Source organism: Chanodichthys erythropterus, chromosome 22, assembly GCF_024489055.1.
Source record: "Chanodichthys erythropterus isolate Z2021 chromosome 22, ASM2448905v1, whole genome shotgun sequence".
Classification (NCBI taxonomy): Eukaryota; Metazoa; Chordata; class Actinopteri; order Cypriniformes; family Xenocyprididae; genus Chanodichthys; species Chanodichthys erythropterus.
Window position 1 is genome coordinate 22477180 of NC_090242.1, and position 288358 is coordinate 22765537.

Below are 288358 nucleotides of genomic sequence, written 5' to 3' on the forward strand. Positions count from 1 at the left end.
CCTCAGCTGTGTAATTATCCTCAGTAGCACAGGGTATAAATACATACAAGTATATTTGGCATCAGGCAGTTGCTTCAAGTAACTACAAGTGGTATTTTATTTAAAATGTGTTCTGTGTGATATTTTGGAGTACTGATAATCTCTTTGTCAGTACTGCATAATATCACACAGAACACATGTCAGTGTCTCAGAACAAGCCATTCCCAGACCACTGGCAGTGTGATGTCACAAAAGCCACAGGCCCCACCCACAAATGTTGACAGACAGACTGATTTAACATAGAACCGCCCTGAGCGAGTTCACAGCAAGTTTACACAGTCCGCCATTGCTGCACTGATGAGAACGTCTCCCAGGCGTTTTAGGTGTTCTGTAGCTGGATGGATTAATCCACAGAGCTCTCTAAATTTACTCCCAAAATCTGAGCTGCTGAAAACGAGGTGGATTAACTTGGTTTTCCAGGAAAATGCTCCCTCAGTTCTGTCGAAATTCGTTTATGTCTGCGTGAATCATTTCACACCGGACTGCTTTGTGAACTAATATCAATACAAAGGGACAATACAAAACAGAGACTGTGCTAAAAATGTGCTACTCAAGGATATACAAGTAAAAACTGTTCGTGATTCAGCTTACAGTCTCCAGAGTGATACTGGATACAGCAGTAATGGAGGTGAGGGAACTTTATTGCAGTTCATCTGAGTTTATTTACGGGTATAAAGTTTATTAAGCACCACCCAAAAGGCATAAGGTCTTTATATATTTGTTTACTGTTAGTTGTAACGAGTGTTTCTATGTTCTTCGCTATGTACGTTTATGTTGGTGATGATAATACAAGGGAAGGAGTGAGACTTTATGGATAATATTTTAATGCACACTTGCAGTGTTTTATTGAGCTCTTACAGTGATTTTCTAGAGTGAAAACAGACGCTTCATATTTTGTGTGAAGTACAAGAAACATCATAAAACTCATCTGTATAGTTTGTACGGTACAACAGGCTTGTTAGCTATAGTGGATAAAAAAGAAGACAATATATGTTATAACCATAACTGAATTAACTGTACTTGTTCTATCTCCATGCAGCATATATGTGCAGTTTCTGACTTTAAAGTGCATCCTGACTGAATCCTGACACCAGAGAATCAGCTCTTGAAGCTCTGCCTTCTTAGGCTGAGTGCAGCAGCTCATTTGCATTTAAAGGGCACATACTGAAACATCTCATTTTTGCTCAACCACTAAAAGTGGCAAATTTAACATGCTATAAAAAATTATCTGTGAGGTATTTTGAGCTAAAACTTCACACACACACACTCTGGGGACATCAGAGACTTACTTTACATCTTGTAAAATGGGGCATAATAGGTCCCCTTTAAAATAAACTGTAACCTTGATGTGGTTTTCATCGCTGGATGAGATGCCACAATCGGTGATCTAGTATCCTCACCTGTACTTGATTATTTTCTCTGATGCAGAAAGATTTTTATTTATTTGAAATAAATAATTGTTTTTTATTCAGCATGGATGCTTTAAATTGATAAAAAGTGACCGTAAAGACACATTATTACAAAAAAAAAGTCTAGAACATAAATTCAGTTATTTTCAACTTTCTATTGATCATTTAAATAAAAATAAAAAAAGTGTATCATGGTATCCACAAAAACAAAGGATCATTTGACATTGAAGACTGAAGTAATTGCTGCTGAAAATTCAGCTTTGCTATCATGGAAATAAATTGCAATTAGAAAACAGTGAATTTAAATTGTAATAAGATACTTATGCTTATTCATGCTTTTATTTAATCTTGTCTGGATTATTGTAACGCCCTGTTTTCTTCTTTAAATCAAAGTACTTTATCACAACTTCAATTGGTACAAAATGCTGCTGCTAGATTACTGACTCAAACTAGCTCTTTTAATCATATCACTCCAGTTTTAGATTAATTTTAGGATTGTTTTTAAGATATTATTATTGACATATAAAGCGATTCATGGTTTGGCCCCCATGTATTTACTGTAGCAGAACTTTTAAGACCTCATGAAACAGTCAGGTGTCTCAGATCATCTAATCATGGATTGTTGGCTGTTCCAAGATCTAGTTTTGGATATATTTTTTAATGTACTAATTATGTTCCTGGTTTTATATTTTGTAATGCTCTTCATATCTTTTTGCCTTTTGTGAAGCACTTTGAGCTAAGAAGCTTTAAAAGTGCTATACAAATACATTTATATTATTATATTTCACAATATTACTGTGTATTATTATTATTTTTATTTTAATGGGTCCTATTTTAAAGGAACACTCCACTTTTTTTGAAAATAGGCTCACTTTCCAACTCCCCTAGAGTTAAACAGTTGAGTTTTACTGTTTTACGATTCCATTCAGCTGATCTCACGGTCTGGCGGTACTTTTCATTTTCCGTTGGCCTTAGTACACGATGTAACTACAGAAGAGTCAAGTTTTAAATAGGAAAAATATCAAAACTCTTTGGTCAGTTTTGAGTGAGATGCTATCGGTCTCATCAGATTCAATGAACTATGCTAAGCTATGCTAAAAGTGGTACCACCAGACCCGGAGATCAGCTGAATGGAATCGAAAATGGTAAAACTCAAATGTTTAACTCTAGGGGAGTTGGAAAATGAGCCTGTTTTCAAAGAAAGTGGAGTGTTCCTTTAACAATCTAAGCACATGGTCTAAAGCGCATGGCACAGGTGCATTTAGGGCGTGTTCGAATCCACTTTTCTAGTCAAGTCAAGTTTAAAGACGGAAAAAATGGTCGGCACGCTTGGCGCATGGTCCAAAAGGGTCGTACCTAGTCTCTCAATGATTTGGCCCAAAGTATTGTTTTTCCTTTTTACTTGCAAGAAAGTTTGTGGCTTATATAAAAAGTCAATATAAATCTGATATGCCATTTATTAACAATTAAATTTTCATGGTTCAAATTTTGGCAGCACAGCTGAAATGTTTGTTTGAGCTGCGTCTTCTACTGTACAGGCGCAAATTTGAATTTCCTTCAGCCTGAGGCTTATTCGTTTCACTTGAAATGAAGGGCCTTCACACATTTGCCAAAAAAATAGAACTTTTGTTGTTGTTGTTGTTGTTGTTAAAAAACAAATGAGCAAACCCAGCCGAGGTGAGGAAAACCACCACAAAAGTAACACATTACTTTCCAAAAAAGTAACTTAACACAATTAGTTACTTTATTAGGGAGTAATGCAATATTGTAATACATTCCTTTTAAAAGTAACTTTCTATGCCAGAAATGCATGTCTTCACTGATCTATTATAAAATGTGTACCTATATAGTTGCGTTTTTAAAAAATAAATAAATAAAAATAAAATTTTAGCTCATGGAAAAGTCAGTAATATTTCTGTTGACCCTTATGTACTGTATGTTTAGTCTAGTCTGTCTGGGGCAGTGTTTACTTTGTAGTTTGACCCACATTGTTAATAGAATTGGCTTTTCTGTTCTCTGCAAAGTGCAAAGTTAGAGATGTTTTTGGTCTTTAATATTCTTGGGATCAGTAGATCCTTATAGTAAACAAAATATATTGTAAAAATGTTACTCCATTGTAATTTTAAATATGCCCCAACTGGCTCATTTTTAAATTTATGATACAGTGTGAAACTGTGATCAGATTCTAAGAAACGCGTCTGCAGAGTACACTCTATGATATATGCCTACAGATTCTTGCTTTTATTAAAAAGACTGTAATATTTTCAAAGTCCTAGAATGTGGAACCTGCTTTTCCTTTTTCTTCATTTCATACAGTACAGCAGTATCTTTGCTTTAATCGTTTTTGATTTGATATAACTTTACATTTGATTTGTATTGTTCTCTTATTCTCTTTATTTTTATCCTGTATAGGTCCCTCACATGGTGAATACTAATGTCAAAACAATAAACCAGAAACATGGTCATTCTGCAACAGGTAAGACTTGTTCTTATGCGCTTTCTCAATGTCAAACTTCTTTACTTGCTCAAAGGACACTGTAATTTGGCAGCTATTGGACATCATACATTATTAACACACTTTTCCTGGATAAATTGAACTAAATCCAGTTTTCCACTTCAGTAATCAATTTGAATGATGCTGTTTTAAATCATGTTCCAGTTGTATTGCAATGACCTCCATGCATTCTCATTAACAGTATAAGAGCCGTCAGGTGACTGAGGTTAAAATTTAATAAGCCTAATTCTTCTTAGAGGGTGCCATGCTTTATATTAAATGAAAAACCTATTTTACAGAGAACCAAATATGTAAATGTAATTGTTAAATAATATTTGCAATAATGTTTTAGTCTGTTTTTGCAATCATTTGTATTGATTGTTTAAAGATTTGATTTTTGATGGGTTGTCCCATAGGGGGACTATGTCTGGTTGGACCTCAGAACAGGCCGTGAGTTTGATGTCCCTGTTGGCGCTGTGGTCAAACTCTGTGATTCGGGTCAAATCCAGGTCTTGGATGATGAAGGAAAGGTGGGCCTTTAAGTGTGTACCACTCATAATAGTGCCCAAAATGTGAGAAAAGACCAGTTTTATATCAGTTTTATTAGCAATATTTTGTCTTTTCCCCCATATAGGAGCATCGGATCTCTCTTCAGAATGCTACAAACATCAAGCCCATGCACCCAACCTCCATTCATGGGGTGGAGGACATGATCCGTCTCGGGGACCTGAATGAAGCTGGTATCCTCAGAAATCTCCTGATCCGTTACAATGACAGGGTCATATATGTAAGCATGACCTTTGACATTTCTCTGTCTGGTTCATTTTATTGCTTGTGGAATCTAATAAGGCTGCATGGGAAACTAAAAAAAATCATGCACTGATTATTTAGTCAAATATTGTGATCGCAATTACAATGTGAAAAACATAAACATTAACATCAAACATTACATGATTTAGACCGTTTAAACTGTTGCATAATGCTAACCAGTTGCCAAATGCATATTTTGGCCTTATTTGATCAAAGTTCATGTTTTTCCTCACTAAATATCCTCTTTCACGCAGAAAGACTGTAGAAGTAAAATGGGTCGAAAACCTCAAAATGCTGACTTTTAATTGCAGATGACTCATGTTAAAACACTGGCTTGTTGCTGCTTTGCATGAAATACATTTTTAAAGGTTTTATGCTTCAAAGCTTGTTCACTTAAAAAAAAAATAGACTGTTGTTGGAACATTGGCATTGATTTATGACTGGACAGTGTAGATCAAAACATTTTACCTTCATTGTGGTGTTTGCTGAATGTCAAATCTGAGCATGTTTTGTCATACCGTAAAACGATTGAGAGAGATGAATGAATGAATGATTTGTTTTGGTCTCTTAGATGGTATAGCTTTTTTGCTCGTTTTTGTTTCAGATCAAACTGGCTTTGTGAAATGTGACCTTTTCATTTTGTTTCATCACTGAAATGTTTCACCACTAGAATGCTTAATGGAAGGCATTGTATTTTTATCATAGTTTAAAATCAGTGCTTGAATCAGTTCAATCATTGGGCACAGGCCTTACTTAGGGCCATTAGGTACACTATTGCTATGACTCATTTGTATGGAAATGTGTTTAGTGCACTTAAAAGATTTATTTACTTTTTGCTTTTCTAACTTGAAACTCCATTTTCTTGTCACTTTCTCTTTGTTGATGGTATAAAAGTGCATTAGCATAAGCACAGACCTTCCAAGTCAGTGTATTGGAGGAACTGAATGATTCATAACATTCACCAGTTACCACCCTGCCCAAACTGTGAAAGTTATTCATTTCAGTGATGTCATTGAACTGAGCAAAGAGCTCAAATATGGATATTCTGTCATGATGTCAGTTTGACATTTTGAAAGAGGAACAGGAAAAACAATAATGATGGCTTTGTGAATAACATAGCATGTCATAAATGATTTAATCAATAAAATGAATAGTTAAACTTATTTTATAATATTTGTATCTGCATATTAAGCTTGGATATGAAGTATTTTAACATAAAATTGCTTGACTGAGAGACTGACCGACTGAGCGATTTTGGTTCAAACCACTGACTCATGAGTGAGTTTAAGACTGATTTGTGAATCTTTTTGTCTGAACAGACTCATAAGTCTGTTTGTTCATAACTCATTTGTTCATGAATCAGACATCACGACTCCACGACTCACGCTGTCCGTTGTTAAGTGCACGAAACACTGGCAAGCACCCTAAAGAAGTAATTAGCTCACCTCATGAGATGAATTTGATGAAATTGCATATTTACATGCAAAGTTTTCCAGACTATCAACAAATACATTTTTATTTTAAAGGGTTAGTTCACCCAAAAATGAAAATTATGTCATTAATGACTCACCCTCATGTCGTTCCAAATCCATTAGACCTCGTTCATCTTCGGATCACAGTCCGAGTCTGAGAGCTTTCTGTCCCTCCATTGAAAATGTATGTACGGTATGCTGTCCATGTGTCCAGAAAGGTAATAAAAAAATCATCAAAGTAGTCCATGTGACATCAGTGGGTTAGTTAGAGGTTTTTGAAGCATCTAAAATACATTTTGGTCCAAAAATAACAAAAACTACGACTTTATTCAGCATTGTCTTCTCTTCGGGGTCTGTTGTATATCCACTTTCACTCCACAGTGACACTGCTTCTTCTTCTTCTTTCCTGTTTTACGGCGGTTGGCATCCAGCTTATCGGTGCATTGCCGCCCCCTTCTGCTCTGGACAGTGACGCTGATGACGTGTTATCCGGTGCTCCCGAGCTTCGTTTACAGTCTGAGGGAGACGCACGCTGTATTCAAGCTATTCTACATTGTTTGTATTTTGGTATTGCTATATTTTTTAAAATGGTGCGTAGGTGTGCATGTCGCGGATGTCGCGGATGTCCTAATCACGTCACTGTCCGGAGCAGAAGGGGGTGGTAATGCACCAATAAGCTGGATGCCAACCACCGTAAAACAGGAAAGAAGAAGAAGCAGTGTCACTGGAGTGAAAGCGGATGTACAACAGACCCCGAAGAGAAGACAAAGTTGAACAAAGTCGTAGTTTTTGTTATTTTTGGACCAAAATGTATTTTCGATGCTTCAAAAACTTCTAACTAACCCACTGATGTCACATGGACTACTTTGATGATGTTTTTATTAACTTTCTGGACATGGACAGTATACTGTACCTACACTTTCAATGGAGGGACCGAAATCTCTCGGACTAAATCTAAAATATCTTAAACTGTGTTCCTAAGATGAACGGAGGTCTTACGGGTTTGGAACGACATGAGGGTGAGTCATTAAGGACAAAATTTTCATTTTTGGGTGAACTAACCCTTTAAATAAATGTTGCAAATATTTAGTCAAATGTTTTTGTCACAATTTCCACCATTTGAAGTTTGCCACTTTTCCACCATTGGGCTGAACGGTTCTAAGAATGTTATGGTTATATGGTTATATTTCCACTTGAGCTTGGTTTGGCACGACATGATTTTTAAACCGCTCTCACTGTTCATGATTGGCTTACCGTGCATGTGTGGAACATGTCTAGTGACTTCGCCACACAGAATTGGTCACTTTGTGAAACCATATCTGTACCGGCTGGGCCAGATCGCCACAGAATGGAATGGTTAAGCAACGAGAATGGTTTGGCCCGACAGTGGAAAAGTGGCTTATATATTCACAATAATGTATTTCAGACATACACGGGATCAATCCTGATAGCAGTGAATCCATACCAGCTCCTGCCCATCTACACACCTGATCACATTCGCCTCTATACAAACAAAAAGTTAAGAGAGATGCCACCACACATCTTTGGCATTGCAGACAACTGCTACTTCAGTATGCAAAGGAACAACAAAGACCAGTGCTGCATCATCAGGTAAATCACAGACTGTAAATGTTCAACATGCGTTTGATTTTTTTTTAAACCACAATATAATTCATTGGTTAGTGCACATGATTCTGTTGACATTGTTGCATGTTCAGTGGTGAGTCTGGAGCTGGGAAGACGGAGAGCACCAAGCTCATCTTGCAGTTCCTGACTGCTATCAGTGGCCAACACTCCTGGATTGAGCAGCAGGTTCTGGAGGCCAACCCTATTTTAGAAGGTCAGGGAGATCATTTCTAAACCTAATGACATAAACCCTACCTGTCTGACACTGACACACAGGGTAGGGATCCAGTGATTGCCAGCACTTCTTAAAAACATTATGCTATTAACGCAGGATGGTGCGCCTATCAGAATAGAAAGAAAATCTGGGTCTGGTTCCCAAAACACACAGCCATCTGGTTCACCCAAAAATTATCCCAAGATTTACTCACCTTCAAGCCATCCTAACTGTTTATGACTATCTTCTTTCAGACGAACACAATCGGAGGTATATTAAAAATAAAAATATCCTGGCTCTTCCAGGATAGTGAATGGGGGGCGTGTTTTAAAGCCCAAAATAAATGCATCCATCATAAATATAATCCATATGGCTCCAGGTGGTTAATAAAGGCCTTCTGGAGTGAAGCGATGGGTTTTTGTAAGAATATATATATATTTATAACTTTATGAAGTAAAATAACTGTATTCCGCCAGACGTCCATACGCATACTTGCGGCAAATGAGTAAACACCTGACGCGATGTGTGACACAGAATGAAGAAGTAGAGTAAGCTTAGACGCCTCTCGTGGTTTAAACAAATATGGTCGTTGCGACAAACTCACGCTGCTCTTCTCTTGTTTCAAATCGATGCGTACGGCCGTCTGATGAAAGCTAGTTATTTTACTTTATAAAGTATTAAATATGGATATTTTTCTTTTAAAAAACACATCACTTTGTGGATTATATTTATGATGGATGGATGCATTTTTTGGGGGGCTTCAAAACACGCCCCTGTTCCCTATCATTATAAAGCTTGGAAGAGCCAGGATATTTTTAAATATATCTCTGATTGTGTTAGTCTGAAACAAGATAGTCATATACACCTAGGATGTCTTGAGGGTGAGTAAATTATGGAATAATTTTCATTTTTGGGTGAACTATCCCTTTAAAGGTTTAGTTCACCCAAAAATGAAAATTCTGTCATTTATTACTCACCCTCATGCCGTTCCACACCCGTAAAACCTTTGTTAATCTTCGGAACACAAATTATGATATTTTAGTTGAAATCCGATGGCTCTGTGAGGCCTGCATAGGGAGTAATGTCACTTCCTCTGTCAAGATCCATTAATGTACTAAAAACATATTTAAATCAGTTCATGTGAGTACAGTGGTTCAATATTAATATTATATTCGGAGCATTATGAATCAGTGTATCGAATCATGATTCAGATCGCGTGTCAAACTGCCAACGGCTGAAATCATGTGACTTTGGCACTCCGAACAGCTGATTCGATACACTGATTCATTTATGCTTCGAAGCTTCCTGAAACAGTGTTTTAAAATCGGCCATCACTAAATAAGTCATTATTTTGTTTTTTTGGCCCTCCAGAAATATTCTCGTTGCTTTATAATATTAATATTAACAACTGTACTCACATGAACCGATTTAAATGTTTTTAGTACCTTTATGGATCTTGAGAGAGCAAGTGACATTGCTTCATATGGAGGCCTCACGGAGCCATCGGATTTCAACTAAAATATCTTAATTTGTGTTCTAAAGATTAACTAAGGTCTTATGGGTGTGGAACGGCATGAGGGTGAGTAATAAATGACAGAATTTTCATTTTTGGGTGAACTATTCTTTTAACACTCGCCCTGCTTGCCACACTTAGTATTTTGCAAATCAGGGAATTAAAAAGGCACGATTATTCAAAATGATTTTTTTTATGTTGTATTAATTTAAGGAAATTCCTTGTCCTGTCGTTCCAATTTAAATTTCAGTTCAGCTTTGTGTGAATTCAAAATTTTGCTCAACCCTTTATGAAGGACAACAGGGCTTTGTAACTTCACCAAATGCTTTGCTGTTTGCCGTCGAATTGAGATTTGTTATTTGAAGTTTTCCCTTGTTCCCACAGCATTTGGTAATGCTAAGACCATACGCAATGACAATTCCAGCCGGTTTGGGAAATACATTGACATTCACTTCAACAAGCGGGGAGCTATCGAGGGGGCAAAGATTGAGCAGTACCTGCTGGAGAAATCAAGAGTTTGCAGACAGGTGAGAGATTGAGGATGGCCAGAATGTGTCTCACTGTGGGACTATTTATCATGCTATTGATTATGGTGATGTCAGTGATGAGATTACATTTAATTGTCTTTGTAGGCACCCGATGAGAGGAACTACCATATATTCTACTGTATGCTGGCAGGCATGAGCCCTGATCAGAAGACTAAATTAGGTCTGGGCCTGGCAAAAGACTACGTTTATCTTACTATGGTGAGGGCCTGTGCTTTATCAGCACACACTAATGCACTTTTACACAATTTCTTGTATATGATGAAAGTATTTGAATAGACCCTTTCCATTAAAGAAATAGTTTATTCAAAAATTAAAATTCTCATGGAGTTCTGTACCCTGTAGTTTGACTTTTAGGTATATATATATATATATATATATATATATATATATATATATATATATATATATTATGCACTGATATCTGTTTAATGGTGTATTTGAAGAGAGTGTGTATAAAGGGCTATGTGTACGTATCCACTGTGTCCTTCTCTCTTGGCCTGTCATCCAGGGAAACTGTACGGTCTGTGAGGGGAGGGATGATTTGAAGGAGTACTCAAGCATCCTGTCAGCCATGAAGGTCCTAATGTTTACTGACACAGAAAACTGGGAGATCTCCAAACTGCTGGCTGCCATCCTGCATATGGGCAACCTGCGCTTTGAAGGTAGAAAGTGTTATTATTAAATATTGTCAGACACACGAGACGTGACAGACTAGCTAAATAGCGTGTTTCTTTTGTGTTGCCCCAATAGCTCGAACGCTAAAGAACTTGGATACCTGTGTGGTGGTTCACTCACCTGACCTGGCCAAAGCAGCAACTCTGTTAGAGGTGAGGAGCATGTGAACACATAAGAGAGCTTTAACCTCTTAGCATTCCTGTAAAATTAGCTTAAAACGGCATAGCTTACGTAAATTGCATGCTGTTCTTGAACCTTTTGGAGTATATCCATGGTTTTGGTCTCTTTTGAAAGGTATATCTACTGCGAGCAGTACAATGGAACACTAACAGGTTAAAGTCAACATGAAGTGGCATTTTCAACCCATTTTTTATTTGTGTAATGTGATATTTGTCTAAATTAAACATATTGATGTTCATTTTCACATCAAAGTGAATAAAAATAAAAAGGTAATTACTACTTTATTTCTCATAATTGTGCCTTTATATTTTGCAATGCAACTTTATATCTCACAATGTGACTGTTTCACATTATTGCGACTTTATATCAGTTTGACTTTGTCTAATAACTGCAGTGTTATTTCTCACAATGTGACTATTTTGCATTTGCAACGACTTTAAATCACCTTATATCTCACAGTGTGTCTTTATATCTCACAGTGTGAATATTGTTTATATTGTATATAAACTTTATTTGGCTTTGAAAGAAAGCTGAGACTTTTTTTTAAATTAATTTGAATAGTGAGTAATGAGCCTTCAACACCAGAATGGTGAATGTGCGTTTGCTAAAGCTATGCTTAAATAGGTTTTTGGCTTTTGTTTAACACAAACTAATAGACCATTGATGAATTTAGACTGTATATAAAGTAAAGGTCTAAAAACTCTTAAGTCCTTGCTCTGCACTAACTCTGTTTATGTCTTTTAACTTTGGTTCAATCCTATTTTTGTCAGTGCATTGCAGACTCAACGCTGCTCTTACTTGAAGGGGTTTGTTTCTGCTGTCCTTTTGAAATTCATCTCTCTCATTAGCTCTTTGGTACCACATTATCCATGCAGTTAGGGGAGGGAAGTTTGAGATAAATGCAGTCATTAGTGAGCATCAGACTTTCATTCTAATGTTATTATCGTAGACACTGGCACAGCGTGACGAGTCTGTTCAGACTTCCTGCTGGCAGCACTCTGCTGTCAGGTTTTTCGATTTCTATGTCTGTCTCTATGTTTCCACTGTCCAGAATCTTTGTTCTGTTTTCAGTTTGATTTAAATGGCTGTGGGCGGCTTAGTGCTGAATTTCAAAACCATTTTCTTTGTTTGCGTCTGCCCCCTGCTGGTAAGACATAAAGGTCTCGAGAGCAGTCTGAATGAAGGTTTGAGAATCCAAAACTCTCTTCAGTGCATCATATTTAGATTACACTTGGTCTTTTCAGCTAAACATATATTGTGGCTTGCAACATTTCTGTTTGGCTTTATAATAGTTCTGTAGATTAACAAATTTGACTTTTAATATTATAATGAATAAATGAACTGGTCCTTCAGCATTAATATTCAATACTATATTATGTGGGCTCAAACAGAGTTAATAGAGTTAAAATAATTAGCATCAACAAATTTTATAGCAATATAATATGAATAATTATATTTTAAGCAGACACTTGCGCTGAATTAACAAGATTTATTTTGCACTGTAATTAATTACAATGAACTGAATAGTATGATTTTTCTATTTTGGGACAAACAATTTTCATATTTATATTTAGCCTACATTTTATGTTTTACAGTGTATCACAATAATAAATATTCCAATACAGGTGGACCCTCAGGACGTCATGACATGTCTGACCACACGTACATTGATCACCAGGGGGGAGAGTGTGTCCACTCCTCTCAGTGTTGACCAGGGGTTGGATGTCCGTAATGCCTTTGTCAAGGTGAGGTTATTCACAATCCATAAATTGTCCAGTTTTGATTCTGAATTTGTCACAGAAGTCTTCAATATCCACTAAGTGGACTATTTTTGTCTCCATCAGGGAATCTATGGGAGATTGTTTGTTTGGATAGTAGATAAAATCAATGCCGCCATCTTTAGAGTTCCTTCTGCAGAAAGCAAGACTATTCGTAAGTCTATAGGCCTGCTCGATATTTTCGGCTTTGAGAATTTCACTATTAACAGGTGAGTTTTAGTAAATAGAAAATTCTTTTTTCAGCATTTTCTGGACAAACTGGTGCTAATCTTGTTCATTCCTGCTGTAGTTTTGAGCAACTGTGCATCAACTTTGCAAACGAGAACCTGCAGCAATTCTTCGTTCGCCACGTTTTCAAAATCGAACAAGAGGAGTACAACCTGGAGGATATCAACTGGCAGGACATCGAATTTACCGACAACCAGGACGCTTTGGATATGATTGCCATGAAACCTATGAATATCATTTCCCTTATTGATGAGGAGAGCAAGTTCCCAAAGGTAAAGTTTGAATTTTGTTGCTGTGTTGTATATTTGAATTATAAATTGGATTATAATGTCCATAAAGCACCACAGAACATTTCTAGTTCAGCTCTGAGCATCTTTATGTTTTATTCATCAGTTGAATGGAGGATATCTAGTCATATTGCATGTCCATGACTTGCTGTTGTGTTTCTTAGGGAACAGATGCTACCATGCTGAACAAGCTGAACTCCCAGCACAAACTAAATATCAACTACATCCCTCCTAAGCACAGTCATGAGACCCAGTTTGGCATTCAGCACTTTGCTGGAGTGGTGCACTATGAAACTAAAGGTACACATTACTGAAGTATGCAGTTTCTAATCTACTAAACACTTTACTTTTACTTTTTTAACATTTTACTAGCTTCCCAAAGTGAGATAAATGTATTGTTGATAATAATAAATGTGAACTATAAACGTATAATTATACATATAATATAGAAAAAATTACAGACCACCAAACTTTTGAACAGTAGTATATATTAGGGGTGCAACGGTTCAAATTACAGATTTACAGGTTTTTATCATGGTTTTAGGGTCACGGTTTCGGTACGGTTCTATGGAAGAGGATTAGGGCCAAGCAATAATAAAAAAATAAAACCATCTCAAAATTAAAGTTGTTAAATTTTTTAAAGATAAAATGTTGAGAATAAAGTCATTAAATTACAAGAACAAATTTGTTAAATTATGAGAAAAATGTTAAATTTCGAGAAAAAAGTCGAAATAAAATGTTGAGAAAAAATTAATTAAATTACGAGAACAAATTCGTTAAATTATGAGAAAAATTTTGTTAAATTTCGAGAAAAAAGTCAAGATAAAATGTTGAGAATTAACTCATTTAATTACAAGAAAAAAACTCATTAAATTTCGAGAAAAAAGTCGAGATAAAATGTTGAGAATAAACTAATTAAATTATGAATTTATTCTCAACATTTTATCTCGACTTTTTTTTTCGAAATTTAACGAGTTTTTTCTCAATTAAACAAATTTGTTCTCATAATTTAACTACTTTTTTCTCGTAATTTAATTACTATTCTCAACATTTTATCTCGACTTTTTTCTCTAAATTTAACGACATTTTTCTCGTAATTTAATGAGTTTATTCTCAACATTTTATTTAGACTTTTTTCTCGAAATTTAACAACTTTAATCGTGAGATGGTTTTAATTTTTATTATTGCTTGGCCCTAATCCTCTTCCATACGGTTCAGTATGTGCTATGTTCAGGGAAAAATTACTTTAAAAAAAATTACTTAATAAAGAAAATAAGAACAAATATTCAAACTACAAGCAACGGCACAAATAAATACGGTAGAGCAAAGATTCAAATTTAAAAAAGTGTTTTTCAGGGTTTTCATGTATCTAAGAGTAGTTTTCAGGTAGAAGTAACTAATCAAATGTAAAAACAACATATTCTTCAAAAGCTATTTATTCGAGCAGTGAGTGATTTTCTTGTCTTTTGTTGTTTGATTAACATTAAGAAGGCATACAGACAGCAGGAATATTAGGCTGCTGTCACTTTAAGACATAATGCACGATTATAGTACACTGATACCAAACACATGCGTTCTTTCTCAATTGTGTATAAGTTCACTTAAGACATAACCTACTATGTTTGCTAGGATACTTGCCAAGACACACATGTTGACATCATTTTGTGTAAATTTGTCCATTCAAACGCAAGACTTGAAAGAGAACTCAATATTTGCCTGCTATACACATGCGTGCTTCGGATGAGTGGACAAATCTTCCCAAAATTCTCTTTCGTGTCTTGCACTTGAATGTTAAAATTGGCAAGGTCATATATGAGTTTAGTTTAAACACAGATAGCAACATGTGCTGTTCTGGTCTCACCTGCATTCAGACGCTATCAACACCCGGGTGAAGACGCTGTAATGACTGGTCATATAGCGCATACTCCACTCGCATTGAACAAAGTTTAGGGGAAGCCAGAATGCGTACTCATCGACAGAAACCTTCGTTAGCCTAACTCTGTCTGTCTGTTTTATTTATTTTCAACAAACCAAATTATAGATGCGTATGCGTCGTCAGATATGAGATGAACTGCGGTGCAAGTATGCCGAACTGTGTAACCCTAGTACATATATAATATTATTATTTGCTTATTTAAGTTAACATAATCCCCTCTTGGTTCATTGTTCAGGTTTCTTGGAGAAAAACCGAGACAGCCTCCACAGTGACATCATCCAACTTGTGCACTCATCCAAAAACAAGTTCATCAAGCAGATCTTCCAAGCTGATGTTGCTATGGTGATGCCCTTTTCCAATACTGAATCCATATTTGCTTAGCATTAAAATGCTCACGACATGCCAGCAAGGCCACACATCTCAGAGGGCCAAATGCTGGCCATGCAGGATTATGTGAGGGTTGCATATTAAAAGCAAAAGCATGTACTAGCATAATTTCCCCTGGAAAAAAAAAAAAAAACTCTGAACTTCTACAAATGAGTGAACTTTACACTGAGGCTTTAACATGACTCTATGTGACAGTGTCAGCACAGTCTGTTGCTGTAACTCACTCTCTCTGTGGTGATGTCAGCCCTAATCTCCCCTGGCTGATTCTCAACAGACTTGGCTAACAGCAGTCAATTCTCTCTCTCTCTCTCTCTCTCTCTCTCTCTTTCTTTCTCTCTCTCTCTCTACTATCCTCCGTCTGTCTCTCAATATTTTACCTTATTTTGGCCTCAGTTTCTATGTGGGTATTTGGAGACCACTGCATCCCTTCAAAAGGTAATCAATGGCGTGGTTTGTGTCCCTCTCAAACTCCTATTGAACTACAACTCAATAGTCCCTTGCTAAATTCATTCCTGTGGTTTTTTCTGTCCTTTGGAAATGGTTTCTATTGAAGTAGTCGGTAAGGGCACGCTGACAGAATAATTTAATAGCTCTAACAGTGGCATTATTCTCCAGATGAATTGAGTAAAAAAGCCATTCATCACAGAGAGATTCTGTTTCAAGTTAGATGCAGTTTGTTCTCATTTTTCAGCACTATTTTGAGGGGTTTTTTCCATTTACTCATTTTCCTGGCACTGGGTGAAGATTGAAAAAGGAGAAACTACTAGATTGCTTTTTTTCTTCACAATGCCTTCTTAAAGCATTTGCATGTAAAGCAGTGGGAATAACAGCAAGAGAAGGGGTAGATAGAGGATACAAGCAACCAATGAAGATCCAGAAGAAACTTGATAAGCAAGGGAGAAATTATGAAAGAATGATATTTATTAGAGGCAGGACAGAAAGAAGAAATGATTGGACCAAAAAAGGGCCACACCGAAAGGTGGATTGGTGTCTTTGTGATGTGCACAGTATTGGTATTTGTTGTAGCTTTGTGTGATGTGCCTTTGTGAAGTGTGTATGTGGCAGTAAAGGTCCTCTTATTTTTCTGTGAAGTTAATGGGAAAATTTCTGTTTTCAGGGAATGGAGACAAGGAAGCGCTCCCCGACTCTAAGCAGTCAGTTTAAGCGCTCACTCGAGCTGCTTATGAGGACGCTGAGCGTCTGTCAGCCTTTCTTCGTACGCTGTATCAAACCCAATGAGCTCAAAAAGCCCATGGTGAGTAAATGAATATTTCTGCGAGTTTGAATAGATGTAGAATTTAAAATCAGGGCTCAAGAATAATGATGACATGAAGGCCCATGGGTTCAGGTCTGGTTAACAGATGTTTCACTTGCCCTATTAGAATATCTCACATCAATTAATCATGTAAATGTGTTTTTATGCCTTACAGACTAAAACATTTGGCTTTCTGTAATGTATGAAATGTTGTTGTGAATTCTGCTAAGCCATCTGTCATATGCCTTCGGTTTCTAGCCATTTTCTCATGAGATTATTATGTAACTGTTTATAAAACGGTTAGTTCCTGTCCTTGATTCTGATTGGTCAATAGCTGTGTTTTATTCACGATAAAACACGGCTATGACCGCTTCACCCAACGGTTCTGTGTATCACTACACAACACCCTTTGCAACATGTCTTAGCAACGTAAACTGTTTGTTCTCAATTGATATTGTTCATTGAAGCTTACTGTAATATGTAGAAGAGTATTGTGAGAAAGTATTACCTGCATACAGATTTAGCATTCTCCTTCTGGTCAGTCCAATGTTCATAATAAAAAATATGCTTAAATGTCCGCTGCAATATCTTGCCCTTTTAACAGTTTAAGTTTTTTTCCGTGACTGACAGCGCTAGTCAAAGCATTTATCAGTTGCGTCTTGTTCAGTGTTCACAACAATCCAGTCTTTTCAATATAAAAGTCTTTGCTACTGAGTGACTCACTCATAAAGTCTTTGCCGCCATCTAATGGCCTAATAATGTAACTATCTGTTGCCGTTCACAGTCAGGGAATTTTTTTTACGGCGGAAGGAAGGCTTTTAGTGATTTTACTTCATGAAAGTTGCATTGATACATATTTTTTGGCTTTTTAATAAGTGTATTGTGTGGTAACCTTTTTAGGTTTATTTTACAGTATCGTAGTTACACGTTACTACATGTACTTGCTATAGTAATAACAGTAAATTATGCATAATTACAAGTAACTAACCCTAAACCAAACCTTAACCCCAACTGTAACTCTATAGTAAGTACATGTAGTTAATTAATAGTGCTCAGTACTTATTTGAGTAATTACAATGTAACTACAGAACTGTAAAATAAAGTATAACCACGTTTTTTAAAAGCAATAAGGTATTTGAGGCGATGAAGCACAGCCTCTCATACCTTATTGCTTACATAATTTCCAGCTTTTAGAACTCTAAATATTTATTTATTCATATTTTTTATTTGTTTATTTATTTCCTCCACACTACACAGGACAAGTGGTTTGAAGAATTGATTTTATTTGTATTAATGAATTTATATATTCTTGTTTTAAGCATAAGGCTAGCTCAATTTTGTTAGGTTTATTGGCAAAAAAATTCCAATTGCAATTTCCGTATTTATTTATTAATTGTTTTTGCAGGTTTCGTCCACCATAATACACACATATCTTATGTAAACACAAACTTTTATTTTGGATGCGATTAATGCGATTAATCATTTGTCTAAAGTAGTTCTAATCCTAATTTAGCTCATCAGAAAAAAATCTGTACTTTTGAGCTCTGAATACCAGCCCTTGTTCTTTCCTCTGCAGATGTTTGATAGTGGACTATGTGTCAGGCAGTTACGCTACTCCGGGATGATGGAGACTATCCGTATACGTAGAGCTGGATATCCCATACGCTACACGTTTGCTGAGTTTGTGGACCGCTATCGGGTCCTTATGCCTGGGGTCAAACCAGCCTACAAACAGGCAAGTCAAAAGCATTACTGTTAATGCAGTTGTGACTTGCAGGTCTGGAGTATGTTGTTTGCTTGACAGCTCTTTTCAAAGCTTTTTTTTTCTATGCAGTCTGTTAGAACTGCCTTCTGTTGATATTATTTGACAAGTGCTGACAATTTGCTATGAGGAGTTAGCTTTGAATCTCTGTCCTCTTACAGGAAGATCTGCGAGGGACCTCTCAGCGCATTGTTGTGTCAGTTCTGCAGAGAGATAATGACTGGCAGATAGGAAAGACAAAAATCTTTCTGAAGGTTTGCCACAAATAAGCATTTTTTCAAAGATTTTGCTGTGTTGCAGAATTGTGACAAATGGTATACTTGGTCTTTATTTGCTGTAGGATCATCATGACATGCAGCTGGAAATTGAAAGAGATAAAACCATTACTGACAAAGTCATTTTCATCCAGAAGAGTGTGAGAGGTCGGAAGGAGAGGTACGAGAAAAAGAAAGAGTGAAGAAGAGTAATAAAAATAAATAAAATAAAAATTAAGTCTGATGTGTACCTTTCTGTTTTGTTTACCAGAACTAACTTCCTAAAGCTTAGAAGGGCTGTGACATTAATCCAGCGAATATGGAGAGGCTACATCTCTAGAAAGCGCTATGCTGTGGTGAGTTGGCATGCTGTCTTGTGAAACTTAAGCAGACATAATCTGTTCTGAGGTTTTGTCTGATTGTAATTATGCCTTCTTTCCAGATGCGTGTAGGTTTCTTGCGGCTTCAGGCCTTGTACAGGTCACGGAAGCTGTACCTGGCGTATCAAGCGACCAGGACACGCATCACCCTGCTCCAGGCCTGGTGCCGTGGCTTTTTGGTGCGGCGAACCTTCTCCAAGCGCTTCCATGCGGTCCTGACCATCCAGGCTTATGCACGAGGAATGATAGCACGTAGACTGTGCAAGCGTCTTCGACTGGAGGTAAATCTGTAGTATCTAACTGTCTGTCTGCCTGCTTGTATGTTTATCTATCTGTCGTCTGTCTGTCTGTCTGTCTGTTTATTATCATCTGTCTGTCTGTCTATCTACCTACCTACCTATCATCATCTGTCTGTCTGTCTGTCTATTATTGTCTGTCTGTCTGTCTATTATCGTCTGTCTATTATCGTCTGTCTGTCTGTCTATTATCATCTGTCTGTCTGTCTATTATCGTCTGTCTGTCTGTCTATTATCATCTGTCTGTCTGTCTATTATCGTCTGTCTGTCTGTCTATTATCGTCTGTCTGTCTGTCTATTATCGTCTGTCTATCATCGTCTGTCTGTATTATCGTCTGTCTGTCTATCATTTCTGTCTGTCTGTCTATCATTTCTGTCTGTCTGTCTATCATCATGTCTATCATCGTCTGTCTGTCTATTATCGTCTGTCTGTCTGTCTGTCTATTATCGTCTGTCTATCATCGTCTGTCTGTATTATCGTCTGTCTGTCTATCATTTCTGTCTGTCTGTCTATCATTTCTGTCTGTCTGTCTATCATCGTCTGTCTGTCTATTATCATGTCTATCATCGTCTGTCTGTCTATTATCGTCTGTCTGTCTGTCTATTATCGTCTGTCTATTATCGTCTGTCTGTCTGTCTATTATCGTCTGTTTATTATCGTCTGTCTGTCTGTCTATTATCGTCTGTCTATTATCGTCTGTCTGTCTATTATCGTCTGTCTGTCTGTCTATTATCGTCTGTCTTTGTATCATTGTCTGTCTGTCTATTATCGTCTGTCTGTCTGTCTATTTACCTACCTACCTATCATCATCTGTCTGTCTGTCTGTCTATTATTGTCTGTCTGTCTGTCTATTATCGTCTGTCTGTCTGTCTATTATCATCTGTCTGTCTGTCTATTATCGTCTGTCTGTCTGTCTATTATCGTCTGTCTTTGTATCATCGTCTGTCTGTCTGTCTATTATCGTCTGTCTGTCTGTCTATTATCGTCTGTCTATCATCGTCTGTCTGTATTATCGTCTGTCTGTCTATCATTTCTGTCTGTCTGTCTATCATTTCTGTCTGTCTGTCTATCATCATGTCTATCATCGTCTGTCTGTCTATTATCGTCTGTCTGTCTGTCTATTATCGTCTGTCTATCATCGTCTGTCTGTATTATCGTCTGTCTGTCTATCATTTCTGTCTGTCTGTCTATCATTTCTGTCTGTCTGTCTATCATCGTCTGTCTGTCTATTATCATGTCTATCATCGTCTGTCTGTCTATTATCGTCTGTCTGTCTGTCTATTATCGTCTGTCTATTATCGTCTGTCTGTCTGTCTATTATCGTCTGTTTATTATCGTCTGTCTGTCTGTCTATTATCGTCTGTCTATTATCGTCTGTCTGTCTATTATCGTCTGTCTGTCTGTCTATTATCGTCTGTCTTTGTATCATTGTCTGTCTGTCTATTATCGTCTGTCTGTCTGTCTATTATTTTCTGTCTATCATTGTCTGTATTATCGTCTGTCTGTCTATCATCTTCTGTCTGTCTGTCTATCATCGTCTGTCTGTCTATTATCATCTGTCTGTCTATTATCATCTGTCTGTCTGTCATCGTCTGTCTGTCTGTCTATTATCATCTGTCTGTCTGTCATCGTCTGTCTGTCTATTACCGTCTGTCTTTGTATCATCGTCTGTCTGTCTGTCTGTCTGTCTATTATCATCTGTCTGTCTGTCTATTATCGTCTGTCTTTGTATCATCATCTGTCTGTCAGTCTATTATCGTCTGTCTGTCATCGTCTGTCTGTCTGTCTGTCTATTATCGTCTGTCTGTCTATCATCACCTGTCTATTATCATCTATCTGTCTGTTATCGTCTGTCTATCTGTCTATGTCTGTCTATTATCTGTCTATCTATCTATCTATCTATCTATCTATCTATCTATCTATCTATCTATCTATCTATCTATCTATCTATCTATCACCGTCTGTCTGTTTCTCTCTTTTATTGTATGTCTGTCTGTCTATCAATCATCATCTGTCTGTTTGTCTGTCTTTTATTGTATGTCTGTCTGTCTATCAGTCATCATCGTCTGTCTGTCTATTATCATCTGTCTATCTATCTATCTATCTATCATCTATCTATCGTCTGTCTGTCTATTATCATCTACCTATCTATCTATCCATCATCATCATGTCTTTTTTCTATCGTTTTTTTCTGTTGCTCCACCTGTCTATCTATCTATCTATCTATCTATCTATCTATCTATCTATCTATCTATCTATCTATCTATCTATCTATCTATCTATCTATCTATCTATCTATCTATCTCCACTTGTCTGTCTGTCTTTTTTTCTGTTGCTCCATCTATCTGATTATCTATCTATCTATCTATCTATCTATCTATCTATCTATCTATCTATCTATCTATCTATGTGTCTATGTGTCTGTCTATCTACACTCTTTTTCTAGTTATTTGTGTTGTAAAAAAGATTGTACTCTCTATGTTTAGAGGGAGCGTCGGTTAGAAGCAGAGCAGCAGCGTCTGGCTGAAGAGGAGCGTCTAAAGAACCAGATGACGGCACGCAGGGCTCGGGCAGAGGCAGCAAGGAAGCACCAGGAGCGTCTGGCCCAGCTCGACCGAGAGCAGGAAGAGAGAGAGCAGGCAGAGCGGAATGAGACACGGAGGAAAAAGGAGCTTCTGGAGCAGATGGAGAGAGAAAAACTGGAACCGGTCAATGACTCCGAAATGGTGGATAAGATGTTTGGATTCCTGGGCAATGCCAACTCCCTTCCCAACCTGGAGGGTGAAGCACCAGAAGGGTTTGAGGTAGGGAACTTTGTAACTATTAATCTCTATAATGAGTAACTTACCTTGCCTGGCTTGCATGTTATCTTAGTTTGCTTTTGACTGGATGCAACAGGATCTAGAGAATGTTCCGAGACAGTTTGAAGAAGTCATTAATGAGCCTCTTCCGCTTCCTGATGATGAAGAGGAAGACCTATCAGAGTATAAGTTTGCAAAGTTTGCTGCAACTTACTTCCAGGGAAATGCCACGCATGTGTATATACGGCGGCCACTGAAACAACCTTTGCTGTTTCATGAGGATGAAGGAGATCAGCTAGTAAGCTTTTTTATTTGTTTATTTATTTAAAATGGTTATTTATAATAATAATGTACAACCCCAAATCAGAAAAAGTTGGGACAGTATGGAAAACACAAATAAAAAAAAGGAAAGTAGTGATTTCTAAATTTACTTTGACTTGTATTTCATTGCAGAATGTGGTTTTGCATTATCTTGTTGAAATATGCATGGACGTCCCTGGAAAAGATGTCTTCTTGAAGGCAGCATATTGTGCTCCACAATCTCTATGTACTTTTCAGCATTAATGTTGCCATCACAGAAGTGCAAGTTACCTTTGCCAAGGGCACTGACACAACCCCATACCATGACAGACCCTGGCTTTTGGACTTGTTGCTGGTAACAGTCTGGATGATCCTTTTCTTCTTTGGTCCGGAGCACACGGCGTCCATTTCTCCCCAAAAATACCTGAAATACTGATTCATCTGACCACAGTACACATTTCCACTGTGTGATGGTCCATCCCAGATGCCTCTGAGCCCAGAGAAGTCGACTGCGCTTCTGGACGGTTAACATAGGGCCTCCTTTTGGCACAGTACAGTTTTAACTGGCATTTGTGGATGTAACTACGTATTGTGGTACTTGACAAAGGTTTTCCAAAGTAGTCCTGAGCCCATGTGATGATATCGCTTATAGATGATTGACGATTCTTGATGAAGTGCCGCCTGAGGGATCAGAGATCTTGGTTGTTCAGCTTAGGCTTGCGCCCTTGTCCTTTACGCACTGAAATTCCAACACGTTCCATGAATCTTTTAATTATGTTATGCACTGTTGAAGGTGAAATAAGCAAATGTCTTTGAGGAACATTGTTTTTAAACATTTCAATAATTTTCTCACATATTTGTTGGCAAACTGGCGATCCTCAGCCCATCTTTGCTCCTAAAGGACTAGACCTTTCTTGGATGCTGCTTTTGTACCAAATCATAATTACAATCACCTGTTGATATTACCTCTTTCAAATCACATCATTATTTAACCAATTTACCTGATTACTAGCCCTAAATTGCTCCTGTCCCAACCTTTTTTGGAATGTGTTGCAGGTCTGAATGACAGGAAAGAATGTATATTTACAAATGAAATTAAGTTGACCAGACAAAACATGACATATTTTGTGTTCACATTGTCTGCAATGAAATACAAGTCAAAGTAAATTTAGAAATCACTACTTTCTTTTTTTATTTGTGTTTTCCATACTGTCCCAACTTTTACTGATTTGGGGTTGTAGATTATAAGATGTCAGTGTCTTTTCTTACACATTTACTATATAATATTTAAGTTGTGTTGCCCATATCACATTATGGTTGTTTTGTGTCTTTAGGCTGCTCTAGCTGTGTGGATCACTGTGTTGAGGTTTATGGGCGATCTCCCTGAACCCAAATACCATATCAGCATTAGTGACGGCACTGAGAAGATTCCAGTTATGACTAAAATCTATGAGACGTTGGGGAAGAGGACCTACAAAAGGGAGCTGCAGGCCCTGCAGGTGGATGAGGAGGTGAGACAAGTGCAGTGAAAATGACTAATTTCTACATATAATAATTTTTTTTATATACATACATAAGTTGTATAAAAGTTCATGTATTATGAATTACAATTGTTTATTTATAAATTAACATTAACCTAGACTAGTAAATACTGTTAAAAAAAAAATGTTCTTTGTTAGTTAATGACAACCAAGATGTTAATGTAATTTAATTACACGATAAAGTGTAAAGTGAAGCGTTACCGATATGATGTATGAAACTTTTCTTCATTGCTTCCAGAGTTCCACTACTGACATCCAGAAGAGGAACAGTGTACGGCATAAGCTGGTGTCCCTCACATTAAAGAAGAAAACGAAGATCACAGAGGAGGTTTATAGCAAAGAATCAATTACATTTCCTAATAGTTGAAGTAATTTCTGTGCCTCTAGTGGCACCAAACGCTAATACAAAATGCAACCCCATGGTTTTGGTTGAAACAACTCTGCTGTGTTGGTCTGGTTGGAATCAACCTAATAATGGTTTACTTACAGTTTACTCTCTGCATACATTATCATTTAAAACTCTAGGGTCGGTAAGATTATATTAATACCAGCCCTCGATTATATTTCCAACAATGTTGGAAACAGTTGCGTTGCTTAGTATTTTTGTGGAATTTTTCATTATTCTTTGAACATCCGTTATTTAAAATGGAAATCTTTTGCAACATTATAGATGTCTGTACTGTTTTGCTGTTTATCCTTGCTGAATAAAAGTAAAGGTCATGTATTAAGCTATTCCTCCCTCTATTAGGTGACCAGACGGCTGACAGACAGTGATTACAGTCTACAGGGAAACAGTATGTTGGAAGACCGACCCACCTCCAATTTAGAGAAGCTCCACTTTATCATTGGCAATGGCATTTTACGCCCTGCTCTCAGGTCATTACATGGCAAATTCATTATGGTTGGTGTACTAGTGCTGTTGAATGTACATTGTATCTGAATTGTATTGCATCTGCGTTTGTTTCCTCTCTCAGAGATGAGATCTACTGTCAGATCTGTAAACAGCTGAGTCAGAACACATCCAAAAGCAGCCATGCCCGTGGCTGGATCCTGCTGTCCCTCTGTGTGGGCTGCTTTGCTCCTTCAGAAAAATTTGTCAAAGTAAAAAAAAAAAAACTTTTATTTTTGCATTAGTCAGCAGGAAATTAGATATGATACATTTTTAATTATCCTAGTGATCCCAAACAAATAAAAATCATAATGATGATGTATCATTTAACTCTTCATCCCTATTTCTGTATTTTCTTTAGTATCTGCGGACATTCATTACCAGTGGGCCGCCTGGTTATGCACCTTATTGTGAAGAGAGACTGAGAAGGACATTTGTGAATAAGACAAGAACTCAGCCTCCTTCTTGGCTTGAGCTGCAGGTATTTTAGGAAAAAAAGCCATTAGAGTTTGCTTTCCGAAATTCATTGGAAAATATTAATTATTTGACTGGATCTCTGTTTCTTTCCTCCTCCAGGCCACTAAATCTAAGAAACCCATCATGTTACCGGTGACCTTCATGGACGGCACCACTAAGACCCTGCTGACTGACTCCGCCACCACAGCTGAAGAGCTCTGCAACGCTCTGTCAGACAAAATTGGCCTGAAGGATCGCTTTGGCTTCTCCTTATACATTGCACTTTTTGATAAGGTACATTAATGCACAGTCAGACTTTTCAACAGTCATTACTCCAATCTTCAGTGTCACATAATCCTTCACAAATCCTTCTAATATGAGTCTAAAGAAACATTTCATATTATCATCAATGTTAAAAACAGTAGTAGCATGTACATCCCCATGTACATACTATGTAATTATTATATTTATTATTATTAATTACTGTGTAATAACTAGGTACTAACCCTGAACCTAACCTTAACCCATATAGTTACCTTATTTTACCCAGTATTTTCTTAGGTAAGTACACTGTAAGTACACTTAAGTGCACATACTGTAAAATAAAGTGCAACCAAAACAGTTGTGCTACTTATTTGTATGGATAAAAATTGATTAATGATTAATTTTTTTCATAAATGGAAAGTTCAAAAGAACAGCATTTATTTGATCTTTCGTAACATTTTACTGTCATTTTATTGTCGGTTTTGTAACAGTTAAAGGGATAGTTCACCCAAAAATGAAAATTTAATGTTTACCTGCTTATCCCCAGCGCATCCAAGATGTAGGTGACTTTGTTTCTTCAGTTGAACACAAATGATGATTTTTAACCCCAACCGTTGCCGTCTATCAGTCAAATAATGCGAGTGGATGGGAACTTCTACTAAAAGAGTAAATAAAACTTGCATAGACAAATCCAAATTAAACCCTGCGGCTCGTGACGACACATTGATGTCCTAAGACACAAAACAATCGGTTTGTGCGGGAAACCGAACAGTATTTATATCATTTTTTACCTCTAAAACACCACTATGTCCAACTGCGTTCAGCACTCGTTCGTAAGGTCTGATTGCGCTCTGACAGTGGCAGTGATGTCTCGCGCATAGACTTCAATGAGAGCGAGACATCACTGCCACTGTCAGCTGTCGGTTTATTGTACAAACCATTCGTTTTGTGTCTTAGGACATCAAAGTGTCGTCACGAGCCGCAGGGTTAAATTTGGATTTGTCTATGCAAGTTTTATTTACTCTTATAGTAGAAGTTCCCATTCACTCGCATTATTTGACTGACAGGCGGCAACGGTTGGAGTTAAAAATCATCATTTGTGTTCTACTGAAGAAACAAAGTCACCTACATCTTGGATGCGCTGGGGGTAAGCAGATAAACATTAAATTTTCATTTTTGGGTGAACTATTTCTTTAACTGTCACTTCTGATTAATATAATGCACCCTTTCTGATTAAGACAGATTCAATCAAAAACAAACAAAAAAAAAACTTACTGACCCCAAACTTTTGAACTTTTTAATGTGTCCTTATTTATTTGACCCAATTCAAGATGCTCAAAATGTGCATCCTCCTCAGGTTTCATCCCTGGGCAGTGGGAAGGATCATGTGATGGATGCCGTGTCACAGTGTGAGCAGTACGCTAAAGAGCAGGGTGCTCAGGAGCGCAACGCCCCCTGGAGGCTATTCTTCAGGAAGGAAATTTTCACGCCCTGGCACAACCCTGCCGAGGACGGCGTGGCCACTAACCTCATATACCAGCAAATCGTGCGCGGTGTCAAATTCGGCGAGTACCGCTGTGATAGGGTGAGAGCTGTTGTGTGCATATTTCGCATTGCCTTATGAAGGTTAAATTGCTTGCATTAACCAAGCGTATCGATGTGCTCTGTTATCTAAGGAGGAGGACCTGGCCGAGCTAGCCTCTCAGCAGTACTATGTGGACTATGGGTCAGAGATTCTACCAGACCGTCTTCTGAGCCTTATTCCATCCTACATCCCGGACCGCGAAATTACTCCCTCCAAAACAGTGGAGAAATGGTCTCAAATGATCATAGCAACTCACATAAAGGTATTACACATATAGTTTATACACATACATTTTTTGAAGGGTTTAATTATATTAGATTAGATTATATTAGATTAGATTAGATTAGATTAGATTAGATTAGATTAGATTAGATTAAAATTTTGAAAAATATGGTATTTTGGAGTTTGAGTTAATAACAATAAATAACTTTTGATAGTTTTCAAGGTTGTAATAGCATATACTTAGAATTAGGAATAATATTTTAAGAATTAGCCGAAGAAAAACCCACTAATCTGGGTTGATAATCTGAATATTTGGTGCATCTCCAATCAGTGTTGGGTGTAACGCGTTGCTGTAATTAAATGACTTATCCACTGAAAAAGTAAAGGATTACTGTTCATTTTTAGGTAATTTAATTACAGTTTCTTATAATGTACTTGCGTTATACTGTAAATTAGTTCAACAGTTCTGTTTAAATCAATATTGAATTTAAAATCTAAATTTGTCGTCTAAAGGTAAAAGTGAACGCTGCCTCTTTAAAATCGTTAGCTGTAGTGCAGTTGCGCGTGAGTTTGCAGCTTCGAACCAGTTGGCTGTGTTGTCGCTGTCTGAAGATGTCGGCAGAAGCGACTGGCTGTTTCACAGAATGGAAATATTCCAATTACTTCACTTTTTGAAACAGGTAAAATTGACAAGAACATTACGGTAAAATTTAAGCTATATAAATATGTCGTAGAGAGAAAAAAACTGTGCACTCTCTGAGAGACGGTCTTCACTCAGTGCACTCTCGACCAAAGCGCACACACATAGCCGCCTCTCACGACTCCAATGTCTATGGTGATTACAGCCCTAGTATTTAAAAATCCTAACATTTTTAGACGCAAATGTCACCACTTCCTGAAAATGGGTTCAAAGTTACATTAAAGAACAGTATAACTAAACACATCTATTATTAACCTTATCATTGTAAGTAAACTTACAGAACTCCAATTTTACAGCACATTTATGTCTTCATTACTGTGTCAGGCTGTGTCTGACTCACCTCGCGGTACATTCTCAAGGACGGCAGGTTCATTATCTTGCAGCAGTACCTGTATTTCTACCCACCACTAATATAATCTTATAACTATGATTAACTCTCTGATCTGAAGTGTGTGCAGAGACGACCTTCACACTGTCCACCCTCAGCTACCGTCTACCGTAATAGAGTGCAATCACAGGACCCTGAATATTTTAGACATTTCTTTCAACCTCACTTAGTGGTCAGTGTCTTGTTATGGATTTGTAGGTTAGGTTAGCACTGCCATCCATGTGCTAGCTCGTAGCGATTGATGGGACTGAGCAGGTTGAGATTTGATTGGCCATTCTTGTGGGACCGTTAATCACATGTTCCTTCTCTCAAGGGTGAAGGCCATTTTAATTACCCTTCTGCCTTTCATAGGCTAAAGTGATGGACATGAATGTTTAATAATGCTTGGGATCAATTTTATGGATTGTCCTAGCGGTGTGGTAAGGAATGTGTTTGTTACATTTTCTGCTTATAAGCAGGTGACGAGAGCAAAGGTAATCGCCTCTGAGGTAATTGCCGATATTGTCTCGCACTGAGAGCAAGGTATTGACGATTGTATATCCACAGGGAATCTACACGCAGAAGAAGTTTGACTCGCAGAGAGTGAAGGAAGAGGTGGTGGATTTTGCTCGATTTAAGTGGCCTTTGCTTTTTTCACGCTTCTATGAGGCCTTCAAATTCTCAGGTAAGTCTTACAGAGAACAGTTGACCCCAAAATAAAACTCAAGTCGTTGAGTGAGTTGAATAGATCAGTCAGAATTGCGAACAAATCATTCAGACCAGTTTTGTGAACAGAATCATCTGTTTCAATTTAAAGATGTGACTCAGTTTATTCACAAATTTCATTTACTCCACTTATTAAGACTCCAAGGAGAACTAGGGCAGATATTATCATTATATTTAGGGCATATATATATATATATATATATATATATATATATATATATATATATATATATATATATATATATAGGGCAGATATTATATAGTTGTTTATGTAGTTTGGTTTTGTATAGTTTAAATGTGCAGTTCTACTACAAGAATTTACTGGTAATCTATTAAAATTATAATAGTTATCTATTAAAATAAGTTTTTACAAACATGCTATTACATGATGGAAATGGAATTTTAGGGACAAAATTAATAAAAATAACTTTTGGTAGTTTGGAAGGTTGTAATAGCATATTTTGAATTGGGAATAATATTTTAAGAATTAGCCATTGGAAAACCCTTCTTAATTATTTAGTGGTTCTCCAATGTCTATGGTGGTTATGGTCGTGGTACTTTGGGCTTGAGGTGGGAAAATGCTAAAAATGAACACAAAATTAAAAAAATTAAATAAAAAAATCATTTTTAGCCACAAATGGCACCATTTCTTGAAAATGGGTCCAAATTATTTATAGAACAGTTTATATAACCAAGCATATCTATTATTATATTTATAATTATTAATCTATTATTAAGTCTGTTCATCATTTTTAAATATTAATGTCAATATAATGACTTTTTATGTGACATTTTATATGACCTTTTTAAAGTTCCAGTCTCCATTCTTTGTAATTGCATGAAAAAAAGTGACTAGAATGTTATTCCAAATTTCTTTATTTGTGTTCCACAGAAGAAATTCTTGTTGGGGGAATTATTCTGTTATGTTATACTTTAAATCATATATATATATCAGTTGGACATATTGCTCTGATAAAGTGTGGTGAAGTTAAACCATTCTTTCTGTTTGTTCACAGGGCCTAGTCTCCCAAAGAATGATGTCATAGTGGCAGTGAACTGGACTGGAGTCTACTTTGTGGATGAGCAGGAGCAGGTCCTTCTGGACCTTTCTTTCCCAGAGATCACTGCAGTCTCCAGTAGCAGGTGTGGTAGCTTATCGAACCAAACCCACTTTATTTGATGTAAGTGTTCTCTGTATTGTAATTTTTGGTAAAACTTGTGGATGCAGAGGTGGAAAGCTTCAAGGACAGAGCTTCACTCTGGCTACCATTAAAGGAGATGAGTACACCTTCACATCTAACAATGCCGAAGACATCCGTGACCTGGTTGTCACCTTTTTAGAGGGCCTGCGTTCTAGGTCAAAGTTTGTGGTGTCCCTGATGGACAGCCATTACCCCGGTGAGCACACATTAACCATATGGGCAGAAGTTGAGTTTATAACATTGCATTGTTTCAGGCCCAAACAGACTTTAGGTCAAGACATCTTGTTTCTGTTTGTTTTTCCAGCTGGGCAAGACTCTTCGTTCCTGAGATTCTCAAAGGGAGATCTGATTTTTCTGGATGAGCAAACTGGAGAACAGGTCCTGACTTCAGGTTGGGCTCATGGGGTCAATGACAGAACCAAGAAGAGAGGAGACTTCCCTGCAGACAGTGTCTATGTGCTGCCCACTATCACCAGGCCACAATATGATATTGTGGTCAGTGTTTTTTCATTCAATGCATTATTTGAACATTCTCAGGAAAACAAAGAGTGTGCCGCTAAAGGAACAACTTTGTATCTTATTTACCCCTAAATGAATCATAGTAGTGCCTTAAGGTGCTAATATGCACCTTTTAGGAGTATATAAGGTACAAAGTTGTCCATTTAACTCTTTCCCTGCCATTGACAGAAATTTCCGGGTTTCCGTGTTTTCACTATTATACTCTAGGGGGTGCTATGACACATCTCCTGAAAGAGTACTGAATCTCCTGATCAAAACACATGTAAAAAAGAAGCAGAGACAAGCGATTAAAAAAACATAATCACCAACGTTCAACAGTATATAAATCAAAACTGACTGAAATGTTGACCCAGGATGAGCTACAGGACTGTGCAAGCTTTGATGGACTCGATTTACTCCATCTATGTTTGTTTTGATCATCGTTCTGAATCTGATCCAGATGTAGTCTTTGACAAAAATGTGATTTTCTCAGCTTTTTGCTTAAAATGTTGCTTTTTTATGAAACTTACCCATATTCAAGTGTTCTTTCTTTTGATATGATGCATGTTCATATATTCAAGCAGCAAAATATTCTGGGGGCCATGAACTTTTTGTAAAAAAATATTTTTTATAGTGAGTTATAGGTTATTTTTATATGACGGTGTATTACATTTACCTCAGAAAACTAAAACGTTCATATTCAAAACACAAGCATTTCCACCAAAACATGCCACATATTTAAACTAAAGAAGGACTTGCGATATCAAATAGTCACTGGACCATCTAATTTCTGTTTCTTACAGACGTTGATCACCATGTCCCCAGACCAGCGTAAGGACTCCATAAATTTGTCCAGTAAGAATCTGTTGGACAGTGGGGAGAAGGTTCAGCCATACACTCTAGAGGAATACTCCTACGATCACTTCAGGTGCTTGAACGCTCTTCAGGACCTTTCCACCCTTTGTTGTGTTTGAATGGAAAAGTACTGTTTTTAAAGTTGAGAAAATAAAGTTTAGTGCAAACAAAAAGGTTTATTATATTACTAAAGAGTACGAGGGTCATATACCAATCAGTCAGTATCAACATCTGGCCAATAACTTTGAAGGATTAATGAAAATCAAAGCATGCTTTAAATGCACAATATCTTTTAAATATTAGCTGTATTGACTGTGTTAGGCACCACACCTATGATTGTATTTCATCATTGTGCACACTAATTTTATACCATTCCCTTCTTTTTTATTTAATTCTGGATTAATTACCTTTCCGTGTACCTTTCCAACCTCTAGACCCCCTTCAAAGAGCACACTGAGTCGTGTGATCATCAATAAAGGCAGAGGGAAGGATAAAATATGGTGCTGCACCAGAGAACCTCTCAAACAGCCTTTGCTGAAAAAAGTCCTCGGCCATGAAGAGCTATCCCAGGATGCCTGCCAGGCTTTCATTAATATCCTCTACAGTTAATAGTATTACCTTCATAATGTTTTGAATGTCTAGCTGCAGTTCCCTCGGTTTGACCCTTGACTCTGTCGTACCTATCATGAAGTACATGGGCGACTACCCCTCGAAGAGAAGCCGTTCGGTCAATGAGCTCACTGATCAGATCTTTGAAGGTGCTTTGAAGGCTGAACCTCTGAAGGATGAGATCTTCTGTCAGATCATCAAACAACTGACAGAGAATCACGTCAAGTAGGTTTTTCCCAGCTAAACTGGCGCACACTGTATATTCAATGACTCTCATTCACACAGTTGTGTTTTATTGCATTTGTGGAAAGAAAAAAAACTCTCCATAAAAGGGCTTTAGCATATTATTATTATAACTATTATTACATAATATTTTAGGATTTAAAAAGTGATTTTAAAATATGTTTAAATAATAATATTATATTATATTATATTATTATAATTTTATAATATTTGTATGTAATTGATATCTAATTATTTTTAATTATAATATACATTCATATTATTATTTAAAAAACAACATTTAAATATATATATATATATATATATATATATATATATATATATATATATATATATATATATATATATATATATATATACAACAACAGCTATTATTATTATTATAAATATATACATTTTAGAAGTTAAAAAAATAATTTTATTTATACATTTTTTAATTATATATCATTTATAATTTTTGCATAAATATTATCATTAATAATATAAAATTATATATATATATATATATATATATATATATATATATATATATATATATATATATATATATATATATATATATATATATATATATATATAAGTAAGTATATTATTTAAGTTTAAAACATTCATATTGTGATTATTACATAGGTGTGATTTTGTTCTTTAATATACTTGCAATATATCATGATTCTGCATGAAAATGTTTGCTCACATTTTTTGCTCACGTTAGTGAAAGAGACCCATAACTGAAAGCAGTTAATGTGGCCCATAAATCTGTAACAGTCTGCCCCCTAGTGGTTAGCCTGTAAATGACCAAATCCGCTGTACGTTATCAACATTACTTGTTCTCTGTGTTCAGATACAGTGAGGAGAAGGGCTGGGAGTTGCTCTGGCTCTGCACTGGGCTTTTCCCTCCCAGTAACATGCTGCTTCCTCATGTCCAAAAGTTCCTACAGTCCAAGAAACATCATCCAGTCGCACCAGACTGCATGCAGAGACTGCAGAAAGCTTTGCGGTGACTCTAACAGCACATACAAATATGTATCTCAAATGTTGCATGGATTCCCTTAAAACATTTTTCTCTTCACGTACAGAAATGGATCCAGAAAGTATCCTCCTCACCTTGTAGAAGTGGAGGCCATTCAGCACAAAACTACGCAGATCTTTCACAAAGTGTACTTCCCTGATGACACTGATGAGGTGAGAGTTTTCATGTTACCTGTTCCGTACGTTTTATCCAACCTCCTGTGATGGTAATATTCTCTTTCTCTCTCATGCCTGACTGTTTATTTATGCATGAGGAAGCACAGAGAACGCCCTGTTGTGCTCTGACCTCATTTGAATCCTCTATTAAGCTCAGAGTTATGTGCTGCTGGAGAATATGGCATAAGAGAGATGAAGCTCCAGAGACACATTTTTAAATATATTTGAAATATTCTGGCCTGTACTGTTTTATATAAAAAAATGTATAAATAGACATGGTAGACGTGGAATGCAATTTACAATGCAATATAACAAACGCCAAATACACAGTCTAGCTACGTACAGTATATATGAATATGAATCAATAAATCAAAGAAAAGATTAAATCAAAGGAGAGAAGAAAATTCAATATTAAAGGAACACTCCACTTTTTTTGAAAATAGGCTCATTTTCCAACTCCCCTAGAGTTAAACAGTTGAGTTTTACCGTTTTCAAATCCATTCAGCCGATCTCCGGTTCTGGCGGTACCACTTTTAGCATAGCTTTGCAAATGACCAAAGAGTTTTGATATTTTTCCTATTTAAAACTTGACTCTTCTGTTACATTTACAGTTACATTGTGTACTAAGACCGACAGAAAATGAAAAGTTGCGATTTTCTAGGCTGATATGGCTAGGAACTATACTCTCATTCCGGCGTAATAATCAAGGAACTTTGCTGCCGTTCCATGGCTGCAGCAGTGCAATGATATTACGCAGCGTCTCTCACAAACGTCTCCATGGTTGCAAGGCACGTTCCCTGTGCAAGCAGGGGCTCACGGGCGCTGTGTAATATCATTGCACTGCTGCACCCATGGAACGGCAGCAAAGTTCCTTGATTATTACGCCTGAATGAGAGTATAGTTCCTAGCCATATCAGCCTAGAAAATCACAACTTTTTATTTTCCGTCGGTCTTACTACACGATTTAACTACAGAAGAGTCAAGTTTTAAATAGGAAAAATATCAAAACTCTTTGGTCATTTGTAAGCGCGATGCTAACGGTCTAATCAGATTCAATGAACTATGCTAAGCTATGCTAAAAGTGGTACCGCCAGAACCGGAGATCGGCTGAATGGATTCGAAAACGGTAAAACTAAACCGTTTAACTCTAGGGGAGTTGGAAAATGAGCCTATTTTCAAAAAAAGTGGAGTGTTCCTTTAATGTCATATTCTGAAAGTATATAACATTAGATTTGGAAAAATAAAACCTCATCACATGACATATCACATCGTGTCATTATTCATTTAACAAAATCTAGTGGGTAACACACTAATGACACCCTTGTTGTTTCCTTAGCCATTAAGAGGGTAAGTAATGATCAAGCACTGCTAATCAAATGCCTTTGATTAGTTGATCATCAGCAAGAGTGATCACTTCTATAAAAGCAGACGTTTTGGCAGTTTGCTGTCTGGAGCCTTCAGGTGTGTGTTAACACATCAGCAATTATTTTAGAGAAGCAAATGTTGCTGCCATCAATCTGGAAAAGGTTATACAGCCATTTCCTAACAATCTGAAGTCCATCATTCTACAGTGAGGATGATTATTCACAAGTAGAACACATTCAAAACTTACACTAATCTTCCCAAGAGTGGACGTCCCAGTAAATTCACCCCAAGATCAGACTGTGTAATGCTCAGGGAAATTGCAGACAACTGAAGAGCGACACCTCAGGCCCTGTTTCCACCTGGCATTAAGATGCGTTTTGTTCAATCGGATGACGAGTAGACGAGGGAGACACATCTCCATTTTACACCTGGTATTTTAATCCATCTCTTTTGTCCACTTTCAACCACTTCTGTCCTTATTTCTTCAAGGGGATGGTCTATGGGCAGATCTTTCTATCTAATGGACAAAATAAGATCATATAATTTACATATGAACGCTACCGGAGACGACAGAAAACATACAGAGAGCATCAGCTTTCGTTTCGCTTCATTTCTGCTCTGACTCAAGCACCAAGACCACACAGAACGCAGTGTGTGTGTTAGAAATCAGGAATTGTGAGAGGGAACATTGTGCTTGGTACGTTTTTCATCTTCAATCCAAACTTGGGTCTTCAGCCGACAAAATTTAGATCCCGTCCCATAATGTTTATGCATTAGGTCAGTAGATGGAGAGTAGGCGGTCTTTAGTGGCTGTTCGAACACATTCAACCATATGAGCTACAAAAAGCAATCCGGTCGAATGCGTTTTCAGCCCTGTTTCCACCTGGTATTAAGATGCGTTTTGGTCAATCGGATCACAAGTGGGCGGCGGTAAATGCAGGTGTAAACAGGGTGTAAAATGTTTTGAGCTTGTCCACTTTTGACCACTTCTAGAGGTAGTCGAAAATGCATTCGACTGAATTGCTTTCATAGTGGAAATGCTCATGTGGTCGAATGTGTCCAAACAGCCACGAAAGACGCCTACTCTCCACCTACTGATTTAATGCTTAACATTAAAGGGATAGTTCACCCAAAAATGAAAATTTGATGTTTATCTGCTTACCCCCAGTGCATCCAAGATGTAGATGACTTTTTTTCTTCAGTCGAACGCAAATTATGATTTTTAACTGCAACCGCTGCCGTCTGTCAGTCAAATAATAGCAGTGATTGGGAACTTGAACAATAAGAGTCGAAAAAACTTCCATAGACAAATCCAAATTAAACCCTGCGGCTCGTGACGACACATTGATGTCCTAAGACACGAAACGATCGGATTGTGCGAGAAACTGAACAGTATTTATATAATTTTTTACCTCTAATACACCACTATGTCCAACTTCGTTCAACTTCCGGTTAGTGAGGTCTGATCACGCTTTGACAACGGAAGTGATGTCTCGCGCTCATTAAAGTATATGGGCGAGACATCACTTCCGTCATCACAATGCATTTTTTGACCTCACTAACAGGAAGCTGAACGAAGTTGGACATAGTGGTGTATTAGAGGTAAAAATTATATAAATAATGTTCGGTTTCTCGCACAAACCGATCGTTTCGTGTCTTAGGACATCAATGTGCCGTCATGAGCTGCAGGGTTTAATTTGGATTTGTCTAAGCAAGTTTTATTTACTGTTATAGTTGAAGTTCCCATCTACTGCTATTATTTGACTGACAGACGGCAGTGGTTGCAGTTAAAAATCATAATTTGCGTTCGAATGAAGAAAAAAAGTCACCTACATCTTGGATGCACTGGGGGTAAGCAGATAAACATCAAATTTTCATTTTTGGGTGAACTATCCCTTTAAGGGAAGCGCGCTAGCCTGATGGGATTTAAACTTTGTCAGCTGAAGACCCATGCTTGGTTTGAAGATGAAAAATGTACCAAGCACAATGTTCTCTCACCATTCCTGATTTCTTCACAGTATTCATCATGGTATTGTGAGCAGAAATGAAAGCTGATGCTCTCCATATGTTTTCCATCATCTCTAGGCGTGTATATTGCACAAGCTTATTTTGTCCATTAGGTCGAAAGATTTTACCTGCCCATAGACACTCCCATTGAAGAAATCAGGACAGAAGAGGTTGAAAGTGGACAAAAGATACAGATTAAAATACCAGCTCCCTCATCCACTTGTGATCTGATTGACCAAAATGCATCTTAATACCAGGTTGAAACTACTTCTGGAAGTGGTCAAAAGCCGACAAGCTCAAAACGTTTTGTACCCCTTTAACACCTTTAATTAGCATCGTCCACTTGTGATCCAGTCGACCAAATCTTAATACCAGGTGGAAACAGGGCCTCAGACTCTACAGGCCACAGTTAACATGATGAAGTTCATGACAGTACAATTAGAAAAAGATGGAACAAGTATGGTATGTTTGGAAAGGTTGCCAGGAGAAAGCTTCTTCTCTCTAAAAATAAAAAAAGCAGCAAAACTTAGGTTTGCAAAGTTGCATCTGAACAAACCACACGACTTCTGGAACAAAGTCCTTTGGACAGACAAGACCAAGGTGGAGATGTTTGGCTATAATGCACAGTGCCAAGTTTGGTGAAAACTAAACACAGCATAATAAGATCAAACACCAAAAGTCAAGCATACTGGTGGAGGGTTGATGATTTTTGGGCTCGTTTTATAGCCACAGGCCCTGGGCATCTCACAGTCATTGAGTCGTCCATGAACTCCTCTGTATACCAAACTCTTCTAGAGTCAAATGTGAGACCATCCGTCCGACAGCTAAAGATTGGCCAAAATTTGTGCAATGCAACTGGACAATGAACTGAGGATCACCAGCTAATGCACAACAGAATGGCTGAAAAAGAAAAGAATCAAGGTGTTGCAATGGCCCAGTCAAGTCCTGACCTCATCCCGAGTGAAACGCTGTGGTGAGAGCTGTGCATAGACAAATGTCCACAAACCTCAATAAACTGGAGAAACATTGTAAAGAAGAATGGACCAGAATTCCTCCAGAATGATGTGAGAGACTGATAAATGACTAGAGGTTATTGCTGCTAAAAGGGATCTACAAGCAATTGAATCATAGCGTGTCACCCATGGCTCTGCCATCTTTTTGTTAAATAATAAAATGGTGTAATATGTCATGTGTTGTTCTTCATCTGAGGTTTTATTTTCCAAATATTAAGACCTGCCAAGAACCAGATGATTTTTTATCGTCCTGATATAAAACAAAAACATGGAATTCAGTAGGGTGTTCTCTTTTTCTGGCATCTGATATGGTGCGTCTTTTATTTTCAGTTATCCTTTTTTATTCACAGGCTTTTGAGGTTGAATCAAGCACAAAAGCCAAAGATTTCTGCCTGAACATCGCTGGCAGAATGATGCTCCAATCCTCTGAGGGCTTCAGCTTGTTTGTCAAAATTTCTGACAAGGTAAGGTTACAAAGGTGTTAAATGTCTGTTCAGTTCTGTGGGAGTTTATGAGACACTGAACTCAGGAGCTGATTTTTACATTACAGCTTTTCCCTCTCAAAACACATGCCCTGTAGTCAGCAATTATTCGTCAGTACGAGTGTATTTTTTATGTAGGATTTCTTATCAGTACTGGGTTAAAACATTTCAGGTGATCAGTGTGCCGGAAGGAGATTTCTTCTTCGACTTTGTTCGACATCTGACAGACTGGATCAAAAAAGCCAGAGCTGTGAAAGATGGTGATTTATCTTTATTCTTCATAAAAATGATCAATATTTTGAGTGTAAAAACATGAGAGGTGTTAATAGTTCTGTTCATTCTGTAGGCATAGTGCCTTCACTGACCTATCAAGTGTTTTACATGAAGAAACTGTGGACCAACACCATTCCAGGCAAAGATCCCATGGCCGACTCTATTTTCCATTACTTCCAGGTGGAAATCTCTCTCTGTACTCAATCTGTGTCATTCAGGCTCACTTTCAAACACATTATCACAGTCTTGCTTCTTCCATTTTCATAAACTCTTCTTCAGGAGCTCCCAAAGTACCTGCGTGGCTACCACAAGTGCTCTCTTGAAGAGGCTTTCCAGCTGGCTGCGTTGATTTACAGGGTGAAGTTTGAGGAGGACAAATCGCAGTTTCTCAACTTCACTAAGATGCTGAAGGAGCTCGTCCCTCAGGACCTGATCCGTCAGCTCTCACCTGACGACTGGAAACGGGTGAGTGAGCAACACTCAGTGTTTTCTTCTTCAAACGTTCATTTATTTTATTAAATATATATATTCATTTATTTAAATTAAAATATATTCATTTATTTAAGTCAGTAAATGCTGTGAATGTATATGTCTTTGTTTCTTCCGCAGCCCATCGTCACATACTTCAATAAACATGCAGGGAAGTCTCGAGAGGAAGCAAAACTGATGTTTCTAGAAATCATTTACAAGTGGCCTACTTTTGGATCTGCCTTTTTTGAAGTCAAGGCAAGTTTGTCACAATATTATCCAGTGCTGATTTACATAAATGTCGGGGCAAACTAAATAATTTTCCCCTCAATTCTAGCAATTGTTATCGGCCTGCTTTGTAAAATAAACTGCATCTGGTTTGATGATGTTTCATATTCGTCCACAGCAATCCTCAGATCCAAATTTCCCAGAAGTCCTTTTGATAGCAATCAACAAACTTGGTGTTACTCTCATTGACCCGAAAACGAAGGTAGGTTTACAAACTGCCCAGAATAATGTAATGTAAATAAGTGGCAACTGTAATATATTGTAATTTTAGCCTAAAGTACAAACTGTTCAGGTTTGGTGTCAGTATGATTTTTTTAATGTATTTGAAATGTCTTATTGTTTATTTGATTAAAAAGACAGCAATATTGTGAATTATTATTATAATTTAAAAGAACTGTTTTCAATTTAAAAAATAAATAAAAATAATTAAATTTTATGATGGCAAAGCTGAATTTTCAGCATCATTACTCCAGTCTTCAGTTTCACATGATCCATCAGAAATCATTCTAATATGCTGATTTGCTGCTCAAGAAACATTTCTTATTATGAATGTTGAAAACAGTTCTCTGATACATTTTGTTCAGGATTGTTTGATGAATAGAAAGTTAAAAAGAACAATTTTTTGTGACAATGTTAGTCTTTACTGTCACTTTTAAACCATTTAATTTGTCTTTACTGAATAAAAGTATTAAATCCTTTATTTATTTTTTTACTGACCCCAAACTTTGGAATGGTAGTGAATTTACTCTTGTGTTGCCGTAACATAAAGCCAGTTGCCACTTTCGTTCTCATTTGAGTTAACAACAGCAACAAAATTTTTATTACATCCCTATGTTAAAAAAAATAAAACCTTTTGGATATTGTTTGAATGGCATTTACTCATTTGTCTGCAGGACATTTTGGGCACACATCCCTTCACCAAAATCTCTAACTGGAGTAGTGGACATACCTATTTCCACATTACCATTGGTAACCTGGTTAGAGGCAGCAAACTGCTGTGTGAGACATCACTGGTGAGTCAGTCTTCCCTTACATCAGTGCTTCCCAAGCCTGTTCCTGGAGTACACAACTCTTCCTATCAAACATAACTGATTCAACTCATCAGCTTGTTAGTAGAGACTCTAAGCACTGAAAAAGATTGGTCAGATAAGGGAGACGTCCAAAATGTGTACTGTTGGTATGCCGCCAAGAAGCAGATTTGGGAAAAACTGCCTTACGTATAATACTGTGGTGGTAACATAATATGGTGATAGTATCAGATGGTAATACCATGGTAATTTTAAGACACAAATGCTCTCCAGCTATTCATTTATAATAAATGTATAATCATACTTTACTGTGTGGTTTAATAATACAGTATTTTATCGTCCAACTATCCTCACTATAGGGATACAAGATGGATGACCTTCTCACCTCTTACATCAGTCAGATGCTGACTACCATGACCAAGCAGCGCAGTTCACGTGGAAACAACAAGTAACACAAAAGGCAGTTTATTTATAAGCGCACAGACTTCTCACTATTTCTTAGATCCATAATGTTGATACATGAGGATAAACTGAATCTGCTTTTAGTGTTGTTACGTTTTCATACTGAAGCCTTAATTGTAAATTTTGAGTTTAATTTATTTTATAGCATTTCTCAGTATTTGAATGTCAATGAAGAACATGTTTCATTGACAGTCAACAAACTTGTTGCCTTTAAGCTTTAGGCCCTCATATGGTTTTTACTCTGATACCAAATTAAAAGTCAGATCAAGTTCCTGATTTCAATTATTTAATTTGTGGTTGATTTGCACATCTCATATTGCCAATTAAATGCATTATAAAGGTTTATAAATGTTGCAGTATTTGGGTTTGCTACTTAGCTCACTTTGTTCTCATCCTGGTCATTTTAAAGCACTTACTTAAAATTATTGGTACATAAATGTCATTTTACTAAATCTACAAAATGTAATTCTTCCTCTAATTAATTTTTCTGAGTAGTATTTCTCTTCCTTTGTAAATGTTTGACCAGGTATTACAGAGGTATGTATTAAATGTATTTTATAAATTAAATAATCAGTTATATGGCCATAATCATTATCATTTCTGCATAATATATTTAGGATGAATGGCTAAATCTTTAGACATTGTTTAATATTTTTTTTTTCTTTTTTTTTTTCTTTTTTGAATATATGCATTAATTTGTAGTTTGTAATTAGTCATTCTAATTTTATTATGTTGGAAGCTGCTGTTTATAAATAAAACTCAATATATGAGATGGCTTGGCTATTTTAATGAGGTTCATGACATTTGTTATGCTCATTGATCAATGATTTATGATCATATGATCAGTCATATATCAATTAGATCCTTTGAATGCAACATGTGAAAGCCTATATTTAGTTATAAAATAGGTCTGTTCACTAAACACTGAAAATAATTATTTTAGTATTATTTATACACTGTTAGTATTATTTATATACTGTTTATATTTTCAGTTTTCATTTTAGTTTTAGTATTTTTCTTATGCATTTTTGTCTTTGTTATTACTATTATTTATTTATTTATTTTTATTTAGCTTGAATTTATTTTTATTTCATTGTAAGTTTTGGTAATTTTAGTACTTCAGCTTAAACTTATTTTATTGCAGTTGGTTGCCAAGGAGCATTTCTATTATTTCTTTTAAATTATTATTATTTCAGCTTTATTTCAATTAGCAAAAACTATTTGAATAGTTTTAGCTATCAAAAAAAAAATGATATTGTATGTGCTCCAAAAGATAACCAGTCTGTTTGCATGTGCATAAATCAAGAAAAGTTTGATCAACCAAAAAACCAAAGTTGTCCGCACACTGAAGGACATGCAATTAGACCAAGGCAAGGGTCTATTTTCACCTTGTAAATGTTTAATTGAAGTAATTTTTGTGATGGACCCTTGCCTTGGTCTAACTGCATGTCTTTCAGTGTGAGGACAACAATAGTTTTAGCTAACAATAACAACACTGTTTATAGTTTGTGTAAGATTTTGTAGATTTAAAACAATGTACAACAATATACCCTTGCAAGAATTTAATCAGACACAAGAGCTCTTCAAATAATAAAAAAATAAGATTTGAACAGTTTTCACATTGGAGGAAAAACTGTGATTAATGAGAAAAAAAAGAGCATCATGACTTCAGACAGACACAGATTATATTGCAATAACCAAAGAATGTTTACACTGAATTATATGGCTTAAATATGATTCTGAATCAGACCTACATTAAATTTGAACAAGACAAAAAGGACAAAAATTTTGATTTATGGTCTCAGATTCTTACACAATCAGGGCCCTGTCTGGGGGTAATGATTCATCCAAAACCATGAAATTGATTTTAAATACCACTTAAGATGAAACATTAAACAAGGATGGATATGTTAATATTTCAATGAAGGAAACATCATTTTCATCGACATGACAAATATTTCTATTCATGCTTGAAATGGAAACTTTTATGGAAAACCTGAGGCTTGTGAAATGCAGTAACTCAAATGACAATCTAAAGTCAGAGATGTAAGATTAGTCACTAGAATTTAGCATTTGTTTTCTGTATCTCATCATATCACAAGAGGACAGCCCACATGTCTGTCATAAGACATTTTGTGACACTTAGAATTTATAAAATGTAAACTGAACCTTTTTTTTTTTAATACAGGGGTTAAATATGAACCAAGAGCTTTAATCAGGCACTTTAGACAGATGGTACCTGCTTCTCAGAGTCAGAGCTGCTCATGTTGGATAAAGACCAGACATCATTCACCTCTGTTCATGGGAACAAGAAACATGATCAGCATAATGGTCTTAAAGAGTCAGATTATTCCTCTTTTATTTGCCTTAAAGGGATAGTTCACCCAAAAATGAAAATTCTGTCATTGATTACTTGCCTTCATGTTATATTCCAAACCTGTAAGACTTTCGTTAATCTTCGGAACGCAAACAAAGACCGACACTTTGACACTTCAAAAAGTTCATAAAGAGATTGTAAAACTAATCCTTATGAATTGAGCAATTTAAATGTATGCTTTTATTCACATATAAACTTTGATAAGTGAACACATCAGTTGTGGTAAACAGAAGCTCAAGTATGACGTGTGAGAGCAGCACATTTGAGCTTCCAGAAGAGGTTTGGTTGAGCTTCTGTTTATGTTTGCTGATCAGTGTTTATGTGAATAAAAGCCTAAATTCAATCTGTTCATTGTATAAAGTGGTTGAGTCGCTTCAGGAAATTTAGACTAAACCGCTCAATTCATATTTTACAATCTCTATGAACTTTTTGAAGCGTCAAAGTGGTAGTTGCGTAGCTGTCTACGGAGGGACAGAAAGCTCTCAGATTTCATTAAAAAGATCTTCATTTGTGTTATGAAGATGAACGAAAGTCTTACGGGTTTGAAACGACATGAGGGTGAACTCTCCCTTTAAGAGGTGGTTTACAATATTAAATGCCTCTTACCTGTCCTGAACTGTCTGTAGGACCCATTTTCAAGTACTGAACTGCTGTCCACACTGAGAGACAACCCACGCTCCCTCCACCTGCAACACATCATGATTGACAGTCTACAGATTGCCTTTTGTATGGAACTCTGTAAGTTATTCCAGATTGTAGATACATGGTCACAGTCACAGTGAGGTGTTGTAAATTCTGTGCTTGCACTCACCAGTGAAACACAAAGACAATCACAACAAGAAGAAGGGAAGTGATGTCAGTAAGAGTCCACATAAGCCTGTACTCATCTGGCGTCTGAGAGAGAGAAGAAAACCACAGGAAAAAACTCCTGAATGACGAGACGAACAAATCCCTGACAACTGTAGATGTGTGTCATTTACCATGAGAAAGAGCGGTCTTTGCAGGTTCTTGAGGATGTGAACAGCATTAGTGGCGACAGAATGAGCCCCTGCACACCAGGCAAGAGAATACAGCCACGGCTCGCTGATCACGTACAGGTTGGTGCTGATGTTGGCAACAGCGTATTTTCTGTAATCGATAAATGTCACACACACTTTATTTGTAATGCATGTGTAACACATACAGTACCGGTCAAAAGTTGTTGTTTTTTAAATAAGTCTCTTATGCTCACCAAGTCTGCATTTATTTAATCAAAATACAGTAAATATGTAACAATTTAAAATAATTTTCTATTTGAATATTTAAAATTTTAATTTATTCTTGTGATGCCAAAGATGAATTTTCAGCATCATTACTTAACATTTTTGTGGAAACAATGATAACATTTGTGGTAACATTTAAAAGAGAGAGAGAGAAATGAACATTTTTATTAATTAAGGATGCAATAAATTGATCAAAGGTGACAGTAAAGACATTTCTAATGTTACAAAAGATTTCTTTTTAATAAATGCTTTAATACATTTAATAAATACATTTAAAAATGCAGTTCATTGAACTTTCTATTCATGAAAGAAAAAAATATCACCATTTCCACAAAAATGTTAAACAGCAAAAACTGTTTTCAACATTGATAAAACAAATAATAAGAAATGTTACCTAAGCACCAAATCAATTAGAGTGATTTCTGAAGGATCATGTGACACTGAAGACTGGAGTAATGATGCTGAAAATTCAGCTTTACCAATCACAGGAACAAATTACATTTATTTTTAAATATATTACATAGAACAGTACCTTTTGTAATATTTCGCAATACTTTTTTTTTCCTTTTTTTTTTTTGATTAAATAATTCAGCCTTGGTGAGCATAAGAAACTTCTTTCAAAAGCATTACAAATTTGTAATGTTTACAAACTTTTGACAGATACTACTGTATATATATTTGGGATATCTCATGTTTACCAAGTAACAGTAAAAACAGTAATATTGTGAAATATTATTAATATTAGAATTTAATTTAAAATAACTTTTTTCTATTTTAATATATTTTAAAATGACATATTCCTGATGCAAAGCTGAATTTTTTAGCATCATTACTCCAGTCTTCAGTGTCACATGATCCTTCAAAAATCATTCTTATATGTTGATTTGCTGCTTAAGAAATATTTATTTGATTCTTTGATGACTAGAAAGTTCAAAAGAATTGTATTTGAAATAGAAATCTTTTGTATCATAATAAATGTCTTTACTACGGAAGAGGATTAGGGCCAAGCAATAATATAAAAATAAAACCATCTCGAGATTAAAGTTGTTAAATTTCGAGAAAAAAAGTCTAGATAAAATGTTGAGAATAAACTCGTTAAATTACGAGAAAAAAATTGTTACATTACGAATTTGTTCTCGTAATTTAACAACTTTTTTATCGAAATTTAACGACATTTTTCTCATGATTTAACAAATCTGTTCTCGTAATTTAATGAGTTTATTCTCAACATTTTATTTCAACTTTTTTCTCAAAATTTAACAACTTTAATCACGAGATGGTTTTATTTTTTATTATTGCTTGGCCCTAATCCTCTTCCGTACTTTACTATCACTTGATCAAAGTTGACCAATTAATGCACCCTTGTTAAATATAACATATAAATATAAATAACATAGATTAGATAGATAGATAGATAGATTAGATGATTAGATAGATAGATAGATAGATAGATAGATAGATAGATAGATAGATAGATAGATAGATAGATAGATAGATAGATAGATAGATAGATAGATAGATAGATAGATAGATAGATAGATAGATAGATAGATAGATAGATAGATTTTATATATATAGTGTGCATCTGTTTCATCTCATCTCTTGAACCTGATTTCTTTCTCTGACATGGAGCTGTAATGGATGTTGAGTCTGGCTATGTGTCTAAGCTGAAGTTCCTCCACTGGCGCTTGTTCGCCTGTCGTCTGTTGCAAATCAGGGTCGATTTCTTGTACAAACTCCCTGAGCTCTGGAGGCAGCCACAATACCTAGGTAAAAACACAATAGACATATATAATCTAGAATATATAACAAAGTTTATAAAAACCACTTTATTTGAGAAAGGAATTGGCTCTTAAATTGTTTTTATTGATCAGAGTAAATAATGGCACACCTGACTGGAGTGAATGGATGACTCGTTGTGGATGACGTCTAGGGTGCGGGATATCCAGGCATCTCTATAAGGGTGACCCCTGGGTGGCCGGTACAGATCAAAGATCACTAGTTTCCCATATTGAGCCGCTAAATCCAGGAAGGCCCTCAGTGTGCACACCGACTGATTCTGAGCCTGCAAACGCTCATCTGGGCTCAGAGATGAAGCTGTTCCAAAGGGGTCTTGCTAAATGGGAAACAATAATACTCTGTTTAATGTTTAAAGGTGGTTTAAAGCAACTAAGTTATTATCTAGATAAAAACATATTCTTTTTTCAAGAGTATAGAAGCATCCCGCAGCCTTACAGAGAAGAACCAGGATCCAGCATTGAGACTCTGCAGCTCTCTCCACGTAAACATGGCAGCTGAGGTGTGTGTCCAGTTAGGAAACACATCTTTTACATTAGTTGTCCTGCGTAAGTTCTTGTCGTGCATGAGGAAAGGAACTCCATCATAACTGCAGCAAGAGACAAAACGATATTATAAAGGACTTTTTTGACATTTTGTTGCTAAATATACAAATCCATTATAAATAAAACAGACTTTCTTTGGAGTTGACCTGATAGTGACATCAGTCTCCAGACCATCAGCTCCAGCTGCCAATGCCTTCTCAAAAGACATGTAGGTGTTTTCAGGGGCAAGCTGAGAAAAGATACAACAGAGGCATTGCTTTTTTCTTCAGTCTGCACATAGTACATGGCATGTCATCCTGTACTCCATCCCACAGTGTTGATATAAGAATTGTTTTGGAAATACTGAACTAGGAAATCACATTAAAAAAAATGTAATAATCAAAGGTAAGTGCTTGAACCTGAAAAGCCTAAGAAGAATAATGAAATGTACCATTGGTGCTCCCCTGTGTCCAATTAAAGCAGGAGCTGATCCCAGACTGCTCCTCTCTTTAATGCAGGGTGAGTGCATGCCCAGAGGAACCAGGTAAAGAGTGAGTAGAACAGTTATATACAGCACCATCATGACCACCCGTCTCACTTGAACAGACAAAAACACATGTGAATTCACAGTAACAATATGTACTTTCTGTGATATAAGCTTTTTTTAAAGTATGTCTTTTCTTTTTACAATATATTTTGGAAATATATTATGCATAATATAAACTTATTCTTACCCCTTATATTGAGCCGGAAGACATGCATGGCTACTGGCCAAGATAGCAGAGTCATTAAAACTACACCACCTATGTGTAGATATGGGGCAGTTACCTGGCAAATGGGATTTGGGAACTTTAATTAAAAATGTCACAGTAATTTTACTCCAATATCAATATTATATATGTGTGTGTGTACAACACACACATATATCTCTCTCTTTAAATTTCAACCTTTAAAGAATTCCAAACAATCTATTTGAACTCCTTCCATGATATAATTAAGCAGCTAAAACCTACCACATGTCTGCAAGAATTCACAAGGTTCTTGCTTCAGGTCTTCGATGTTGTTGGGCCAAGTATTTTAGCTATAATAAACAAGTCTCTTCTTACAGTGACTGCCACAAAATACTTAAAGCATGCAATTGTTAAACCCTTGCTTAAAAAAAAAAAATCAAATCTTGACCCAACCATGCTATCAGATTATAGACCCATTTCAAATGTATCTTTTCTGTAAAAAACCTTAGAAAAGGCTGGTTTAGTACAACTGCAGAGTTTTTTTAGAGTCAAATAGTATTTCTGAAAAATGTCAATCTGGGTTTAGGAAGCATCATAGTACTGAGACTGCACTTTTACAAGTCTTGAATGATATTTTATTATCTGTAGATTTGAGGGCTCCGTGCTACATCCTCTATTAGATTTAAGTGCTGCGTTTGATACTATTGATCATACAATCCTTATTTCACGCCTTGAACAATGTGTGGGCATTAAAGATTGTGCTCTCGACTGATTTAAATCTTATCTTGATGACAGAACTTTTTTCTGTTTGTCTTGATGGTTTTTCTTCATCTAGCTCTACCCTGCATTTTGGAGTTCCTCAGGGCTCTGTTTTGGCCCCTGTTCTGTTCTTGTTATATATGCTTCCTCTGGGGTCCATTCTTAGCAAGCATGGGGTGTCATTTCATTTTGATGCTGATGACATGCAAATCTACCTGCCCTTGAGGAAAAATGACAAAAGGGGCTTAAGATAATAATAATAATAATACATTTTTACATTTATATAGCTCTTTTCTGGGTACTCAAAGTGCTTTACATATGGAAAGGGGAATCTCCTCAACCACCACCAATGTGCAGCATCCACCTGGATGATGCGACGGCAGCCATATTGTGCCAGAACGCCCACCACACAACAGCTTATTGGTGGAGAGGAGACAGAGTGATGAAGCCAATCAGTATATAAGGGGATGATTAGGAGGAGATGATGACGATTTGCCAATGGGCAAATTTAGCCAGGATGCAGGGGTTACACCCCTACTCTTTTTGAAGGGCATCTAATGACCACAGAGAGTCAGGACCTCGGTTTATAGTCTCATCTGAATGACAAGTTATGTGTTTGTCTGATATTAAGTCTTGGTTCTCTTTGAATTTTTTACTTAATAAGAGCAACAGAGGTCATTGTGTTTGGGCCTTCAGGCACCTCTGTGATTTGGGAGATCTGGACTCTTACGTAAAAACGTATGTGAAAATGTTTTGATTATGCACTCAAATTTAATAAACAGATTAATTCTGTAGTCAATTCCAGGTTTTTCCAATTAAGATTGCTATCAAAAGCCAAGAGTTTCTTATGTTTTCCAGAGTTTGAGAGAGTGATCTATGCATTTGTGTCATCATGGCTTGATTATTGTAATTCCCTTTATATTGGAATAAGTCAATCAAATATAAATTGTCTTCAGATGGTTCAAAATGCAGCTGCCAGACTTCTGATAAGTACCCACAAATTTGATCATATCTCCCCTGTATGATGCTCTTTGCACTGGCTGCTGGTCTGTTATAGAACTGAGATAAAATTTTACTGTTTTTTTTTTTGTTTTTTTTTTCTGAGTGGAATGGCACCTGAATACTCTGTGATCTTTTAAACCCAAATACATCTGTTAGATCTTCGAGGTCTTCTGAGCAAAGAGTGTTGGTAGTCCCGAGATCCAGATTGAAGTTGAGGGGTGACCTTGCCTCTATTTCTGGGCCGAATCTGTGGAATAGTCTTCCGGTTTCCCTCAGATTACTCTCTTCAGAATCTGAATTTAAATCCAAGTTATAAACTTATCTTTTTACCCAGGCTTATAACTGTCCCTAGAGTATAAGAATCCATCACTTAGTGTTTTTTTTTACTCTCCTCCTATTTGCATTGCGGTCTAAACTGTCTAAACAAAGGTTTTGTACAGCACAGTGTTCACTCACCTACTGTTGTTTTTATTGTGTTTTATAAATAAAGTTTGATTTGATTTGAACATTTGATAGTAAACCTGCCTGAAAAGATAAAAGTACAGTCATCCACTTCTTGCTCCACAAATCAGTGAGAACAGATGAGGCCACAATGGAGAGAATCAAAGTCACTGAAATCCCGATCTATCAAAAGAGATTTCATCAATCACAAGTGTAAACCATAAAGTCTCAGACTTTCATTAGTTTCATAGGTGAGATGTGGTTGAAGTTACCTTGTGACACCAATGTAAATATAACCTCTGGCCTTCTGAGAGAAGACAAACTGCTAGCAGCTGTGAATGTTAACATATTTCTTACCAGCAAATTATCATATGGACCTTTTAGATGCTATGGTGACTTAAAGCTTAAAAAGCAAAAGAAAACCACATTGACAATAATAGTAAAAGTATCAGTGACATCTATAATAATCTATAATAGTAATTTCATAACTGTGGGGTTTTGTAAAAAAACAGTAGTAATGAGAAGGAATATTCTTAAAGCACATACCAGCAGAACAGCAACATAAGTGAACAGAAAAACAGCAAGAATCAACAAAACAATAGACCATGGAAACCAGAAGCCCAGATTTCCAAAATTAAACCTGGAGACAAAGCGAGAGAAATATTACTTTAGTGTATCTCAGTTAAATTACCCACGTTGAGAGGTCTTTAAAAATTCAAACTATTTATTTGCTGTCTCTTCAACTATTAAAGGACTGTTCCAAGTTAAAAACAACTTAAAATGAACAGTAATGCGCTCACAATGGAAGTCAATAAGACATGTAATATATATATATTTTATGTATTACACAAACCAGTCAAAGTCATTGTAGTCATTCCGTGCTTCACTCCAAAAGTACAGGAACACCAGACTGAGACAAAAGGTCAGAATGATCAGAGCAAAACTGCCAGTCTCCCGCTGTAAAACAGTTAAGCCTTTTTAAGCCATTACATAACGCATACATATTAGACCATTTAGACCTGACCTAAATATTATTATAATAATCACGAAAGGACACAAACAGACACATAACTTCAGCGTAGGCCATTTTTGTGAGGGAAAATAGACCCAAGTACTCTTTTTGCATCAGTGTTACTCTTTCTCTAAATGTGCATATTTGCTTTGATCAGTTTAACTTGTACTAAAAAACTTAACAGCTTAAATGATCTGAGTATGTGCATTATGAGTTATAATGAGAGCACCTTAGAGCAGCAGCAGTGTCCAGGCTGAACATGTGTGCGCTGGTAACGTCTCCACTGGCAGCCGTAGAGTCCAGCAAGACAGAAGACAAAGGGCTGGTGCTCATAACGCTGTAGCAACCTCTTACGTGCCACTTTCAGCTTACCCAACTTCAGTTGGGTTACCTCGGTCTGTGTCGTGCCCATAAGCAAGACAAATGAGGGTTCTGTCAATGTATAAATAATATAGTTATTTTCACCCCTACATAATTTCACAAACACTTAAGAAGTTGCGATGATATTATTATTAGCCAATGGGGTGTATGTAATGCAACTGTATAATATTGTCTGTGCTTCTGCTATATTTTATGTCAGACTTGCTAGTGTAGTTTCCAGCTGCACAGCTGTAAAAACTTAATTAGTCAACATGCAAGGCTGACTATAAAACCTAATGATGTTTTTTTTTTCCAAATTTAAGAGGGAAAATTACTGCTCAGAAGAAACTTCCAAAATCACATAATCTTCACAAATTACTTCACGTCACGAACACTTAAAAACTATGTTCTATCTATATAGTATGACTGTGTGTAAGAATGTAATCCAGACGTATTACATTTGCCAAGCTGTCCTTTTTTATCATGTGACCCATCAGAGACAGTTGTATTTTTTTACAGTCTATGGTTGTGTCGCTTCACTGCCAATCACAAATCCTCTCCCGTGACCTCATGGGATAGTAAAGTGTCCAGAAATACTTAAAGAAATACAGCTACGGCCAGATTGTCCTACTGGGCATGCACACATCAATATTGTGTTGTCTGTATTTGTGTTGTACTGTATTTGCATTATTGTAAGGGTAGGTTTAGGATTGGGGTAATATATATATATATATATATATATATATATATATATATATATATATATATATATATATATATATATATATATATATATATATATGACACAAACCAGTCATTACATAGACTATATAAATAGTCTATATAAATATAGACATTAATAAAACAATCTGATAAGTAGCCAATTTAATATATTGTTATTTTATAGCGATATTTTGCCATCCTATACGCTTCAGAACCTCGACGAATGTAGTAGGCATTTCGCCTACTCTTTTATGAGTACTGTAGATTCTGACATACTTTTGCCACAGAGTGGAGAGTGGGGTAAGATGAGCCAGTGGGTAAGTTGACCCACCCCCTGTATCTTGGCAACAGTACACTTTTACTGTCATGTGACCATATATTTTGGAACTACCCATCATTTCTGCCAGACTGTGAAAAGGACAAGCACATGGGAGAAGTGGAAGTCGCTTATTTACTATAAAAACTGTTTTTGACTTGTCAAAGTAAAATTTTAACATAACAGATGTAATTGCTGTTGTATCAAAGCAAATTTGTCCAGGTTTAAAAATATTTATGATGCATATTGGTGATTTAGCAATGTATAAAACCATGCAAGTCATTTAGTTAAATATTGGTAAGCTAGCTAGCTTTTCCTAAAATGGAAGCTATGGGGCAAAGTGAGCCAAATGCTGTTGGGTAAATTGAGCCAGCGTTTTAACTTACCCCACCATAACGCACTGAATTTAAGTTAAATCTGAAGGATAAACTGGTGCCATTTCAATGTAATATTACACAACTGGTTTAGTTTATCTTTATTTTCGAGTTTATTTGATAGGACCAGTGTACAAGTACACCAAATCCTTCTCTGATACGAACCAAAGGATGTTTAATCATATATATCTTTCCACCTGTAGTCCCTAATGGCCTAACATGGTCGACATTGCAGAAAAACTACCATGTTAAGAACCTTTTGACTAAAATGTTTATTAGTTTCAGTGACATTTATTCATTCTTATTTAATTTTTATTTAATTTTACTCAACAAGTTCTCTGTTTAGTCTGTTTATGGGAAGGTTACAACTTTGGTGTTCAACATATTGTTTCAGAAATGCAAACAATTAAAGATATTGAAATTTCAACTTCATCTGGTTGGTTTTATGTTGTTTAAGTTAGCTTTAAAAAAAGAAATATGAATATTTGTAAAAGGAAATTTGATTATTAAATTAGTATTTAAAATAGGTAGATAATCTTTAAAATTTCACATGGGTTTGATTCAGATTCAATTAGATGGTCAGTTTACACCCACCTACTGACTCGGCTCAACTTACCCCTAACCTAAATTGAGCCAAAGGAACACTTTTTTTTATAAGAAGCCATATTTTAAGAACCCTTTGTCATAGATGTATTCTGATCACTTAAAATGATAAACATCCTAAAATAACTTAAAATATTTTAATTGTACCTCATTTTCCCTAATCCTGAGGACCACATAGGTAAAAAAATGGCTCATCTTACCCTACTCTCCCCTACTGTTTTTCGCCTATTATGTAGGGAAGTATGCGATTTCGGATGCAGCCTCCGTCTACCATTCTAAACGCTAATATTTAGCCCCGCCCAAACGTATGCAATTCGTTAAATTTGGATGAGTTGCCTCATTTTCTTTTCCGGCAGCTTTTCTACTTTTCTTTTGATATTTGTGGGGCCAAGTGTGGTATAAAAAAGTACAGCATTTAAAATACTCATTCAGCATTTTCAGCACGTCTCATAGTAACCTATAGAGCGTACTGACTTAATCACAACATGATTTTCAGCCATTCAACACAAAAAAGGGATTCCAAAGAGAAGCACAAATCTCCCACAACCCACTTTTAAATACTTTGAATCCACGGAAATAAAAACACGATGACAGTAGCCCAAAAAAAAATGTGTTTACACTTTACAGAATCGCTGACATCTTTACAGTATGGTATTCGTATTGAAATTGTGTTATGTAGGAGAATAGGTAATAAGCAGCCCAATATCTCACCGAATATCTGAAGAAGCAGAACCAAGAAACTGCGCCGGTCTCTGTCCGCTTGTCCGCTTTACTCCAGTGAAAGGAAATACCTCCCGTAGCTTCTTGACTGGCCAGCCGAAGCATGTACTGTGTAGCGCTGAATGGGTAATGAGAGCGTGAAAAATATCCAGCTCTAGATTAGATTCCCTGCATGATGAGTTTGTGTAACAGCGCTACTGAACACTGTTAAATGCAACTCAATTTGCATAACAAGAGGGGCGTTTTGCACTTGCAGGGCGCACATTGTGTGGTTGTTTACTAATCATTGCGAAAACTTAAATTACTATCTTATGTATAATTTTGTATAAATTGATAACTCGATATATGAATAATAAATTAAGCGAAAATTTTAATAAATATATTGGCCTTTCACAAGTAAGTCGGATGCAGCATAAGTAATTCATTAGAAGCGCAACGAAGCCTTAAACAAACTTAGAAGCTCTATTGAATAACAAACAGCAATGATACGCATCTTAAAAGTCACTGTCAAATGCTATATGAAGCTGAAGGGGTGTTGGGGAGTATTCTGAGTTCAGTGTAGTTCACTGTCTTTGGCAAGAACCCATCCTGTTAGGCAGTCATCCAAGGTACCACTTATATCAAGAAGTTTTTCCACAATCAAGTAGTGCCTCACTGACACTACAGAGCCACGTGACGTCCTCTGTGAACTTAATGGGTGGAGCTTAACCTAATTTAGGTTTAGGGATAGGGTTATTAATAGAGTACCTCAGGGATGATGTGTTTTTGTAGGCAAAACCCGGAAGCGAGTAAGCTTTTTAGGACTTCCGGTTCCATCGCCCTAAAGTCTATGGGTTTTTTTAATGGGTTTTTGCTAAATCACCTGAAATAAGGTCAACAAAGCCTCTAAATTTTTTCATGTTTTAAAAAACATGACATAAAACACACCAATTATAATTACCCGCTTGTGATTTTTTAAAAATCCTTTATTGTGTCTTAAAAACGGCGGTTGCTAACAAGTTGCTAAAAGGGACCTTTGGCAGGGACTTTAGACGTCATCATGACAAACAGGACATTTGGACAGCATTTCCCATAAAAAAAGTGGATAAGTATTCATAACAGCACAGATCATAATCAGTGAGCATGTTTTTAAATAAAGTTGTCTTCTAAATAAAGTTTGAGGACGCTTGGTGGTGGTGACGTTGATCCGCGACCATGGTGTGCTGTAGTCCGTTTATAGCCTACTGTTAGCTTTTTACATCTGACGACTTTATTTAGGCTTCAAAATGTATAAATGTTGTGTTAACTTGTAAAGATTATCTTGATAGACAAAACGTGTAAGTGTCATAACCCTTTGTTAAACACAGAGCTTATTTTTTGCGATTTTCCAAAAGTCTATGGGAAAAATGCATAGGCTTTCGATCGAGGGAACCCTTGCACCGCTAACGTCCGGGTTAGCCTACAAAAACACGCCATCCCATATGGGTAGGGTTATTGTGTGACTGGAACTGGACACGTCAATCTCCACCAATTGGCTCCGCAGTTTGACACTTCTAGCTCAAGTTTTTCTTCCAAGCTTTTTTTTTTTCAGTTGAGCATCTGATTGGCTAAAGCTTTTCTGACCCGACATTAAAGTACTTTAATAACTATAAGCAAGGCGGCGCGGGGCTAGTTGTCACACTTTTTATCCCAGTGAATACTTCTAGTTTTGTTTAGTATTTAAAGTAGTTTTATTTTTAAAAGACAATTTCTGTTCAGGTCTTAGTGACAAAAAGAATAATTTCAACATTATTGCCCAGGAAAAAGATTCATTTGAACGCACTAACTGAACTGAACGCACAACAGTGGGACACCCCAACCTCAGGGGCATTTCCTCCGAGGAGGCAAGGGAGGCAGTGCCTCCTCAAAAAAAAATAGGATGAGAAAATAATCCATATTACATATAAAACAACAAATATTACAAATTATGACATTAAAAAGAGCGCAAGTCACGCATGTTTCTTAAGGAACACTGCCCAACAGCGACACCCGCAGGTAAAGTTACATCAGGAGTCATGCCTCCCTTTGCTCTCATAGAAAACCATTAGACCCCCAGTGTGCAGTGGGTTTTGTGGGGGGTAATTGAGAATGAATGGGGGAAAGTCACGTGAGAGGAGGCAATGTCTCCATCGCACTATGATTGGATGTAATTGGTTATGATGGGATATGATTGGTTTGTGTTATAAATCCCGTCTCTTGTTGACATGCACATTCTGTGTGTCAGTTTGAATGAACAAATGATGCCGTCAATGGGAAGGCTAATTGAAAAGTAAGTAAACAGATCACACAGTTAGATATCACCGCAGTCACATCAAACTTGAAATGGATTGAAAACATGATGACTGTGGGTTTTTTTTTTTTTTAGTGCAATCAGCTTGGTGAAATTAAAAATACAATTAGTGTCTGTAACAGATGACTGATGAACCAAAATAGCCTAAGATGACAATTAAAAAGAAAAACAACAATACACAAATAAAATATATTGTTTAAATTATTATTGCCTTTAGTTATTATTTTGGAATGAATGTAGAAATGCTTAAAACACTAACTTGATGAGATTGAGATTGTTTTGCCTCCTAATTTCAGAACACCACTGCACACCACTGCCAACCTCCCTGTAGTTGTTGGCAATTACATGTTTTTACTGAGTTTGAACAATAAAGTGCTGGAGTAATGTCGTATTTTTGTTGGCCAGTCTGGAAGTTATCACACTATTTCCCTCGGCATAAACACAATTTTGGGACAATGGAACCAGAAATGCTAAAATGCTAACTCATTTCTCATTTCGGCCTCCAAAAATATGTCATCCCTGCAGCACTTTGTAAACATAGCCTACAATGATATAGTACATAAAAATAACAACTGGGGGATAATTACAACTTTGAGTTCAGCATAAATTATAACATTGTATAACAATGTACAACAACAGAGTACTCTTTTCAATATATGAGATGTGTTCCTCTCCATGTTACATGTCAGCTTCTTCACTATTTAGGTCATGAAACATTCTGAATCTACAAATGGGGGGGTTAAAGGGTTAGTTCACCCAAAAATGAAGATTCTGTCATTTATTACTCACCCTCATGCCGTTCCACACCGATAAGACCTTCGTTAATCTTCAGAACATAAATTAAGATATTTTAGTTGAAATCCGATGGCTCTGTGAGGCATGCATAGCCAGCAATGACATTTCCGCTCTCAAGATCCATTAATGTACTAAAAACATATTTAAATCAGTTCATGTGAGTACAGTGGTTCAATATTAATATTATAAAGCGACGAGAATATTTTTGGTCCGCCAAAAAAAACAAAATAGCGACTTATTTAGTGATGGCCGATTTCAAAACACTGCTTCATGAAGCTTCAGAGCATAATAAATCAGTGTATCGAATCATGATTCGGATCGCGTGTCAAACTGCCAACGGCTGAAATCACGTGACTTTGGCACTCCGAAGAGCAGATTCGACACAGAAGAATCATAACGCTCCGAAGCTTCCTGAAGCAGTGTTTTGAAATCGGCCATCACTTTATAAGTCATTATTTTGTTTTTTTTTGGCGGACTAAAAACATTCTCGCCGCTTTATAATATTAATATTGAACCACTGTACTCACATGAACCGATTTAAATATGTTTTTAGTACCTTTATGGATCTTGAGAGAGGAAATGTCATTGCTGGCTATGCATGAGTTTCAACTAAAATTAATTTGTGTTCCGAAGATTAACGAAGGTCTTACGGGTGTGGAACGGCATGAGGGTAAGTAATAAATGACAGAAATTTTATTTTTGAGTGAACTAACCCTTTAATGGCTGTTACCAAATGAAATTTCCCAAGCAAAATGAACAATGTTATAATGTCATCAACTACGGAAAAGCTAGTGTTACAATGTTTTAAAAACAATATAATTTGTGCGTCTATTGTAGTTATTTTATGAAATGGACGATCTAGTTCTAAATTCATTACGTTAGCTAGTATCGCTGGGCGCCAGTGAAGAATGGGCAAACTAGCCCAAAAAACGTCTATCCAAAGCCACGCCCACCGAGTCAGCGCTACGTGCTTTAAAGATGGCGGCATGTGTGAGTGTGGGATCTGATGTTTTTATTAGCCTCAAGTTTGTGATTTGAAGTACTCTATTTAGGCGAACAGTAAACGTCAAGTTTCTGTACATCGCTTAGACTCGCGCTCTCCGTCGTTCAAATATCTGAGGGCAGATAGATGGGGATGTGATCGGTCACTGCGCTTGGAGAGGTAGAGTTTGGACAGTTTGACATGCTAAAACTGACAGCTGTAATCAGCTAGCTCTTCACGTACACTTAGAAAGGGCATCGTGCACGAAACCTTCAGCAAATGTGACCTTCTTTGCGGCCAACACTACGCAGCCAGCAGGCGATAACATCACATTAGTAGCCTGTTCTAGTCATATGTTTAGAAAGTAATATTAGGTGACCTGTCAGTCACTGAATGCTGCTGGTTACAGTAACTTATACACCTTATGACCCCATAGATACATCAGTTTTGTGTGTTTAGTAAAGTTTATGTTGATTTTATTTATTTTGCCAAGCACTTCCAGCATTTTCAAGCCCATAAAGCCTCTTGAATGAATTGCTCGGGGAAAGTAGTTTTGATTGGTGGTCTGTCTATCTGAGCAGGGCAGCATTCAAGCCCTGAATGACAGCAAGAGCTGCAAAACTCTTCATTATATATATTTTTTGCTTGTTTGTTTTCTGATAATTTCTCCAATACTATTTTGCGGTAGTAGAATGCTATCCCGAGCTTTAAGGAAATCCCTTTCCTATGGAAATCCAATAGTGGCGGGTTTCACTGGGAGCTATTGTAGTCGTCTGTGTTTTCATCAGACCGCCGCGTGTAAAGTTGCTTCGCAAGCTGAATGTGGCTTCAGACCTGCGAAAGTGGCGGTTGTGACTAAGACCACACGATATGAATTCGAGCAGCAGAGATATCGCTATGCGGGTCTGTCGGAGGAGGATCTTAAACAGCTGGTAAGCAGACACTTGTGAAGATGTAATACACCTGTTTATCTGTGTATTGATAACATACGCCGCTTTATCTTGTTGCAGTGCTTTTAAGGCACGTGCTGTATTAAAATAGACATGAAAGTCTCTTAAAGTAATGATAACCACCACAGACTTTTGGCTTTACTTATACATTTCTTCGGTTTTTACTTGTACATTTTAACCCGCTACACTAAAACCCAGAAAAAACTTCCGGGTTGGCCTACAAATTGACGTCATAATTAAACAGTTCCGCATTGAGATATTTTCATATCAGCCTTTTTTTCCATTTTTTTTTTATGTAATGTCAGCCTTAGGTATACCAATATATACACATATATCATACATGTACATATACATCATTTTTTGGTTAATTTGGGAACTTTTTATTGATGATAATTTGTTTTGACCTCCCCCCACTCCAAAATATTTTTTCGTTGCCAACGTTGTGCAACAGTGGTACAGAATTATAGAAAAAATTATCATCAAAATCACTTTTTTTTTAAAGAAATCTTTAAATAAAAAGGGAAAAACACTTGAAAGACATTAAGTGCGTCCCAATTCGCGTACTTGTGCACTATTCTATGACGTTTTTAAGTATAAATAGTGTGAGTAGTGCGTTCACGCATAAAATTCCAAAAAGAAAAAGTGCACTTTAAATACCCGGATGATGCACTAAATTAACGGAAAAAACGAAGTGTGGAATGTTGGACACTTCGTGCACTCAACTGTTGCAGCTTTAATTACGTAGTGGAGGGGAAGGGACGATCGGACTCTGTTGTTAAATGACAAAATAACCTTATACAATTCACGCACCTCATGGATGAGTGCATAGTGCACAAGTACATAGTGTATAAGTGCATAGTGTATAGTGCGTCATTTGGGACGCAACTATTGATATATTGAATGTGATACATGCATATGTCTGTATCATGTAGTGTGCTATGCAATATAATGTAGTTCATGTAATAAGATTTTCAATTGCAGTTCTCTGATTGGTGGAGATTTTATTTTTTTTTTCTCAGAATAATGGGTATCATAATGTATTTTTATCAGCAGAAATTCCACTGCTACAATGCTTATAAATTGCATATGAGTATAAATTCCTATAATTGAGTGTCGTCTCTCACTCTCTCTCCACCAAACTCCCTTTCTCCACCCCTCCTTTATCTATATTTAGGTTTACTGAAGATATTCATAATCAGATATTGGATATGCATATTAATATCTTCATTAAAATATTTATATTTGTATATATTGATGTATTTAAGGGTTAACTTTCATTTTTCCTAAAAACTTTTTACTTTACCACTTTTTTTCCACCTTACTGACAGACTTTAAACTGACAGTGTTTCATAGGAGCACTTATATTTCTTGACAAAATAAGTCATGTTAATATTTCACCTTCCTTTCCTGCTGGTGCTATTGTCAGCTCAATTCAGCAGCAAGCAAAATGGGCTTAAAGTATTTAACAGTCCACCAACAATGCCTGCAGCAAAATTGTATTAAAAAGTCCAGAGTCCAACTAACTCCACACAATGTGAAAAGACCACTAGTGATGATATTTTTTAAGATGCAATGCATTGTTTATGATATTTAATCTATCTTGTCATCACAGCTTGCCCTAAAAGGATCCAGTTACAGTGGGCTTCTGGAAAGACACAATATACACACCCTTAATGTTGGACAGATCGTGGACAGTCTACAGTAAGATGACATTAAAAAATGGAAATTCTGACAGTATTTGAAATATTTTTCAAACAATTTTCAAAACGGTCCTTTCATCTTTGTAGGAAACAGGGGATTGAGGTGCGTGTTGTAAAAAGAGGAGAGTATAATGAGGACACAGTACGATGGGCTGATGCCATTATCTCTGCTGGAGGTAAAGCTCAGGTTTTTGGTTTTTATACTTGATTGTTCATCTGTGCACCGGTTAACATAGGAGAGATGGTTTCTCAGGACTTTATGAAAGTATGTGTATATATAGTATAAGATTCTAACAGACTTTTTTATTTCATAGGTGATGGGACCATGCTACTAGTTGCCAGTAAAGTGTATGATAAGAACAAACCTGTATTGGGGGTCAATACAGACCCAGAAAGGTAATAAAACTAGTCTATAGTGATTTTAAGTTTATTTGTTTCATAAGTATATAATGTACCTGTGTTTTTGTATATAAAGGTCAGAGGGTCACCTGTGTTTACCTGTGCGCTATACACATGCCTTTTCTGAGGCCTTACAGAAACTCAGGAAGGGTGAGTTCAGGTAGGCACTTCTTCTTTACTCTTGCTTATGGTCGGCAGTAATCCAGTTTGCTAAGTAATCCAATTTGCAATCAGTTGTTTTCTTCTATACCTCTTGCTAAAGTACTCTGCAAAAGTACTATGCTTTGTTCTCTAGTAAGGAAATGGAAGGAAATTTTATAATTTATATATCATGTTTCATACACAATGTAAAGAATAATCAAAACAGATAGTTAAGCAGTAAAATTAACAATAAAAAAAATAAAAAATAAGATTCTAATAAAAATATATTCTAATATATTCTAATAAAAATATATTATATAAAAATAGTTCACTTTAAAATGAAAATTACCCCAAACATACCCCAACGTTGCATTAGTTCTGCTTTCTTCATAAGTTTAATATGGAAGGTGGTCTGGCGTGTGGAGTATGTTTATGATTGATGGATGTACTTTCTTGAGCTTCATACTTGTTGGTTCTGTTCACTGCCATTATAAAGCTTGGATGTGTCAGGATATTATTATAACTCAGATTGTGTTCATCAGAAAGAAGAAAGTCATATACACCTACGATATTTTGAGGGTGAGTAAAGCTTGGGGTAATATTCATTTTAAAGTGGACTAATCCTTTAAAAAATTTGGAGAAAAGAGAAAAAGAAATAAAATGCAGTGCATCAGAAGGACGCAGCACAGTGCTCATTCAGTAAATGCACAGCAAAACAGGTGTGTTTTTAGTCAGGATTTAAATGTGGCTACTTTGGGAGCACATCTGATGTCTTCTGGAAGCTGGTTCCAACTGCCGGTGGCATAAAGCGGACTGACCTTGTTTATAGTGAACCCTTGGTGCATCCTAATAATCTTAGTGGTCTGTTAGGTTTATATTTGATTTAAGAAGTTGAACAATTCCTATTAAAATATCAGTTTGAAATATACTTGCCTAACTGGATGGCTAAGTAGCTAATGACTGTTTCTGGTCTGCCTCTGGGGGGAGGTGCTTGGCAGCTCAGAAAGCCAAATCCTCCATTAAGTCGTATTTAAACCTAATGATGTTTTTGTGTGTGTGTGTGCGCGTCAGTAGAAAAATCTGTCCATTAAAAATTAAAATTGAATATAACTGAACTGAATTAAAAAATATTCAGTTTGATGATTAGTACCTGATGTATGAATAAAAATACACCCCAACCAACTATATTAAATGATTAATGTTTATTCTCTAATCATAAATGACTGTGATTGGTCCAGCCTTACCAGCGCAGAAGATTGAACCTAACCAATAAGAGACCCATTTTTTAGGTCGCCTGTTTCGTTCTAATCATCATTCTCCCTGCTTTACATTGTCAATATTTCCCCCTTCCTTTTTTGAAAAAAGTAACTATCTTCACTAGGTGGCAGTGGCGTCAGCGTATCCGTATGTACTTGGAGGGCACCGGGATAAACCCGACTCCAGTGGACCTGCATGAGCTGCAGCTGAGCCTCGAACAGCACAGCAAAGCACACCGTATCACTACAGAGACACATCGCTGTAAGAGTCCCATAGTACACATTGCTATCTCAACCTTACATTTCTCTCTGCTGCTCTACTGAATCTCACAAATACTGTCTAAAATGTTCAGGTCATATTTCAGAGCCAAATCAATAAAAAAAAAGGATGATTTTCATTACTGTATTACAGTAATATGAATGAGTGTGTGAGTGTGTGTGTGTGTGTGTGTGTATATATATATATAATACTTTTTTGCTATAGAATGAGATGTTTTGGGGAAAATGTCAAAAATAAAAAAAAAAATACAATTACAAATTTAAATTAATAGATTGAAAAATTGGCTTAATTATTGCAAAAGATTAATAAATTATATAATTTTTTCACTATATATATATATATATAGTGAAAAATATATATATATATATATATATATATATATAGTGAAAAATATATATTTTATATATATATATATATATTACACTTTATTTTACAGTCCTGCTCCCCATGTACATACTATGTAATTATTATAGTAATTACTTCAATAACTAGGTACTAACCTGGTTTAAAGGGTTAGTTCACCCAAAAATGAAAATTCTGTGATTTATTACTCACCCTCATGTCGTTCTACACCTGTAAGGCCTTCGTTCATCTTTGGAACACAAATTAAGATATTTTTGATGAAATCCGATGTCTGAGTTAGGCCTCTATTGCCAGTAAGTTAATTTATACTTTAAGTGCCCAGAAAGCTGCTAAATACATATTTAAAACAGTTCATGTGATTACAGTGGTTCAACCTTAATGTTATAAAGCGACAAGAATACTTTTTGTGCGCCAAAAAAACCCAAACTTAACAATATCTACTAGGGCTGGGCGATATATCGCATGTGATTGTCACACGCATTTCGTCAGTAAAGCCGGTTCCCTGATTACCGCTAAATCACCATCACCTGCTTTCAAATGGAGCGCCATTTAATAGACAGAGCCGTAGATCACTGACGAGCTACGCAATATCGCGTTCATTATCGAAGGCGATTCATCTGCAATATGAAAGCGATATTGCGTAGCTCGTCAGTGATCTACGGTTCTGTCTATTAAATGGCGCTCCATTTGAAAGCAGGTGATGGTGATTTAGCGGTAATCAGGGAACTGGCTTTACTGACGAAATGCACGTGACAATCGCATGCGATATATCGCCCAGCCCTAATATCTACTGATGGGCGATTCTTTTGTTTCGAATCAGTGGTTCGGAGAACCAAAGTCACGTGATTTCAGCAGTTTGGAACAATATGAGGGTGAGTAATAAATGACGTTATTTTCATTTTTAGGTGAACTAACCCTTTAAATGAATAGACTGAAAAATAGGCTTAGTAAAATATAACTGACATTTCTTTGTGATGTTCACCCAAACATGGTTATTTATAGTTTTATCATTGAATTTAAATGACATTGAATTAAACCATATCATATTTCTAACTATTGTTAGAGGAGATTAACAACGATATCATACTTTTGCAAAGGTACGACGCACGATAGTTCTGAAAGGCCTCACCTACTCCCTGTCCGAGGACTCAACGAGATCTTCATCGGGGAGTCCCTGTCCTCCAGGTATATATCCCTGCCCACCTGTCTGTGATGTTGTGGAACCAGTCGCCAACCATATCTTACGGACATTGCATCTCAACCACTTTTCCTCCTTCACTTCATGCATCCCCCCATCTCCCCTTACTTGTGGATTTCTGTTTGCCACAGGGTGAAGTATAAATCCTTCAAACCCCATCTTACCCTCTCGCTTCATAGGGCTTCATACTATGAAATCTCCATTGATGACGGGCCGTGGGAGAAGCAGAAGAGCTCAGGGCTTAGCATTTGCACTGGAACTGGATCTAAAGCCTGGTGAGTTAAAGGGTCTGAAGTGATCTTATATGAAGTCTGAGTTACCAAATAATTTTTTCTTTCTACGTCCAGGTCCTACAATATTAATAAACTTGTGGAGCAGGCAGTGGAGGATGTCCTTAGAATAGGTTAGAAACACAAACACAAATAAATCACATTTGTGCTATGACAGCACCGTTTACTATCATCAGTCAGTACAAGCATGATCTTGATGTTTTCTGTATCTTAGGTAAATCAAAAACTGGTTTGGATATTCCTCTAAATCGGGAGTTCATTGAGAGCGGTGAGTTCACAATAGAATATCAATATAATTATTAAAAATGTTTTTTGTATTTTAAAATGACTTTTCATAGTTTTAAGTAATTCTAAGTAATTTAATTTCTAAAATTAATATGCTGCCATATTAGTTTGAATAATTGGTCTCTTTTTGTGTTCAGTGACTGAAACATACAATGAGTCTCTAATCTTTGGCCCAGAGGAGGACAAACTTTTCTTCAGCATAAGGGAGCCTATAGTCAACAGAGTATTTTACAATAGCCGACAAAGAGGTTTTGCCAAAAAGTAAGTTTCCGTTTCCATCATCTCACTACTTGGGTTCAATTTTGCAAATTGATCACATTGTTTTATTAATATTAATCTTGGTTGAGGTTAACTTCTACAAATTTTAACATTTGTAGCATTTTTAATATTTGTTCTTAAAACATTAATTACTAATTAACAATAGTATATTCATAATGGTTACAGAATTTAGGTTAATGTAAAATTGCTGTTTATTGTTAGTTCATAATACCTAATGTTAACAAATCAAACCTTATTTTAAAGTATTATGAATAATTCTCCATATATTTTTGACTTAAAAAGGTTGTTTAAAATGCTGTGACTGCTAACGCTCTTTGTTTTCTATAGGGTTTGTGTCCGCTCAAGGTGCTGGGATGCCTGCATGGTGGTGGATAGTGGGACGTCCTTTGAGTTTAATGATGGTGCCATTGCTACCATCAGCTTAAATGAGGAGGACCTGTTGCGAACTGTCATTCTTGATTAAATCCTTTGATACATCAAACTATTGCTCCATGAGCTTGTATATTTAAGGACTGAATAACTGTCTGTAAAGATGGACAGTAGGTTCTTTAAGCACTGAGATTTGAGGAATTATGGGGTTTGCAGAAGAAATGTAGTTGAATCTGGATTTCACACTTCTGTAGTCAATGCTTGTTTAAACAACCCTCTTGGTTGCAGCTCTCAGAAATGAGCATTAATATTTTTCCTAGACATCCCAGCTTTACATTGTCACATGATCACTATTTATGTATTTAAACAATGAGCCAGAAATGCCCATGTTACAGAAAAGTGATTGGAATTTGACTTTTTACTTATTTATAATACTTTTGAACACAGTTGTGCCAAACATGCACAAGTATTTTGTTAATGTATTAGTCAATACTTTCTGAAACTGCAACCCAAAAAAAAAAAGTAGTTTCACAATAGGGTTTTTGGATGCAGAGCTCAACTGACTCCATCAGGTCAACCATTGTGCAAAAGCTTGTTCAAAACAAGGCAGAATTTTGGAATACCCACTTTTTTTTTTCTTCAAACGTCTGCATTTTACTGCATTTACATTTGTTGGAAAGTATCATATTGTGTGATTTGTGCAGTGGTATATAAACATGATGAGACCATGATGCAAAGAATATAACAGAACTCTGACTTTAAATAAAAAGCAATACATTTATTTACAATTCAAATGTAAACAATTCATAAAAACACGTGTCAATCAAGTTGTACAAAATTCAAGTTTTCCAATATTAAAACTGCTCAGAAAAATGGAAGATTCACAATATTTTCTCTGCTGCTAAAGCACCTGGTTTAATACTTTTGTATAGCAAAACAGGAACAGTATAAAACCATAAAACCATTCTCTTATTACTAAACTAGACTTTTGATAATCCTATAGTAAAACTGGAAATGTACTTGATTTTGGCAGGAAAACAAGTCTTGCATTTGAGAACCTACCATATTCTAGATTTCAACCTGAAGCAACAAATCTAGTGAAACACCATTTTCAAAATTAACAGCTATATTGGTACCAAACAGGTACAATATACCACTAACAAACTTGTCCACTCATTTTGTGATAAATGATATGATATTTGCTACATAAGAACAATACTCAATTCAAGATTGTCAGGACCTCTAACACAACTGTCATCAAAACTGAAACTGTTAAAATATATAATAAAAAAGGACTTACCAGTGATGCTTAAGACATTTTTAAAATCACAATTAATTGGGCACAAAAAGAGAAATACTATTATAAAAGATATTTTACAATTTGGTTAACCCTGTAATCATCCTGGATTAAAAACATTAATGTTTGTAGATGAGTCGGCAGTGCATTCCCCAAAGCGTGCGATCTTTTCTTGATGACGAGGTGGGACGTGCCACAGTGGAGAAAGGCTGTGTGTTGATCTGTATGTGCGGTAGACCTTTACACAGAATGGGCAGGTAGCTGTCCTGTATGAGCCCAAAGACCTCCAGGGTCTGCAAATTTAGAAACTTTTCAAAGTCACTGTAGAGGGGGGAAAATGAGAAAATATTTAATCGCTTGCATGCAAAGACTATATACAGACATAAAAGCACTCGAAACTGACTTTTATTTATGAATTCAACAAATCTCTTACATGAGAGAAGCTGGGTGGATCTGATAACAACGACTCAGTCCCAGATGTCTCAGAGAGGACAGTTCCTGCAGGACGGGGAAACTGTCTGTCGTCACAAGCACGCTATCACTGTGATGAGAAAACATTACTGAATGTTAACCTCCTGCTGTTTGCCATTAGGCAGCGGATCCACAATTATCTTCCCAAATCATGAACTCACCTCAAATCTAGGTTTGTGAGGTTCGGACACCTTTTTACTATAGCTTTGACATCTGAAACACAAAAATGCATAAATTATCTTTGCATGAAATAGAAAAACGTATTTACATAAAGCAGAAATGGATGCTTTCCTCACCTTCCATGGTGAGGTTTTGTCTGTAACCACTAATGTTCAGTTGAGTGACGCTGGAGGGAATGTTGTTAGCAATGGCTTGAACGTGGAGATTGTTGAAGTCACACCATGACACGTTCATTTCTTCAATTCTGGGTTGAGAAAAAAAAAAAAAAAAAAAGTTATTATAGACTTTGATAATACATTAAAAAAAAAAAATCTCTGCTCCTCAAGCTTACTAATAATATTAATAGAAGGAAGAAATAATTTGTCCTTGAATGTACATTGATCAAAAGTGACAGTAAAAATGGGTTTATAATTTTACAAAGGATTTCAAGATTTCAAATAAATGCGGTTATTTTGAAAAAAAAAAAAGTAATGTTTTCCTCAAATATTAAGCAGCATCTGTTTTTAACACCAAGTCCGGTTTCACACCGCAAGCATCATCGGCGCGCGAACTGCAGCTGCAGAGATGCGTGAGTAATCACACTGGAAGCGTTTGTACAGTGTCACAGTAGCGGCTCCAGGCTGCATATAAAGTGAGAATTTCTTTAAAAAGACAACTATAAATTTGTTTTTATAAGTTGGTCATTTATTAACTTCATATAGTCTTGAAAGTTTGTTAACATGGGGAGGTGTACAACATATAAATGTAAAATAAAGATAAATAAATAAAAGCCTTGTGTTAACCATTGCTTCACACGAATGAGGCAAGTTTTGTGTTTTACATCATTTGCCACGTTCACATCATGTTTACAACACAGCAAATTTGGCGAAAAAAGCCAGCAAACTCGGGTTTGATTTGGGTATGCTAGAGCCTAAATAGCGGTCTGTGTAATAACTAAAATAATGTATAAACATTATTTTAGTTATTACACAGACCGCTATATAGGCTATAGCATACCCAAATCAATATAATATAATGTTTTCTGGCTAGTTTAATTTTTTTATAATACATCATACTTTAACTCAAACTGAATAATTAAAAACAAGTTTAAATTAGTAAATCTTCTATAAATAATTTAATATTAATTTTCTTTCCTTACATACTCCAAATCTTGTTAAAATACACTAGATATGCTTATTCTGTGCATTTTGAGCACTTTTTGTGTGATACCATATTTATTTTATCCATCAAAAGTGTACTTTCACTTTAATTGAAAAGTACACAGCAAAAATCAGACCCAGCGCCAAAACGATCGGGGCACTGCTGCTTCTGCTCTGCTCCTGCTACGCACAGTCTCACCGCACACAGAGACTGCAGAAAAAAATCTGCGCTGCTAATGCTCTGCCGATGCGTGCGGTTTGAAACCGGCCTAAGAAATGTATGCAAATCAGCATATTAGAATGATTTCTGAAGGATCATGTGACACTGATGACTGGAGTAATGGCTGCTAATAATTCAGCTCTGCCATCACAGAAACAAACATTTTATACATTAAAATACAAGATAATTATTTTGAATTGTAATATTTTATCTCATCACTGTTTTACTGGGCTTTTGATTAAAGAAGCTTAGGTGAGCATAAAGGTGCGGTCACATTGCACTTTTCGTTCCACTGACCTCCTTTCAAACGCATACGAATGCGTCAGACCGGAAACACAAGCTTGTGCGAAAAATTTCGCATTTCTCTGCGTTCCGAAGTTCTAGTTTTGTGAACTCTGAACTGCGAATTCGCATCACGTGAAGACGTGCTACCAGTAGAAGATCGATTCGTCACGGCATGACCTCTTGGCTGAATTAAAAGAATTATATTTTTGCAGTAAAGTCGAGTAGGTTCTATATTTTTACATTTTCAATGTATTACTTTAAGTTATGCGTTGAATTCATGTTGCTGTAGACCGTGACAGCATATCACGACCGTTACAGCATCCGAAAAAATTTCGCATGTTCAAAGTCTAGTGTGACCGCGGCTTAAGAGACCTCTCAAAAACATTGTAAAAATTGACCAACCCCAAACAGAGGTGTACATCAGTTAATCTTACCGAGTGCAAGATTTCAGCATTTCAGTCAGAGATTTAGGAGAGAAGCCAGAACAGCCACACAAATTCAGCCGGACAAACTCAGTATTTTGAGCAAGAGAACTGCAAGAAAGCAAAATAGAAATGGTTAAACGAATCTAAATGCAACAAAACTCCATTTCTACATAAAAAAACCACAAAGAAAAATAAATGCGATATCACACGAGTAGCCGTCGACATGCGTAATATCACGTGAGTAGCTGTCGATATCGCACAGCTGCTCGTGTGATATTGCTCATGTAGTAACTGATTCTGTAATGCTGTTAATCACACACAACACACAAACAAACAAAGAAAAACACACAAGATTAAAAGTCTTTTGACAGTGTAATGGCTACTTAATGTTAAAGGGTTAGTTCACCCAAAAATGAAATTTCTGTCATTAATTACTCGCCACCATGTCGTTCCAAAGCCACAAGACCTTCGTTCATGTTCAGAACACAAATTAAGATATTTGATGAAATCCGAGAGCTTCTGTCCTCCCTATATACAGCAATGTCGTAACCAATTTCAAGGCCTAGAAAGGCAGTAAAGATATTGTTAAAATAGTCCATGTGACTACAGTGGTTGAACCTTAATATTATAAAGCAACAAAAATACCTTTTGAGAGCAAAAAAACAAACAAAAATAATGACTTTATTTAACAATTTCTTTCTTCCATGTGAAGCTGTTCACATTGTAAACAGTGCAGCACTTCTAGGTTCTACATCAGAACGCCGGCTCAGTATTGGCCAACGCTGTTCACGTGAGCAGCACGACGCATGCGTGTGATGCTGACGCAGGACCCGGCCAATACCGAGTCAGCATTCTGACGTAAAACACAGAAGCGCTGCACTGTCTATACAACATAAACAGCTTAGGACAATGACAGGGAAGAGACGAATTTGTTGAATAGAGTAGTTATTTTTGCGCACAAAGTATTTGTCGCTTCATAAAATTAAGATTGAACCACTATAGTTACGTTGACTATTTTAACAATGCCTTTTCCACATTTCTGGGCCTTGAAAGTGGTAATCTATGTCTATGGATGAGTCAGAGAGGTCTCGGATTTCATCAAAAATATCTTATTTTGTGTTCTGAAGATGAACAAAGGTCTTACAGGTTTGGAACGACATGAGGGTGAGTGAGTGACTTCATTTTCATTTTTGGGTGAACTAACCTTTTAACTAAAAAAAAAAAATACAACAAGGTTCTAGAAAATCAAGAACAAATAATGTGCGTGAATCAGGCATGTTTCGCTTTATGTTTTTAATTAATGAAGCCACTAAACTTTGTTACATATTATATTGTTATATTACAATGCTATTGTATTTTGCACAGGCAATTAGCTTATTTTGTTGTAAATAAAAATCCCTGAGAATGTCACTGCTAAATACCTCAAACTATTGTGGTATTCCGCCATGTTTCTCACCGACACACCTCAACTCATAAACTCAGGGCTTAAAGAAAATCCGGTTTCCCCACTGGAGTTTATGACTTTGTGGTGGCATTCATTTGCATTCAACTCGTAAATACAATCTTTCTGACATGACTTGAATACACCAAAAATCTATGGTTAGGGTGTAGTGTGCAAAACGGCTTTTATACTATCACTTACTGAATAATACTATCAGAAAGCACCAATCCTTCGAGACTGAGATTCTGTAGATGTCTGCAGCGTAACAGGATATCTTCAAGAACAGACGTCTCCACTGTGCAGTTTGATAAATCCAGATGTTGGATGCGAAGTTTCCTGTAATTCAAATAGTACTTAATTAAAAAAAAATAAAAAATAAAACAGCAATAACAGCAGAAATTACACAACTGTGGCGCTGTGAAACACACATTACTCACTCTGTACTTTTAAAACTGGGTTGACCAATGCAGGTGTGTGGACAGCGCAGCCTCAACGCCCCAGCTGAGAGCACCTGCCCAAGCTCTGCATCTAACTGAGCTTTTCCAACCAGGTCCACACTGTGCCACAGAGACTCGTCAAACCTGCAAATGCAGAGTTTTGACTATTATTATTTATATCACAGGTGATCAGTGGTCTTCCAAACTTCCAACATGGACTTTGTAAGAAAAGGGTATCAGTAACTTACGCTAAACGATGCCAGCGCTTGCAGACCCGTGACGTCCTGAGGAGATCTTGCAGTGAGAGACGAGACAGGATTCCCAGCAAAAGCTCATCAGGTAGACTGTCCCAACACAAGCCTGCTGAGGGAGGAGCAAGAAAGCAAATTAGGCCCTCTACTAATCATACAGCCATGTTACATCTTATAAGCAATTACAATTCAGTAATTGGCCATCAAAATATTAGGGTTTTGTCAGTAGTTTCCAGGGAACTAATAAAAAGTCTGCTCATGCAACTATCCCAGGACAAAACATGTTTCCGATCAGATAAGCCTGTAAAGCCAGAATTAAAAAAAAAAAAAAAAAAAGAAGGACTATATAGTATACTGTGAGAGTATGGAGCTCACGTCCGAGGAGGGAAAACTGTCCAAAATGAGCAAAAATATGCAACTTGGTGCAGTATAAAATGTAAGATAAAATGTACAACACTGAGATTTCTTTATATCAGACTACTTATATAAAATGCATACAAATATTAGGTGTCACTCCTAAAAATGTCATAAAAAGTTTTATGATCAACGCTCTATTGCTTTTCATTGTGGGTGCAAAATGTAATGCAATGCAATATAAAAAGACTGAAAAATAAACATTCCTCAAAGGCCACATAAATTATACTTGATACTTGCACATTAACATGATTTTTTTAAATAATAAAAAGTGTGGATAATCCAGTAAACCTGAGTTGCATCAGTTCAGTAAATGTTCACCTTGAAATATTATTTATAATAAAAGTATGAACTATCAATCAGAAGGCAAAATGCATGATGTAGATTTTGTAAATTACAGGGCTAAAAATTCTCAGTCACAAACCTGATGATTCTCTTCTTTTTCTGGGACGTCTGGCTAGAACAAATATGTTTTCCTCATTTTCTTTCCCTTTTGCAGAAGTCAGGAGCTTTTTGTGCGGGGGTGACCACTGCTGGATGAGCTCGTTTGGAGTGTTTTCAATGTCTAGACCCCCGCTGCAGGAGGGCCGCTTTTTGCATTTAGTCCTCTGAGGCCTGCACAAGGATCCCTCCAAATTCTCACTCAGTTCTTGAAACGGCCTACATAAAAACAAAGAAACATCACCATTTCTTGTTGTTAAAAGGATATATAACGTTAGAGGTAACGTTAGCAGCAGAACCGCAATATGAAACCATATCCTCGAGCTCAAACCACTAAGATTGTAACTATTAGATAAGTTCAGCCTGCAACAATCTATAAAAAGTTCTCACTACACAATATGTAAGTTACTATTTGAGAAAACACTGACAGCATTACACCAGTTTTGATAGTTTTATAGCCTACTGTAAATTCCACGCTCACTTTACAAGTTCTGGGATGCCCGCCATTTGTCGCGAGCGCCTCTATACGTTACTAAAAATAGTCACCGCACTAGTTTGTCTTATAGAAAAACAAAAATATATATAAAGCAATGAAACCACTAAATAGGTGTAAAGAACTTTCAGAACTTACATTTACTAATATAAATTCACGATTGGTGAAAAAGTCATCCTCGCGCGTCACAACACAACTAGTGTGGCGCGCGCCAACAGCACATTCGACTAAAATGTATAAAAAGCGTCCTGTAAAACGATCCACCAGTGATCTAAAGCCATGTTTTAACAAGTTGTGTTCAGTGCTTCTTATAATTACACCAAAAAGTTATATAAGTGATGAAAAACACCAAAGTGGAGGGAGAATTCAAAAAAGTAGTATACAGAAACACACACAAGTCTCTAAATTTCATTAAATACGCGCTATATAAAATACAAATCATAATTCAGGTTTGCTTAATAAAATATCATATTACCTTTCGTTTGACATCCTGACTTTGTAGTATTGCTAAAATTAATAACTTCTGCAAACTTTCAGAAACAGCAAGGCTCCCCCTGTCCCTCGCGCAGGCTGGCGGCGCATTTAAACCTGACTCTGGACCGCCTGTCCTGCTGCGATGCCATTGGCTCCAATGTGGGTCGCCGGAAGTGATGCATATTTACAGCGTAATGGAGGAATATTGACTTGCCGCCCTCTACTGTGGAGGACTAAACACCATCATACGTTTTTTTGCCATGTCGAGACCATGGTCGAGACCTATGGTCGAGACATGCAAGATGAAGTTACTTTCATCCCAAAAGTACAAATGAAACTGATGCACACAATCACCCATTACAGGCACTAGAAACTTGTGGCTCTGCAGGTGTGCTTGGGTTCCCACAAGGATTTTCTAGCAACTGCTCATCTGTGCCAGGTCCCAACACAAGCCTTGAGGAAGGAGCAAGAAAACAAATTATGATCTCTACTGCTCATAAAGTCTGTTACAGCATATAAGTAATTACAATTCAAGCTATTTAAAAATGAAATTTTACAGTGTGCTGACCTCTGGTGCAGTTATGTACAAAGAATCCTAATTTCGAGTCCAGGCTTGTGGTTTTTGACAGCTGTATATTTTTTATAATCAAAAAGAATCGCTACATTTTTCAAAAAGAATCGCTATATTTCCCAAAAGAATCACTACATTTCAAAAAGAATCTCTACTTTTTCAAAAAGAATCGCTACGTTTCCTAAAGTTATTCAAAACAATTGATACACTTCCCAAAAAGAAATTAATTAATTTCAAAAATGAATCTTTTCAAAAATTAATCATTTCTTTCCTAAATGCATCTTTTCGAAAAAAGAATCGATTATTTTCCAAATGAAACTTTTCGATAATGAATCAATTATTTTAGAAAATCGCTACTTTTCAAAAATGAATCGCTACTTCTTTTTTTAAATGAATCGCTACTTTTTCAAAATGAATTGCTACTTTGTCCAAAATTAATCTGTATTTTTTTCAAAATGAATCTACTTTTCAAAATGAATCACTACTTTTCTATAATTCTTCTAAGATTCTTTTAAAAAAAATGAATTTTTTTTTTTTTAATCAATCCCTACTTTTCTTTTTGAAAGAATCACTACAATTTAAAAAAGAATCGCTACTTATGTAAAACACATTGATACATTCAACAAAAGTCAATACATTTAATCAAAACGCATCGATACATTTATTCAAAAACAATCGATGGATTTAAAACACTCAATACATTCCAAAACAATCAATACATTTATTCAAAGCGCATCAGTATTTATTCAAAAATATTTTATACATTTATTCAAAAACAATCAATACATTTTGTTCTAAAACACATTTCAATAACGATTGTTTTGCAGAGATATGAGATTTCAATGACGGTCGGTTTTGCTGGGTTATGAGATTTCAACGATTGTCGGTTTTGTTCCGTTACAAGATTTCAATGACGGACGGATTTATTTGGTTATGGGATTTCAAAGATGGTTGGTTTTGCTGGGTTTTGAAATTTCTATGATGGTCAGTTTTGTTCCTTTATGAGATTTGAATTAAAATAAACGAACTGTTTTACTGAAGTTTATGAACTGGATTGCACAGATGCAGCGCACACACATTGAATCAGTCACATGTTCTTACTGCACGCTCTCACTTGCCAACGAGCACCTAATCTTCCTGGGCTGGTGTCCCCAGCGCTCGCTGATGACAGCCAGCATGTCTGGGAGCAGGCCAGCATATCCGAGCAAGGCATCCTTTTTTCCCATAACAGCAGACTGGGTGGTGTCTCCTCCATTACGCTCCTGTTGATGGGCGGCCAGCACCATGGCTGCGTACCCAATGTTTTTGGACAGTAACCATTTAAAGGTTTACCCCAGTACTGGCTGAACTGTTGGGCACTCTCATTTGGCTGTTGTGCAATCACTTTTGTACTTTTTATTTTCTGTGACATATTAGGTGGAACAGAACTATTATTTGATGACTGTGAAAAGATTATATTGTTTGTTTGATGCTAAAAAAGAAATATAAAATAATTTGTTTAACCATTTTGCTTCCACATTTGTGATAAGGTGAGATGTATCACATATGTATGAGTTATATTTTTTTAATAGTAGAACTTATACAGAAAAAGTCTAGTAACAAAAAAGACAAGCTTTTAATTGCAGATCAATGATGTGTGTTTATTGAAAATAAATAAACAAAATGTGTTCCTAATATTGGTAAAGCAGCATGGTAAAGCAACTGTTTCTTGTGATGGTGTATTGTGTATGCACTTTGTGTGTACGCCAAGGTTTGAAAAATACAAATCGGTCCTATGTAAATAAAGTCAAATCAAAGGAAAAAGACACCAAAATTATGTAATATTTGTTCACCATGTATAGTTATTGTACACATAATTACAGCAAATTATTAAATTGTAAATAAACCTCAATGTTAAATGTGTTCATTTAAGAAAGAAATATTCACTGAGATAAGAATAAAAAATAGAAATTATTGCCATTTCACAAATAACATACCGGTAAGTGAGAAACAAAATTTATAATTTCATTTATAGAAATAATTTTTGGCTATTACCTAGATGATTAAAGTATATATAAAACAATGGAACATACAAATAACAAATTATATATATCAAAAAACAGAAAATGTCCATGTTGGCTCACTTTGCTCTCCTCATCTCCTCCATCCATTGCCCTACAGTCTTTCCAGAGGCTCTAGCACAAAAGTGGACTCCGCGGAACTGGCTGTGACCAAACTCTTTTGTCTTTGGTTTGCCACACTTTTGACAAAGATACTGCTCGGAAAGCCGCTTCATAGGTAACCCTCGCTGGGCTGCTTCTTCCTCTGCCTTCCTGCGCCGCCAAGCGGTGGTCCGAGGCACCTTTGGACTAGGGAGCCTGGTGGCAGCAGCTCTTTGCTCTGGGTCTGGTCGTAAGGTTGGGGAATCAGGAGGCTTGGGACCTCCAATCACCACTTTAATTACATCTCCATATTGAAGGGGCTCTGGAACGTTGTGCGACACAGGAAGTAGGAGCTCAGAAGCCATCATGTGGTCAATGTTTTGGTCCAAAACCAAGTGTTCTTGCCCCTGTTTCCTTGCATTGTACCTATTTACAGAAGCGATGATACAATAATTAATCAGTATGTATATACAAATTGATCTACAACTCCATATTAATAATCGTTAACACTTTGTTTTGATGGTCCACTTTTCCACCATCGGGCTGAACGGTTCTATGTCAACTTATTCTACTAATCCTAACAGTCTACTAATACTCTAATGAGAGTTCACTGACATGTAGGTTCAACGTTACTTCTAGTCAACAGAATGTCTAAAGGGAACCATCGAAATAAAGTGTAACATAATCATCAATTATTGACTCACCACTGGCACAATGTCTGCTGATTTATCTCAAAGAGCTGTAACCGTGTCTGGGTTGAGATGGCAGTGCTGTCCTGAACAATGTCCCTAATCATGTTGTAGTCCCTGAGGACGGCATCCCACCTGTTCTCCCTGACACCAGCGATGGTCTGACCGGCGGGGTGAATGTGGCTGAGAGCGAGGCAAATGGCAGCGACAAGCCGGCTTACAATGAAGCACATTTGTGGAACAAATCAAAAAGGTATTTTTAAGGTAATTTCAGTAAAGATAAAAAAATGTATGATGTTTTAATTGTCTGGCACACATACCTCTTCAGACCATCTATACACGGAGTCACAATGGTATTGGTATGGCTGTTGTTAAAGTGTTGTTTGTTTTCGGGCTGTGTCGGGTGGACGACACCACGCTTGTCATGCTCTGATAGCTTATCCCACAGAGTGACAATCTCGTCCACCTTTCGCTGTGTGACAAATCCATGATTTCTAAGCTCAACTAAACTGTTGGCCAGGTTAATAACACGGTCATACCCAGGAGCACCATCAGGCCCCATGCATTTTTCCTCCTGAGGAAAAAAAAAAAAAAAAAAAGAGGAATAAAATAAAAGGAGCACAAACCAAGGGTAGTTTTTTTTTTTTTTAAATAAAGGCAATATAACTGGCAAACTTGGGTTAAAGGGTTAGTCCAACCAAAAACTCTGTCATTAATTACTCACCCTCATGTCGTTCCAAACCCATAAGACCTTAATTTATCGTTGGAACACAAATTAAGATATTTTTGATAAAAACCATGAGCTTTCTGGCCTCCGAAAGACTGCAACGTTATTAGCGTTTCCGGGTTCCATGTCAAAACAAAAAAAAAAAATATCGAAAGAAAACAGAACAGAAATTAATAGAATATAAATAAAAAACAAAAAACATCAAGTAAAAATAAAAAAATTTAATTAAATTAAAACTAAAAATATTATCAAGTTAATTCTATCAGAGGCCACAAAGCTCACAGATTTCATCAAAAATATCTTAATTTGTGTTCTGAAGATGAACAAGGTTCACGGGTTTAGATCGACATGAGAGTGTGTCATTAATGACATAATTTTTTTTTTTGAGTGAACTAACCCTTTAAGAGGACAGATACATGCTGTGTGAAGAGTGGGAAATAACTTTTTTGTCAACCAACCAGTCCCATGTGAATGTGTTTTCTATATAAAGAACACATTTTTAAGACAATGTAAAAATAAAATAAATAAATAATACAAAAAACCCATATAAATAACTTTGTTCAATCAATACTTTTTCCCAAAACTGTGCACATGTGCAAAACTTTACAAATAGCTAGTTGAGATAACACTTATGAAGTCACGTTCCTATTATCTGTAATTCAATAGTGCAGGGCTTTTTTTTTTTTTACAGTGAACAACACTTACATTATCATCTTCCTGTGTGATGCTCTGAGGCGTGAACTGGTCTGCAGCGTATGGCTCATCCTTTATAGGCCCAGAGGTGGAAGACACTATTGGATCCGGTTGGGATATTGATAGGCCGATGGAAACGGATTGCGGAAGCACTGCCTGAACTTGAAGTGATTTGAGGCTGAATTCCAAGAACTCTGGTGATTTAAGGTCATTAAAACCTGAACCCTCATATTCCAGGTCAACCTCCAGCTGCTCATCACTTCCATCAGGTGCATCAGGACCCATGATGCCGTCCACCTCCAACACTCTGTTGGTTTGAGAATACAGATACTCCACTCCTATGAGCTCACCTGTGCAAACAGTATGTCACTAGAGTGGTTCATTATTTAAGTAATCAAAAACAAGACAAAATGGACTAAATACTAATACAGCATGGCAAATATACACTATCTTTCAAAAGTTTGGGGCCGGTAAGATTTTTAAATGTTTATAAACAAAGCCTTTTTAAAATAACTGTTTTCATTTTAATATATTTTAAAATGTAATTTATTCTTATGATGACAAGGCAGAATTTTCAGCATCGTTACTCCAGTCTTCAGTGTCACATGATCCTTCAGAAATCATTCTAATATGCTGATTTGCTTCTCAAGAAACATTTATTTTTATTCGTGGGTACTGTTTATTAATCCCTGGGCACGATTTGTTAAACCAAGGGAACAGTTTAAGAATTCGTGAGCATAGTATATAAACTGAGGGAACAGATTGCAAAAAAAATTTTTTTTTTCTCCTAAAGGTGACATGCCGGGCTCCGTATTACATATATACGGCATGGTAAAAAAAAAAAAATAATAATAAATAAAAAAATAAAAATAAAAACAAATCACAGTTTTTCAGTCATGAATATATACACATAGTACAAACATGCAATGCATTACCAGTGTAAACTCCTGGGCTACTGTGATCCTCAGCCAGTTTACAGCCTAGAAACTTCTGGCTCAGACAGTTTGCATAGTGCTGCAGCGGACTGCCTTCATCAACATCAACAGATTGCGCCTTGTTCCACTGCACTACCCCTTCTAGCAGATAAACATGGAAGTACAAGTCATTTGTACTTGTACCTAAAAAAGAAAAAAAGAGAACTTATAAAAACATTTGAAGCGAAGTTGAAACAATTTACAGAAATAACACAATTTATGGGTCATGCAAACCTGGAATGAAGTGGTTCAGATACTGATGGAATGCTTCAAGGGATTCTACACCACGTGCACAGTGGTACAGAGGAAGAACTAACCCTCCTCTGGTAACCTCTCTAAACTTCCTGTAAAGCTGGATGCCTGGAGGGTCCTGGATACACCGAAGATGGCATTGTTGGGCTGGCCAGATCTCTTCCATCCTCTCCTGGACCAACAGTTTGTTGCCCATGAAGTCTGTGGCTCCCATGAAGTCTTTCAACAGCTGTTCAATGAGCTGCTTGGTCACCTGAGCCTCACGTGTCCAGTAGCGGCAGTGCCTTACCAACTCTTTGGCAGTGGGCTTCCCGATTGCTTTGGCATCTTGTCGCAGCTCCTGTTGCTTGGCTTCTTGCAGTCTTTTTAAATCTCCAGCATCCCACTCAAATATACAGGAGAAGAGCCGTCCCATGAAGGGGCCGTACAGCGGGTGGCTTTCTGAAGTGACGCCTGCTGCGAACCGCTGCATAAACTGCCATGCGTCCAGCCTGACAACCAGCTGGTCCCACTCGTGGAACATAGCTTCCATTTTGCTCTTGCCTGTTGTGGAACAACAGTCCTGGTCTACGTACAGAACCTGGGGAGGAGGTTCTCCGGCTCGCCGGTAACGTTCCATCAAGCCGGAGCACATGGGTAGCAGGCCCTCTCCCTCTGTTTGGGTTAGGACACACATTAGGACCTGGCCATTCTCATTTCCTATATTTGTGGCCCACACAGCTGAATTGTGTTTCTTAGTGACCTAAAGATGGATGAAAAGACCTGGTAAATGCTACTAGATGAATCTTAGTGTTATGTGGGTCAATGATGCTTATTCTTTTATCTGGATCTGTTCATTTATTTAAAAAAAATACAGTTAAAATCAATTTTTTATGATGGAATAAAATTAATTCTGATATTATGATAAAAATTTCAGGCCCTGATATCATGATTAAGAAAACATTTGAATTAAATTATTTTAAAAATAAAACAACATTTTATTATAATTCCTCAGAAAAAAATGAATATTTTATTTTAACAAAACGTATTAATATTTATGAGATCCAACAAACATGCAAAAAAAAAAGAAGGAAATAATATCTTATGACTGAGTGTCAAGGCCTACAAAGTCTTAAAATATCAGATAATTTGATGTTTTTATAACATGGAAATATTACAGTACTTAAAAATGTTGTAAAATGTTATACAATGTCCCCCCAAAAAACTTAATGATATATATAATAATTATTTACGAAATTAATTAATAGCTATTTACATTGATTGTTTATTAATGATTAAAATGTGTTTGCTCACATCTATTCAGGTGTATGTTACATATGTTATTCATACTTTGTTCATGAATACATCACATGACATTTTTAGAGTCATTAAATTTAATTTTGCCTTAAAAATTATCTTCAAAACCACATGAAACCAACATAAATACAAACAGTAAATTAAATGTAAGCTTCATTTTTCTTTGTCATGGATATTCTTATACACTACTTTTTTCATCAATATTAAGCAGCAATAATAATAAATGTTTCTTGAGCACCAAATCAGCATATTAGCATGATTTCTGAAGGATCATGTGACACTGAAGACTGGAGTAATGATGCTGAAATTAAGCTTTGCCATAACAGGAATAAAATAATTTTTATAATTTTATAATAATTTTTTTTTAATATATTAAAATAAAAAAACAGTTATTTTAAATTATAATAATATGTTATAATATTACTGTTTTAACTGTACTTTTGATCAAATAAATGCAGCCTTGGTCAGCATAACAGATTTTAAAACTTTTGAACGGTAGTGTATGTCATTAACACAAATACTGCAATAAATGCATAAAATGTAATTGTGTCTTCTCACCTTCTCGGTGGAGGCCATCTTCAGGATGGAGCCGTAGATGGAAGTGACCCTGGCCTTCATCTCTCCGAGTCGTGTCAAAACATCCTTTGCATATACTGCCAACAGCAAAGATGGAGAAGGCACTGGCCTCATCTGTGGCACCCTGACAGAAACAGCGCTAAGATCTTGAAACTGGTTCAATACAGAGAGGTACTCTGCGGCCTGAGCCATCCACCGCTCCTTATGCCGGACACAAAGGTGATGGTACATCTCTGTTGCACTCTTCCCTGGTGTCCGACACCGCATCAATCTAACAAGTTCTTTATCGCAAGACAGCCTTTGAGTGAAAAACACACACAAAAATCAAACCCAGAGTATTTAACACATCTTTACAATGTTTTGATAGTCAAACAACTCAGCCTACCTGTAGGTTAGGACTGCGGGGAATTTCTCACGATGGATAAGATCCAATTGATCCAGAATGTCTTGTGACCAGCCTGCCACCTTCTTCTTGCAAGAAGAGCACTCCAGGTACTCTGTGGCAATGAAATACCACCCGCTCATGTCCAAAACCCTCCGGACGGTGTTGTGCAGCCCACAAGGCCTCAAATAATTGCCGAGACGACGGCAGTTGGGCTTCGTGCACACTAGCCTGTATGCCCACATGCGGCTAGGCATCCAAAGGAACAGCCTGCTCTGAAAGAACGGGTCAGGAAGAGGAGGAGGCTGTGCATACAACAACTGGGGTCCAGGGGGTGACCACCACAGCTGCAGAGGTTCAGTCAGCGTCAACTTCCCAGATGCATCTCTGATGAAGAGAGTCTTACTGACCCAGAGATGTAGCTCTTTTGGCAGCGTATGCTTCCAACCCTCTGGTAGTAAAAGCTGTTGAAGAAACAGAGAGAAAGAAGTTGAATGTGCAAATGTTTTCATTATTCTGCAAAATGAGGGCCACAGCTACCATTTGACTTACTTCTTCAGGAGGATCAGGAAGCTTTTCACCTGCTTGTTGAGCCATTTGTGATGAGGGTTAGCGTGTTCGCAGCTAGGAGGACTGGCACACACAAGCTAATGTTAAAGGAAAAAAAAAAAAATATATATATATATATATATATACACTGAAACACAGAAACCATAAATAAAGTTTTTATTTAACCTGGAAACCAAAACTAAAAATGAAATTTTGGTAATTAAATTTGGGGACTTGATCTCTTTATGTGGTTCATGTTCAATTTCTTCGACAGCGGGTCACCTCTCAATAATTCAGCCCAACAGATTTTCCATTTTGCTACTCAAGCATCACTTTCGGACATGGTGAAGTGAGTTGGATGCAATGACAATGTCAAAATGCACCGTCAGAGAAGCACTAATTAAACGTCACAGTTTCAGTCAATGATCTCGTCTCTCCAAAACTATTTCTACCAAAAACAATTTTTCCCCGGCTGTTTTTTCCCAGACACGAGGCATTGGAACAGCGAGACATGCCCCATGACCCAGTGTCAACAGTGTTAAGGTTAACTAAAACTATTCACGTTATTGCAAACTGAAATAAAATGTAATTATTAGATGAAAAGCTTAAAGCTAAAAGAAAATTAGAAATGCTGTCTTGTAAATAACTGAAATAAAATAAGTTGAAGTACTAAATTACTAAAACTTAAATTAAGAAAATAAATCTAAATAGAATATTTAAATTCTATAAGAATATAAATAATACTAAAATAACACTGAGCTTAGGTGCCTGACCTCAGTGATGCTCGTGTCTGGATGAGCATTTATTTTAAAATCATGGTTAAAAAGCATTAAAGGATTAGTCCACTTTCAAATAAGATTTTCCTGATAATTTACTCACCCCATTCAAAAAGCTTACGCTGCATGTCCTACGCCTTCCCTATTCAACTAACGGGACGAACGCGGCGGCAGTTTCGTTTTTTTCCGTAAGTAGAATAGGAAAGGAGTAGGACATACAACGTAAGCTTTTTGAAGAATACAGAAAGTGGAAGCACGTACAAGGTGATCATTTATTTATATAAAGCATATACAGTTGTATTTTTGTAGAAAATGACTGATCGTTTCGCTAGATAAGACCCTGATTCCTCATCTGGTATCGTTTAAAGCCCTTTGAAGCTGCACTGAAACTGTAATTTTGACTTTCAACCATCTAGAGGCCATTGAAGTCCACTATAAGGAGAAAGATCCTGGAATGTTTTCATCAAAAACCTTAATTTCTTTTTGACTGAAGAAAGAAAGACATGAACATCATGGATGACATGGGGTGAGTAAATTATCAGGAAAAGTTTATTTGAAAGTGGACTAATCCTTTAAAGGACAAAACTGAGTTTACCCTCACACCTGAATGGCTTTGTTCTGTGAAACCCAAAACAAGATATTTGAAAAATGTATTGGAAAAGTTTATGTGCATAAAATGAAAGTCAAACGGGGTCCAATGTAGTTGGCAGTGTTAAAGTTATTTTCAAAGGAGTTCAGAAGGCTTCAGGTCTGGGCTTTGTGCAGTCAAGTTCTTCCACACCAGACTCAGTGAATAATTTCTGTATGGGCCTCGCTTTTTGCACAACGACATTGTCATGCTAGAACAGAAAAGACCCTCCCTAAACTGTTGCGACTAATTTGGAAGCACAGAATTTTCTGGAATGTCATTGTATGGTGTGGCACTGAGATTTGTTTTCACTGGAATTACTGTAATGGCCAAACCTGACAAGGGGGTGTCCACATACTTTTGGCGATATACTGGCACTTTAATCATTCTCACGAAAGCATGTTAGTATACATAATACATGTGTTATTATTGTTAGTATAATTTAAAAGTGCGTACAACTAAAAACAATACAATGCCAATACCGCTTACAAAACGACACCGTTTACTGTGTAATACAATATGTCATGATTGTAAAGAGGCAAAATTGTTGACCCCAAGATGAAACTCCGTGCATTAATACACCAAATCGCCATGATAACTCGCGCATGGGCATCTATCAACAACATGCAACGTTTACTAACAACATGTGTTTCAAACTCACCTGAAACGAATCATAGTAAACTTACAAGTCTTACCTTGAGGACGCCTAAATCAAATAGAGACAGCGCAGATATATCAGCAAACGGCTCACGCCAAGAACTGTTAATTTTGTTTTCTGAAATAAGAGTGTGTTGTTTTGTGTTCCGCGCGTGCACGAGCAGTCACACTCGTGTGGACCTCAAGAGCAGCGAGACTACGATCAGAGACATTGCAAGAGATTGAGACTTCCCACTCCTATTGGAGTGAATGAGGAAAATCATAGCGCTCAACAATTAGCCCCGCCCTGCAGCTTAAAGAGCCAATCGCTATTTTCATAATGGCTCGCCCGTTTGTTTACTCTTTACTGCGCATGTGCATTAGACAAGCTGGTAATGCACCGTCGCAGTCAGATGTTATTCATGATGGTATATCAATTTAAAGGGATAGTTCACCCAAAAATGAAAATTCTATCATCATTTACTCACCCTCAAGTTGTTCCAAACCTGTATAATTTTCTTTGTTATGTTGAACACAAAGGAAGATATTCTGAAGAATGTGTTAAACTGAACAGTTTTGGGGCACCATTGACTTCCATGGTAGTTTTTTTCCTACTATGGAAGTCAAAGGTGCCCAAAAGCGGCCTGGTTACAAACGTTCTTCAAAATATCTTCCTTTGTGTTCAACAGAACAAAGAAATTTATAAATTCTTTAAACGGAACCGGACATTGATGGATATTCCTAAAACATTCATAAGATAACAAATCACCATTAGAGTTTGATGCAAAAACGTGAGAAAATGAGATCCAGGGAGTCCAGCAATGATTATGTCAGAGATTAAATTTGAATAGGGAATAACAAATGTATTAATTAAAAATTACAGAGACAAAAAAATTCATTAAGTAATTAATAGTTAATAACAAAATTTAGAGTATTGTAAAATCCAGAGTAGATGAAGATCAGAATATACAGAAAGAAGGAACAAAATTAAGACATTTGCAGAATAAAATGAGAGATAGAAGAGAAGAAGCAGAAGAGCAAAGAAAAGCGAAGGAAAAGCTAAACTATTAAAGACCCCGTCTGTTTTATACCATAAGCTTAGGGAAACTTACATCCCACTAAAACTTATGTTTTGGTTTAATAAGAAAAGGTCAAATGGATTTATCATTATGTCATAGACTGGTCAGATGTCAAAAATAGATGAAAATAGATAAAGGGGTTGTTTTACACCCTTAAGGGAATTTTGCAGATCGTACATTATCACATGTCAGCAGAAATAGAAATGGACATATTTGAGCAACTAATTCCGAAAACATCGCTTCTACAGTACTTGGCAGACGTCCAATAGGCCTAACCACAAACATGTCAACACTGGAACACACTGGAACACTCGAAGAACAATTGAATATAACAAGCATACATACTCTAAAAAAAGATTATATAAGAATAACCATAAAGGAGTACAATAAAGAGTAAATACTTGAAAATATGATGAGGATTAATATATGGAGTAGGAGTATGTGAATATATGAAATCAAAAGTAATATTGATAAATCATAAGCCATAAATGATTAACATAAAATATGAATAAAATGCATGAATATGAATATTGACCATTTTGGATCCACCAAGTTGAATAGACCATCAACAAAAATTATGTTTTTATTAAACCATTATCAAAAAAGACTGATCTATTTTCAATTTTAATATCCAAATTATTCCATAAAATGGTTTTGTGGGGGGTGAAGTTGTTTGTAAACCAGTTTCCAGGCAGCTTGTTGAAGAAATCTGGCCAGTTTAACAGGTAATTTAAGAATCACAATATTTCTGGGTCCTTGACAAAAAAAACACACACAAAAAACAACAACAACAACAAAAACGATTTAGCAGATAAATAAATTACGCGATGAGCACAAAAGCAAAAAACATTAAATAATGTAAATTAAATAATTACATTAAATAATGTAATGTAAAGGGCAAGGCATTTCTTCCATTCACTTGTGCTCAAGCGAAACGCTCTCTTGTGTTCCTGTCAGCAGATTCGCGTTTTTAAGCAGGACTCCCTCTACAGAACTGACTTTGCATTCGCGGAATGAAACACTCATTTCCCCAGCAGCTGTTCTGATTACATTTAATTTGTAGAAAGCTACATCTCTGCAATATTTTATTTTTGTGCATATTGCCTTTGGTGTAATGTACTGACACTAATTCTTATTGTGCAGTTTTTCTCATGAGAATAACAAACAAATGTACAAGAACATCTAATTCACAGACCTATTTCTTGTAAATTAAAGAATCATTTTTACAATAATTTATGTGTTCCAGAAAGACTGAACACTGGGACTGATACTATCCAAGTGATTCATTTTTTAACACGTCGTCATTTTCCTTTTTGCTGATATTACTATTTTACAATGCATTTTATTGTTATTTACACTTATGCACAGTAGTTGGCGATATTCATCTAAAGCGTCTTGCCTGTAAAACTAGAAGAAAATAAGCCGCCGCCCATTAGATGCGTCAGAGGCGTGACGTTTGTGATTTTCTGGAAATCGGTGAAATGCGGATTTTGTCCAGGTAATTTTATCATCACGCATCTATATTTGTCTATGAAATTGGATATAAGCTTATTGCATCACATATTTCTCTGAAGCAGATCTGAGGTAAGGCGAATGATCCCATCATTCAGTGCACAACACGGGCACTGCCCAAAAGATCAGCTGGAGATTGTGCTTGACAGATGGTTTGCGATAAAATCACGCGTTGATGTGAAACAAGTGTGTATAAATAGGAATGAACTGCAAATAATGTAGAAGGTTTGTGTGTCGCTAACCATGCGTATGTTTTTGTACTAGCGATGTCCGAATCGTGAATCAATCATATAAATCGGATCTTTTTGATGATTTGGTTGAATCGTTTGTAGCTCATTCGTTTATGTAACGTTATTGTCTTGTTTTTTTTTCCTTGACCATGAGCCTTGAGTATGATGATGATGAACCGATTCCTGTTTTCCCAAAAAAATTCAACGCAGCATGAATGAGTTGTTCACGAATCGAATTGATTCAGTCTGAGGCATTTCTCCAGTCAATGACTCGTTGAACCATTGAATATTAGTGTTAATAGTAGAAATGAGTCCAAAAGAACCGATTCTGTCCGAAAACAACCGAATCGCGGAAATAAGTTGAACTTTCTGCCATTACTTCTTCCCATAACGCCCAGTAAACTAACTTGATTATCTGCATTGTGAGATTAGTTAGGCGTGAATGAATCAAGAAATTACATATAATTACTCTTTATGCTCAAATGAGAAAGAACAAAAGGGTCTCTGAGATGCATATTGTCAGTTGTCATGAACAGCTTGAATACCTCACAGTCACTCACATATCGTGATGATATTTGTTTTGTCCATTCATGTCAAACATTCCAATAGAATTAAGCAATTGAAATAAATTCTAAGTCTATGCTTGTTAACCATTAAGTCGCATTGACTACAAAAGTATTTGGAATAATGCAATATATAACACCGTAAACAATCTGCTAGAATACAGTTTTCATAATTGGCTAGCATTATGTAGATCTGTCTTATGTGAGCGTTGATTTTGATGTTGTTTTGGAGTTGTGTTGAGTAGTTTATTCCCCTCACATTTAGTGTTTAATTTTTTTATGCTTTTTCACAAAAGTTCAGACAAAGTGAAACAAAATAAAGGCTTTTGTCTATCAAAAACAAAAGAGAGGGTCTCTTTGAAACTTCCTACCCAAACTTCCATTTTCTGTGGTTTTTAACCATTTCTTGTCTCGTGTCATTTGGTCTTTGTCTCTCTCTGTTTGCAGTTGCTCTCAGTCCCAGGAAGAGTGAGTGGAGTGCGGCTTGCACTATGAGCGGGGCAGCGCTGGGATTAGAGATTGTGGTTGTCTTTTTTCTGGCTCTCTTTCTTCTGCATCGCTATGGAGACTTTAAGAAGCAGCAGCGCATGGTTCTCTTTGGCACACTGCTGGCTTGGTATTTGTGCTTTCTCATCGTCTTCATTCTTCCCCTGGATGTCAGCACGGTTAGTGTGGCTCCTGCTCTATAAAAGTGTGCAGTACTGTTAATTCCTGATGCAACTCAGACAAATTGTGCAATTGATTTTCAGACAATCTACAAGCAGTGTTTAATTGATCACGAATCACATGCCCAGACGCCCTCTGTGAGTCCTGTCCTTTCAAACCAGACGACTCCAAATACCTCTATCTCATCCAGTATAAGGTGAATTGAACAGAAATCCAAGTATTTAGTTAGGTTTATTCTGATCGTACTGTTATAATATAACATGTATTATTGCATGTTTGTGAACATATATTTTGTCCCTTTTTTTTAAAGCACTCAACGTGTTTGCTATAAACCATGGAGCTACATTCCAGATGGCATCATGCCAGTGTTCTGGAGGGTTGTTTATTGGACCTCACAGTGTCTTACTTGGTGAGAAAGCGTTGCCCTTTTTAAACTTGATAATGGCATCTTAAGTCTTCCTGATAATTATTTGTCACTTTTACTGCTCAAGTCAATCTATTGTAGTGCTGCAGAAGTAATTGAAATAAAACCAAAATTGCGATTTGGCTAAGTGCAATTATTAGATTGCAAAGATTTAATGAAATAAACAGTTGCACCGTGTATTTCAGAGTGAAGCGGCACTGATCACATGATCAGCTCATGATTCACATGATCCACTCATGATTCGTTGTTTTCTGTGTCTCAGAACAGCTCGCTTTGCAAATAAAATTCTGCTCCACGCAAACTAATTTTTGCATCTTTGGGATCAACATTTGGGAACATTGCACCAACCCTCTTCCCAAACTGTCAATGAAAGAGAAGCTTTAAGGGTTCCTAGTTTTTCACAAAAATAAAAGCTTGATGCTTAAATGTCTGAAAATTATAAAATTAAGGAAACCATAAATATGTTATCATTATATTAAATTCTATTTTATGGCAAAATATAACCATAGTAATATTTATTAGTTTGTTCATTTATATTATTTATATATAATATTTATTTAGTAAGAATAATAGTCATATTGATATATAATTACAAAATATTTCAGTAAACCTGAAACTTTAAAAAAAAAAAATTAATTTACATCAGAAAACTGCTGTTAGATATCCCCCCAAATTATTTTCTAAGTTCAAAGTTTTTGCATTCCATACTCCATACTTTAGTAATAGAACCTTTTTGTTTTCTAAAAAAAAATCCCCAAATGTAATAATGTAAATAAGTAGTCACAGAATATGTGAATAACTAAATTTTGACAAAAATGTAAAGATTTCCCCACCAAATTGTGCAGCTATTGTGTGGTTTAAACCAGGGGGTTTAAATGTTTTGATGCCATGGATGTCCAAATATGATGATGCTTATGCGAGTGATGCCCTTACCAAACAATAATAATATTAAAAATATATGTTCATTTGTAGAGACCTATTTTTACTGAGGATAGAGTAATAATAGAAAAGATGGCTGTTTAAAATGTTCCTATTGTATTTAAGTTAAATTATATCATTAAAATATTTTTTAAAAACCTGAAGAGAGACATTTTTTTTCCAAATGTATTTGCATAGCACTATTCACAGTAAGTATTTTTTTCTCAGAAATGTCCTGTGGGCCCTCGAGCACCTCCTTTTTAAACCTAAACGGTGCATAAATAACTATGTTGTATTATATCTGCTAGTGTTGTCAAAAGTACTGACTTTGGTATCAAGTCAGTACTGAAATTTTAAAAATGTGACAATACCAGCATTTCCAGCTAGCATTATTGAGCAGATTCTTAAAGGGATAGTTCACCCAAAAATGAAAATTCGGTCATTTACTCCCTCTCAAGTTGTTCTAAACCGGTATTAATTTCTTTGTTCTGCTGAACACAAAGAAATATATTTGGAAGAATGTTTGTAACCAAGCAGATCTCGCCCCCCATTGACTATCATATTAGGAAGAAAAATACTATGGTAGTCAATGGGTGGTGAGATCTGCATTCTTCCAAATATTTTCCTTTGTGTTCAGCAGAACAAAGCAATTCATATGGGTTTGGAGCAAGGAATTGAGGAATAGTAAATGACAGAATTTTCATTTTTTTGGGTGAACTATTGCTTTAAAGGTGCCCTAGAACCTTTTTTAAAAAGATGTAATATAAGTCTAAGGTGTCCCCTGAATGTGTCTCTGAAGTTTCAGCTCAAAATACCCCATAGATTTTTTTTTTTTTATTCATTTTTTTAACTGCCTATTTTGGGGCATAATTAGAAATCAGCCGATTCGGGGTGTGTGGCCCTTTAAATCTGGTGCTCCATGCCTCAAGAGCTCGCGCTTGCCTTAAACAACATAAAAAAAGTTCAAACAGCTAATATAACCCTCAAAATAGATCTTTACAAAGTGTTTGTCATGCAGTAAATTTACATTTGATTCTGAATGAGTTTGATAGTGCTCCATGGCTTACGGCTAATGCTACACTGTTGGAGAGATTTATAAAGAATGAAGTTGTGTTTATGAATTATACAGACTGCAAGTGTTTAAAAATGAAAATAGTGACGGTTCTTGTCTCTGTGAATACAGTAAGAAACGATGGTAACTTTAACCACATTTAACAGTACATTAGCAACATGCTAACGAAACATTTAGAAAGACAATTTACAAATATCACTAAAAATATCATGTTATCATGGATCATGTCAGTTATTATTGCTCCATCTGCCATTTTTCACTATTGTTCTTGCTTCCTTACCTAGTCTGATGTTTCAGCTGTGCACAGATCCAGACGTTCTGCCTTTCATAATGTTGGGAACATGGGCTGGCATATGCAAATATTGGGGGCGTACACCTTCACTGTTACGTAACAGTTGGTGTTATGTTGAGATTCGCCTGTTCTTCGGAGGTCTTTTAAACAAATGAGATTTATATAAGAAGGAGGAAACAGTGGAGTTTGAGCCTCACTGTATGTCTTTTCTAGCCTGGGTGCCAGCCCGAACCCCGCCTACAACATTTTTTGGACGGGAAGTTCGGTCTGGACTCGATCCATTGTGGAGTAATTATGCTCGGCTCCCAGAAGGCCGAGCCAATCAAATTGCTAGGGCGGGCTTTAATCGATGATGGACAGGCTATCTGCGGTTACGTAACCACCTACATCATCAAAGAGCGCTTGGGTTGAATTGGTTTTCACCAACGATGACTGCAGCTGGAGAAGTAAGATGTTTAGATTCCGCTATCACGTCTGTAATAAAAGAAATCGACAGCGCATTCATTTTAAAAGACGAACAAAGAACCGCAATCAAGGCATTTGTCGATGGGAAAGATGTGTTTGCCGTCCTTCCAACGGGATTCGGCAAAAGTTTAAGTACAAGTTCAACATACGTCACTTACTGCGTTGCTCTGATTGGTTGTAGGTCTATCTAATTGAGTGCAGAGGTTTTTTTTTTACTGGTTCGGTTAAGACACGCCCCATAATTCAAGTGCAATGGAGCAGTATCAGACTCACATTCTGCCTAGAATATGAGTATGACGAAGTCAGGCTATGTCTTTTCCATTTACTGAACTCTTGTTATTCAACTATGCCGAGGTAAATTCAATTTTTGAATCTAGGGCACCTTTAAACAACTCTGATTGGCCATTGTGTTCACACGCTTGGCTACAATGATCAATGCTTCAAAAACATGTTGTAAATAGACATCTGTGGCTCTCTTCACTGAGTGCTTACACAGATACGCAGGTGAGCGTTTGAAAGCAGGCATCTATCAGCGGGGGGAGAAAAGCTGGTATAGTCACATTTTTAAAATGACTTTGTACCGAAGTTGGTACTTTGGAGAACATTAATATCTGCTCATGTATGTGACACCTGTAAGAATAGTGATTAATAATGGTGTTTTCTCTTCCAAGGCTCCTTCTGCCATTCATGCAGTCATATGCTCGCTCTGGAGGATTCTCCATTACTGGAAAGATCAAGACGGCCCTGATTGAGAATGCCATCTATTATGGCACATACCTTTTCATCTTCGGCTCGCTTCTCATCTATGTGGCTGTACATCCTCAGTGGCACCTCTCCTGGTCTGTAAACCAATCTAGAATATTCTTCATTTGTCATCGCAATGTTCTGTTCATACTGATTCTTCTTTTCTGTGTCACTTTACCAGGTATGAGCTGCAAACCATCGGCATCACTGCGGCCAACACTTGGGGTCTGTTTCTTCTAGTGTTGCTGTTGGGCTACGGCCTGGTCGAGATCCCCCGCTCGTACTGGGAGGCCTCACGCCAGGGTCACCTCCTCATCAAGACTTACTTTAAAGCAGCCAAGCTCATGACAGAGAAGGCAGATTCAGAGGAGAACCTAGAAGATGTCATGGAGGTGAAAGCCATGTGTGTTTATATGCTGTAAATAAACATCTGTTTTACAATATATGAGTCTGTGAAAGCTAATGTCTGATTTTGAGCTTGTCAGCCGATATTGTTTCTTGTATCTTTATTATAGGAAGTGAGAAAAATCAATGAATCGATTAAATATAATCATCCATTAAGGAAGAACGTGGACACCATTCTCCGAAAGGTGAGAGAACGACAGTATATTTTTATGTGTTAATTTGAATGAAGTGATCGTGCCACTATTTTTAGTCGAAATCTGCTTTTTATTTTTAGTGTCCAGTTGAATATCAGGAGAAAATGGGCAGGAACATGGATGACTATGAGGATTTTGATGATAAACAAAACACATATCCCACTGAAAGAAGTCTTTCAAAACTTCACAAGCAGGTACCGCTCAGGTGTTTTCTATGTGTTTTCTGAATTTTGCTTGAGAATAATACTAACAGCTGGTTTCTCAGGTGATCTACGCAGTGCAGCGGCACAATCGCACACGAGTTCAGTGGCAGATATTGTTAGAACAGGCTTTCCATCTCGAGGATGTTGCCAAGAACGAAACCAGCACCTCTCGGCAGTTCGTTCACAGCTTTGCCCCTCCAGAGCCTGTAGGCTGGTTTAGACGCTACATTTATACTCCCACAGTAGGTAGGTGCTCTGAAAAATCTAGATAAACAAGTGTCACTTTTGACCCTGCCTTTACTGTCTTTTGTATCTTTCTTCAGAATGGTACTGGGAGTGTTTACTGAAGCAGTGGTTTTACCGTATACTGGCTGTGGTTCTGGCGCTCTTTTCGGTGGCTGTGGTTTGGTCGGAGTGCACTTTCTTCAGCACTCGTCCTGTTCTGTCACTCTTTGCGGTGTTTATTCAGCTTGCTGAGAGAGATTACAACTACCTGTACATTGAGGTGAGTCTGCTTGAGCTTGAAAAGTCAAACCAAATTTATTTGTATAGCACTTTTCACAATACACATTGTTAAACAGCAGCTTTACAGAAAATCATGATGTTAGTGTTTATTATATTTTTATATCTTCATGCCTTAAAGTAACATTTAGCAGATTAGAGCTGGGCGATAATTAGGGCTGGCCGGTTTTTCCGATTAATTCGAATTTATGTTTTGCCTCGGTTTTATTATTTCTGGAATCGAGAAATTGCGATTTTGAATAAAAATGTTAGCAAGCGTTTAATTAAACATGTTGACAATACAGCAATGATAACTGCATTAGGAGAAGAAAATGATCCGACCTCAGGATGGCGCCGGCGCCATGAACTTAGAACACGTCACTGTTCTTAAAGGGGCTCTATGTAAGATTTTTACTTTAATAAAGCATAAAAATACCCCAAAATGTTTGCAGATATTTAGGAAACATGCTAAGTTCACCTACTTGTTTCTCAGAAAAACAATGCTACAGCCAGATATTCTACTTTGAAAATGTGCGTTCCGTGTCAGAATGTCTGTTTTTGTTTTGGTCTGTACGAAACCTCGTGCTGCAGTTTATCCATTAGTATTTCAGCATCACAGGTTGCCAGTTGGCGGAAAACACCGCGTATTGCAGCCATGGAGACCAGCAAACAAACGGGGTCAGAGAATAAGGCAATAACGTCAGCTGCGCGTTCCTGCTCTCTTCTCTGTCACGGAGAAGTGACACACACCCGCGCGGGCGCCTCTTCTCTCTCTCGTCTCATTCGCTCCGGTTAAGTAGTGTTTGTATTGAGCATAAATTTTAGTCATTCCCGCAGATCTCGCGCTCACACCGAAAGCGTGTGCACCACTGATCTATATTAGTGGAGTGAACGCTCAGTCTCAAACAGAGACAGAAATCAAACAAGGTCACAAGTACCAAATTAAGCACCTTTCTGCACGTAAACGGTCAAATACATACAAAAGTATGTCAAAACCAGCGGCACAGGAAATCTTGGTGAGTACACAGATAAACACTGTCAGTTTTTAATCGTTAAATAGCTAAGAAAGTGAACCCATGTCGTGTGTAACAGTATTGGGTCCGTTGGACACCGTTCATAAACTCTTAAAGGGACAGCAGTCCAATATTCCTGCTGCTGTCTGTCATGTAAATCAAAGAACAAAAGACAAAGAAAATCACTTTCTGCTCTTGACTGAATACATTTTATAACTTTAATGGTAAGAATTATTTGCAATAAAAACTACAGAAATTAGGGTAACCAATGCAAAATAACACAATGTGTTATTTTACATTTGATTACTTTAATTTCTGTAGTATTTCTTACCTGAATAAAAACCCAGTTAACCCGAAAAAACTTAGTTTCATAGCTCTCTTTATTCTATTGCATTTATTTGAACTGTTTATATTTTATTACTGAATTTTACTTTTTTTTTAATGAAAACTCTGCATTGAAGAAAAGTAGATTTTTGTTTGTAGTATATGTTGTCATTTACAGTTCTTAGAAAGATCGGAATCTGCAAAAAATATGTATCGGCCGATCACACTAACAAAAAATTGGAAATTGGAATCAGCCAAGAAAATTGCAATCAGTGCATTTCTACTAAAAAGCCTCTGAATCCATCTAAATATCTCTATGAACAACAGCATATCAAAACAGATAAATCAACTCATCAGCTTACAGTGTTTAAGTCTCCTCAGCTTTCATTGTCAATTGCGCTCCCTATTGTTGCTGTCAACCATATGCTGTAAAAGCTGGCAACCCGCGTCTTTGAATGAGGGGGCGGGCCAAACAATATTTTGAATTTGGACTGCAGTACCTATTTTGAACACTAGGTGTCATTCCTACAGAGAGCCCCTTTAAGCGGCTGTTCATTCAGAAAGATGCAAGTTGAACTTTATTTTTTTTAAACTGACCGCCGTGGTTTTACAATGCCGTTTCATGGGTGAGACGCTGCAAAAGACACGAGACAAGTGCAACACCTAAACCTGTCCGCCAAACATAAAAACGATAGGACAAATACCGCAATAGAATGCAAAAACATGTAAACCTGTTTGATATTTCATGTTTGCATGATGGTGATAGCCAGAAAGCTGCTGTTGTTTTCTGTTTTTACAACGCATTTGATGTTAATAATAGCCTATTACTGGTGTTATTTATTGCTATTTTTGGCTAAGAAATATTTAGCATTTTCTTATTTAATTTTATTTCTGAGTAGGATGTGTTTAAGATACGTTTGTACAACATTTGTCTTCATATTTCAGGCATATTTCTGCAAAGATACTTAACAAATTGTTTTACATTTACACCATTTTGATTACTTCATGTGTGGTGCACTTGGAATGGAACTTTTTTAACCAGATTGTTAATAAAGAGAATGTTACTTAAATCATATTGTAGTTAAGTTAAGGTGACTAGTTAAACAGTAAAAAAAAAAAGACTAAATCGAAATCGTGAATCGGTCAATTGCTCTGAAAAATCGGGATTTGATCACCCAGCCCTAGCGATAATATAGATAAAAAATATAGATGTCCATAAACTCAATTTTGTACATTACTGTTTAAAAGTTTAAGGTTGGTAAGATTTTTATTTTTATAGAAGTCTCTTATGTTCACCAAGGCTGCATTTATTTGATTAACAATACAGTACATGTACAATTTAAAATAATTGTTTATTTATTTTAATATATTTATTTTATATACTAAAATGCAATTTATTCCTGTGATGGCAAAGCTGAATTCTCAGCATCATTACTCCAGTCTTCAGTGTCACACGATCCTTCAGAAATCATTTTAATATGCTGATCTGCTGCTCAAGAAACATTTCTTCTGTCAATCAATCAAGTTATGTTTTCTTTCAGAATTCTTTTATATTTATTTTCCACGTAACATAATAAAGGTCTGTCACTTTTGATCAATTTAATGCATCCTTGCTGAATAAAAGTATTAATTTATTTCAAAGGTTTTAATTTTATAATTCTTTTAAAATGTATGTATATATTTGTGTACACTTTTATTATAATAGAAAGTAAATGCTTATTTTTTTTTCTTAAGTAATATAAATAAATTATTTTAGCATATAATAATTTTATTTGATCTATTTTTTACTTATTTTATTTACTTTGTGTCATTGTTGCCCACTCCTGCAATACACCAAAACTAAAAGCTTTCTGACAGTCTGATTTGGTTTAGCTGAAACACAACCTAATATTGTTATTTTGGCCTGTAGATGGCGTGCTTCATTACCATCTTTTTCCTCTGCACCTGCGTCTACTCCACTGTGTTTCGCATCCGAGTCTTTAACTACTACTACCTGGCCTCACATCACCAAACCGATGCCTACAGCCTGCAGTTCAGCGGCATGTATGTTTCTCAGATATCAATATTGAGTGCATTAAACTTAATTGTATTGACAGTAAACTCTGCCATTAGTCTTTCTCTGATAAAGCCCAAAGCCTGTGTGTTGTTTACTAGGCTTTTTTGCCGCTTGACTCCCCCTCTTTGTCTAAACTTCCTGGGACTGATTCACATGGATTCTGCCATATCCCACCAAGCAAAGGAGCAGACGGCATACACCTCTGTAAGAATTTCACCATTATATGAAATTGAGAACAAGGCTTCAATGATCCCACTTTTAAATGTACTATTTGCATTAAATGAAACCTTCTCTATTGTTGTAGATCATGGGTTCCATGCGGGTCCTGTCCTTCATTGCCAACGGCTTCTACATATATTACCCCATGCTGATCGTCATTCTCTGTATTGCTACATACTTCAGGTGTCTAATATTATCTATGAATCAGTTTCATGTGTAATGGGTATTATGTCTCAGATGTTATGTTGTAGTTTCTGATTAGTTTAAAATAAATTTTTTTCACTTTCTGTCCAGTCTTGGTACACGTTGTCTGAACCTCCTGGGTTTCCAGCAGTTTGTGGGGGAGAATGAAATGACTTCTGACCTCATAGATGAAGGCAGAGAACTCCTGCGCAGAGGTGATTAGAATATACACAGTAAATATAAAATGCAAGTTTTGTGTGAGTTAAATGTTTTAATGTTTTTGAAAGAAGTCTCTTGTGCTCACCAAGGCTGCATTTATTTAGTACTTTTATATATGTATGTATATGTAAATATTAAAATTTAAAATACCTGTTTTCTATATTAATATATTTTAAAATGTAATTTATTCCTGTGATGGCAAAGCTGGATTTTCCGCATGTGTTTCAGAATCAAACAATCATTGTAAAAAGAACTTTTATGTCGAGATGATGAGAAAATTAAGTTGTGATCACGAGAAAACAACTTGTTATCTCGAGATGACAAGAAAATTAAGTTGTGATCATGAGAAAACAAGAAAGAAAAATAGTTTTAATCCATGGCCTCTTAGAGCTTCTGTACTCTCTCTCTCTCTCTCTCTCTCTCTCTATCTCTTTGTGTGTGTGTGTGTATATATATATATATATATATATATATATATATATATATATATATATATATATATATATATATATATTTATATAGATAGATAGATATATATATTTATATAGATAGATAGATATAGATATACACACAAGTTCAAAAGTTATTTCCTAACAAAATGTTAGGGAAATTCATACAGGAAATTCATACAGGCCTAAATTACATTTATCTACAAAACTAATTTCAAACATATATAAACATTCAAGTAAATGGTTTTGATCAAAAGGTGTCATTTTAAGCGTATTTAAATGTTCGACTGGTAATATAAAATAAGGTCAAATGGTCTCCTGTGGTTGCTATGGTTAGATGTAATACAGAAATAAATAATGATTCAGAGAGAATCACATGTGCTCGTTGCTACAGCTCTACAATCTGCAGTGGTGAAAACCTCAGTGCGTCAGAGGGGTAGTTACCACTGACACAAACATTTAATATGGTACCATCCAACATTAACCAATGGAAATATGTGACTTATTTTGCTGTCTTTTGCATAGAAAGAAGAAAGCGGCAAAGAATAGAAGATGGAGAGAACAGACGAAGAGTACGTTTATTTATGTAATTCATACCGCATATGATTACTCCAGTGTATAAATATACGTTTCCCTATGACAGGAATGGAGAGAACGCTATGCTCAGCGAGATGAGATTGCAGCCAGAAACCAGACCTCCATGTCTGAGATGAAGGAGACCAACTACGGTGAAACCCTAAATTCAAACACAAACCGACGTACGTTTAATGCCCAATAAGACTCGCGTCCTGCAGTATTCTTATAGGGTATTTGTTAAGTGAACTCCAAAAAAAAAAGCCATCCTTTTATTTTCATTTTCCACAGAGGCCAAGTACACACGTAGCAGCAACCAGTCAGGACGAGACAGCATTGAGTTGTTGCAAGACGCTGAGCCATTGGACTTCAATGCTGAAACACTCACCGATGACCCTTTGCAATCTGACCCTGGCAGGTTAGATGGAGTTTTATTGAGGGCTGCAGTCATGATGACAGAACTCTGTAGGCCAACCCAGGAGTTCGCATCACCCTGGTTCCCCTTTTCAATTGGCTTTTAGATTATTGCAGAAAACAAGCTCTGTGATGAGAGGGACCTCAAATGAACACAACTTTTATGAATTTTGAAGCCTAAATACACTCTGTAGATGTAAAAAGCTAAACATAGGCTATAAACTACACCATGGTCATCACTAAGCTTCTAAAAAATCTTTCAAGTCTTTATATAAACATTTTCCCTGTAAGTTTGAGTTAGAATAGTTTGCAAGAGAGTGATTATAAACACACAATGCTGTAAAAGTGGACTAGTGACGTTCAATGGCCTCCTGTAGTTTACATTTAGCTGCTTTTTCGCAAGTAAAAGCTTAAAATCACAAGGCATTATTACTTGTGTATTTTATGTCAAAAAATATTAAATATCTTGAGCGAGTGTTAACAACAGACACATTTCAGGCATTTAACCAAAAACCCAATGACTTTGGGATGATCTGTTGTTATAAGGTTTATTTGTGCTCTTCTGCACTGCATGACCTTACTCATCTGTTTCTTCCCCCACAGACATGTCGGTGGAAGGTACCTCTCCATGTCGTCTTCTCGAAGCCGAATCTTTGATGACGTTTAATGTTTCTTTTTGGGTCAAAAACACTGTCTAAGAGAAAATAAGATGAATTGTACTTCTAAAAACACTCATCTCTACAGCTGTGGTCTGTCCCTCTCATTTTAAACATCTTCAACTTCCTGTATCCTGTAATGCAGTGTAGTTATCTGCATGCATCCTGACGAACTCGCAGCCACATAGAGAAATGCACATACTCATTTTGAAGTGCCAGGCAGTCAGATTGCTGCATGTGAGACATGGGAAATGTTTTTTTTTTTTTCTACTCACAGTTTCTTTACTTCATTTCAAGAAATGAGTCATAGTTAATGTAAAGTTGAACAGTCAGAACACACAGATGAAAGTTACTACTGAAAGACAGGATTAGCCTGACGCACTACTGTTTCTTATCTTTTGAACGGAGTCCTGGTGTAATTTTAGTTTTAAGTATTTTTTTCCCCATTATTTGTATTCTTTTATATATTTATGGTACGTAAAGCTGTATTATTTATGTATTTCGGTTTTAGACATTCACATGGCTGTTATTCTTTAGACCTTGCACATCTTATTTAAAATGAAGTTACCTTTGTTACCTTATTTTCTTGTGGATGAATGTCTGTTGTAATTTGCACTGTCATTTTTTTGCCACTTATTCAGAATAGGCAAAGCTATTGAAATGGCTTTAAGGATGCGATCTGATTGTTTAAAGAATGGGGTCAGATCTAATGGATTACAGCATGTACTTACATGCTGGTTTACCAGACATATAAGCATTTCGTTATCACGAGTGCAGTTTTCTTATAGAAAACACTTTTGGTATACAAACATGTTGAAGGAATCTGTGAGTGGATGGCAAGATGTGAGGGAATCACATGAAATTCTCCGTGTGCATAGGGTCATCAAGCATATTCAATGTAAATGTTTGCATGATATATTCTACTGATTATGCTGAGGAGTCTTATTCTTGTTTCTCACAGGAAGTGCAGTAGCAGCTCTGAGTAGTGTTATATTTCACTGTAAACATTTGTCTATTCTCTCCACAAATGTTTAGTATCATGGTTTATTAAATTTTCTTAGTAAATGTAGCCCTTCAGGTTTAAATAAATAAGAAGGGCATTTTTCTTTTTGTCCATACCTTTTTTGTTTATTGATAAAGTTATTCATTATCTACTGTGTATTTATGGAGATATGAATTATGTTGCCAATGAGGTGTAATCTTGTTATGATATTTTGACATGGTCAGTCCTCAAGTAGTGTGTTGATGAAGGCCAACTGGAATCTGATGCTGGAATCTGTTGATTTGTATATTTGGTGTAAGTGAATTGTGGTACATTCCAAATGGACACATACTAATGTAATCTTGCAGTTATTAATAAATTATTGATTAAATCATATTTGCTTCTATGCCTGTATTTAAAGTTAATGTTTATGTTCTCATTAAGTCTCTGGGATGAAAACGGGAAGGCACTTTCACACAAATCCTTTTATGATTCTCGATCAATTAGAAAGACCTTGGCTTGAGATATATGCGGTAGTCACATCCGTAGTGATTTCATATTTAAAATTATGTTTCGCGTTGTTTTTGTACCGTTCGGCTGTTAAACAGCAACCAGTAAAGTTGAACAACAGCGGAAGGTCAAACATTGGGTTGTAATCGACTAAACACCTGTAGCAAGACTGACCAATCAAATGCAAGAACTCGTCTCTATGGAAACGGCGAACGCTAAAACAGGAAAGACCAAAGCAGCGCTACGGAAATCCAGGTGGTTTTAGCACATTAATCAACGTTTTGTTTCACTTCTCTGTGTGAGTATGCTGCAGATAGAGTATTAAGGATAAATAAAGTCTTCATATTGTGGCTTGATGTACTGTTTGCTGGATTACTGCAGATTTTAGGAGCCGTTGTTTTCTCCTGCATCGTTACGTAGTCAGTAACGTTACAGTCAACAGTATTACTCATAGATCAAACTGTGCATTAAAGTGAGATTTATTGTATTATAAATGTATATAATGTAGTTACAATGCTTGCAGTTTTTATGAGATATGATTTTTTATGATTTTATAGATAAAATTCATTTGTAAAATTCAGTTGTTACATTTAAAATGAACTAACGTTACTGAAAAAAGATTAAAAATGGTGAAAGAACCTAATATGTACACTTTGTGTTTTATATATATATATATATTGAGAGAGAGAGAGAGAGAGAGAGAGAGAGAGAGAGAGAGAGATGGGTAGTAACGGATTACATGTAATCTGGATTACTTAATCAAGTACTTGTAATTAGAGTAAACTACTTTTTAAAATACTGGTAATCAGACTACAGTTACTTTTTTATGGAATACATATTTACATGTTATTTACACAATGGCAGTAAATTGTTAACAAGTTATTGATTCTCCTAATTTTGAATTTTTTTAAAATTTATATTTTTTTGTCATAATAAACCTGCCGCTTATATATGTGTTTTTCCGGCGGTGAGGGGGAGGGGTGTGGAATCTTGCCCAGAAATCAGCAACAACAAGAATATTTGTTTTTGTAATGTTGCTGTTTTCTAAATTTACTTAATTTTGTGTTTTAAAATCATAAGATGTGATTTTGTTTTAGTCAGCGTTACAATCAGCAAACACTAACAGATACATTAGTTATAGTATTTTGAAGTATTAACTGTCCATGCATTGCAAAAAAAAAATTCTGTTGAGGCACTTGTTGATGAATAGATGTTGATGTTTTCTTTGTATATATCAAAATAGTACAAAATTATCCAACAATATATGTGACATCAAAGGGTCAGCTCAAAAGTTATCTAAATGTAATCCAAAAATAGTTACATTACATTACCAAAAATGTGTAATCTAAGAGATTATATTACTGATTACAAATTTTGTCATGTAATTTATAATCAGTAACTGTATTCTACCAGCTCTGTGTGTGTATATATATATATATATATATATATATATATATATATATATATATATATATATATATATATATCTAAATTCCATAATGCATCAACTACACTTTTAATAATAATAATTAATTTCATTAATAATTAAAATAAATAAGGGTTCCAACAGGGGGTTTTACAGCTCTGCAATAGAAGAACAATTTTTGGTTTATCAGAGAACATTTAAGTGAGAACAGTTCTTAAAAGAACCATTATTTTTTCCTTAGTCTGAAGAATATTTAAAAAATCGAAAGAACCTTTTTCCACTCTAAAGAACCTTTGCAATGCTAAAGGTTTCCATTGATGCCAATCCATCTCATGGAACCATCAATGCCAATAAAGTACCTTTATTTTTAAGAGTTCACCAACATAAATAAGCCTAAAAATCACTCTTATCACCTTCAGATCAGATAGGTGTAGGATGGCAGGTACATCGCGACATGACCGAGAGATGGCAATCAGTGCCAAAAAGCAGCTGTCAGATTGTTCAGACCCCATTGAGAGATTGAGGCTGCAGTGTTTGTCACGAGGGTCCGCAGGCATCAAGGGACTGGGCAGGTACAGTGTGCATGAGGTGTTTCTTCATATAGACTCAAGTGCAGATATCTGACTACAGTTTGATGTTTTCAGGACTTTTAGGATCATGGATGATGACAATAGTCGCACACTGGACATGAAAGAGTTCCTGAAAGGCCTGAGTGACTACGGTGTGCTCATCGAGAAAGAAGAGGCGATAAACCTTTTTCAGATCTTTGACAGAGACGGCAGTGGACTTATTGACTTTGATGAGTTTCTTATCACTTTGAGGGTAAACGCATTAAACGATGATGTGTTTTTAGTTGACCAGTGCAATGCCAGTAGTGCTTATGTTATTATTTTCATTCATGTGATTGCAGCCACCCATGTCTAATGCCAGGAAGGAGGTGGTGTTACAGGCATTCAAAAAGTTGGATAAGACTGGAGATGGTGTGATTACAATTGAGGATCTGAGAGGAGTATACAATGTTAAACATCACCCCAAATATCAAAACGGTGAGTGGACCGAAGACCAAGTATTCCGCAAATTTCTGGACAGTTTTGACTCTCCGGATGACAAGGATGGAAAGGTATGAAGATGCTGAAAATACAGTTCTCTCATCTCAAACTTATAGTATGCAGCATAATAATGTATTAATATTACACAGACATCTTTAGAATAAGATTACTATGTTTTTGGTTTTAAGCACCACCTGATTCTATCGATGACACCGTAAGAAGTCATTTACTGCAGTGTTTTCTTTGATCATGCTATATGTCTCCATACATCAGGTCACAAAAGAGGAGTTTATGAACTACTACTCCGGCGTGAGCGCATCCATTGACACAGATATCTACTTTATAGTAATGATGAAAAATGCATGGAAGCTTGACTAAACTTCTGAAGTTTCTATTTTAGGGTAAAGAGCAAAGATGGTCAACCTTCAGCAAAAGCATGTCTTGACCCTGTCATGACCCTGTCAAACATGTTAATTTCAGACTAAAATGTGGGGATAATGTATATTATACAGTAGGGCTGAGTAAAAAATATCGATTTCTCGATTTTAATCCATTCTCATTTTTATGAACCGATATCGATTCTTATCCCAAAAATCGATTAGTCTAGTCTGTATTAATGAACAGAATATGTAGCGCCTCCCATCTAATAAATCGCAATAATCTTTGTGCTTCGTTACTTTTGATATGAAGCAAAGTCTCAGATTTCAAATGACGTCCATCTTATTATGAGATTCAAAAAATAAATACCGTTTTGGCGCTGTTTAATGTGACGTTACAGATCGCTGTAGCGCCTCAGGTAAAGAGAAGCGGCAGCACAAGCACATGTGCACATCCTCTCCTTCGCTTTAATACCAGTTAAAGCGCGAAATAAACATGAACAAACATCTGAATGTATGTTAAAATATACAGTACAACTTACTGAAATCCGTACCATGTCTCGTGTAATAGCTCAATCAGTGTTTCAACCTTGGAAAGTCAATAAATCAGCTTGTAAACAATGTCACGTAACGTCACGTTTACCTCAGAAAAAACATATTCAGTGACCATAAACTCATTAGTCAGCTTGAAAAGTGTACTCTAGAAAGCAACATTCTGATAAATATAGCTATGCACCGTTACATATTCATTATAGTTTTTAATGTTCTTTAATATTTAATGCATGTGTGAATAAATCAGTTATGACAGCCGCAATTTAAATGTTTATATTTCAAGAAAAAAGAATAGAATATGATTATGTAAGTCTAAACTGTATTTAGCCTATAATAAAAACATAATTGAGTGTAAGTTAAGTGTTTGTATATTAATGGTAATTTAACGTTCAATATTATCATAGTAACTGACTTTACAGCATTATTTGAGAGATTTTTTTCCTCTAGAAAATTTGCCATGTACTGAAACTGAAATACTACATCCAAAATAATCGATATCGAATCGAAATTTTAATCGAATCGAATCAAAAGCATGTGAATCAAAAGCAAGCGGACTGGAGGTACCAAGGATCGTATGTCCCATAAGGATTGCAGTGGGCCCTCATGTCCTTATGTGATCCAAACCACCTTGGAAGGACGGTAGCTCTGCGTTTTATCTATATACCGTAGGCTCCCTTTTTCTACGGCAGGCAGGTTCGCTCTGGATATCAGTGGCCCGTTTTCCCTTTTGGGACGAGAACCTCCTTCCCCCCTGTTGGCAGCTGGGGGCCCCATGTACTTCTGAATTCATGGGCCCCCATGTTGCAGACGTTGCGGCGGGACGTTCTCCAACCACGTACTCAAACCTCCAGTCCCAAAAAACACTCCCGCAGGAGTAATTTTAGAAGTCACTGCCGCAGCAGTGCAGCGGCGAGATGCATCCTAGTCAAACTCACACAGCAGCAATAAACGCAAGCTCCCGACAGAGTTCCTTAAATAACATTTCCGCAGCAGAAGCCTGCTCATAGCTCCACATGGTGGACATAGTAGGGCGACGCGTTCCAGCCCAGCTCCCACAGGAGCCTCATTAAATATCACTGCCGCAGCAGTATTCATTCATGACTCCAGGCCAATTAATCACAACCACCTTGTGTTCCGACATAGGAAACACTAGTGCCACTCCTCACCTCAACTCTATTCTTCATGTTGCTTTAATCTTTCGCTCATTTTGGGGGGGTAACAAGCATTAAGCATCTGGGTATCCCATATACATTAAATCCTTAAGCATTTTCAACCATCCAACTTGCTGTCCCAAATTTATTCTGCACTTTTTGGGGGGTGTATCAGAGCTCGAGTTGAAGATGCTTCATCGAGCCCCTCCTCAGTGGACAGCAAGCCAAATTAGCTAACCTAATATCCTAAAGATTATATGGGCAAACGAACTCGTTAAGTGAAGTTCCTAAACGTAATTTAGGGAGGAGCGAGCCCATCTAATCTTCCAATCAACAGCCAGAGTATATAAGCAGCTGCTTACCTCTCTTCAGTCTCAGCTGTTTCAGCATCCCTCCACCTCCCCAAACTCCACCTTCATTTCAGGTACCTTGCCCTATGTAATCACATCCTATATTTATTCACTGGGGGGTGTATCAGAGCTCGAGTTGAAGATGCTTCATCGAGCCCCTCCTCAGTGGACCGCAAGCCAAATTAGCTAACCTAATATCCTAAAGATTATATGGGCAAACGAACTCGTTAAACAACATTAGATGTAACATAAAACCCTAATGTACAAAACTGATTAGAAAAAACTAAGAAAAACTCAGAAAAATACATCAAATGAGAAGTGTCATGCAGGGAATTGTGGGAATGTCAGTTTATGTTTTTTCACTGCAAATTATACAATGACTTATTTTTCACTTCCAAAAAGTGTAAAATTTAATGGCATTTACTGTAAAATTACATTAAATGTACAGTATATTTACAGTCTTTTACCGTTAAAATCACAATCATTTTTTTACAGTGATAGCAACAGGCACAGTTTTGACAGGGTCAAGTCTAAAATAAGGTGGTGTCTAACAACTATTAACTTTGGAGTTTTGGGAATCTACCTCACACAATCAAAAAAATAAAATCAAAAAAATAAAAAATAAATTAACCAATTACTAATCGCACACTGTGTTTCTCACTGAGGACAAGCAGCTGCACAAATGTATTGTTTTATTCCAGAATCAGCCACACACCATCTAACAAACGCAGGTGGTGTGGTATTGTTGCGAGACTTTGTGTCTTGTGATTGTGTGCATCCTCTTTATTTGGCTAATGAAAGCTGCCTGTGCACCTGCTTGGATCCCTGCATGAGAAACACCCAAAAACTCAAGTACAAACTAAGTCTTGTATTAATTCCCTCATAAATTTCTCGCTATCTTTCCGGATTCTTTGGGATTATTCTTCTGGGTGTGGTTTGGGTCTACCAAGGGCTACCAGTTTGTTTGATAACATTATTTCTTCTTTTCCATCTACAGGTGACAAAAGATGAATTCTGGAACTATTACAGTGGAGTCAGTGCTTCAATCGATAATGATGCATATTTTATTTTAATGATGAAGAGTGCATGGAAGTTATGAAGGGATTTGCTTGTAAACAAATTGATAATGCTTGTGAAATCAAAGCAAGTTAGGGTTAATAAACCTGGCACAACTGAAATGTTTAAGGATATTAACCATGAATCTGGAAAATGAAATAATGGAAGTACTGTAGAAGCTTGAATTATGTGTAAAATGTGTGAGTTTTGTTACTGGTGAGTTAACTGATTTTTAGTGTAAAACACCTTTATTGCATCATAACTACAACCAGTGTGGTATATGATGATACATGTAATTCTTGTGATTCAGATTTTGTTATGCATGTTATGGCAAAGGCTATTTTATAAAAAGTGACTCTTTTAATAAATGATTTATAATGGCTATAAAAAGAAATGTCCCTTAAAGTGATTAGTTATGTGGACTGATGGTTTGTCATTGGGCTTATAATTTTTTCCATCAGAACTAAAACGAACAACTCGAATTATAGACAAATATAGCAACTTTGTAAATATTAATTATTTCATAATTAAAATATTTGTATATATTCCTTTATTACACATCTGTTAAATATATATATCATCATAAATGCATTACAAAATTAGCATTATGAGCAGATGCTTTTTTATATATACACAGAAAATATTTCTATTTATAATATGATCATTATAAATTAATCCTCTGATCATTGAAAAAGTGCCACTTGAACTGTATGCATTCCTTTTGAAAGTTGTGCGGGAGGTTAACAGCATCTCTCACATTTACTCAGGTAGATGTACGGATGAAAATATCCATGGAAACATGTCTGGCAGAGGACACTGAGGCTAGCAGCAGTTACATGAGGTCTGGGTGATGAGTTCAGAATTGATTCACACTTAATGCTTCTTTTTCTGAAGTGTTTCTGAAACATTCAGAAGGAAATTGGCTACCAAAATGGAGACGACTGCAGTGCATGATGCTTGGTTGAAAATGAAACCTGTGGATGAGTGCTATGACATGTACAAACTGCGTCAGAGCTACAAACTGGACAAGTCTAGTGATAACAGAGAATACATAACAGGTTTCTTGGGTTATTAAATGCATCATATACAATGTTAGTTAACCTTTTATATCATGTACGCAGAATAACATCCTCTACCGAGGGTCTCTAAAATCACCAGTAAACTGGAATTGTCTTAACTGGTCTCTTCATTGTGTTTTAAAGAGGCTGGACATAGTGACATAGGCTTCGTCTTTACATTCTCGCTGAGAGGCCATTACACCCTGAAAGCCACTATTTTCTCTTCCTTTTGACAAATCTGATTCGTCTAACAATCTAATTTTCAGGTGGGACTGCTCTTTTGGAAGCCGTTCCTCTGCATTCATGTCCATTTCACTCACTGATGCATTTGAGGAACTGGTTTGACTATAGCAGCATTCATCCAGGCTGTCCTCAAGCTCAGGATCAAAAGGTTTTTCATCAACGTAATCCACGTGGTGTATGAAAACATCGCTGAATATCTCAGGACTGAAAGTGAAAGGAAGACCCTGAAAATGCAAAAACAGTCTGCATGAGGACATTGAGCAAGTTTCTCTTGTTTAATCTTGCAGAACGTTAAGTGAAGCATTAAGACACAGGACAAATTTAATTACCTCTCTTGCCCTGTGCATTTGTGCAAGAGTTGCCTTTGGGTGTGGGATGTTTGGTGTGACGCAGCCTTTTATGCTGGGGGTGAGAAAACAATTAGTACATTTGTTAAAAAAAAAAAAAAAAAGAAGCTTTTTGTGGGTTTTTAAATGAGATTTAAAAAAAAAAAAACACTCACTGCGTTCTCCATAGCAAGGCCCCCAACATGATGAGCACCAGAAAGACAGAGAAGCCGGTGGTGATGAGAAGCGATGATAGTGAACTGACCTTTAGAAGTTCAGTACTGTCTGCTTTGATTGTAGATGTAGAACATGTGTCATCATTTGCGTCAATCACGATTAATCAGACTTAATGAATAATGGTTCAAATGTTTTTTTCCACATTTTCTCAATCTCAAAGCTATTTGATTCTTTACCTATCCAATAATGTGCATTAAAAACCCAACAAGGTTTCTTGGCTCCTTCAGATTAAGTCCTCTTAGGTATTTATCATACTAAACAACATTCACTCATAACCCTATTGGCTTATTTATCATGTAACTGATCAATGATCCACTCACTTTTTATAGTGAAATTGGCAGTTGAACTCCACTCACTCCAGTCGCCCTCAAAATAATCTACAGGTTTTGCTCTAACACGTGTGTAGTAAACACCATCTCCAACAAGTCTGTCCTTGCTGATACTGAAGTTCCTGTTGTCAATTACAGCGCCGATGATCTGTAAAGAAAGAAAACGTATGTAATGTTTATTTGTTAAATGAACTCTAAATGATTCCATCTTATTTTTTAGGAAAGGTCAAGTTGTTGGGAAAAACACCTTTGCCTTTACAATTTTGTCCCCCCATATTTCCACTTCAAAGTCAGGGTTGGAAACATAATCATGACTGTGTTCAAACCATATAAAAACTTCTTCTGTGTCTTCCATGTAAGTGGCAAGCTTTATTTCAGGAGCTCGGATTTTTACTGCAAGGACAAAGACAGATTAGATAGATAGATAGATAGATAGATAGATAGATAGATAGATAGATAGATAGATAGATAGATAGATAGATAGATAGATAGATAGATAGATAGATAGATAGATAGATAGATAGATAGATAGATAGATAGATAGATAGATAGATAGACTTGCCAATTTTTTGCAGGTGAATGACCTTTTCAATACCCACATCTCCCACGTGTACTTCAAGGTTGTATGGACTAATAATCATCAAATCCTCAAAAGTAAAGTATTGTGGTCCTAAAGTAGCATTTTGACACATTACCTTTTCACTTTTATTTTGGCTAAACAGGAAAGAAAAAAACAGTTCTTAGAGCAAACATTAATTCAGATTACATTCAAACATAGTCTAAAGTTTTTAATATTCATTTACTGACATATTCCACACCAATTTATAGTAAATATGTCTAATGAAATACCAGAGTTTTGCGAATTTGACCTCTTCAATGGGGTCATCATTTAGCGAACAGGTGAGTTTAGTCTGTTTGAGGGTCAAAGTGGAAGTGCAGGTCACTTCTTTCTCAGACCAATCTAAAATTAATCAAGAAGAGAAAAACATAAACCAGCCTTTTTCTAGCCACCCCTAAGTCCTTGTTAGTGTGCTTCAATGAAAACCAGCTTAAATGATTGTTTCACATATGAATTTCCCCAAAGGAATCTCTTTATGATCATATCATAAACCACTACACACAATTCTAGCTACGTTTAGTCATAATGCAGTCAAAATATATCTTATAATAATCACTATTCAGAACATATAAAACAAGTGAAAGTAATAATTATCTCTAAATTCTCTGTTTCAAATCTCAAATTACTTACCATCATCTCCACTCTCAGACAGAACCAAAGGACAGAAAACAACAAAGAGCATCCATAAAACACCCGCCATCTCTCTTCCAGCAGCGCAGGCATAAATCACTCATGAGACATGTCTTCATTACTCACACACATTTACTGACAAGTGACAGCTCACAGTTCAACTCTCAGTGGTACTTTCAGAGGAGAGAGGAAGAGAGAGAGACACAGTGGTAGAGAGACAGAGAGCGAGAGAGAGTGTGGGAGAACAGGATATCTCTTACATGTGACTGAAAGAGACATGTAAGAGAACATTACATGTGCTGGGAGTTGAACTGCACTGAAAATAATAAACAGAAAATGTCACAGAAATGTCTAAACCATTTAAATTGTGTCCACATAAAGTAGAAGAGGAGGCGCCAAAATTCTTTAGCGTAAAAATGTCCTTACAATCAAATATAAAATCTACGTGATAGGCTCCACAAAATTCAAAATGATTAAAGATACACTGTAACTTTGACCCTCTAGCAGTTAAAACAAAACTGCACGCATTTTACTGAAGAACATTGATTTGGTTGTGCTTCGTCTCTGGATGATTGTGCAGATGAATATGTTATCCTACTACTCATAAAACATTCACTAATAGGCTTATGAGATATAACCAATTAAGATGGAAAGGATCTCAAGTTGACTAGCTGAAGATGTTACCGTAACTGTACCCATTGATAGACATGGTACTTCCTTGAAAATAAATTCCACCACAGCACTACAACAACCCATAATGAAATGACCCTTCATAATAGATAATGCTTCACACTGAACTCTGTTAGAGAGTTACATATGAAAATGTATCTGTTCAATAAAATAGCTTACTCACCTGTTGAGTTATTAAAACACCTTCTCCACATCGCTTTTACGATATTTCAAATTCCCCAGTTCTCGCCATCTCTGAAAAGCCAAGTCAATGTTGATTCTTGTTTTATTACAGCTCTGACGTATTCTCTTTTTGTCAGCAGACTTTCTTTTAACAAGTGAATCACCAAAGGTTCAAGATTTAGCGTGCTCCATGTCAACCTTTCTCGCTCGTTGTGGCTGCTAACCTATGCCACTCCCACACCATACTCGCGTCGAAGTAACCGGAGCAACTATTCTCTATTTACAGATATGATAAGATACGCATGGGCGAGTGTCATATGTATGCAATTTCCCGCAAAAAAAAAACAAAACATCCCACTAGGTCTAAAATATAAACACTTATAGGCTTACCATAGTGAATCATGGTAAAACAAAACCATGTTTTGGAAAAAGGATTGGCGTATTGACTTGTTATTTAAATTTTGTTAAATACGAACAAAAAACATACTGTACCTTTAACGTGACTATATGAAAATTGGCAGTTTTGAAACAGCATAAACAGTAAGGGTGTATTAACCAATTTACCAAGTGAGAGGTACATTTTGGTTTGATTCGAAACATGGTCTTTGATGTCAGCAAACAAAAGAAATAGGTTATGGTGTCCTATGAATGATTAAATGGTTAATTTGATGGTTTTCTTGCTGCTTTCCACAAACATATCTGAACAAACCTGCGACACATTTTTGGATTGCCACTCACAAGTTGAGGACCACCACTCGGTAATATAAGAAACAGCTGTACAGCAGTTACATCAAGTTTTGCATCTTGCAGGAGAACAGTCAGCACTTTATTTAGGTCAAACTATGGCAGACCAAAGCAGACAGAGGTTGTGGTTTTGAATGAAACAAAACTGTGCTGCAAACATTTTGGTAGTTGGAATGAAACTGATGCCTGAAAAAAGGAGATATAGTAAATATCTGCTTACTTCCTCATGTTACAAAATGACATACAAGAGAACACTGGAACGAGAATAAAGCACTGTAGTATGTATTTATTGTACAAGCAGATATCAGAGATTAAGTTGACTTTTGCATATTTGATTTAGTTTAATGAATGAAAAAGTCAGTGTTTTTTATAATAATAATAATTCTTATTATTTTTTATTATAATCATTTTGAATCTTTGAAGTAACCTTACAAAAAAAAATAAAAAATCAACAAAAACTGTTTTGCCAGATATTCAGGCATTGCTTACAGACTATTTGCAAGAAGTGCAGATAAATATTAAACGAAAAAGTCCTCGCTCAGCATGTACCTTCAATCTAAAAAACAAAAACAAGTGGTAACCTATTACAACCCACTTCCTGTCGCCTCCAGCAAATGGGTTTATGTGAAAATGAGGCCAGAACGTTGTCAATCTGAGCTGCTACCTGTCCTGTAAACAAAGCGAACAAGTCACAGCAAGACTGGATTAATGTCCAAAACAAAAATCACACAGATGTTCAATTTTAAAGGTCCTTTAAAGGTCCATAAAACTACTGTAGATTGTACTGAATTTAAAAAAAACCCATCATGACCATATAAAGGCTACTGACATTTGCATGACGTAAAGAATGATTTCATTGAAGAAACATGAATTAAAAGTCTTGAGGATACACAATATTTAGTCCTTTCCTAGTATTGTCTATTTAAGTGTGATTGTGGAGAGATTGTGGTTACTCAGCTGTATATTTGCATATTTCCTGTATATCTACAGAGCACATTGATTCATTTTGTTGTGATACATTAGGACTATATGAATTTCCATGTAAAAAAAAAAAAAAGAAGAAGAAGAAGAAAAAAAAAGATGATTGATTCGATTCGCCAAACTTTAAAAGTGTTTCAACCTATGCAAACATCACAGTACTGCATGAGCAATACTAGATCTTCACAGTATGACTCTACATGCCTTTCTATTTGGCAAACACTCTGGCAATAAGCAGTGAAAGGTCTTTACATCTGATCATAGCTGATAATTAGTTTTTTGACCCATTGAGGAACCGCATAAATGGATGTGGTGTGGCAATCTTGATAATCCAAAAAGAAATCATCTTGAATCTGGCAGAAAACTTGTGCTTTCTTGGGTAATCAATATGGTAATCAGATCTCCTCATCCTAACAATGACAAAGGTCAAATTAATTGGCACAACTTTTTGGTTTTTGGTGAAATCCACCTAGTAAAAGCCTAGTAAAAGTATTCCAGTGCTTGAAGTGGAAAAATAAAAGTGCCAGTGTTGTGCCGAATTTCGACTCCCTGCCAAATTATTACCCCCCTCGATGAAGTCGTTACCTGATTGCCTAATCCTAATCCGAGCCCCACCCCTAATACTAACTCATCCCTCACACCTAATCCCAAACCTACCAATACTAGTGGGTTAATATTTTGGCGGGGGTCAGAATTCGGCACAACACCGGTACGCAAGGTAAACCGGCGGTACGCTAAAGGAAAAATAGAGAAGTATTCTTCAAGCACTGGCTCGAATCTTATTACTAACTAAATGGTCATATAATGCTGTAGAAGTTTTATACATTTCATGTATAAACCTCTGTCTGCTTTGGCGAAAAATGGCAGATGGAGCAATAATAACTGACATGATCCATGATATCATGATATTTTTAGTGATATTTGTAAATTGTCTTTCTAAATGTTTCGTTAGCATGTTGCTAATGTACTGTCAAATTTGGTTAAAGTTACCATCCGAAAATAGCCACCGCTTTTTTCATTATTAAACACTTGAAATCTGTGTAATGCATAAACACAACTTCATTCTTTATAAATCTTTCCAACAGTGTAGCATTAGCCGTTAGCCACGGAGCATAGCCTCAAACTCATTCAAATGTAAACATCCAAATAAATACCATACTTTCGCGATTAGACATGCTGCATGACGAACACTTTGTAAAGATCCATTTTGAGGGTTATATTAGCAGTGTAAACTTTGTTTATGCAGTGATAGAGTCGAGAGCTCGGGAAGGGGTGGGGAGCGCGTGATTTAAAGGGGCAGCAGCCCTGAATTGGTGCATTTCTAATTATGCCTCAAAAACAAAAAAAATCTATGGGGTATTTTGAGCTGAAACTTCACAGACACATTCAGGGGGACACCTTACACTTATGTTACATCTTGTAAAAAAACGTTCGATGGCACCTTTAAAGATATTGACATTTAGTCCTTGTTACAACTATCTCTGGATATAAAGATGTCAAAAGGTGAACAAAGACAGAAAAGTCCCATGTTGTGAAGAGATTTTGAGGCATACAGAGTAGGATGGTGCAGCATCAGTGGGAGGAGGAGGGTTTCAGGGTTGCTAGTGTTAAGTACTCTAGAATGCGTCCGTGGGCGACTACTGCGGTTAACATGCCGCGGCTCAGCGATGATCATGTGAGAACAAGAAAACGAGGTGGGGAAAGGGGAGAAAGCAAGTGCGTTTTAGCTCAGTCATTTGTGTTTTTCACAGAAACAGTGAGACATCTTTTCCTTTGGTCGGTGCCAATAACCAGAGAGGTTAAGTCACCACGTGGCTGAAGGGCATCGTTGGAGCAGCATAACGTGGTGCTCAAAGATGCGACGAGCACTTTTGAGTTGCATTGTGAGAGCCCCTTCCCCCCTCCCCTCTGAAACCACACTCTATCGCTGGAGGCCCCTATCGCACAAAAACATCTCACAACAACAGCCTCGGTGGTTTCTCTGCATACAGTTGTTGTCTGTATCTACACTCAAGGCTTATTTACCATAGGGTGCTATTTTTTAAAGTGTCTGTACTCTTCTCCCTCATCTTTGGTTGAGGTTGGGATCTTTAAGCTTCTACAAACCCCTGTAAAGTGAGCAGGTGGCACAGAGGGAGGAGCTTTCTGTAGGAGAAAGTCACTTTATGGATACAGTTTTTACTGACTACAGCAGATTTTTCTGTTTAAAACTTTTTTTTTATTTTTATTTTTTTTTTTTTTAAAGAAATTCTGTATTGTAAAATATTTTAAGATATTTTAGCAGTTGGTTGTGGTTGGCTATTTGTATCTGCCAGATTTGTTTTTTAAGTTGTAAATTTAAATTTTTTTTTTCCATTTGACATACCATCAGGAGCTTGCATTGCCAAAATGTGAAGACTTCCTGTGAAAACATTACCACAAACAGAGGTTGAGCAGACAAGTGAAATGAACTGGCGTGTCTTGCCATCCTATAACCGTTACCACAAGGCTCATATGTCTGGGAAAAAGTGCACAGCCACATTCACAAGACCCCATCGAGGAAGTTAAAAGCAGTGAGAGAGACTGAAAAAAAGAGATAAACAGATCAAGAGATTTAAAGTCCTGATCAGAATCACATTCAAAAGGGGTCAACACTGCTGAAATATTGACATACTTTTAGATTCATAATCCTGACGCTTGTTATAATATTTATTACGTTAAATAGTATGCATTTGGCATATTAAATATATTATTGGACATTAAAAAATTATGTTAATACAGCGTTTGAGCCGTATTAAAATTAAGCTATTAAGCACAAGTATGCACAATATCACTTTTGTACAACAGTTCAATACACAAGACGTTAATGTTGTCCTGAAATCAAAATGGACAATTCTTGTTTATGGAATGCTGCAGAATTTATTATAAATTATTTATCCATGCACATCATTATTTTATTTTTTTAAATTTAAGTGCCCTCATAATCTTTAATCAAAATAACTTCCCCTCCCTCAACTATCCAATCAATTCCCGATGGACAAAATCAAGTCCTGCCCTACATTTTTTTTTTCTCAGGTATATGCAACGTTTTTGCAATATTACTTGAAACTGTCTTTACTAACTGATAAAAGACTATTTATTAGGTGCACTGAAAGGAATAATATTAATATACATCATCTGTGCACGAGGTAGGGCCTTAAAAACATCAGCCAATCGATTGGCCCTCTGGCTTGTCAATCACTGCCGTGACGTTCCTTGTGAGAGACGAGCACAGCTGCGCGCTCCAGTAACTTTCCACACTCCACAGGCGCCGCATGCAATGTTTTTGTCAGGAGACAGGAGTAACAACTGCAGATTATGAGTTCCCTGCAGTGAGTCCGACATAATGAATCCACTAACACGACACAGCGAATGCCTGTGGTAAACACTCGTGTTCCAATACTCGTGCACGAGTTTTGGGAGGCGTTCCCTCGAAATGAGCTGTGAAGGAGGGGGGTTGTTCTTACGCATGTGCTCATTTCAAAAACTCACTAACGGTCTTTGGTTTCTCAGTCGACGAAAAGATCCTCTTTAGCACCTTTAAAAGGAGCAGTAAGAGATTTCTGAGAAACGTTGTTGAAAGTGGATTAGACAGTGCACCACAACACACTCACCAAAAAGCAGTAGGGGGCGTATACAGAGTGAGCAAGAGGGCGACTTGAAGAATGACTGTAGAAAGAGAGATGGTTGAGACATTACAAAAGAGAACAGGTCAGAGGAATATGATGCAAAAAGTGTATTATTGCATAGAGTACACAATGAGATTACTCAAATATCAATGAAAAATATGATTTAAAATGTCAATTTAGATTTGTTCGTAAAAAATAATATTAACATTTTATTTGTAAAAGTAATATAAACAACATTCTATGATCAGATATTTTTATCTTTAAATACAACATTGAATTATTGAAGAGTTACACATTTTTGAACAATTTCATTTTATGTATTTTCTTATTAACTAGTAAAACTACACATTCTGAGCAATTATAGTTTAAAGGCGCCCTAGAGGTGCCTTTTCAAAAGATGTAATATAAGTCTAAGGTGTCCCCTGAATGTGTCTGTGAAGTTTCAGCTCAAAATACCCCATAGATTTTTTTTATTAATTTTTTTAACTGCCTATTTTGAGCCATTATTGCATATGCACCGATTCAGCATGCGGCCCCTTTAAATCTCCCATTCCCCCGCCACCGCGAGCTCTCAACTGCCTTAAACAGCAAACACAAAGTTCACACAGCTAATATAACCCTCAAAATAAATCTTTACAAAGTGTTCATCATGCATACATCGATTCCTGTGAGTATAGTATTTATTTGGATGTTTACATTGATTCTGAATGAGTTTGATAGTGCTCCGTGGCTAAAGCTAACATTACACACTGTTGGAGAGATTTATAAAAAAATAAGTTGTGTTTATGAATTATACAGACTGCAAGTGTTTAAAAATGAAAATAGCGATGGCTCTTGTCTCCGTGAATACAGTAAGAAACAATAGTAACTTTAACCACATTTAACAGTACATTAGCAAAATGCTAACGAAACATTTAGAAAGACAATTTACAAATATCACTAAAAATATCATGTTATCATTGATCATGTCAGTTATTATTGCTCCATCTGCCATTTTTCGCTATTGTTCTTGCTTGCTTACCTAGTCTGATGATTCAGCTGTGCACATTCAGACGTTCTGCCCTTGTGTAATGCCTTGAACATGAGCTGGCATATGCAAATATTGGGGGCGTACATATTAATGATTCCAACTGTTACATAACAGACGGTGTTATGTTGAGATTCGCCTGTTCTTTGGAGGTTGTTTAAGCAAATGAGATTTACATAAAAAGGATAATGTCCTGGCAGAAAATTACCAGTACATTTTTCTTACAGTGTACCTAACTGAACAACAATTATAGGAACAAGCTAATAACATGCTGTATCATAAATGAACAATTATTATTGAACAATTGCACATATGATGTACTGTTAGGCATCTTTCTTCAGCTCTCTCCAGGCTGAGGTGCTGCTTAGCTGGCTAGCTGTTCAATGGTTTCCTCTTTTTGTGTAATTTTGATGAAAATATGTGCCTTTTTATCGTTTGAGGCACTTTTCAAAAGATACTAAAAGTTGCCAAATAAATTTTGAAAATAGCCAAGTTTGTTGTTAGATGCTTTTCGGGGAAAAAAATTGCTAGGATAGTCATAAAAGTTGCTAAATCTAGCAAAAAAATTGCTAAGTTGTCAACACTGCAGACAGTAGGAACAGTAACCACAGGGAAAGTGAGAGAATTGGTTACTGCTCTTTGTGTATCAATGGAAAGAAAGTTCCACTGAATGGGATACAATACTGTTCTTGGACCACATTGTTTGACCTAAGGTTCAAACAGGGCAGATAATAACAAAGAAGAAACCGGATCAGACCCTCAAAGCTGAGGCACTTAGGGTTTCTTAATGCCAATCTGCACTAAAAAGGCTTTATTTTACCACTGACTATTATATTCACAAGATTTCATGCGCTCTACTTATTAGTTGATCTAAACTCGACATGTTCATGCACACGTAATATTAGAGTTAAAATTAAATCAAGAAGTGTGATGAAGTGAAGCATAAAAACGAAACCCGAATAAACTGTGGTTAATGCGATAGCAGTGGTGTGGTGTTTAATGTGCGAGTTCCGTGCCAGAAAATAGCATGCATGGTATAGTGTGAAATGAAGCAAAATTGTACTTACTGTTGGAGTGTCAATGAAAAACAAAATAGTATATATAAAATATGTACATCTCTTATAACTCAAACATATCAGTAACTATGATAAAGCTGTGCAATTTTACAGAGATCTATTCTGACTTGAGCTTCAGATAAATTAAAAGTATTGTCAGTAGAGGGCAGTACAAAAAAAAACAAACAAAAAAAAGGTTTGAAGTTGAACCACATAAAGTAACTATGGTCAATTTGAAATGTATGGCCAAAATAAATATCCAAAATATTTACAAAATAAAAAAAGAATACAAATACGAAAATGTATAGTTCTTACTTTAATGGCATTGAAAGAACTATTTTAATTACATCCAGAAAATGATAGTGCAATACATGATAATTTGACTGTTTTGTAGAAATTTTGAAACCCTAAAGCTAAAAGATGATCACTTTGAAAAAAAGTACAGTATCCGGCATTGACATGATGCACTATTCTTTCAGAACAGCCCATTCTGTTGGCAACATATAAAAAAAAAAGGAAAATTGTAAGAGAATGTATAAAATATTAGGGTTTTTTTCTTAATTTTTAAAGTAAACAGTGAATGGTTATTGCTATATGATTGCACGTAATCATTTACAGAGCTGTGCAAATGTATCAAGTAAATTGTGATAACTGCTTTCATGATGTAACCTGGTAGTTTTGAGAATGTCTTTTCTGTACACCAAACAACTCAACCCAGTTTATATGACGCCTCTTAAGATGTTTCTTCATCATACTTGCACATGCCCTCCGGCACATTCTAGATCCCACCAACAAACAACAATCACAGGATTATTTATTTCGATAGAATATTAAACATCCCAGCTCAAACTCCTCTCATTGTCCTCATCCTCGTCCTCTCTGCTCCACATACTTCAACTTGTCAATGTCACTTTCATGATTGGCTCAATTCGTTGGCCCTGTGACATAACTGATTCAGTGCTCCAAGTCTCTGCAACTGATTCTTCAACACGTGGGGAGAAAAGAAAAGCTTAAAAAGACCCTGTTCGGAGATACTGATCCAGATTGGTCACTCACTGGCAACAGCCAGTGCAATGCAAAGATGTCCAGCTTCTTTCTGCAAGATGTTGTGGGGATAAATCTTGGCAGCCGATTTTAAAAGATCTCCTAGAAAAAAAAAAAATGAGATGGTGGTGTTGCTTCAGTGGGAGCCCAAGTTTCTGAGATGAGACTATGCTCCAGAACAAGCAAGGGAAATAAAAGACACTTTTCCATTACAAACACAAAGAAATCAGTGCATACTAATACAGATACATGAGTGTGGACACGCACATCTTGCATTAGTGTTACATGTCAGTAGCCCAAAACCCTCTTACTTTTGTTTAGATTAAACTCAATTAATAAGAATTAGTCAAAGACAAACACATCCCAAACCAAATATAGTGTTTTAACTTTCTTCAAACAACAGTCTTCCTTGTATTAATCAGTAGCCCAGAAAAAAATGGTTGAATGTTATAGAAGAAAAGTCAAAGGCAGACAGCTTATTTACACCACTCATCATTCGGGCTCACTGAAACTGCACCACAGTTAGTTGGTCAGGGAGACTGTAAGTCTTGTTAAATGCCGATACTGTAAATCCCACGTTTGGTTGTTGTTAGTTTGCGGGTTAGCAGATCTGCGAAGGGGCCCGCTCTCATTTCTGCAGGCCGCAGGTCTGACTCGATAGAGCTCAGAGTGAGACGGAGAGATTGAGATGTCAGACCCGCGTGAGGAAGTCCAGGCTGAGGGAGGCAGGGATGTGTATGGTTTCCAGACTGAGCGCTGAAGGAGTGTAGGGGAAGAGCACTGGGAAGGTGTACTTTGTGTCCACCAGCAGTTGGTTGTTTTCTATCCGATCTTGGAGGCGATTCTGCAGAGGGAAATAGGAATATTTATTAGACATGCTCATTAAAGAAGTCAATAAATTATAAAACAATAATAAATTAGTAAAGCTTTTGAATGCTTGTATGTATTTGAATGTGAAAAAAAAAAAAGATTCTGATGAATGAACAAACTATGGAAGATGATTAGGGCCAAGCAATAATAAAAAAAATAAAACCATCTCGAGATTAAAGTTGTTAAATTTCGAGAAAAAAGTCGAGATAAAATGTTGAGAATAAAGTCATTAAATTAACAAATTTATTCTCGTAATTTAACGACTTTTCTCATAATTTAAAGAGTTTATTCTCAACATTTTATTTAGACTTTTTTCTTGAAATTTAATGACTTTATTTTCAACATTTTATCTCAACTTTTTTCTCAAAATTTAACGAGTTTTTTTTTCCTCGCAATTTAACAAGTTTATTCTCAACATTTTATTTAGACTTTTTTCTCGAAATTTAACAACTTTAATCTCAAGATGGTTTTATTTTTTTATTATTGCTTGGCCCTAATCCTATCTAAAAATAAATTTAATATTAATCAAACAATATTTTTTTAATAAAAAGAGAAAATGGTTAAATTATTCCATGAATAACAATAACAACAAAAAAAAAAAAATAGTGCAACAGTTTGGGGTCAGCAAGAATTTTTATTTATTTATTTATTTATTTATTTATTTTTTATGAGAAATATTTTTTATTCAGCAAGGATGCAACAAATTGATAAAAAAAATTACAGTAAAGATATTTATTATGTTACAAAAGATTTATATTTCAAATAAATGCTGCTCTTTTGAAATTTCTATTCAAAGAATGCTATAAAACTCCCCATTGTATTATGGTTTTCCACATAAATATTAAGCAGTAAATTGTTTTCAACATTGATAATAATAAGAAATGTTCTTAAGCTTAAGCAGCATCATGAGACACTGAAGTAATGGCTGCTGAAATTCAGCTTTACCATCACATGAAAAAAACAAAAAAAAAAACATTTTAAATATATATTAAAATGAAAAATTAAAAACTGTAATACTGTAATATTTAAAACAAGTACTGTAATATATTTAGAACTGTTTTAAAACTAATATTTCTATAATTTATACACTGCCCTCCAAAAGTTTGGAAACACCCCTGGCAAAGTGTGGTTTTGGACAATATAAGTATAAATCCTTATCATTTTTTGGTGCAAATACATTAAAGTAACTTGACATTATCATTGAAGACCAGCAATAATAATTTTCATTTTGAATACATAATAATGGCAAAATATACATGTCAAAGTCAGACATGCCCCTTTGCCAGCTGTGATGCCATTGCCTGGTTACTGGTTTAAACTTGGCCCAGGTTTGTAAAAGATTTTTGGGTCAGCACACCTTAATAGCGTCAACAATTGATTGCCAATTAAGTTTAGAATACAATGAACCAATTAGAACCCAGTTTAGGTCAGATAGCTGCTAATGGTGGATATTTTGATGAATCGAAAATTTAAGTTTTTTCTATGTATAAACTGTTTATGTAATAAAATATGTTTTCGTAGTTTGTGTTGTCCCTTATCAGTGCAAAATTATCACAAATTAAAAAGGATTCATGCCAATATCGTCCAAAACCCCACTTTTCTAGGGCGTTTCCAAACTTTTAGAGGGCAGTGTATATTATATAAAGTAAATATAAATATTCCTTACTATTAACTATACACTGAATTTGTTAATATTAAACTTTTTAAGTAGAAGTGTGTTCTGTGGCATATTATTTTTAATGTGGTTTTAAAGTTAGTATTAGGAATTTCACTGATTTTGTATGAACTACTGAAGTTTTGGTTCAACCTATCAAGTATATGTCCATAGTGTGTGTATATAGTTTTACCTGTATGTCTCTTATGAAGGACACAGTGACTCGTTCCTCAAACTCGTTGAGTGGCGTGTACAAGTTCAGAATCTTCACAATCTGAGGTGAAGTAAATGGCAATGAATTAAGGCAATGAAGATTCAATGAAAAAAATAATACTAAAGAATTGTTTAATGAATGTTAAATATCTACCTGCTGTAAGCTGAGGGCTGTACAGAGCGAACAAATGGCCTCTGCATCTTGGGAGGTCTTCTTCTTCACCTGCAACAGCTGGGCGGCTTGAATAACAGGTTCCATGGTGGCTACGGTTCCACCATGGTGCAGATTCTTACCCCTCAGCCATTCCTCCAACTGACTGATGTTGTACCTGAAATGATACCAATGAGATGGCCGTTACACTCATCAGACGTTCCTGAAGATATAACAAAGCGACGGATTGGCCTGAAAGCATCAAATGTGTACCTGAGCTGCATGCCGGTACTCCAGGAGCAGACGTCTTTGCGCAGCAGCAGGTTGTTTAGGGTCACTGCATTGATGGAGTAGAAGAGCTGGCGAATCACCTGCTGGCAGATCTCCGGGTCCAGGCCGTGGTCCGCCATGGTGGTGTAAAACTGTCCCAGCTGCCTGATGAGAGCCTGCAGTGTGTAGCCCGTCGGACCTCCGCTCTCACAGTCCATACTAGAAGAGCGGTTCCTGTAGCCCATGGGCTTCACTCCAGCCAGGCTGGGGATGCTCTCGCTCTCAAGCATGGCAGATACTACCAAAACCAAACACAAAAACATATACTCCTTATGATATATAAGAATCTGTATATCATTTCAATTTTAACTTGTCTCTCTGCACCTACCAATCATGGGTTGCATGATGCCTTCCGCCACCCTGGCAAGCTGCTGATAAATCTGGATGGAAAGGTCACTCAGAACCTGCCGATACTCCGCAAGGTCAAAGTTTTTCAGGCAGTGTTCATTCTGCTTGGCACTGTTCTGTGTCATAAACGCCTAAGAGAGGAAGCGACAGAATCTGTGGTTATACATGTTAAAATGTGGTCAATTGAGCTAGCTCTCTTATTTGCTGCGGAAATCTTCAACGGACGAGACAAAATATCCAATGAACAAACATGCAAGGAAAATAAACAAATGTAAAAAGACATCTCACCTCGTCCCCGCTGTACTGCTTGAGACAGTGCAGGAGTCGACTGGTATTTGCCAGCCAGAAGGAGGTCATCTCAAAATCATCATTGTTTTTCTAGAGAATGATTATAAACAGACATGATGGACAACCTATCATTATGGGGTATCATTAAGGGGTCATTTATAGTTTATATACACTACCATTTGGGCTTGGCAAGATTTTATAATCTTGAAAAAAAAAAAAAAAAAAAAAAAAAAAAAGTCTTATGCTCACCAAGGCTGCATTTATTTGATCAGAAACACAGTAAAAACAGTAATATTGTGAAATATCCCTCAGAAATTACTAGCGCTGTCAATCGATTAAAAAAAAATTAACTAATCAAATCATTTTTTCTGTAAACATTTGAGTTTTTCATTTTTTTTTATATAGTTAATAGTTTCATTGTAATGGTTTCATAGTTACTCTCCAAATTAATGTAGAAACAACTTAACAAGGATATATTTTAAATATTTCTTTAATGGCATCTTTTTATGAATGAAGGCCAGTATCACTGACACTGATGTCTCTATGAAATTGATTTTTAAAAAATATTAATTACAGACATTCAACATTACAGTATAACTGAAAGCTATTAATTTCAACATTTATTATGCTTAAAAAAATAACTTTTAATATAAGTGTACTTAAAACAATCTTCACATAAACCCATTATAATAAATGTCATTTACCTGTGGCCTTCCTACATGTCTAACAGGTAGGAAATATACAGAAATTGAATAAAGTTATCAAACACTTTAGAATCTTCACTGCATAAATTCTAAATTAAATATAGTTTAATCCTTATTAAAGCTACAGTTTCCTCTGTTACCTTTGTTCTTTGATTAACATTAATGACAGACTGGTTTATTAGGCTACGGCTGCGGAACATGACTCGGATCTGACGCGCATCTCATTTTCTCACAACTCTTTAAGTTCATTCAAGATGTTATTTAACTCATTTAAGACTGCTCTTATGAGGATACTTGATTGGCATCATTCTGTGAGTTATTGTTTGTTCAAGCGCAAAAGAGAACTTGATACTGGCGCGCGTCTTTCTGTGCACACGAGTCGTGCGTATGTCACACAGACACGGCATTCACAGACAGCGCGTTCTTGTTTGTCTTGTGGCGCTTGAATGGTTTAAAAGCATTTGCGTGAATAAGAATGTGATCATATAATGTAACACTAACCAAATTATGATGGAAAAAAACGGATGCAGCATTAATTGCGTAAAATATTTTTAACGCGTTAAACTGAAAAAAATTAATCACATGCATTGATGCATTCATTTTGACAGCACTAGAAATTACTGTAATATGCTGATTTGGTGCTCAAGAAACATTTCTTATCAACATCTATGTTTAAAACAGTTGTGCTGCTTAATTTTTTGTAACATTATAAAATGTCTTTACTGTCAATTTTGATGCACCCTTGCTGAATAAAAGCATCAATTTCTTTAAAAAAAATCTAATCTTAATGACCCCTAACTTTTGGACAGTAGTGGGAGTGTGTGGATGTGATTATATACAGCATTATACATACCTTCAGGACCTTTTTAATTGCATTGATGGTTGCAGTAAGGAGCGAATGAACTTTCTGGTCGTCGTTGATGTAGTCGGCATGACGGATGCACATGAAAAGGATGTAGGCAGGGAGGCAGGGGACAGTGGCCGACACGACATTGGGCTTCATGTCTAAAGACAAGAACTTAATATTAATTACAACTATAGGATCTCCACATTCTAATGAGCTTGCATTCAACCACACATACCAGTAATTAAAGTCTTGACCAGCAAGGCCTCATCTTCTTTGTAGAACTCCAGCATGCCTTCGAAGTCCTTTTCTTTCCTTTGTACAGTGAACTGACGAGTCAGCTCTGGTCTGCTTTTAGTGGCCTGAGAAACTGTACAAAGAATAACGGCACATCAGCACACGGCTCTACTAAAATAAAATGTTAAACACACAGAACAAATGTAAACATTTTACCTTCCAGCTCTTGCACTTTCTTCATATAGATCCTCAACTGCTTCTTCAACTTCCTCTCGTTCTTCTCCAACTTCTCAACAAGTTCCTTTAGATCCTGGAGAACAATCATCACCGTCATCTTGAGCGTGTCAATATTATATGTTGGATGCAATGATTCTTTACTGCCCTTTTAGAACCAGTGGCTAATAGTTTGAGGGCTCGTAAAAAAAAAATATATATATATATATATAATAATTATATAAATATTATATAATAAAGTAATAATAGTAGTAATAATAATAATAATAATAAGAATATTATATATATATATATATATATATATATATATATATATATATATATATATATTAATGATGAATAGGAAGCAGGTCAACAACAACAACATAGGCGGAGCCTATAGAATGCAGTTAGAATGATCCTAAAATTCAAGATATCTGGTCAAAATGAGTTTGAGGCCTGTGCGAGTTGTCGTCTTATATTTATGTCATATGGTATAGTTGCGCAATATCACACGAATACTGTTTTTGTCTTGAATGGCATGAGTGCAAATGTGATATTGATTTTATACAACAGTTCAATAAATCAGAAGTTAATATTGTGTTATATTTTAGACATATTGTCTGCTTTTGCTCAATTTTGCCAATGAAAATATTAAAGCCAGAGCAGAACGGTTGTGCGGCTCCGAGCAACACACAGCTGTGTTTCTTTTCTGAATGAATCCGCGTTTTGAGCGAATCAATCGGGTCAATCAATGATTCAATGGCCCATTGATAATGACCGCCATTTACTTAATTCCTGAATGAATCAGCCCTTTGAACAAATCAAATGAATGAATGACTCACTCATTAAAAAATTTACCACCACCTACTGGCAGTTTTAGATTTTTTTTTCGAGGATCATTTCATAAAAAAAAAAAAAAATAAATAAAAAATAACATTTCCATATTATTAATGATGATTAAAAACAAACAAACAAAAAAAACATTAAATTGGTAGTTTACCCAAAAATGAAAATTCCATCATTTACTCACCCTCATGTTGATTCAAATAAAATATTTTTTTTCTAAAGCTACTTTTTGTAATGTCTCTTTGATCTTTTGGGGATAATTTCTCAGCCAAATTTGCTGTGCGATTATTAGATTAATTGGATTAATTAATCGCCACATTGTGTAATTAATTAGATTAAAAATTAATTGCTTGACAGCCCTTTATATAGATATATATATATATATATATATATATATATATATATATATATATATATATATATATATATATATATATATATATAATTTATATTTGTTTTTAGCATAAATTTAACATAACCTAGAGGTTTATGCCTAAAACTAGACCTTCAATTGGTCAATAAGGTATGAAAAATACATATAAGTCAATATATATTTTTCTGAAAACAAGTGTATACAATTTTAAGGATTTTTTTTAAGGATATCTAGATAATTTTAGGGAAAAAAGAAGACAAAAATAATTTTTAGATGAGCCCTCACCAGGTTTTCATTGGTGAGACGTGTGATCTCCTGCTGCACGCTGAACTCCACCAGAGCGTCCGGAGAAAGTGTGGAGAAATGGTTCAGCATGTCCTGCTTCTTCTCCAAATTGTCCTTCAGTAGTTCGATCTGCGTGTGAAGAGCCACCAACTCATCTTTGTGCTGCCGAGACTGCGTCTGCAGCTGGGCCTCCAGCAGCCTGAACACATACAAACATGCCATACTATGGTGTAAGTGTGTGTAAAGTGTGTACATGCTTCACTCTCTCAAAAACATTTCTCAAAAGCAACAAAAATCAATATATGCCAAATGGCCCTTTAAAAAACACTGACACATACAGAGGCCTCGATACAGAAAGCCAGTTAAACCTAGAGGGAAATCAAAGAAAATCAAAGCACAACCTGGCAACTTGCTTTAGACCCTGGTATGCCAGACCAAGCTCCCCATCTTCATTCAAAAAACCCCAGTCTTGTGCTTTACTGGCGTCCGAGTGATGGAGAGCCAAAGAGATAGAGAAGCGGCAGCAGACAGAGAGGAGAGAAAGCAAAAGAGAAGAATGACAAGATGGCAGGGCCAGTTAGTTTAGCAAAGCAAGGCATGGCAGGTTAGAGTAGTCCGTGAAAACGTCAGCTTCAGCATGAGGGCAAATCTGAATTATCTTCAAGTAAATAGGTCATGTAGTTATTATGACTTGGGTTATTATGTCTCAGTTTTTTTAGGTGAGCTGCCTGCCCAAGCAATATTTCAAAGGAGATGTGGCAATCTCAGGAAATGAGAAATAGAGAAAGGTAGAAAAAACGCATGAATGAGAAATCAGACTGTGTTTAAAGTGCCCAGTCCTGAGAGCACAGAGAACAAAATGTATAATTTCACAGGTAATCAGCACCTCATCTAACATCTGTCACTCTCTGACTCATATTGTTTCAAAAGACCACTTTAAAAATATGACAGAGAGAAAAGTGTCATGAATTTAGAGCAGCTTGAATGAATACTGGACAGTTTTCAGGGTGCACTGGCCAGACAGAAAAATGATCATGATCCACATGATCCTGCAGAAATCATGCTGATTTGCTGCTCAAGAAACATTTCTTATTATTATCAATGTTGCTTAATAATGTTATGGAAACTGATCCATTTTTTCAGGATTCTTTAATGAACAGCATTTATCTGAAATTGAAATATTTTTTACAAAGGCAGTATAGAGGTATCATTTGCTGTCTGCCTAAAATATACATCGATTCTGTGTGTGCGGTTCAGTTGATGGAAAGGATAAAAATGGCGTCCATATTTACAATAATGACCAAAAGTGATGTACAGCCTAGGAAAATTGACATATTCAAAATATATTCAATATATTATTAAAAATTTGTTACAGATTTTGTAAGCATATTGCGTAGTTGTGCAGGGAGTCATTTGTTTCATCCGAACGGCGGCTCAGTATTGGCTGGCTCTGGTCACATGAGGTGCAGGATGCATGTGTGTGATGCTGATGCAGGAGCCGACCAATACTGAGCCGCCATTCGGACATAAACACAGAAGCTCTGCAATGTAAATAGCTTAGCAGGATGAATTTTGAGATGAATTTGTTGAATAAAGTCTTTATTTTTGTTTTGTTTTTGCGCACAAAATGTATTTGCGTCGCTTCATAACATTAAAGTTAAACCACTGTAGTTATGTTGACTATTTTAACGATGTTTTTATTACGCTTCTGGACCTTGAATGTGGTAATTTCATTGGTTTCAATAGGAGGATAAAAAAAACTCTCAGATTTCATCAAAATATCTTAATTTTTGTTCTGAAGATGAACAAAGGTCTTACGTGTATGGAACGACATGAGGGTGAGAAATTAATGACAGAATTTTCATTTTTGGGTGAATTAACCCTTTAATATATTTCAAAAATATAAAATATTTCCTCTTATTTTGATGGTTTAATTTAACTTGTAGGGTCATTAAAAACAAATATCCTCTCCAGACATCACTTTTGGCCACTACTGTAATTAATTGAATTAATTGTTGTAGAATTAATTGTTGTAGTCACTAAATAATTGCTTGGTTATCCTTAAAGCTCACCTGAATTTGTTAGATCGTTAAACATGAAGCTGTAGTGCAACAAAATATAATAATATAAAAATAATCTGGAACATTTTTTTGGTAAACTATTAAATATGGTTAAAAGAAAAAAGAAAAATGGAAATAATGCAAAATAAAGTTGTGTCTAACTCACCATGAGCCAGTGGTGGTCTATAAATTTGACAGAAATATTGCAGGTAACTTTTACATTTTAGTTTTAAGACTATTAGTGCTTGTTTGAGTTTGTGGCCGCACTATGCCAATTCATGAGAAGTGATTGGCTCTCCAGTAAACTAAGGTATACAGCTGAAAATGAAAGTGGACAGCATGAAGAGCTGAATCAGAGAGCTGCTCTGGATCTTATAAACGATCAATAGCACTGAATTCCAATTTCATTAAAAAAAAAGACAAATGAGTACATGGAGGAGAGCTGGTGTCACTTTTAAAAGCTTTTCATTATGCAGATTGGACTGCCTTACTTCTTTGAATCAGGCGCATCCACGATGTCCTCCCCGTCCACAGACTTCTTGTTGCTGGTCCATTCTGATACATCATTGGAATTCTGTTTGGATGAAACAAAGATATCAATAGGGAACAACAAGTCAATATTTACAGTTGCTACATTTCAGCAACTCAATCTAATATAGAAAGGAAAGATATATCTGTGTGGGACAAATATAACAGTGAGAGCAAGAAAAAGAGCGTTCTTTCCAAGCGTAATCAATACTGACTGAATACTGATTCGCCCGCCTCAGCAGATTCAGACAGGCAGGTGGATATAAAGCCACTTTCAGTAGCAGTGCAGGTTTTGTAAAGCTCAGGCAAACTATTACACTCAACATTCATTGAGTTTAAATTACTCTGAGCTTCATTAAAGCCCATTATATGCCATAATATCCCATGCAATGTCTTTATGTCTGATTGCTTTTATAGAAGACGAAGTTTTCCATTTAAGGTACCTCCACTGGAGACTAATGGGATGCTAATGGATTAGAAAGTCTAATATGACAAGGACATATTAAAATAGCGTAAGACAACAGCTGTAAAAAATGGATTAGAAGCCCTCAAAGGTCAAATTTATAAAATGCGTATGTCGAATGATGTGTGGGTAATGTGTTCAGACTCACAATGTGGTTGATGTTCTCAGACTGTCTCGTGGAGTTCACAATTTGGGTCTTAAGCATAAGGACTTCCTCCTTGCGCACATCCAGCTCCTCATTGGCCTCTTTGAGCTGACTGAGCAGCAGGTTGTAGCCATCTTGAAGCTCATTGGACGAACTGTTCTCGGAGGCCCTGTCGGCCACTGCTTTCCTCAACTCGTTCAGGTCATTCTTCAACTTCTTATTCTCCGTTTCAAGCTCTTGCCGCTGTAAGCAGAACAGATTGTATGAATAGAGTCAGAAAGAGGGTAAAAAGTTTGTATTTTGTACCACTTAAAGGGTTGATTTTTATTAAAAATCTATCAAAAGTGACCCGAGGCAAAGAATTGTAAATAAGTCAGAATGTATGTGTGTGATAAGGAAACTCTGAAACAGAAAGAGATGCACTCACAAAAAAAAAAAAAAAAAATACAAAAATCAAGCATTGCTGACTGCAGTAATTCTATCCAAGGTAACTGAACGCCTGCAGCTAAAGCTTTGATCAGACGCAAAGAGTGTTTGAGCCCTGCAGAACAAGAACCATCAGCAATTATTATATAAGCTCACAGTGCAATGTTGGGGCGCTTTAAGAAAACAAACAAATCCGTTACGTAATTCTACCGCCTTGAGCTCCACTTAAGCTCAGCTGCACAGCCACCAGATCAACGTTTGGCTCTGGTGTCTTCATTCTTGTACTTTGTTCTCTGGTCAGAGTCAAACCTTTTAAAGCTGTTAAACTGAGCCTGCTGTTGGGGTTTCAACACGCCCTTGTGCTCAGATAAATAACTGATCACTGATATGAAAGCGTTGAGGGCTTGTGAGGTGTCCAAGGAAGATCGCAATTGCATGAAGGTGATAGGACAGAGTTCCTAAAGGCTACAGACCTTACTCTGAACAGACACCATATTTAATGTTACGAGAACACACACACTCTGCCGGATCAGTACGATGTTTTTATGCTTTTGAAAGAAGTCACTCACCAAGGCTGCATTTATTTAATCAAAAATACAGTAAAAACTGTAATATTGTGAAATATTATTACAATTTAAAATAACTGTTTTCTAATTGAATATATTTTGAAATGTAATTTATTCCTGTGATGGCAAAGCTGAATTTTCAGCATCATTACTGCAGTCTTCAGTGTCACATGATCCTTCAGAAATCATTCTGATTTGTTGCTCAAGAAACATTTATTATTCTTATCAATGTTGTGTACATTTTTTTCAGGATTCATTGATGAATAGAAAGTTCAAATGAACAGCATTTATTTAAAAAATAGAATCTTTTGTAAAATTATAAATGTCTTTACTGTCATTTTTGATCAATTTAATGCATCCTTGCTGAATAAAAGTATTAATTTATTTAAAACAAAAACAAAAAAAAATTCTAACTGACCCCAAACCTTTGAACGGTAGTGTATATTGTTCAAATAAATGCGGTTCTAATATTACTGAATAAAATATTATTTTTTAATATTATTTAATACAAATATTATTGAATAAAATATTACTACAATTTAAAATAATAATTTTCTGTTTGAATATATTTCACAATATTACTGTTTTACTGTATTTTTTATTAAATAAATGCAGCCTGGGTGAGCATAAGAGACTTCCTTCAAAAACATTAAAAAAATCTTACCGATCCCAAACTTTGAATGGCAGTGTATATATACACTGTGCTATTTTAGTATCCAATTATAATTTTTATTAATATATTGAATTTGTTTTTATTTTTTTAAATTTTCCATTATCATTTCAATTTTAGTAAGTTTTAGTAATTTAGTTGTGTTTTTGTCCTTATAAGTTTTTTTAATTTCTTTATAAAATAATAAATAAAATTTTTTTAGTTATTTTTTTATATTATATTTATTTCAGTTAATGTTTAACTTCTTTAAAGCAACAAAAATATTTTTTATGTTTTACCTTAAGTTAACTATAATAACTGTAATGGATAGCAAAACAATCAAATGAAAATTAAAAATATATGTATATATTTGTATAAATGAATATATTTGCATTTTAGCATTTCTTAATATTACTTGTTTTTAACTGACTACTTTTCATGTGATATTGTTTTGCTATAACTATTTAATCTTACATTATGTGTTGTATAGTCTTTACAACTTGGAGATAAGAACTTGAACAAAATCTTTAAGGTTACAAGACAATGTTGAAAATCAGAAACTTTTCATTGCTTTTGTTTAATATATGAATTACTTCTGGCTTATTATAATACTTCTGGCCAGACAAAGTTAGAGCATGGAAAAAGTAATTTTAATCGCTTTCCTGGCCTGCTTTTGCTTCATGGCTGTTAAAAGAGTTAACCTAACAAAGTATTGAATGACTTCTCAATATCAGATCAAAAGAGAGATCTATTAAGAAATAAACGTTATCTAACAGACAGTATATCATATCATTCTGAACATCCTTTTTATTCCGCACAACCTTGTTTTCATCTGCATCAAATTAAATGTTTATACGAAGGCACTTCTCAATGTTTGTTTGAAAATCGAAGTATTTAATAATATGAGTTGCTTTATGAAAGCAAAACATAATCCACGTGCCATCCTGGCGTAATTCAGCTCTCTAAAAAACACATCCAAGTCTTAACTTTCTGTATCGCCCCACTCACCCACAGTTTAACAGGCAGCGTGACCAGCAGCAGCAGCAGGGCGGCCCCAGTGCAGAACAAATCAATGAGTACTACTAAGACAGACATTTGACTGGAGGCAGGGTGGCATGACCATTACACTGAGCCGGACTGACTCTTACCTTGAGACTGTTGTAGGCCAGGTCTGCGTTTATATCCTCCTCTGACGTGGAGCTCTTGGGCTCACTACCCTGTAAGATAAAAGGAAAAATGTAAACACAAGCTGACTGATAAAGCAGAGGACCATGCTGTTGCAAGTACAGATGAGGGACCATCAGAAAAGATAACTGGAGTTTATGATCAGCTGGCTATGTTGCAAGTAACCTATGACCAAAAAGTGGGAAATGTTAGCCTGAATGACAACACAGAGATCTGTTACTACAAACATCACGAGATCATGAGGAGAAAAGTATGAACACATAATAACAATCAGCAAATCTTGATTCTTTAAGATTATTTTGATTAATGCATACATCCAGTACCTTAAAGACCGAATGAAATGATCAGACATATTTCAGTTAAGGCCAATAAGTCACAGAGACATTTTTAAATGTCTTAAAATGTATCGTTAAGAAAGAGTAATTATAATTATTATTTGATTTGGTACTTTATTTTTTTGTTTGTTTTGTTTCGTTTCATTGTCAACTGTGAGATGAGAATGAAAGCAAAGGGGCCATGACAAATAAACATGCCTTGTGTTTGCTCAGTTCCTCCACTTTATCTAGATTGGTCTGCAGCCTCTTTCTTTCCTGCTCCAGCTCTCGTACTCGCTTCTGTAATTTCATGAACACACTGAGGTCCATGGCGGCCTTCTCTATGCCCATCTCCTGCAGGAAGACAAATCATATTAAAATACACCCTTTTTCAAAGCCTGCTGTCGAATGTCAGCAGATTCAGCCAAGTAGCTTTACCTCCACCTGCTGGATGGTGTCATCAGTGTCTCCTGCCTCTGACAAACTGATGGAGGGGTAGTTGGAGTCCGAGCCCAGACTGCTCTGGTTAGAGGGGATCCTCCGGTGGCCGGGATGGAACTAGAGTGTGTAAAACCCATGTTAAAAACATCAACAAAAACAAAGTCCCAGAAGCTTAGACTCTATGACAAACCATTACCTTCATGGAGGACATGTCCTCCTGCAGGTTTTCATATCGCTGCTCCAGTCTGGAATATTCTTTCAGCAGGTTCTGATATCGTTGCCTCTCCTCGTCCAGCTCCACCTGCAGGTGGCTCTCTTTCTGAGACACATCACCTGCTTGACCTGAGAGACACAACACAGGCATTCACACACTGGAACTTAATGAGCCAGATGACATACTGCTCCCATTCACTCATATTTGCTTGTATCAACTTTCAGAAGCTTGAGTATTTTTGGGTAACCCAGTCCACGTGAATACTATGCAATATAATACTGATGATGATGACAACACACCTTTTATCAATCTTTGCTTTGATTGATCAATAAAAGATCTTTATTACACTGATAGAAGACCTTTGAGTGTCTATTTGAAGGTAACAATTTGTTCTTCATTCTGTAATCTCAATAGAAAAAAAATAAGCACCTACTTCTTTTACTCAGCATTTAAAATGCATATTATAACCGAAACAGCATTGCAGACTTGCATCAGATTCTACTAAACTCTACTCAAAGTTGTATATGAAAGCCTTTGAACAGATTCTGAGAGAGCTATCAGACCTATGGTCTGATAGTGGTTTGATGAAGCCATCCATTAAACAGGCCATTTTAATTTGAGGAGATAAGTGGTATAATAAATTTGTGACATTGTATCCTTTGACCCTTTTATTTGAAATCACTGATATAAGAAATGAGTGAAGCTCCATAACATACTAGATAAAGAAGGTCCTACATTTAAACATTTTTGGGAAAGTCTTAGATATTCCCCCAATTTCCTTTGGTTTTTTTCATCGGTCATAGACATAATAAGACAATAGGGTTAAAAGGTATTTAAACTGTAAGGGTTAAAACTGTTGGTTATCTAATTTTATCTTTTTTACCACGTAAAAGCTTGCTTGTGCCTCCAGCTTTAACTGTCCTGTTCACTTAAACTGCAGGATACTTATCTTTTAAAGGAATAGCTCACACAAAAACCAAAATCATTTACTCACCCTTGTGTCGTTCCAAACTTGTGACTTGGAACACAAAAGAAAATATTTTGAAGAATGTTTCAATTGTTCTTGTAAATACAATGAATGTTAATGGTGTCTAAAACAACACTGACTGGACTTCATAGACAATGTATGGACAAAATGTTGGAAACATTCCTCAAAACACCCATTTTTGTGTGTGTGTGTGTGTGTTCAGCAGAACAAACAAAGTAATTTGGAATGATATGAGGGTGAGTAAATGGCAGTCAACTTTAACCTCAATGGAATAACATCCTCTTTAGATAGGCCAAAGAGACACGATAAGACAAACCAGTGAAAGTTCTGAGATTAAAAATTCTGCTTCCTACTGAAAAAACAACTGTAACAAACAACAAACCCGTGACAAACTGAAAAAAGTCAGCAAAACAATTACTACATTCATAAGAGAGCTCTGAATTGAGTTTTGAACAAAGTAAACAACATGGACAGCAGAACAGCACTAAGGAACGAACCTTTTAAAACGACATTTAACAAATAAAAAGCGTATTGAGACCAAACCTCGAGTTTCAAATAGCATTCTCGCATGTGAACCGGCTTGATACAATGGTCAGCTTTTAGTTGTGCAGGTAAAGAAGCAGTGTCACATTCCTCCACTGAAATCCAATGCATTTTCTGTCCCTCTCGTCCCACTTCTGCACACAGACCCTCTTGTGCGTCAAACAAAACCAGCCTAGCCCTCCAGGCAAGTCACACATCCTCGTACTCCGTCCTCCAGATGCTTCGAGGGTGTGACTCTGTGAAGCGTGAAACTTACCCTGAGTGGAAGACTGGATTTTGTGGTTCATCTCTTCTTTTTCCTTCTTCAAAAGAGTGTTCTCTTTCTCCAGCTCCTCTACCCTCTACAAAAAAAAACAGTCACACCACCCTTTCAGTTCAAACCATCAGATAAACAAGAAAGTTTAACTGTAAGAAAGCCAATTTAAATTAATTATAGTGGGGTTGAATTTTTTTTTTATTTATTATTAAAAAAATCTTATATAAATATAAATTAAATTATCAGCACATCAATATCAGTGAAAAGCTGAATTAGAATAACATGAATAATTATTTCAGAATATCTTACTATTTGATAGAGTATGCCCCATTTTGGGCATATATATCCTTGGTTCAAAAGTTTGGGGTCAGGTTTTTTTTTTTTTAAAGAAATTAATACTTTTATTCAGCAAGGATTAAACTGATCAAAAGTAACAGTAAAGACATTTATGATGTTACAGAAGATTTCTATTTCAAATAAATGCTGATCTTTTGAACATTCTATTTTCAACATTGATAATAATAAGAAATGTTTCTTGAGCAAATTAGCATATTAGATTTCTGAAGGATCATGTGACACTGAAGGCTGGAGTAATGATGCTGAAAATTCAGCTTTGCCAACACAGGAATAAATTACATTTTAAAATAATATTCAATTAGAATTTCAACAAATTACTTTTTCACAGCTATGGCAAGCATAGGAGATTTTAAGAGACATTAAAAATCTTACAACCCCAAACTTTTGAATAGTAGTATGTGTGTATATATACATACATACATATAAAATTGCATGAAGTGCATTAACACAGATTTTAAGTCTTAAAAATACATTTTAAGTCTAATTACAATACTTTATATTACTTTTAATTACTGTAATTTATATTTATGATATTTGTAATTTATATTTGTAATTTACTTTATCTAACTTTTATCTTACTATAAAACAAGAGGGAAATTATCACATTAAGTCACATTAAATACATACTATCTGATTATTTCATTTCAGAAGACCTTTTGTGAGCTGGTCAAAGCTCTTAAACAATTTCCATGCATTATTAAATGTGCTTGTGGATGACAGAGATTAGTTATGTAACAGCTGCCCTGTTATAAAAGCCAGTGTGTCATTTTTGTATGTAAACTGAAAAGCTAAATACGTTGATCTATTTTAACCATTTACCCCCAGAAAATTTAAATGAAACCTACAGAAATATGAAAAAATACCTGAGACAAAAGTATACCCAAAACTAAATATGGCAAATCTACTATGTATCTGTGCATCCTTTCTCACCTGTTCGAGCCCTTGCTTCTCGTTGCTGAACTCCTCCTCTATCTGCTTCCTCTGGGTGTGGGCTTCCTGGAGCTCCGCCCTCAATTTCTCAAGCTCTTCCTGCAGTGATGTCACCGGAGTGCCAGCAGCCTGTCGAATGCGAAGGGTCTCCAGCTCTTTATGGAGCTTATTGACCTCTGATTCCAGAGCAGTGTTAGCAACAGCCAGCTGCTCGTTCTGAGTTTTATACTCTTTTGACTGTAAAGAAAAGGAGATAGCTGATTAACATCATGTCAGTTTGTTTTGGTGGCTCTGTAATCACGTATGCATCCTATTATCTTCCTGTACCTGGTTATCCATCTTCTTCTGGAGCTGCACAATCTTGTTCTCCATTCCGACATTGAGGTTTTTTAAGTGTTGGGCCGAACGAGCCTCTATCTTGAGCTGTTTGAGCTGACGCTTGGCACGTACGCGACGGTAGAAACACTGGATGACAATGGCAGCATTTCGGGCATGGAGATACTTCTTCCTCACAAGCCAACCACGGACGGTCTTCTGTATGACAATGGCTTTGTGATGGAGCAGGAACTGAAAGGATAGAAAATGCAACTTAAAACTGTGCTTTAAAGAAACAACCCAGAGAGAGTGAAACAAAAATTAAAGCGCAGTGCAGTACCTCCTGATATAACCTGCGTATGAACATCCCCCGGGCGAACGCTTGAATAGTTATCACAGCCCGACGGATCCTCAGATACTCCCGTCTAACTTGTACCATCCGGTACTGCTTCTGACAAATAAGTGTTGCTCGGGTCAGGCGAAGCATCTCTGCATGTCTGAGAGACAGTGAAAGAACACAAGTTGTTAGTAAAGCAAAAAACATACCAGTGAAGTTCAAGCTACTCAAAACACTCACCTGCGTGCCAAGTAACCCCGGCCGTATCTCTGCAGAGTGATGGCAGATTTGCGGATCTTGCGGTACCGAATTCTCTGTAGCCATCCTCGCACGGTCTTCTGGATCTTAATGCAGGCATAGCGGAACTTATCGGCACGGAGCTTCTCCAGATAGGCCACCTGCCCTGCCCTGAAGAAAATCTTTGTCTTTCCAAATTGGAACTTATCTGGATCCTGAAGGAGAAATTTAGTAAAAGGAAGAGTCACTATTAATAGGTTTATTAATGATAAATATCCTTGAATAAACACTAATAAAATATTTCTCACGTTGAAAATGACTCCATGTGCACATCTGAGTTGTCAAAAGTACCGACTTCAGTACTGAAATTTAAAAAATGTGACGCTTTGAGCGCTGTTGAGCGGATTCGTATCAAGGCTTTGATCAAGGCTTCAAAAACGTTGTAAATAGTCTTCAATGGCGCTTTTCACTGAGAGCTTACACAGATACACATGGGAGCGTTTGAAAGCAGGTGTCTATCATGGACCAGTCCGCTGATAGATGCTTGCTTTTAAACTATCACTCTCACCCTTAAAAAACACTTCCGTGTGCTTTCAAACGCTTCCGTGCGTTGATCAATGTAGCCAATCACAGACATATCCAATGAGCACGTGAGCACAACGGCCAATCAGAGGTTTTTACAAATCTGTTCAACAGCGCTCAAAGCATCACATTTTTAAAATTTCAGTACCAATGTCTGTACTTTTTTTTTACAACTCAAATGTGCACAAAAAGCTATTATGTACAAACAGAAGCAGTAGGTGTTAAAATTTCAAGTTGTTTACAAAACTCATTTTTTGTAAAATTTGAATTCGTTGATACATGATCATCAACAAATACATGACCATTCAAAAGTTTGCGGTTGGTGAGATTTTTGAAAGATTTTGAGAGTCTCGTATGCTCATAGAGGCTGCATTTATTTGATACAGTAAAAACAGTAATACTGTGAATTATTATTACATATATTATAACACATATTATTAAAATGTAATTTATCCTTGTTATGGCAAAGCTGAATTTCCTGCAGCCATTATTCCAGTCTTCAGTGTCACATGATCTTTCAGAAACCACGCAAATACTGATTTGGTGCTCAAATACTTTGGTGCTCTCGTGAACAGCCTCGGCCAATGCTGAGCCGGCGTTCAGACATAAATAAGAAACTCTGCATTCACTGCGCCAACTGCGTAACAGACTGACAGAGAAAAGGAAAAATTGTTGAATATAGTTGTTATTTTTTTGTTTTTGCGCACAAAAAGTATTCTCGTCGCTTCATAACATTAAGGTTGAACCACTGTAGTCACGTTGACTATTTTAACAATGTTTTTACTTCTTCTCTGGACCTTAAATGTGGAAATTTTGTTGCTTTCTATACGAGATAAAAACTTTGATTTCATCAAAAATATCTTAAATTCTGTTCCAAAGATTAACAAAGTTCTTGCACGTTTGAAAAGACATGAGGGTGAGTACTTTTCATTTTTGGGTGAACTAAACCTCTAATGCATTGATGAATAAAAGTGTACATTTTTTCATGAAAAAATCTTACAGACCCCAAACTTTTGTTAGAATGTATTTATGAAATATGTTAATTCCTAATATAGGAATATGTTCTGAGCGTATTTGTTTACTTAAACAGTAACAAGACAATACCATGATGCAGAAATGGTATTAGATACCATGGTCTTAATGAACAAGGAACTTCAAAAATACTAAATGTCCAGACAAACATGGTATTACCACAATACCAGGATGAGAGCATTGTGAGTACAACTAACATTTGAGCTTTTAGCAACGGTAGTCTTACCTTGATCAAGGTCTCCAGCAGGTTCTTACAGACCTGTTTCTTATCCCCAATGGTCATGTCCTTCTTTGTCATGAGCACCCGATATCTGCTGAAGAAATCTGGATAGGTCCACCTAAGAAACACCATCAGATGTGATGAGGAAATGACACCAAATACACTAGTATTCATAATCATTACTAAAATCGCTTCAGAATGATTATGGAATTTCATATTCAACTCTTTTAAGGAGAACATGAAGTTCATAAATAGAGGACAGACATGGAGAAAAGGAAAATGAGAAGCCAAGACAGAGTCCCTGAAGCACAAAAAAAGAAATCTGTAGCTCGGTTACCTGGATGGATAGCCAGCGGCACTGATGCGGATGGTCTCGAGAACTCCACATGCTCGCAGTTGCTGAACAGCTCTTCTAGAATCAAATCTAGAGAAAGCAAGAAATAAGCCAAAGGAGTGAGGTAACTTTACAATAACCATCATAAGAAGATGACCTTAACATTTTTTATTGGTACAAAACATTTGGGGCGTTATCTAGACCTACCGGATCTTTCTCTTGAGCATAGAGCACATCTCCCTTGAGAGAGGCATTGGGAGGCTGCAGTCCACACGGGGACCGGAGGCTATCTGACTCAAAACTTTGTGACTGTGTGTTCACAACCTTAAGCATGTGACTGACAAAACCTTCTCAATTTAGCATCCGTGAAGGAGCCTTTGTGCTCAGGAATTTGCAGAGAACACAAACAGACCCAAACAAGACCCTACCCTTTCTCAGAATTGAGAATCTTACAAGAAAAATAAGTAAATAAATACATTTAATATGAAAGATATATAGTAAAACACGTCTAATTCTGTTTATTATTGTATTATCGTATTATGCAAGATCTAAAAACATTCCTTTTTATCATAGTATTTAAAACAGACCGTTCAAAGGTTTTCATACACTTCAAACACTTCAAGGAAAAATAATTAACAAAAGTGTTAAATCAGCAAGGATTTTGTAAATGGGAAGCACTTCTGATTTTGATCTGAGAAAACTAGGTCTCTAATTATATTTTATATAACCTGATCGGCTAAATCTCTGAGGAGCTTTGATGTCTGATTGTTAGAGGAAACTTAAAGTGCAGTTGAGGTTGATCAAATGTCTCTTTACCAGCATGACTCTAATGTTCTCTGGCAGCTTAAATGAATTTGCTATACCCTCTCTATTTATAGCCAAGATAAACCAGATAAGTTCTAATAGATGAATAACACTAAGACAAAGAGACAAACTTACACAAAGGATTCCTTATAATCATTGGGCTTAATGCAGCGCACATAATGAGGGGTGGTAGCATTCAGCGTTTCCATCAGAAGATGTAGAGAGTTCCTGAACTGTGAGGAAGAGAATTTTTCCCATCTCATCATTATGTTAATCACCTCATCTTCATAATAAACAGAGCTTCAGTGGATCCACCATCAAGCACAAATATGGATCAAGAACTGGCCTTTGACACTAAGCCTCACCTGGGTGCCCACGCTTTTCCTGTGCTCACGGTTGTGGCCTTTTGGAGCAGGTTTGGCGGCCCGGACGTTGATCCTGTTGGTCTTGCTGGCGGCTGAGGGAGGGGCAATGTCTTTACCATCATGGAAGAGATCTGCAACCAGTTGGAACTGTACAAAAACAAAACAAAAAAATGATTATAGGTAAACAAAGAAAATATAATTTGTAGATACGCAAGAAAAGTATGAATAATTTTGGTTATATTTGATTATGTATGTGAAGAAGTCTTGACTGCTTAAACTGTAAAATGAATTTCCAGTGATATTACAGATGCATCACATCTTACATAAGAACCCCAGCTGTTTTTTTGTTTTTTTTTTGACTAGTGTAAAATTTGTATTCAACTCCAGCAGCACTTCAAAGCAGTTTAGAAGCCTTTTAAAATCCACTCCCTGAGCATCCACCGCAAGGCAGGTACACAGCGAGTTTCAGTGCATCACTAATACCATGATCCTGCCAAGTTTCAGCACTCTAAAGACAGAGTGGAGATGATATCTTCAAATTGCCATCACTGTAAGTCTGACACTGTAGGATGACATTGATAAACAGAGCTGCTAGACCACATAGTAAATAAAAATGTGTCTCAATATCCTGTTGTTAGGCATGACACAAAGCGGAGTGCCAGCAAACCCCTTCAGTCGTGACTTATTTATGATACAGCACTAGCCTCGAGTACCTTATTGCTTTTATAAAACGGTTACCACACAATACAAATATTAAAGCCAAAAATATGTATCAATGAAAATTTCATGAAGTAAACTTTCACTAAAAGCCTTCCTTCCACCAGAAAAAATAGTCTCGTCAGTGAACAGCAACAGAAGATACATTATTACGCCATAAGATGGCGCCAAAGACTCTTTATGATTGTGTCAGTCAGTAGCAAAGACTGAATTGTTGTGAACACTGAACAAGATGCAATTGACAAAAGCTTTAACTAGCGCTGTCAGTCATGGGAAAACCCCTTAACTGTTAAAAGGACAAGATAATACACCAGACATTTAAACAGATTTTTTATTATGAACATAGGACTGACCTGAAGGAAAATGCTAAATCTGAATGCAGGTAATAAACTCGTTCAATCAGTCTCTTTCTCACAATACTCTTTAGTTTTACATAATACAGTAAGCTTCAATGAACAATATTAACTGAGAACAAACAGTTTACATTGCTAAGGGTGTTATGTAGTGATACATAGAACCGTTGGGTGAAGCGGTCATAGCCGTGTTTTATCGTGAATAAAACACAGCTATTGACCAATCAGAATCAAGGATAGGAACTAACCTTTTTATAATTGGAGATATATTTCAAAATATCCTGGCTCTTCCAAGCTTTATAATGTTAGTGAATGGGGGGCACGATTTTAAAGCCAAAAGAAAAATGCATCATAAAAATCATCCATAAGGCTCCAGTGCGCTGACATTTCTCTTTAAAATTTGTTTTTAGACTTCTAATTCGTGACCGCTGGTTTGTTTTGCTCTATCCTGTGCGCTTCCGTGTTCGTCATTACGTCGTGCATCAGGTCAGAGGATACTCTTTCACCCCAAATCGATGCGTACGGCTGTCTGCCGGAAGCTAGTTATTATAGTTAAAGTTTTAAATGTGGATATTTTTCTTACAAAAACCCATTGCTTTGCTTCAGAAGGCATTTATTAACCCCCTGGATTCATATGGATTATTTTTATGATGGATGGATGCATTTTTTTGGAAAAAAAATTCTGGCCAGGATATTTTTAAATATATCTCCGATTATGTATTTATGTATTAAGTTTTAATATTAGTCAAATAAAGTAAAAATGCACTTTTTTATTTAATTTAATTAGAAAAAAAACCTCACAATCAATGCGTAAATGTCACTAGACCAATGGTTCAAAATTGGCTTTTAAGTGCTGATCAGTGGTTGATGTAAGAATGAAGTTATAGACATCAGATAGATTATTTATTAAAACAGCAAAATATCATGTTTAATTATTTGTGTACAACCTAATTAATATGCAAAAACTAAGCCTTTACCATTTCATCAGTGAAACCCCATGACTTTTTAAACCACAGTGTTGGAACCCTGCATGTCTGTGAATGAAATGCCTCGCTGAACATGGCAGATATCCTGAAGAGAACATCACTGTCAAACATACTTAAAATAAGGGGAAACTTCAGACAGCAGTGCTGAAAACTGTTATCACTTGAGACAAACTGATGTTTAAATAGTATTCTTTCACAGGGACACCTCATTTAAAGGGTCCAAGTGAAAGTTTAATTTTAAACCCGACAGCATTTCAACATTCTCCTGCAGGCAAGATCTTTAATTTGTAGATGCTGATGTGCTGCTTTCTGCAAAGGAACTCAGATTCCAGCAAATTTTGTTGCCAAGAAACCCCAGGACAAAACATTACAAGACAGAGATCAGTATCAACAAAGACAATAGATATCCTATAAAATCTCAGTTAAGATGGATCTGAGTGATACAGTGCTAGGTGTGGACAAGGTCAGCCCTTTGTTTGCCTGAAAACTTTAAGTCAATTAACTGCTTAAATGGGTCACAGAGCAAAACATGAGCTAAAGTGTGATTTCAATCATGCAGACTTGAGGAAGCGTGAAGTATAAACAGAAGCTCAGCTGGACAGGGAAGAGCAATATAACTGAGCTGAGATTTATAAACTGAGGGTATTGCCTTGAATTAATAACAAATTGTCAAATCCAAAATGTTTGATTTTGTGATGTAAAACAGTTAATTATATTCATTATATTTCATTCATAAATCCAAAAACCATGAATATTAATATAGTTATTTATGAACTATTTTAGTTTAAAAAAAAATGTTTTCCTTTTAAAGCACACATTTTAATCTTACCAAAAATGGCCAATGCTCACCTTACTGGCCTTGAGGATGTTTATCTGCTCCTCATAAACAGTGTCTCTGTTCTTCTCCAGGAAGCCGTCACATTGATATTCAACCTGCAAGGGGTGACATAATGTCACAAGTTTAACTCATACATCAGTACTGAGAATAGCTTGCTAGATCATTTTTGTGACCCAAAACAGGCAACAGCATCAGCTATTTTTGTTGCATTCATCATGCATTATTGACACAATCATTTGTGTTGTGTAATGAAGTTCCTCACAAATTGGGTTTCAGTGAGCAGATTTGTCCTAAAAACCCAGCTGTGCAACACACAAAAAGTATGCATGTCACATCAAGTTCAGTTTTTGATCTGTCATCAAGGCAATCAAAATGTTCTGTTAAAGGGTTAAAATGACTCTGGGTTTACAATTTAAAGCATAAAAGCCTGGTTTATTTGAAGAGTTTCAAGTTAATGATGATGGGTTGGTGAAGTCATAATATCCAAGTAGCATCCTGAGCCCTATAGCATTTACCTCCTTAATATAAGCTGAACCCACCTTATCTGCAAAGTGAACCACAATGAAAGACGTGTTTGACATCCTAGGCTTTTCGAAATGCTCGCTGCTTGAATGCTTGCTGTACAGTTTCTGCGCCCAGTTTTGATCCGTTCCTTTGGGAACCTATCAGATGCAGAAAAGAAAAATACTTTGAACTGTAGTGAAATGAAAACGGGTTACCTGTAACAGAAATAGCATGTTCACCCTTTTAAAGCTGCTTCAACTCCTACTTAAGAACTTCAAAGAGCTGGGGTGTTTAAAACTAAATGAGATGCTCTGTTCTAGAGGTCTGCGCGGGATGGATTTTTCCATCCCCCTCCCACAAGATTATCTAACACTACCGCCCGCTTCCGCAAAAAAAAAAAAAAAAAAAAGTTACGATTTTATCCCACTCTGCTTGAAACTTTCATGTCTTGTCCCATTCCCACCCGCAAAAGCCCATAGGAAGTGGTCTACTCTGATTTTTTCAGTTCCGGTTTCAGTTAGATTCTGTCTTGTTCTGGTGTCTATAGGCTATTTTTTCCAATTTCCCCACACGCAACGCTTCAAATCTCTAGTTACAGTCTTCTGCATACGAGTAACCTACGAATAAATTTTTTCCTCCCACTTCCAGTGCACATATCAGTATATTCCCTCCTGCATGTGCACTCAGCAATTTAAAACTTGTCCCGTGCCGCACTCTGTTGCAGACCTCTACTTTGTCTGGAGACCTGTTTAGACAACACGTCTCTCAAATTCTTTTTTATCAACTGTCTTTCCTCTGCTTGGGCTCACCTTACACTCTTCATCAAGAAGGTCCAGGATACCAAGCTTGGCTTCAATGAGGTCAATGCACGGCTGGTTATCATAGAAATCAATAAGCGTCCAGGGGATCTGCTCCTTCATATACTCTTCTTGCTCCAGTTTAAACACATGCTGAGTGATATATGATGCATACGTATTAGGTTAATTCATCAAAAACATTAAATTTGCAACTAAATACAGCCAAGAGTCACAAACAAATAGATCATTAATGTTATGCATTACATTTTGAATTTAAAATGAATATGCTTTTTAAAATACAATAGACTAATAGGATAGAAAGTGATAATGAAAGCATTTGAAAAGAAACCATTATAATATACTGCACGGCCAAAAAAAAAAAAAAAAAGTTGATGTTTGGATTTTAATAGGCACATACTTAAGAGTCTATGGGTGGATCATTATTACAGTGATTATTATTTTTGTAGCATTTTATATGTTAGGCAATGGTTCTTTTAACCCTTAAAGATGGAGTGTGTAGCTTTTCATTTCTTAAACAACCATGTAATAAGATGTATCACAACCATATTCCAGGATGACAATGTCAAAATTCATCAGGCTCAAATTGTGAAAGAATTGTTGGCAGGGAGCATGAAGAATCATTTTCACACATGAATCGGCACTGACATTAACCTCAGTGTAAGTTTTTGGGATGTGCTGGAGGAGACTTTACAGAGTGCTCACCTCTTGCATTGTCAACCAAAAATGATGCACCTCTCGATGTAAATAAATGTTGTGATGTTATTTCCATCAACTTTTGGTCAAGATCTTGTATTGACAATGCAAGAGGTGAGCACTCTGTAAAGTCTACTCCAGCACATCTCAAAGACTTTCAATGAAATTAAGGTCTGGACTCAGAGGTGCCAATTCATATGTGAAAATGATGCTTCATGCTCTCTGAAACATTCTTTCACAATTTTATCCCTGGTGAATCTTGACATTGTCATCCTGGAATATGGCCATGATGTGTCTTCCTACATGGTTGTTTAAGAAATGAAAAGCTACACACTCCATCTTTGAGGGTTAAAAGAACTGTTGCCAAACATATAACATGCTAGAAACATAATAATCACTGTAATAATAATCGATTCATAGATTCTTAAGTATTTGCCTATTAAAATCCAAACAGCATTTTTTTTTTTTTTTTTTTGGGCTGGGCAGTGTATTATTATATATTATTCATTATTTTAATATTTTATGTAATATATTAAGACTTATAAAATAGTATGTCTAAACAAAGACTATAGAATAATAAAAGACACATCATTCATATTGTTTTGAATGGGAGAAAGCGCAATGCGCAATATGGCGAAATAAGTCCCGCCTTCTAAAAAAGAGCCAATCACTGATTGGTAAAGTCATAGCGTCACTGCAGCAACCATTAGAAGCTCAGACGCACGCCTCCTAAACGAGACACAAGAGACGCACACCTAGGAGGACTGCGTATGCGCGTTAGCTTGATCCAGCCTGAAAAATACTGTGTTTTTTGTCATGATTTGAGCATTTAGAAATTACATTTGAGACAGTTGTTGTCAGATTTAATTGGTGATTTCATATATGAAATTTAATCGAAAGCTTGGCAAACAGCTTTGGAGAATTTGATGTTTCCCCATTCAAAGAGATCGGAGCTGCACTTGCATGCCTGAGAGGCGTTTCAAAGATGGCCGCCGAGTGAAATTACTTGTCTTAAAGGATTAGTTCACTTTTAAATAAACTTTTCCTGATAATTTACTCACCCCCATGTCATCCAAGATGTCCATGTCTTTCTTTCTTCTGTCGAAAAGAAATGAAAGTTTTTGATGAAAACATTCCAGGACTTGAATGGGCACCAAACAATTGAAGGTCAAAATTAGTTTCACTGCAGCTTCAAATTGTTCAGAACAATCCCAGATGATAAATAAGGAAAATTATGTAAGTTTTAACCAGAAATGCTCATCTTGAACTAGCTCTTCATCTTCTTCTCTATTTGAATTCCAGCAGTGTAGATGCTGCTAAGCATAATACTGCCCTCCACAGGCCAAAGTTTGAACTAATTTTTATATGCAATATGCTAGTTCAATAGTATATAACAGTTAGTTCAAACTTTGGCCTATGGAGGGCAGTAATACACTTAGCAGTGTCTACACTGCCGGAATTCAAATAGAGGAGAAGAAGAGAGCTAGTTCAAGATGAGCATTTAAGGTTAAAACTTATATAATTTTCAATTTTTTTTAGAAAATGAGCACTGGTTTCTCCAGATAAGACCCTTATTTCTCATCTGGGATCGTGTTGAACAGTTTGAAGCTGCAGTGAAACTAATTTTGACCTTCAATTGTTTGGTGCCCATTCAAGTCCACTATAAGGAGAAAAATCCTGGAATGTTTTCATCAAAAACTTTAATTTCTTTTCGACTGAAGAAAGAAAGACATGGACATCTTGGATGACATGGGGGTGAGTAAATTATCAGGAAAAGTTTATTTAAAAGTGGACTAATCCTTTAAAGAGACTTTGGTCTGATACATAAATAGCAGCAACAGAGGTGTTTAAAATGAATATGTTTTGTTCAGCAATTTGTTCTGAAGAAATATATATTTTTTATATCTAAAAAATATTATATAACAAATAATATACTTTTTAAAAATATTAAAAAACATTAATTACAGTTTATTATATAAAAATAATTCTAATATGATTTTTTACCTTTAAAAATGGAGAATATATTTTATTATAATTATAATATTTATACAATATATTAAGAGATTTAAGTTAGTACATGTCTAAATGCAAATAGCATAGCACGAGTGACTCAAATGGCAGTAAATATGAATCTAGAGATCCTCTATTACTGACCGAGTTGAACTGTTGCTGTAGTTTCTCATTGGCGTAGTTAATACAGAACTGCTCAAAGCTGTTGATCTCAAATGTTTCAAATCTGTTGAGAGATGAAGACGTGTTAACAGTGACTATTCAAAACCATCCGGTTTTCCCTGAAAACAAACAGAACATTTTCTGCACTTCTCTCTGCATCCTATAGCTTGGCACTTCTCCGCTTATTTACTTTAGTGCTGATCAATAAGTTCCCTTCTTTAAGGAAGTAATTAGTCCCATGGCCAGAAAGGCTTATAGGCAAATGCTGACTCTAAAAACTCAATGAGGTTTTTGCTAAGGGAAGGTCAAAACATGAAAGGCTGTTTCCTGTGGCCCACAGAGACACTCTACCATACTGTATATAAGAACCTAGGGAGCTAAGTTTCCAAATCTTTACAAATATGACCTTTCATAATCACAAGCATTACCCGTAGATATCCAGCACCCCGATAAAGGAGTGCTGTTTAGAAGAGGTATGCAGGGCCTTATTGATGTGCTCCACAATCCAGTCAAAGAGATGGGCGTAAATGTGTTTGGCCAGGGCGTCTCGGGCGTTGACCGCCTGGGCGTGCGGCATGTTCTTCACGTAGGTCTCGGCAGTAGTCACCAGCTTCCTGCGGCACAGCCAGTGCTCCATCTGCTCCTGTTCTATACCGAGCAGCCGACAGAAATGATTCAGATGAGTGTCGTCCCTCTGCAGGTGCAAAAAGAGATAGTGATTGTCAAGGCAAGTAAAGAATAGTCATCTGTTTAATGCTTATATGCTAAAACAAATAAAATACAGTAAGACACACTATTTATCATGCACTTACACTGATATGGCAGGATTCTCCATCTCTCTCCGACACAATCCCCACGTTCCCCAGGTGCAAGATGGAGGCAATTATCTTAAAGATGCTCATTTGATGGCTCTCTTTCACACCTGCACAACATAAAATGCCACCATGATAAATATTTATGATCGACACTCGGTAGGGTTTCGGAATAATGTTGCAAATCCTTGGTTAAAGTCATGTTTATATCTGTAGTCCTCACCAAGCATTGTAAGAGCCTCTCTTGTCTTCACAAGGTCCTCAGCATCATTCACGCCCTCAATGAAAATGTTCTCACCGAGAGACGTGTAGGTAAATTCTTCTGCGCTGGCTAAAACATGAGGGTGAATGGACAGTTTGAATGAGCAAAACTTAAAGACTGTCAGTGGCAGCAGTGGGTTTTATGATCAAAATCATACCATTCAAAAGCTTGGGGTCAGCAAGATGTTTTACAGTCATTCCAAAAATCACGGCAACGGATGTTAGTAAGTTTAAGTATATTGCAGCCACCGCACTAGTCATTATTTTTAATCGAAGGAGACGTAGGCGTGTTATCCAAGGCCCTTTTAGTTGGGAGCGGCCACATATGAGGTGTTTCTGGGTGTTGCTCCCTCCTATCTGCTTTGAGGTCTTGATAGATTGTGGTATTTCTTTATTGTTTTTGTTGCTTTTATGAGGTTTATAAAAAGCTCTGTTTCGTCTTCTGTCCAAACATGCCGCGCCATTTTTAAAGAATGAACAACTTTTACTTACTCCAGGTGACCTGTAAATGCGGAAAAAAAAAAACTGTTTCCATTGCAGTTTTGAGAAATATTCCCTTTTCAAATTGCCTGAAAAACCACCTCATGCGAGCATAAAAACTTTTTTGCCATATATGGCAGTTATTGCGAAATTGACGTGTCCTTTGGGCAACGTTCAATTGGTTCAATTCATAATTTCAATTTATGTAACTTGTAATGGAAACACAGCAGTTAAAACATTTATGATGTTAATAAATGCTGTTCTTTTGAATTTTCTATTTATCAAAGAATCCAGAAAAAATTTATGTTTTCACAAAAATATTACGTAACATTTTGCTTTCAACATTGATAATAAGAAATGTTTCTTGACCAAATTAGCATATCAGAATGATTTCTGAAAGATCATGTGACACTGAAGACTGGAGTAATGATGCTGAAAATTCAGCTTTGCCATCACAGGAATAAATTATATTTTAAAATATATTCAATTATTGTATTGTATTGTTCATATATTGTAACATAACATTTTACAATATTACTGTTTTCATTGTATTTTTGAGCATAAGACACACCTTTCAAAAACATTAAAAAAAAAAATCATACAGACCCCAAACATTTGAATGGTAGTGTATTATGGTAGGAGTAATTTCATATCACGGCAATGGTATCAAAATACAGGTATTATTGTTATATCTTAAATATTTTAAATATAAATTTAATTTTAATGAAATCAAATTCTCATGTGAATATTTAATGAGAACCCCCCAAAAATGAAGATAATTAAAGGGTTAGTTCACCCAAAAATGAAAATTCTGTCATTAATGACTCACCCTCATGTCGTTCCAAACCAGTAAGACCTCCGTTCATCTTCGGAACACAGTTTAAGATATTTTAGATTTAGTCCGAGAGCTTTCGGTCCCTCCATTGAAAATGTATGTACGGTATACTGTCCATGTCCAGAAAGGTAATAAAAACATCATCAAAGTAGTCCATGTGACATCAGTGGGTCAGTTAGAATTTGTTGAAGCATCGAAAATACATTTTGGTCCAAAAATAACAAAAACTACGACTTTATTCAGCATTGTATTCTCTTCCGGAATCCTTTCCATTGAATTGATTCCATTGAATCCTTTCATCTGTTGGCGTTGGTAATGCACTTTTACGTCGCCGTGGTTGTTTTTGGCGATTAGGACATCCGCGACATGCACACTTACGCACCATTTAAAAAAATATAGCAATACCAAAATACAAACAATGTAAAATAGCTTGAATACAGCGTGCGTCTCCCTCAGACTGTAAACGAAGCTCTGGCGCACCGGATTACACGTCAGCAGCGTCTTACATCAGCAGCGTCACTGCGGAGTCGTGAACCACACTCCGGAGCAGATGGGGGCGGTAATGCACCAATAAGCTGGATGCCAACCGCCGTAAAACAGGAAAGAAGAAGAAGTGGAGTCGTGAACGCGGATTGACAACAGACCCGGAAGAGAAGACAATGCTGAATAAAGTCATAGTTTTTGTTATTTTTGGACCAAAATGTATTTTCGATGCTTCAAAATGTTGCGTATGTCCTAATCTCCAAAAACAACCACGGCGACGTAAAAGTGCATTACCAGCGTCTACAAATGAAAGGATTCAATGGAATCAATTCAATGGAAAGGATTCTGGAAGAGAAGACAATGCTGAATAAAGTCATAGTTTTTGTTATTTTTGGACCAAAATGTATTTTCCATGCTTCAAAAAATTCTAACTAACCCACTGATGTCACATGGACTACTTTGATGATGTGTTTATTACCTTTCTGGACATGGACAGTCTACCGTACATACATTTTCAATGGAGGGACAGAAAGCTCTCTGACTAAATCTAAAATATCTTAATCTGTGTTCCTAAGATGAACGGAGGTCTTACGGGTTTGGAACGACATGAGGGTGAGTCATTGATGACATCATTTTCATTTTTGGGTGAACTAACCCTTTAAAGTCATTACAATAATTTGACAGAAAAGTTGCATCGTGACTTAGAAAAAATGTTAGCATCTCGTGACACAAGGACCACATTTTTAAGAAATATTTGTGACTTTTCTGCGATCAAACAGTATATACAATCATACAGAAAGTAACCAAACCATCATCGAGTTCTCTGGGCCACTTACTCAAGGTAAGATCTTTAAACTCTGGCAGAGAGGATGAAGCACAGAGCTGGTAGAAAATGTGGTAGTTCCTCTCTTCCTCAGCCTGCAAAAATATATTTATGTTCAACACATGGAAAAGCACAAGGGGCTGCGATTAAATCTTAAAGCCTCTTTCCTGTGTAAAAACGCACCTGAAATACTACTCTGGACTTCTCAAGCAAATACGTTCGCATGTTGGCACCGATGATGTGATATCTCCTATCAAAGCCAATCTCAATGTATTTCCCAAAGCGGCTGCTGTTGTCATTGCGGGTGGTTTTTGCATTTCCAATTGCCTACACAGAAGGGAAGAAAAAGAGTGTTATTTATGGTTGAATCACTCTATGGTTTGTATAATCTGAAACAGGAGGTTATCAAATGACTATTATTAAACCATAATAGAACATAAGAAGGGAGAGAGAGTTTCATAACAGAGGGTGTAACATGTTTGAGGAGGCGTAAACCTAAAATCCTGTTTGCAGCATCATTAAGAATGAGTAATTACTGTGATTTCAGATTATTTGTTTGTCTGCACTGAGGATATTATGAGTCACCTGTAATAGTATCTCTAGGTTTGCATCCTAAGAGACCCTTCTATCACCAGTGCTCATTTCTGCTGTAATGATATCTCTAAATTGACTGTGAGATTTGGCCACTCTCATTGGCACATAGATTATCTTCCTGAAGGGCACACAAGCCAACTCTGCTCTTATCTGTTCAAACAGGCCTGCCGAATCTTGAGTTTAATTTTGCAGCTCAACTGTGTCAGTGCCACGATGAGATGGAGTGATGAGAGAAGTGAGGGCACCTTTACAGCCGCTGCACACTATGGAAGTACTTAGTGGAACAAGTGTATTAGACTGAACACAAATTATTCTGGTAATGTGTCTGTGAATTAAGTGGTTCTCAACTCATTGACATCATGTGGTAACTGGGGTCAATTTCCTCACAAGAATTATTAAAAAACAGGAGTATTAAAGCATACCTCCATAATGGGGCTCGAGGCCAGTACTTTCTCTTCGACGCTGGTGTCATTTGCTGAACCTCCCACTGTGGCAAAAAAGCGCATGGCATACTTTGCAGAAACTGTTTTACCGGCTCCAGACTCTCCACTCACGATTATCGACTGGTTCTTCTCATCTCTGCAGGAGAAAGTTCAGGTTTACATACAGAAACAGTGATTAAGACAGCATTCATATGAATGCCTGAGATGATATGCATGATAAATAAAGTGCATTCAACTAATCAATTAATGCTTACAGAACAGGGAGGTCTATGAAACATATGATACGTTATATATATATATACACAAACCCGATTCCAAAAAAGTTGGGACACTGTACAAATTGTGAATAAAAACAGAATGCAATGATGTGGAAGTTTCAAATTTCAATATTTTATTCAGAATAATACCACATAGATGACATATCAAATGTTTAAACTGTGAAAATGTATAATTTTAAGGGAAAGATAAGTTGATATTAAATTTCATGGCATCAACACATCTCAAAAAAGTTGGGACAAGGCCATGTTTACCACTGTGTGGCATCCCCTCTTCTTTTTATAACAGTCTGCAAACGTCTGGGGACTGAGGAAGTTGCTCAAGTTTAGGAATAGGAATGTTGTCCCATTCTTGTCTAATACAGGCTTCTAGTTGCTCAACTGTCTTAGGTCTTCTTTGTTGCATCTTCCTCTTTATGATGCGCCAAATGTTTTCTATGGGTGAAAGATCTGGACTGCAGGCTGGCCATTTCAGTACCCCTGTCCTTCTTCTACGCAGCCATGATGATGTAATTGAAGCAATATGTGGTCTGGCATTGTCATGTTGGAAAATGCAAGGTCTTCCCTGAAAGAGACGACGTCTGGATGGGAGCATATATTGTTCTAGAACTTGGATATACCTTTCAGCATTGATGGTGCCTTTCCAGACGTGTAAGCTGCCCATGCCACACGCACTCATGCAACCCCATACCATCAGAAATGCAGGCTTCTGAACTGAGCGCTGATAACAACATGGTTTGATCTTGTCCTCTTTAGTCCGGATGACATGACGTCCCAGTTTTCCAAAAAGAACTTCAAATTTTGATTCGTCTGACCACAGAACAGTTTTCCACTTTGCCACAGTCCATTTTAAATGAGCCTTGGCCCAGAGAAAACACCTGCGCTTCTGGATCATGTTTAGATATGGCTTCTTTTTTGACCAATAGAGTTTTAGCCGGCAACAGTGAATGGCACGGTGGATTGTGTTCACCGACAATGTTTTCTGGAAGTATTCCTGAGCCCATGTTGTGATTTCCATTACAGTAGCATTCCTGTATGTGATGCAGTGCCGTCTAAGTGCCCAAAGATCACAGGGCATCCAGTATGGTTTTCCGGCCTTGACCCTTACGCACAGAGATTGTTCCAGATTCTCTGAATCTTTGGATGATATTACGCACTGTAGATGATGATAACTTCAAACACTTTGCAATTTTTCTCTGAGAAACTCCTTTCTGATATTGCTCTACTATTTTTCGCCACAGCATTGGGGGAATTGGTGATCCTCTGCCCATCTTGACTTCTGAGAGACACTGCCACTCTGAGAGGCTCTTTTTATACCCAATCATGTTGCCAATTGACCTAATTGCAAATTGGTCCTCCAGCTGTTCCTTTTATGTACATTTAACTTTTCCGGCCTCTTTTTGCTACCATTCCCAACTTTTTTGGAATGTGTAGCTCTCATGAAATCCAAAATGAGCCAATATTTGGCATGACATTTCAAAATGTCTCACTTTCAACATTTGATATGTTATCTATATTCTATTGTGAATAAAATATAAGTTTATGAGATTTGTAAATTATTGCATTCCTTTTTTATTCACAATTTGTACAGTGTCCCAACTTTTATATTTTTATATTTATATATTTTTATATTTATATATATATATATATATATATATATATATATATATATATATATATATATATATATATATATATATATATATATATATATATATATATATATATATATATATATATATATATACACACACATACTTGATGCATGATGCAATTTGACGCTTTTATAAAAGAAAGTCAACATTAAGAGTACAACAAGCAATTTTTTTCTGGTCTCAAATATGAGAAGATCAGAATAATATACATATTTATTTTGACAGCACAAAACAATTTTAAAGTAAAAATTAATGAAATTTTTATTTCAAATTAAAACTATGTAACTGAATTTGTCGTCATATGCAAATACTTTTGATATTAAAAAACATTAAATTACAAAATATAATATAAAGATATATTTGCAATATATATTTTACAATTTTTTTAAATTGTATATATTTTAAATTATTATCTATATAAAGTTACCTCAAACTGCAAGGATCAAGAACATTTTATAGTGCATAGCAAAAAAAAAAAAAAGGGTGTGTAGGAACTTCAGGGTGGCTTTGTACCCAAAGACTAAAACAAAAGAACGCTGGTTGTGAGGATTTTTTTTTTTTTTTTAACATAAAGGAAAGTGTGCTTTACAGTCACATTTTGTCAGCTGTCAACTGCAGTTAACATTCTCCTCTTACTCTGACATCTCCAATCAAAACCCCACCAGCCGCCGCTGGTTGGTCTCCAACAGAGTCAATATGCACTAGACACGTACACGAGGACACACACGTCCCAAGAGAGCTACCTCATGAAAGCCTAATTGCAGCCGAGGGCCGCTTTGACAAGCTCTTAAATAATTTACGTGTCCATTCAGAATAACTGACGTGTAAAACCTGACCTAAACAACCAATCAAATGCATAATCTGACCACAAGTCTTGCTTTGTATTTTCCTCTTTCGCCTGAGCTTATTTTGGGACTTCAGCATTACACAAGTCATTAAATCATGATGTCTCGGCGTGGGATGTTTAGCTCAAGCTTAAACCTGATGTGCAAATGGCTTTGCCTTTTGTTTCAAGCAACAAAAAAAACACATGTAAATACAAAGGTTCGTAGAATGATGCTGCGTACACTGTGATTATCTGCCCACTCTATCCATTATTAAGTCAAGCTGAACTTTCAGATTACTCACAGCTTTCAAAGCGCATGCTGTCATTTCCTGTGTATGGCCAGTGGAAATCACTGCTCTGAAACCTGAGCTCTTTATTACAAAACAACAGAGCTTAACCAACAGCTTTTTAATTTATTTGATGCAAATAACTTCTTAAACTCTTCTTGGGAAATGCTAAACCACCAAAAGTCACATTAAAATTGTTTATGAGATGACCGTATGGGTTCTCTAAAACTATATACATGTGTGTATATATATATATATATATATAGTGAAATATGAAATTTTAGTACGCCTATATTTTTACAGTTCCAATATTTTTATATGGGACAATATAAATATTGCCTACTGCCCTAACGAAATATAAAGTTTCATCATTGCAAAAAAGCATCATTTTTACTGTACCAACGTTGTTTCATAAACCATTAAACGTGGCATTATGACAATGCACACTGAGCCCATTTCCCAGCGCGATTCTTGGATGCCACAGAGTTAAATGCATTATAATGGACATAAGTCCTTGAAATATGATGCACTTCCCTAACGAAAGCTACATTTTGAGCACTTTTTACTGTATCAGCCTTATTTATTTTTTTAACTTGGCAAAAAGAACAATGCTCAGCTATTCATATCCCAGCCGTCACAGAGAATACTTTAAAGCAGACATAAGGCCGTGATATAAACTGCCCTACGAAAGCCACATTTCAGCAAATCGATCGTTATTAATTTATGCACATCCATACTCGCATTTTCTTTATGCACATCCATACTCGAAAGTTTCTCGAGAACACGCGAAATTCTGTCATTTTTTTTTATTTTTGCAAAGGTCCCTTTAGGGGCTCTGTAGAAAACTGTTGTGCTGCCTAATATTATTGCGGAACCCATGATAATTTTTCCTGATTCTTTGATGAATAAAAAGTTCACAAGAATAGCATTTGGGTGGGTGGGCTTTCAGAGAGAGGGGCAGAGTTAAATTTATCAAAATTAAATTTAGCAAAACGATTGAAACCTCTTTATAGCACTTTGAACAAATAAACTGTTTCAAATTAGCTTGTCATCTTATAAAACAATAAAAAACTTGCACAAACCTGGCCATCTGTTTATACGCTTCCTCTGCCACAGCAAATATATGAGGGTCCATGTCCCCCATGTTTTGGCCGCTGTACGCATTGATGACTTCTTCTCCATAGATGTGTAGTTGCTCGTATGGATTGATGGCCACCAGAACAATCCCTGAGGAGAAAGATTTACACAGGTTTACACCTACAACTATGCAGCACAGTTAATATGCAAAATCGCATAATTTATATCAGACAAATTCATGATGATGCAGATTAATGTTTAAATATTTTTTCATGACCATAAATATTAGGTGACATCAATCATTGAATGATGTCACAGCAAGCAAAATAACATTAATGCATGATGTGTCAGTCTAAAAGAGAGAACACAAAACAGACACACGTCTGTGAAAGTGAAAATGAAGATAAAAGTCATAAAACATAAAAGAGAAATGGGTATTGTTGTGACCTGACAGATGATAATGGGTATCATTCAGTCATTGCAAAGCACAAAAGACGGAAGCAATAATAAAACAAGTCAAACAACAGTTGGGCGGTCTTTAGACTAGACCACAAATATCTGTGAGATCGTATGACCATAGCGTAGGTGTATATAAAACAGCAGATCCACTCTTCTTGATTGTCTGACAAGACACGTCATCCAGAGTTTGGATTCAGACATACATTAATGTCTTATTCTCCAGAACAACTTTTCAGTAGAAATAAACACACCCACATATAAAACGCAATCCCAAAATGTCACAACCTATTAACAAGGCCATGTTGTCATAGGGACAGAGTAACTAGATTAAAACTAGACAGAGTCTAGACTAAACAAAGTCGTCGTCTTTGTTACTCTCCAGTAAAGCCTGTTGACCTTGGATACCTAATTACAATATTTACAGCTTCCCTACAATCAAACTTGAGGTAAAAATAAGTATAGACATACATTCAACATTTAAAATCTGTGGGAGGTTAGAACAACAACTGAAGGAGTTATATATACATACATATATATGCAGAAAAACATACACACATGACTTACCACAGTAAGTGTAAATGTGATTGGATTCAAGGAAGCGGACCTTGAGGTTGTGGAGCACAGCGGGCTCGTGGAGGTAGCTGAGAGCAGTAAGGTCATTCTCTCCTACCAAAATATCAGGATTCCGAAGAAATGGAAGAGGATTGTCTTTGGGACCAATTGAATATTCTAATGTCTAGGAATAGAGACAGCAATGCCATTAAGTTGAAACAGTAGATTAGAAATTGATTTGACTCAAACCACAATGTGAAGTAACTTCGAAGGCTTCAAGAGTCAAAAAGTGTCTTATGGCAGACTGAGAGTGTTGGTAATGCATTTCAGGCACAAGAGCTTCAATAAGTTATGCTGATCTTTATTTCATCTACTGGTTTATTTAGGCTTCTCCAACATTGTTTTTTGATAATACACTCGAGAATATGGCGTACAACCTTCCCTCTGAGGGCTTGCACTTCTTACACACCAAAACATAATCAATGATTCATTCGACACACTTTCCTCAGTACAGTGAAACCCAAACTAATGCAGAAAACATTAAGATCTGGTTTAGTTCACAACTGCTGTTTCACGACTGAGATTTTAAACCCAGCATCGTTCAGTCTGCTTAAAATCACTAATCAATCCATTTTAACTGAATTAAACTCTTAGGCTTTGTCCAGATAGGCAGCATAAACATGATTGTTTTGGATATGTGCGATTCAACGAGTTTTTGTTTTGTAGTCGGAAAACAGAAAATTGAGATTTTTACAAACCAGATGTTTTTTCCACCAATATTGTCAACTATTAGGTGAAAGAAGGGGAGGGTTTATACTCACCGATTCATCTTCTAATCTGAGGTGGAGCACTGAGTCTCCCTCCTTATAATCCTTGATGATTTCAGCCGCCCTCCAGACCTCATCTGGGTCAGGGATCCAAACCCGGGTGTACTGAAACACAGATAAAAACCATGTTTAAATAAAAGAAACCACTGCCAATTGTCCATAAGCTCGATCAACACATATCAAACAACATATGAGTATCTGTAAACAAAATATGAACATACACCACAATCATGGTTTCACTTATCCATGAGGACAATGACCCAAGTGGTCATTCATCTTCCTATCTAGGAACAGACAAAAATGAATAAAGCTGAATAAGAGCTCCAGTGCTTTTATCAGCAGATTCTGTATATAATTGGAGGTTCAGCAGTACAGGCAGAAGAGTTCAGAGATAAATTGAACCGCAGTGAGGTGTATGCAAACTGGGCCTCATTCATGAAACACAAGCAGAATTAATCATTTGTAAAGTCGTTCTGACGTAAATTTTCATATTTATGAAAACGTTCATATTTTGAAAATGTTAGTTGGTACGAGTTAAAAATTCACACCTGCTCCCTACCACATGTAAAACATTTGAATGTTCTGTGTTCTTTTAGGCAAACTGTTGGCACTTAAAAATGTGTCGCTTTGAGCGCTGTCGAGCGGATTCGTAAAGACCTCCGATTGGTCATCAATGAAGCTTTCACCAAGCGCTTACAGAGATACACATGGGAGCATTTGAAAGCTTTTGAAAGCAGGCACCTATCCACGATATATATATTCATTCCTTGGACTGGTAGCTGCTGGACAACCATTCATCAATCATGACCCATAAGCCAGAGAGAGCTCTGCAGCACCCAGCAGAGGACTAATAAAGATGGATTCTCATCCAGTTAGCCTTGAGGTTTAACCAAGATATTAAAGAAAGAGACAGCGATTCATGAATCAAAGAAAAATAAGACACCACTAAATAATAAACCATTGTGTCCTCTGCTCCAAGTGATGCACAATGTCTCAGTGTTTGTGTGTTGGTGATTAGAGTATGTAATGAGAGAGAGCCGTTATCTCTCCTGAAGGCAGTTAGAAGTTAGCTTCCGCTGACGATCTATGTTTGTAAAGAACACGCTCTTGACCTTCAAAAAAGAAACTCAGACGGTATAAGCCGCTTAAAGAGCCGCAAGTTTATTAGAAGCACATTCAGTCTCTAAATCCACCACAACTCTGCATGATCAGCCTTAACAGATTCTTAACTAACAAATCATGCTCTCAAATTAAACAGCAACCAGTTAAACACTGCTGTAAAGTCCTCAGTGATCAAGCTGGACCCAGGATGCATAATATAAATGAATAGTTCACCCAAAAATGAAAATTCTGTCACCATTCACTTTCTTTTATTTCTTTATAGAACATAAGAAATTGAGTTTTTTGGTACAGTGGTGTGAATGCCACTTATACTTTGTAGCATTTTTATAAAAATTAGTAAAAGCATAAAAATTTAATGTTTTTGATACATTTCTAGCTTAAACATTATTTATTCTACAAATATTTCTCTTTAAATGCAATAAGTATCAGCTGTGTGCAAAGTGAACCACATTTTTACGCTCAAATTAAACCTGAACATGGAGCTGCTTTGAAAATTATATAGGGCCTTGAAAATGAAGATTTCAAAAGGAATGAAAATCAAAAGGAAAATTTATTAAGAATGAAAATGAATATCTTTAATACTTTTAGAGTTACAGGCATGCATACTTTGGAAAAGGAATATTTATGGCACTCAAACAGGTATGTTATGCAAATGAGTTGATAGAAAAACACGAGATACACTTCTAGTTTCAACATTATTTGTTCTTTAGATATTCCTCTTTAAAAGAAAAAAGTATCATTTAGACCCACATTTAGTTTTTGACTGCTGAAATTGTGTACAATTTACTAATTTACTCATGAAGCAGCATTAAGATCTCAGGGATTGAACCAAGGAGGGCCTTTAAAATGAGAATACCAAAAAGAAAGTTTGTTAAGAACCAAAATCTAAAAGGATATTAAGATACCTTTAACAGTTCTTGAGTTACAGGCATGCAAACTTGAAGCAAAAAACAAAAGAAGTGCTTTTTGCCATTTTTCTACGGTCACTGTTGGCATATAATGAAACAAAGATTGCTAAAGTCAACAGATTTTACTAATAGACTTACCAATCTCTGTGTAAAAATAAAATAATGATGCTGCCATCTAAAGTCATTTTTACACCCCTGTAAATTGCCTCCAAATCTCAGGTGAAAATTGTCATTTTGATCCCCCTCTAGTGGATTACAAGGTAAATATAAATCTGTGACATTTAAAGGTGCCATCGAACGTTCTTTTACAAGATGTAATATAAGTCTAAGGTGTCCCCTGAATGTGTCTGAAGTTGCAGCTCAAAATACACCATAGATTTTTTTAAATAATTTTTTTTAACTGCCTATTTTGGGGCATAATTAGAAATGCGCCGATTCATGCTGCGGCCCCTTTAATTGCCCGCGCTGCCCACCCCTTCCCGAGCTCTCGACTCTATCACTGCATAAACAAGTTCACACAGCAAATATAACCCTCAAAATAGATCTTTACAAAGTGTTCGTCATGCAGCATGTCTAATCGCGTAAGTATGGTATTTATTTGGATGTTTACATTGATTCTGAATGAGTTTGAGGCTGTGCTCCGTGGCTAACGGGTAATGCTACACTGTTGGAGAGATTTATAAAGAATGAAGTTGTGTTTATGAATTATACAGATTGCAAGTGTTTAATAATGAAAATAACTACGGCTCTTGTCTCCGTGAATACAGTAAGAAACAGTGGTAACTTTAACCACATTTAACAGTACATTAGCAACATGCTAACGAAACATTTAGAAAGACAATTCACAAATATCACTAAAAATATCAGTTATTATTGCTCCATCTGCCATTTTTCGCTATTGTTCTTGCTTGCTTACCTAGTCTGATGATTCAGCTGTGCACAGATCCAGACGTTAATACTGCCTGCCCTTGTCTAATGCCTCGATCTTGAGTTTGAGACTCACTGTATGTCATTTCCATGTACTGAACTCTTGTTATTCAACTATGCCAAGATAAAGTCAATTTTCAATTCAATGGCACCTTTAATATTTTGGCTATTTATGTTTGTCTTTCTACAGAAATAATATTAATAAAATCACAAATTTGAGCCGGGGAAGTTTCTGAAATTTGGTTGATTTGACAAGGATATGACCCTACAATAGTTTGACAAATGTCACACAAACAGAAGCTGCATGCAAGTTTTGGACACTTGTGATCCATATACAACACCAGCTGCAGCATTTCAACCACTAAAAATAAAGGGATATTCTACAACATTTAACGTGAAAACACTTAAAGTGCCTTAATGTCCTAAAACAGTGAAATTAAAAGATAAAATTCGGTGTACACCTTATTGATGATGCAAACTACATACAGGAGAGCAGATGAGCCCAGAATATGAAAGCAATGCGCTAAATGGTTACACGGTTTATTTAACACTTAACGAGAAACTGCGCATTGTGTTTATATTCTGGGCTCATCTGCTTGATTGTACATAGTCTGCATCATCAATAAATTGTATACTGTATTTGTTTGTTTTTTTAATATAACTGACTTACTACATTAGTAACCTGGTGGGCAATGGAGGAAAGCCTTGTTTTGACCTCCAAGTGTGTGACGTCATGTGAAAACTATGAATTACATACAGTACTATGAAAGGACACCTCAGTCCGGGTACGCCTCTTAATTCAAAGGCTGCACTTTGCACAGTCTTCTCCACATAAACTGCTCCATATCAGAGCCTTCCCTGCTGACAACTGCATTTTTAATCCTAGTTAGAGGCGGAGCGAGAGATACTGCAGGATGACTTAGAGATATGAATGGATCTGGGGCTGCCTTTGAGCATGCCGTTTCTGATATTACTCATATGATGGTTCCATGAGTTAGTTACAGTGAGCATGTGCAACACTGAATTGAATGTCAACATCAAATACGGGGAAAGGAGGTGATGAGATGATTTTTGATCAAACAGTTTACTTGTGGTCACAACTGTTTTAAACAAAGATATGCTAACTAGCAAAGGCTAAATTTCTACAGGTCACACCTGCAGCCTGATCAAATGCCAATTTATTTATTAAAATAATAATAATAATAATAATAATAATAATAATAATAATGGAAGATCTCACTGGGATCATAACTATCTGACAAAAAAACATCATAAAGTACATCATAAAAAAAAGTTTACCCAGCTTTAGAGTTTGGGCTCATCTGATCTGATCTGACACAATGGGGACGTACTTTAACCAAACTGAGTGAAATGATGGAACGTACTGAACTCAGACAGTCTGTGCTGCGCCTTAGGTGGAAATAAAAAGAAAAACTAAGAGCGAAGCATGCGATTCACCAAGATGCAGCGGAAACAGATATGTCGATCGAACAGCAGGGGTCCTGTCTGGTTTGCAGTCTGTTACATCACGCTGTCTAATAATGTTTCGGTGTAGCGTTCCGGCTGTTCACAGCTACAGCACAAAATAAGATGTTTGATGACAACAAGAGCTGATAGCACCAACTCATTGAAACTTCTTAATAAAGCCCTTTGCATAATTTTCATAAAGTGGAAAACAACAAGACGTCCTCTCAAAGGTCCAATGTTAGCAACCAACAAGTCGCAATTTGCCACCTGCTACTGCTAGCCAGTGGTATTTATAATTTAGAAAGTCATTTATAGGACAAAAACATGTAAATGCTGCGAGTGTTTTTGTCAACCTCTTAAAAATTAATGAACGTCATATATTACATAATTTTAAAACAAGTGGCAAATATTCAGCAAAACAAGTGACATTTTTAACATAGAGCAGTGTTAGCACAAGCACTCTTTCAAACAAACATTTGACCAAAATACACTACTGTTCAAAAGTTTGTATGATTTAAAATAAATAAATAAATAAATTATATATATGGTTTTTAATCTTATCAAAAACGTCACTCTGGTGCTAAAGTACAGTACGAGTCTGGCGGCCTTCATAAAAATTAAAACACTACACAACTGAACAGGAACTAAATAATGAAGAATGGTCTGTAGTTTAGGATTGTGATGTGTGATTGGACTTAATCTAAGGTCTGGAGGACACTACCCATCATTTTTTGTGCTGGGCACAAAGAACAACATCTTAAAACTGCTGGGTTTGTTAAACAAGCAATCTATAATTGCCTATATAGAACAAAACAAACCTGTTTTAACTGTCAAATGAACATATTCAATAGAAGAAGCCTAGAAACTTGCCCATTCAAGAATATTCAAAGCACACACGTTGCACATCGCTGACATTTCAGGAACCCTGAGTAAGTACGAGGAATCTGGGGCAGGTGTGATAAGAAAATGCACCTCATTCCATGAAGTCTTGCATCACCTCTGTCGATTATTGAAGCTACAAGCTCAAGAAAACTCATTTGAGAAACTGTCCTGATTTAATAGACTTCACTTAAAGTCGAAGATGACCTACAAAAGTGGAAATTCTCCCTCATTCGTCATTCCAAACTCATATAGCTTTCTTTGATACGTGAAACAGAAACAATGATGTTTTGAAGACGTTTCTTTAATACAATTAAAGTGAATAGTGCACTGTAAAAAATTACCATGATTTTAACGGTAAAATACTGTAAAAATGCTACGGTGAAAAACAGTTAATTGGTTTACAGAAAGTTTCCGTACTATATACGGTGAATAACTATAGATCTAACGGTATATTTAATGTAAGTTTACGGTAAAATACCATTAAATTTACAGTTTTTGGAAGTAAAAAAAATAACGTCATTGTATAATTTACAGTGAAAAACCATAAATTGATATTTCCACAATTCCCTGCGTGACACTTCACATTTGATGTATTTTTGTTGAAATAACACTGTTTCTTCCTATTTCCTTCTAATCAGTTACGTACATTAGGGTTTTGTTACATCTAACATTGTTAAATTAACGTTTATTGCATTTTTAAAATTTCATGTGTGTTACCATGATGGTGTTTGTGTGAATGATACTCTGAACCTTCTATATATTAGTATTGTCCTTCTCAGCTTGTGGAAAAGCTGCTTGTGATGAGCTTTGATTCATCATGTGACTCTCATCACCACTGTGATTGGTGGTTGTCAGTGTATTACAAAAATACAAAACAGATATAGGCAATTCAATAGGTTGGTTAACAACATTAACATTATATCAGTTAATGAAATACTTTTTTTACTGTAAATTTAACAGTTTTTTTTTACGGTAAAGTTCTGGCAACCACAGCTGCTGTTTTTTTTACTGTTCATTTTACAGGATTTTTTTTTTTTTTTTACAGTGTGACCATGGGCTCAAAAAACGTGTGCTATATACCAAATTGTATGAAGCCAAAGGATAGATATTTTGTTACAATGACAGTAATCCTAAGGTGGACTATATAAAAGATTTATTTCTGGGTGAACTATCCTTTTAAAAGCTTTAGGTACACACAGTACAGGAACTTCACAGATGGGCGTGTTTACAGAAAGCGAAATGAATGAAGTGAAATATGATGCTTTGACCTCAAATAGGTCCACAGTTGCCCTAATATAGAAGTGTTTCAGTAGAGTAGGCCACATGCAAATTGTGCTGTGCGAGACCATCGACTTATTTGGTTTGTAAATCACTTTCTGATGACAGAACTTGGGAGTCTACTATGACAGCATCAGCAGAGGATCATAACAGTAGGCCTGGGTGTTTTTCGATGTTGTCAAGCAAATAACAGCAGTTAAAGTTGCACTTAGTGTACGGTGTAGACTTGTAAGCAAAATAATAAAACAGTGGTCAAACATTTGTTTTGTTTTCGAATATACAATTTCCTTTTTTTTTGCACATAACTACATTCACTGTATTTGTTTTCAAAGCTTCAATTTGTACAACATTGGCCAGGATATAGAATATGGATGGATGGATGGATGGATGGATGGATGGATGGATGGATGGATGGATGGATGGATGGATGGATGGATGGATGGATGGATGGATGGATGGATGGATGGATGGATGGATGGATGGATGGATGGATGGATGGATGGATGGATGGATGGATGGATGGATGGTCTAAACCTGTTAAAAAAATATTGTCTGTCTCACTACTTTTTGGTTTCGGAATTCAATGATAAATTGCTGTTAGCGATGCTAAAAAAACAAAAGCATGTGATATAATCACATGAAATAAACTGAGGCCTAATTCAAAATTAATGAATTCAGTGCATGATCAAATACCTCAATACCAAAACAATGACAACATAAATACCCACACTATAGGATTAGGAGAGTTCCAGTCCGGCTAAACAATAGAGTCTATATGGTCCTTTTTGGGTGGGGAAAAACACTGCCCCATTTCATACTCGATTAATTAATTTACACTAATTAATGTCACTTTGTGCCCCAGGACTGTGCATGTCCCATTTTTAAAAAGCATTCAGACACAAAAAAAACCCCATCAAAACATGCCCTAAGTGTCCATGTGTACAATCAATACAGAAATAAATGATGAAATGAACGAGGATTCTTTTGAAGGGAAAGAATGCATGATTGGCAGATTATGGCAGATTAAGGATGAGATTAAAGTTGACAGCTTGTGGCGGCTACATTATCCCATAATAACCTGTTATAGCTGCCTGACCCCATATAAATACTGTTTTCCCATTGCATCTTCTGACAAGAATGCTGTCCCAATACATACCATCATATAACACACCTTTCATATATGCTTCATGCAAAATGTCTTATCCCACAATGCATTACAACATTTTTGGTCAAATCAGGTTGAGGAAATGCAGATTATGATTTTTTTTATTCAGCAATATATAAAAAAATATATTATAAATATATTTCATACAATTGATAATTCACTATTTCACTTAGTAATCCTGTGCCATTTTTGAGCTTATATGACAGAATATCAAATTAAGAATCTTTATTGTCATTGTATGCATACAGTACACAACAATGAAAGGGGGTTAGCAGCTCTAAAAGACGACTAAAACAGTAAGTAATGACTAATAGAATATCAATAAACAATATAAATTATTACATTTATCTTGCCCTCGGTAGTTAGCTATTGTTCATGGTGATGCTCATCAGACCACATTTTAATTAAATGAAGAATTATTCTAGAATTAACTATCTATGAAGGGCTCAGTTATTCTGGTCTGTTTTCACATGGATTAATAAATACCAGTTCCTCAGAGTTGACTGAGCATCTCGCTATCAACTATTTCCTGTGAGTCCAGAAAAACTGGCTTGAAAAATGGATGCATTGTGCAAGTGACAGGATTTCTACAGAATGTATGAGATGGCAAAGTATCAGGAACAAGTTTCTGAAAAATTCAAATCAGAGAGGAGATTTACAAGCTTCTCACACTTGAAATATGGTATAATTAAAGAAATACTTCACCCCAAAGTCATTTACTCACCCTCATGCCATTCCAAACCTTTCTACAGTGGAACACAAAGTAAGATAATGGAACATTGGGGTCTAAACCCCATTGAGTTTCACTGTCTGGACAAAAAAAATCTACTAAATCAGGGGTTCCCAAACAGAACCACTTAGGCATACAATATTTACTTGAGGTACCTGCTAAGAGTTTAGGTCATTTCAATAATTTAATGACCCATTTGCATGTTCACTGTTCTCTGGTGTTGCTAATAATCATAATAATAATAATAATAATATTTAAAAACATTTAATTCTTCTTTTATTATATTAGTAGTATATTTTAACTAATTCTAAAAATAAACAGAGAAATATATTGGTGTTGTAAATTACTAATTGAACCTTTGCAGGGAATTTGATTGACAGGCAATCTAACCAATCATAACGCAGAATCCACCATTAAGTCCGACAAAGCAGTCAGGGGATAGAGTAGATTACGTTGAACCTGAAAAATGGAGTGTACTGACGTCTTTCCGCGGTTGAAACAACATTCGTTCTGATGTTCTTTCAAGTTTATTATTTGATGCTATAAATTAACTAGTAAGAAGAGATGATCTGTTCACAAGCCACTTGAACTGAGGCACAGCAATCTGTCACGACGCATTAAAGAGCCACAAAACGGTATTTATTGTTTAAATTTCTTTAAAAATTACAATATTTGAAATTTGAGAGTTTGTTTTATATCAAAAGTAACCTTCTCTGTCTTGTCTGTCAACGCGCTGTCAGTGTCCTCTTCGCTCCGCATGTATCTTTTTCACCGTGTGAGAACATGATGTGTGGCAAGAGAACGGCATAGCAACAGTAACTAAAGTGGGCGGGTCTTTGCGAACGGTCTGTTGTACTGTAAAATAAAAAATATTTGAGAATTGTAATAATGAAATATGCTGCATGCATGCTTCATTCTGAAATCAGACTATACAATTATTTCATTAAATTGCAACCTTTTATTTGTTAATCACACTATATTGCTATTCTCATGCAGCCCAAATTATTTATTTTAATTACATTCAATATAATTATTAGCTTTTCATCAACACAAGAACCCCTATTTGGGAAACCCTGTTCTAAATGATGACAGAATTGAAATTTTTGGGTGAAATATCCCTTTAAAAATCATGAATGGCATGTCTGATGAAAGACATCTCAAAGCCTTAACAACCGAGAAAACATGAGCAGTGGCATTTTTGTATGTCTAATAGAGACAAATTCTTTTGCTTTTAAACTCCACATTGTTAACTCTCACAAACATTCAGAACACAAACTCAAGTAGCATGCATGACGAAGCTTAAATGGAAAAATCAGTTAAAACAGGTATAATCTTTGAACCATAAAAGCTGATACTGCATGAAGAAGCAATGACGGCATCTCTAACAAAGGCCAAGAAGGGAAACGATTAACCAGACTAGAAAACCCCAGCATTTAACATGCATCCCATTCCACACCTGAGCAATGTCTTGTCATCGTGTGAGCCTGACCTCTCTGCTAATTGTTCCAATGCATTTCCAGCCACCGTAATGAGATGGAACTTCTCAGCAGACCGCTGGGACACCGAGTCGATACAATCAGCTACAAGTTTGTCAGGATTATTTACAAGATGGGAGCCTGGCTACCAAGATACAGGAATGACTGTCACACAGTTTAGGGCCTCAACAGAAGAAGCCAAACTGCATCATTTGTGTGTGTGTGTGTGTGTGTGTGTGTGTGTGTGTGTGTGTGTGTGTGTGTGTGTGTGTGTGTGTGTGTGTGTGTGTGTGTGTGTGTGTGTGTGTGTGTGTGTGTGTGTGTGTGTGTGTGTGTGTGTTCTACATTTACACAAATAATAAGACAGAGATAAGCGATCAAACAGTTTAGCTGTCTATGAAGAAAAGTGATGCTTTTGTTTCATTATCTGAGTCAGCTCTTAGAGTCGTGATCTGTTGGGCTTGAAGGACACAGTAATGAAGGCCACAGATAGAGTGGAAAAGCTGTTGTGGTTGGGAGGGAGCTGGTGAGAAACAGGGGTGAGACCTGTACGACTGGTTTTTCATGGCTTCCCTGAGCTGCATAACAAAAAGACCTGCATCCACGACACGTCAGCTGTTTAACTGAGCTGTGAATGTTGGCGACAGCTCTAACCGTATGATTTTTGATTGAAAAAAAGAAAGGATCAGAGCAAATGGTAACAGAAAATACACCATAAAACTGGGTCTTAAATTTGTGGTTAGGAATATATTTGTCCTCAAACATTCGATGCCTGGTTTCTAAAGGCAGTGTTTGGAAAACCTGTTTGGAAACAATCTATTGGGCATAATTCCACCAGTAGCATGAAAACTACACTTCACCTTTAAACATGAAAGATAATTCACAACCTACTCCATAATGTGGTGCATTTCAGACCAAAACATGATAATTCAAAAATTGAATTTACCTCGGCATAGTTGAATAACAAGAGTTCAGTACATGGAAAAGACATACATTGAGTTTCAAACACCATTGTTTCCTCCTTCTGATATAAATCTCATTTGTTTAAAAGACCTCCGGAAAACAGGCGAATCTCAACATAACACTGACTGTTACGTAACAGTCGGGATCATTAATATGTACGCCCCCAATATTTGCATATGCCAGCTCATGTTCAAGGAATTACACAAGGGCAGCCAATATTAACGTCTGGATCTGTGCACAGCTGAATCATCAGACTAGGTAAGCAAGCAAGACCAATAGTGAAAAATGCCAGATGGAGCAATAATAACTGACATGATCCATGATATTTTAGTGATATTTGTAAATTGTCTTTCTAAATGTTTTGTTAGCATGTTGCTAATGTACTGTTAAATGTGGTTAAAGTTACCATCATTTATTACTGTATTCACGGAGACAAGAGCCGTCGTTATTTTCATTTTTAAACACTTGCCGTCTGTATAATTCATAAACACAACTTCATTCTTTTTAACCCTTTAACACGTACGATCACACCGGTGTGATCAGTCTTGGCTGGCCCCAGGAGCGTACGATCACACCGGTGTGATTAGAACGTTCAGCGCATTACGTGATCAACTGCCAAATTCAAATGTGCGTGCGCGCTTTAACTGGCGCTAAACCAGAGACGGACGCGCGCAGCGCTTTTCATATATGACATATATGCAGTGTTTTCAACCAAATAATGTTCATTTCAGGTTTCAGACATTTAAATGCACATGAGTACTAACAAAACAATATATTTAGAGTTTGTAAAATACACAATGATGTCTATAGAAGCGGAAATAACAACCCTTTCCATTATAACTTGACAACACCTTTAATTCATATCAGATATACATTGTGAAAGTAACTTAAAAGCTTACTCTATTCTTCCCCAGTTCACCGGCACACTTACTTTCATGTATTTCGGGAGAAGTGGATAAATTCACGTCTTGTAAATCCAACAGATCCGATTCTCTGCGCTGTGCAAACTAACATGGCGGCGCCCATCGCTCATATGGCTCAACTAACGCGATCGTTATAAAGGTGTTTAAACAGCAAAACACATCCACTTGCACATATTTGGCAATCGGAATATTAGATATTTCATGCTATAGTTAACAAATTTGTGAATATTTTGAATAAAAAAGGAAAAATTAAATGAAAGCAGATCATCATTCATACAGTGCTGCTGTGTGTCACATAACAAGCAATGACGCGTCACCATGGAAACCATAAAGTGATACGTTCTAAATAACGGTCGCCTTAAAAAAACTCACGCTGGGGGGTCAGACAGAATATTTGAAACTTACGTGCGAAAGGGTTAAATCTCTCCAACAGTGTAGCGTTAGCCACGGATCACAGCCTCAAATTCATTCAGAATCAAATGTAAACATCCAAATAAATACAATACTCACATAATCCGACACATGCATGCAGTATGCATGACGAACACTTTGTAAAGATCCATTTTGAGGGTTATATTAGCTGTGTAAACTTTGTTTATGCACTGTTCAAGGCAAGCGCGAGCTCCGTGGGCGGGGACCATGAGCATTTAAAGGGGCTGCATTTCTAATGATGCCCCAAAATAGGCAGTTAAAAAAATTAATAAAAAAAAATCTATGGGGTATTTTAAGCTGAAATTTCACAGACACATTCATGGGACACCTTAGACTTATATTACATCTTGTAAAAAAACGTTCGATGGCACCTTTAATCGCTTGACAGCCCTAATAATAATGCAGTGGAGGAATATCTGTGGGTCCTGATAATGCCAAATGTCTCATGTTACCAATAAAAAGTGGCCTACATTATTTTAAATATATCTAGTCAGTGACAGAGAGCAAACATAAAAAAATCATGAATATTTTTATGCTGGTCTCACCATGGGGTTATCAGCACCAAGTCCAAGCAATTCATTTCCACACCAATGTAATACCAAAATAAACATTTTAATCAACAGTACATTTTGACCCAAATTTTTGAATAGTAGTGTAATTTTAAAAGAAAAGTCAACACAAATTGATAGCAAATTATTGTATTTTGATGAAAAAAATAACAAGAAAAACTTAGGGTTTTTTTGGAATAGAGTGCACCAATGAATTTTCACAATTAGAACAGAATTGTGCATTAAATATTGTCAATTGGTGATGTCATGTTGACATGTAGACATTTTTTAAAAAAGACAATTATTACACCCCTAGTATATTTCTGCAGGGCAAAGATCAATGTCAGGCTTAGTACAAAGCTCTGCGTCTCTGCTAGCCACACCCTGATCACTGTCAACACTCACAAAAGTCCTAGAGGGAAAGATCAGGTGTTTCCTGGGGGACGCGTCACACTTTTTTTCCTTTCCACCTGTGATCTTTGTCCTGACCACTGTCCAGGAATGATTGGCTGGCTGCCTGAATGTGAAATATGACACCACTACCTGAGTGTGACGCACCCAGCGTGAGGCTTGGTAGCAGTGGTTAACAGGTGAGCCACCCTGGGAGACTTCCGGCTAAATCAATGAAAAGTGAGAGGAGAGCACTGGGGAAGGGAAAAAAAAGAAAAAAAAAAAGGAGGTTTTGTTGTCCCTAATGTCCCAATTCTGTATAAAATTACCACTTTTTTTATAAAAACACATGCAAAATGGGAGGCTATATTGCATAGTGAGATACATTGCATTATATTTGAGAGATGATATTGCATATTTTCAATACATTTAATATAATTTATCAATTTAATAACAAAATAATTCATATTATTAATAACGTTCACATTTTTATTTATTATAAAAATGACTGTCTACTATGTATTGTTATAAATGTGCATTTAAATAAAATGATTTAACATTCTTGTGTTCATTTAATGAATTAATTTTACTTAGATTGTATTTGCTTTAAAAATGTCAAGCAGGTTCAGTTAAAGGATTAGTTTACTTCAGAATTAAAACCTTTCCAACGTGATTACGTGATGCGTGGCGCATCCCAGAGCTAGTGCAAGATGAGCATTTGTGGTTAAAAAGTATATAATTTTTATTTTTTTAGAAAATGACCAATCGTTTAACTAGATAAGACCCTTATTCCTCGGCTGGGATCATGTAGAGCCCTTGGAGCTGCACTGAAACTGCAATTTGGACCTTCAACCCGTTGAACCCTGTTGAAGTCCACTATATGCAGAAAAATCCTGGAATGTTTTCCTCAAAAACCTTCTTTTTTTTTTTTGACTGAAGAAAGACATAAACATCTTGGATGACATGGGGATGAGTAAATTATCAGGAAATTTTAGTTCTGAAGTGAACTAATCCTTTAAGCTTTGTTTATGCTTGCAGATCAAAGTTTATGAATAAAAGATGAATAAAATTGAAAATTTTTTATCTGCTCTTCATAAAACTGGATTCATATGGATTAGTTTTATGATTTCTTTATGAGCTTTTTGATGCATCAATATGTCAGATTGTGTGTAGCTGTCAAAATAGGGACAGAAAGCGCTCAGATTTCATCAAAAATATCTTAATTTGTGTTCCGAAGATGAAAGAAAGTCTCATGGGTTTGGAACGACATGAGAGTGAGGAATTAATGACAGAATTTTCATTTTTGAGTTAACTGACCATTTAAGCAACATCACCCATCCTTGTTTGTAGCCTATCCTACACCCATAATCACTGGGTGGGTAAATCATATCACTGTGCTGATGAAGCCATTAAAGCGATGTTAAACAAGAACTGATCATAAGCCACATCCTTAAAACCTGCCATAATTTAGATTACAAGTTATACAGGAACTCACAGAGGTACTTTGTTTTCTTACATAAAAATGTGCATGAACATTACAATAAAACATCTTAAGTGCTTCTCTTATATTTCTCTCTCCATTCCTCATAGAGAGAGACTTTATGCATCAGTTACCTTAGCGGTGGCATTAGCCCAGCTATGAGTGGAGGGAGTGTGATCGCACATCCACCCCAATGGTACATTCCCCCAGGACCTGAGCACGACTTGTTTACCTGCCCAGAGGCACTGAGAGACCTCGACAGTGACGTACTGTAGCACATGGTTTAATCAAGGAGATACAGTGATGACCATGTATTACACCAAAAAAAGAACAGAGAACAAAAATAGAAAGGGGGTGTTTTTCTTTTACAGCACGGCAGAAGAAAAGAGAGTCTATTTGGGATGGACAAAAAGAGACATTAGCCCCATCAAATCTAGGCTGTGTTAGGGTCAACTAAACAATACCTCCCACTGAGGAGGGGGTCGAAACTTCAGCTGGGGTGCATTGTGCCCCAAACTAATCCTCTTTCTGAGACCAATAACCAAACAAAGACACAAAGCTCCAACAAAAGGCTACATAGTAACTTACATACACAAAGCAGGGAGCATCAAACAATAATGTAAATTTTTTTTTTTTATATTTAGTAAAAGTATTTTACTGTATCAAAGGCAACATCTTTTTTTTAATAGCCAGTGCAGGATGAGTCATCAATATATTTGGTCCATTTTCCCAGAAGAGAAACATTTTAAAGCCGCCATAAAATCAAAACAGACATTTCACTTGGATTTAAACATCACAATAAGGAAGGAAAGACTATTTCCAAAAAACAGATGGAAGATTTTCTCCCTGGTCTTACAGATTATCAAAAAGTAGACTATGAAGTTTAATTAGGAGATGAGAGGGGGTGGTGGGGGGTTACCACAGATGACTTAGAAATGAGATCTGTCAAATAATAATAATAAAATACAGCTAAAAATGCCTGTCTATTCAATAGTACATGTGCTACACATGGGCAGGGTGGTTACATGGCATCACTGGTTTGGCCATTTGTCTGTCTTTTTGAGTTTAAAGGGATAGTTCACCCAAAAATGAAAATTTGATGTTTATCTGCTTACCCCCAGGGCATCCAAGATGTAGATGACTTTTTTTCTTCAGTCAAACGCAAATGATGATTTTTAACTGCAACCGCTGCCGTCTGTCAGTCAAATAATAGCAGTGAATGGGAACTTGAACAATAAGAGTCGAAAAAACTTCCATAGACAAATCCAAATGAAACCCTGCAGCTTGTGACGACACATTAATGTCCTAAGACACGAAACGATCGGTTTGTGCGAGAAACCGAACAGTATTTATATCATTTTTTACCTCTAATACACCACTATGTCCAACTCCGTTCAGCTTCCGGCTAGTGAGGTCTGATCGCGCTCTGACAACGGAAGTGATGTCTCGCACTCATTGAAGTATATGGGTGAGACATCACTTCCGTCTTCAGAACGCGTTTTTTGACCTCACTAACAGGAAGTTGAACGAAGTTGGACATAGTGGTGTATTAGAGGTAAAAATTATATAAATAATGTTCGGTTTCTCGCACAATTTTAATTTTAATTTTGATTTGTCTAAGCAAGTTTTATTTACTGTTATAGTTGAAGTTCCCATCTACTGCTATTATTTGACTGACAGACGGCAGCGGTTGCAGTTAAAAATCATCATTTGCGTTCGACTGAAGTCACCTACATCTTGGATGCACTGGGGGTAAGCAGATAAACATCAAATTTTCATTTTTGGGTGAACTATCCCTTTAAGTTTAAGTTTATCTGTCTGTTATCGTTAAGATAACAGCACACAAGCTAATAGTTATAACTGAAAACTGTGGAATACTCTTGGGGTGAAATATCTGATAAAAACACAAAGGACAACATAAGGGATTGAACAGGTGTAATATGTATCCACCCTTATGGTGACACTATTTTAATTGGGCTGAACTTAACAGTTCACTCCAGGCTGAGGACTGGAGGAAAAGAAACAATATTAATTTTGCATACAGGCCCAAACAACTTGGAAAGAATGAGTCATCTGCAACATTAGTATGTGATGATAAATATGAGGATACACCAAGGTCCTTCCTAATTTGTAATATCATATTTACAGCTAATATTCCCTGTGAAATATTTCTACAAGAGGTCAATATAAAATAATAAAAATAAACAAATATCAATTCATTTTATATGTGGAATTACAAAGATATTAATTTCTGCTGAATCTCCATGACTTTTCCAGTCATCTGTGATGAGAGTTGGATAAAGAATTATTAATAATCAAAACAAATTCCAATTTCCATCTGATTAAATATTTTAGAGGCACCGCTAAGAAAAACTGATATACACTTTCCTAATATTTCCAGGTTTTCCATAACTTTGGTAATCCTGAAAATATATATTTTTTGTCATTTTAACAACTCAAACAAACACAATAAATTACAGATGTAAATTCTCCAAATGAAGTATTCAAATGGGACACCTTCTCCAAACAAATGTCATATACTATTCCCAAACAGTTCATGACATAATCTATAATAAATTGATTAATTTGATAATAACTGGACAAGGATCCTGTCTTCAAGGGCAATATCAAATAAACAGCAGTTACTGATTATCCCTAATATTGACTTTGCTGGTTTTGACAGATACACGTAAATGTATTGTCTAATATATTAAAATATCAACCACTAAAGAATAAGAGGAAGATCTCCTCATGGACACTGGTCTCTGTTACAATACCTAGTGAGCTGCCTTCACAGACAGCATTGTTTGACATCAAAGCCGCATTAGAAAGCTGTCTAGATAGGCAGCTCAGTAGGTTTAGAGACACCGCGAACGCCGAAACTACCTACAGACCGAAACCAACACAAACACACCTGTCCGCGATACTTCCCTGTGTTTTATAGGAAGTTAAAGGCAGTTATGCAGAACTGCAGGGCGTCAAGTAGTTGAAGATTATCTTTTGTGAGGGTTTATGATGTTTTTAGATGCATTAAGAGATGTCAAGCTAGTCACGCTACATTAAACGAAGATTTAAGACTCTATCAAAAGACTGACGCGTTTGGCGTCGTTTACCATCTCACACAGTAAATTACATTATTATTATTACCGTCCATCTGTGACATATTACATTTATCTACTTATTTATCTATTCAATGGTGGAATAAAACTTAAAAACTAACGTTATTCCAGCAACTCACCTTAGAGTAGAGTTCAGTCACAGACATGATCCCAAATAGAGCAGATCCCACCTAAACTAGTGACATCAGCACACGTAAGGTTAAATATTTCCGTTTGAGTATGGTGATATTCCCATCAAGTTTTATAATCCAGCTCTCTTGCGTCCTGTCACCACTCCATGTCGTCCTGTTGTGCTGGTTTGTACTTTTGAACTCCCTCTGACGGCTAATGTTAGCGCGTTAGCCGCGCCTGATCAAGGCAGGTGTCTGTCCCCATAATTGAAGTTGAGTTAGAAAAGCGCCTTTCATCCTCCGCATAAAAAAATTAATAAGTTAAAATAAGCGGTGACTACGACTTATCACATACTTCTAATGATGGCTAAAAAGTATCGTTTAAATAAAAAAAAAAAATGCAATTGTCAAAAATGCAGGAGTGAAGTTGCTGCCCTCCCTTCTTCCCGTCTCCACGGACTCGATCATGCTGTGACTGACATGACCGCAGTGGCTGAGGATCATGGATCAATGGCGCTGTATCTACAGCGACACCCTCTGGCCAATTACAGCACTGCACTAAAAATTGCATGTTGACGGAAATAAAAATGCTAGGTCGTAAACGTCAAGATTGTATGGACTCAAAGTCTGTCAGCAATTAGAAAATATTACGAGATCATTTTGTTAATATGTACATTTTTTTTATCTTTGTTCAAGTGCCGTTTACATTTTAATTAGTTCTGAGCTCCAAATGAGGAGAAATGCAAAGCTACAAGCACATGCCTCATAGCAGTAAATGAGATGTAAATATACTTATGTGTGAATGACAAAAGAGTGTCCATAAAAATTAGAAAACTTACTGACTCACAATTTTCTTGTCACATGACAACAAAATATCTTTCTTATTGATGGCTTTTTAATTAATATTTTAAAACAAACCAAAACCATAAACAAAGGCGCTTCCTATAATAAATCCAATATAAAAAAATATTTTTGTTTTTATCTACTTTTCTGTATTCTCTAACTTGTGTACCACAAGCTTACACTTAAAACTTTATTTGCAGGGAAGTTTGTTAGCTTATGAGTCTTATGATTAAGTTTGTTTTGGTTCTCATTTGTTAGTCACTTTAGATAAAATCATGTGCAAATTAACATGCACATTTAAATGTAGAATAGCTTCAAAGCTTATTTGTGTTTTTAGAGAAATAATAAACATATTAATAAAATTGAATTTCAAGACTTTTCTTTTCTCTGTATAGTTACACCGCCTATATTGCATTTGCTTTTAATTAAAAAAATAAATAAATGAAACAAATAAATAAAACTCACAATGAGATTAATTTATTTTTGTTTACTTTTTGAATGACTTACAAGATCCAGACAAAAAAAATAAAAAATACATCACTGACCTGTATACATTACTAAATTCAATGTTTTTGATAGTCATCTGAGAGCATTTTAGCTTGAAGGCTAACTCTCTGAAATTATTGTTATTTTACATACATTGACCTGTATACATTACTAAATTCAATGTTTTTGATAGTCATCTGAGAGCATTTTAGCTTGAAGGCTAACTCTCTGAAATTATTGTTATTTTACATACATTTTTGGCTTCAGCTAGACCTTGAAACATGTAGGCCCGGTTTCACTGACAGGGCTTAGCCTAAGCCAGGATTAAGCCTTAGTTCAATTAGGATATTTAAGTAGCTTTTATAAAAGTACACTAGAAAAAAACATTACTGGTGTGCATCTTCAGACATAGCAATGGCACTGACATACTGTAAAAAATGTCAATACAAGTTTCTTTCAGTTAAAACAGATCAAACATGCATTTTAGTCTAGGACTAGCTTAAGCCTTGTTTGTGAAACCGGGGGTAGTGCTAAAATAGGCTACCACTACTTAATATACAGTATAACATCTGAATACACATCATTGCACCGAGTTAACACTGCTCTGAAACTGAGTGGGCCCATTTCATTTTGATTACACATGTGAAGTTTAACTCTCTCTATATTTCTATGTAACTTTCTAGATATATTTGAGAACAGAACCTGCCGAGGATAAACAGATAGTGTATGTTGTGTTTGCTCAGTGTCTGCATCATTAATCAAAGACACAAAGCTAAGCAACACTGCAGCCTCTCTACTCTTATCTGCAAGGTGCAGAGTGGACGCAAGTCATGTGTAAAGTACAGGGTGGAACATAAATTCAGTCTTTACATACTGAATAAGGAGATAAAAAAATTACCAAAAATTATTTTTTGAAAAAAGAAGTGTTTAGCTATGGTTGTAATGTGTGTATATATATATATATATATATATATATATATATATATATATATATATATATATATATATATATATATATATATATATATATATATATATATATATATATATAATTTATTCATTTATAAAGCTGTAACCTAAAATCTCAGTGATCCACATGCTGTATTAATAATGTGATAAGGAAATCTACAATGAAAGAGTATCTGTGCCTGACTTACCTTAACATAAAGCTCATATTCACGCATCTTCTTCTCTTGAAAACTGTTCCAATATCCACAGATACACTGATCATTAGAGCTCTGAATTATTCAGAGAGTGTATATTCCTCATGTCTTGCTTTAAAAGATTGTATAGCATATGTTGCAGAGTATTTTGTAAAGTTCAAAACTGGCTTAGGTAAAAGTTGAACCTGTCTGAACAACCAAGTGAGAAAGAAGAAAAATAAAAGGAGACAAAAATGACATCAGACCAATTGCTCCACACCCATACCACTCCTAGGTAAGGTATGGGTGTTGAATAACTTCTTTACTATACACAATCTGTCGTGGAATCTGAAGTGTCAAAAGTTAACCGCCCTCTCTCTCACCTACTAATCATTTAGTCCAGCAGCTTATTGGTCTAACACCTTGTTGCCACATCATTATGGAAATAATCTGCAGTATTAATTGTGTCATTTTTAAACCTCAGCCTTTTGACCTCTCTTGGTATTGTGTACTGTACATGTTTCATAGCAACTGTGGACAGTGTCTCATTGCTTTTAATTAGATGGTTGCTGTTAGAGGCGGTGTATAAGAAAGTCTTCTAGTTCAGTCTTCTAGTCTAATTCATTAATTTGCAAAAAGAACACTCTTCACAATCTATTCATTGAAATGATTTGCTTTCTTGAAATAATAGACTTTTAAACATGCATATGAAAACAAGCTAATCCAGTCAGACTTGTATTTATGTCTGAATACAAACTTTGACACGGGATAATGAATCTGATCACAGATCACACAAATGAGTAAAACACACAGCATAGTTTTTCAGAAATGAGCATGTCAGATATTTCAGCATTTAAGTTAGGAACTTCACTGAACGTTCCTTTTTTTAAAAATCTATTTTCTTTCTATAACTGTTTTTAGAATATTTTATACTAATGTTACAGATGTTACTAATGTTGTGAGTTGGATTTATTCCAACTGTCCACCTGAGCTGGAGCGGCCGCGCTCTTGTCTCCTGAAGGGATGAACTGCTGTCGTGCCGGATATGGGCCTTGAAAGGATGTCCTGAATCTTCTTATTGTACTGTTCCTGATACATTAGACCCTTCTGGAACTCGTGTTCTTTCTCAGCTTGTTCTGCTTCACGAATGTGCTGGCGGTGCAGCATCTGAGCCAGTAAATCAGCCCGATACTCCTGAGTGGCCTCCCTTAAACTGGACATATGTGAAACAAAATATTATCATTTGTTGTACGTTTTGGTATAGGTATGATTAAGTTGAACAACTTTGAAGGAGAGGAACCTACCGAGTTTTTTCTTCTTCATCCAGCAATTTGTTCTCTTGAATGATTCGGTCAAGCTCCTCTCTCTCTTTTAAAGTCTCAGCTTGTTTCTGCATGTTCTCGTTCACTAAAGAGAATAATAAAAAAAAAGAAGTTATTTTTCATTTTTATTATTACTTTCATGTATAATAATAAAATACATTTAAATTGATTTTTTAAAAATATTTTTTTAAGAGTTTTATGCTCACCAAGGCTTCATTCATGTAATCAAAAATACAGTAAAAACAGTAATATTGTGAAATAACATTACAATACAAAATAACTTTTATTTATTTGTTTACTTTTGTATTTTAAATTTGAGGATTTGATGCTGATTTCATTTTTAATTTTTTACTTTTGTATTTTAAATATGCTGATTTGGAGTTTTTATTATTGTTATTATTTTTTTTATTAATGTTGAAAACAGTTGCTTGATGCTTTTATAGATATATAGATAGATATATAGATAGATAGTGTAGAACTACTATAGAACTAATTCTAGATCATATATATATATATATATATATATATATATATATATATATATATATATATTCATAATTGGTGATAATCTGTTATCTATACATAATTCCCTTTTTGGTCGATTTATATTATGATTAGTCATAACGCGCTATGATTAATCATAAATATATATATATATATATATATATATATATACTTCACCCATAATTTTCATAATTTGGTAGATAAAATGCCTGATCTTAAAGCATTTTCCTTACACTTCTCCTGGATCTGCAACCGGCGAGTGTCCATGACATCCTTCATGAGTCTGTCTCTCGCTGTCTTTTCCAGACGCCACTGTGCCTCCCTGCGGGCCCAGGCCTGCTGGAGCTCTGATTCAAACAGTTGCTCCGTCTCAGCTTCTTGTCGTTTCTGCTCTTTGAGCTGCTCTGCTAGATACTCCCGGTACCTGTGCTGCTCCTCTTGGTGCTCCAGCTGTTCATGAAGAACATTTCATACATTTAGATTTTTGGATGAACTAACCCTTTAAGTGATGATCAGAACCTTTGTTGAGCTGAAGTCTAACCTTTTTGAGGACCTCATCCTGCTTTTCATCTCTTTCTTCAGTCAGAAGCTGCTCCAGGATGCTCATATCCAGAGCCAGCTCTTCCTGGCGATCTCGAGCCAGGCGCTTCATCTTCAGCCGAAGTGAAAAGTCCAGCTGCTTACGTCGTTTCTCCTGGTCTTGGAGCTTCTGTCTGTGTTCTCTCTCTGCCTCCAGACGAAGCATCTCCCTCTGGTCTCTCTGAGGAATACAGCATTTACAAGAGTCAATGGCACAGCTTTTCTTGTACAAATGTTAAAATTCAATAAAATTTTGTGTAAATAAATGAAAAATAAAACACTAAAAACTAAAATCAATTATTTTTACTGCTGCAAGTCCATTTAGGAATCACATGATTATAATGTACAGTATGAAAAATGTATATTCGTATTGAGATTTGCTAAAGATTACATTTTTTTTTAATAATTGTGTTTTTAAATATTCATTTAAAAAATAATAGATTAAGTGTATAATTAATACTCATTTCATATATTATTTACATTTTATGTATTTTTTTATTTAATAATACATTACAAAACTAAACCAACAAACTCAACAATTATTAAAAAACATTTATTTAAAGAAACTTTAAGTCAGCGTTTAAGGGACAGTTCACCCAATAATCATTTACTCACCCTCAGGTTGTTCCAAACCTGTAATAATTTCTTTCTTCTGTTGAACATAAAAGAAGATAATTTGAAGAATGTGGGTAACCGAACAGTTTCTGGTCCCGATTGACTTTCATAGATTTTTTTTTCCAAACTATGTAAGTAAATGGGGACCAGCAACTGCTTAGTTACCCACATTCTTCAAAATATCTTCTTTTATGTTCAAAAGAAGAGAGGGTGAGTAATTGATGACAGAATTTTCATTTATGGTTGAACTATCCCTTTAAGGTCCTCTAAATGTAAATATAGAGGAAATGAGGATACACAATTAAATATTAAATATCGACAGATACGGATCAGTTAAAAAATCTCTAATATTATTGACCTATAACCAATAACGTACAGACATCTTGTGCATCCCTAATAATAATTCCAACTTGATTTGATTAATTAATTGAATTGAATGATCAGTACCAGTAACTGGGCCTCCTCTTGCTTCAGTTGCTTGGCCCGGACTCTCTGCTGCTCAGCCGTTTCCATCTGTGTCTGCAGGAATGTCTTCTGCTGGAGGTTGTTCTCTCTCTGACGTTGAACCTCCTGGTTATGACGCTCCTCTTTAGCCAGCCTGTCGCTCTCCCACATCTGAGCGAACAGTCTGTCTTCTTCTTCTTGCATCCGTCGCACTTCCTCCTTAGTACGGATCTGAGACTCACGCTCAGTGCAGACCTCATCCTGTCTGCGCTTCATCTGCACAGTACGCAGCTCCTCACTCTGCTCTCTAAAACAAAGGAAGATGGAAAATCTTGTAGCTTTGGATCAAAGTTCAAGATGGTCCAACTACTAATGATTTTGCCTTCTACCTGAAGAGCTGATCGAGTTTATCAGCAACAAGTCTCTGTCTCTCGCTCTCCCTTCTCTCCCGTAGAGTCGTGGCTCTTTCAAGCATTTTAGCCTGCCTCTCTAACACCGTCTCCTTTTTTGCCTCCATCTCCCTGAAGAGTTCCTGCTCTTCTGACTCCAGCAGTTCACGAAGCCTGTCAAAAAGAGCCACACAAACAGTCATTACATTACAGTGAAAGACTATTTCTTAATAATTTATGAGGTAATTCCAATCAGACCTTTCCCTCTTCTCATCAATGCCCATCTGGTACTGCTCTCTTGCTTCCTCTAGATGTCTACTAATAGTGGCCGACACCATCCGGCGCTGCGTGTTCCTTTCCCATCTCATTCTCACATCACAGGAGCTGTGATCCTTGGTAAACTCCAGCACCTCATTCTGTGTCGCCTCCTGTTTCCTTCTCCTCAGAAACAGGCTGTCTATGTCTTTGGATAAATGATGTCTTGCTCGCTGAAATGTACGTATATGAGTTGAATATTAACTCTAACAAAAATGTTCATAATATGTACATCAAATCTGCTGTCTTCTCAAAGAGAAATATACGGTCTAAAGAAACAATCTCTAGCACAAAATGTTCTTTTATCATTCATTAATGTGCCTCAAAATATTTTAAAAGAGACTAATATAAAAACTAGAGTGAAAAGTTTGAAAACAAACTGTTAACAGTTGGCTTGATTAACTTAGATGGACAGATAGGAGTTTGAAGATTTTCACTTATTTGAACTTTCCATCAAAGTAAGTCTATGGGATTTTGATCCTTCGTGGAAAAAAACAAACAAACATTGGATCAGGTCTCATTAATGTTAGAATATTTGGTCTCATAATCATGATCATCATAAATAGTAGATTTCTCTCTCTCTATCTCTCTCTCTGTGTTGATTTTGTCAAGCCAACAAAACTAATAACTCACCACTGCCACGGAATGTGCAGGTCCAGTTATTTCCCGTGTCCTTCTTCGGTGTGCCGTCAACATGGTTTTTGTTTTTTACTCCACTTTCTCAGACTCTAGGTAGTTTGAGAAATAACCCTCGACCTGTCTAGTTGTGTTTACGGAACTGAACCGATGTTGCCATAACAACGGCATGCGACATCGGCCTCCTTTTAACTTCAGTTATGTGATAATGATAATGATGCAACTTTGTCAACTTTAAATTATCCTAAAATAAATTTAAATACTACAATTAAATGCCCTATTACAAAAACTCAAATAATCTTATGACTGTGAAATTATTTTTCTTGAACACCATGGCTTTTATTTTGTACGTTATAGTTTTCAAGCTTTGAAACAATACAAAAACGGCCCCCAAATCGGACTTAATTTTATGACTTTTTATTGCTTGAACGAAAAACAAACATTTTCACATCTAATCATAAACAATTTTCTCTTTAAAAACGCTCCAGTTAATACGAAACTGTTAACACTCGTTTTTAAAGTTATTGCTTAATTTAGGCGCTCCAAACTTTTACTTTGAAAATCCTCTTCTTCAAGCTCTTCCGGTGATGTCACGTCTCCGGAACGCGCCAAAGTTTGGACGGACGCTCTTGTATATTACTAATATGGACATTTCAGTGTAGACATTTTTAGCGTGTAAATATACCAAAAGAACAGATAAACAACCTGCTTCACATGGGACAACTTCGACACTGGTATACGCGACTCGTAAGGTATGTTTATATGACAAAGTATGATAAATTTTACAACGGACAGCCACTGATTATCGAAATTGACGTTTCACTGTTTACAATATGTTACCTAGCCATATTTAGCATATATGTCATCATTTTATCTACTCAAAACTAATATGTTCTGTATAAATGTTCTAGTCTTTTTATCTTTGTGCTTCTTTTTTTCTAAGAACCGCTTATTACTGTATAGAGTTAAACTCAACTGGTTTGCTTTCACAAGTTCTCAGTGATGTCCTGACTTTTGTCCACAGATCAGATCATGTCTGTGCCTTTTGTTAAAGACTGGGATGTGGTACAAACCCTTGGAGAGGGGGCGTACGGCGAGTAAGTGACCAGTGTATTTTTTGTTAGTGCCATCCTGATCAGTTAAAGTTTTAAAATGTATTGATCTACTTCATTTTACTGTAGGGTGCGACTGCTTGTCAACAAGAAGACAGAAGAAGCTGTGGCGGTGAAAGTTGTGGACATGGCAAAGGCCAAGGATTGTATAGAGAATGTGAAGAAGGAGGTTTGCATATGCAAGATGCTCTCACACCCCAACATTGTACGTTTCTTTGGGCACAGGAGTGAGGGGACGACACAGTACATCTTCTTGGAGTACTGTAGTGGAGGAGAGCTTTTTGACCGAATCGGTGAGCTAAACTTAGATTTAGTCACACTCATTGGAGTTTTTTTGTTTTTCTTTTTCTCTTTTGGATTAGTTTCTTTGTAGATCCGGCGGGGTCTGAATGTTTGTGACAAGCGAATGTTGAAGATTCTTCTCAAAATGTCATTTGACTCTCATTCCAACAGAACCAGATGTTGGGATGCCAGAAAAGGAGGCACACAGGTTTTTTCAGCAGTTAATAGCTGGTGTGGTAAGTTTTTGATTATTTTAAAACTTTTTCTTTGACTGAGGTTTGTTTTGTGAACAGTTTTCACTCTACAGCCGCCTTTGTAGTGAAACTAGATCTCTCTCACTTACAGGAATATCTTCACAGCATTGGGATTACACACCGTGACATAAAACCAGAGAATATTCTTCTTGATGATAAAGGTACATCTAAATGGTCTTGCAATACAATGTTCAAGTCACTCTAATATGTGACCGTGGACCATAAAACCAGTCATAAGGGTCAATTTTTTTGAAATTGAGATTTATACATCATCTGAAAACTGAATAAATAAGGTTTCCACTGGGTTTGCAAAGGGGCGGAAAGGTTCCGGTAATTTTCTGGAAACTCTCCACGGGAACTTAACCTGGGGAATTTTGCAAAATATTTATGGGAATTGGAAATTTTGGGAAATTTATACAGATTTATAATATTTATATAAAATGTACCATATAAAACAAATATAAACATTTTGTTTGGTCATAACATGAAATAAGTTATTTATTTTTCGCATTCAGTTAATTCTAATTTAGTAAATATGTAAATTAAATATATTTTTATTGCAGCAATTGTTATGTGTTATTTATTTCAGTGTCACATGATCCTTCAGAAATCAGTCTAATTTTGCGGATTTGATACTTATTTGATATTATCATTGTTGGAAACAGTTGTGTTAGCATGTTAGAATGATATCTGAAGGATCATGTAACACTGAAGACTGGAGAAATAATGATGAAAATTCAGCTTTGATCACAGGAGTAAATTATATTTTTATGTATATCAATTATTATACCATTATTTTAAATTGTAGTTATGATTCACAATATTTTTTTTTTTCTGTATTTTTGATCAAATGTGCATGTTTTGGACTAGGGGAATGCACAGTGCCTGCAGGGGGTGTGGCCTCAATAACCCTGCAGTAAGTAGTGTGCTGTGTGAGGAATGTGAAGGGTAAAAATTAAACTAAAATTGCATTAAATATGGTTGTTTTAACCAAAATTATGTTGCAAGATGTTTTTTTTCAGCTACATTTAAGTACCCTGTTATAGGCTAACCTGCAATTTTGCTAATTCCCTGTTTATTCCCATTAATTCCCATATATTCCTGTTAATTCCCATGGAAAGTTTCCAGCTTTGAAAATTCCCGGAATTTTGCAACCCTACTTTCCACTGATGTATGGTTTGTTAGGATAGGACAATATTTGGCCAAGATATAACTATTTGAATGTGGAATCTGAGGGTGCAAAAAAATCGAAATATTGAGAAAATCACCTTTAAAGTTGTCCAAATGAAGTCCTTAGCAATGCATACCCACTCACAAAAATAATTTTTTGATATATTTACGGTAGGAAATTTAAGAAATATCTTCATGGAACATGATCTTTACCTAATATCCTAATGATTTTTGTCATAAAAGAAAAATTGATAATTTTGACCCATGCAATGTATTGTTGGCTATTGCTACAAATATACCCGTGCAACTTATGACTGGTTTTGTGGTCCAGGGTCACATATATACAACAGTGACAAAAGCGTAAGGGCACCCATAAAATAGCTTAAAAGAATATATCTTTTAGTGCATGGATTTTTTTAAACTGCAAGGGAGTGCTAGGGGGTCTGTGGAAAATAGTGAGAAAATTGGAAAGTAACAATAAATATCTAAACATACAATACTATAGTAAGTAGAGGCGGCAAGGTGGTTCAGTGGGTAGCACTGTTAGCTCACAACAAGAAGGTCCCTGGTCCGAGCCCCAGGAGTCCTTTCTGTGTGGAGTTTGCATGTTCTCACCATTTCCTCTGGGTGCTCTGGTTTCCCCCACACAGTCCAAAGACTTGCAGGTTAGGTGTATTGGATATGTAAAATTGGCTGTAGGAGCATGTGTGAGTGTGTGTTAGGAAGGCCATCTGAATTAAAACCTGTGCCAAATCCAATGTATGTGTGCATAAGAAGTATATCCTACAAATGAGTGGGATTAATGTTAGGAAAATATATTCATAAATATATTATAGTATTCAACATTTTATTAAAATATTAAATATTGTCTATCAGATAATCTGAAGATCTCTGATTTTGGACTGGCTACCATGTTCCGTCACCGTGGTCGAGAGCGGGCGCTGAATCGTTTGTGTGGCACTCTACCCTATGTTGCCCCCGAGCTGATGTCACGCTCGGCCTTCCACGCTCAACCTGCGGACACTTGGGCTTGTGGTATTGTGCTCACTGCAATGTTAGCTGGAGGTAGGAAAACAGTATTCTGTGTGTCATTCAGAAACAGCATGTTAATGTCAAGATTTTAACATGTACTGTATTTTTCCTTAGAATTACCATGGGACCAGCCGAGTGAAAACTGTCAGGAATATTTAGATTGGCTGGAGAAGAAGATCTACCTCACACCATGGAAGAAAATTGATGCTGTGCCCTTGAGTAAGCATTTTAGAATATTTATTTAATCCAGTATATTTAATTTAGACCAAAATATGTGGGCTCTTTTGACTTGGGCCAGAAAGCAACCTCTCAAAACACCCTAACAACCTCATAGAAACATTTTAAAAACTACTCAGTACACCTTTGATGCTATAGTTTGTCTTTCATTTTCTTTGTCAGGTCTGCTATCCAAAATATTACTGCATAATCCAGAGGACAGGTTCACCATTCCTGAAATTAAGAAACATCGTTGGTTTAGCAGAAGTTTCAAATCAGGTACTGCTTTCAAACATCCGCTCAATAACTCTGTGAGTCTTTCAAGAATTTTTGACATTCTTTTGGATCTGAATTTTTGACCACAGCAGTAAAACGTCAGAGTGACACACCAGTAACCAAGATGCATCGGGCTGACTCAGAACTCTCACAACTGAGACGAAAAAACAGGTCAGTACAACAAATTAATGTAAATGGCAGAGAAACTGTTCACTAGTTACATCTAAGGTGCACATCCATTACATCCACTGTGTTTCCTCAGTGATGACAGAGCACAGATCTCCAGCTCTCAGCCTGAGCCGCAGGGATTGTGGGAGCAGAAGGAGGTTACAGTGCATACAGATGTCAGTGTCAGCTTTTCACAGCCTACCTGTCCTGACCACATGTTGCTGGGCAGCCAACTGCTTGGCACTCCGGGTGCCAGCCAGGTAACCTATTCTATAAAATTAATAAAAAAATGATAGCATGCTGTAGGGCTGCCCCCTAATAGTCGTCGAACCGTTAGTCAATGAGAAGAGGCTTAGTCGACCAAAATTTTATTAGTCGCAGGAAAAAAGTGAAAGCAGAATAAAAGTGCGCTTACTATAGGACAGCTAACATGGAGCCACTGGTGTGACTACTTGCACTTAATAATACTCTGTCATTCTTGGTCATACAGATAAGAGTAATACATCTTTTGAATCGGTGAAGGGTCTTTTATTTGCATTTTACAATTTTTTTTTTAATCCATTTATTTATTTAATAAATAGATCTCATGCTCATTTGTTTTTAATTCACATGCACTTTGCATTTTTTTGCACCATGCAATTTATAAAATTTATATGTATTTCTAGACCTCTTCAGTCTTCATGTGCGGTCAGCTACATTTTCTATTTTTAAGTATTTTCTTGGCTCTGTACCTGAAGGAAAAGGAACTTTTTGTCAATTTAGAGCGCAACAATTTCCTCTTATCCTTTATTTAATATATGCTAATTACTATTAATTTTTTATTTTTTTCCTTTCAGAACCCATGGCAGCGGTTGGTGAGAAGGATGACCAGGTTCTTTACTACGGTGAAGGCAGAGCCATCTTGCATTGCTCTCCGTGATGCCTGCATTGCTATGGGTCACACATGGAAACAGAGCTGCACCAATCAGGTAACCAGATAAAACAATCAGTTGTTACATTAAAGTATTTTTTTGCACTAAATCTTGAACCATGTAATGTATTAATCTTCTTGTTTTTGTCCCTTTTTCTCTCTTTCTATTCATAGGCGACGGTGTCCACAATGGATCGCCGCAATAATAAACTGATCTTCATAGTGCACTTCCTGGAAATGGAGGAACGCATTTTAGTAGATTTCCGGCTGTCAAAGGTAAGCAAAATCAGTGTATTACTTTTATGCAATAATTTATGGCTGTAATGCATGTACTTCTCTATGATGATTCTAAATTAACTGCTTTGTCAACACAACTAAAACTATCAAGAATCTTTGAATAAAGAATTATTATTATTATTATTATTATTATTAATTATTATTAAAATATTTGTAATAATATTATTGTTTAAAATGGTTCAGTTCTGTCTTCTCAAAACTGTTCTTTTGTATTCTAGGGGGACGGTTTGGAATTCAAGAGAATATTCCTGAAACTGAAACTGAAGCTGTCTGACATTATTAGTAACCAAAAGGTTTTGCCTTTGAATTGATGTGTGTCTTCATTTTAACATGCAAAGTCTGCATTCACACATGCGTACACACACTAAGTTGTTTTATGATGGTGGAACATGTTTGGATTTGTATATTTGTAGTTGTATATGTCTGTTTCTCTGATCAGTGAGTGAAGGAGTGAGGAGAAACTGTCAAGTTTAGTTCATCTGTTCATTTGTTCATTTGTGTTCCGTTATTGTGAAGAAGAGGGTTTGTTTTCTGCTCCTTAAGATGCAAGTAAAATTGAACGTGAAAACAAAATTTAAAATAAATCTGTCATTAATAATGCTGTTTGGCTTTGAAATAGCTTTATTTAAATTAGAAGAGGAAAGAATCTAATTAATTCCAGTCATGTTCAGCCTTCATTTTATTAAACGCTGAGTTCAGAAATTAGTGCATTTTACTTACAAAGACAATTCATTCAAAAATATCATAGTCATTTACCTAAATGATTGATTTACCTCAAACCATGTGATTGCAGTTAAAATCAGTTGAGTTCATTGATGAATGCAAAATCAGTGTACTGGTGTAGGATTGCTGATGTATTTGGTATTATCTTCAGAAGCAAGTGGTAAATGTAGAAAAATATATATAACAATCCTACTGTTAATATCTTTTTTTAGATATTATCTAAATGGGAGACACTTGCTCGTAAACTTTTAAGTTGATCTTATAAAATTACATTCAGCACCCCCCCCCCCCCACCCCTTTCTTAATTTACTTTTATTGATGATGAGAATGTGTTCCTGATTCCCCCAGTAGTAAATTTATGGTAACAAACATGGTTATGATCAGCCTTGTCTTTAGCTTGAGGCCATGACAGTAATAGTTACGTTGACTGGCTCCTCGCCAGGGGGAAGGTTTGTAGGTGTTGCGGATGGCCTTGGCAGGGCCATTGATGCCGCTGTAAGAGAACGTTTTTATTATTATTATTATTGAAGTAAACAAAATAGGTTCTTATTGTTTTGGTATGAGTTGGAAGTATCAATGGCATGAAGTACCTGGACTAATTGATGAACTTGGCTGTCCTATATCATTCTCCCCTTCTGCTGTTCCAGGAACCTCATCTTCAGGGAAGTTAATGTTCTCTCTAGACTGGCTATTCTGCCTGAAAAACACAAAATAGTAAAGTAAATAAATAGTAAAGAGCAATCAAATAACTGTAAAATATCAATTATTAAAACATACCTTCCAAATATCAAGTCATGAAGCCCTGTAAAGTGTTAAAAATGGTATTAGCATCCAGCCATGCTAGTGTTAACTATAAAAAAAATTGGATTTCTTTAAACATTAAGGATGTGTAACTCACGTGGGTTATTGTTGCGGTTCCGTACCACATACATGAAGAGCAGTACAGTGATTATTGTGGCTATGATCATGCCCGCGATGGCTGCCCCGATCACAGCTGGGTAGGCATTGAATGGAGGGTCGGCTGGAAGACAGCATACCTATATCAGCTTCACAATATCAGTGTCACAATTGCATAGTGTACCATGTCAATCGGACATTTAATCAGAGTTTATAAGAGCTCTTACTCCATAATATCGATTGTAATGTATGTTACTGGTTTTGGGGAACAAGCTTAAACATTCACTTGGGTTAACTAGTTGTTTTAGTATTATTAGCATATATGATCATACGCTTTTTTTTTTTTTTAGAGGTAAGTTATAAGATAGAATGAGATGAGTAGACAGTAATATCAGGAAAGGTCAAAGGGTAAGTTGACAGGCAGGTCGTGTAAGAGGAAAGGGATAGAAGGATGCAGATGTGTGGGTATGGAAGTGGTCAAGTGTGCATTTCACCTGAATGGACAACAAAACAAAAAACAACGGCATTAGATATTCAGTGAGTGATAACTAAAAAAAAAAAAATCATCAGCAAAACACTAATCTTTAACATTTTGTTAACAGCATCAAATTATATTCTGCTTTTCTAGGGTATTTTGATGTGCATCATGTTTATATGTGCATTGATGATCAGATTTTCAATGTACCTTGTAAGTGTTCTCACCTGGGCTCTTTATCTCCGAAGGGTTTCCAATGGTGCGATGGTTGATGGCAGTAATGCGAAATGCATAGGATCCTAAGGGATCCAGATTGCTGATTTGGAAGCTTCGGGAATCAGGATCCAGATCTACCAATTTCTGCCAGGGAAGACCACCGTTTCGTTTCTTCACAGGTTCAGGGAGCCTCTGGCGTTCTATAAAGAACCCGGTGAAGTCACCATCAGTCTGGAGCTGCCACTCTAGGTCAACATCTGTCCGTTGACGACTGTTGTAAATGATCCTACTGATGCTTATATTTGGTGGCATTGGATACCCTGAATAGGATGATTTAGAAAGTTATTCATTGATGTATAACAAGCAATTAATGAGCTGCCTCAGTTGAGATAGTTATAGTAGTATCCATCCATATGTGTATATGTAGTGTACAAGTGTATTGTAAGTACTGAATATCAAGTATAATGTCAGTACAATACTTAAAGGCTTGCTTACTCTTGACCATCAGCATAATGGGAATCTCTGCCCCTCCGACAGCATTAGTAGCTGAACACCAGTACTGGCCACTGTCTGTCTCACTGTCCGTTTCCCGCACGGTCAAGTTGGTCCAGGCAGCGGCCCGCTCCAGGACATACTTCTTAGGAATCTCATTCACATGCTGTTTCAGGTTGTTGTACCATGTGATCTCTGTGACAGGGTAGTTTCTACTCAAGATACAGGTGAGTTGGACATCACTACCCTCATAGACAGACATCACACTGCGCTGGGTCACTAGGACTGGTGCCTCTGAAGACAGTAAGAAATGAGACAGTTTTAAATGGATTATTTTACTGTTTTAAATGAGTGCTGAAAAAAGATTGACTTTTTCTTACCCAGCTTTAAAGCACACTGTTTTGTCTCCTTAGTCAATGGATGTTTTGCATAGCATATAAAGGCCTTGCCACTGTAGGTAGCGCTTGACCGCAGAACCAGGATGTTGGCATTCTCCTCAGATGTGCCTTGCATGTCCCCTGAGCTGGATGCCCACCACACCAGGGCTCGAGGGAACCCACCTTCCCAGGAGCAGGACAGCATTAGGTATTCATTATTTCGAGTTGCATATGCAGAACACTTTGGCTCCCCGGAAGGCTTCCCTGGGATCAAGAGCATGTACAAATTATTTACTGACGTGATCTCAACGTGGACTAGGTGCTCTTAGTTTTACACTTACAAGTTCTGGCACTGCAGCTCTTGATTTCGTTTGATGCGATGTGTGAGCCTTGACAGATGAACACAGTGTTGTTTGCAGTCTCTTCACCTTTCTGAATCTTGGTGATGTTTGTGAATCCCTCGCTCTCTTGTCCAAACACATACGGGGTCCATCTCAAACTGGCTGCAGGGATACCACCCTCCCAGGTACAGCGGAGGGCCAGGTCAGTGTAATTGCTTACTGGTAGGATCGAGCATGTTGGAGCGCCATCTGGAGGATCTGTGGGAACAAAACCATTGTGTAACACAGGGCAGTGAAATGGATCCAGGGTAATTTGGGCCAATTTTGGAAACTGATAGAGGCAGAGAAGCACTCCTGAATTTGAGCCGAATGAAGAGGTCGGATTAGGTGTCTTATTTATCTAAACAGAAGTAAGAGGTAGTCGACTTCTAGAAAGTTCAAGCGTAAAGAAATATTGGATTGGCATCTGGTAAAAAAACATCACCCATTAGGATTTGCCTTTGCCATTCCTGTTTCAACTGAGCCAGACTTTAAGACATATCATGAGAAGGTGTTGCTGTGTTACTATACAGTATCGATGTTAGTGCCATTCTTGGTCAGTCAAGAATAGATGTACATTCAAGGCATGAAGGGGGGATTGAGGTGTTATGACAAAACAAGGCCTTTTGGCCTTTCTTGACTTGTCATAGCACGGAAACAATCACACCTGCTGTATACCTTCAGCTCTCAGAACTGTCCTTCACCTCGTCCAGATGCAGGTCCACAATCGGCCACTCTGGAATCCTGACACCTTTGTTTACGTAACTGTCTGTATGTTCATGTGAGCATGTTTGTGTAAAGGAAAAGATGTAAGAGGAAGCAAAGGCAAGAAATTTCAGAAGCAATCTTGAAGAAGCTGTAGAACTCTATCAGGACAGATTGAAGAAACAGCAAAGATGGCCACTAGAATCCAGGCACGGGTTTGTGGGAGCACTCACAGTAGACGGTGAGGGTGATGGTTTTCCTGGAGCGGGTGTTGAGGTAAGTGTTCTGAGCCAGGCATGCGTAGTGGCCCGTGTGCATGCGTAGGACCTTGGTGATGGTGAACTGTGGACCTGTGTACACCTGGGAGTTGTTGTAGAACCAGACGTACTGACTCGGAGGATTAGAAGAAGCTTGACACAGGAGGGAAACCGTCTCTTTTTCCAGGGCGGAATAACCCCGCTCTGTCACTGAGTAAGGGGTGACATCGATCTGAGGCTGGTCTGGACCGACTGGAAAAGAAACAGAGATGCAGATTCTATTTAAATTTCTTTTCATATCAAATTATAAGATGCACCAAAGAGTACTTGGGAGTCTCTTACAAATTATGTCAAGCCAGATTCGGTCACTGCGCTGCTGGTTGACTAGGTTGCTGGCAAGGCACCTGTACCATCCAGTGTGATTGCGGTTGACGTCAGTGACATTGAATCGGTTGTCATCATAGATCTCGGCCATGATGGTGAGCTGGCTTTCCCGGCTCTCCTGTTCCCATATGTAATTAATAGGACCCGTGCCATTCTCCAGGCCACAGCGCATGGTCACTGAAGTGCCCTCCACTGGCGAAGAGTCGCTCATCACAATGTAAGGTTTGGTAACTGGCACTGTTAAAGTCATTGCAAAATGGAACCTCATTACTGATAGACCAAGAAAGAGTGGCTGTAATAACATTATTGGCACAAACTAAACAATAAAAAAGTCAATGTTATTTCAGTTTAACATTTTTTGTTTTGTTTTACTATTGGAAATTACCTTTACATTTAGTAGATGGTAACAAACAATTCTTGCTAATTGCCAAAGTTATACTTAACCACAAATCACTAGTTAGTCACAAGACTTCTTTAGTCAAAATTCCTTGATGTAAACAATACAACAACAATAGTTTTGATGTATACTTTAGTTAAGACCTTTGGGCATACCGGTAACATACAGTATGATGGTAATTTAGGATTACCGTTTGGCCGTTTACCAATCTAACTGAACCTTGAACATGGTCAGCCATTGTTCAGACAGTGCTTAGACAACCTCTGATTACCACTGACCTAGAACATGCAGAAATACATAGTAGTAATACAGCTTGGCTCCCTCTGGGGTATCATACAGTGCCTGGCAGGTATATACTCCTTCTGCAGCCAGAAGAAGCTTCTCAATGGACAGAGAGGCGCTGTTGCTAATTACTGTCAGATCACCCAAGTCATTGGCTAATTTCTGTATTTTGGGACCCTTCCCAAAGTTGTACACCACAGCACGGATGGTGTCTGTGCCCGGTTGGGTGAAACCCCAGATGTAGACATCAGGCAAGGTGGGGCCGCACTCCAAGATCACTCCACGCCCCACCACTCCATTGGTCTTGGTCTCATGGTATACCACCTGCCCCGGGTCCAAGATCTCTACGCCTGGAGGAACAGCACACAATATTGTTTAATAATTTAAGAAAATAATAATAATAAAGGTGGCAGTGATCCAAGATATTATTAGCATTTATTTAGGTACAAAGGGTGTGTATATATATGTATATATATGCATATGTGTCTGAAAAAGAAAAATACTTCTAATCAAATGGAGCAGCTAACAAATGTATGATTGAAAGTATTAGCACTCAATAGAATATTAAAAAATATTGAAAATGGATTTTGAGTTTCTTACCTTGGATGAGGGGTAGAAATAAAACAGTCAGACAGATATAAGGCACCCCTAAAACTCTTTGGACCATGGTGCCATGATCTCGTGTCAAATGCCTTGACCAATATGTAAAAAGGCACAACAGCTGTCTCCAAAAAAGCCGAAAAAAGATAGAAATATCCAGTAAATATGATGTGACCGATCCGAGCTTATGTTTACAGTCGAGGTCCACAGGCTCAATGAGAGAAAGAGGCAACCGAGTCTCTCTAAACTGATTTGGCTTGAATAATTCACAGACCTTCCCCTCCATGTACAAGAATACAGCAGACTGGAGTAGAAAGGTTTAGGATGACACAATGATAGCTGTGTCTCATCTATTATTGAGGGTGGCGGGATGGATGGCCGTTCTTACATTCCATCACCCACAGTGAGAAAGAAAAAACCTCTGATACATTAAGAGTTCCATCACAAAGATTTATCTCTTATATAAAAACAAAAAACAATTGCTTATATTAAATAACAGTGGTAATTGCCTGACAGCATTAAGTTAATTCATCGATACACAGATTTTAAATTATGAATTAAATTTTCACAAAAAAAAGACTCTTTTTCATCAGTTTGGATTTGTTAAATTGACCCATCTATGCTGTCCATGTCTAACTACAGAAATGTTTTAATGCAGGCTGCATATAAATGTAGGCCATGGCTAATGTGCAATTAAAAAAATAATAATTCTGTATTTAGATTCCAGGGTTAGTTGCCGGTTCACAGCTTGAGGAGATGCACTTTAATCACAGATCCCTGCTCTTCTATGAGCTCATCCCTGTCTGGGTTTGAGGTCAGAATTATACTTGTACTATGTGTGTGTGTGTTTCCATCCATGACGCCTCAGCCAAGCAGAGGAAACAGAGTGCCTCCCTTCATTCATTCATGAGTTTCTCATGTTCCGCTTCCAAGTAAAGTGGACAAACACACCAAAGGCAGAGAGACCAATCCAAATACACAGATGCCAATGAAAATGATATTACATAAACATTGTGAATAATGTTATTTTGTTATGTAATACAATAGGTTCTTATACAAGTACTATTGGTCTGAACACAAGAAAGACAGCTGCTCCACTACTGACACACAAACACACTCATACAAATAGTTCATAATCTGAGTTATGTGATTAGTTTAAATCATTCTGTAACCAGACAAAACCAGTCATTTTCAGGCCAGATGGCGTACAGTATGTCATGTATATTAAATGCAGTCTATAAATAGATTTAATCAGATTATTTTTATTATAAATCTTGTGTAATCATCACTTCCTCAATACTCTTTGCATTGTATTACATCATCATATCCTGGTAAAATGCAAGAAAGTATTCAAATTTATCAGATATAATCAGCCATATTAAAACCAAACAATTTATATTCAATCCAATGTTTATTTATTAGTAGAAAAGAGAAAAAAAAATCACAAGTGGTTAAAACATTAATTTACATCATTAACAGCTTATTCAATACCAGATGGTCACTGTAACAACACACAAATACATATAATGTAATGCATCATATTTCTGCCACTGTCTCAAACCTATACACTATGTAAATACTCTTTATGCAGTTATTAATATTGCAGTGGATGAAAGAACTTTGTACCTTTGTGCATGAATGTCACAAAGCATAATGTAAACAATAATAAAGGACAAATGACCAAAGAGATTCACAGTTCTACATAAATGCATCCTGGAATATGCTGGTGCATTAAAAAAAATCTCACATATATATACAGCACATACAATTTAAAGATGCAAAGAAATATGAATAATGATTATTATGTGAAGTATTGCTCATAGATCATGTGATTGTCGCATGTTTCACTATTACGAAAGACCCATTTTAATATAAAATAAGTAAAAATAGTAGATAGTATTGAAAATAATAAATATAATGTTTATTTTAAAACATTACATTCAGCTAGGTAAAACTAGGTAAACCTGTTCGGAAATTAAACAGATACAGTGTGAAAATCCCAAATGACAGAATACAATAGACAATATGGGCCTGTTGTACATGGGGTGTACGGACCACCGACATACTTTAAGATCATTTATTCTGTACATAGAATCAGAATCTCTCCTGATGCTTTAATCTAATTATTTGCTGATTTAATCTAAGCAATATAATTATTAAAAATTGACATGCAATACACATGCAAATCCAATTGTGCCTAGAGAATAATCTTTTTTTTTTTTTTTTTAAATATTCCAGAAAGAACACAATACAAAAAAGTACACAATAACCAGTGCAGCTGAATAAAGACAGAATGAGAGAGAGAGGTCGCAAATGTATTCATACGTATTGCTCTTTCGGGAAGGTGTATGAGGATATGGGGCCAGAGGGTGTGGGGTAAGTGAATATGGCGGTCTGGTTGCTGTGCTGAGTGTAGGGGTTATGGGGCAGGAAGGTCAGAGGAGGTTGAATGGGAGGAGAGTGCTGCTCCAGATAATCCTCTTTGTTACACGCCAAACGGTAACTCACGTAGTCGGCCGTGTTTGGGAGCTCATCGTAGAACCTCCCGGGGCTCTGTGGGAACAAAGATACAAGGTCAGATAGAGAGAATGAGTGCTGTGTATATTTAATGAGCGCGCTCAGGCACGCGGCTGACACCGTCACCCTGATATTACTCATACTGGTGCTGGCACACTCAAACCTGGTCCATTTTTTCCAATTCAGAATACATAAATGTTTAAAAAGTAGCAAAGTTTAAGAAAGTTATACGGAGTTGCTGCTAAAACACACTGTGATAATAAAATACACCTGATGGGGTCTTGTGAGAGGTATTAGGACTCAACAGGGACGCAGTAACAGCATGTTTGATCTCTTCTCCAGTAGGAGGCACTCTCTACTCACTGAGGCTGAGGCAAAAGGCAATTCAGGTTTATCATTAAAGCCTCACTACCTCTATTCAGGTCGGTAGCCAGACCATGGTGCATTAGTGCTTCTTTTCATCTGATAAAATGGACAGAGGCTATACTGGTGTTTCTGTGGCTTTACTGAGTGCTCTCTTACCTGGAAGTCATCAGCTGTCTTCTTTTTAGACGAAGAAGGCTTTTTGTGGGCAGGGGAAGAACTATTCCTGCAATAATAGAGGGAGAGATGGAGAACTAAAACAATGCCATAAAACAACTACAGGCCAGTCTCAGTCTTAGATGTCAGAAACTTTAGGAAAAAAAAAAATTGTAATTATTTATAATTATTCAATTATAATATTGTTATATATACCACATTTAATAATGTATATAATATTAATAATATATATATATATATATTCTAAAAAAATATAATATTAAATGTCTCATATATATATATATATATATATATATATATATATATAACAATATTATAATTATAATTTTATTATATTTCAAATATATATAGAAATATAAACTTATAATATAAAGCTTTATTATATTTAAATTATATTTTAAAAAATAGGCTACATATATATTCAACATGACATAAATAATATAAAATTTTATTTAAATATATATGTAAGCAGTTGTGTGTAATATATGTGCAACATTATATATAATATGTGTAACACTGGATTTAATATTTTTTAAAACATTATTATTGTTTACATTTTTAATAATAATATAAAATAATAATAATATATAATAAAACATTTATATATATATATATATATATATATATATATATATATATATATATATATATATATATATATATATATATATATATATATATATATATATATATATATATATATATATATATATATATATATATATATATATATATATATATATATATATATATATATATACACATACAGTCAAACCAAAATTTATTCAGACACCTTGAACATTTCATTCATTAATACAGTTTATTCACTAAAAAACGTTTAAAAAATGGTAATAAAATATGACAAGATAAACTGTCAGAAAAAAATAATCTTAATTATGTCAGATAACACTTAAGCAAAACATGGTCAGGTCAAAGTGTCTGAATAATTTTTGGTTACAAATTTTGATCAATTTTACTGGTAGTCCACTGTATGAAAAATTTTAGGGTATAATATGTCACATTTTACTTTATTTTACCATCCTCACTTACATAAATGAACTATAATGTGCTGCACCCACTAATAAAAATATATCAAAAATATCAAAAAATGTCTGAAAATTTTTTGGTTTGACTGTATATATAAACTAATTTACTAACACTGTATATATGAAGATGTACAATTTAGCTAGGTAAAAGTGGAAGTAAAAATATATATATATATATATATATATATATATATATATATATATATATATATATATATATATATATATATATATATATATGGGGTAAGAAAATAATTACACAGGCTTCACTGGTAAAGTGTGAGGATTTGGAACAGGTATCTTTAGTTGAGTACTTACGAATCATTGTCTGATCCTGCGTGTTTGTGCCGCTGCTGTTTTTTGACCAAATATATTGTGCCAGCTATACTGAGGATGATGCCCAGTGCAATCACCCATCCAAGGACACCCATCACCCTCTCTGCAGCGCTCAGTGACTGGGGTTTCTCTGCAGGAAATATAAATATTTTGCATCTCCTTGCTAATTCAACCATATATACACTACATAACACACAATCACTGTCACTGACTTTTTAAATAATCGGATAGTATTTCAACGTAAAGTATTGTAAATGATTCAAACGTGACATGCCTCTGAAACATGTTTCTGCTTTAACATTAATGATAATAGCTCTATTGTTCAGCTCAAGTCCTATTGTTTCGTGTTGATGAGAAAAAACCCACACATCCGGCTCACATTAGCTTACATGCCCTTCTTTTGTGCAAACTCATACCAACAAACGGGGCTGCCATGGAAGGTATTCATGGGAGCTTTCACTTAGGTCATTGTGTACATAAAACAACAATGTCAATGGCAACTAGTAAGAAGGGGATTTGTCATGGGGTGCTCTAATGGCTGTAAAAGAGATGTTAATGGCATAATGTTTCCATAGACCCATATCCAACCTCAAATAAGAGACCCACACCACAAAGAATGTCCAGACCAGATGACCCCAAACATACTTAAATTGCTCTGCTTGGAAAATGGAGCTTATTAATTTATTGATTTAGATATATTATATCAGAAGCAAAATACTAGCAGCTATTTGCTAAAATAGTGTATCTTCTTAGTGATAGATGCTATTTACACTAAGTGACAATAGCAGTATTTTCTTAGCGATATGCTATTTACATTAGGTGAAAATAGCTATAGATTCTATTTACACCAAGTAAAAGTATCAGTTTTTTTTTTTTTTTTTTTTTTTTGCAATAAGAGTAAATAGTAATTAGATACTATCTATTGGCAGATATTTGCACCTAAGTATTTTTGTACATTAACAGGATGCAATAATATCACAGTGTAAATGATTATATTTATTAAAAATTATTAAATGGATGCTGCCTACTCCCTACTCCTTCCCCTAACCCTACTCAATAAACACTTTTAATATTATTAAACACTCGTTCGCACCTTTAGAACATTATTTTCATTTTTATTGAAAATAAACGCAAACTTAGCAAAAGACGGATTCAAACTCACGTCAATCGTGTTAAAATTCAGGCCTGTGAGCCGTATTAGCTACACAGTAAAATCCCCAGAGTTAAATCAACTCTGCTCAGAGTACATATGGTCCCTCTCTAAATAGTGTTAAAATAACACGGAAGCAGAGTTAAAGTTAATAAGATAATTAAGCAATTAATAAGGCTGTGACTGAAGTCAATTGTAGTTCTTGTGTTTCTCTTTTCTTCAGTGATTCTGCTTGTTAACAGCAGGTGTTCATCACTAATGCACAATCATCACTTAATTGCTTAATTATCTTATTAACTTTAACTCTGCTTCCGTGTTATTTTAACACTATTTAGAGAGGGACCATATGTACTCTGAGAAGAGTTGATTTAACTCTGGGGATTTTGCTGCGTACTGGTGCGCCACTGAAAAAGTTTAAATCAGTGCATCTTTTTTAAAACTTGAGAGGCCCAACCAGACACTGGTGGGTGGAGCTAGTGTAAACAGCGATTGCCAACAATGGACACTATTTGCGCTCAATGTAAATACACACTATACGAAATAGGCTTCACAACCAGACAAAGACTTTATATTGTAATTTTTTCTTGATTATTTTAACTGAATTGATATACTTTTTTATTTATTTCACCCGAGAATTTACAAGACTTATTAACACTTCACAATAAATTTCACAATAAATACAAATAACAAGAACAGCAAAAACAAACACTGTATATCTGAATATGTTTGTCTTGGCAGCATAATAAACATAAAAAAAAACACAAATTCAAATAGCACAAAACACAAAGTATTAAATATGATACAGCACATCCTAGGGAAGTCCATTAGCTGAACAACACCAAAAGCTAATGTAATTCAATTCAAGCAGTATGCTCCTCAGTGTCATTTATATAAAATCATTTTACATAAAGCAATTCGCACCACTTATACAGTATAGTACAATGTATTTTTGTATAGTCTCAAATAACTTCAAATTACAACATGAACATAACATCATAAGCAGGCCTGATATTGTAGATTGCAGCCACTGAGACATGCATTGCTGAATTGCTGATTCTTGAAAGCTACAGTGACAGTTTATTTGATTGTTTATCTACATGTGTTCATGTTCTTAATAGGTGATATTTGACTACTGCAGTGCAGAGAAGTATTGTATTATGAAACCTGTGTTTATAGCAGGCAGAATGTCATTATTCAGTTTTAATAACAAAAACACAGTATCTGACAAAACAAGGCAAAGTTGTATCATGCATAAAATTATATCCACAGTGTAAGACTTTCACAGTTTATAGGTTATAGTACAGTTTTACTTGTCCTTGAGTGAACACTATACCGAGGCGAAACTGCTTTCTCAAAACAATGGCACTGTCAAGACATATATTCTCATCCAAACCTGATATCCATTTTAAAGGGCTGCACTGAATGCCTCGTGTATGTTAGTGATATTAGCTCTGTTACAAAACCTAGTGAGCCAGTATCCTAAACATCAATGAAAATAACCGATTTAGGACACCTAGCTCGGTAGAAACTCTGCACAGGAGAACTCAATAAACAACTGATTTCAATAGAGTTTGAAATTAGCATGTTGAAAAGCTAACAGCACTATTACAAAACCTAATAATTTAACATCCTAAATGTCATGAAAAGTGACTGATTTTGGATGGCTAAATAGTTAGAAACTTGCTGGGTCACGTAAATAGTGCTGCGAGTGCGCACAGGAGAATGCAATTCACAATTGATTTCAATAGAGTTTTAAATTAGCATGTTGCTAAGCTAACAGCACAATATTCTATATGCGTAAACATTGTGAAGGGATTTTTTAATTAAACATAGCTCACATTCCTTTTTGCTGGATTAACATTTATATGCATAAATGTCCCCAACACTTGGGCCAAAGTTAGTGTGTCTGAATATAACAAAAGAGGAAACAAGAGAAAACAAAACTAGACAGCTGTCTGGAAAAAAAAAAACCTATTAACCTTTAACATCATGACTTGAGCAACAAGCTGAAGTATCAAGGAATCCAAATTTGCTTTTAGCTAGTAACAGAGAATTATACATATGAAGAATGAATATTAGAGAAAAATTATGATAATATAATAATGAATCATGTCAACTATGACATGCACTTATTCTATAAACTATTGTATTCTGTTGTAGTTTTAATCCTTAGTCGTCTATTGTAGTCAGAGTCAGTGCTGGGGGTAACGCATTACAATCAGATTACTTTTTTTGAGTAACTAGTAAAGTAAAGCATTACTTTTAATTTACAACAAAATATCTAAGTTACTTTTTCAAATAAATAAGTTACTTTGTTTTCCCATGTATTGACTGACAGCTCTCCTTTCCCCATGTTGAGAGAAATCGGGCGTAAAGTGCAGAGGTGTTGTGTGTGAACATGATGGGTATTGTAGTTCTAGACTATGTATGAGAAGGCGTTTACTTATCGCACTTGCCAGTCAGTCAGTATTCCTCAAAATGAATAAAAACTGTGAAATGCACTCTCAGAATATTGCACATAATTATATATAATAATATTATATATTAATTGCAATAGTTAAATATATTAAATTAAACAAATATATTTTATGTATTTAATCTCACTTTATTAACCAGTGTCTTTGCTGCAGACCTTTGATGATCCAAGGAGGCATGAATTTGCATTTCGTTCAGCCTGAGGCTTATTCATTTCTCTTTTAGTGTGAAAGGGCCTTTACACATGGGTGGGGGTTACCCACGCAAAAGTAATATTGTAATGCATTAATTTGAAATGAACTTACCCCAACAGTGGTCAGAGTAGCTATAGTCTTGGCCATTTTATGCGGTCAGTATACTTATAGTCTTAGGCATCTTATGTAGTCAGAATATTATTCTTTGGCATCTGGCTTGTCCAATGTAGTCAGAGTAGCTATTCTTAGGCGTCAGGGGTTACCGATGTAGTCAGAGCGGGTTAAACTTAAGTCAAGTGCGTAGGGGAATTTCAACCACAACAAACACATATATTTGGCAAAATTATTCATTTTTAATAACATTTAAATATGTATATCACTCTTTTTAGATATAATATAAGAAATATAACAACTGTATAATGCCTTGTTCACCATCTTATATACTTTTTTTTCCAGTGAGTTTACAGCAATGTATTATGGGATAGTCTTCTATGTGAAGGATTGTGATGATTTCAAATAAGTAACGCAAGTTCTTTTTTCACAATTATTGACTGACAGCTCTCTTGTCCTCATGCCATGGTGAGAGAAATAAAGTGCTGAGGTGTTGTGTGCGCTGTGTAAATATGATGGTTATTGTAGTTCTAGACTAAATGTGAACATGTATTTACACATCTCACTTGCACAAAAACATTCAGTATTCCTGAATAAAAACAGTGAAATGCAATCTCAGAATTTTATGCAAACCTGTAATAATTAACTATATTAAATTACTCAAATATACTTTGTTTTTAATCTCACTTTATTAACCAATGTCTTTGCTGCTGACCTTCAATGATCTAATTCAAGCATACTAATAAGCTGAAATAACTTTAGCGTAGATTTAGAAATAAGAGTGTTGAACTTCCCTCTCCTGTATCCTATTCTTCTTTAATCCAGAATGGCAGCAGAGCTGAAAGGTTTGTTTGAGCTCAGGCATAAATATGCATTTCCTTCAGCCTGAGGCTTATTCATTTCACTGATGGTGTGAAAGGGCCTTTACATTTGACAAAAATAGAACTTTTTTTGTTGTTATTAAAAAACAAGCAAGCAAGCCTAGCCCAGGTAGAAAAAGTAACGCAAAAGGAATGCAACATTACTTTTCATAAAAAGTAACTAAGTAATCCACTTAGTTACTTTTTTAGGGAGTAAAGCAATTTTGTGATGCATTACTTTTAAAAGTAACTTTCCACATCGACATGGCCAATCATTGGTCAATCTTCAAACAACCATCATCATTTTGGATTTTCATGCCAACAATGCTGTCTAGGTGAATCTAATCCAACATCAGTTTGAATCCCAAAGCCTGCATCAAAAGGAAGGAGATGGCAAAGAACGAGAAGATAGCAAAAAAGGACCATGCTGAGAAGTTCAACGTTTTGAATTCTACACATACCACTCTTCTTTAGAGATGACAGAGCCATCCATTTGAGGAACCATGTCCACTGAGACCTCCACCTCAGATTCATACTCGTAAAAATAAGTCTGCTCATTACATTTGCATCTCTCATGGTCCTCGATCAGTCCCGTGCAGTAGGCTTTCATCCTGCTGTCATGGCAGTTGTGAAACTCCTGAGCGCTTCCTCCTAAGACACTGGAGCCTCTGTAAAGTTTCAGCTTCTTCTCTTCATCTGATTCTTCAGAGAAAGTCAGACTGTGAGGTAACGAGGAGTGTGGCGGCACATTTCCAGCCTTGCTGTAGCCATTTCCAAGGATTTGCTTCTTGGTACTGTAATCTCCTTTAAACTTGCGTCTCCGGCGATAGAAAAACACTATCAAGAGCATAATGGCAGCCAACAGCACTGTGCCACAAACAACAGCTCCACCAATGATGGCACCTGCTGGCTGTTGCTCCTGAGACGCACCGTGTGGGTAGCTAGGGAGTTCTGGGTAAGGAGAGAGGTAGTCATATTGATCACTTCCAGTTAGTATAACAATATGGGGTTGTTAAAGACCTTGTGCACAGTTTTTTTTTCATGTGTTGATGTATTTCCTGTTGAAACAGGAAGTGGGGTCCAGGAACCTTTACTTTAAACAGCCATGTTTTGCAACATTACAAATGTCTTTATTGTCACTTTTGACCATTTTAATGCATCCATGCTGAATAAAGGAGTTAATATCTTTAAAAAACAAAACAATCTTACTTAAAGGATTAGTTCACTTTCGAATGAAAATTTCCTGATAATTTACTCACCCCCATGTCATCCAAGATGTTCATGTCTTTCTTTCTTCAGTCAAAAAGAAATTAAGGTTTTTGATGAAAATATTGCAGGATTTTTCTCCTTATAGTGGACTTCAATGGCCTCCAAATTGTTGAAGGCCAAAATTACAGTTTCAGTGCAGCTTCAAAGCATTCTACACGATCCCAGATGAGAAATAAGGGTCTTATCTAGAGAAACCATCACTCATTTTCTAAAAAAAATAAAATTTTTATACATTTTAACCATAAATGCTCATCTTGAACTAGTTCTCTTCTTCTTCTCTATTAGAAGTCCGGCAGTGTAGATGCTGCTAAGTGTATTACTGCCCTCCACAAGTTTGATCTAAATTGTCATATACAATATGCTAGTGCAAGTATATAACAATTAGTTCAAACTTTGACCTGTGGAGGGCAGTAATACACTTAGCAGTGTCTACACTGCCGGAATTCTAATAGAGAAAAAGAAGTGAGCTAGTTCAAGATGAGCATTTATGGTTAAAACGTATATAATTGTAATTTTTTTTAGAAAATGAGTGATGGTTTCTCTAGATTAGACCCTTATTCCTCATCTGGGATCGTGTAGAACGCTTTGAAGCTGCACTGAAACTGTAATTTTGCCCTTTAACTGTTTGGATGCCATTGAAGTGCACTATATGGAGAACAATCCTGGAAGGTTTTCATCAAAAACCTTAATTTCTTTTCGACCGAAGAGAGAAGGACATGGAAATCTTGGATGACATGAGGGTGAGTAAATTATCAGGAAATTTTAATTTGAAAGTGAACTAATCCCAAACGTTTGAACAGTAGTGTAAACGTGCTTTAAAAAAAAAAAAAAATTAAACAAAACTTTGAGGAGTAAACTTGCATAATGGGCATGACTAACATCCACAAAGCACAATTTCAGTTTCACAAGGTCTTTAAAAAAGAAACATGGGTAGAAGGAGGGAGTAGGGATGGGGAAGAATTTTCTTTGTACAATCCCAGGTGCCGACATTACACCAAACAGATCGAACCATGCAGCAGCCCAGAAGAACTATGCATACATGAACACACAAGTAAATGCCAACATGTTTCTATTCAACGTTTCTATAGACCACACCTTATGTTAACAGCATGCGAAAAGGAAAATGTGATTCAGGAGATCCTCAAAGACCACGGTTCATTGGAGCCACAAGCAGACAACTTGCAGCCACATGCAAATTGCTGCACCAGCAAGCAAGTGAATAAAAACAAAACAGCTTAGGGCCAAAGAACTAAATACAGTTTTAGGAGTGAGTGTCCACATTTTTTATTGACACAACAATGACATGATAATGCTTATTAGGTGATGTTTCAGAGGCAGTCAAGTGAAAGCTTAGGGTAAAAGCCTAAAAGACTGACATGCATATTCACATGCACAAAAGCAGTTAAGCATTCGGAAGGAAGGAAGTATAAACAATGTACCTGTGACAATGACCTCAACGGATGCGGAGCCTGTCCCAATGCTGTTGGTGGCATCACAGATGTATGTGCCTGCGATGTCATAGGTTACAGGACCTTTGAAGATCAGCACATCGTCACGAAGTTCTGCTGTACTTGGCATAGTTCCATTCAAGCTAGAGAGGGAAATGCTCATTAGGTTGTGCGTGAAATTTCACTGATTTCACTGCCGATGCAAAGAACAACTAAAAGAAGCCTGAATATTTTTAAAACCCTAGAGGCATCAAACTCTTAATTGCCACAGAAAATAATTTAGACTTGAGTCTGAGGGGCAAGGCACTGTACCAAAATAAATGATACAAAAACACAAGAAATGCCTGAAAATGTAGCGCTTTAACAAAAAATTAGGAGCTTCACATGGAATGCCTTGCCCTATATACATCAATTGTAAGTGCAATGTAAACCTGATTTGATATTATTCTCAATGGTAATCGACAAATATTTCTTTATATTGAACCCAGAACATTCCTTTAATTAAAATTTTGTCATTTTAAACAACACAGATCAGGCATAACATTATGACCACCTTCCTAATACTGTTTTGTCCCTCTTTTGCTGCCAAAACAGCCGTGACCCATCAACTCATGGACTCCACTAGACCCCTGAAAGTTTGCTGTGGTATCTGGCACCAAGATGTTAGCAGCAGATCCTTTGAGTCCTGTAAGTTGCAAGGTGGGGCCTCCATGGATCGGACTTGTTTGTTCTGCACAAATCCAAGAGATGCTTGATTGGATTGAGATCTGGGGAATTTGAAGGCCAAATCAACACCTCAAACTCGTTGTTGTGCTCCTCAAACCATTCCTGAATCATTTTTGCTGTGTGACAGGACGCATTATCCTGCTGAAAGAGGCCACAGCCACCAGGGAATAGTGTTTCCATTAAAGGGTGTACATAGTCTGCAACAATGTTTAGGTAGGTGGTACGTGTCAAAGTAACATCCACATGGATGGCAGGTTTCACAGCAGTCCAAAGCATCACACTGCCTCCGTCGGCTTGCCTTCTTCCCATAGTGCATCCTGGTGCCATGTGTTTCCCAGGTAAGCAATGCACACACAGCCAGCCATCCACATGATGTAAAATAAAACGTGATTCATCAGACCAGGCCACCTTCTTCCATTGCTCTGTGGTCCAGTTCTGATGCTCACATGCCCACTGTTAGCGCTTTCAGCGGTGGACAGAGGTCAGCATGGGCACTCTGACTGGTCTGCGGCTATGCAGTCCCATACGCAACAAACTGTGATGCACTGTGCATTCTGACACCTTTCTATCAGAACCAGCATTAACTTCTTGAGCAATTTGTGCAACAGTCGCTCGTCTGTTGGATCGGACCACACGGGCCAGCCTTCGCTCCCCACATGGATCAATAAGCCATGATCCTGTCACCGGTTCACCACTGTTCCTTCCTTGGACCACTTTTGATAGATACTGACCACTGCAGACCGGGAACACCCCACAAGAGCTGCAGTTTTGGAGAAGCTCTGACCAAGTCGTCTAGCCATCACAATTTGGCACTTGTCAAACTTGCTCAAATCCTTACGCTTGCCCATTTTTTCTGCTTCTAACACATCAACACTGAGGACAAAATGTCCACTTGCTGCCTAATATATCCCACCCACTAACTGTGATGAAGAGTGTTATTCACTTCACCTGTCAGTGGTCATAATGTTATGCCTGATCGGTGTATTTTGTCAATGTATTTTAAAGGGATAGTTCACCCATCTCATGTTGTTCCAAATCTGAATGAGTTTCTTTCTTCTGTTGAACACAAAAGAAGGTATTTTAAAGAACGTTGACAGACATTCACAGTATTTTTCTCCTACTATGGAAGTCAAAGGCTACTGTCAACAGTTTGATTACCAACATTCTTTAAAATATCTTTTTTGTTTGTGTGTTCAACAGAAGAAAGAAACTCATACCGGTTCAGAACAACTTGAGGGTCAGAACAACATTTTATTTTGGATGAACTATCCCTTTAATTGAACATTCTTTAAATGATTAATAAATTAGCACAGAATTCAAAGGCATGTTATTTACTTAGACTAAAATGACATACTATCTCCACTGAAACAAAGAGATGGGTGGGTTGGCATCAGCCAAGCAGGTGAGCTGAACGTTTTCTCTGTTCAAATACCAGTTTCCATCGAAGCCGTCTATTAACAACTCTGGTTCATCTATAGACAAGGAGCAAAATACAACATAAATGTATCAGTTGTATAAATGTATAAACATTAATGTATCAACTATTATTCTTTTCTTTCCTTCAATGGCCACTAAATAAATTGATGTTAACAGTAACAGACTTTGAATAATTTTTTTCTAATTGAGACGCCATGATGTATTTTTAAATACATTTTAAAATGTCATGGAAATTCCTTGCTTAACTGCAAAACTATTAATTATTAATTAAAAGTTAAATTCAATTAAAATGTATTATGCAGATAAGTATTATAGTAATACATATTACACATATTATTATTAAAATAATATAATCAATAATATAATAAAAATAAAAAATATACTGGATGTAGTTTGGGGTCAGTAATATATTTTTTAATGTTTTTCTCTTTCAGAAATATTATTGCAATTTAAAATAACAGTTTTAATATATTTTAAAATGCAATTTATCCCTTTGATGGCTAAGCTGAAATTTCAGTCTTCAATGTCACATGATACTTCAAATTATGATCAATGTTGAAAACATGACCCTTCAGAAATCTTTTTTAATGAGTATTAAGTTTAAAAGAACAGCATTTATTTGAAATATTTTTTTGGTAACATGGTTAAAGTCTTCACTGTGACTTTTGATCAAATTAATGAATCCTTGCTGAATAAGTATTAATTTTTTAAAAAGAAATCTTACCCCAAACTTTCTAACAGTAGTGTATAGCATGGTTTCTTACACTGAATGTTGAGCGTGACACTGTCTGTGTATTGTTCATCATTATATGTGGATATGCAGGTGAGCAGCTGTTGGTGTATTTCTCGACTGGGAACCACCAAGTAATCACTGCGCACTGTGACAGTCCCATCAGGGTTGCGTATCTCCTGGGTGTTGGATTCTCCATCTAAATCAGTTTCCCAAGTGATCACACTAGGTGGCTTCCCGTTGGCAGAAACGCACGTGGCAACAGTCATCTTCAGATCTTTGGATCCCGCCACTATGGAGGGTGTGGACAGACTCATCTGGATCATAGGGCGAGCTGCAGGACAAACACAGAGGCTTAGAACCACACTGCAGACAACCCCTGGATTACTGTAACATTCTGTCCCACGTTATGTTTTGCAAGCTTTTCGGCTTATTACTTATGTGTTTTTCATTAAGAACTACAATGCTCTATAATAATCAGCTTTCATGGAAAACCTAATTTTGAATAGACAAAGGCCTTATCAACTTGGAAAATTATGCAATATGCACAGAAATTATTCTTCTGTGAAATCAAATGTTTTACTAATATCAAAACCAAAAAATAAATCTCAGTCTATGTGATGTGAGCACTAAAAAAAATACAGCAAAATCCACTGCAGCAGAACCATGGCTCCGAAAGCCTGTTTCACACCACTGTGGCTAGCTGTGACTGCAACACTGCTCAGGTACTGAGAGTAATCTGATGATTGTGAGTTTTCAATTAATCACTAAAGCTAAACTGGTTTTATGTAATTAAGATATCTCTTAAAGGTGCCCTAGAATTAAAAATTGAATTTACCTTGGCATAGTTAAATAACAAGAGTTCAGTACATGGAAATGACATACAGTGAGTCTCAAACTCCATTGTTTCCTCATTCTTATATAAATCTCATTTGTTTAAAAGACCTCCGAAGAACAGGCGAATCTCAACATAACACCGGCTGTTATGTAACAGTCGGGATCATTAATATGTACGACCCCAATATTTGCATATACCAGCTCATGTTCAAGGCATTACACAAGGGCAGCCAATATTAACGTCTGGCTGTGCACAGCTGAATCATCAGACTAGGAAAGCAAGCAAGGACAATAGTGAAAAATGGCAGATGGAGCAATAATAACTGACATGATCCATGATTACATGATATTTTTAGTGATATTTGTAAATTGTCTTTCTAAATGTTTCATTAGCATGTTGCTAATGTACTGTTAAATGTGGTTAAAGTTACCATCGTTTCTTACTGTTTTCACAGAGACAAGACTGTCGTTATTTTCATTTTTAAACACTTGCGGTCTGTATAATGCATAAACACAACTTCATTCTTTATAAATCTCTCCAACAGTGTGTAATGTTAGTTTTAGCCATGAAGCATACTATCAAACTCATTCAGAATCAAATGTAAACATCCAAAAATACCATACTTATACAATTAGACATGCTGCATGATGAACACTTTGTAAAGATCCATTTTGTGGATTATATTAGCTGTGTGAACTTTGTTTATGCTGTTTAAGGCAGTCACAAGCTCGAGGGTGGGGAGCACGAGAATTAAAGGGGCCGCAGCCTGAATCAGCGCATATTTAATTATGCCCCAAAATAGGCAGTTAAAAAAATGAATAAAAAAAATCTATGGGGTATTTTGAGCTGAAACTTCACAGACACATTCAGGGGACACCTTAGACTTATATTACATCTTTTAAAAAGACGTTCTACGGCACCTTTAAATTGTCTGAACCTTGAAAGGTCTTGAACTTGCTTGGTGTCAAAGGGATAGTTCACACACAAATTTGTCAGTCTTAACCTGCCTACTGAAATTGTTTAGCTTTTAAATCTCATTTGGTGTCATATTTTTAAATGCATAATACAGTCACAAAAAATAAAACAGTGTTTGTGGTATTTGTTGGGAAAGATTGCTGTACAGTTGGTATGAGAAGGATAGCAGCATTACATACCATAAACAGTGAGATTAACCATGTTCTCCCTGTTGCCAGCTGGGAATGTTGTGTACTCGCAGATGTAGGTGGATTCATCCGACAGTTTTAGTTTGTTGAAGACTACGGTGGTGTCCTCCAGGGAAGGCGTGCGCTGGCGGATGGCAGAATTCTTGAAGCGCACACGTTCTTTAAAGGGGTTCAGCACCGACACACCCAGGGTTGGATTGGCAATGGCCACGTTCTGCTTAGTGCCATTGACCAGCTTCTGCCAGGTGACCTGGGAAATTTTTACAGGTGGGTTGCTGTTGACAAACTGACAGCGTAGCTCTACCTGTGAGCCCACAAATCCTGAAATACTGCTATCCATCTGGACCATTTGACCATGAACACCTGGGAATGGAAAGATTAACAGTTTCATTAGTCACCATACGTGGATGAATATGTACAGTAAAAACCAAATTAAAAACAATAACACCAAAAACATTATTTAAACATAGTTTTCATAAACATTTCTATCATGACAACTCTAATGGTGCGTTCACACCAGACGCGAATGAAGTGTTAAGCGCGAGTGATTTATATGTTAAGTCAATGCAAAGACGCAAATAGACATCTTGCAGCACGCATTGAGCGTTTCGATCGTTTGATCTGAACTTTGGCGAAAATTCGCGCCGCGTTAATCAATCAGGAGCTTGCTCTAGTAGTGACGTGATTACAACGTAGCGAGCGGAGGCAGAAATCCGAAACAACAATGGAGGACAAAATCATCGTCGCTGTACGATACATCTTCATACTTTTATAGAAACAGGAATAAAAAGGATCTTGCTTGGAAGAAAGTGAGTGAGGAGGTCGGACAATCTGGTAAGTTGTAAAAAAGGTCTTTACTCAATTTGAGCTATATATCTATACATATTGAGACGACAAGCTAGCTAAAGCTGGCAAATTGAGTTTATTCACCGTATTTTACAACTACTTTCCTGCTGCGGAGTTGATTCAGAGGAAGTGTGCAGAAAGAAGGGGAAGAGTCTGGGACACATATTTAAAGGAGAGGGAGAGCCCCTCTCATGACGCAAATTCACGTCTGTTGTGAAGTGAATTTCATGAGTTTCATGAATGAAGCAAGTAAACTCAAAATGTTCAAGTGTCCAACTACATGGGAATAGGTGTGAACGCCTCATCAGAAGTGTTTAGCATGGAGTTTAGCATGGTCTTGGCGGAATAGATCTGATACTCTGCTGCTGCTGTTGATTTTTGCTGCTGCTGCAGAGCAAGTACCTTGCCAATACATAGACACACTGCTGTGAGCATGTAAGACATGCTGCTGCTGCACAATAGCATACAAGAAATGACCCATAGCAGATGTGGAGCTGGGGAAGGTGGAGGGTTTCAGAGGAATGCTAAACAAACCAACTATTTAAATGTTGATCAGCAAGCTCATTTGCTACAGATGCAACAGGAACCAATCAGCTTGTTCAGTGTTGCAGTAATACACTTAGCAGTGTCTACACTGCCGGAATTCTAATAGAGAAGACAAGAAGAAGAAGAAGAAGAAGAAGAAGAAGAAGAAGAAGAGAGCTAGTTCAAGACGAGCATCTATGGTTAAAATGTATATCTTTTTTTTCTTTTTTTTTTTTAGAAAATGACAGATCGTTTCGCTAGAAAATTCCTCATCTGGTACCGTTTAAAGCCTTTTGAAGCTGCAATGAAACTGAAAATTTGACCTTCAACCATTTGGGGCCAATTGAAGTCCACTATAAGGAGAATAATCCTGGAATGTTTTCATCAAGAACCTTAATTTCTTTTCGACTGAAGAAAGAAAGACATGAACATCTTGGATGACATCAGGAAATGAAATCATCAGGAAATTTTCATTTGAAAGTGGACTAATCCTTTAACGATGTGATCAGCAGGTTGTGTTAAGGACCCATCAGCCTGTGCCATGGCTATGCCAAGGGTTTTGTGACATTCACAACTCAAATGAGAATTTCATTTAAATTCAAATTCAGAAATTGAATTGGAATTGAGCGTTTCTTAAGCAGCAAATCAACATATTAGAATGATTTCTGAATGGTCGCGTGATACTGAACACTGCAGTAATGATGCTAAAAAATCACCTTTGCCATAACAGGAATAGATTACATTTTAAAAAATATTAAATTTTAAATTGTTATACTATTCAACAATATTTCTGTTTTTATTGCATTTTTGATCAATTAAATGCAGTCTTGGGAAGCATAAGACCCAACTTTTATACACTTCACTTTCATTCTCTAATTTAACCCCTCAAGTCATTGCAACATTAAAAACCACAATGAAAAAAAAAGCATAAACCACCAGTAGAGTAGACAACAGACATTGCTTACTCAGTCCTGAGAAATACTGTAAATATGTGTCCTAATATGCTTTCAAAGCTAGGGCAATTAGCTCAGTAACTTTCCTAATGGGTACATTCAGTTTATTGGCTTAAAAAGACTTCCCTATCCATCAATATTATATGGATGACAAAGAGTAATGAAAGGTGGAAAGAACTGAAAGTTGGTGGCAAGTCTCTTTACCGTGGGCCTGTAGGGTGTAAATAAGGTGCAGCAGCTTCTTGCGACTGAGACTGGGCTTAAATCTAGTTGTCTAAAAATAGGAGGGTTTAAGAACCATGGCTATAGAGAGGTACTTCACCCGCCCTGGCCAAAAGGTGTCTGTGAACACAGCTTGTGTTTACCTGCGGGACATGTGCGTGATACTCCAATCCCAAGCCTCTACATAGCTAGAGGATTCCTAGTGTTAAACCACTTAAAAACAGGAGACAATCTCTCTCCAATATAAGGCTGCTCATTATTGAGGTAAAGTCCCTTACATAACCATGAACAACATTTTTTCCTCTCTTTTTTTGGAAAAATTCTGTTGCAGGGAGGTTCAGATATGTCAGCTGTGGTATTTGCATGTTCTAAGTGATGACAAAAAGAGTTTTTATTTTGGGGGGGGGGGGGGGGGGTTTAAAAACACATGCTACTTTTTTATTGACAAACAGATTTTGAGTGGGTAAAGCATTAATTTGTGGTTAATATTAAAGGCCAAAACAGACAATATGGTTAATTGTTCATATAGAAAGAGAATGGAGCCTATTAAAAGTAAACAATAAAATATAAAACATAAATGATAAAAATAACTTAAAAATAATATAAAAGAACATTTTTTAAAAAGAGACAAAATAAATAATAAAAAATTAATTAAATAAATGAAAAATAAGCATGTAGGAAACATATAGCCAGTTCATATGAATCCAGCCAAACTGTGATTATCATAAAGCACCTAGAAAAAAAAAAAAACATCTAGTCAAATGGGACATTACTGAAATGATTTTGCAAAATCAGACATATCTTTCAAAAAAATAATTCCAGGACACAAATTTAATAATGTTAAATGCTTAAGTCTTTGGTCACTATAGACAGGGTAAGCTTTAACAACAACAACAACAACATCGATGAAAAAAAATGTGAGTCAGTGGCAGGCAGAAAGTCGCTCCTGGATTAGAGTAGACAGCGGGGGAGCAGACTGGCGTTCCCAGGCTTTAGGGCTGCTCATGAGAGCCTGGCTGCACAAACACAGCAAAGCCCTGCTGAATGGTAGGCTGGACGACAGGTTAGAGGAGGTTAGCGACAGCAGCAGATTACAGCACTCAGGATATTGAAGTTTAGCATCGCTTCAAAACGCATGATAGGGACATCAGTCCAATGCAGTGCATGATGCTGCATTAACCTGCATTATGGATACCAACAAAGAGAGATGCCACTGAAGCTGGTGGCATCCAGCTAAGCCATCCACACACCCTTTGTCATTAACAGATAAATATTTACCCTGGAAATCATTTACAATTTTTGATATCCATTAGTCATGTTTGGGGCAGTATGGCCATATTTGCAGATTATATTTGGGAACAGATGAAAAGAGAACCAGTGTGTGGTGCATGTGCAATCAGGCTGAATCAGTGAGTCAAAGTCAAGAACCAGATCAGTTGGATTCACAAACAAATCATTCAAATCATTTCATTTTTGTGAACTGAATCAACTGAATCAGTGAAAAGGTTCATTTTGGATTTGGACTTTGCTTTATTGTTCATATAAATATTGGCTTCAGAAGACTGTAATATAGCGTATAGTTTATATGATTCATCATTTATGATGCTTTGGCCTAAAAGCTCCAGTCCTCACTCTTTGTAACATTCCTCAATTTCTTTTTGTTTGTGTTCCACGGTAGAAATGTACGGAGCCCCTAAAGGAAATGGTGGTGAAAAGAATGTAGGATTGAAGGAAAAAATATTTTTCTTTTGTCTTTTGTGTTCTCTCGCAAGACATTTGCATTCCCCTGAGAAACTTTGCGTTCATTCACAAAACTTTTGCATTCTCTCGCAAAGATATTTGCGTTCTCTCATAAACTTTTGCGTTCTCTCACAAACATATTTGCGTTCTCTCATAAACTTTTGCGTTGTATCGCAAAGACATTTGCATGTGCTCGCGAACTTTTGCATTCTCTTGCAAAACTTTTCGTTCTAATATTTCTTTATACTTGAGTCTAAGTTCAAAATAAAACTTTATTAACTGCTCCATTGTTAACATACAGATCTGTCTGAACCACTGCAAGAGTAAAATTAAACAGGAAGTGTTTGTCCGAACTCACAACAGGTTTTGCGAGAGAACGCAAAAGTTTGTGAGTGCACGCAAATGTCTTTGCATGAGAACTTAAATATCTTTGCAAGAGAAAGCAAAATTTGTGAGAGAATGCAAATATCTTTGCAAGAGAATGTGAAAGCTTTGAGAAATATTGTTTTAAACAGGAAGTGTTTAAAACAAGTGTTCCGAACTCACAACAGGTTTTGCGAGAGAATGCAATTATCTTTACGAGAGAATGCAAAAGCTTGTGAGAACGCAAATATCTTTGCGAGTAGGGATGCGCGGTATACGGGTACTGGAAAAATACCGGTATATATTTTATTTCAAACAGTGCGATACTATGATTTTGCTCATTTCAGTATATGCTGCTGTTCCGAAGTTCACCGCTAGGTGGCAGTGTGCTACCCAAACTGATGCGAAACCGGCAAATGTGACAACATAGAGGAATAAAATGGATAAAGCAGTTGAATCTCACTCAACACGCCCAAAACTAATTAATAATGAGAGCAGTAGATGCATAATTTGGAATTACTTTGCTTATAAAAATGATGAAGAACCATCAAACCTTGCCAAGCACCTGTCACTTGCTCACCCTGACTTACAAGATGAGATTGACAGGTCAGTGCGTTATTCAAACAATCAAATTTTGACATTTATATCAATGCACGTATGTTACATAAGATCATATCGTTAAGATAACATGAAAGCTTCAGCATACCTTTGAACCAATGATGTTTAGATCTCATAATATTTGAAAAGTTTGGTTACAAAATGCAATAACTCCATTTTGATTAATTTGAGTAAAAAGGCATTTTCTTTACCAAGAAAGTGGTAAGATGAAAACCACTATTTTCTGTTTCAGACTTTCACATAGCATCTTTTTGTTATAAAAATTCAAATCTATATTTTGATTTTCAAAAGTTTATTATAAAAAACGTATAATTTTTTCCCCAAAATGCAATAAATCCATGACACTATTTTTTTCCAAATGCAATTAATCCATCAATCAAATTGAAAATACACCAAAAAGTAAGTTGATTCACATATATGACAGAGTCTAAACTTTGCCAATATTTATCTCATATACAGGCATTTTACTAAAAATACATTCAGCCGTCCCTCCCAAAATTAATTCAACGAGTCATCTTATTAATGTTATAAATTATTTGTTATTACTGATTAAAGAGTATCTGGCGCCACCGCACGGTTAAATAAATACATTTGCCGAGTACATTGGTATTAAAAACGGCTTTTTAAAAAAGCCTTCAATGTTTACAGTGAGTGGAATGGAGCGCTGTGATTGGTTGAGAGCGGATATATCGTGTTCTGCAGAAAAAGGAGACTGGCGTTTGTCGCGTTTTGGGAAGAAAGGGAGAAAACATGACAGAATAACACAACGGATATCGCATTTTGCGCACAATTAATAAATGACTTTTCAATACTGACCAGATAAAATACTGCTTTTGGCTGAAACTCAATTTTTTGAAAATGGCGTTTATCGCGTTTTGGAACCAAACTCTTCATTTGTACTTAAGTTTAGGTAGTTCTAACAGTAGTATTCAGGTAAAGAGTTGCTAGTTAACAAATTTAATAAAGTAATGAAATGTAAAATAACACTGAATAGTCACTGTTAATACATTAAATTGGTAAATCCATATGATTAATTTAAAGTTACAAACGTTATTTAGTGACAGACAGCAGCATGTGTTTTTGGCTTCACAGATTCGATAATAGGCTACTACACATGCGATGATACTATTAAAATTTTAAATTCAGACATAACTGACTTTGTTTATGTGAATACTCACTAAGACGGACATTTTTTGACAATTTTGTGTGTATTTGACCGTTTAAGGTAAAACAACTCAATTCGGAATGCGCAAGCTCTATACAGGCAGCTTGTGTGTGTGTTGTTTGTTGTATAAGTGCAAAGAAACCATCTCTCAAAGAGCTCTTAAGACATGGGTAAGTGATTTCCGTCAGTTGTCCGAAATGCGCACAAGAGCGTTGCACACTGTACTTAAAGTACTCTATTTTCGTGCACTAATTTTGTACTTAATATACTAAAGATTCTTCTTTAGTACTTCTTAAGATAATCTTAAGAACATGTATGTGTACTCAACTGTGCTATTTTGAAAAACCATGAAATATGAACTAAAATTTATTTAGTTACCACTTGTAGTACACTATGGGTTCAAGTGTGCTATAAGTGGTGATTATGTGATAATCTGTGTTGATTAAATTGCTAATAAACATTTGTGGTAATTTACCGCTTTGGAAACGCGAAACCTGCGAGAATGAGTAAAATTATGCGCATATACCGGTATTACATTTTGGTACCGTACCGAAGCCAAAATTGTGTTATCGGCCCATCCCTATTTGCGAGAGAATGCAAAAGCTTGCGAGAACACAAATATCTTTGCGAGAGAATGCAAAAGTTTTGCAATTCAAAAACACAAAAAAGGAACCACAGAAGCCAGTTTCAATAAAAGTGTACACTCTTAAAATTTAGGTTCCATAAATTTATATTACATTTCTATAAATAGCCTTTTATGCAATCCATGGATGTTCAGGGTTCTTTCTAGAACCATCAAAGCCAAAAAATAACCTTTACTGTATTTTTAAGTGTACCAAATTTCAAGTTTATTGAAAACAGAACTTTTTTTCACAATGACTTAAACCTGTGACAGAAACTAAAACAGGATTTGTCATCTGCACATGATGACCTGACACACTGGAGTGGACTGTGCCTCATAAGTCAGCTGTCATGACACTAAGCACTAAGGCTAATAAGAAACGAAAGCCCTCCGTCAACAAAGGGGACCAAGAACACAGTCCAAACTGCTATTCAGCTGTCCAATCTCTTCACTGCATTCGTGAGTCAATCGGGAAAGACACAGACATTTCCACACAGCATGCACTGTCAGCTCAGAAATTTGTTCAGACTTTTGTTGCATAATAAAAAAGCAAACAGAGTCCCACAGCTTTGCCTCCTATAATATTAAAGGATTAGTTCACGCAAAATTTTCATCATTTACTCATTCCAAACTTGTATGAACACCGTTTTCCATGCAATTCAGTTGTTCCACGCAATCACAATGGAATGAATGACCTTTCAAGATTTGAAAGGATGCAGAAGCACCATAAAAGTGTGCTATATTCCATTTTTTTTGTTGACTATGAAATGGGTGAAGATAGGATGAAAAAGATCACTGATTAAATTTAAAATCTTACATAACTGTTTTATAATGCAAGTAGATTTTTGCGCAACATTATGAATGTAATAGAGTATGTTACACATCCTAAAGCATACCTGTCGATCAAACATGGCTGCTCTAGGGTCGTAAATGCCACATACATATGACCTTATTTCCTCCTACTCTGCCAGTGGACTGATGAGCTCTGGTCTCTGAGCTGATTAAAGGCTTTGAGGAATGAGAGCTACAGTGTATCCAACACCTTCCTATGCAGAAGACTGTGAACATTTCCAATCATTTTATGAGCAGAATTAACAATGTTTGCTCAAACTTAAACTTAAAGGTGCCCTAGAACTTCTTTTTAAAAGATGTAATATAAGTCTAAGGTGTCCCCTGAATGTGTCTGTGAAGTTTCAGCTCAAAATACCCCATAGATTTTTTTATAATTTTTTTTGGGGCATCATTAACTATGCACCGATATATAGGTTGCGGACCCTTTAAATGTTGTGCTCTCCCTCCCCCGGAGCTCGCGCTTGCCTTGAACAGCATAAACACAGTTCACACAGCTAATATAACCCTCAAAATGGATCTTTACAAGATGTTTGTCATGCATGCTGCTTGCATACATCGGATCATTTAAGTATAGTATTAATTTGGATGTTTACATTTCATTCTGAATGAGTTTGAGGCTATGCTGCGTGGCTAAAGCCAACATTACACACTGTTGGAGAGATTTATAAAGAATGAAGTTGTTTATGAATTATACAGACTGCAAGTGTTTAAAAATTAAAATAGCGACGGCTCTCTTGTCTCTGTGAATACAGTAAGAAACGATGGTAACTTTAACCACATTTAACAGTACATTAGCAACATGCTAACGAAACATTTAGAAAGACAATTTACAAATATCACTAAAAATATCATGTAATCATGTCAGTTATTATCGCTCCATCTGACATTTTTCGCTGTTGTCCTTGCTTGCTTACCTAGTCTGATAATTCAGCTGTGCACAGATCCAGACGTTCTGCCCTAGTGTAATGCCTTAACATGGGCTGGCATATGCAAATATTGGGGGCGTACATATTAATGATCCCGACTGTTACGTAACAGTCAGTGTTATGTTGAGATTTGCCTGTTTTCCGGAGGTCTTTTAAACAAATGAGAGTTATATAAGAAGGAGGAAACAATGGAGTTTGAAACTCAGTGTATGTCTTACTGAACTCTTGTTATTCAACTATGCCAATATTAATTCAATATTTAATTCTAGGGCACCTTTAACTTAATTACATGCAACAAACTCACTTCTGAACTACAAAAGTCCACACAATGTCTAATTACCAAAAAGTACACCACACACATCACATGATTGTAAATAAATGAGCAAAAGGGTCTTCTCTACACAATTTGTGCAGACAGAGAATTGTTTGCCACACTACAGTTTCAACACCAGAAAAACTGTAAACTAAATTAAAATAAAATAAAAGGGGCTGATTTAGTCAGCCATTTAATTTTTGCAATAAAGCCATACTTCCTGATGGCAAGTGATCAAACATTTAGTTTCTTGTTCCACCCTTACATGACTAAAAAATGCAAGTCACTACTTGGGTTAAATTCAGAAGCAACAGGATTAGTTCACTTTAAAATGAAAATTAGTCCAAGCTTTATTCACCCTCAAGCCATCCTAGGTGTATATGTCTTTATTCTTTCTGATGAACACAATCAGAGTTATATTAACGCATCCAAGCTTTATAATGGTAGTGAAATGGACTAATGAGTATGAGGCTCAACAAAGTGCATCCATATTCCACACGGCTCCGGGGGGTTAACAAAGGCCTTCTGAAGCAAAGTGATGCATTTGTGTAAGAAAAATATCCATATTTAACAAGTTATGAAGTAAAATATCTAGCTTCCGCCAGACCACCTTCCATATTCAACTTCCAAAAAAAACCCTTCTTCATAAGTTGAATAACACTTGGCGGAAGCTACATATTTTATTAACTTGTTAAATATGGATATTTATCTTACACAAATGCATCACTTCGCTTCAGAAGGCCTTTATTAACCCCCCAGAGCTGTGTAGAGTACGTTTATGATGGATGGATGGATGCACTTTCTTGAGCTTCATACTCGTGGTCCCGTTCACTGCCATTATAAAGCTTGGATGCATCAGGATATTTATTAATATAACTCCGATTGTGTTCATCAGAAAGAAGAAAGGATGGCTTGAGGGTGAATAAAGCTTGGGCTAATTTTCATTTTAAAGTGACTAATCCTTTAAGCAAGCATATCTCAGGTCTCCTTTTATCTTTAAAGCCAAGCCCTATCTATTTCCATAGGACTGTTCAAGAAGATTTATGATTATAATACATGCTTCTACATTTCACTAGTTCAGCAGGACAGTTATCATAGGTTTTTAGGAGAGTGAAATTAATTCTGTTCTTTAATTTTCCCCTTCATTAGAATCACGCTCACCATCTCTCAGGTCTGATATTAATGAAGTACATTCAGAAAGCAACGACTTAAAACCAAGCAGAGATAGAGGAAGAGAAGCCATAGGTTGAGAGGATTTTTACATTCTTCTTCACTCTAACAAAAAGTTCAAGCCAAATCTGTGATGAAGACTAAAATAGCTAGCTTGTGCTGCCTAATGTCTTGTGAATGCACCAACTAGCTTATTTTTAACAGTGCCATCAGAAACACAAAAGCATCACTGCACTGCTGTTTTCCCTGAGAGCTGTCCATCATGATACTCATCACAATTTGCTCTATCTCTAAGCACTAGGCTGTTAATCTAAAAGCAGACAGGCAAAGCTGGTGATATCTGCAAAAGCGCTGCGAATCACTTTAATACGCCAACAAGCCATTGTAACAGCAGAAAAACAACATTTGATTCGGTTTCTAATTTTCATAAAGAACTGAATTCATTGTGTTTGAAGACAAGCCATGTTGTCTCCTCAGACTCAACATGATACAGATGCAGCCGTCAATGGAAAGTTTTAATTAGAAATTCTGTAATGATCACTTGTTTACATACACAAAGGCTACTTGCATCCTTTTGTTAGAAAATATACTGTCATATTAAGCAAATTAAATTTTCAAATAAATATCCACTTGATGCTAGTAAACAAAACAAGGAATTGGATTCATATTTTGATTTTAATCTTAAAATAATTTCTCTAATCCAGCTTGATATGTAGAGACAACAATAGTTAAGCTATTCATAGTGCAGCATCTGGACCAGACACACAATTATTCATTTTATTTAATGAATAATCCAGAAACTCTCCCTCACAAGTCATGTTAATTCCATCCCCCACAATTGCAACACACAGACAGAAGAGGTGTCCTGAATGTGCAGAGAAGATAATGACTCTGACTTCATTCTTTCTGAGAAGGACAAATAAACCCTCTTAATCTTATATATTCTATATAACCACATGAGAAATGTATAAACGTGTATCCAATTTTCCCCTCTCATGATTTTCCTTTTATAGGGTTTATTCTATGTATTAATTCTCTCTTTTGAACTATTTTGGTATTAAAGGTGCCCTAGAACGTCTTTTTAAAAGATGTAATATAAGTCAAAGGTGTCCCCTGAATGTGTCTGTGAAGTTTCAGCTCAAAATACCCAATAGAATTTTTTTAATTCATTTTTTTAACTGCCTATTTTGGGGCATCATTAACTATGCACCGATATATAGGTTGCAGCCCCTTTAATTCTTGTGCTCCCTCGCCCCCGGAGCTCGCACTTGCCTTGAACAGCATAAACAAAGTTCACACAGCTAATATACTGTAACCCTCAAAATGGATCTTTACAAAGTGTTCGTCATGCAGCATGTCTAATCGTGTAAGTATGGTATTTATTTGGATGTTTACATTTGATTCTGAATGAGTTTGATAGTGCTCCGTGGCTAAAGCTAACATTACACACTGTTGGAGAGATTTATAAAGAATGAAGTTGTGTTTATGAATTATACAGACTGCAAGTGTTTAGAAATTAAAATAGCGACGACTCTTGTCTCCGTGAATATAGTAATAAACGATGGTAACTTTAACCACATTTAACAGTACATTATCAACATACTAACGAAACATTTAGAAAGACAATTTCTCATATTTCTCGTAAAATTGGATCATGTCAGTTATTATTGCTCCATCTGGCATTTTTCACTATTGTTCTTGCTTGCTTACCTAGTCTGATGATTCAGCTGTGCACAGATCCAGACGTTAATACTGCCTGCCCCTGTCTAATGCCTTGAACGTGAGCTGGCATATGCAAATATTGGGGGCGAACATATTAATGATCCCGACTGTTACGTAACAGTTGGTGTTATGTTGAGATTCGCCTGTTTTTCTGAGGTCTTTTACACAAATGAGATTTACATAAGGAGGAGGAAACAATGGAGTTTGAAACTCAGTTCCATGTACTGAACTCTTGTTTTTCAACTATGCCAAGGTAAATTCAATATTTAATTCTAGGGCACCTTTAATGTTTCAGAGTTGCAAATTTATGGTTAACTAAAATCACATTGGTAGCATGTTTAGTATCGATGGACTTCGTTTCCATTTGGTAATTTATGTTACATATTGTTAACTCTGTGACACACTAGAATTATAAGAATCTAGAATGTTCTTCTCTCAAACATCCAATCCAATGTCTAATGCTAATATCTTGCTTCTCTTTCAACAAGACAATATCTGCAAATATCAACAGAAGCCTCCACAAATTGCATCAGGACAGTTTTAATTCAAATGGGCGAGACATGCAAGTATCAAACTTAGTCTCATTATCTGATACATTGAGTATCCTTACCCCTTTTAAAGAAGGGCATGTTAGAACTAAACTGATGGTTTGCTCAAGGCTGTTGATCTGCTGAATGTCAAACAATGCTGTAACTTGCTTTCCTGTATTCTGCTTCAGCTCTTTCCCTTGAAAAACTGTATGCATGTATATGTGTGAATGTTAGAGTAGTTAAGTGTTTAGTCTAGTTAATAAAGTCTTGTTCATGTCGCACGTAAAGTTGTCCGTGTTTCATGCTCATATACTGGAGTCCCTAATTATGCCCGTCCTGACTACATGCTCTGATTAGTACTGTACAATAAGATTGTTATTTCCCATAACCTGGAAATTAACATTTCTTAGAATTAATAAACAATTAACACTGAGTGTTCATTGGCCAAACAGGTTAATTGATTGTAACATTAATTTTACTATATTAAGTTAATTTTATTAACTGATCCAAATGTTTATAATTAATTATAACTAGTTATGATTAATTATCATATTTATTTTGAGCTAATTTGCTACATTAGGCTGATTGCCCACTTTGGCTCTGTGCTCATCCAATGGTGTGAGTTTGGAGGCAGGACTGACCAATGACAATACTGTCCAGATTTGTTGGTCTTTATTCTTGCAATTCTGTTTGGTGACTTTAGTGGTGCGGATATTACATACTTCAGCTTTAATTCTAGTACTGGATGAAGATAACCAGAGCTGAGCACTACAGCAGTATGCTGCCTTAAGCAAGCTATCATACTTAATGTGATGTGCCAGTAAGCCGTGAGAGCCCTCTCTTTGAATAATACCATCAGGCAGGGTTATCAACTTTCACCAGGGGACCTACCATTACATGCAATGACACTGCTCTACCACACTTGAGTTTGATATCTCTCTTTCAGTTGGGTTTCTCAAGAAGAAATGTTGGATTTGTGTACACTCAATCAGTTCAGACTTGCAGACAGCCAGATGAGATGAGATTGGTGTTGCTTATACAGGGGCTGAATAAAACACATCTTTTAAAGCTCTGAAGTCTTATTTGCTCCTTCCACATCTGTCTGGGTGTCTGTATCATTGATCTATTTTTCTTATTCAGGTAACTGCAGTCATCATGCTTAGCCTTGTGAAATTCAAGAAGGACAAGAGAACATAATGATTAGAACATGATACAACTGGAAAATAGAATTGTTTAAAAATAAGACTAGTCCTGTTTAGTTCATGAACAAATCATTTTCATTCTCTTATATGAATGGACTCATTTTTTGACTCATATAAGTCTCTCTTGGTTAAAACATGTGGAATGCAATTTATATATCATTGGTGATATGATCTACTGAACAAATACTCATTCACTAAGCAGGTCTGAGCAGGTCTGAGTCTGAATGAGATTCAAATCAGCTCTATCTTGTTCATGAACAAACTGAAAGAACTGGAACATCTCATTCATGATCAAATAAATGAACAGTTTCTTGTTCATGAAATAACTAAATCAAAACTCAAACATCACGAACCCATACACAATTAAAATATCATTATATGACATTATAGGCTATTATTGTTTTGTTTTTTTTCTTCAGCCAGTTGACCCAGTGTTGCTATTGTTAAAGGTGCCCTAGAATTAAAAATTTAATTTATCTTGGCATAGTTGAATAACAAGAGTTCAGTACATGGAAATGACATACAGTGAGTCTCAAACTCCATTGTTTCTTCCTTCTTATATAAATCTCATTTGTTTAAAAGACCTCAGAAGAACAGGCAAATCTCAACATAACACAGACTGTTATGTAACAGTCAGGGTGTACGCCCCCAATATTTGCATATTGCCAGCCCATGATCGAGGCATTAGACAAGGGCAGGACGTCTGGATCTGTGCACAGCTGAATCATCAGACTAGGTAAGCAAGCAAGGAAAACAGCGAAAAATGGCAGATGGAGCAATAATAACTGACATGATCCAAGATAACATGATATTTTTAGTGATATTTGTAAACTGTCTTTCTAAATGTTTCGTTAGCATGTTGCTAATGTACTGTTAAATGTGGTTAAAGTTACCATTGTTTGTATAATGCATAAGCAACTTCATTCTTTATAAATCTCTCCAACAGTGTAGCATTAGCCGTTAGCCATGGATCACAGCCTCAAATTCATTCAGAATCAAATGTAAACAATATAACAGTATACAATACTCACATAATCCGACGCATGCATGCAGTATGCATGACGAACACTTTGTAAAGATCCATTTTGAGGGTTATATTAGCTGTGTAAACTTTGTTTATGCACTGTTTAAGGCAAGCGCGAGCTCCGGGGGCGGAGAGTGCGCGATTTAAAGGGACCACAACCTGAATCGGCGCATTTCTAATTATGCCCCAAAATAGGCAGTTAAAAAAATTAATAAAAAAAAATCTATGGGGTATTTTGAGCTGAAACTTCACAGACACATTCAGGGGACACCTTAGACGTATATTACATCTTGTAAAAAAACATTCGATGGCACCTTTAACTAAACTATTATCATTTATTTTTGGTCATTGAAATAAAGCTGAAATAAAACAAAATGATTAGCCAAAATTAACAAAATTAGCCCAAGCTTTATTCACCCTCAAGCCATCCTAGGGTGTATATGACTTTCTTCTTTCTGATGAACACAATCTGAGATATATTAATAAATATCCTGACACATCTGAGCTTTATAATGGCAGTGAACGGGACAAAAGAGTATGAGCTATTAATATATCTCCGAATGTGTTCATCAGAAAGAAGAAAGTCATATAACTAATCCTTTCAGCAAGTTTAAGTTGAAGTGCTAAAATGACTGAAGCTAAAAAAAATAAATAAAAATGAATAAAAAAATAGAAATTGTGGGATACACTCCTTCTTATGGAAGCTTGTTTCCGCCACTGAATAAAAAATAGAAAAGGTAACTTTTTCTCTCACAATTCTGACTTTTTTTCTCACAATTGCATGATATAAACTCACAATTCTAAGTTATAAAGTCAGAATTGCGTGATATAGTCACAATTGTGAGTCTTTTCCCCCCTCAGAATTGGACTTTACAACTCGCAATTGCGAGTTTATATCTCACAATTCTGATAAAAGAAGTCAGAATTGGAAGATATAAACATGCATTTGTGGAAAAAAGTCAGAATTGTGTGTATATGTCTCGCAAATCTGACATTATTTCTCTCAATTGTGAGTTTATCTTGCAATTCTGAGGAAAGAAGACAGGATTGTGAGATGTAAACTCACAACTGTGAGAAAAAAGTCAGAATTGTGAAATAAAAAGTTGCAGTTACCTTTTTTTTTAAAGGTGCCCTAGAATTAAAAATTTAATTTATCTTGGCATAGTTGAATAACAAGAGTTCAGTACATGGAAATGACATACAGTGAGTCTCAAACTCCATTGTTTCCTCCTTCTTATATAAATCTAATTTGTTTAAAAGACTTCAGAAGAACAGGCGAATCTCAACATAATACCGACTGTTACGTAACAGTCGGGATCATTAATATGTACGCCCCCAATATTTGCATATGCCAGCCCATGTTCCCAACATTATGAAAGCCATTACACAAGGGCAGCCAGTAACATCTGGATCTGTGCAGAGCTGAATCATCAGACTAGGTAAGCAAGCAAGAACAATAGTGAAAAATGGCAGATGGAGCAATAATAACTGACATGATCCATGATATCATGATATTTTTAGTGATATTTGTAAATTGTCTTTCTAAATGTTTCGTTAGCATGTTGCTAATGTACTGTTAAATGTGGTTAAAGTTACCATCGTTTATTACTATATTCACGGAGACAAGAGTCGTCGCTATTTTAATTTCTAAACACTTGCAGTCTGTATAATTCATAAACACAACTTCATTCTTTATAAATCTCTCCAACAGTGTGTAATGTTAGCTTTAGCCACGGAGCACAGCCTTAAACTCATTCAGAATCAAATATAAACATCCAAATAAATACTATACTCACATGACCCGAAGCATACTTGCAGCATACATGACGAACATCTTGTAAAGATCCATTTGAGGGTTATATTAGCTGTGTTAACTTTGTAAATGCACTGTATTATAGAGTCGCGAGCTCGATGGGCGGGGAGCATGAGATTTAAAGGGCCAGCAGCCCCTGAATCGGTGCATAGTTAATGATGCCCCAAAAAAGGCAGTTAAAAAAAATTTATTTAAAAAAGTCTATGGGGTATTTTGAGCACATTCAGGGGACACCTTAGACTTATATTACATCTTAATTTAGTGGCAGAAACAAGCTTCCATACCTTTTGGAGTTTCTTTGTAGATTTATAGGCACACAAATTTAAATAGAGGATACCAAGACTAAAGCTAAATGATTCAATGATGCATTAAAAACAGAGTCTAATTTCTCATGGTGACCTGAATGGATCACTGAACAAATCTGAATAGATCTTTTTGGTGAATGGATTCAAAAGTCACTGACATGAATCAAAATCCCCACCACTACAGAACACTCTTAATCCAGATTTATTTGATATGCATTTATGATGAATTTTACCCCATGGTATTGAATTGCAGCTGGTGGGTTGATACAGTTGAATTGTTTTAGTGATCAGTCCCTGAACTTAATCACAGCTCATCGTTACTCAAGATCAGAGGCCTGCGTCACATGTACTGAGATGTCTTATGCCAATGCAGTGGTTTTAGTACAATGACCTGTTGCCAGAGTACAGCCCTTTACTACAAATACCCACTGACTACTGCATCGCCCGTTTAGAAAAGACTCCCAGTATTGCCATGGCAACGGGCCAAGGGATAACAGATGGTGGGAGCGTGCTCAGTGACAGTTAAAGAGGGAACGCTCATAGTAAGGGGGGAAAGTGGGTCAGGATCAGCCACAGCAGGACCAGACAACACTTAACACCAGTCCACACACACGCATACAATGTTCTTCAATAATTCCTTCTAATTAGAGCTGCAAATGGAGGAATGCATTCATATTTCACATGGATTTAAAATATGCAACTTCTCTATTTGTTATTCAAAAAGTTCTCAGAACTTTCTACATGACATTTCACATTTATATTACAATTATTTTTTCATACGAAAGTGAGTTATGATGCACATAATGTTAATTGACAAGCAGAAGAATGATTTCTCAAGTGTTACAAGGAAAAGCCTGCACAGTCTAAAATGACAAGTAATCAAAGCGGAATCAACAGTATCTTTACTCTCCACATTCACACATGTCGAATTTCTGATGTTGTAAATCATTATAGAAACCAACTGAGATTTTTGCTAATACTAATGCTGAACATGCTGCTTTTTGCTAAACATGCTGCTGTCTTTTTAATTGTGCCTCTATCGTTTATGAAGATGACATGAAATTGAATACGTTTCAAAAGGTACAAAAGTGTACAAAAAATTGAGACGCGCCCATAAAGCAAATTATGAATTAATACTTGTTAACTTACTGCTGTGGCATTAAATGCAGCGGATTACACAGGTGTGTTTGAATAGGGATTTAATACTTGCTGTAACTGCATTTAAACATTTTGTAGATCAATCTCCATCCTTTCTAAAGTCAAACTAACATAGTTATTCAAAGCATGATAAACTCATGATTAAGCACTCAAACACACCAGCCACACACCTTTACAATATCAACAAGACCATGTGAGCAATGTGTTTTTATTGTGTCGTTTCATGGAGAAATAAAAGAGAGATGGTTATTATTTCATTTCATTAATAGCTGAGTCCAAACAGCATCGAAAATAATGCTACAAATCCTACTATATACACGGATAAATCCAGCACAGTGCACATGTGACTGCTTGAACTGTTGATTTATTCCCCACCACAATCGGATTGCCTTCTTTTTCATGAAGAAAAAAAAACAATCACAATTGACCAGATGTTTCTTAAGTGTAGCGTCTAGGAAATCTCATGTGTTTGTTTACAAAAAAAGGGAAAAGAGGGGGAAAAAAAAGCAGACTCTGCAGACCTTGGTTGTTACATCACAACCCGTGATTCTGATGCTGCTACATACATTGGTAAATCCAGTTCAGTACAACAGATTAATGCGAACTGAACTGAGATGGACGATGACATTAGTGTTTTCTCCAGAGCTGCTGTACGGATAAATGAACTAAATTAATAACTAATGAATTTTACAATGGAAATTAATCAATACTGAAATTACTTCAGCTATACAATGACACTATTTTCTCCTAGAGCTGCTGTACAGCCAAAATTATGTTCCTATTATCACTGTAAAGCTGCTTTGAAACAATCTGCATTGTGAAAAGTGCTATATAAATAAAGGTGACATGATTTGACTTGACAACAGAGCATGTTTAGAGAACGGATGTAATTATGGCTGTTCATGCTCAACTTTTGCCTCACAACATGAATTATAATAACATTTCAATTCTAAAAGCTGTTAATAAAGAGAGTTGTACGGTGAGAAATATTTCTGAACTTTAAAGAGCTACCCTTCAACCCTTATGCTCTTCTCTATGAAGGATTACATAGCAGCTAATATTTTTACTGATACGCTCACTTTTCATCAATTCACAGAAAACAACAATATACCATATACAGGAAACAATAGTGTTCATATTAATTTTGGATAGACCATCAAACATAAAAATAGTTGATATTGGTCAGAAAAAGCAATACTGATCAATATTAAAGACTGACTGGTTATCAATTTGAACATTATTTTTTAGTTTTTAACCAAGTCACACTTTTTCTTTTTACCAAACTGATTCTTTATAGTGGGTCTCTAAAGAATAGCACCCACATGCCTAAGTTAAATGTTAAAGACAGAGAAATTTTCTAAATTAATGTTGTTGATGATGTTTCTAATGATTTATCATCATCATCATTAGGCCATTATTAACAATTATTGAACATTATAGTAATTTAATGCGTGTTTTAATGAATTACTTAGCTAAGCTATTACTATTAGCCTATTACTTAGTTATTACTGTCAATAATAATAGCCTAATAGTAATAATAATAACTGGTTCTGCATAAATAGTCCGTAATAGTAGGCTATTGGACTTGAAAACAACATCGTTGAATGTCTATAGGCTACAAGTGATCGACAAATTATGACAGAAAGACAATGAAGAACATTAAGAAAGAGTCATGCATGAGACAGGTGGTCTGTCTTACCTCTTATCAAAAGGATGGACATCAGTGGAAGAACCAAATTCAAAAACATCACGGTCTTGTTAAAGATGAAATAAATTCAAAGCAAGTGACGCGGTACGAGATTAAGAGAGAGCACAATCCCTAATAGAACAATTATCCATTTATTGAGTTGTGAGAGGAAAACTGAAGGTGTTCAGATGTCCAATTGTTAATGTGAACTTGTCAGGCAGTTCGGATGGGCACCACGCGCTGGACCGAACCCTTCAATACTCGATTCTGTAAAACAATTTCGCATCAAGGCGCACTTTGAACTGCGCGCGTGGGCAGCGGATCGAACATAAATCAGCTTAAAGCGCGAAGCACGCAGATTAAAGAAGAATGGACGACCGTATCAACATAAACTCTGTCCAGTTGCTGCCTAGACTACGGGGTAAACGGGCTTTGTTCGTTCAGTTGGTGCTCTGTCGTCCTGGAGTGGTTATCATCGTCAGTGCGCCTTTGCCAAAAGTCTCTGAAAGCATCCTCTCTTCCGCGGAAACTAGCCGTATGAACTTTACTTAACAGCACAACCTGGTAGCAGTTAAAGTAGCCTATGTTTAGGAAACGTCAACTGACGCAGACCAGCACCGAATTCAAAGTTGCGCTCAACTCGCAGCTCTCGTCTGATTCGTCCGGTGATTAAGAGCAATAGCTACGATTAATGGATCATAATGCCAGGCGGAGTTCAACTGTGCAGCAGGTATAGAAAGTAAACCGAAGTAGGTACTTTTGAAGAGTTTATCGGGTTCAACAGTGTGGTCTATTACTGTTGACAGCTTTTAATACGTGATATCGTCTGATTTGTGAGGTATTTTAGGGTACACGTTTAAAGGGGATTTATTGTACAGGCGCACGTCAAAGGTAAATGGTCCTACACCTCCCCCTGGTGCTCATTAATGAACATACAATTTCAGAACTGCACTGCAGTGTTCAATGCTCAAACAATATAAAACGAGAACTATTTTATGTGCAAATATAATGTATAATGAGATATATTTTTACATTATCAAAAACACAGCAATCGCATAAAACCAAAAATTAAATAAAAACACCAACAAATTAAATTTTCTAAAAAAATTACAGATGAAATAAGAAATTTATTGAAACTAAAAACATTATAAAATTGAGAAATGTTAAGTTTATGGATTTAATTTCATGCAAGAATTTGCTTGACATTATAACAATGGTGAAAAGTTGCTTACAATAGTAGAGATAATGTCAGATTATATTTTATTCCTATTATAATTTATCGTCATTTCTGTTATTGTGTCTAATTTTGGTTATTAAATAGGCATTTCATCTTAATTTGTAGGGACTCCAAGCAAAAAAATTAATAGGTACCGCTGAATTAATCTCTTCATTTGATGTGAAGGGCAGGTTGTCATGGCTTATTTTGAAATCCTTTCAAATGTAAAACATCCTCCTTACAAACCACCAGCATTGTTATCAGCTGAGGCAAATTAACAATTCAAAATAAAGCAGTGGAATTAATTCTCAACTTCAGCAATGAGCTGTCAGTGCTTTTCAAAAAGCATACCTTGTCACTTAAGGAAACACTGGAGATGTTATTGTCACTCTCTTTGAAAAAAAATCATTCATCCCCATGGAAAGTAAAGCAACAATAAACACTGTCGTGTGTGATATTCACCTGTCTAGAAACAGCGTTTGTCTGAGGTGCTTCAATCGTCTTCTGATTGACTGAAATCTTTGCGGAACTGAATATACCAGCATCCATCTTAGAAAATGACGATAAAGGCCTTTTTCATGCTAATTTGTCCTCTAATTTAAATGCAAAAAGCAACAAACAAATAGTTCAGTATGGTACACCCACAATGTTTACTGATAAGTAGGACCAAATGATTGACAGCTGTCATGGGTCAACAATTTCTATAATCCTGAAAAAAAAAATGCATAATGGTTTCTTCAAAAATATTAAGCCAGACAACTGTTTCTAACATTGATAATTACATAAAATAAATAATTGTTTACTGAGCATCAAATCAGCATATTAGAATGATTTATGAAGGTTCGTGTGACACTGAAAACTGGAATAATGATGCTGAAAATTCGGCTTTGCCATTGCAGGAATAAATCATTTGAAATATATTAAGTTAAATGTGCCCTAGAATTAAAAATTGAATTTACCTTAGTTGAATAACAAGAGTTCAGTAGGCTACATGGAAATGACATACAGTGAGTCTCAAACTCCATTGTTTCCTCCTTCTGATATGAATCTCATTTCGTCGCTGCCCGATGAAAATCACGTATGTCCAAAACGGTTACTTTTCAGGAAGTGAAAAAAACACCGTATTTCAAAAGCAGTTGAATGTAGCGTTGTCATACTTGGTACGGCATCTTTACATGTAACCATATTCTTGCCAGTGTAATGATATAATCCACATTTGACCAAAATTGAGTTTAAATGGACATACGTGCATATTTTACAATAACGGTGGTCGATACGCGTTCTTCCGATCATTAATTAGAATGGCCAAGTCGCGTTTCATATTGACAGATGAATACCTCAGTTTATTAAATAGCCTACGTCTTAGTTTAATAAATACGCTTATGTGGCGACCAGGGCGGGCGAGAGCCGTGAGGGAACGGTGCGAGGCCGGTGACGCGAGTGATAATGAACATCACCTGGGAGGTGCACCGGCCGGGAGCATAAAAGGAGGAGCGAGCGACTATAGTGAAGGACGAGAGAGGACCAGGCCTGGACTTTATTTTATGTTTTACTATGTTTGTGTGGCCGGCAGACGTCCGCGAGGGTCTGCTGGCATTACTTTCGTTTTGTTCTTTGTTTATTTTGAATTAAAGTTTTGTTTGAATGTTCGCCGGTTCCCGCCTCCTTCTTCCCGTAGCCTATATACGAACTACGTTACAGCTTAGTTTATTTAATATTAATTATAAATTTATTAAATGTCTCTTGCAAACTATGAAGGGACAATGAATCAATACACTGACATGGTAATGCTAGACAGATACTTTGTTTGCACAGTCCTACCGTAATTTTGTCACTCCTAGACGTACGTCTGGCCGCAGGGAGGAAACGTTTAACTTACCTCGATAAAGGAAAGTCATTGTCTCAATAGGCTATGTTTATTTGGCAATGTAACCTCACAGTGCTATTCGGCTATCCAGTGCTGAGCTTCGATGAAACTTCACGAGAGCAGCGAGATGCTTCCACAGGGCGGGAGATAGGCAGCATGATTGATAGCTTTGACACCAAATGGATATACGCGAAAATCAGATGACATGATTTCACAGCTTTTCATTGGCCATTTAGATATGTGAAGCATACTGTATACGGAAATGAACCTGGACATTTAATCCGTCGAAAAATCTCAAAATCGGCAAAATGGACATACGTGGTTTACATCGGACAGCGACGATTGGTTTAAAAGACCTCTGAAGAACAGGCGAATACATAACACCGACTGTTACGTAACAGTCGGGATCATTAATATGTACGCCCCCAATATTTGGATATGCCAGCTCATGTTCAAGCCATTACAAAAGGGCAGCCAGTATTAACGTCTGGATCTGTGCACAGCTGAATCATCAGACTAGGTAAGCAAGCAAGAACAATAGCGAAAAATGGCAGATGGAGCAATAATAACTGACATGATTACATGATATTTTTAGTGATATTTGTGAATTGTCTTTCTAAATGTTTCATTAGCATGTTGCTAATGTACTGTTAAATGTGGTTAAAGTTACCATCGTTTATTACTGTATTCACGGAGACAAGAGAGCCGTTGCTATTTTAATTTTTAAACACTTGCAGTCTGTATAATTCATAAACACAACTTCATTCTTTATAAATCTCTCCAATAGTGTGTAATGTTAGCTTTAGCCACGGAGCAAAACTTCAAACTCATTCAGAATCAAATGTAAACATCCAAATAAACACTGTACTTACATGATCCGATGTATGCAAGCAGCATACATGATGAACACTTTGTAAAGATCCATTTTGAGGGTTATATTAGCTGTGTGAACTGTGTTTATGCTGTTCAAGGCAAGCGCAAGCTCCGTGGGTGGGGGAGCACGAGAATTAAAGGGGCCGCAACCTATATATCGGTGCATAGTTAATGATGCCCCAAAATAGGCAGTTAAAAAAATTAATTTAAAAAAATCTATGGGGTATTTTGAGCTGAAACTTCTCAGACACACTCAGGGGACACCTTAGACTTATAATACATCTGTTAAAAAGAAGTTCTAGGGCACCTTTAATTAAATTGTAATAATATTTCGCAATATTACTGTTTTTACTGTATTTTTGATCAAATAATTCCAGCCTTGGTCAATAAAAATCTGACCTCAGACTTTTGAATTGTAGTTCAAACTGAAACATTTTGTAATGTTACATGTTATACTTGAATTTCCCTAGCAGACATTTCAAGTCCAACTAAATCATGTAAAATTGTGGGAATTTTTGCATAACGTTTGGTAAAATACTGGTATAAAAAGCATTTTCTAGTTCTTTCAAAAGGGGGAGACAAACCATTTCCCTCTCTTCTCTCTCAAATCCTCTCTCCTTCTACTCCCTCCATCCTCCACAGCTTTATGCACCAAAAAGAGTCACCTGCCAGAGCATCACACACTGGGATTAAAACAGGACGACCATAAAGTCTCTGAAAGGTAAATGTCTGGAAACTATGATGTCATGCTTGGTCAGACAACAAAATAATTATGTCCCAGGATTTCCTAAAAAAATTTGGCCTGTGATTGAGGATTACAGAGATTAGTTTTTATGATATGAAAAATAAGGTAGGCTATATCCTGTCAGACAAGTGTGTGCAAAACTGTGCTGTATCGTATTGTTTACTTTACATTAAATAATGACATTGGGCTCATCAAGGATGTGAAAGGCCAACACGATCACATGAGAATGCATATCAATAGTACGCGTGTGTAATTTTGTAGAATATATACACCAAAATGAGTGTTGGCATGCATATGATATGCACTCTATGGCGTCTTTAACACACTCGGTTGTCTTGGGTAGGATTAGTGGTGTGGGGTTCGTGCGTATAATACGCCATAAAGTGCGCATCAAATGCACGCGAAAAACTGCGTATCATATGCACGCCAAAACTTATTTTGACGTATACATTGCACGAGATTACACTCGTATTATTTTCGTGTGATCGGGCTCGAAAGGCCTTAATGATTCTCATCAGGGTGTTTTGCTTTGGTTAGGTAAATAGATTTTTATGGACACTGAAAGAGTAATTTTTTGTATTTTTTTTTTTTTTCTGAAACATTGTATTATTGCGTCAGAGATGGGAGGGGTTGCTGCGTTCCACTGCAGTGCAGTGCTTTATGTTGCTGGGTGAAGTGCTGTGTAAGGCAGTTAGGTGGAGCTAGAGTACTATTGTTGTGCTCTGAAGATGAAAATGCAGGTTTGTTTAACAGTGTGCTTTCTTTTTCTTTTTCAAGATTTCAAGCTAGATTCAAAGGCCAAAACAGATGGTTATCTCAAAGCGCTAACCATTAATCATCACTGCTTTTCAGAGGAAGGTTATTTAGACCTCCACATGCTCTTGGAAAACACAAGCTCTAGAATGTATTTATTTATGTAACAGCAAAATATAAATGTTATATAATCTAATATATATGTTCAAATGTTTTGATTCTGGGATATGTAACAGTGTTTTGACTCTCCTCTCTCCTCTTTTTTTACCTAGAACTTTGTAATGAACACATTTAACAATATGTTTGGGTGGATTCTTCTTCTGGGAGGTAAGAAGATTATGAAGATGTTGAACCATTTAACCATTAAAGGGATAGTTCACCCAAAAATGAAAATTCTGTCATCATTTACTCACCCTTAAGTAGTTCCAAACCTGTATTGTTTTTTTTGTTGTTGTTGTTGTTGTTGTTCTGATGAACACAAAGAAAAATATTTGGAAGAATGTCAGTAACCAAGCAGATCTCGCCCTCCATTGACTTCCATATTATTTATTTTTCCTATGGTAGTCAATGGAGGGCGAGATCTGCTTGGTTACTGACATTCTTCCAAATATTTTCTTGATGATGACAGAATTTTCATTTTTGGGTGAACTATCCCTTTAACATATAACAGCTTATTCTTATATTTTAACATTTTATATATAACTTCTCTAATTTCTTTAACTTTAAATTAAACTAATCATTTGCTCATTACCAAAAACATTTGCCAGACTTGTTCTGTTTTCTTTCTTCATAAAAGAGGATTTTTCAAAGAATATATATATAAATTCTCTTTTGTGAATAAATAAAACTTTCAGGTTTTTCAGATTTAGGTTTACAGACTCAATTTTGTTAAATGGAAAAGAGCATCCAGGATATTATGGGAGAACTATTTGTTTAAATAAATGTACTGCTGAACTCATTTACAATTCTTTTTTTTTTTTTTACAAAGCATCATGCATACATGGTAAATATCTAAATAATGTGGTTTCTCATTTCCAGTTCTGATGAGCCCAGTGTTGTGTCAGGATGAGGAGAGTGTAATTACAGTATGCCAAGAGGAAGATAAAGACCTCAGAGTGGACTGCCTTCTGGAGCCCAAACCCAACTACCACACAGACTATGAGTTCTCCATGTCCAAAGGCCAAAAAGAGACCATCATAAACACAAACATCTCTGGAATCATGCCTGAACCCAAGTTCAGGCACAACACATTTGTGACAGAGCTCGAACCATACGGATTCAGGCTGACCATTATGAGCTTCTCCATCACTGAGAATACAACGTTCATTTGTAAAGTAACCAAGATCCAGAAGACTCTATTTGTTGAATTAGGTACAAAAGCAGAGATAAATTTCTACTACATAAATCTAGAATGAATATTTTCTCTGCCTAAACCTGAACTTGTCTTTGCCTTCTAGATAGCATCCAGCCCTGCTCTGCCATCAGTGTGTTTCTGCTGGGTTATCCTTGGCTCAGTCTCCTGATTCCTCTGTGCATCATACATCTATCAGAAGCCTTTTAAAAACAGGATTCTCTGCTGGTCAGCTACAGGATGTGCAAATGCATTTCCAGACTCTAAATAAAGTATTTATGTAGATTTTGCAGCAAATTTCAGTATTTTTAAAAATGCTTTTCAATCTACATGCTCTGCCTTTACTGTGAAGTACCGGTTGCTGCCTTTATGAGGGTATTTATTTACGTTATGCCTTTTTACGTGTCTAGCCAAAGCACAAGTGAAGACATGTCCTGTATGCAATAAGTATTTTTAGGGTTCTTGAATATTAAGGGGTACCATCATTGTAGAGCAATTTTTCTGCTCCTTAGAAAAGTTAAAAAAGTTAATGTTACAATGATAGTGCCATCAATGCTTTCAATAAAATGCACAATACACAGTTTGTGTTAATTAGTGTGCAGATAAATACATAAATCCCACCATTTTTTGGCTAAATTATGGTTTTCCCAGCATATTTTCCTCTCAGTTCACTTGTTACATAGCTTAATGTTTGTGTAAAAGAAAACAAACAAAAACTTTAAATAAGGTATCATTTTCATTTATTCAGTTTGTTTTTAGATGCTATCAACGTCATCTTAAGAAAATGTATCTTTAATAAAATCTATCACTGCTGTTACTGTCCTGGCCTTGCTTCATTTGTGAAATAAAATAAACCAATAAAATAAATGATGATTAGCCTACTAATGCCAAGATGTTAATAAATAGCCTACCAACAGCTTTAACATGACATAACTGAAGAAGTTCAAGACTTGACATTTTGAGAATGATCCCTTATCGATCTATTAGACTATCAGATGTGGTTGGTCACTTTGCATGTCAATCAAACGGCCTTTTCCGCTCAAAGTGGGCGGTACTTGTCAAGACAAAAAAAGCTGTTAAAAGCTCCAGAAAAGTAATCTTTCTTGAATAAAATACCTGGATACTAGTTTACAAAAGAAGTGGCCTAAATGCCAGATTTTCTGCCAGAGCTTTAGCCACCTATTAAACACTCCCCTCAGGGTTTCCTTTTTGTTAATCTGTTACCTGAAACAGTACAACACCGAAGCTCTCAGCTCCATGTAGAAATCAAAAGCTTTACCCTACTCGTTTCTTTTTTTGCTCCTTGCGCTTTCTGGTTACTTTATTTTCCTTTCCTCCTACACCAGAGACTGTAAAAGGTCTACACCTACAACTCGTTGAAAAGGCCTCCAAGTTCATCTGCTGTCCCGGGCTTAGCTTCCGGCTACCCATATATGTATTAATTACTGTGTGAATGGGCGTCTCCACGAACCTTCTGATTGGCTAAGCACAGCATCTGACTCTGACCGCGCGCCCAAGTTTACTAGACTGATATTTCAGTAGGTGATTTTTCTGTTATTTCGGTATTTTTGAGAGACGGTAGTATGGTCATTTTATGCATGCATTCCATACAAATCGTTACCTCACATTTTGAATCTTTGTTAAATATAACAGGCATGATAAAATATGACTGATATGTGTAGTGTGCACAGTTTGTTCATGAAATGAAAGTGAAAGCATGTGTTTGTGCGTCAGCACAACTTAATAATGCTGTTGGCAAAGACAAATGTAAGGAAGTGGAAGTAGAATTCTCTGAATGTACGCAAAGTAAGGTTGGTAAATTGCTTTTTTTGTCGTAATTTTATGTAAAATAGCAGCCACTAATACATAGACTACGTGGTAAATGTTCGTTTTAAACGGTGTCGAAGATTCTTGTTACCATTATCGTCCTCCGAGGTGCTGTGCACTGTTAATCAAGTAAAGTTTCAGCAATATATGTCTTTTTATCCTTTAAGCGGGTAACGTGCACTACACGACACTCCTTGATCTCTTGTAGGAGGCATGAGAAATCATTTTTCATCCAGTTCTGTTAACGTATATCATTATCATAGTTTACTCTTTTTGGAGTATTTGGGTCACATGACTTGGCTCATATTTTCAGTGCTCAGTTGAATTGGGCCAGTAGAAGTCATGTTCTTAGGGAAGATCCTCTGGGCCCCCAACAGCCGCATTTCTCAATCTATGTATTTTGAGTTAAAACTGATATTATTACACTTTGTTAACTACATCTTTGCATTTTTAACTAGATATTTTCTTGCAGGGTTTCACACTCAGAATGGGTGTCTGACCAACCCTGCTCCTGGAGGGCTACCATCCTGTAGATTTTAGCTCCAACCATAACCAAACACACCTGAAAAATCTAACCAAAGTCTTCAGGATTATTTAGAAAAGTATGTTGTATCATACATTACATTATATGATTATTTAGAGATGAAGCTAAACCTTGCACGACACTTAAGGGCTAGGGTTGCCCACCCCTAAGATTGAAGACAAAAAAATACAAGAAATATGCCTCAATTTAGGACATTTAGACATATCATACATATGATATTTTGCATATATATATAAAAAAAAAAAAAACTGAAATATTGATGACTTTGGCTTATTTTACCCTAATATCCTGGAAGACACAACTCATAAAATCCAAACTATATACAATATTTCAAAAATTCCTTTGGATATGTTTTACTTAAGTCCAGATGATATAAAAAGTGACATGAAATGTTACATGAAATGTCACAGCTTTTTGCTGTGTCATAGGTCTATCTTGGCTGACTGAATACATTTTAAAGGGTTATTTTAACATTTTACAATTTTAATTGTTATAAAAAATTGTGTTGTGTAGGAACTGCAGTCTCAAAAAGGAGCAACCAAAGTTCATTGTCATCTCATACTGTTGTCTAAGTGCCAAAATGCCAGTGGAATTCAGTGGATGGGAGGCATACTGCGATAAGTCAAAGCACCTTAAACCAGGTCAAGAACCCAAAAAGAGCCACGGCTACACTATGTACCATGGGACACTCAAAACCAATGCCCCAGCTATTATATCATCAGGGTTTCGGCCCTCTCTTGGGGGAACTCTGGGTCCTGGAGTCTACTGTAGTAGGGACATTAACAAAGCAATGCGTTATCCACCATGTGCTCCCAATGACAGAGTTGTGTTAAAGCTACGAGTAAGAGTGGGTAAAGTGAAGAGGATTGACATGCAAAGCCTGAACCTGACCTCATGGCATCAGAATGGATATGATACGGCCTGGTTACCTGCATCTGTTCTTGGACTTGAAGAGGACTGTGTTTTTGACCCAAAGAGACTCACTGTGATTGGGATAGCCCATTGTACAGACAACAGTGTGAAGAGTTCTCTGGAGAGTCTCATAAAGCAGAAAAGCCAATCGCAGGATCCAAAGGAGAAAGATCTGAAATTGTGTAAAGGCTGTGGAATGCAAACCCAGGATAAACACACAATGGAGAAATGCTGGTCCTGTAAAGCATCCATATGCCCCTTCATGAAGAATCATGTTTGCCGAAAGAAAGGGAAGTAACCATTACTGAGTACTGCAATTTAATTAAATGACACTTTAAATATATGTGAAGTGATAATGAGCTTTGTTAAAGGCACTTAATAAATAAAACATATTATTAGATTAGATTTTTTTTTCAAACCCACACTGCAGAAATGTACATCAAATAGTAAACTTTTTACACAATACGTTTTTTTTATTATTATTATTCTTTTTTTTTTTTAAATAGATATTGGATGCTGAACCATATATTTTATTGATATTGGATAGTGAACCAAAACTAAATGTAACATTTAACAAATTTAATACAATTCTGCTAATCAATCACTAGCGGTTAATTTGATCAGAATAATACTGTTACGTTCAGTTGATTATTATAACTCCTTAACATTTGAAACAGATTGTGCCAAACATCATTATGAGTTTGAATTTATCACTGTAATGTAATTTGTTTTGTAATATTTTGGTGCAATTTTTTAAGCACTTAATAATACATGACAATAAATAAAGGTAATTTCTATTTATTCAAATATATTGTTTTTCTCTTCTGTTTTGCAGTTGCAATTCTGCTCTAACTTTTTGATTTACTGTTGAAATCTTGTTTTGCAACAATTCTTAATATTGAGCATGTAAAGTTAGCAAAATATTAAAACATGAAAGTGTAGCTTTATTGCTTTGTCTAAAATCCTTAGTTAATTAGCATTGTACAGAATTTAACAGTCTGGCACATTAACTCTTGCTATGAGCCAATACTAAGTGTAAACATGCTCAAGGCTTTCTGAAAGTCTGAAAAATTGAAAGTGTAGTGGCGTACACTGATTTACACAGAAATACCTATCAAATGTTTTCCTATAGTCTTATCTCTCTTCCTGCTTGGCATTCTGTGAAGTTTCCTGTCCAGCAAGAAGCTATTTACCTGGAAAATATGGTGTTTTAAAAGAAGCAATGAACTCTGTAATAGACACCATATTAAGTTGGGATCTAAAATGAAATGGGCCTTTGGTTTTAATAATAATTCCTCCTTCTAAAGATTTTTCTATTTACTTATTTATGTGTGCTCTAATAATTTGTATAGCCTTTCATGAATATCTTTTAATGAGTTTTCAATGTAAATATTGTATAAAACCTGCACCTGCCCTGGCAGCATCACCATTTACAAATCGGTAGTAAGAAATGTGGATCCTGGAATAGACATCAACAACATTTTCACTTATACTTCTCTCCCACCTATGAAAAGAACTGTTACAAAGGTTAAGTACAGATCAAGTTATTCAAGGTTAACAGGTTAAGATGGGATAGGAAATGATCAGAGCCTTTTTACCATTTTACATATAGCCAATGTTGGCTTGCTGGGAATGAAAAGATCTAAGCCCCCAGGATTTCAGTTTTGGAAAGGAGGAAGAGAAGAGGGTCAGTGTGCAATTTGTGTCAATCAGATAATGCCTTAAAACCAAATTTTATATTGTATTTGTTAATAGAAGAAAATGTCTGACTTTTGCTTGATGGCTAAAGAAATATTGAGAGTTAATGCCAGGTTCTTCTGAAATTTGTCCTCTGTTTTATATGTTTTTACATTTTATGATACATATTTATCTAGTCATGTTATTTATTAACTGTTGATGTTCATTTTGAAAAAAAAAAAACAACTCAAAGATTTGTATGTGAAGTTTAATTTATTCATACCCAGTTTGTAGTACAATATGATCACCGTTTAAAAGCACATAGCAGTTTAAATTTAAAAGCTGGTATAAAATTTTCAAAAATATTTCACAACTGTTAATTTTAAACTTCATGGGAAAGCACAATTAATAACGCTCACGACAGGCACCACGTGCTCCTTGCGTTTTTGGGCGTATTTCATCAATGACTGTGATTCTTCTTGGATCCCAAACACAGTCTTCCTCAAGACCGCTTGGCACCATTCCACAGTATGGAGGGCACCAGGCAGTGTCGTACCCATGATCATGCCAGGTTTTCTGCATTGGATGATTTTGACGGTCAATCTTTTTCACTTTCCCAACATTGACCCTCACTCTCAGAACCACTCTCTGGTTCTCAGGTAAATCCAGAGGGTATCTGGAGGCCTTCATTATATCTCGGCTGAGGTAGACACCAGGCCCAAGCATCCCTTTAGAAGACTGAAGGAAGCCATAGGCTTTGATTTTTTGAGCAGCCTCCCTTGATGTGCCATGGTACATTCTGTAGACTTTACCCTCAGCTGGTTCTATGTAACTCTCAAGACATGGTGGAGCACCTGGACCCAAGTCGTCTTCAGCCCACATGTTTGAACCTAAACAAATAAAATCTTAAAAAATGTAATAGAACATAATGACCAAAAGAAGCACCAAATACATTTTCACAAAGACAAAGTGGTGCCTTACCTCTGATGTCGCTTCTAACGATGATCGCTTCCTTCTGAAAGCAGGTCTATAAATGGCACATCTTTCTGGGTGTGTCCATGACGAAAGGTTCAGTTAGTTTTTTCCATCATGATGATAATCTTGTATTGCAAAAGCACAAACTCTATTTAACTTTAAAAAATACAATATAAAATACATAATAAATATAAAGCATCGATATAAATATAGTAATTAAATGAAAACATATATAACATTGAAATTCATGTGCATTTTTTCTTTTTCATTTCATTTCAAGCAAAGTTAAGTTTCATTTTTGCTGTAGAGGACTGTTTTCCTGTTAATGCCCCACCTAATTACAACGATTTGCATAGCTGTGACAGATGTCTGAACAACGCAGGTTAGCAAACAGTAAGTACAATCGATCTGTGCTCAAACAAATAAGATCAACACATGACTTTAAAAATGTACTTTCATTTGAGGTCTAATATTAAAAATGAAAGCAAAAAAGTTGTATCACCGTTTCAAAGTTCTCTCTCCATATCAGTAATTACCGCATAAAAAAAAACAAAAAAAACAAAGGCATGCCATATGAAATATAATTCTTCATATTTTAAATAATTATAATAATACGTTTTTTTTTTACTTAATAGTCACTTTTAAAATGTTCTTTCCAGTCATCATGATCAACACTGTATACTAACACGAGACAGCTTTTAAAAAATGTAAGTGTATTTTGGGATCAAACTGTCAGAGAACAGCTTTGTGCACAGATTACCATACTGTAAAATGTATTACTGTATGAATCAGATTTCAAAACTACATAAAATCTTTTTTTTAAAAAACAATAATATATATATATTTTTAAAAGCTGCAGTCCATAAGTTTTGCCTCTTTGTCACCAATATCAGCTTTACGTGGGTTGTGCATCGGCACGGCTCCTCAGCATGGATGAATCTAATGTTTTGAGGAGAATGTGTAAACAGTCAACACATTAGTGTGGATATTGACTGTAATTCAGAATTACTGATATGTCTTGGAAGTATGTGCAAAGTAATAAGTTTCAATGGCAAATGTAATCTGAACAAGTATGTAACATTGCCACTTTTGTTCTGAACAACTGAAAATTTCTTCTTTTTTTTACAATAAATCTGCCAATGGTGATTAAATCTAGCAATCGCAAAATTAGATCACAAACCGTGTGAATTATTATTATCATTGTGTTTTGTTCTCACAATTGTTAATGTTAACAATGCGTGACATTAGTGTGTATTGTTAGCAAATATAATATTTTTGTTTGATGTTTACAGCTGTTTGGGGATTATTTTATGGCACCAAAATCTCAAAGATTATTTACTTAAACTGCACCAAAAGGCTAAATATGTAATGTATGTAATTGCTTTAACAGTTTAACTAACCAAGAGCAAAAATAAAAATAAAAATGTGTGTATGTATATTACATGATAAAAATGTTTTTTGACCAGTTTTAAAGTTTTATTGCATTTTTGTTCCTGAGATCAGTAATCCAGATTTTCAATCTAACTAGAAAGTTTTGAACAACACAAACTGATGATTTTATCCAGATCAAAACCAAGATTGGATTTGGGATCTAATATGATTTTAGAAAAAAAAAAAAAATCCCTTTTGAACAACCCATTTTCAAAATTTGTTCCAATCCTATAGCCGAAATGCAATTACTTTTGAACAACTGGCCCCAGGTTCATCATGTTGAAAGGGCCATGAAAATATTTTAATTAGAGATTTTAGCATTTATAGGAATATCCTGTTTTTAGATCTTCAAATTTAGACTCTATAAAAGAATGTTTATCCTGAGGAAATTCCAGGTCCAGCCTGCTTTTTGATTACAATGAAAATCACCCTTTTATCATCAAAAAATTTGCATAACAAGGAAAAACGCTGGTTAAAAATGTTAACCTAAAAAAGTGCTTCATGTGGTATATAAATTGAGTGATTTTATTAAATTCAAAATTATTCGAAGAAGCATGGCTCTCATAAAACGTAAATGTTTTATAACTTTATATTAGGTCATTAGGTCAAAAAAAAAAAAAAAAAAGGGAAGGACCTAGGAAGATCTAAACACGGATACAGTAACAAAAGTGCAATTCTATTGGTTTGCTCGATATTATTACACTTCTCTAAAGCACAGGGGTGGACAATAACCAAATTTCAGTACTATAGGTGCATTTTTCATGTAGGCTGTCTTTAATTTATTATTTTCATCTTTATTTCTATTTCTTTCCCACATTCCAAAGCATAATATATTACTTTTTACTTCAAAACAGAGACACCCAGCCTAGGTGAATAAAGTGTGAATGTAATGTAAAAAAAATAATGGTCACATTGTACTAATCCCACATTGTTATTATCTATAAGAAATCTAGAAATACATTTAAAAATTACATTTTTATTTCTTCATTTCAAATACAAGAATACAGTGGTAGAATAAAAGTGTTTATGCACTTTATGAACAGAACAAATGTTCAGACTGGCCTGGCTGCCTTTTCCAGTATATCTCTCTTGTTAGTAAGTAAGTTATCCCTAAACTTTTCCTGGTAATCAAGAAAGCTTTATTATATACACACTTGTCTTTCATGCTATTTTTGTAGGTATTGTAGGTTTGTGATTTGATCCTGAATGTTTTGATCATTTTTGTTCATTTCACAGCTCATTTTTACTCAAATCAGACTACAAATCTGTAACAATAAAAGTTTATATATCAAATAATTATAGGCTATTGGTTTAATCGGTTCAACATCTTCAGAGGATTCTACATGCATCTTGCTCTACAGTTTCCTCTTGAATTGGATGAATTACATCAATGACTGTGATTTGTCTTGGATCCCAAACACAGAATTCTTCAAGACCACTTCGCACCATACCACAGTTTGGAGGGCACCAAGCAGTGTCATACCCATGATCATGCCAGGTTTCCTGCAGTGGATGACGTTTATAGTCAATCTTTATCACTTTCCCAACATCAACCTTCACTCTCAGAACTACTCTCTGGCTCTCAGGTAAATCCAGAGGGTATCTGGAGGCCTTCTGTAGATCTCGGCTGAGGTAGACACCGGGCCCAAGCATCCCTTTATCAGACTGAAGGAAACCATACATAACAATTTGTTGCTCATTCTCCATAGATGTGCCATGATACATTTTGTAGACTTTGCCTTCCTCTGGAGCTGTATAGCTCTCAAGACATGGTGGAGCAGATGGACCCAAGTCATCTTCTTCCCACATGTTTACACCTGAACCACAAATAATCGTATGCATCGTATCAGTGTTGGAAACAGTTGTGCTGCCTAATTTTTTTTTTTTTTTTTTGGAAGCTGTGATACTTTTTTCAAGATTCACTGATAAAAAAATGTTAAAAAGAACAGCATTTATTCAAAATAGAAATCTTTTCTAACAATATAAATCTGTACTATCACTTTTTATTTAATTTAACACATCCTTGCTGAATAAAAGTATTATTTATTTAAAAAAAAAAAGAAAGAGAGAAAATAACTGACCCCAAACTTTTGAACGGTAGTGTATTTTAACACATGCAAAGTAACTTACCTCTGATGCTCTGAGTGCAGACCTTCTGAAAGTAGGTTTATGAAGGGTGTTTCCACAACGGAAATTTTTCTCGAGCAAAAGAATAAGCTTTCAGTTTCTCTTTATCTTAAACTCTTTTATGAATGATTACATGTATATATGGACTTTGTAAAAGATAGTGCTATAAATTCTGTAAGATTTGGCAAATCTGCATTTTACCATTTTGTAAAAGCATGTTGTCTATTTGTTTTCTCAAAAGCAAAGAGTAGTACATGTTCCATCATCATAGTAACTTATGATCCACGGCTAACTTGCTCCGGGGCAGGTTATGTTCTTGGTAAGAGGTCTCAAACTGAAACTAGACCAATCAGCTGTGAGCAAAGTTACACATCTGATGCAATAAAGTCACTCCCCCAGTTTCACTATAGCAGAGTTTAAATATAAAATTGTCTGGCATTTAGTGATGATTATTTATTATAATTATTTTATATGATTTACATATTATTTATATAATTATTATACCCCTAATCCATTACACGTGAGCAATTTTAGTTTAACAATTATTAGGCTATTATAGGTCTACATTTAGTTTGAATTAACATAGATATACACGAGAAGTGAATCTCAGTTTCACCGTGTTTCAAGGCTGTGAAAGGTTCAAGGTTGATTGGCTGTTCGCTACTGATGTCACACTTTCATGTGCATGTGCTCCATGAACTAAGGATCAAAGCCAGAGTTGACAGAGAAAGCTGGGGCACGTTCAAGCTCAAACCGGTGTGCAACATTTTGCTACGGTTTCAGGGTTGAACAACATGTTTCCTGGAAACGGTGTGCAACAGGTTTGAGATACGTTTTCTCTTGTTTGGTGGGTGTGTCAAAAATGTCAACCCAATCAGCATCAACATACATATAAACCACGCGGTATTAAAGAGACAGCTCGTAAATGCAATTAACGACAAAATAAATTCATAAGAGCATATTATTAGAGCAAGTATATTGTTTGCAAATGTGTATTTACATTAATGTTAAAATAACTTAAACAATAAGAGCACAAGTATAGATCTGGAACTTCTTTAAGTCTGTCTAAATATAATTTATTTGCAATGTCTTCTGGTCCATGTCCGAATGTGTGCTAGACACTGATTAAAGGTGCTAAAGAGGATCTTTTCGTCGACTGAGAAACCAAAGACTGTTAGTGAGTTTTTGAAATGAGCGCATGCGTAAGAACAACCCCCCTCCTTCACAGCTCATTTCGAGGGAACGCCTTTCCACCGGCTTTCGCTGCACTGTAAAAAGTAAAACATTGGTGTTCTTCGTTTGATATATTTTTTTCCATTCCAATAGCCTAAAATTATTAGATTGTTAAGTAAAATTACATTTTGTAATTTATATGTGTCTTTCAATCTATTTTCTTAGATCGATACAATATAAAATTATAACATAACAATGAAATTTAAATCATACATTCGATCAAACGACTTTTATTAGATTAAGCATGGTTTGCGCATGCGCACACATGGAAACTCGAGAGAAGGTTCTGGAAGAGACCTACGGCAGCAGAAGTGGCAGAAGTCGGAGGAGGCGCGAAGCGAACAGGACAGGACACTTTGTCAGGTAAGGGAGGAATTAACCAAAATTGTACATCTGTGTTATCCTTGCCCTTTATTTCAGCACTCACACTATAATTTTTATAAGGTAACGTTAACTAGTTCAGTTTTTATAAGGTGACTTCCTTGTCACTGTTTTACTGATAGCCAGTCTACCGCGACCTTTCTAGCATAACGTTAAAGTAATGAGGAAACTCATCCAGCATTTAAATACTTGAATAGCATTAACGTCATATCATTTTAATGAACAGATACGCAGATTATAATTTATTAAAACGTTAATTTTGACATTAGCGGTATAGCGTTAACATTGCGCCATTTTACAGCTAACGATTTTCCTGGGAAATCCAAGAACTTAATATTATCTACCGATTGAACGGATATTATGAAAGGAAAAAATATTTTTTTAGTTGTATTCATGACTAAAGCTTGAGTATATTGCATTTCTTTGCCGAAAGAAATGAATCACCTCAATATGCGAGTGACGTGTAACGTTTCCCGCTCAGAATTTAGGCTTAACGTTACTGGCTCACCTCCGGGCGCTCAATGCCATTATAAACGCTGATTTTATATGTTTTATGTTTTAAATTTGCGAAGGCAGGAAATGAATGTGAGGAAAATTAATTTACACTTTGAAACTGTAAAACTAAAATGGATTAATGTTTGGATTTTAATTTTAGGAAAGCTGCTGCTTGGTAGGCCTAGTTCCTGGTGCCAGTTTTGGTTGTCCAGTCTTCGCTGACACTGGTAAGTTGTTTTTGCCATTGAGGGGAGGGGGTTGGGGTCAGTAGGTGATTCGTGCATTACATTCAATACTGATTGCACTGATTCAGGGCTGGAGCAAATGATTACATATGCTGCGTCCCAATTCGCCTACTTATACGCCCTAAAAGTATGTACTCTTTTTGTGGAGAAAAAGTATAAACTTTTGAGTGTGTAGCAAAAGAGTATGCAAGCCATGGGAGATAAGTTACTACTTTGTCATCTTTAACGGACGGATCTGTCGCGTGCATCCTGTCATCGTAAACTGGCATGTCAATCATCTTATCACAGTTAAAATCCTCCATTCCATCTATTTTAATTTCCTACCTTTTCGGAGAGAAATGTTGTAGCACGTTCATCTACCAGTCGTGTGTTTTCCATGCGGAGACTGTCCTGGTGTGTTTGCAATTTGAATATAATGATTCATTTAAAAGTTAATGGCTTAACGTATCTTTGCAAATGTTCAAAATGCTGCTGCAGTTGCAATATAATGTAGATAACATTGAATAAATAAATTTTTGCCAGGTAAGATACTGATAATTAATTTACTTATGTTTCAGAAAGATGACAATTTAATATTTGACTGGGAAGAATTGCAAATGTTGTGGGAGAGGTGGCCAGCACTTTTTCAAATTGAAGAGGTCAGTTTTGGTACAAAACTATGTTGATTCTTGTTCATTTAGTATTCATAACAGTAATTTGATTACAGCTTTTGTTACTAATTTAAATAATTTGGTCAATTATTAATCCCAAACTTTGTATTTTCTGCTCTTTTCATTTTTTAGATCAGTGCAGAGTTCATGAGAATCACAACGGAAAAAGGGTGGCATGACAAAAGAAAAGAATGGCAGGATTTTACATCGTTTAGATGAGGTATGTACAATTACGACTGAGTCAGACTGAATCAAATATGTTTGATATTATCTTAACTGGTCTGTTCTATGGTCGCTATGACAGGGTTGTACATTAACTTTTTACTTGGGTAAAGCTGGTTTTATATTCGCACATTCAGACATCCGTATTCAATAGCCTTGTTAATCACACTACATTGGACATTCAGAAGTAAATATGCCATTAAAACAATACTTGCCTATTTTGATCGACTGTGAAAAATGTTGTAAGTTGACAATGGTTGGTTGTCAATATCGTGTCGCTGGTTAAAATTCGCAAACATTAATGTATTGCACATTTATTGAAAGTCTGAATTTATCAGAAGTCCGAATGTGCGAATATAAAACCAACTTTACCCAAGTTAACTTTTTTTGCGCGTAACACTGGTGCTACAAAGGTTAAAAGATTTTTAGCACCAGTAGCCTGAAAGTTGTCAGCACAGACTGATTTCTTTTGTAGCATGTTTGTCACACTGTACAGCCCTGTATGATACCAACATTAAAACCCTGACAACTCAATTGTTTGTGCTCAAAACGAACTCCGTCTAACCACAATGAGTGAAGATCTGAGCATGATGCCCCTAAAACTAACATTGTTAGCCTTTTCAGTGTGGTGTTATATGGAGGCAATCTGCATTTGGCTCAGCTGAAGTGTTATGGATGCCCTGGTTGTTTTAAAGGGATAGTTCACCCAAAAATGAAAATTTGATGTTTATCTGCATACCCCCAGCGCATCCAAGATGTAGGTGACTTTGTTTCTTCAGTAAAACACAAATTAAGATTTTTAACTCCAAACGCTGCCGTCTGTCAGTGGTACAATGCAAGTCAGCGGGAACTTGGACTATAAAAGTAAATAAAACACGACAGACAAATCCAAACGAAGCGCCACCAACGCTCGTGACGACACACTGATGTCTTAAGACACGAAACGATCGGTTTGTGTGAGAAACTGAACAGTATTTATATAATTTTTTACCTCTAATACACCACTATGTCCAACTGTGTTCATCAATCGATTCGTGATGTCTGATCGCGCTCTGACAAAAGCAGTGATGTCTCGCCCATATACTTCAATGAGTGCTAGACATCACTTCCGTTGTCGGAGCGAGTTCAGACATCTCAAATCGATTGATGAACACAGTTGGACATAGTGGTGTATTAGAGGTAAAAAATGATATAAATACTGTTTAGTTTCTCACACAAACCGATCGTTTCGTGTCTTAAGACATCAATGTGTCGTCACGAGCGTTGGTGGCGCTTCGTTTGGATTTGTCTGTCGTGTTTTATTTACTTTTATAGTCCAAGTTCCCGCTGACTTGCATTGTACCACTGACAGACAGCAGCGTTTGGAGTTAAAAATCTTAATTTGTGTTCTACTGAAGAAACAAAGACATCTACATCTTGGATGTGCTGGGAGTAAGCAGATAAACATCAAATTTTCATTTTTGGGTGAACTATCCCTTTAAAGGTTGTATCAGCGATTGCAGGCCCAAACATAAATGATCATATTCATCCTTATGATCCGCTAGCTGCACGCCCCATAAGCAGGCCGTCAAAAAAAACGCCTTTGTAGGCAGCCTAGGGTCTGAGATCTGTACACAAAAACAATAGACTGCAACAGTGCTATCAACCACTCAAAACCAAAATAGTGTTTAATTTTCTGAGATACTGATACACTCTTTATTCATTACTATGTATTGTCTTGCCAGGATATGCCAGGTGATGGACTGGAGCAAACAATGGCCGTCTTAATCTGTGAGACAGACAGACACCAGGGTTCTCATTGAGTCCACAGAGGTCCTCAGTAACGTGCCCTCAACCGCAGCTGCTGTAGCAATGCTGTTTGGACTAACATATGTGGTATACCTCGAGTATCCAAAAGAACTGAAATTCACTTGAGTTTTTTCTGAAAGTTTTAATGGAACTTGGCGCAAGAAAAATGACCCCCAAAATATGTCGCCTCTCCACTCTGCTGCATAGTCAATGACTGACTGACAGCCTCCATTTCAGTGCTTTGATGAACACAGGATGGCAGAAATTCTTTCACCCCAGTCTCCACTACATCGTATTAGTAGTTGTTTGTTGTTTACTGGATGTGGCAATATCTCTGATTTGTATTTGATTTAAATTTATTTCTCTGAATTATATTTGTATTTGTAAAACAATGTTTGTTTTGCCAAAAAAAGTCTAATCTTAAGAACAGTGATTTAATAAATCTTTTAAAATAATGTTTGATCTGACTCATTTAAAATATATATATTTTGAGAGAATTTAAAATTTTTAATTGTCAATTGTGAAGCAATTTATATTACTTGCAATGAATACATATTTCAGATTGAAGAAAATTAAATTTAGACCAAGTCTCTTAAAAACCTTTTTTTTTAATTTAAGCCAATTTAAAATATTGATTTACACCAAATTCAGAAAAGAGTTTGCAGGAAATCAAGTCTGTTAAGAAACTTGTTTTTTTAATTTAAGCCAATTTAAAATATTGATTTACACCAAATTCAGAAAAGAGTTTGCATGAAATGCAGAAAATTAGTTTGAACTGAATGGTTTCTGAACATTAGGTCAATGTAAAATCTTTATTGTGAATGGTTACTTCAATTTTATTAAGTTAATCCAATGTTTCACTTTTTACAGTGTGTGTCGTGTTAGTGGATTCATTATGTTGGACTCACCACAGGTGACTCATAATCTGCAGTCTGCTCAGGAGTGGTTTTAAAAAAAGCGCAGCGTAGAACGCGAGGGTCTCGAGACGCGCTTTTAAAACGTGAGACAATAACGACAATAACGGAAATAATAGAAATAGGCAAACAGCAGAATTGACAGATACAAGTTTTGACATGGAAAAAAAGAAAATAAGATAATAACTAGAATGTACATTTCCTGAAGAAAATGTGAATGGTGCTTGCAGTGGCAAAACTCGGCACTCTTGATTAGCATTATGCTAACATAATTACCGTCCTGCTAGGATGTTTTTAGCAAGATGCTAACATGATTAGCATGTTGCTAGCATTATGCTAACACCCTTAGCATCCTGCTAACATGTTTTTAGAAAGATGCGAATCATGTTAACATAATGCTAGCAAAATGCTAACATGATTAGCATGTTGCTAGCATTATGCTAACACCCTTAGCATGCTGCTAGCATGTTTTTAGAAAGATGCTAATCATGTTAGCATAATGTTAGCAACATGCTAACATGATTAGCATAATGCTTAGCATGATGCTTAGCATGATTACCATGTTGTTAGCATGTTTTTAACAAGATGCTAATCATGTTAGCATAATCTTAGCAACATGCTAACATGATTAGCATAATGGTAACATGATGCTAGCATGATTACCATTTTGCTAGCATGTTTTTAACAAGATGCTAACATGATTAGCATGTTGCTAGCATGATGCTAACACCCTAAGCATGCTGCTAGCATTTTTTAAACAAAATGCTAGTCATGTTAGCATAATGCTAGCAACATGCTAACATGATTAGCATAATGCTAGCATGATGCTAGCATGATTACCATGTTGCTAGCATTATTTTAACCAAATGCTAATAATGTTAGCATTATGTTAACAACATGCTAACATGATTAGCATGTTGCTAGCATGATGGTAACACCCTTAGCATGCTGCTAGCATGTTTTAAACAAGATGCTAATCATGTTAGCATAATGCTAGCAAACATGCTAACATGATTAGCATAATGCTAGCATGATGCTAGCATGATTACCATGTTTTTAGCATGATTTTAACAAGATGCTAATCATGTTAGCATAATGTTAGCAACATGCTAACATCATTAGCATAATGCTAGCATGATGCTAGCATGATTACCATGTTGTTAGCATGTATTTAACAAGATGCTAACATGATTAGCATGTTTGCTAACATGATGCTAACATGATTAGCATGCTACTAGCATCATGCTAACACAATTAACATGCCACTAGCATTATTCTAACACATTTTTACTAGTTTGTGTCATGTTTAAACCTTAAGCTAATCACTATTAGCATGTAGCTATTCACTGCTAGCATGTGTAGCATGGTGGAAGTCCAGTTTGCTAGCATGAGTCAAAAGAGCCAACCGCCATGTCTCTATAATGTTCTGATGCAGAAATATAGGTGTTTCAAAACGGTTGCTAGGGTACTCTGTTTGGTTGCTAGGGAGTGGCTTGGTAGCTACCAATGATGATACTCAAAAGGCTGCTTGACAATATAAACCAACACCCATGTCTCTACGATGTTCTGATGCAGAGATATAGATCTTGCAAAACGGTTGCTAGGGTACTCTGTTTGGTTGCTAGGGAGTGGCTTGGCAGCTGCCAGTAATGATAAACCAAAGGCTGCTTGCCAGTATGAATGATATAAACCAACCCCCATTCCTCTATGATGTTCAGATTTGAAGATATCCCCTCTATGCTTTGAGTTGCTAGGGTGCTCTAAATAGTTGCTAGGGCGTGGCTATGATATCTTGAAGGTGATTCGTGATTGGCCGTTTGCTGCCCCGAGTCAAATGAGCCCACCCTCATGTTTCTATGACACTCCTATCCAAAGATATTCCTTTGATCTTTTTCAATGGAAGTCTATGGAACTTGTTGCTAAGGTACTCTCTATGGTTGCTAGGGCGTGGCTTGATAGCTTTAAAATTATCTTGATAGACTGATTGGTTGCCTGAGTAAAATGAGCCCACCCCCTTGTCTCTATGACATTGTGATCCAGAGTTATGACTTGTCAAAGTTCGTCCCAATGTTAAGTCTATGGGATTTTTCGCCCGATTTTTCGCCCGTCGGACGAACATCGTACACCCGATCGCTTATAAAAGTCATAGCACACCTCTCCTCAATAAGCCGGTCGATTTGACACCTCATTCATGGGTCTAGGACAAAAGCTGCGGGAGGAGTAGCGCGCCAAAATTTTGTGTGGAATAATAATAATAATAATAATAATAACTAGAATGTACATTTCCTGAAGAAAATGTGAATGGTGCTTGCAGTGGCAAAATTCGGCACCCGGTTGCTAGGGTGCTGTAATTGGTTGCTAGGGCGTGGCTATGAAGCTGCTGTGTCACTACTCATTGGATTGCCAAGTCAAACGAGCCCAGCCCCAAGTCTCTACGATCTTCTGATCCAAAGATATGATCTCACAGATTTGGCCCCCATGTTAAGTCTATGGGACTTTTTTCAGCCGTTTTTTCGTACGCTGTGCGAACATCGTACACCCGATCGCTTAGAAAAGTCATAGCACACCTCTCCTCAATAAGCCGGTCGATTTGACACCTCATTCGTGGGTCTACGACAAACGGTGCGGGACGAGTTACGCGCCAAAGTTTTGTTCAGGTGAATAGTAATTACAATACTAGAATGTACATTTCCTGAAGAAAATGTGAATGGTGCTTGCAGTGGCAAAACTCGGCACTCTTGATTAGCATGATGCTAACATAATTACCGTCCTGCTAGGATGTTTTTAGCAAAATGCTAACATGATTTGCATGTTGCTAGCATGATGCTAACACCCTAAGCATGCTGCTAGCATGTTTTAAACAAAATGCTAGTCATGTTAGCATAATGCTAGCAAAATGCTAATATGATTAGCATAATACTAGCATGATGCTAGCATGATTACCATGTTGCTAGCATTATTTTAACAAGATGCTAATCATGTTAGCATTATGTTAACAACATGCTAACATGATTAGCATGTTGCTAGCATGATGCTAACACCCTTAGCATGCTGTTAGCATGTTTTAAACAAGATGCTAATCATGTTAGCATAATGCTAGCAAACATGCTAACATGATTAGCATAATGCTAGCATGATGCTAGCATGATTACCATGTTGCTAGCATGATTTTAACAAGATGCTAATCATGTTAGCATAATGCTAGCAACATGCTAACATCATTAGCATAATGCTAGCATGATGCTAGCATGATTACCATGTTGTTAGCATGTATTTAACAAGATGCTAACATGATTAGCATGTTTGCTAACATGATGCTAACATGATTATCATGCTACTAGCATCATGCTAACACAATTAGCATGCCACTAGCATTATTCTAACACATTTTTACTAGTTTGTGTCATGTTTAAACCTTAAGCTACTCACTATTAGCATGTAGCTATTCACTGCTAGCATGTGTAGCATGGTGGAAGTCCAGTTTGCTAGCATGAGTCAAAAGAGCCAACCGCCATGTCTCTATAATGTTCTGATGCAGAAATATAGGTGTTTCAAAACGGTTGCTAGGGTACTCTGTTTGGTTGCTAGGGAGTGGCTTGGCAGCTGCCAATGATGATACTCCAAAGGCTGCTTGACAATATAAACCAACCCCCATGTCTGTACGATGTTCTGACGCAGAGATATAGATCTTGCAAAATGGTTGCTAGGGTACTCTGTTTGGTTGCTAAGGAGTGGCTTGGCAGCTACCAATGATGATACACCAAAGGCTGCTTGCCAGTATGAATGATATAAACCAACCCCCATGCCTCTATGATATTCAGATTTGAAGATATCTGCCTATGCTTTGGGTTGCTAGGGTGCTCTATATGGTTGCTAAGGCGTGGCTATGATGTCTTTAAGGTGATTTGTGATTGGCGGTTTGCTGCCTCGAGTCAAATGAGCCCACCCTCATGTTTCTATGACACTCCTATCCAAAGATATTCCTTTGATCTTTTTCAATGGAAGTCTATGGAACTTGTTGCTATGGTTCTCTATATGGTTGCTAGGGCGTGGCTTGATAGCTTTACAATGATCCTGAGAGACTGATTGGTTGCCTGAGTAAAATGAGCCCACCCCCTTGTCTCTATGACATTGTGATTCAGAGTTATGTTCAATACAAAATCCCTATGTAATTTCCCATAGTAGGAAAAACACAGTACTTCCTGGTTCATGGGCACGGCTTCACCATAGTATGTCTATGGGGCAACTTTGGGCAGCTCTTGCGCCCCAGGGGTACAACTTACACCCCATTTTGAGGTATGGTCTGAGAGAGCCTATCAGGCTCTTCAAACGTGGTAACCCACATGTTTCTATGAAACTCTCGTTAGGAGCTATTACTCATCAAAGTTTGTCCCAATGCAAAGTCTATGGGATTTTTTTCGCTACTTTTTCGCCCGCCGGACGAACATCGTACACCCGATCGCTTATAAAAGTCATAGCACACCTGTCCTCAATGAGCCGGTCGATTTGACACCTCATTCATGGGTCTATGACAAAAACTGCGGGAGGAGTAGCGCGCAGAAATTGTGTCCAGAAGAAGAAGAAGAAGAATAATAAGTATGCAGAAGAATAAGAATGGAGCTTTGCCTTTGGCAAGCACCATTAACTAGAATGTACATTTCCTGAAGAAAATGTGAATGGTGCTTGCAGTGGAAAAAATCGGCACTCGGTTGCTAGGGTGCTGTAATTGGTTGCTAGGGCGTGGCTATGAACTACTTATTGGCTACTTGATAGGCCGAGTAAAAAGAGCCAAGCCCCAAGTCTCTATGACTTTCTGATCCAAAGATATGATTTCACAGATTTTGTCCCAATGTTAAGTCTATGGGACTTTTTTCAGGCGATTTTTCGTCCGCTGTGCGAACATCGTACATCCGATCGCTTAGAAAAGTCATAGCACACCTCTCCTCAATGAGCCGGTCGATTTGACACCTCATTCATGGGTCTACGAAAAAGAGTGCGGGACGAGTTACGCGCCAAAATTTTGTTCAGGTGAATAGTAATTACAATACTAGAATGTACATTTCCTGAAGAAAATGTGAATGGTGCTTGCAGTGGCAAAACTCGGCACTCTTGATTAGCATGATGCTAACATAATTACCGTCCTGCTAGGATGTTTTTAGCAAAATGCTAACATGATTAGCATGTTGCTAGCATGATGCTAACACCCTAAGCATGCTGCTAGCATGTTTTAAACAAAATGCTAGTCATGTTAGCATAATGCTAGCAAAATGCTAACATGATTAGCATAATACTAACATGATGCTAGCATGATTACCATGTTGCTAGCATTATTTTAACAAGATGCTAATCATGTTAGCATAATGCTAGCAACATGCTAACATCATTAGCATAATGCTAGCATGATGCTAGCATGATTACCATGTTGTTAGCATGTATTTAACAAGATGCTAACATGATTAGCATGTTTGCTAACATGATGCTAACATGATTATCATGCTACTAGCATCATGCTAACACAATTAACATGCCACTAGCATTATTCTAACACATTTTTACTAGTTTGTGTCATGTTTAAACCTTAAGCTAATCACTATTAGCATGTAGCTATTCACTGCTAGCATGTGTAGCATGGTGGAAGTCCAGTTTGCTAGCATGAGTCAAAAGAGCCAACCGCCATGTCTCTATAATGTTCTGATGCAGAAATATAGGTGTTTCAAAACGGTTGCTAGGGTACTCTGTTTGGTTGCTAGGGAGTGGCTTGGCAGCTGCCAATGATGATACTCCAAAGGCTGCTTGACAATATAAACCAACCCCCATGTCTGTACGATGTTCTGACGCAGAGATATAGATCTTGCAAAATGGTTGCTAGGGTACTCTGTTTGGTTGCTAAGGAGTGGCTTGGCAGCTACCAATGATGATACACCAAAGGCTGCTTGCCAGTATGAATGATATAAACCAACCCCCATGCCTCTATGATATTCAGATTTGAAGATATCTGCCTATGCTTTGGGTTGCTAGGGTGCTCTATATGGTTGCTAAGGCGTGGCTATGATGTCTTTAAGGTGATTTGTGATTGGCGGTTTGCTGCCTCGAGTCAAATGAGCCCACCCTCATGTTTCTATGACACTCCTATCCAAAGATATTCCTTTGATCTTTTTCAATGGAAGTCTATGGAACTTGTTGCTATGGTTCTCTATATGGTTGCTAGGGCGTGGCTTGATAGCTTTACAATGATCCTGAGAGACTGATTGGTTGCCTGAGTAAAATGAGCCCACCCCCTTGTCTCTATGACATTGTGATCCAGAGTTATGTTCAATACAAAATCCCTATGTAATTTCCCATAGTAGGAAAAACACAGTACTTCCTGGTTCATGGGCACGGCTTCACCATAGTATGTCTATGGGGCAACTTTGGGCAGCTCTTGCGCCCCAGGGGTACAACTTACACCCCATTTTGAGGTATGGTCTGAGAGAGCCTATCAGGCTCTTCAAACGTGGTAACCCACATGTTTCTATGAAATTCTCGTTAGGAGCTATTACTCATCAAAGTTTGTCCCAATGCAAAGTCTATGGGATTTTTTTCGCTACTTTTTCGCCCGCCGGACGAACATCGTACACCCGATCGCTTATAAAAGTCATAGCACACCTGTCCTCAATGAGCCGGTCGATTTGACACCTCATTCATGGGTCTATGACAAAAACTGCGGGAGGAGTAGCGCGCAGAAATTGTGTCCAGAAGAAGAAGAAGAAGAACTAGAATGTACATTTCCTGAAGAAAATGTGAATGGTGCTTGCAGTGGCAAAATTCGGCACCCGGTTGCTAGGGTGCTGTAATTGGTTGCTAGGGCGTGGCTATGAAGCTGCTGTGTCACTACTCATTGGATGGCCGAGTCAAACGAGCCCAGCCCCAAGTCTCTACGACCTTCTGATCCAAAGATATGATCTCACAGATTTGGCCCCCATGTTAAGTCTATGGGACTTTTTTCAGCCGTTTTTTCGTACGCTGTGCGAACATCGTACACCCGATCGCTTAGAAAAGTCATAGCACACCTCTCCTCAATAAGCCGGTCGATTTGACACCTCATTCGTGGGTCTACGACAAACGGTGCGGGACGAGTTACGCGCCAAAGTTTTGTTCAGGTGAATAGTAATTACAATACTAGAATGTACATTTCCTGAAGAAAATGTGAATGGTGCTTGCAGTGGAAAAAATCGGCACTCGGTTGCTAGGGTGCTGTAATTGGTTGCTAGGGCGTGGCTATGAACTACTTATTGGCTACTTGATAGGCCGAGTAAAAAGAGCCAAGCCCCAAGTCTCTATGACTTTCTGATCCAAAGATATGATTTCACAGATTTTGTCCCAATGTTAAGTCTATGGGACTTTTTTCAGGCGATTTTTCGTCCGCTGTGCGAACATCGTACATCCGATCGCTTAGAAAAGTCATAGCACACCTCTCCTCAATGAGCCGGTCGATTTGACACCTCATTCATGGGTCTACGAAAAAGAGTGCGGGACGAGTTACGCGCCAAAGTTTTGTTCAGGTGAATAGTAATTACAATACTAGAATGTACATTTCCTGAAGAAAATGTGAATGGTGCTTGCAGTGGCAAAACTCGGCACTCTTGATTAGCATGATGCTAACATAATTACCGTCCTGCTAGGATGTTTTTAGCAAAATGCTAACATGATTAGCATGTTGCTAGCATGATGCTAACACCCTAAGCATGCTGCTAGCATGTTTTAAACAAAATGCTAGTCATGTTAGCATAATGCTAGCAAAATGCTAACATGATTAGCATAATACTAACATGATGCTAGCATGATTACCATGTTGCTAGCATTATTTTAACAAGATGCTAATCATGTTAGCATAATGCTAGCAACATGCTAACATCATTAGCATAATGCTAGCATGATGCTAGCATGATTACCATGTTGTTAGCATGTATTTAACAAGATGCTAACATGATTAGCATGTTTGCTAACATGATGCTAACATGATTATCATGCTACTAGCATCATGCTAACACAATTAACATGCCACTAGCATTATTCTAACACATTTTTACTAGTTTGTGTCATGTTTAAACCTTAAGCTAATCACTATTAGCATGTAGCTATTCACTGCTAGCATGTGTAGCATGGTGGAAGTCCAGTTTGCTAGCATGAGTCAAAAGAGCCAACCGCCATGTCTCTATAATGTTCTGATGCAGAAATATAGGTGTTTCAAAACGGTTGCTAGGGTACTCTGTTTGGTTGCTAGGGAGTGGCTTGGCAGCTGCCAATGATGATACTCCAAAGGCTGCTTGACAATATAAACCAACCCCCATGTCTGTACGATGTTCTGACGCAGAGATATAGATCTTGCAAAATGGTTGCTAGGGTACTCTGTTTGGTTGCTAAGGAGTGGCTTGGCAGCTACCAATGATGATACACCAAAGGCTGCTTGCCAGTATGAATGATATAAACCAACCCCCATGCCTCTATGATATTCAGATTTGAAGATATCTGCCTATGCTTTGGGTTGCTAGGGTGCTCTATATGGTTGCTAAGGCGTGGCTATGATGTCTTTAAGGTGATTTGTGATTGGCGGTTTGCTGCCTCGAGTCAAATGAGCCCACCCTCATGTTTCTATGACACTCCTATCCAAAGATATTCCTTTGATCTTTTTCAATGGAAGTCTATGGAACTTGTTGCTATGGTTCTCTATATGGTTGCTAGGGCGTGGCTTGATAGCTTTACAATGATCCTGAGAGACTGATTGGTTGCCTGAGTAAAATGAGCCCACCCCCTTGTCTCTATGACATTGTGATCCAGAGTTATGTTCAATACAAAATCCCTATGTAATTTCCCATAGTAGGAAAAACACAGTACTTCCTGGTTCATGGGCACGGCTTCACCATAGTATGTCTATGGGGCAACTTTGGGCAGCTCTTGCGCCCCAGGGGTACAACTTACACCCCATTTTGAGGTATGGTCTGAGAGAGCCTATCAGGCTCTTCAAACGTGGTAACCCACATGTTTCTATGAAATTCTCGTTAGGAGCTATTACTCATCAAAGTTTGTCCCAATGCAAAGTCTATGGGATTTTTTTCGCTACTTTTTCGCCCGCCGGACGAACATCGTACACCCGATCGCTTATAAAAGTCATAGCACACCTGTCCTCAATGAGCCGGTCGATTTGACACCTCATTCATGGGTCTATGACAAAAACTGCGGGAGGAGTAGCGCGCAGAAATTGTGTCCAGAAGAAGAAGAAGAAGAATAATAAGTATGCAGAAGAATAAGAATGGAGCTTTGCCTTTGGCAAGCACCATTAATAATAAGTATGCAGAAGAATAAGAATGGAGCTTTGCCTTTGGCAAGCACCATTAACTAGAATGTACATTTCCTGAAGAAAATGTGAATGGTGCTTGCAGTGGCAAAATTCGGCACCGGTTGCTAGGGTGCTGTAATTGGTTGCTAGGACGTGGCTATGAAGTTGCTGTGTCACTACTTATTGGCTGGCCGAATCAAAAGAGCCCAGCCCCAAGTCTCTACGAACTTCTAAACTAAAGATATGATCTCACAGATTTGGCCCCCATGTTAAGTCTATGGGAGTTTTTTCAGCCGTTTTTTCGTACGCTCTGCGAACATCGTACACCCGATCACTTAGAAAAGTCATAGCACACCTCTCCTCAATAAGCCGGTCGATTTGACACCTCATTCATGGGTCTACGACAAACGGTGCGGGACGAGTTATGCGCCAAAGTTTTGTTCAGGTGAATAGTAATTACAATACTAGAATGTACATTTCCTGAAGAAAATGTGAATGGTGCTTGCAGTGGCAAAATTCGGCACCGGTTTCTAGGGTGCTGTAATTGGTTGCTAAGGCGTGGCTATGAAGTTGCTGTTTCACTACTTATTGGCTGGCCGAATCAAAAGAGCCCAGCCCCAAGTCTCTATGACCTTCTAAACCAAAGATATGATCTCACAGATTTGGCCCCCATGTTAAGTCTATGGGAGTTTTTTCAGCCGTTTTTTCGTACGCTGTGCGAACATCGTACACCCGATCGCTTAGAAAAGTCATAGCACACCTCTCCTCAATAAGCCGGTCGATTTGACACCTCATTCGTGGGTCTACGACAAACGGTGCGGGACGAGTTACGCGCCAAAGTTTTGTTCAGGTGAATAGTAATTACAATACTAGAATGTACATTTCCTGAAGAAAATGTGAATGGTGCTTGCAGTGGCAAAATTCGGCCCCGGTTGCTAGGGTGCTGTAATTGGTTGCTAGGGCGTGGCTATGAAGTTGCTGTGTCACTACTTATTGGCTGGCCGAATCAAAAGAGCCCAGCCCCAAGTCTCTATGACCTTCTGATCCAAAGATATGATCTCACAGATTTGGACCCCATGTTAAGTCTATGGGAGTTTTTTCAGCCGTTTTTTTTGTACGCTGTGCGAACATCGTACACCCGATCGCTTAGAAAAGTCATAGCACACCTCTCCTCAATAAGCCGGTCGATTTGACACCTCATTCGTGGGTCTACTACAAACGGTGCGGGACGAGTTACGCGCCAAAGTTTTGTTCAGGTGAATAGTAATTACAATACTAGAATGTACATTTCCTGAAGAAAATGTGAATGGTGCTTGCAGTGGCAAAATCGCCACTCGGTTGCTAGGCGGTTGCTAAGGTACTTGGTGTGGTTTCTAAGGTGTTGCTAGGCGGTTGATAGGGTGTTCTGGGTGGTTGCTGGGGTGTTGCTAGGCAGTTGCTAAGGTACTTGGGGTGGTTGCTAAGGTGTTGCTAGGCGGTTGCTATGCGGTTGCTATGGTAACCTGGGTGGTTGCTGGGGTGTTGCTAGGCAGTTGCTAAGGTACTTGGGGTGGTTGCTAAGGTGTTGCTAGGCGGTTGCTAGGTGGTTGCTATGCGGTTGCTATGGTAACCTGGGTGGTTGCTAGGGTGTTGCTAGGCGGTTGCTAAGGTACTTGGGGTGGTTGCTAAGGTGTTGCTAGGCGGTTGCTAGGGTGTTCTGGGTGGTTGCTAGGCGGTTGCTATGGTAACCTGGGTGGTTGCTGGGGTGTTGCTAGGCAGTTGCTAAGGTACTTGGGGTGGTTGCTAAGGTGTTGCTAGGCGGTTGCTATGCGGTTGCTATGGTAACCTGGGTGGTTGCTGGGGTGTTGCTAGGCAGTTGCTAAGGTACTTGGGGTGGTTGCTAAGGTGTTGCTAGGCGGTTGCTAGGTGGTTGCTATGGTAACCTGGGTGGTTGCTGGGGTGTTGCTAGGCAGTTGCTAAGGTACTTGGGGTGGTTGCTAAGGTGTTGCTAGGCGGTTGCTAGGTGGTTGCTATGCGGTTGCTATGGTAACCTGGGTGGTTGCTAGGGTGTTGCTAGGCGGTTGCTAAGGTACTTGGGGTGGTTGCTAAGGTGTTGCTAGGCGGTTGCTAGGGTGTTCTGGGTGGTTGCTAGGCGGTTGCTATGGTAACCTGGGTGGTTGCTGGGGTGTTGCTAGGCAGTTGCTAAGGTACTTGGGGTGGTTGCTAAGGTGTTGCTAGGCGGTTGCTATGCGGTTGCTATGGTAACCTGGGTGGTTGCTGGGGTGTTGCTAGGCAGTTGCTAAGGTACTTGGGGTGGTTGCTAAGGTGTTGCTAGGCGGTTGCTAGGTGGTTGCTATGGTAACCTGGGTGGTTGCTGGGGTGTTGCTAGGCAGTTGCTAAGGTACTTGGGGTGGTTGCTAAGGTGTTGCTAGGCGGTTGCTAGGTGGTTGCTATGCGGTTGCTATGGTAACCTGGGTGGTTGCTAGGGTGTTGCTAGGCGGTTGCTAAGGTACTTGGGGTGGTTGCTAAGGTGTTGCTAGGCGGTTGCTAGGGTGTTCTGGGTGGTTGCTAGGCGGTTGCTATGGTAACCTGGGTGGTTGCTATGGTGTTACTAGGTGGTTGGGAGTTGTCACAGATACTTACTATGGAGTTTCTATAGAGTTCTTAGCATGTTCTCAGCCCACTTTAGCACTTAGCTAATCACTATTAGCATGTAGCTATTCACTGCTAGCATGTGTAGCATGTTGCAAGTACAGTTTGCTAGCATGAGTCAAAAAAGCCAACCCCCATGTCTGTACGATGTTCTGATGCAGAGATATAGGCCTTGCTAAATGGTTGCTAGGGTACTCTGTTTGGTTGCTAGGGAGTGGCTTGGCAGCTGCCAATGATGACACTCCAAAGGCTACTTGCCAATATAAGCCAACCCCCATGTCTCTACGATGTTCTGTTGCAGAGATATAGGTCTTGCAAAATGGTTGCTAGGGTACTCTGTTTGGTTGCTAGGGAGTGGCTTGGCAGCTGCCAATGATGATACACCAAAGGCTGCTTGCCAGTATGAATGATATAAATCAACCCCCATGCCTGTATGAAATTCAGATTTGAAGATATCCCTCTATGCTTTGGGTTGCTAGGGTGCTCTAAATGGTTGCTAGGGGGTGGCTATGAAGTGTTGAAGGTGATTCGTGATTGGCCGTTTGCTGCCCCGAGTCAAATGAGCCCACCCTCATGTTTCTATGACACTTCTATCCAAAAATATTAATTTGATCTTTTTCAATGGAAGTCTATGGAGCTTGTTACTAAGGTGCTCTATATGGTTGCTAGGGCGTGGCTTGATAGCTTCACATTGATCCTGAGAGACTGATTGGTTGCCTGAGTAAAATAAGCCCACCCCCTTGTCTCTATGACACTGCAATCCAGAGTTATGTTCAATACAAAATCCCTATGTAATTTCCCATAGTAGGAAAAACACAGTACTTCCTGGTTCATGGGCACGGCTTCACCATAGTATGTCTATGGGGCAACTTTGGGCAGCTCTTGCGCCCCAGGGGTACAACTTACACCCCATTTTGAGGTATGGTCTGAGAGAGCCTGTCAGCCTCTTCAAACGTGGTAACCCACATGTTTCTACGAAATTCTCGTTAGGAGCTATGATTCGTCAAAGTTCGTCGCAATGTTAAGTCTATGGGATTTTTCGGCTACTTTTTCGCCCGCCGGACGAACATCGTACACCCGATCGCTTATAAAAGTCATAGCACACCACTCCTCAATGGGCCGGTCGATTTGACACCTCATTCATGGGTCTAGGACAAAAGCTGCGGGAGGAGTAGCGCGCAGACGAAAAAGTGGAAGAAGAAGAAGAAGAATAATAATAAGTATGCAGGAGAATAAGAATGGAGCTTTGCCTTTGGCAAGCACCATTAACTAGAATGTACATTTCCTGAAGAAAATGTGAATGGTGCTTGCAGTGGCAAAATTCGCCACTCGGTTGCTAGGGTGCTGTAATTGGTTGCTAGGGCGTGGCTATGAAGTTGCTGTGTCACTACATATTGGCTGGCCGAATCAAAAGAGCCCAGCCCCAAGTCTCTATGACCTTCTGATCCAAAGATATGATCTCACAGATTTTGACCCAATGTTAAGTCTATGGGAGTTTTTTCAGCCATTTTTTTCGTATGCTGTGCGAACATCGTACACCCGATCGCTTAGAAAAGTCATAGCACACCTCTCCTCAATAAGCCGGTCGATTTGACACCTCATTTGTGGGTCTAGGACAAACGGTGCGGGACGAGTTACGCGCCAAAGTTTTGTTCAGGTGAATAGTAATTACAATACTAGAATGTACATTTCCTGAAGAAAATGTGAATGGTGCTTGCAGTGGCAAAATCGCCACTCGGTTGCTAGGCGGTTGCTAAGGTACTTGGGGTGGTTGCTAAGGTGTTGCTAGGCGGTTGCTAAGGTACTTGGGGTGGTTGCTAAGGTGTTGCTAGGCAGTTGTTAAGGTACCTGGAGTGGTCACTACTGTGTTGCTAGGCGGTTGCTAGGGTGTTCTGGGCGGTTGCTATGGTAACCAGGGTGGTTGCTATGGTGTTACTAGGTGGTTGGTAGTTGGCACAGATAGTTACTATGGAGTTTCTATAGAGTTCTTAGCATGTTCTCAGCCCACTTTAGCACTTAGCTAATCACTATTAGCATGTAGCTATTAACTGCTAGCATGTGTAGCATGTTGCAAGTACAGTTTGCTAGCATGAGTCAAAAAAGCCAACCCCCATGTCTCTACGATGTTCTGATGCAGAGATATAGGCATCGCTAAATGGTTGCTAGGGTACTCTGTTTGGTTGCTAGGGAGTGGCTTGGTGTTTGCCAATGATGATACTCCAAAGGCTGCTTGACAATATAAACCAACCCCCATGTCTTTATGATGTTCTAATGCAGAGATATGGATCTTGAAAAACGGTTGCTAGGGTAATCTGGTTGGTTGCTAGGGAGTGGCCTGGTAGCTACCAATGATGATACTCCAAAGGCTGCTTGACAATATAAACCAACCCCCATGTCTTTACGATGTTCTGATGCAGAGATATAGATCTTGCTAAACGGTTGCTAGGGTACTCTGTTTGGTTGCTAGGGAGTGGCTTGGCAGCTGCCAGTAATGATAAACCAAAGGCTGCTTGCCAGTATGAATGCTATAAACCAACCCCCATTCCTCTATGATGTTCAGATTTGAAGATATCCCCTCTATGCTTTGGGTTGCTAGGGTGCTCTGAATGGTTGCTAGGGCATGGCTATGATGTCTTGAAGGTGATTCGTGATTGGCCGTTTGCTGCCCCGAGTCAAATGAGCCCACCCTCATGTTTCTATGACACTCCTATCCAAAGATATTCATTTGATCTTTTTCAATGGAAGTCTATGGAACTTGTTGCTATGGTGCTCTATATGGTTGCTAGGGCGTGGCTTGATAGCTTCACAATGATCCTGAGAGACTGATTGGTTGCCTGAGTAATATGAGCCCACCCCCTTGTCTCTATGACATTGTGATCCAGAGTTATGTTCAATACAAAATCCCTATGTAATTTCCCATAGTAGGAAAAACACAGTACTTCCTGGTTCATGGGCACGGCTTCACCATAGTATGTCTATGGGGCAACTTTGGGCAGCTCTTGCGCCCCAGGGGTACAACTTACACCCCATTTTGAGGTATGGTCTGAGAGAGCCTATCAGGCTCTTCAAACCTGGTAACCCACATGTTTCTATGAAATTCTCGTTAGGAGCTATTACTCGTCAAAGTTTGTCCCAATGCAAAGTCTATGGGATTTTTTTCGCTACTTTTTCGCCCGCCGGACGAACATCGTACACCCGATCGCTTATAAAAGTCATAGCACACCTGTCCTCAATGAGCCGGTCGATTTGACACCTCATTCATGGGTCTATGACAAAAACTGCGGGAGGAGTAGCGCGCAGAAATTGTGTCCAGAAGAAGAAGAAGAAGAATAATAAGTATGCAGAAGAATAAGAATGGAGCTTTGCCTTTGGCAAGCACCATTAATAATAAGTATGCAGAAGAATAAGAATGGAGCTTTGCCTTTGGCAAGCACCATTAACTAGAATGTACATTTCCTGAAGAAAATGTGAATGGTGCTTGCAGTGGCAAAATTCGTCACCGGTTGCTAGGGTGCTGTAATTGGTTGCTAGGGCGTGGCTATGAAGATGCTGTGTCAATACTTATTGGCAGGCTGAATCAAAAGAGCCCAGCCCCAAGTCTCTATGACCTTCTAAACCAAAGATATGATCTCACAGATTTGGCCCCCATGTTAAGTCTATGGGAGTTTTTTCAGCCGTTTTTTCGTATGCTGTGCGAAAATCGTACACCCAATCGCTTAGAAAAGTCATAGCACACCTCTCCTCAATAAGCCGGTCGATTTGACACCTCATTCGTGGGTCTACGACAAACGGTGCGGGACGAGTTACGTGCCAAAGTTTTGTTCAGGTGAATAGTAATTACAATACTAGAATGTACATTTCCTGAAGAAAATGTGAATGGTGCTTGCAGTGGCAAAATTTGGCCCCGGTTGCTAGGGTGCTGTAATTGGTTGCTAGGGCGTGGCTATGAAGTTGCTGTGTCACTACTTATTGGCTGGCCGAATCAAAAGAGCCCAGCCCCAAGTCTCTATGACCTTCTAAACCAAAGATATGATCTCACAGATTTGGCCCCCATGTTAAGTCTATGGGAGATTTTTCAGCCGTTTTTTCATACGCTGTGCGAACATCGTACACCTGATCGCTTAGAAAAGTCATAGCACACCTCTCCTCAATAAGCCGGTCGATTTGACACCTCATTCGTGGGTCTACGTCAAACGGTGCGGGACGAGTTACGCGCCAAAGTTTTGTTCAGGTGAATAGTAATTACAATACTAGAATGTACATTTCCTGAAGAAAATGTGAATGGTGCTTGCAGTGGCAAAATTCGGCACCGGTTGCTAGGGTGCTGTAATTTGTTGCTAGGGCGTGGCTATGAAGTTGCTGTGTCACTACTTATTGGCTGGCCGAATCAAAAGAGCCCAGCCCCAAGTCGCTATGACCTTCTGATCCAAAGATATGATCTCCAAATTATGACCCAATGTTAAGTCTATGGGAGATTTTTCAGTCGTTTTTTTCGTTGGCTGTGCGAACATCGTACACCCGATCGCTTAGAAAAGTCATAGCACACCTCTCCTCAATAAGCCGGTCGATTTGACACCTCATTCGTGGGTCTACGACAAACGGTGCGGGACAAGTTACGCGCCAAAGTTTTGTTCAGGTGAATAGTAATTACAATACTAGAATGTACATTTCCTGAAGAAAATGTGAATGGTGCTTGCAGTGGCAAAATTCGTCACCGGTTGCTAGGGTGCTGTAATTGGTTGCTAGGGCGTGGCTATGAAGATGCTGTGTCAATACTTATTGGCAGGCTGAATCAAAAGAGCCCAGCCCCAAGTCTCTATGACCTTCTAAACCAAAGATATGATCTCACAGATTTGGCCCCCATGTTAAGTCTATGGGAGTTTTTTCAGCCGTTTTTTCGTATGCTGTGCGAAAATCGTACACCCAATCGCTTAGAAAAGTCATAGCACACCTCTCCTCAATAAGCCGGTCGATTTGACACCTCATTCGTGGGTCTACGACAAACGGTGCGGGACGAGTTACGTGCCAAAGTTTTGTTCAGGTGAATAGTAATTACAATACTAGAATGTACATTTCCTGAAGAAAATGTGAATGGTGCTTGCAGTGGCAAAATTCGGCACCGGTTGCTAGGGTGCTGTAATTGGTTGCTAGGGCGTGGCCATAAAGTCACTACTTATTGGCGGCTTGATAGGCCGAGCCAAAAGAGCCCAGCCCCAAGTCTCTATGACCATCTAAACCAAAGATATGATCTCACAGATTTGGCCCCCATGTTAAGTCTATGGGAGTTTTTTCAGCCGTTTTTTCGTACGCTGTGCGAACATCGTACACCTAATCGCTTAGAAAAGTCATAGCACACCTCTCCTCAATAAGCCGGTCGATTTGACACCTCATTCGTGGGTCTACGACAAAAACTGCGGGACGAGTTACGCGCCAAAGTTTTGTTCAGGTGAATAGTAATTACAATACTAGAATGTACATTTCCTGAAGAAAATGTGAATGGTGCTTGCAGTGGCAAAACTCGGCACTCTTGATTAGCATTATGCTAACATAATTACCGTCCTGCTAGGATGTTTTTAGCAAGATGCTAACATGATTAGCATGTTGCTAGCATTATGCTAACACCCTTAGTATCCTGCTAACATGTTTTTAGAAAGATGCCAATCATGTTAACATAATGCTAGCAAAATGCTAACATGATTAGCATGTTGCTCGCATAATGCTAACACCCTTAGCATGCTGCTAGCATGTTTTTAGAAAGATGCTAATCATGTTAGCATAATGCTAGCAACATGCTAACATGATTAGCATAATGCTAGCATGATGCTAGCATGATTACCATGTTGTTAGCATGTTTTTAACAAGATGCTAACATAATTAGCATGTTTGCTAGCATGATGCTAACATGATTAGCATGCTACTAGCATGATGCTAACACAATTAGCATGTTACCAGCATTATGCTAACACATTTTTACTAGTTTGTGTCATGTTTAAACCCTAAGCTAATCACTATTGGCATGTAGCTATTCACTGATAGCATGTGTAGCATGTTGGAAGTCCAGTTTGCTAGCATGAGTCAAAAGAGCCAACCGCCATGTCTCTATGATGCTCTGATGCAGAGATATAGATCTTGCAAAACGGTTGCTAGGGTATTCTGTTTGGTTGCTAGGCAGTGGCTTGGCAGCTGCCAGTAATGATAAACCAAAGGCTGCTTGCCAGTATGAATGATATAAACCAACCCCCATGCCTCTATGATATTCAGATTTGAAGATATCCCTCTTTGCTTTGGGTTGCTAGGGTGCTCTAAATGGTTGCTAGGGCGTGGCTATGAAGTGTTTAAGGTGATTCGTGATTGGCCGTTTGCTGCCCCGAGTCAAATGAGCCCACCCTCATGTTTCTATGACACTCCTATCCAAAGATATTCATTTGATCTTTTTCAATGGAAGTCTATGGAACTTGTTGCTATGGTGCTCTATATGGTTGCTAGGGCGTGGCTTGATAGCTTCACAATGAACCTGAGACACTGATTGGTTGCCTGAGTAAAATGAGCCCACCCCCTTGTCTTTAAGACATTGTGATCCAGAGTTATGTTCAATACAAAATCCCTATGTAATTTCCCATAGTAGGAAAAACACAGTACTTCCTGGTTCATGGGCACGGCTTCACCATAGTATGTCTATGGGGCAACTTTGGGCAGCTCTTGCACCCCAGGGGTACAACTTACACCCCATTTTGAGGTATGGTCTGAGAGAGCCTATCAGGCTCTTCAAACGTGGTAACCCACATGTTTCTATGAAATTCTCGTTAGGAGCTATTACTCATCAAAGTTTGTCCCAATGCAAAGTCTATGGGATTTTTTTCGCTACTTTTTCGCCCGCCGGACGAACATCGTACACCCGATCGCTTATAAAAGTCATAGCACACCTGTCCTCAATGAGCCGGTCGATTTGACACCTCATTCATGGGTCTATGACAAAAACTGCGGGAGGAGTAGCGCGCAGAAATTGTGTCCAGAAGAAGAAGAAGAAGAATAATAAGTATGCAGAAGAATAAGAATGGAGCTTTGCCTTTGGCAAGCACCATTAATAATAAGTATGCAGAAGAATAAGAATGGAGCTTTGCCTTTGGCAAGCACCATTAACTAGAATGTACATTTCCTGAAGAAAATGTGAATGGTGCTTGCAGTGGCAAAACTCGGCACTCTTGATTAGCATTATGCTAACATAATTACCGTCCTGCTAGGATGTTTTTAGCAAGATGCTAACATGATTAGCATGTTGCTAGCATTATGCTAACACCCTTAGTATCCTGCTAACATGTTTTTAGAAAGATGCCAATCATGTTAACATAATGCTAGCAAAATGCTAACATGATTAGCATGTTGCTAGCATAATGCTAACACCCTTAGCATGCTGCTAGCATGTTTTTAGAAAGATGCTAATCATGTTAGCATAATGCTAGCAACATGCTAACATGATTAGCATAATGCTAGCATGATGCTAGCATGATTACCATGTTGTTAGCATGTTTTTAACAAGATGCTAACATAATTAGCATGTTTGCTAGCATGATGCTAACATGATTAGCATGCTACTAGCATGATGCTAACACAATTAGCATGTTACCAGCATTATGCTAACACATTTTTACTAGTTTGTGTCATGTTTAAACCCTAAGCTAATCACTATTGGCATGTAGCTATTCACTGATAGCATGTGTAGCATGTTGGAAGTCCAGTTTGCTAGCATGAGTCAAAAGAGCCAACCGCCATGTCTCTATGATGCTCTGATGCAGAGATATAGATCTTGCAAAACGGTTGCTAGGGTATTCTGTTTGGTTGCTAGGCAGTGGCTTGGCAGCTGCCAGTAATGATAAACCAAAGGCTGCTTGCCAGTATGAATGATATAAACCAACCCCCATGCCTCTATGATATTCAGATTTGAAGATATCCCTCTTTGCTTTGGGTTGCTAGGGTGCTCTAAATGGTTGCTAGGGCGTGGCTATGAAGTGTTTAAGGTGATTCGTGATTGGCCGTTTGCTGCCCCGAGTCAAATGAGCCCACCCTCATGTTTCTATGACACTCCTATCCAAAGATATTCATTTGATCTTTTTCAATGGAAGTCTATGGAACTTGTTGCTATGGTGCTCTATATGGTTGCTAGGGCGTGGCTTGATAGCTTCACAATGAACCTGAGACACTGATTGGTTGCCTGAGTAAAATGAGCCCACCCCCTTGTCTTTAAGACATTGTGATCCAGAGTTATGTTCAATACAAAATCCCTATGTAATTTCCCATAGTAGGAAAAACACAGTACTTCCTGGTTCATGGGCACGGCTTCACCATAGTATGTCTATGGGGCAACTTTGGGCAGCTCTTGCACCCCAGGGGTACAACTTACACCCCATTTTGAGGTATGGTCTGAGAGAGCCTATCAGGCTCTTCAAACGTGGTAACCCACATGTTTCTATGAAATTCTCGTTAGGAGCTATTACTCATCAAAGTTTGTCCCAATGCAAAGTCTATGGGATTTTTTTCGCTACTTTTTCGCCCGCCGGACGAACATCGTACACCCGATCGCTTATAAAAGTCATAGCACACCTGTCCTCAATGAGCCGGTCGATTTGACACCTCATTCATGGGTCTATGACAAAAACTGCGGGAGGAGTAGCGCGCAGAAATTGTGTCCAGAAGAAGAAGAAGAAGAACTAGAATGTACATTTCCTGAAGAAAATGTGAATGGTGCTTGCAGTGGCAAAACACCGGACTCGGTTGCTAGGGTGCTGTAATTGGTTGCTAGGGCGTGGCTATGAAGTTGCTGTGTCACTACTTATTGGCTGGCCGAATCAAAAGAGCCCAGCCCCAAGTCTCTACGAACTTCTGATCCAAAGATATGATCTCACAGATTTGGACCCCATGTTAAGTCTATGGGAGTTTTTTCAGCCGTTTTTTTTGTACGCTGTGCGAACATCGTACAACCGATCGCTTAGAAAAGTCATAGCACACCTCTCCTCAATAAGCCGGTCGATTTGACACCTCATTCGTGGGTCTACTACAAACGGTGCCGGACGAGTTACGCGCCAAAGTTTTGTTCAGGTGAATAGTAATTACAATACTAGAATGTACATTTCCTGAAGAAAATGTGAATGGTGCTTGCAGTGGCAAAACACCGGACTCGGTTGCTAGGGTGCTGTAATTGGTTGCTAGGGCGTGGCTATGAAGTTGCTGTGTCACTACTTATTGGCTGGCCGAATCAAAAGAGCCCAGCCCCAAGTCTCTACGAACTTCTGATCCAAAGATATGATCTCACAGATTTGGACCCCATGTTAAGTCTATGGGAGTTTTTTCAGCCGTTTTTTTTGTACGCTGTGCGAACATCGTACAACCGATCGCTTAGAAAAGTCATAGCACACCTCTCCTCAATAAGCCGGTCGATTTGACACCTCATTCGTGGGTCTACTACAAACGGTGCCGGACGAGTTACGCGCCAAAGTTTTGTTCAGGTGAATAGTAATTACAATACTAGAATGTACATTTCCTGAAGAAAATGTGAATGGTGCTTGCAGTGGCAAAATCGCCACTCGGTTGCTAGGCGGTTGCTAAGGTACTTGGGGTGGTTGCTAAGGTGTTGCTAGGCGGTTGCTAAGGTACTTGGGGTGGTTGCTAAGGTGTTGCTAGGCAGTAGTTAAGGTACCTGGAGTGGTCACTACTGTGTTGCTAGGCGGTTGCTAGGGTGTTCTGGGCGGTTGCTATGGTAACCAGGGTGGTTGCTATGGTGTTACTAGGTGGTTGGTAGTTGGCACAGATAGTTACTATGGAGTTTCTATAGAGTTCTTAGCATGTTCTCAGCCCACTTTAGCACTTAGCTAATCACTATTAGCATGTAGCTATTAACTGCTAGCATGTGTAGCATGTTGCAAGTACAGTTTGCTAGCATGAGTCAAAAAAGCCAACCCCCATGTCTCTACGATGTTCTGATGCAGAGATATAGGCATCGCTAAATGGTTGCTAGGGTACTCTGTTTGGTTGCTAGGGAGTGGCTTGGTGTTTGCCAATGATGATACTCCAAAGGCTGCTTGACAATATAAACCAACCCCCATGTCTTTATGATGTTCTAATGCAGAGATATGGATCTTGAAAAACGGTTGCTAGGGTAATCTGGTTGGTTGCTAGGGAGTGGCCTGGTAGCTACCAATGATGATACTCCAAAGGCTGCTTGACAATATAAACCAACCCCCATGTCTTTACGATGTTCTGATGCAGAGATATAGATCTTGCTAAACGGTTGCTAGGGTACTCTGTTTGGTTGCTAGGGAGTGGCTTGGCAGCTGCCAGTAATGATAAACCAAAGGCTGCTTGCCAGTATGAATGCTATAAACCAACCCCCATTCCTCTATGATGTTCAGATTTGAAGATATCCCCTCTATGCTTTGGGTTGCTAGGGTGCTCTGAATGGTTGCTAGGGCATGGCTATGATGTCTTGAAGGTGATTCGTGATTGGCCGTTTGCTGCCCCGAGTCAAATGAGCCCACCCTCATGTTTCTATGACACTCCTATCCAAAGATATTCATTTGATCTTTTTCAATGGAAGTCTATGGAACTTGTTGCTATGGTGCTCTATATGGTTGCTAGGGCGTGGCTTGATAGCTTCACAATGATCCTGAGAGACTGATTGGTTGCCTGAGTAATATGAGCCCACCCCCTTGTCTCTATGACATTGTGATCCAGAGTTATGTTCAATACAAAATCCCTATGTAATTTCCCATAGTAGGAAAAACACAGTACTTCCTGGTTCATGGGCACGGCTTCACCATAGTATGTCTATGGGGCAACTTTGGGCAGCTCTTGCGCCCCAGGGGTACAACTTACACCCCATTTTGAGGTATGGTCTGAGAGAGCCTATCAGGCTCTTCAAACCTGGTAACCCACATGTTTCTATGAAATTCTCGTTAGGAGCTATTACTCGTCAAAGTTTGTCCCAATGCAAAGTCTATGGGATTTTTTTCGCTACTTTTTCGCCCGCCGGACGAACATCGTACACCCGATCGCTTATAAAAGTCATAGCACACCTGTCCTCAATGAGCCGGTCGATTTGACACCTCATTCATGGGTCTATGACAAAAACTGCGGGAGGAGTAGCGCGCAGAAATTGTGTCCAGAAGAAGAAGAAGAAGAATAATAAGTATGCAGAAGAATAAGAATGGAGCTTTGCCTTTGGCAAGCACCATTAACTAGAATGTACATTTCCTGAAGAAAATGTGAATGGTGCTTGCAGTGGCAAAATTCGGCACCGGTTGCTAGGGTGCTGTAATTGGTTGCTAGGACGTGGCTATGAAGTTGCTGTGTCACTACTTATTGGCTGGCCGAATCAAAAGAGCCCAGCCCCAAGTCTCTACGAACTTCTAAACTAAAGATATGATCTCACAGATTTGGCCCCCATGTTAAGTCTATGGGAGTTTTTTCAGCCGTTTTTTCGTACGCTCTGCGAACATCGTACACCCGATCACTTAGAAAAGTCATAGCACACCTCTCCTCAATAAGCCGGTCGATTTGACACCTCATTCATGGGTCTACGACAAACGGTGCGGGACGAGTTATGCGCCAAAGTTTTGTTCAGGTGAATAGTAATTACAATACTAGAATGTACATTTCCTTAAGAAAATGTGAATGGTGCTTGCAGTGGCAAAATTCGCCACCCGGTTGCTAGGGTGCTGTAATTGGTTGCTAGGGCGTGGCTACGAAGCTGCTGTGTCACTACTCATTGGATGGCCGAGTCAAACGAGCCCAGCCCCAAGTCTCTACGACCTTCTGATCCAAAGATATGATCTCACACATTTGGCCCCCATGTTAAGTCTATGGGACTTTTTTCAGCCGTTTTTTCGTACGCTGTGCGAACATCGTACACCCGATCGCTTAGAAAAGTCATAGCACACCTCTCCTCAATAAGCCGGTCGATTTGACACCTCATTCGTGGGTCTCCGACAAACGGTGCGGGACGAGTTATGCGCTGAAGTTTTGTTCAGGTGAATAGTAATTACAATACTAGAATGTACATTTCCTGAAGAAAATGTGAATGGTGCTTGCAGTGGCAAAATTCGTCACCGGTTGCTAGGGTGCTGTAATTGGTTGCTAGGGCGTGGCTATGAAGATGCTGTGTCAATACTTATTGGCAGGCTGAATCAAAAGAGCCCAGCCCCAAGTCTCTATGACCTTCTAAACCAAAGATATGATCTCACAGATTTGGCCCCCATGTTAAGTCTATGGGAGTTTTTTCAGCAGATATTTCGAATGCTGTGCGAAAATCGTACACCCAATCGCTTAGAAAAGTCATAGCACACCTCTCCTCAATAAGCCGGTCGATTTGACACCTCATTCGTGGGTCTACGACAAACGGTGCGGGACGAGTTACGTGCCAAAGTTTTGTTCAGGTGAATAGTAATTACAATACTAGAATGTACATTTCCTGAAGAAAATGTGAATGGTGCTTGCAGTGGCAAAATTTGGCCCCGGTTGCTAGGGTGCTGTAATTGGTTGCTAGGGCGTGGCTATGAAGTTGCTGTGTCACTACTTATTGGCTGGCCGAATCAAAAGAGCCCAGCCCCAAGTCTCTATGACCTTCTAAACCAAAGATATGATCTCACAGATTTGGCCCCCATGTTAAGTCTATGGGAGATTTTTCAGCCGTTTTTTCATACGCTGTGCGAACATCGTACACCTGATCGCTTAGAAAAGTCATAGCACACCTCTCCTCAATAAGCCGGTCGATTTGACACCTCATTCGTGGGTCTACGTCAAACGGTGCGGGACGAGTTACGCGCCAAAGTTTTGTTCAGGTGAATAGTAATTACAATACTAGAATGTACATTTCCTGAAGAAAATGTGAATGGTGCTTGCAGTGGCAAAATTCGGCACCGGTTGCTAGGGTGCTGTAATTTGTTGCTAGGGCGTGGCTATGAAGTTGCTGTGTCACTACTTATTGGCTGGCCGAATCAAAAGAGCCCAGCCCCAAGTCGCTATGACCTTCTGATCCAAAGATATGATCTCCAAATTATGACCCAATGTTAAGTCTATGGGAGATTTTTCAGTCGTTTTTTTCGTTGGCTGTGCGAACATCGTACACCCGATCGCTTAGAAAAGTCATAGCACACCTCTCCTCAATAAGCCGGTCGATTTGACACCTCATTCGTGGGTCTACGACAAACGGTGCGGGACAAGTTACGCGCCAAAGTTTTGTTCAGGTGAATAGTAATTACAATACTAGAATGTACATTTCCTGAAGAAAATGTGAATGGTGCTTGCAGTGGCAAAATTCGGCACCGGTTGCTAGGGTGCTGTAATTGGTTGCTAGGACGTGGCTATGAAGTTGCTGTGTCACTACTTATTGGCTGGCCGAATCAAAAGAGCCCAGCCCCAAGTCTCTACGAACTTCTAAACTAAAGATATGATCTCACAGATTTGGCCCCCATGTTAAGTCTATGGGAGTTTTTTCAGCCGTTTTTTCGTACGCTCTGCGAACATCGTACACCCGATCACTTAGAAAAGTCATAGCACACCTCTCCTCAATAAGCCGGTCGATTTGACACCTCATTCATGGGTCTACGACAAACGGTGCGGGACGAGTTATGCGCCAAAGTTTTGTTCAGGTGAATAGTAATTACAATACTAGAATGTACATTTCCTGAAGAAAATGTGAATGGTGCTTGCAGTGGCAAAATTCGGCACCGGTTGCTAGGGTGCTGTAATTGGTTGCTAGGACGTGGCTATGAAGTTGCTGTGTCACTACTTATTGGCTGGCCGAATCAAAAGAGCCCAGCCCCAAGTCTCTACGAACTTCTAAACTAAAGATATGATCTCACAGATTTGGCCCCCATGTTAAGTCTATGGGAGTTTTTTCAGCCGTTTTTTCGTACGCTCTGCGAACATCGTACACCCGATCACTTAGAAAAGTCATAGCACACCTCTCCTCAATAAGCCGGTCGATTTGACACCTCATTCATGGGTCTACGACAAACGGTGCGGGACGAGTTATGCGCCAAAGTTTTGTTCAGGTGAATAGTAATTACAATACTAGAATGTACATTTCCTTAAGAAAATGTGAATGGTGCTTGCAGTGGCAAAATTCGCCACCCGGTTGCTAGGGTGCTGTAATTGGTTGCTAGGGCGTGGCTACGAAGCTGCTGTGTCACTACTCATTGGATGGCCGAGTCAAACGAGCCCAGCCCCAAGTCTCTACGACCTTCTGATCCAAAGATATGATCTCACACATTTGGCCCCCATGTTAAGTCTATGGGACTTTTTTCAGCCGTTTTTTCGTACGCTGTGCGAACATCGTACACCCGATCGCTTAGAAAAGTCATAGCACACCTCTCCTCAATAAGCCGGTCGATTTGACACCTCATTCGTGGGTCTCCGACAAACGGTGCGGGACGAGTTATGCGCTGAAGTTTTGTTCAGGTGAATAGTAATTACAATACTAGAATGTACATTTCCTGAAGAAAATGTGAATGGTGCTTGCAGTGGCAAAATTCGTCACCGGTTGCTAGGGTGCTGTAATTGGTTGCTAGGGCGTGGCTATGAAGATGCTGTGTCAATACTTATTGGCAGGCTGAATCAAAAGAGCCCAGCCCCAAGTCTCTATGACCTTCTAAACCAAAGATATGATCTCACAGATTTGGCCCCCATGTTAAGTCTATGGGAGTTTTTTCAGCCGTTTTTTCGTATGCTGTGCGAAAATCGTACACCCAATCGCTTAGAAAAGTCATAGCACACCTCTCCTCAATAAGCCGGTCGATTTGACACCTCATTCGTGGGTCTACGACAAACGGTGCGGGACGAGTTACGTGCCAAAGTTTTGTTCAGGTGAATAGTAATTACAATACTAGAATGTACATTTCCTGAAGAAAATGTGAATGGTGCTTGCAGTGGCAAAATTCGGCACCGGTTGCTAGGGTGCTGTAATTGGTTGCTAGGACGTGGCTATGAAGTTGCTGTGTCACTACTTATTGGCTGGCCGAATCAAAAGAGCCCAGCCCCAAGTCTCTACGAACTTCTAAACTAAAGATATGATCTCACAGATTTGGCCCCCATGTTAAGTCTATGGGAGTTTTTTCAGCCGTTTTTTCGTACGCTCTGCGAACATCGTACACCCGATCACTTAGAAAAGTCATAGCACACCTCTCCTCAATAAGCCGGTCGATTTGACACCTCATTCATGGGTCTACGACAAACGGTGCGGGACGAGTTATGCGCCAAAGTTTTGTTCAGGTGAATAGTAATTACAATACTAGAATGTACATTTCCTGAAGAAAATGTGAATGGTGCTTGCAGTGGCAAAACTCGGCACTCTTGATTAGCATGATGCTAACATAATTACCGTCCTGCTAGGATGTTTTTATCAAGATGCTAACATGATTAGCATGTTGCTTGCATTATCTTAACACCCTTAGCATGCTGCTAGCATGTTTTTAGAAAGATGCTAATCATGTTAGCATTATGCTTGCAACATGCTAACATGATTAGCATTTGTTGCTAGCATAATGCTAACACCCTTAGCATCTTGCTAGCATGTTTTTAGAAAGATGCTAATCATGTTAGCATAATGCTAGCAACATGCTAACATGATTAGCATAATGCTAGCATGATGCTAGCATGATTACCATGTTGCTAGCATGTTTTTAACAAGATGATAACATAATTAGCATGTTTGCTTGCATGATGCTAACATGATTAGCATGCTACTAGCATGATGCTAACACAATTAGCATGTTACCAGCATGATGTAACACATTTTTACTAGTTTGTGTCATGTTTAAACCCTAAGCTAATCACTATTAGCATGTAGCTATTCACTGCTAGCATGTGTAGCATGTTGGAAGTTCAGTTTGCTAGCATGAGTCAAAAGAGCCAACCGCCATGTCTCTATGATGCTCTGATGCAGAGATATAGATCTTGCTAAACGGTTGCTAGGGTACTCTGTTTGGTTGCTAAGGAGTGGCTTGGCAGCTACCAATGATGATACTCCAAAGGCTGCTTGACAATATAAACCAACCCCCATGTCTTTATGATGTTCTGATGCAGAGATATAGATCTTGCAAAACGGTTGCTAGGGTACTCTGTTTGGTTGCTAGGGAGTGGCTTGGCAGCTGCTAGTAATGATAAACCAAAGGCTGCTTGCCAGTATAAATGATATAAACCAACCCCCATGCCTCTATGATATTCAGATTTGAAGATATCTGCCTATGCTTTGGGTTGCTAGGGTGCTTTAAATGGTTGCTAAGGCGTGGCTATGATGTCTTTAAGGTGATTTGTGATTGGCGGTTTGCTGCCTCCAGTCAAATGAGCCCACCCTCTTGTTTGTACGACACTTCTATCCAAAGATATTCATTTGACCTTTTTCAATGGAAGTCAATGGAACTTGTTGCTATGGTGCTCTATATGGTTGCTAGGGCGTGGCTTGATAGCTTCACAATGATCCTGAGAGACTGATTGGTTGCCTGAGTAAAATGGGCCCACCCCCTTGTCTCTATGACATTGTGATCCAGAGTTATGTTCAATACAAAATCCCTATGTAATTTCCCATAGTAGGAAAAACACAGTACTTCCTGGTTCATGGGCACGGCTTCACCATAGTATGTCTATGGGGCAACTTTGGGCAGCTCTTGCGCCCCAGGGGTACAACTTACACCCCATTTTGAGGTATGGTCTGAGAGAGCCTATCAGGCTCTTCAAACGTGGTAACCCACATGTTTCTATGAAATTCTCGTTAGGAGCTATTACTCATCAAAGTTTGTCCCAATGCAAAGTCTATGGGATTTTTTTCGCTACTTTTTCGCCCGCCGGACGAACATCGTACACCCGATCGCTTATAAAAGTCATAGCACACCTGTCCTCAATGAGCCGGTCGATTTGACACCTCATTCATGGGTCTATGACAAAAACTGCGGGAGGAGTAGCGCGCAGAAATTGTGTCCAGAAGAAGAAGAAGAAGAATAATAAGTATGCAGAAGAATAAGAATGGAGCTTTGCCTTTGGCAAGCACCATTAACTAGAATGTACATTTCCTGAAGAAAATGTGAATGGTGCTTGCAGTGGCAAAATTCGTCACCGGTTGCTAGGGTGCTGTAATTGGTTGCTAGGGCGTGGCTATGAAGATGCTGTGTCAATACTTATTGGCAGGCTGAATCAAAAGAGCCCAGCCCCAAGTCTCTATGACCTTCTAAACCAAAGATATGATCTCACAGATTTGGCCCCCATGTTAAGTCTATGGGAGTTTTTTCAGCCGTTTTTTCGTATGCTGTGCGAAAATCGTACACCCAATCGCTTAGAAAAGTCATAGCACACCTCTCCTCAATAAGCCGGTCGATTTGACACCTCATTCGTGGGTCTACGACAAACGGTGCGGGACGAGTTACGTGCCAAAGTTTTGTTCAGGTGAATAGTAATTACAATACTAGAATGTACATTTCCTGAAGAAAATGTGAATGGTGCTTGCAGTGGTAAAATTCGGCCCCAGTTGCTAGGGTGATGTAATTGGTTGCTAGGGCGTCGCTATGAAGTTGCTGTGTCACTACTTATTGGCTGGCCGAATCAAAAGAGCCCAGCCCCAAGTCTCTATGACCTTCTGATCCATAGATATGATCTCACAGATTTTGACCCAATGTTAAGTCTATGGGAGTTTTTTCAGCCGTTTTTTCGTACGCTGTGCGGACATCGTACACACGATCGCTTAGAAAAGTCATAGCACACCTCTCCTCGATAAGCCGGTCGATTTGACACCTCATTCATGGGTCTACGACAAACGGTGCGGGACGAGTTACGCGCCAAAGTTTTGTTCAGGTGAATAGTAATTACAATACTAGAATGTACATTTCCTGAAGAAAATGTGAATGGTGCTTGCAGTGGCAAAACTCGGCACTCTTGATTAGCATGATGCTAACATAATTACCGTCCTGCTAGGATGTTTTTAGCAAAATGCTAACATGATTTGCATGTTGCTAGCATGATGCTAACACCCTAAGCATGCTGCTAGCATGTTTTAAACAAAATGCTAGTCATGTTAGCATAATGCTAGCAAAATGCTAATATGATTAGCATAATACTAGCATGATGCTAGCATGATTACCATGTTGCTAGCATTATTTTAACAAGATGCTAATCATGTTAGCATTATGTTAACAACATGCTAACATGATTAGCATGTTGCTAGCATGATGCTAACACCCTTAGCATGCTGTTAGCATGTTTTAAACAAGATGCTAATCATGTTAGCATAATGCTAGCAAACATGCTAACATGATTAGCATAATGCTTAGCATGATGCTAGCATGATTACCATGTTGCTAGCATGATTTTAACAAGATGCTAATCATGTTAGCATAATGCTAGCAACATGCTAACATCATTAGCATAATGCTAGCATGATGCTAGCATGATTACCATGTTGTTAGCATGTATTTAACAAGATGCTAACATGATTAGCATGTTTGCTAACATGATGCTAACATGATTATCATGCTACTAGCATCATGCTAACACAATTAGCATGCCACTAGCATTATTCTAACACATTTTTACTAGTTTGTGTCATGTTTAAACCTTAAGCTACTCACTATTAGCATGTAGCTATTCACTGCTAGCATGTGTAGCATGGTGGAAGTCCAGTTTGCTAGCATGAGTCAAAAGAGCCAACCGCCATGTCTCTATAATGTTCTGATGCAGAAATATAGGTGTTTCAAAACGGTTGCTAGGGTACTCTGTTTGGTTGCTAGGGAGTGGCTTGGCAGCTGCCAATGATGATACTCCAAAGGCTGCTTGACAATATAAACCAACCCCCATGTCTGTACGATGTTCTGACGCAGAGATATAGATCTTGCAAAATGGTTGCTAGGGTACTCTGTTTGGTTGCTAAGGAGTGGCTTGGCAGCTACCAATGATGATACACCAAAGGCTGCTTGCCAGTATGAATGATATAAACCAACCCCCATGCCTCTATGATATTCAGATTTGAAGATATCTGCCTATGCTTTGGGTTGCTAGGGTGCTCTATATGGTTGCTAAGGCGTGGCTATGATGTCTTTAAGGTGATTTGTGATTGGCGGTTTGCTGCCTCGAGTCAAATGAGCCCACCCTCATGTTTCTATGACACTCCTATCCAAAGATATTCCTTTGATCTTTTTCAATGGAAGTCTATGGAACTTGTTGCTATGGTTCTCTATATGGTTGCTAGGGCGTGGCTTGATAGCTTTACAATGATCCTGAGAGACTGATTGGTTGCCTGAGTAAAATGAGCCCACCCCCTTGTCTCTATGACATTGTGATTCAGAGTTATGTTCAATACAAAATCCCTATGTAATTTCCCATAGTAGGAAAAACACAGTACTTCCTGGTTCATGGGCACGGCTTCACCATAGTATGTCTATGGGGCAACTTTGGGCAGCTCTTGCGCCCCAGGGGTACAACTTACACCCCATTTTGAGGTATGGTCTGAGAGAGCCTATCAGGCTCTTCAAACGTGGTAACCCACATGTTTCTATGAAACTCTCGTTAGGAGCTATTACTCATCAAAGTTTGTCCCAATGCAAAGTCTATGGGATTTTTTTCGCTACTTTTTCGCCCGCCGGACGAACATCGTACACCCGATCGCTTATAAAAGTCATAGCACACCTGTCCTCAATGAGCCGGTCGATTTGACACCTCATTCATGGGTCTATGACAAAAACTGCGGGAGGAGTAGCGCGCAGAAATTGTGTCCAGAAGAAGAAGAAGAAGAATAATAAGTATGCAGAAGAATAAGAATGGAGCTTTGCCTTTGGCAAGCACCATTAACTAGAATGTACATTTCCTGAAGAAAATGTGAATGGTGCTTGCAGTGGCAAAATTCGGCACCGGTTGCTAGGGTGCTGTAATTGGTTGCTAGGGCGTGGCCATAAAGTCACTACTTATTGGCGGCTTGATAGGCCGAGCCAAAAGAGCCCAGCCCCAAGTCTCTATGACCATCTAAACCAAAGATATGATCTCACAGATTTGGCCCCCATGTTAAGTCTATGGGAGTTTTTCAGCCGTTTTTTCGTACGCTGTGCGAACATCGTACACCTAATCGCTTAGAAAAGTCATAGCACACCTCTCCTCAATAAGCCGGTCGATTTGACACCTCATTCGTGGGTCTACGACAAAAACTGCGGGACGAGTTACGCGCCAAAGTTTTGTTCAGGTGAATAGTAATTACAATACTAGAATGTACATTTCCTGAAGAAAATGTGAATGGTGCTTGCAGTGGCAAAATTCGTCACCGGTTGCTAGGGTGCTGTAATTGGTTGCTAGGGCGTGGCTATGAAGATGCTGTGTCAATACTTATTGGCAGGCTGAATCAAAAGAGCCCAGCCCCAAGTCTCTATGACCTTCTAAACCAAAGATATGATCTCACAGATTTGGCCCCCATGTTAAGTCTATGGGAGTTTTTTCAGCCGTTTTTTCGTATGCTGTGCGAAAATCGTACACCCAATCGCTTAGAAAAGTCATAGCACACCTCTCCTCAATAAGCCGGTCGATTTGACACCTCATTCGTGGGTCTACGACAAACGGTGCGGGACGAGTTACGTGCCAAAGTTTTGTTCAGGTGAATAGTAATTACAATA

At 37.0% G+C, this 288358-nt stretch overlaps 16 protein-coding genes and 1 long non-coding RNA gene across 40 annotated transcripts; 8 read left to right on the top strand and 9 right to left on the bottom strand.

Annotated features, from left to right (window-relative positions):
* Positions 1 to 3906: 3906 nt before the first annotated feature.
* On the top strand, positions 3907 to 41402 carry myo7ab (myosin VIIAb). Of its 2 annotated transcripts, none has more exons than XM_067374991.1 (47): positions 3907 to 3924; positions 4359 to 4472; positions 4577 to 4729; positions 7651 to 7835; positions 7943 to 8064; positions 9962 to 10104; positions 10210 to 10323; positions 10634 to 10787; positions 10876 to 10952; positions 12606 to 12725; positions 12825 to 12967; positions 13048 to 13258; positions 13438 to 13573; positions 15445 to 15551; positions 16714 to 16851; positions 18428 to 18590; positions 18779 to 18867; positions 18954 to 19048; positions 19139 to 19223; positions 19310 to 19528; positions 22031 to 22348; positions 22443 to 22643; positions 23980 to 24156; positions 24425 to 24514; positions 24935 to 25062; positions 25161 to 25287; positions 25437 to 25556; positions 25652 to 25825; positions 27153 to 27380; positions 27472 to 27642; positions 29237 to 29354; positions 30412 to 30538; positions 30624 to 30793; positions 30902 to 31092; positions 31899 to 32023; positions 32385 to 32542; positions 32631 to 32784; positions 33644 to 33799; positions 33879 to 33984; positions 38723 to 38836; positions 39027 to 39114; positions 39201 to 39307; positions 39407 to 39592; positions 39737 to 39853; positions 40002 to 40085; positions 40777 to 40896; positions 41271 to 41402. In XM_067374991.1, exons 1-47 carry the CDS (start codon positions 3907 to 3909, stop codon positions 41361 to 41363), a joined length of 6534 nt encoding a protein of 2177 aa, XP_067231092.1. In that variant the 3' UTR covers positions 41364 to 41402. The 2 variants fall into 2 exon arrangements, with proteins under 2 accessions (XP_067231092.1, XP_067231093.1); XM_067374992.1 differs by having other exon boundaries at positions 39737 to 39847.
* Positions 41403 to 42934: 1532 nt separating this feature from the next.
* gdpd4b (glycerophosphodiester phosphodiesterase domain containing 4b) lies at positions 42935 to 54407 on the bottom strand. Its single transcript, XM_067374993.1, has 16 exons — positions 54366 to 54407; positions 51508 to 51710; positions 51120 to 51223; positions 50813 to 50906; positions 50539 to 50598; positions 50351 to 50449; positions 48068 to 48161; positions 47785 to 47930; positions 47501 to 47583; positions 47248 to 47398; positions 46904 to 47128; positions 46621 to 46778; positions 44731 to 44878; positions 44562 to 44644; positions 44357 to 44436; positions 42935 to 43668 (listed from the first exon to the last, which is right to left on the bottom strand). The coding sequence occupies exons 2-16, from the start codon at positions 51688 to 51690 to the stop codon at positions 43598 to 43600; spliced, it is 1779 nt and encodes a 592-aa protein (XP_067231094.1). The 5' UTR covers positions 51691 to 51710; positions 54366 to 54407; the 3' UTR covers positions 42935 to 43597.
* Positions 54408 to 58448: 4041 nt separating this feature from the next.
* Positions 58449 to 67357, top strand: nadk2 (NAD kinase 2, mitochondrial). Of its 3 annotated transcripts, XM_067375329.1 has the most exons (13): positions 58449 to 58639; positions 59151 to 59391; positions 61022 to 61110; positions 61197 to 61285; positions 61424 to 61505; positions 61585 to 61668; positions 63031 to 63167; positions 64646 to 64733; positions 64878 to 65021; positions 65094 to 65149; positions 65251 to 65304; positions 65459 to 65582; positions 65928 to 67357. In XM_067375329.1, exons 2-13 carry the CDS (start codon positions 59152 to 59154, stop codon positions 66061 to 66063), a joined length of 1323 nt encoding a protein of 440 aa, XP_067231430.1. In that variant the 5' UTR covers positions 58449 to 58639; position 59151; the 3' UTR covers positions 66064 to 67357. The 3 variants fall into 3 exon arrangements, with proteins under 3 accessions (XP_067231430.1, XP_067231429.1, XP_067231431.1); XM_067375328.1 differs by having other exon boundaries at positions 58449 to 59391; positions 65928 to 67356; XM_067375330.1 differs by having other exon boundaries at positions 58449 to 59391; positions 64926 to 65021; positions 65928 to 67355.
* Positions 67358 to 67370: 13 nt separating this feature from the next.
* skp2 (S-phase kinase-associated protein 2, E3 ubiquitin protein ligase) lies at positions 67371 to 74056 on the bottom strand. Of its 2 annotated transcripts, none has more exons than XM_067375332.1 (10): positions 73939 to 74056; positions 72954 to 73189; positions 72113 to 72224; positions 71865 to 72008; positions 71629 to 71763; positions 69996 to 70094; positions 68034 to 68161; positions 67899 to 67950; positions 67700 to 67807; positions 67371 to 67587 (listed from the first exon to the last, which is right to left on the bottom strand). In XM_067375332.1, exons 1-10 carry the CDS (start codon positions 73950 to 73952, stop codon positions 67386 to 67388), a joined length of 1230 nt encoding a protein of 409 aa, XP_067231433.1. In that variant the 5' UTR covers positions 73953 to 74056; the 3' UTR covers positions 67371 to 67385. The 2 variants fall into 2 exon arrangements, with proteins under 2 accessions (XP_067231433.1, XP_067231432.1); XM_067375331.1 differs by having other exon boundaries at positions 72113 to 72227.
* A 1188-nt stretch (positions 74057 to 75244) lies between these two features.
* si:ch73-112l6.1 (uncharacterized) lies at positions 75245 to 85046 on the bottom strand. 4 transcript variants are annotated; one of them, XM_067376008.1, is made up of 10 exons: positions 84887 to 85046; positions 82791 to 82885; positions 82242 to 82702; positions 81839 to 82154; positions 79967 to 80726; positions 79694 to 79834; positions 78771 to 79108; positions 77659 to 77912; positions 77354 to 77554; positions 75245 to 77075 (listed from the first exon to the last, which is right to left on the bottom strand). In XM_067376008.1, the coding sequence occupies exons 2-10, from the start codon at positions 82833 to 82835 to the stop codon at positions 76628 to 76630; spliced, it is 2964 nt and encodes a 987-aa protein (XP_067232109.1). In that variant the 5' UTR covers positions 82836 to 82885; positions 84887 to 85046; the 3' UTR covers positions 75245 to 76627. The 4 variants fall into 4 exon arrangements, with proteins under 4 accessions (XP_067232109.1, XP_067232108.1, XP_067232106.1 ...); XM_067376007.1 differs by having other exon boundaries at positions 77354 to 77521; positions 79694 to 79876; XM_067376005.1 differs by having other exon boundaries at positions 79694 to 79876.
* A 2253-nt stretch (positions 85047 to 87299) lies between these two features.
* Positions 87300 to 100467, top strand: lmbrd2b (LMBR1 domain containing 2b). 3 transcript variants are annotated; one of them, XM_067376145.1, is made up of 19 exons: positions 87300 to 87404; positions 88659 to 88876; positions 88961 to 89073; positions 89188 to 89286; positions 92720 to 92887; positions 92974 to 93184; positions 93308 to 93382; positions 93472 to 93585; positions 93657 to 93840; positions 93918 to 94099; positions 97342 to 97475; positions 97587 to 97692; positions 97793 to 97890; positions 98002 to 98105; positions 98953 to 98994; positions 99084 to 99130; positions 99202 to 99316; positions 99423 to 99549; positions 100149 to 100467. In XM_067376145.1, exons 2-19 carry the CDS (start codon positions 88703 to 88705, stop codon positions 100210 to 100212), a joined length of 2157 nt encoding a protein of 718 aa, XP_067232246.1. In that variant the 5' UTR covers positions 87300 to 87404; positions 88659 to 88702; the 3' UTR covers positions 100213 to 100467. The 3 variants fall into 3 exon arrangements, with proteins under 3 accessions (XP_067232246.1, XP_067232248.1, XP_067232247.1); XM_067376146.1 differs by having other exon boundaries at positions 87374 to 87490; XM_067376147.1 differs by lacking the exon at positions 98953 to 98994 and having other exon boundaries at positions 87349 to 88876.
* Positions 100468 to 103554: 3087 nt separating this feature from the next.
* On the top strand, positions 103555 to 107709 carry capslb (calcyphosine-like b). 3 transcript variants are annotated; one of them, XM_067376692.1, is made up of 5 exons: positions 103555 to 103691; positions 103764 to 103941; positions 104030 to 104239; positions 104442 to 104513; positions 107596 to 107709. In XM_067376692.1, exons 1-5 carry the CDS (start codon positions 103555 to 103557, stop codon positions 107695 to 107697), a joined length of 699 nt encoding a protein of 232 aa, XP_067232793.1. In that variant the 3' UTR covers positions 107698 to 107709. The 3 variants fall into 3 exon arrangements, with proteins under 3 accessions (XP_067232793.1, XP_067232794.1, XP_067232795.1); XM_067376693.1 differs by having other exon boundaries at positions 104442 to 104569; positions 107596 to 107702; XM_067376694.1 differs by lacking the exon at positions 104442 to 104513 and having other exon boundaries at positions 103567 to 103691.
* On the bottom strand, positions 106932 to 114272 carry il7r (interleukin 7 receptor). Of its 2 annotated transcripts, none has more exons than XM_067376691.1 (8): positions 111097 to 114272; positions 110697 to 110808; positions 110410 to 110561; positions 110095 to 110240; positions 109839 to 109995; positions 109458 to 109566; positions 109285 to 109357; positions 106932 to 109179 (listed from the first exon to the last, which is right to left on the bottom strand). In XM_067376691.1, exons 1-8 carry the CDS (start codon positions 111164 to 111166, stop codon positions 108841 to 108843), a joined length of 1158 nt encoding a protein of 385 aa, XP_067232792.1. In that variant the 5' UTR covers positions 111167 to 114272; the 3' UTR covers positions 106932 to 108840. The 2 variants fall into 2 exon arrangements, with proteins under 2 accessions (XP_067232792.1, XP_067232790.1); XM_067376689.1 differs by having other exon boundaries at positions 109458 to 109569; positions 111097 to 114268.
* Positions 114273 to 119755: 5483 nt separating this feature from the next.
* Positions 119756 to 178237, bottom strand: myo5b (myosin VB). Of its 2 annotated transcripts, XM_067375704.1 has the most exons (40): positions 177792 to 178237; positions 159858 to 159968; positions 159049 to 159220; positions 158031 to 158175; positions 153885 to 154041; positions 153052 to 153195; positions 152882 to 152963; positions 150210 to 150317; positions 149987 to 150096; positions 149603 to 149868; positions 149157 to 149238; positions 146301 to 146441; positions 145527 to 145649; positions 144999 to 145082; positions 142094 to 142240; positions 141864 to 141961; positions 140928 to 141014; positions 140597 to 140708; positions 138760 to 138971; positions 138523 to 138679; positions 138195 to 138434; positions 137868 to 138104; positions 136581 to 136665; positions 134776 to 134921; positions 134577 to 134696; positions 134358 to 134492; positions 133788 to 133856; positions 131002 to 131241; positions 130354 to 130436; positions 127803 to 128001; positions 126299 to 126392; positions 126084 to 126215; positions 125855 to 126006; positions 124298 to 124387; positions 123990 to 124140; positions 123605 to 123899; positions 123335 to 123509; positions 123161 to 123241; positions 121141 to 121287; positions 119756 to 120545 (listed from the first exon to the last, which is right to left on the bottom strand). In XM_067375704.1, the coding sequence occupies exons 1-40, from the start codon at positions 177816 to 177818 to the stop codon at positions 120534 to 120536; spliced, it is 5448 nt and encodes a 1815-aa protein (XP_067231805.1). In that variant the 5' UTR covers positions 177819 to 178237; the 3' UTR covers positions 119756 to 120533. The 2 variants fall into 2 exon arrangements, with proteins under 2 accessions (XP_067231805.1, XP_067231806.1); XM_067375705.1 differs by having other exon boundaries at positions 119756 to 121287.
* Positions 178238 to 180859: 2622 nt separating this feature from the next.
* On the bottom strand, positions 180860 to 185152 carry cfap53 (cilia and flagella associated protein 53). Its single transcript, XM_067376868.1, has 8 exons — positions 185055 to 185152; positions 184365 to 184594; positions 184107 to 184280; positions 183721 to 184024; positions 182621 to 182839; positions 182313 to 182529; positions 181558 to 181660; positions 180860 to 181466 (listed from the first exon to the last, which is right to left on the bottom strand). Exons 1-8 carry the CDS (start codon positions 185115 to 185117, stop codon positions 181223 to 181225), a joined length of 1554 nt encoding a protein of 517 aa, XP_067232969.1. The 5' UTR covers positions 185118 to 185152; the 3' UTR covers positions 180860 to 181222.
* Positions 185153 to 185654: 502 nt separating this feature from the next.
* chek1 (checkpoint kinase 1) lies at positions 185655 to 191622 on the top strand. Of its 2 annotated transcripts, none has more exons than XM_067376341.1 (13): positions 185655 to 185809; positions 186082 to 186154; positions 186239 to 186462; positions 186623 to 186687; positions 186797 to 186866; positions 188752 to 188940; positions 189022 to 189126; positions 189307 to 189402; positions 189492 to 189570; positions 189662 to 189827; positions 190404 to 190535; positions 190652 to 190753; positions 190993 to 191622. In XM_067376341.1, the coding sequence occupies exons 2-13, from the start codon at positions 186090 to 186092 to the stop codon at positions 191083 to 191085; spliced, it is 1386 nt and encodes a 461-aa protein (XP_067232442.1). In that variant the 5' UTR covers positions 185655 to 185809; positions 186082 to 186089; the 3' UTR covers positions 191086 to 191622. The 2 variants fall into 2 exon arrangements, with proteins under 2 accessions (XP_067232442.1, XP_067232441.1); XM_067376340.1 differs by having other exon boundaries at positions 189489 to 189570; positions 190993 to 191619.
* A 267-nt stretch (positions 191623 to 191889) lies between these two features.
* Positions 191890 to 197026, bottom strand: LOC137012128 (V-set and immunoglobulin domain-containing protein 10-like 2). The gene is made up of 12 exons (XM_067375209.1): positions 196960 to 197026; positions 196356 to 196709; positions 195639 to 195917; positions 195273 to 195548; positions 194296 to 194553; positions 193958 to 194218; positions 193581 to 193871; positions 193097 to 193405; positions 192396 to 192518; positions 192275 to 192299; positions 192088 to 192194; positions 191890 to 191990 (listed from the first exon to the last, which is right to left on the bottom strand). The coding sequence occupies exons 1-12, from the start codon at positions 197024 to 197026 to the stop codon at positions 191890 to 191892; spliced, it is 2451 nt and encodes an 816-aa protein (XP_067231310.1).
* Positions 197027 to 206639: 9613 nt separating this feature from the next.
* On the bottom strand, positions 206640 to 214148 carry nectin1a (nectin cell adhesion molecule 1a). The gene is made up of 5 exons (XM_067376592.1): positions 213791 to 214148; positions 211833 to 212132; positions 210986 to 211103; positions 208897 to 209048; positions 206640 to 207139 (listed from the first exon to the last, which is right to left on the bottom strand). Exons 1-5 carry the CDS (start codon positions 214146 to 214148, stop codon positions 206640 to 206642), a joined length of 1428 nt encoding a protein of 475 aa, XP_067232693.1.
* A 23947-nt stretch (positions 214149 to 238095) lies between these two features.
* On the top strand, positions 238096 to 241177 carry LOC137013039 (thy-1 membrane glycoprotein-like). Of its 5 annotated transcripts, none has more exons than XM_067376613.1 (5): positions 238096 to 238232; positions 239034 to 239172; positions 239282 to 239336; positions 240048 to 240380; positions 240467 to 241177. In XM_067376613.1, the coding sequence occupies exons 3-5, from the start codon at positions 239291 to 239293 to the stop codon at positions 240568 to 240570; spliced, it is 483 nt and encodes a 160-aa protein (XP_067232714.1). In that variant the 5' UTR covers positions 238096 to 238232; positions 239034 to 239172; positions 239282 to 239290; the 3' UTR covers positions 240571 to 241177. The 5 variants fall into 5 exon arrangements, with proteins under 5 accessions (XP_067232714.1, XP_067232712.1, XP_067232713.1 ...); XM_067376611.1 differs by having other exon boundaries at positions 239034 to 239160; XM_067376612.1 differs by having other exon boundaries at positions 239034 to 239114.
* Positions 241178 to 241872: 695 nt separating this feature from the next.
* On the top strand, positions 241873 to 244911 carry LOC137012834 (Gig2-like protein DreN). 6 transcript variants are annotated; one of them, XM_067376304.1, is made up of 3 exons: positions 241952 to 242171; positions 242660 to 242789; positions 243245 to 244911. In XM_067376304.1, the coding sequence occupies exon 3, from the start codon at positions 243312 to 243314 to the stop codon at positions 243939 to 243941; it is 630 nt and encodes a 209-aa protein (XP_067232405.1). In that variant the 5' UTR covers positions 241952 to 242171; positions 242660 to 242789; positions 243245 to 243311; the 3' UTR covers positions 243942 to 244911. The 6 variants fall into 6 exon arrangements, with proteins under 6 accessions (XP_067232408.1, XP_067232409.1, XP_067232405.1 ...); XM_067376307.1 differs by lacking the exon at positions 241952 to 242171 and adding an exon at positions 241873 to 241898 and having other exon boundaries at positions 242660 to 244911; XM_067376308.1 differs by lacking the exons at positions 241952 to 242171; positions 242660 to 242789 and adding an exon at positions 241880 to 241898.
* Positions 244912 to 245582: 671 nt separating this feature from the next.
* LOC137012094 (uncharacterized) lies at positions 245583 to 250180 on the bottom strand. Its single transcript, XM_067375150.1, has 3 exons — positions 249857 to 250180; positions 249086 to 249543; positions 245583 to 246154 (listed from the first exon to the last, which is right to left on the bottom strand). Exons 2-3 carry the CDS (start codon positions 249533 to 249535, stop codon positions 245726 to 245728), a joined length of 879 nt encoding a protein of 292 aa, XP_067231251.1. The 5' UTR covers positions 249536 to 249543; positions 249857 to 250180; the 3' UTR covers positions 245583 to 245725.
* Positions 250181 to 251363: 1183 nt separating this feature from the next.
* On the top strand, positions 251364 to 255188 carry LOC137013226 (uncharacterized). Its single transcript, XR_010893682.1, has 5 exons — positions 251364 to 251449; positions 252123 to 252189; positions 252765 to 252845; positions 252990 to 253077; positions 254804 to 255188. It is a non-coding gene; the product is annotated as an uncharacterized lncRNA (long non-coding RNA).
* The last annotated feature ends 33170 nt before the right edge of the window (positions 255189 to 288358 follow it).

What these genes read in the sequence shown, in the direction of transcription:
- capslb (XM_067376692.1), top strand. Translation starts at nt 103,555, where the DNA reads ATGGCAGGTACATCGCGACATGACCGAGAGATGGCAATCAGTGCCAAA. An exon ending in GGCATCAAGGGACTGGGCAG is followed by an intron (nt 103,692 to 103,763) that starts GTACAGTGTGCA and finishes TGATGTTTTCAG; the next exon opens with GACTTTTAGGATCATGGATG. An exon ending in AGTTTCTTATCACTTTGAGG is followed by an intron (nt 103,942 to 104,029) that starts GTAAACGCATTA and finishes ATGTGATTGCAG; the next exon opens with CCACCCATGTCTAATGCCAG.
- lmbrd2b (XM_067376145.1), top strand. Translation starts at nt 88,703, where the DNA reads ATGAGCGGGGCAGCGCTGGGATTAGAGATTGTGGTTGTCTTTTTTCTG. An exon ending in ACCTCACAGTGTCTTACTTG is followed by an intron (nt 89,287 to 92,719) that starts GTGAGAAAGCGT and finishes TTCTCTTCCAAG; the next exon opens with GCTCCTTCTGCCATTCATGC. An exon ending in CAGAGAACTCCTGCGCAGAG is followed by an intron (nt 98,106 to 98,952) that starts GTGATTAGAATA and finishes TCGTTGCTACAG; the next exon opens with CTCTACAATCTGCAGTGGTG.
- gdpd4b (XM_067374993.1), bottom strand. Translation starts at nt 51,690, where the DNA reads ATGGGCACGACACAGACCGAGGTAACCCAACTGAAGTTGGGTAAGCTG. An exon ending in CTGGATCCTGGTTCTTCTCT is followed by an intron (nt 47,129 to 47,247) that starts GTAAGGCTGCGG and finishes TTTCCCATTTAG; the next exon opens with CAAGACCCCTTTGGAACAGC. An exon ending in ATGTCAGAGAAAGAAATCAG is followed by an intron (nt 44,879 to 46,620) that starts GTTCAAGAGATG and finishes TATCGATTACAG; the next exon opens with AAAATACGCTGTTGCCAACA.
- myo7ab (XM_067374991.1), top strand. An exon ending in GAGAATTTCACTATTAACAG is followed by an intron (nt 12,968 to 13,047) that starts GTGAGTTTTAGT and finishes TTCCTGCTGTAG; the next exon opens with TTTTGAGCAACTGTGCATCA. An exon ending in AAGCACCAGAAGGGTTTGAG is followed by an intron (nt 22,349 to 22,442) that starts GTAGGGAACTTT and finishes TGGATGCAACAG; the next exon opens with GATCTAGAGAATGTTCCGAG.
- il7r (XM_067376689.1), bottom strand. Translation starts at nt 111,166, where the DNA reads ATGGCGGGTGTTTTATGGATGCTCTTTGTTGTTTTCTGTCCTTTGGTT. An exon ending in GTCAAATTCGCAAAACTCTG is followed by an intron (nt 110,562 to 110,696) that starts GTATTTCATTAG and finishes TTTCCTGTTTAG; the next exon opens with CCAAAATAAAAGTGAAAAGG. An exon ending in CATTCACCTGCAAAAAATTG is followed by an intron (nt 110,241 to 110,409) that starts GCAAGTCTATCT and finishes TTGTCCTTGCAG; the next exon opens with TAAAAATCCGAGCTCCTGAA.
- LOC137013039 (XM_067376613.1), top strand. Translation starts at nt 239,291, where the DNA reads ATGAACACATTTAACAATATGTTTGGGTGGATTCTTCTTCTGGGAG. An exon ending in GTGGATTCTTCTTCTGGGAG is followed by an intron (nt 239,337 to 240,047) that starts GTAAGAAGATTA and finishes TCTCATTTCCAG; the next exon opens with TTCTGATGAGCCCAGTGTTG. An exon ending in GACTCTATTTGTTGAATTAG is followed by an intron (nt 240,381 to 240,466) that starts GTACAAAAGCAG and finishes TTTGCCTTCTAG; the next exon opens with ATAGCATCCAGCCCTGCTCT.
- chek1 (XM_067376340.1), top strand. Translation starts at nt 186,090, where the DNA reads ATGTCTGTGCCTTTTGTTAAAGACTGGGATGTGGTACAAACCCTTGGA. An exon ending in AGAGCTTTTTGACCGAATCG is followed by an intron (nt 186,463 to 186,622) that starts GTGAGCTAAACT and finishes TCATTCCAACAG; the next exon opens with AACCAGATGTTGGGATGCCA. An exon ending in CAACTGAGACGAAAAAACAG is followed by an intron (nt 189,571 to 189,661) that starts GTCAGTACAACA and finishes GTGTTTCCTCAG; the next exon opens with TGATGACAGAGCACAGATCT.
- myo5b (XM_067375704.1), bottom strand. Translation starts at nt 177,818, where the DNA reads ATGTCTGTGACTGAACTCTACTCTAAG. An exon ending in ACACCATCCAGCAGGTGGAG is followed by an intron (nt 134,493 to 134,576) that starts GTAAAGCTACTT and finishes GTCTTCCTGCAG; the next exon opens with GAGATGGGCATAGAGAAGGC. An exon ending in CTGAGAACATCAACCACATT is followed by an intron (nt 130,437 to 131,001) that starts GTGAGTCTGAAC and finishes TCATCCAAACAG; the next exon opens with AATTCCAATGATGTATCAGA.
- LOC137012128 (XM_067375209.1), bottom strand. Translation starts at nt 197,026, where the DNA reads ATGGTCCAAAGAGTTTTAGGGGTGCCTTATATCTGTCTGACTGTTTTA. An exon ending in ATTTCTACCCCTCATCCAAG is followed by an intron (nt 196,710 to 196,959) that starts GTAAGAAACTCA and finishes CTGTTCCTCCAG; the next exon opens with GCGTAGAGATCTTGGACCCG. An exon ending in AATCTGGCTTGACATAATTT is followed by an intron (nt 195,549 to 195,638) that starts GTAAGAGACTCC and finishes TTTCTTTTCCAG; the next exon opens with TCGGTCCAGACCAGCCTCAG.
- cfap53 (XM_067376868.1), bottom strand. Translation starts at nt 185,117, where the DNA reads ATGTTGACGGCACACCGAAGAAGGACACGGGAAATAACTGGACCTGCA. An exon ending in ATTGATGAGAAGAGGGAAAG is followed by an intron (nt 184,281 to 184,364) that starts GTCTGATTGGAA and finishes TCTTTTTGACAG; the next exon opens with GCTTCGTGAACTGCTGGAGT. An exon ending in AAGAGGAGGCCCAGTTACTG is followed by an intron (nt 182,840 to 183,720) that starts GTACTGATCATT and finishes TGTATTCCTCAG; the next exon opens with AGAGACCAGAGGGAGATGCT.
- nadk2 (XM_067375329.1), top strand. Translation starts at nt 59,152, where the DNA reads ATGCTATCCCGAGCTTTAAGGAAATCCCTTTCCTATGGAAATCCAATA. An exon ending in CAGATCGTGGACAGTCTACA is followed by an intron (nt 61,111 to 61,196) that starts GTAAGATGACAT and finishes TCATCTTTGTAG; the next exon opens with GAAACAGGGGATTGAGGTGC. An exon ending in CAAAGAGGTTTTGCCAAAAA is followed by an intron (nt 65,583 to 65,927) that starts GTAAGTTTCCGT and finishes TGTTTTCTATAG; the next exon opens with GGTTTGTGTCCGCTCAAGGT.
- nectin1a (XM_067376592.1), bottom strand. Translation starts at nt 214,148, where the DNA reads ATGGTCCAGATGGATAGCAGTATTTCAGGATTTGTGGGCTCACAGGTA. An exon ending in GGTTAATCTCACTGTTTATG is followed by an intron (nt 212,133 to 213,790) that starts GTATGTAATGCT and finishes TTTGTCCTGCAG; the next exon opens with CTCGCCCTATGATCCAGATG. An exon ending in CGTTGAGGTCATTGTCACAG is followed by an intron (nt 207,140 to 208,896) that starts GTACATTGTTTA and finishes CTCCTTACCCAG; the next exon opens with AACTCCCTAGCTACCCACAC.
- LOC137012094 (XM_067375150.1), bottom strand. Translation starts at nt 249,535, where the DNA reads ATGTGGGAAGAAGATGACTTGGGTCCATCTGCTCCACCATGTCTTGAG. An exon ending in ATCCAATTCAAGAGGAAACT is followed by an intron (nt 246,155 to 249,085) that starts GTAGAGCAAGAT and finishes CCATGTCTTGAG; the next exon opens with AGTTACATAGAACCAGCTGA.
- si:ch73-112l6.1 (XM_067376005.1), bottom strand. Translation starts at nt 82,835, where the DNA reads ATGGCTCAACAAGCAGGTGAAAAGCTTCCTGATCCTCCTGAAGAA. An exon ending in CCCGCAGTCCTAACCTACAG is followed by an intron (nt 82,155 to 82,241) that starts GTAGGCTGAGTT and finishes TTTCACTCAAAG; the next exon opens with GCTGTCTTGCGATAAAGAAC. An exon ending in AGATGGCCTCCACCGAGAAG is followed by an intron (nt 80,727 to 81,838) that starts GTGAGAAGACAC and finishes ATCCATCTTTAG; the next exon opens with GTCACTAAGAAACACAATTC.
- skp2 (XM_067375331.1), bottom strand. An exon ending in CCCAGTTTTAAAAGTACAGA is followed by an intron (nt 71,764 to 71,864) that starts GTGAGTAATGTG and finishes TTTGAATTACAG; the next exon opens with GAAACTTCGCATCCAACATC. An exon ending in ATCCACCCAGCTTCTCTCAT is followed by an intron (nt 67,588 to 67,699) that starts GTAAGAGATTTG and finishes CCCCCTCTACAG; the next exon opens with TGACTTTGAAAAGTTTCTAA.